This window comes from Euleptes europaea, chromosome 9, assembly GCF_029931775.1.
Source record: "Euleptes europaea isolate rEulEur1 chromosome 9, rEulEur1.hap1, whole genome shotgun sequence".
NCBI lineage: Eukaryota > Metazoa > Chordata > Lepidosauria > Squamata > Sphaerodactylidae > Euleptes > Euleptes europaea.
Window position 1 is genome coordinate 19,118,592 of NC_079320.1, and position 288,358 is coordinate 19,406,949.

General features: G+C 42.4%; 2 protein-coding genes and 2 non-coding genes across 6 annotated transcripts; 2 read left to right on the forward strand and 2 right to left on the reverse strand.

Annotated features, from left to right (window-relative positions):
• Positions 1–558: 558 nt before the first annotated feature.
• LOC130482614 (melanopsin-like) lies at positions 559–33,696 on the forward strand. Its single transcript, XM_056855404.1, has 9 exons — positions 559–689; positions 9,266–9,399; positions 11,101–11,304; positions 15,925–16,096; positions 17,406–17,564; positions 21,257–21,364; positions 27,200–27,374; positions 31,741–31,896; positions 33,301–33,696. The coding sequence occupies exons 1-9, from the start codon at positions 562–564 to the stop codon at positions 33,694–33,696; spliced, it is 1,632 nt and encodes a 543-aa protein (XP_056711382.1). The 5' UTR covers positions 559–561.
• A 35,035-nt stretch (positions 33,697–68,731) lies between these two features.
• PDLIM5 (PDZ and LIM domain 5) lies at positions 68,732–210,637 on the forward strand. Of its 3 annotated transcripts, XM_056855509.1 has the most exons (19): positions 68,732–68,863; positions 104,205–104,356; positions 133,267–133,309; positions 134,649–135,088; positions 146,861–147,033; positions 148,282–148,318; positions 152,745–152,774; positions 158,375–158,491; positions 159,840–159,944; positions 161,613–161,741; positions 163,794–164,006; positions 165,556–165,696; positions 166,286–166,417; positions 177,156–177,340; positions 197,650–197,824; positions 203,832–204,012; positions 205,209–205,329; positions 209,172–209,287; positions 210,530–210,637. In XM_056855509.1, the coding sequence occupies exons 1-19, from the start codon at positions 68,768–68,770 to the stop codon at positions 210,617–210,619; spliced, it is 2,676 nt and encodes an 891-aa protein (XP_056711487.1). In that variant the 5' UTR covers positions 68,732–68,767; the 3' UTR covers positions 210,620–210,637. The 3 variants fall into 3 exon arrangements, with proteins under 3 accessions (XP_056711487.1, XP_056711485.1, XP_056711486.1); XM_056855507.1 differs by lacking the exons at positions 152,745–152,774; positions 158,375–158,491; positions 159,840–159,944; ... (2 more) ...; positions 165,556–165,696; positions 166,286–166,417; XM_056855508.1 differs by lacking the exons at positions 152,745–152,774; positions 158,375–158,491; positions 159,840–159,944; ... (8 more) ...; positions 209,172–209,287; positions 210,530–210,637 and adding exons at positions 145,996–146,013; positions 151,248–151,572.
• Positions 207,202–207,273, reverse strand: TRNAA-GGC (transfer RNA alanine (anticodon GGC)). Its single transcript has one exon. It is a non-coding gene; the product is annotated as a tRNA-Ala (tRNA).
• Positions 210,638–250,404: 39,767 nt separating the features above from the next.
• Positions 250,405–250,476, reverse strand: TRNAA-AGC (transfer RNA alanine (anticodon AGC)). Its single transcript has one exon. It is a non-coding gene; the product is annotated as a tRNA-Ala (tRNA).
• Positions 250,477–288,358: the final 37,882 nt, after the last annotated feature.

Below are 288,358 nucleotides of genomic sequence, written 5' to 3' on the forward strand. Positions count from 1 at the left end.
AGTGTCTTTGTCCCAGAGCAGCTTTCTTTTCCTTTCTCCTGCTTTCTTTTGCTGGCCACGTGCGCCTCTCCCTTTATTTATTCCTTATGGATACAGAACTCTTGTACGAATATGCAAGTACAGCACCATCTGGGTCAATGGAAGCTTTTTAAGAGCATATTGACTCTGCTTTCCTTATTCAAAAAAGAAGCATCTATATTACATATTATAATAATCTGATTGGCTAACATAGTACTAATGCTTGAGAAGACCCGTATCACATGCTTTAATAATTTCATTCAACAAGTGAATCTGTCTAGCGCATTTGTATCCTTTTCTGTTTCCAAGGAGCTCGGAGAGATATGCAGGGTTTCACCTCTGTCATATTATCCTCACAACAACCTTGTGAGGTAGGTTAGACTACAGAGAAAGATTAACTGTGCAATGGTCATTGAGTGATATGGCTGAGTGCAAATCTGAACCAGTATCTGCCCAATCTTAACTGAACATGCTATGTTGCACTGGCGGTCATATTACCATCAACATTTGGTTTCCTCTGTTGCTTTCTTCCAGATACAGAATATGGAAACTCAACACCGAACAAAAGTAGATGTTCCGGATCACGTCCTTTACATTGTAGGCTCCTGTGTTCTTGTAATTGGCACTATTGGAATTACGGGAAATCTCCTGGTTCTCTATGCATTTTACAGGTACTGATTTACTGGGCTGACGATTAGAGTGAAGAATTGTGTTTGAATTTTATAAAAAGGGGAGAAGGTAAATAGCCTGAAGGGCTGTTTGGACAACATTTTCTCATCCATAAATGGTAAGATTGGAAATGGATCTTGGAACATTGTGCTTAGCTCAGTGGGTTAAGTGTCATAGGAGATTGCATGTTCATCAACATCTTGGACCTCCATGTCCAAAGAGTAGAGGGTGTTTCTGATCTTACCTAGAGGAGAGATGAGCATTTCTGGAATAAAGTGTGCTTGAGTACCTGGTGATTATTTGACATATTTTTCGTCAACTGGAGGCAATTTTCTTTGGCCCAAGTGGCAAAAAAAGCCGTGCCTACCTGTAACAATGTTGGCATGTGGGCAAACAAAATGGTGGTAGGGGTGGGAGATGAGGATCATACGTGGCCAGACATGCTTGGAGCAAGTCAACCCTCAGAGATGCTGCCAACATCTCAAGGATTTGACTTGTACTTGACTAGTACTGTGCAGGTCTGGGAGGTGATGATCGGCATAAGCCTTGCCTCTTGCCTTTTCCCACAGTGCTGGCCCAGCAGTACTGCCAGTACTTTGGTTGCTTGAGTGGAGAACTGGCCCTGGATGGCAAGCAAAATGGCATTTGTGCCACAGCCATATGCATGACAGGAGTTCCCTACCCCTGTTCTACGTCATTCGTTTTGCTTCTTGAACTCTGCATAAATGGAATGATGATATGAAAGGTGGGAGATCGCACCTTAGAATCTAGTAGCACCTGAAAGGTAACCGTTTATTAAAAGATTTCATGAACTTCACTTCAAGAGTGTTACCCTCAGTTGGCAAACACCAGAAGACCGTTTATTGTTTTGGTTGTGACACTGTGTTTTATGCTTTTGCAGACACTACTGTTTGTATTACTACTGCCGATAAAGGCTTCGTATTCGTTTTGGTTGCGACAGAGTTAACATGATTGATTCTCTGGAAAGTTAGCATATAGTCTGGCATTTGTTAGTTCAGTGAAGTAACAGGGGGGTCAGGCATATTGCATTTAGTTCAGAGATAACCAACTCTTAATCCTATGGCTGTACAGTTTAGTGGCTGTGTGTAAGGGGCAGAAGCACAATTATTAAAAGGGGTAATACAGGGTAAACACCAGAAGTTGGGGGTAGGGGAGATAATATTAAGAGAAGAAAGGCTGTGTGGAGGGAAGGAAATGGAGCTCAATTTGAAAAGTGGTTTGCTGCTTTAAACTATTTAATAAAATAATCACTTGGTTATTTTACTCAAGTCCTCCCTGGGTTAAGTCTAAAGCTTCACCTCTGGCCTCTGAGAGGCTACTTTGCTCCTAGGGTTGCCAGAAAGTGACATAGGGTAGCTCTAGGAATTGCTGGGAACTCTGTGGTTTTACCATAGAGTTTCTATCAATTCCTAAATCTACCTTATATCACTTCCTGGTTGCTAGCAGGACGAGTGGGGATGAGGACATGAAGGGCACAATATTGGCTGTGCCACTAAGTCACTTCTGGGGAAAACCAGAAGTGATGTAAGGTAGATCATTAAAAAAAAAATCCCTGCTGCTGGGAGTGGCAGAGGCAACTAGGGTTTCTGGTGGGACGCCTCCCACCATAGCAAGAGGCCTGACAGCCCTATTTCCTCCTAAAATAGAATTATTGTATATTGACAATGTTAGATTTTTTAAGGTTTGCCGGTTTATGGTGTAGAAGCTACTGTTGTTTTATTATTAGCAATATAGACATAGTAATGTTAGTAAAAACCAAGGCCTAGTGAAGAAAAGGAACTGTGATATTATGTTGATATTTCATGTAGTTCAATAGCCAACTTATGCACCAGGAAACTGCAAACAAAGTTTGCAAAAAAAGGAAAACAAGCAAACCAGCAATATGCAGTTATTCTATCCTGAAAGGAAAATCTAGTTCAGCCATCCAGGGAGGCCACATTGAAAGAAACAAGGTGATTAATAAAATAATCAGGTTAGAACTGCTGACCCTCTCATCTACCCTCTCATTTCAAATTAAGCTAACAGAATGATATTATTCCTAGTAAAATGTATTTAAGCTGGTCCAAAACTGTCTGATTTGGTTTCTGCACAACTTTTTGAAGTTATTGTCTGAACCAGAAAATCAATCAGAGTTTAAAAAATACTGCTGAGCTTGAACCAAAACCATACAGATTTTTAGTTGTTTGAGTCCCTAATTTTCAGGATGCTACAGGAACTGATGCGCATTCAGTTAATATGCATCCACAACCACTAGGGTTCCCAGATCCCGCCTGGCAACCGGCAGGAGATGTTGGGAGGCGGGTACAGGGAGTGGCGATCTGCATCAGTGCATGATGATGTCACTTCTGCCCTCTCCTGCGGCTGCCCGTGACTGCCTGGACGTTGGCTGCAAGCTGGGGTTGCCTGAGGGCACTGGGCTATGGCTGCCGCACTCCAACAGGCCCTCAGTACTGCTCCACTCCGTTTGTGCCCCATCCTCGCCCATTGCCACCCGCCTGGCAAGGCGCTGCCCACCAGGGCCACACGAATAGCAGCAGCTCTGCCCCAAGGGGCTCAGCAGCACTTCCCCAAGGTTTCCCCACCGGGACGGCCATCTTTACCTCTGTGTGCTCCAGCCCTGCAGTTGCTCACCTGCTAGCTGCTCCACTTTCTGGGCACCTCCCTCTTTGCTCACTCCCCTCCCCAAGACATCATCACAAACTGACACGGATCTCAGCCCCCCCCCCTCCTTTTGGCCAGCCTCGCCAAACAGCTGAGTGTTGGTGGGCAACGGCAGAAATCCCTGGGAGATTGCCTGCCATTAGTGAGCACCTGGTAACCCTAACAGCCACCTTCAACTCCATCTCAGGCCGTAGAGTGTTCACTCTTACCACAGGCAAATCTGATATGGACAAGCCAGTCCATGTGGCCAGAACAGAGCTATGACAGTTTAAAGAAAACTATCTGTAGTTTCCTGTGGCTCAGTTCATCACCTTCTTGCACTTCTGGTTCAGTAAGCATGCATTGAACCAAAGCACTTCAGGTTGCTGCTATCTGTCCTTGGGCAGCTGTTTTGCCAGATGTGATTCCACTTCCACCTGCTTCTAATGAGGAAAAATAAATATCTAGTAAGCTAGTGCATTGGTGTAGAGGGGTAGCTGAGGTGGAAGTAATGGGGCAACAATGTGAAAAGCTAGAGCTGTCATGCTGAGTCCAACTTGAGTGCAAATTCTTTGTCCTCTAATAAATGCTACAGGCATGTAAGGAGTGCTGAAGTCTTGTGTCAGTGTTGGCTGTAGGTAACTTAGTAATAAGAGGTGATGCATGTATTGCAACTCGATAGGTACTGGTGCTGGGTACAGTGCTGGGGTTGCCAACAACATGGAGAAAAAATTCTTCACTTCAGCTTAATGTTATTTATTATGTAACATTGTTTACCTCCATGCCATGAAAAGCTTCACCTGCCCAATTCTACACCTGAAGCCTCTATTAAAAGGGCAGGACATTTTTTTTCTCCTGGTTGTTAGTAACCTTATACAGTGCCGGTACAGATCAGCTGAAGGATTAATGCAGAGGCAACCATAGGGCCTTGGAACAAAGCAAGTTGAAACAGGATAGCAAGTAGGAGCAGAGGTCAGGCATAGCTAAGTTGCTGGCAGTCCAGGACCCAAAGACAGCTGCCAGATCACAGGAGAATCAGATTCAGTGAATGCCAAGGTCAGAAGCCAAGTAGCAAGTCCTAGGAATGGAGAGTAGGAACTGGAAAGCAGAGAACACTCAATGCGAAAACATAGTGCTAGGTAGGTGTGTGAAGCCTGGTGTGAAGCGCTAGAGAGTCAGCATAGTGTAGTGGTTAAGAGTGGTGGACTCTAATCTGGAGAACCAGGTTGGTTTCATCACTCCTCCACATGAAGCCTGCTGGGTGACCTTGGGCTAGTCACAGTTCATTATTTAGCAATAAAAAATAAGTGCGTAAAGGACTGCAGCCAATGGTGAGCAAGAACGATTGTACATTAAGAGGAATATGAACATTATTAATACATGTGTGTATATTAAGTGCCTTCAAGTCTCTTCCAGCGTGGTGTAGTGGGTAAGAGCGGTGGACTCTAATCTGGTGAACCAGACTTGTTTTCCCACTCCTCTATATGAAGCCTGCTGGGTGACCTTGGGCAGGTCTCTCCAAACTCTCTCAGCCCCACCTACTTCACAAGGTGTCGAGTTGTGGGGGGAGGAAGGGAAGGCGATTGTAAGCCGGTTTGAGACTCCTTAAAGGTAGAGAAAATTGGGATATAAAAACTAACTACTCTTCTTCTGGTGAACCATTCCTCAGGAAAAGGCCCAGGACAGTCTTGGAAGCATTTATAAAGAGGCTGTGTCAGCAAGTACCATGCTGTGACCTGGCAAAGCCGTATTCTTCATCACAAGGGGCACCAAGGCAAGCCATTAGTTTGAATCTCAGTTTGAAATTTAAACAAGCCGTCGGATGACTGCTCTGGGGTGCTGGGTCTTGGCAATAAATCTGAGCATCTTAGTTTTCAAAGCCAGTGATCTTAAGTTTAATTATCATCTTCTGAAAACCCCAATAGAACCCACAATGACCTGTGAACAGTATTAGCAGAGTACCCTTTCCAGGATAACTGGCTACTATTACTGATGAGCTTTGCATGCCCATTTAATTCTTGTGTTAAACCAGGCATAAATAAAGCAAATCAAAGTATTTACCTCCCGTGTTTTGCCCATTTTCCACTGCAATAAATTAGAACTGACAGCACAGATTAAAGTGAATCCATAAGGAATTTTAACCTTACAGGACCTATTGCTGATGGAAGCTCATTCTTATTTTATATACTAGCATTATGTATACATTATAAGGCAACTTCATAGTTGAAAGAACTACTTAAACTCAGGGATGAATCCTTGGGGCACATTAATTTCGATCATCTCTGCGAAAATGGGACAGTTCTGGGCATAGAAGGAATTGTAAAAAAGTCACAGTGAATTTGGGCATCAGTTGTTCTTGCTTCCTAGTAAATATGTTTAGTATTCACGTGGGGGTGGTCCCCTGGGTCATGTTTGCAGCCCATGCTGCTTACAATAGTCATAAGAAATGCAAATACCTGCTCACGAGTCACCTATTTGCATGAGTAATACCACATCAGAGAAAGGGAACTCGTACAAGATCATAATTCATCCTCTATGAAGTACCTCAGCATAAATCCTAATTTCATGCGTGCAGTTTTTTTAATCAGCCAAAATTTCATTCAGGAGTAGCACAAACAAAAGGCAATTTTAAGGGCTTTAGAATACAAAGAAAGAAAGAAAGAGAAAGAAGGAAGGAAAGAGTCATTGAGGCAAATGCTTCTGCTTCTGACTTACGGATGGAATGACTCCTTGGTACAGAGGACTTCATACTCTGATGTTCTGAATGCTGCCAAAAGTGGTTTTGAGTTCCAGATGAAAGGAAAACACTGAGTAATTTCACTTGAATCGCTGAACTGCAGTAAGGACATTTGGCCATGTTAAAGAGTAGCGTTATCAATAGCGTGATGTTCTGCTTTTTAAATAGAGGCTTAATGTATGGAAATGGACAGGTGAAGCTGTTGATGGCACGGAGGTAAATAATGTCACCAGGTAAATAATATCACATTAAGTAAAAAGGTAAAGGTCCCCTGTGCAAGCACCGGGTCATTCCTGACCCACGGGGTGACTTCACATCCCGACGTTTCCTAGGCAGACTTTGTTTACGGGGTGGTTTGCCAATGCCTTCCCCAGTCATCTTCCCTTTACCCCCAGCAAGCTGGGTCCTCATTTTACCAACCTCGGAAGGATGGAAGGCTGAAAGGCTGAGTCAACCTTGAGCCGGCTACCTGAAACCGACTTCCATTGGGATTGAACTCAGGTCGTGAGCGGAGCTTGGACTGCAGTACTGCAGCTTACCACTCTGCACCACGGGGCTCCTATCACATTAAACCTCCATTAAAGGGACAGGACATGTTTTTCTCTAAACCTTTGGCAACCTTAAAAGACAGGTTTGACCTAGTGGCTCAAAGAAGCAGTACCAGGTTTTATTCTCATATGTCTTAAGATTTGATCTAATCTACTTTCCATTTGTCAACTAACACGGTAAGATCTAAAACATGTAAGAACCTGTTCAGAACTTAACTTACAGTGCATACTAAACCTTTCTAAACTCAGTGGCTTCAACTCTGATTAGGATGGCATTGCATGCTACCTTTAGAGAAGATATGGTATCATGTAAAGACAACACATTTAATGTTGTGGAATACTTGGTAAACATTCTGGTATTGGCAGAGCATCTCGCACAGATTCCTACACAGGGAATGTATGTGGGAAAGCAGGTCACAATGGTCCCACTCTTAGATTTTTTAAAGTTGTTTTCTGGGGAACAGAATATCTTTATCCTTTTGGTTTTCATGGATGAGAGAAAGCTACATAACAATTCTGTTGAGAAGCTCACCAGCGCTCTTGGCATCAAATCATTGTTGAGAAATAGTTATAATAAGACGAGCATTTCAACATTCTAGTTTTTCAGAATGTGGATTCATCACTTGATTACTGACTGTCAATGTGCATACAGAGTCATGGGCAAATGTGAATTTCTGTTCTAGTAACAGGCACTATGAGATCCCACCACTAGAATGCCACTAAAGGACTGCTTTTTGGTAGCATGTTAGCTCAGTCTGTGCTACTAATATTTACCCTGTACTACTTTTTTTTTTGCCATCAAGTCACAGCTGATTTTTGGTGAGAGAAGTTCATACAAACAGATAGTTTTATCCGGCACATGGGACAGTTTTTCATTTATGAAATCACAGTGACTCTCAGATACTGGCAGTACTTTTGGGGCCAGTGGTGTGGGAGAAGGCGATAGGTGTGACGTATGCCCACCATCTCCTCCAGAGCAGCTCACCTGGTCCAGGACACTGATATTGCTCTAGAAGCTCAGCATTCTTCCAGTGTGTCTGGCAAAATACTACACTAATTAGTTTCTCTTTACATTTGCTGGCTTGCCAACATCTTCGTAGGGAGTTTTTTTTTTTAACATTCAGCCAATCAGGTTGACTACCTCTGATATATGTGGTATGAAAAAATCCAACCAGGAAACATATGGACTGTGCCATGGTAAGTAAATATGTAAATCTACTGCAAGCCAGAACCAAAAGAAAGGTTTTTGAATGATGGTTTCAGAGCTTTAAAACAGATGTTTGTGGCATGTTATGTAGCATCTATGCTTTACATCTATGATTTCATGGAAATATTGGCATGTATCCTACCTTAGACTGAAGGAAGGTACACACACACACAGGTAATATTGCTTCTGTATTTTCTATTCAGTACTTGTAGGTTTCCCTGATCTTCTATGGTAGGGTTTAGATGCTGTGTGTGTGCGTGGACTATGCCGTGGTAAGTAAATATGTAAATTTACAGTAAGCTGGAACTAAGAGAAAGCCTTTTGAATGGTGGTTTCAGACCTTTAAGACTAATGTTTTAAACATTTTAGATGTTTAAATATAGTAAAAATAGCAGGTATGTATATTTTAAAATCAAGAGAACTTGTGCAGTAAAAGTGGTCATGTAACCTTATCTTAAAGGATTCCAAATTGGGGTCTTTGGGTTGATCTTATTTGTACTGGTTCTGCTGGTGTCCACAATACTTAATGACTCAGCTGTCCACACATGAATGTGTAATTCATTTGTAGCATTAAAGGAGGAAGGAAAACTTCAGACTTTTATTTATTAATATCTCCCCCTTTCTGCCATGAAGCTCAGGACAGTATCTGGTCCTGTCCCCCTCCCCCAGCAGTCTCCCATCCAGGCACTGAATAGAATAGCTTAGCTTTCAGAAGGCTGTTAACGTTATGTGCTTTCAAATCATGGTTTGGAAACTTTTGTAAAAGTTACCTGTTTAGTCATCTGGAGGAGATTGTTTTTCATCCCAGATGATCAAGTTCATAGTCATTTACAAGTCTGATTTACAGAAGAGAAGCAGTTCTTTCAACTGGAAATTTTGCCCACTAAAAGTGGGAGCAAATATAGGATATCTGAAAGTGTTTCATTGGTACAGAATATTTTGGAGACTTTGGGGGTTACCGCACTTGTATTCCCAGCGATGTATTAAGAGTTCGAAAATGTTATAAAAAATACTATTTGCACTTTCTATGTATTCCCACCGATGTATTAAGAGTTTGAAAACGTTATAAAAGATACTGTTCACACTTTGTTTGGCCCCTTTAGCTGTGAAGACGTTTTCCAACCATTTATAAGCGTGGTATCAAAAAACCCATTTAAAGCGATGTTTTTTACATTTTCAAACTCTTAATACATCGCTGGGAATACAAAGTGCGGTAACCCCCTTTGTGCCACAGCTTGTTAAGCGAGAAGTAGTCCCTAGGTTATGTCTGTTGATAATCATCGTGACAAAAGGTTTATGTATGGATTTTACTTCGCTAAAGGTCCAGTAAATGTTTAGACTTGTCTATTTGTTTTTATAACTTTAATTTTGATTAAAGAGAACCTAACAGGAACCTCTCTTTCTCTATTTTTAATTATTATAAAGCAACAAGAAGCTGAGGACACCACCAAACTATTTTATAATGAATTTAGCAGCAAGTGATTTCCTGATGTCCGCAACGCAGGCTCCAATCTGCTTTCTTAACAGCATGCATAGGGAATGGATACTTGGAGTCATAGGTACTTTCCTAACACTGTTGCCTCCTACCCTTCCCCATCTTGCATGGAATTGGTCATAAAATAAGCTTGTGGCATGACAAAATTGTTGAAACGTGTTGGTTGACGTCAACCAGCTGTTCCTGAACAGAGTGACTATGTCCTCTTGTCAGTTAACTCACCTGTTCTTCTGCTTCTTTTGAATGAAAGAAACCACATCTCTAGCATTAAGGGTGATATACTGATCACATTCATACTTGGGATAGAATGTTAGGATTCATGAATGACGATGGGTAGAAAGTTTACCTTTACTCATCAAAAACGAAACAGTGGTGCGGTGCCCTGTAATTAATCAAATATCACACACAAAAATTGTGCATCCCAAATGAGGATGCAGGTAGTTCTCCAGAGTTCTCTAGAACTGTTCATAATCAGGTGGAATGCTTGGCACAAAAAAAGGAGGAGGGGAGGAAGCCCAGCAGTGACTTTTGGGGTGGGGTGCAGGGAGTATCCCACCCCCACCAGTGAGCACCACTGAAAGGGGAGAGTGGAAGCCAGCGCCATTACCAGCAGGCTTCATGTGGACATGATTGAACTGCTAGGGCCATAGCTGCTACTGAGTGACGAGTGGAACCTGGCACTGGCAGACAACATTTATTTGTTTAAAACATTTATAAGCTGCCTTTTTACCTTCTTGCTCTGAGGAGGAGGGCATCTTGCAATGTTGCTTGATGCCCTCCTTACCTCAGAGCAGAAGGAACCTTCATGTTAAGTAATCCAAGGTTCTTTCTGGGAACGCAAGGTGATTTTTTTGTGTGTGTGCTGTCAAGTCAACAGCTGACTCACAGTGGCCCCATAGGGTTTTCAAGGCAAGAGACGTTTGGAGGTGATTTGCCATTGCCTACCTCTGTGCCACGACTCTGGTATTCCTTGGAGGTCACCCATCCAAATACTAACCAAAGCCTACCCTGCTTAGCTTCTGAGATCTGATGAGATCAGGCTAGCCTGGGGCTATCCAGGTCAGGGCCAAGTTGACTTACAATGTAATTGTAAACAATAACAAAATACAATAAAATACATAAAAACTACTAGTTAAAATCAATATTTTAAAACAGCTGGTAGGCAGAAGAACTAATCAAATGCCATGAGTAAGACTGTCTTCAGCTGCCTCCTAAAGATCAAGAGGGGGCCAGATGCACCTTCCTGGGGAGGTTGTTCCATAACTGTAGGGCGCCTTCTCTTGTGTACCCAACCAAGATGATTAGGGGACTGGAGCAACCGCCCTATGAGGATCGGTTAAAACCCTTAGGGCTGTTTAGCTTGGAAAGAAGGCGGTTAAGGGGAGACATGATAGATGTCTATAAAATTATGCATGGTGTGGAGAGATTGGACAGGGAGAAAAGCCCTCTCTCATATTGGAGCACGGGGTCATCTGCTGAAGCTGGAGAGTTAGAGATCCAACAGGTAAAAGGAAGTACTTCTTCACAGTTGAGTTTTCCATTAAGAAAATGGTCTCAGTCACTACCTCTTGTGAGATAAATATACATTCAGTCTTATGTATTTTCTTACTTATGTTGTAGGGAAGCTATAAACTGGCTGGGTGATTTCAATTCCAAACATGTCTCTACCAGGATGTGAAAAGATAGATATGTGGAGGGGAGTGTTGTCTTTGCCTTTTTAGTACTAATTTGCAAATTGAAACTTGCGCACTCCCTCTGCTTTTAGGTTGCAACCTGTATGCTTTTTGTGGGGCCCTCTTTGGAATAACTTCCATGATGACTTTATTAGCCATTTCAGTTGATCGGTACTATGTGATTACAAAGCCTCTGCAGTCCATGAAGAGGACTTCAAAGAAACGCTCGTGCCTGATCATTGTCGTTGTCTGGCTCTACTCGTTGGCATGGAGTGTGTGTCCGCTGTTTGGGTGGAGTACGTTGTTTATTCTCTTTCCCTCATCCCTTTGCACTGTATGTGCTGCCTTTGGTCATTGGGCAGTATCCTACTATGCTCTGTGTGTGCCTCTTCTAGATTCCTCTCAGTTGTGGCAATTCTTTCTGAATCCTGAAGGGTTTGTGGGACTCCTATTCTTACTTTTCTGTGTACATAGAGAGAGGGGCTGTGGCTCAGTGGTAAAGCATCTGATTGGCATGCAGAAGGCCCCAGGTTCAATTCCCAGCACTTCCAGTAAGGGTCAGGTTGTAGGTGATGTGAAGGACCTCAGCCTGAGACTCTGGAGAGCTGCTGGCAGTCTGAGTAGATAATACTGGGTTTATTTATTGGGTATGGGGGGGCCTGTAGCTCAAAGTGGAAGAGCCTCTCTTTTGGGGAGGGGCCATGGCTCAGTTTGTAGAGCATGTGCTTGGCATGCAGAAGGCCCCAGGTTCAATCCCCGGCATCTCCAGTTAAAGGGACTAGGCAAGCAGGTGATGCGAAAGACCTGGCCTGAGACCCTTAAGAGCCGCTGCCGGTGAGAAGACAATACTGACTTTGATGGACCATGGGTCTGATTCAGTATAAGGCAGCTACGAAAGGGACATAGGTGGAGGCCTGCCATGTCTCTCTCACTGCGAACAGTAAGGGGTCTAAATAAAGGAAGTATTTTTTCACACAACACATAGTTAAATTGTGGAACTCCCTGCCCCAGGATGTGGTGATGGCTGCCAGCTTGGAGGGCTTTAAGAGGGAAGTGGACATATTCATGGAGGAGAGGGGTATTCATGCCTGTTAGTTAGAATGGATACTAGTCATGCTGCATACCTATTCTCTCTAGTATCAGAGGAGCATGCCTATTATTTTGGGTGCGGTGGAACACAGGCAGGATGGTGCTGCTGCACTCATCTTGTTAGTAGCTTCCTAGAGGCACCTGGTTGGCCACTCTGTTAACAGACTGCTGGACTTGATGGGCCTTAGTCTGATCCAGCAGGGCCTTTCTTATGTTCTTATGTACCAATCCCACTGACAGGGCAGTCACGGGCCAACTTCCAAAGTATGGCCTTCATGTTTGATTGAATCTCTCCACCAGCCCATCCATTTGGGGATGGTAAATGGTGGTAAAGATTTGTTTGATGTAGCTCACAATCGCTTGGTTAGGGAGGATGTGAAAAACATACTGCAATCAGTTGGGATTTCCCACGGGAAACCCACTTGGGTGAAGAATCTGGCCAAGTGACTGGAGCTGTGGTGGGGTGGTTGAAACAGAGCGGACAGAAGTTAAATCCATTGAAGAAGGAGGTCCTGTGTGGGCCGGGGAGATGGGGGTGTGGGTTACCAGCTTCTGGTTCTTGACAAGGTGCAATTCACAGCAGCAGCATCCGTCAAGAGTCTGGGGGTGACTCTGGGTGCCTCCCTTACAATGGAGGCCCAGGTCACCAATACAGCCAGGGTGGCATTTTACCGCCTTCACCAGATCCGGCTGCTGGTGCCCTGTCTCTCACGACCTGACCTAGCCACAGTGATCCATGCAACAGTCACCTCCTGGCTACACTACTGTAATTTGCTCCACCCAGGGCTTCCCTTAAGACTGCTCTGGAAACTTCAACTGGTCCAGAATGCAGCGGCATGGGTCCTGATGGGAACCCCTTGGAGAGCACACATCCAACCAGCGCTCCACCAGCTGCACTGGCTCCAGATTGAGCTCTGGATCAGGTTTAAGGCTGTGGTATTGACCTTCAAAGCCCTAACTGGTACCTGCAGGACCATCTCTCCCTGTATACCCCCCAAAGAGCGCTTCACTCAGCTGGAGAACATCTGGTGATCCCAGGTCTTCCTGTTTCTGGGCCGCTCTGCCATCCATTGGCCAAACTGCATAAAATCCATTTCTTCACATGGGGATTAGTATCCCGCCATAGATTTGTCATCAGATGAGGGACTGGAGTCTGGGCCAGGACCCACATTCTCCACCACGTTGTCATACTCTGCCTCCCCCTTCATGCACCTCATGTCCTCTTTCTTCTCCTCAGCCTTCACCTTCCCCCTCCTCAAGTCTCAGAGTTCAATTGGGAGTTCAGAGGCGCACTTTGCCTGCTCCCTCTCCTCAGCAAGCTGCCCTTCACTCTCTTTCTCTTTCTCTCTCTCTGCTCTCCAAAACTTGGGCCACTCCACACTCCTTCTCCACCCTGGCTGGTGGTTCCCTTGCCTTCTGTCCCTTCCTCCTCCTTACCTCCGCCCCTTCCCCAGGTGATACCCTTTCCCCTGATTGATCCCATTGCCCTTTCCAGCCCTGTAGCCGCACCCGCACTCATGCTCTACCTCCTCCCTGCCATCTGGGGCAGCCTGGTAACCCTACCAAGCACCCTTCCTTTCCCAGCTCCAATCTTCTGGGGCTGTCACTGGCTCTTCAGCCACTGGAGAGGCCATGCCGAGTTGACACCCCCCTCCATCTTCAGCCGTGAGGGTTCCTGGCCACACCGCTGTCCCTTGGCCTTGCCCGGCAGCCCACTACTCCTGTGGGCTTCCAGCAGGAAGCCTGGGGTCGTGGCTGCCCCCTGAGCCAGGCTGGGATCCGCCACTGATGGTGTTGTCCCTCTCGCAGTCTCCCAAGATAAGTTGCAGGAGATGGGAGATGCTACCACCGGGGTGTGGGTTGGAGAAGTCCGGCCGCTGACCCAGCACCGGACAGCCCCCACTGATACACCCCAAGACTTAATTAGCTTTTTTTGCCACTGCATCACGCTGATTGGTCATATTCAGCTTACAGTCAACCTGTACCCTAGATCTTATTCACATACTGTGTTACACAGAAGTGTATCCTCCATCCAGTATGTGTGCTTCTCATTTTTGTTACCCAGATGTAAAAGTCTGCACTTATCATTGTTGAATTGCATCATGTTCACATCTGTCCACTTTGCCAGTGTGTTTAGACCTCGTTGAATTCTATATCTTCCAGAATGTTTGCTACTCCTCCCAATTTGGTGTCATCTGCACATGTAATGAGTAGTCCCTCCACCCCCTCATCTAGATCATTTATAAAAATATTTAAAACTATCATGCCTAGGACTGAGTCCTGTGGCACCCTGCTGGACACCTCCCTCCACCCAGATGAAATGCCACTAACAACTACTCTTTGGGTATGGTTCTACAACCAGTTCCCTATCCACCTAACTATCCTAGAGTGTAGTCTGAAGTGCTCTAGCTTACCTATCAGAACATCATGTGGGACCCTGTCAAAAGCTTTAAGAAATCAAGGTAATCAACATCGACAGCATTCCCATGATCCAGTAAGCTCATCATTCAATCAAAGAAAGAAACGAGGTTGGTCTGACAGGACCTGTTGGGGACAAATCTGTGCTGGCTTCCCTGGATCACCAAGTTGTCCTTGAGATGCTCACAAATTTACCCCTTCAAAGTCTGCTCCAATATCTTCTTGGGACAGCTATCAGACTGACTGGCCTGTAGTTTCCAGGGTCATCCCTCCTCCCTTTTTTAAAAGATTGATATAACATTGGCCCTCCTCCAGTTTAGTGGCACATCTCCCATCCTCCTAGAGGTCTTGCAGGTCATGGACAAGGGCTCCGCAGTTCTTTGAGCACTTCCACAAGCATACGGTCCGGCCCAAGTGATTTATACACATCCAATGCAGCCAGGAGCCTCTCAACAAGTTCACTGTCCATATCAACCAGCAGTCTTCCTCTTTCAGCCTAACTTATCAGAGAATGTTATTCCTCTGGAATACTGTGTACAGTCTGGTCACCTCATCTAAAAAAGGATATTGCAGAGCTTGAGAAGGTGCAGAAAAGAGCAACCATAATGATCAGGGGACTAGAGCAACTGCCCTATGAGGATCGGTTAAAATGCTTATGGCTGTTTAGCTTAGAAAGAAGGTGGTTAAGGATAGACATGATAGAGGTCTATAAAATTATGCATGGTATGGAGAGAGTGGACAGGGAGAAGCTTTTCTTCCTCTCTCATAACACCAGAATGCTGGGTCATCTGCTGAAGCTGGAGGGTGAGAGATTCAAAACAGATCATAGGAAGTATTTTTTCACACAGGACATAGTTAAATTGTGGAACTCCCTGCCCAAAGATGTGGTGATGGCTGCCAACTTGGGAGGCTTTAAGAGGGAAGTGGACATGTTCATGGAGGATATGACTATCCATGGCTACTAGTCAAAATGAATACTGGTCATGATGCATACCTGTTCTCTCCAGGATCAGAGGAGCATGCCTATTATATTAGGTGCTGTGGAACACAGGCAGGACAATGCTGCTGCAATCATCTTGTTTGTGGCTTCCTAGAGGCACCTGGTTGGCCACTGTGTGAACAGCACTGCTGGACTTGATGGGCCTTGGTCTGATCCAGCAGGGTCTTTCTTATGTTCTTATGTTTTCTTATGTTCTTATGGTCAAATAAAGGAAAGGAGAACCATATATGCTGCCTTGAGCTTCTTTCGAGAAAGGACAAGATAAAAATGTACTAAATAAAAATTCTGAATTTGGGCGTTTAGAACATAGGATCAGTATGCTAAAATAAAAGTTTTACTAATTTCCAGGCTCACACATCTGTCCTTGTGTATGCATTATATAATATATGCATGTTTTTACTGTCTGTAGGTTCGTATATACCTGAGGGTTTGATGATTTCCTGTACATGGGACTACATAACCTATTCTCCAGCAAATAGAAGCTATACTATGATGTTATGTTGGTGTGTGTTCTTCATTCCTCTGATGATCATCTTCCATTGCTATATATTCATGTTTGTTGCCATAAGAAATATTGGAAGGTAAGCAGTGTTATTCATTTGCAATCCAAGAATGTTCTGGAGCTGTAGATATATTTCCAGTAGTGTCTGCACCACATTTCTGTTGGTCAGTTAAATTATCCACAAAAGCATGCTCTGTTTCAGTGACGTTTAGCTTGTTAAACCAAGACTCTGCTCCCAAAAGAATATTCAAATTCTGATTTGTCTCAACATATGCTGATTTCATCACCTTCACCCCTCAAGAGCCAGCAGGTATCTCATCCTGCATTGGGGCAAAGACAGTTCCATAAAACAATCCAGGATTAAACTAAGATACCTGCATCATACATCATGCAAAACCATACTTAAGATAGAGTTGGTTAAAAGCCATGGTTTCATATCTTGTTGAGTATACCCTAACTAGCCATAGTTTATGGAGTAGCCTGCATTCAGATGATCATGCTAATCATAGTTTGTTTAATTAACCATGGTTTTGCATGTTGACTGAACTGAGGCACTAGGTTTCTTAAATGTCATAACAAATATAGACCTGTTGCCGACCTGTGACTTCATCCAGAAACTGGCTCGAGGAACTGAGGTCTCCAGTAGCCGGGGCGGGGGGGAATCCACTATATTATTCATCTACGAAGCATATAGATTCACAGTTTCCCATGTGGATTCTGTGTCTTATCCCCTTGAAGCTTAGAAAACTTCGCAATTTCTGGAAGGAATAGAATGATACAGTGCTCTGGCAATAAGCTTTTAAGCAGTGTTTTGTCCGGTAATTATTCTGCTGATCTAAGAGAATTAGGACATGGGATGATTGTCGTTCTGAAACCATCCTGTGAGTGTTCACCCACAGAAGAAAACTCATTTTATAAGGTTGGAAATCCACAAATGGTGGTGTTCATGCTGCTGCTTCTCCAAACATCTTTTTAACAATCCTCATCTTGGGAGTTCACAAATCTTAACATGAGGAGTGGTGCAAAAGTCCTGTTAGCAAAGAATACGGAAGGAACTGGCAGTATCAGTCAGTTGCATTTCCTGCCTTTCTCTCTCCTCACCCCTCAAACAGACATGTTCACATATGACATCCATTCTCATTATGATCTGCCTCACAGCAAAGGATTAAATCAAAGCACTTTTTAACCTTCTCCGAATTGCCTGAAACAGAAGAAACAGATCTAAATAAATCAAATCAGAGGAAGTGAGCATGCATTCTCTTTCTCTCTCTCTTAAAAAAAAAAGATTTAAGATTGCAGTGTTAGATCCTGTCCTGTTGCATAGACTGCTAATAACCCTGACTCAATTCTTGCTGTTTGCAATGCCTCTCTTGTTATTCTTCCTACAGGAATGTTCAGAAGATAGGATCATCCTCTGGTCGGAAATCAAACTTCTCGCAGTCCATGAAAAGTGAATGGAAGCTGGCAAAAATTGCTTTCGTGGCCATTGTGGTCTATGTCTTGTCCTGGTCTCCGTATGCTTGCGTCACTCTCATTGCGTGGGCAGGGTAAGTGGCGAGACCGTGGGTGAAGCTGTCGCAGTCAAGAGTAGTTAAAAGATGTTGAGTGGAAAAAGTAATCCAGCCTGAAATTTTCATTCCCTGGAGAGAAGTGAAACACATCTTTCTCTTTTAACAAGGCTTAACTGTAATACATGTTAACTACAAGAAGTAGCATAAAGAAGCTAAAATAGAAAACAGATTAGAGGTGTTCCACCCCTTGTGGGTGTATTCCTGTGGTGAGAATGGATCTGAGTAACTATTGTACTTGGCATTTTGAATGAATAATATATGCCCACTGCCCATTTTCTTGCAGTAAGCTCTCTCCTTCTATTTGAATTTATGAGTAACCACTTCAAAACAAGAAAACTGCGAACAAGAAAAAAAATGTACCACCTTTTCCTTTACACCGACCGTATGCATAAAGAAGATGTGCAGATATCTTCAAGGAAGGGCTGTGGCTCAGTGGCAGAGCATCTGCTTGGCATGCAGAAGGTCCCAGGTTCAACCCGCGGCATCTCCAGTTAAAGGGACATGGCAAGTAGGTGATGTGAAAGACCCCTGCCTGCCTGAGACCCTGGAGAGCCACTGCCAGTCTGAGTAGACAATACTGACTTTGATGGACCAAGGGCCTGATTCAGTATAAGGCAGCTTCATGTGTTCAAATAGAGATAATTAAAACACACACACACACACACAAGAAAGATACAAATTAGCTGGAGTACAAAAGTGAATGGGAGCTTTCCAGTTCGGCCTTTGATGTTCCTGCTGGGTTTGTGGCTAGGGAGAGCCTGTGAGTCCAGCGTGGGGTATTGCAGTGAGAATGGCACCTGACTTTCCAATTCAGTAATCTTGGGCAACAGGTATCGAAAAAAGACCTTCCAGTGCCTGAGATCCTGGAGAACATAAGAAGAGCCCTTCTGGATCAGAGCAGTGGTCCATCTAGTCCAGCATCCTGTCTAACACAGTGACCAACCAGTCCCTCTGGAGGTTCAACAACAGGGCATAGAGCAGTGATGGTGAACCTTTTAGAGACCGAGTGCCCAAACTGCAACCCAAAACCCACTTATTTAGCGCCAAGTGCCAATACGGCAATTTAACCTGAATACTGAGGTTTTAGTTTAGAAAAAACAACCCATACATTCACATATTTTGCTTAAAAGAAAAAACACAATAACAGATCTTTCAATGATACAAACAACTTTTTATTGAAAGGTAAAAGTTTGCATTTGGCATGCATCTCTCCAGGACTCATCCTCTGCTCAGCCACCGGACATTATTGTACATAAGTAAACAATTATACTGTGCCTGAACCTCCTCAAGAAGTGCTTGAAACTGTCGACAATTCAGAGCACGAGCCATGATGTAATTCACCATTTTTGTGACATCTTTGAGGACATCGTCAAATTTTTTGAACAATTGATGTTATTTTTGCTGTTGTGTGCATGCTGATAATTTGTCTACCCTTGGCTCATACTTTGTAAGTTTGAGAGCAACACATGCAGCACTCAGGTCATCTGTTAGCCTGTTTCTGGTGTCAGATTTGATATAATTCAAAGCTGAAAACAGCTGCTCACAAGCATAAGATGATCCAAACAAAGTAAGGAAAACTATCCCAAGTGTTTTCATTGACTTAAAATTATTTGGCAGAGAATTCCACACTTTAAGGATTTCATTTTCAGAACTAACTGTGCTGTCCTTTGTCATCCCTTCTATCTTCTCAAGTGTTTCACGCAGGTCATAGAATTTATTTTTCCAGATAGAGCTTTCTTGAAATTCTATTAGCTCCATTTCCAGATTTTCTAAATCAAACCAGTGTAGGCAGGATAGATCAAGTTCTTCAAATTTGGCTTTATCTGGAGAAGTAAAAAAACACAGGGTTGTCTCCATCTTATGGAACTGTAAAAATCTGTTACTGAAATTCACCTTTGCAGCTGCTACAATGCTAGCAAATTCCTTGTAGATTTCCTGATGGCTTGTAGGATTGTCTGCAAACGTTGTAGAATTTTCTAAATGCTTTTTTAGATGGGCGGGGCCCCAGACAAACTGAAGACGGGTGGGGGGCCCGCAGCTCAGCTGAGGGGGGGACGTGGCAAGGTGTTCAGCCACAGCCTCCCGGTCCAAACTGAAGATGGGCGGGGCCCCGACAAACAGCTGAGTTGTTGCCAGCTCAGCTGAGAGAGAGGGAGGGCGCCAGCGCAGGCTTGGGGAGCATGGGCTTGGGGAGAAGGAGCACCGCCCTCAGCACCCTCACCACGGCAACACGGCACAGCCCTAGGCAGACGTGACGGGTCCGCTCGTGCCCACAGAGAGGGCTCAGTGTGCCGGCTGCGGCACGCGTGCCATAGGTTCGCCAACAGGGGCATAGAGGCTGAGGCCTTCCCCTGCTGGTATTCAGAGGTTGACTGCCTCTGAATGTGCAGGTTTCCTGTAGTCACCATGGCTAGTAGACCTATCCTCCATGAATCTATCTAATCCCTTTTTAAAGCTGTCTGTGCCTGTTGCCGCTGAGGGAACGTAGCATGGTTTAGCCTGCTCTCGTCAGATCTTGGAACCTAAGCAGGGTCAGCCCTGGTTAGTATTTGGATGGGAGACCATCAAAGAATACCAGGGTTGCTACGCAGAGAAAGGCACTAGCAAACCGCCTCTGTTAGCCTCTTGCCTTGAAAACCCCATAAGGGATCGCCATAAGTTGGCTACGATTTGACAGCACTTTACACACACATGCCTGTGGCCATCACTACATCTACTGGCAGCGAATTTCACATTTTAATTACTCTGTGAAAATAAATATTTCCTTTTGTCCATCCTAAATCTACTGCCCATCAGCTTCACTGGATGCCCTCAAGTTCTAGTATTTTGAGAGAGGGAGAAAAGTTTTCTTTGTCAACTGTCTCTGCCCCATGTATCATTTTATAAACCTCTATCTTGTCCCCCCTTAGTCGTCTCTTCTCTAAACTGAAAAGTCCCGGACTCTTCAGCCTTTCCTTATAGAGAGCTGCTACTAAACAGAGATGTTAATACGGAGTACATGGACCAGTAGTATGACTAAGTATACATACAAACCTGAACAAATCTCAGACATCTTGAGGTTTAATATCAATATCAAAGATTAAGACTAGGGAGACCAGGCTCAAATCTCCACTTTCATTTTGATCTTTCGTGCATGGTTGTTTCCCTTGCCATCACCCCTCCAACGACTTCAGGTCTTTGTGTTCATTATGCATGCCGTTTCCAACCGTCAGAGGTTGCCTTGCTCTCCCTCTGCGTTTCCTCATGTTTTGAGGGACCTGTTTTATCTTGAATTTGAAAATGCAGGGAAATGCAGGGGGAGAGTGAGGCTACTTCTGTCGGTCAGAAACGGCATGCATAATCAAAACAAAGACCCGAAGTCGTTGAAGGGGTGATGACGAGTGAAACAGTTATGCATAAAAGACCTTTGTCTCTTAACTCAACATATACCACACAGGAGTTGTAAGAACAAAGTGAAGCAGAAGAAAACCAAATTCACTGCCCACAAGTTCTTGGATAAATGTAACAGACAAGTAGAATCTTAGCAAAACACATAGTTGTCAAGTTTGATTTTTTTCAAAGAAAACGGTGAAATCAATGCAACTCAGGATCAACAAGGAAAGAGTTGAGCTATTTTGCAATTAGTTAACAGAAGGTTTATAAAAAAATTATCTCTTTTATCTTTATAGCCATGCCAGCTTCCTGACTCCATATTCTAAATCTGTGCCCGCTGTTATTGCGAAAGCTTCTGCGATCTACAATCCCATCATCTATGCAATCATTCACCCAAGATACCGGTATAGTAAATACATTTTTATAAAAGTAATTTTGTACAGAGAGTATGTACATTTTAAATGAACTTAACCGTTGGTTGGCAAAAGAGGCTATTTTCACCTCAACCAATGCATTATAATTTTCTCCTCCCATTTTGATTTAATTTTTTAACCTATCAGTCTTACCAGTTAGATACAACATGGCTGAAACGATTTAGCAGAATAAAGTGCCTCACTGTAATTTTGAGATGGATTATATTGCAGAGTTTTGAAGGAATCTAGCAGAGTCCTAAACAAGATAGATACTTATCAGAGTTTGTTTGGTTCCTCTTTGAGTTGTGTTGCACTAGGGTTTCCTAGGGACCTCTTAGCACTCTTACATGCTAATGATGCTATGATTATATGCCGAAGCCCTAGATCTTTGCACCACAGTCCTGTACACTGCTGTGTGGAATGGAAGACAACAATTTGTCCTATAGGTTATATTAGACTTCCAGTGCACTCCTAAGAAGAGTTACACCTTTCTAAGCCCATGTCTGGGACTGTCTTACCTGCGTGACTGCCTCTCCCAGTATGACCCCCTTTCACCTCCTTTGATTACAGCAGGGGTGGGGAACCTTTTTTCCACCAAGGGCCATTTGGATATTTATAACATCATTCGTAGGCCATACAAAATTATCAACTTAAAAATTAGCCGACCAAGCCCCAAGCAGGCAGCTGCCCCAGATGACACACACACACACCCCGGCGCAGGCAAGCAGGCAGGCATCCAACCAGAGGCACATTCGTGGGAGGGGGAGTTCCTTTTCTCGGCAAAACAAACTCACATCTGCCTTTGAACAGAGGCTATTTCTGTCCACGGGAGGGGGCGGATCACCAGTCTTAGATCCTTCTAAGCTGGAGATATGCCAGGACCCACAAAGGGCCAGACCAAATGATTTAGCGGGCCTTAAATGGCCCCCGGGCCTGACATTCCCCACCCCTGGATTACCACATGAAAACAAGGAAACTGGTATTGGCCCATAGATTTAAGTACAATTGGAATCATTATGGCATGAAAACAAGGAAACTGGTATTGCCTAGTTTTGCAGGGCCTATGTCAAAAGACCTTAGGGGAATCCTGCACATAGATTTTATTTAAAATAGAAAACATTTTCCTGGTGTAGTGGTTAAGAGCAGTGGTTTGGAGCAGTGCACTCTAATCTGGAGAACTGGGTTTGATTCCCCACTCCTCCACATGAGTAATGGAGGCTAATCTGGTGAACTGGATTTGTTTTCCCACTCCTACACACAAAGCCAGCTGGGTGACCTTGGGCTAGTCATAGCTCTGATAGAGCTCTCTCAGCCCCACCTACCTCACAGGGTGTCTGTTGTGGGGAAGGGAAGGTGATTGTAAGCTGGTTTGATTCTGGCTTAAGTGGTAGAGGAAGTCGGCATATAAAAACCAACTCTTCTTAAATACAGAAGTGCTGCAGCACTCTTACGTAGTTTGAACACAATCAGTATGGAGTAATGATCTCCAAATTTAAGAGCTGTCAGATAAAATTAGTGAATTATCATGATTTCCTATTTCTATGTCAATACAATTCTGTAATTATGCTGGATAGTTTCAAGGGCACCAATGCAAGCCGAAGTCTGTGAAAATCAAAATGTGTATGAGTGACTGGAGTGTTGTAGGGGGCACTGAAGAAAATGACGCGAATCCTTTCAGCAATGACAAGGTTAAAGCTCAGCCATTGTTTGTTAGGAAGGACAGGCTGTGTATACTCTGAAAAGAGGTCTGCCTCAAGGAAACTTAAATTCTGGGTTTATGAATTAAGCAAATCCTCCCAGGATAGCCCAATCTCTTTCCAAACGCACAACAGCATTCTGCTTCTTGTGCTGAATAAGATGCTAGTGTTTACAAATTTCCTATCTCCCCTTCTTCAGTGTCAAGAGGGAAAGCTAAACTGCTCAAAGTTATAACTGCTAGAGCTTATTCTGCCTTTATGATTGCATGAAGGAAAACGGAGAGAGAAAAACTCAGAGAAACTGTCTAGCACCCAGCAGGTTTTGGCTCAATTAAAAAAAAAACTCTTTCATCTGCCTAGATGAATGTTTTAAAGAGAGACTACTGAATTACAACTAATAATGAAGCTCAAGACTATGCATTCTCTGGGACTTAATAGAGATCTGGGATTCCTGTCTCATTACCAATGCTGATTTCTCCACTCCCTACTACCCCTCTGCGTATCACACCTAATCCAATTATGCCTGCTAATGTCTTTTACTTGCTTTTTATATTTACATTGCCATTGTGTGTCTAATTCACTCATCTCTACTTAAGGGTAGATGGAATCACATTCTAGCTGTATACGAAGAAGTGAGCTGTGGCTCACGAAAGCTCATACCCTGCCAGAAATTTTGTGAGTCTTTAAGGTGCTACTGGACTCTTGCTGTTTTCTACCGTTATAAACCTGTAAGTCTTGCAGTGTTCCTTCAGCAAGAGTATAAGATCAGCAGCAATTGCCAGTGGAAGGACCCTGGTATATACAGTGTTTAGTTTATGCAATATCTATCTACTTTACATAAGCTGATGCAACTCCAGAGCTAAGTTTAACCCTTTAAGAGTCAGGATCTGGAGTCTCACAGTCCAATCTGCTTCTTCTTTCAACAGAAGCCTCTCATTTTGACAAGTTAATTTTTGCATCTACCATTTGCTTTCTCTGTCATAATTTTCCTCCAATAATCTTGAACAATCAGGGCACTGCTGTTACATATGTAAAAAGGCTGCTAGGACTTGTCCACATCCCCCACATTTATTAGAATCACTCCTATAAATTTCATTTAATTTAATGTAAACTTTTGGAGCAAATTTCACATGTATTTATACAGATTGTGTTAGCTGGTCTCAGATATCTCTTCCCACTCAGTCATTAACTGCTGTACTTAAACAGTCATTTTCGTAATCATACCATACTGTATTTAGTTTCCACAGATGTAGGTTACAGAAATAATCACTTAACTGCACATCTGATGGGAAGAATAACTTGTGTTGAATTCAGGGTATGGTGCAAAGGCACATAAATGCAGCAATCTTGCTGAAGTTATTTCTGTGTCTTATCAGTGCCATGACAGAAGATGTCCTGGGAACTCTTGCCTATGTCATCTTGAGTTTCATAAGGAAAGGAAATTGGACTACCTTTCAAAAGAAAATTTTTAACTTTTTAACCACAATTCATCAATAATTATTTTAGAAACTCATTTTAAAAACAATAATTTCTGTTTCTAGTCTGTTTATGCACTTACTGGACTTAAGTTAGGGTTGCCAGCTCCAGGTTGGGAAATACCTGGAGATTTGGGGTGGGGGGGTGAAGCCTGAGGACGGCGGAGTTTGGAGAGGGGAGGAAATTTAATGCCATGGAGTCCAAAGCGGCCATTTCCTCCAGGGGAACTGATCTCTGTCGCCTGGAGATCAGTTGTAATAGCGGGAGATCTCCAGCCACTACCTGGAGGTTGGCAACCCTAACTAAAGTATACTTGCCTTGGATTGCGACCATGATGCTTTGCTTTGGTTTGCCTTAAAGAAAAGCCATATGTAACAAGGGGTATATGTCTGCATACCACTAGATGGCAGCATAAACCATGAGTGTGATTGCTTCTGATCTTTGAAACAGCAAGAAGATAGATATTGCATTATAATTACACAGAGTGGGGTTTTTTGTCCTTACATATTTTTCTGTTTGGTTTGTCAAATCATTAATGAATTTCAGAAAGCAAAGGTGCCTGAGTTTTTTTGGGGGAATTCTTAGTACCTCATTATGAATACGGAGTGTTTTGACACACACGTTTCCTGTTGCAGTGGCATGATCATCAGGGCCGCAACAATTTAATATTGTTCAGGAACCTTGCCTTGCCCCTTTTAAGCATGGAAAATAGATATAGAAATGATGTATAGCACTTTTCAGCCTGAATCCAAACTAAGTGCCATTTGGAAGAAAGCAGAATCAATTTTGCATGACTTCACTGCAGCAGAAGTAGAAAGCTACACATGGCTGAGGCCAGAGGAACAAAAACTTCAAAAATATACATTGGAAGAAGCCTCATAAATAGCTGAGCCCTGCGAGGCAGCCCTGCAAAATAAAAGAACATCTGTTGTTCTTTTCTCTACTGATTTTACTTTTCCTGTCCTCCGTAGGAAAAAGCAATAGGTCAATAGCACCTGAAGTATCTTCAAGGTTCCTTTGTATAAAATCCTTTCTGGTGGAAAAAAAAACAGGGAGAGGACACAGGAGGGTCTCTTCTTTTCTGTGCGGCATTGATTAGCGGGAGGCTCGACACTGTGTCTTTTTCTGAGTCAATCAGGCACACATGGAATGAGTCAGAGAGTAGTAGGTAGGTAGCGTGCAATTGTTATCCCTGCCGCCTTAAAAATTGACTTGTGTACTTGGAGAACACCTGTTCTCTTTTGCAAGATGTGACACAAACAGACGCAGATAGTTAGCAAGTTACTTTGTTCAGTCCAGAGCTTTTCTTCCTTACTACTTACATGCAAAGGCTGCTTGAAAACTGGTCGCTCATCCATGTGAAACACCCTCATTGTGTGAAGGGTCTCCAGTCTGGTGCTAACAGCCAGCAGGTATATGCAAAACGGTGCACAGAGCAGGGGTCCCCAAACTTTTAGAGCCTATGGGCCCCTTTGGAATTCTGAGACGGGGTAGTGGCCACAACCACAGAATGGCTGCCACAGGGGGTGGAGTCACAGACACATGCAAACACAGAGGAAACCCAAGTGCAGGGGAGAAGAGAGGTAGTTTTAAAAAAACACTGGGGAAAAGAAATCAATGGGAGAATAAAACCAACACTGCAGTGGCAGCAATGATATTATTTAAATTTGCACAGCCAATCAGTAAACCTTCTGGGAAAGCACCCTACCTTTCCTTTCCTTTTATCCCTTAGAAGCTCCTTGATCAATTGATCTTGAGCAGCATATATCTAGTGTTGGAGGGATATAAGGATTGAAACAAATCTTGCCACTGACAATGTAGCCTTGGGGTCCCTATCGCTTAGTAAAAAAGGCATTATGTCAGTCACAGAGGCATTGGATTTGTATATTAAAAGGGGGGAAGTATAGTGCGATCCAAGTTCCTCGTAAGAGCGGCATTCCAAAAGGGCATGGGCTCATGAGTCAATAGAGCCAGAAGAGCAAGGGCAGGTCCTGTCTGAATATGGTAATATTGAAAGCACCCTACCAGGCTCCACGCACTTTCTATGAACACTTGGCAGGCACCAAAAAGGTGTTGATGGGTGCCATGGGCACCATGTTAAGGACCTCTGGCATAGAGACACACAGTGCATTCCTGACATGCGCCAGCAGCCGCACCAAAGGCCTTTAAAGGCTGGCAAAGGCCTCCGCCGGCGCAAGGGCCCACAGCCCCGGCGTCTGGGTGGCGCATGCCGGCGTTTGTGGTTCCAGCGCCGGAGTGCAGGGCCGCATGCTGCCACAGCAGCGCCAGGACCAGTCACCGAAGGAGCCTGCCACTGGCACCTATAAGGGTTACATGGATTTCTGGCACTGGGCGGAGGTTTCAGCCAGGCCAAAATCTCCTTAGGAGGCAGTGCCGCTGCGTTGCCTCCCAAGCCCAGCGCAGGCATTCCAGTCAGGAAAGCACTGTCTACGTATGATCAGGATGATCCACATAAGTGAGCAGCTTCCAAACATCCCATAGAGAAATGTTTCTAATGGCTTCCACACTATGGCAGCAACCTTTAAACTGTCCTTTAAGTGTGCAGAATTCAGAGAACCATGACACACCTTTCCATGCCACATATACAACTATGATCATTCACAACTTCTTATGTTTTGCTACTGTTTTTCAGGAGAACCATTCACAGGGCTGTTCCCTGCTTGAGGTTTCTGATAAGGATATCAAAAAGTGATCTTTCTGCCAGTTCCATGAGTGAGTCATCTTTCAGGGTGTCTTTTTCCAGCCGTCACTCGTTCGCTTCCAGGAACAAGAACAGTTGTGTTGCTTCCATATCGGCTATAGAAACAGTAAGTTATGTTTCCATGGATATGTGGAGGACAATTACCAGGAATGTATAAACAAAGTTACCTGGCTGACCTTTTCCATTGTCATCAAAGGGACTTACTTATGATTAACATAGCCAACACTGCTAAGGCAGATTAGAATCCTCATTGTGTCCGCAAGCACATAATGCCAGATGCATCATACCCAATTACCTCTCCAAAGATTTTGATTGTCAGACAGAAGCCAAAGAGCTACTTAAGGCATGCCCAGAATTTTGCCCACGCCCCATGGGTAGCTGGGCAGAAGAAGTGAGCTGTGACTCACAAAAACCCTGCCAGAAATTTTGTTATCCTTTAAGGGGCTAGTGGACTCTTGCTTTTTGCTACAGGTAAAACAAGGTGAGGCTATTTCAGACATCTTCATTGAACCACCTTATTTATTTTTATTTAAATGTTATTTTACTCTGCGTTACTGTCACATTGGAGGGAAGGCAGCGTGGTATAGCTTAATCTTGCAAGCTATGCAGGGTTGGTACTTGGATGGGAGACCACCAAGGAAGTCTTTGCAGAGGAAGGCAATGGCAAACCACCTCAGCTTCTCACTTGCCTTGAAATCCCCTTGCTGGGGTCACCATAAGTCAGTTCTGACTTGATGGCATGTGTATACATAGTGTCATACTGGGGATTTAAAGCAACTTATGTAATAACATGCACAAAAATTACAGTTTAAACCAAGAAATACATTCATCTAGGCAGATCGTCCCAGGCTGCTGTTGGTTCTGCCAGCTCATAGAATCATAGAGTTGGAAGGGGCCATTCAGGCCATCTAGTCCAACCCCCTGCTCAATGCAGGATCAGCCTAGAGCATCCATGACGAGTGCTTGTCCAGCCTCTGCTTAAAGACTGCCAGTGAGCGGGAGTTCACCACCTCCCTAAGTAGCTCACCTTGTTCAGGGTCCACAGGCCAGGGGCCATAGAGCCCTTTGGTCACTTGACAAAGGCGTGCATCTGTGGCAAGCCTGGGCTTCAAATACCTGTCAAAAGAGAAGGGGCAGATGCTTAGGCACTGGTCTTAGTCACTTGGCTCAGGTGTTACCAGTGTCTTCCCTCCCATCAGGTTAGGATGGGACAGAAATAATAAAAAACATAAATTAATTATTCATTAGTATTCTATTCTCTCCAGTGGATAATTGGCCTGTCTATAGATCAGAAAGAAGAGGAACCAAAAGCTGAAGGGCTATGGCTTTTTCTGCTATACTTTGCTTACATAAAGGCAAAAATTCCCCCTTTCGTCTTCATTAATCAATGCCTGTCGATGCTGAAAGCAGAGTTTAATTGGCTTTGCCTGTGTTTTCTATAAAGTTTGTATCTCCAGTACCTGGCATTAAATTATATGGTACACGTGGCCCTGGCCCTAGGGTTACCAACCTCCAAGTACTCAAACAGCATGTAGGCTCCCGCTATATGTATAGTGGGAGCCTACGTGCCGTTTGGCTTACCAACATAGTTATTGCAGCATAGGTAGTTTTTGTATTATTAACCTCCAGGTACTAGCTGGAGATCTCCTTTCCTTTTATCCCTTAGAAGCTCCTTGATTCATTGATCTTGATTCATTGATCTTGAGCAGCATATATCTAGTGTTTGAGGGATATAAGGACTGAAACAAATCTTGCCACTGACAATGTAGCCTTGGGATCCCTGTCGCTTAGTAAAAAAAGGCATTATGTCAGACACAGAGGCATTAGATTTGTATGTTAAAAGGGGGGAAATATAATGTGATCGAAGTTCCTCGTAAAAGCAGCATTCCAAAAGGGCATGAGCTAGTGAATCGATAGAGCCAGAAGAGCAAGGACAGGTCCTGTCTGGATATGGTATATTCAAAATTCTGCCCTGACTGGAGAGCTCCTGCTATTAGAACTGATCTCTAGCCAATAGAGATCAGTTCACCTGGAGAAATTGGCCACTTTGGCAATTGGATTCTGGACTGAAATCCCTCCCCGAACCCTGCCCTCCTCAGGCTCTGCCCAAAAAACCTCCCGTCAGTGTTAAAAAGGAACCTGGCAACCTTATCTGGCCAGATGAAGTGACATTTATGTCATATCCAGCCCTCGTAACAAATGGATTCAACACCCCTGTCATATACCGTATATACTCGCGTATAAGCCGAGTTTTTCAGCCCCAAAAATGGGCTGAAAAAGCCGGCCTCGGCTTATACGCGGGTCAATACGGGGGGAGGGAGGGAGGGGGGAAACTTGCCGCCGTCGCCGCCGGGCCCGTGCCGCTTCCTGCCGCCGGGAGCGGCCTGGGGCAGCCTCCTGCAGCCGCAGGAAGGCTGCCCAGGCCCACCTGGGCCCCCGCCGCTGGAGAGCCTTTCAGGTAAGCCTGCGGGGGGGGGAGGGGTTATAAGCCGACCCTCGGCTTATACGCGGGTGCCTAATTTTTCCCCATTTTTGGGGAGAAATTAGGCACCTCGGCTTATACGCGGGTCGGCTTATACATGGGTATATACGGTACTGTGTGAATTTTGGCTCGTGCCAGATAAGAGAGAGGACAACACACAGATACAACCAAGTGCTGCTTCTCTGTTTAGAAGGATGAGTCAGCTGAGACAAACCAGCTATTTAGGGACCTGTGTAATGTGCAGAAGGTAAAGTCTAGATTCAGAAAGTTTAGTCAGCTATAATTATGCAGCCCTTCAGAAAGATCTAAATCACAGTGAAAAGCTGAACTTGGAACAAACTGCACTTTATCTCTTGGCTGTCCTTCCAAAGGCAGATCGTGGCTTCAACTTAAAAGCTTTTGTTTTGTTTTGTTTTTCATTTTGAATACCCAACATTTCTCCCTAATCATGGGTAGATTTTTATGGTAAGAACTCCACTAATGAACCTGCAGCTACTCCTGGCTAGCGTGGTTTGAACAAGATTTGTTTTTTGTAGGAGAAAAAAAGGAAATTCTAGTTTGAGGAGCTACATGCCTGTGAACTGAATGAATACTACATGTGGAATAGCTAGCAAAATGACAAGCCTAGCAGGTTTTATTGTGTTGTGGGAAGAACATCATTATTATTTTCTCCTTTTATATCTAGCCTTCCCTCCAAGGAATTCGGGAGGGGGGATTAAACATGAATGGGGTAGTGTATTTTATCTTTATAACAACTTTCTGAAGGACTAGATTCAAGTCAGGTAGCACCTTAGAGACCAAAAGTTTTTCAGAGTGTAAGCTTTGGAGAATCAAACCTCCCTTTGTCAGACACAAGTATGGAGCTTTGACTCTTGAAAGCTCATACCCCAAAAATCTTGTTGGTCTCCAAGATGCTACTTGATTCGAACCTAGGTCGTCTACTGCAGACCAGCACAGCTACCCTCTGAAACTCTCTGTTTAGGCATCAAGTCAGTGTGCCAGGCAGAGTCTGTGGTCTGTCGCTAAGAACAGTGGGGCATCTTATTTCATATGAGAGGGGCCAGCCTGCCACCAAAAGTGGTACTCTAACATGCTTCCTTAAATGGACGGAAGAGACCACTCTCTGGACATGGGACATCCAGAAGTTGCAGAAGGCCTGATGCTGAATGGGCAAAGCACCCTTACGGCTGAATTTTGAGTTTCTTTATTCAGAAGTTGGGCCCACTGAATTCAATAGGTCTTTCCCCCAAGTAAGGATGTATAGGGGCTGCAGATCAAGAGTCGGATCCTATGAACTCTTTTTGCAAGGTGAGCGCAGAAGTGGATTTTGTCCACCTTCTCGGGCAGCCCATTCCTGAAGGGGGTTAGTTAATCGATGACTGGGAGCAGGGCAGCTGCACTGCCCCCTCAGAGGCTCCCTGGCCAGAAAATACATGAATTAATGTATTTTTCCGGCACAGCAATGCTGCTGCATAGAGGGGCGTTCCCGGGCTGAAAGAGGTTTGGAAGCTCCACCCCTGGAAACGTTCTGGGATTTCTCCCTGACACCGGTGCTCCCTTCTGGGATATTGCAGTCCAAGCAGCCGCACCATTGGCTGAGTTCCGCGCTGCTGAATCGCTCCCCGGCAACAGCGTAAGTGACTCTGTGCCGGCGTCCATGCCACTTTATCACAGTGCAAGGTAGCAAGGAACATGGTGCATGGTTATGCCAGCTCCTATGGCACTTAGGTTCCCTCCCCCTTCAGGATTGCACAGTTAGTCTCTTTTGACCCCAAAATAGAGATGACAGAAGTCAGGAGACCACTGTAGCCAAAATGCAAACCCATAAAAAGGTTATTGCTGTATGGAAGGGGAATTGAGTGAAGTCAGTGGAAAAGGGAAGAACTTGGGTGAATGTGGTTGCTTGTTTTAGCTCAGCACAAAATAGATGGCAGGCTGCAGTACCTGTCTGTTCCCTTTACTCACCGGATATTGCTCAATTTCTCTTTAGAACTGGAGTGAAGTGGAGCTAAACCCTGTGGAACCGGTCCGTAAGAAACTGCAAACCCCTAAAAGTAACTCCTTTTCAGTATACCTGAAACCAGAAGATGAAAAGTTTGAATTGCTCCTGAAGGCCCCCCGCTGTGATGTAGCAACTGGAGAAAAGGTTAAAACATTTTTATTGTTGTTTACTATAGCACTGCAGTGGCCGATCCTCTTTAGGACATGCATAAAACCTAGAGTATTTGTGTATAACTATTACTGACCTCAGCCACTCCAAGTCTTTAGGTATTGGGTTGATATTAGTTTCCGCTAATCCATTTCACTGTGGCTTTGTCTTGTTCTTTGAAGAAGACAAATATACCTAGAAGGCAAATCTAATGCTGGCACACTCAGAAGAAACCCATCATTTTCTTTCCATGTTTCTCTCTTCATTAACTTAATCTTGCCCAGACCTGGATGGCTCAGGCTAGCCCAGTCTCATCAGATTTTGGAAGCAAAGCAGGGCTCGCCCTGGTCAGTACTTGAATGGGAGACCACCAAGGAAGTCCAGGGTTGCCTTTCAGAGGCAGGCAATGGCAAACCACCTCTGAACATCTCTTGCCTTGAAAACCCTACGGGGTCTCCATAAATCAGCTGTGACTTGATGGTACTTCTCACCACCAACAACTAAATCTTAACAGTTATGATACCTCCTTCCTACCCCACTTTGGGAATTGATTCAAAATGTGGGGACCCACTTAAAAAAGGGGAAGTTGAAAAAGAAACTTGGGTAATGGTTAAGAGTGGTGGTCTAGAACGGTGGCCTCTGATCTGGAGAACCGGGTTTGATTCCCCACTCCTCCACATGAGTTGCGGAGGCTAATCTGGTTAACTGATTCAATCCTAAATATTAATTGATTGTAATTTTTATGAAACACCTATTATTTCTGATCTCATGACCATAACTATCTATGCCAATAAAGGTTATACGTATGTATGATTAACTGGGTTGGTTTCCCCACTCTACACATGAAGCCAGCTGGGTGACCTTGGGCTATTCACACACTCTCAGCCCCACCTACCTCAGGGTGTCTGTTGTGGGGGAGAGAGGGAAGGTGATTGTAAGCCAGTTTGATTCTTCCTTAAGTGGTAGAGAAAGTTGGCATATAAAAACCGACTCTTCTTCTAAGAGTGGGAGAATCTGGCAGATGCCCTATGCACAAAAATGAAGTGGTGAGTACAGACTCATCCCTTGCAGATACAAAACAAACTGATGGCTGACTGCTAGACGCAGTTAAATGTCATGCTCAAAAGTCATCCTTTCCACACATGGAGCTTCAGTCAGTGACATCCTGGCCTTTGTGTACATTCCCATAACTCCAGATCTAATTAGATAGGGGGTTTCCTTGCTGAACTCTCGGCCATCTTTGCTAGTCGTGCGCCTGTTGTTGGCTGGTTGATTCTTAGAAACCATACTGTGGGACCACTAATTGCCTGGACTCACCAAAGATACGTGCTAGGAGGTGTATGTATCTTTCCTGTTGCTTTGCGGGCAGAAGCACAGAATGTTGATTCTTCTCTCCAATAGTTTGCGCTGTCATCCATCAGCCTAGACGACGCACTTGGGAGATCCCTTAGAGAGAGCTCTCCAGAACTGCTTCTCGTCAGCAGTTCTTTGAGAACAGCCTCTCTTCCATTCGGTTTGAACAGCAGCAGCAGTGCAGAGGGGAGCACAGACACTTCGAAAGCTGAAGCTAGCCGAACCAGCGGAAGCTTAGATTCCTCCCTGAGATCTCCCCTTCCACAAATCGTTATCATTCCCACCTCGGACACCGCCCTCGCTGAAGGGCAAGCCGAGCAACAAGAGGCCGAAGAGGAAGGTGGCGATTTGTTCTTCTCTCAAAGCAAGAATTACCTGCTGGACATAGGAAGGCTTGGTTCCTCCCCTGACCATCTTGATACAATTGAAAAGCTTCTGTCATAAACATAGATGGAAGGAAACAAAGCAAACCACCACCTGTCTCTGTTTCTTTGGCTGCTTCTTTGCATTATTATACCAAAAATGGAAGCCTTGTAGATTAAACAGATGACTTCTTTGTATTTGTATTTTTCAAAATGCAATCTTTAGGCTATTTCTGAATTTTATGCACTTTCCAGATGCCAACTACAGTGGTAGAGTTTGAAGGCAGGTCTAGCTTAGATAACGTGGTTGCCAGCTGGAGCACCTATTAAGTATTTCTCTGTATATGTGTCTGGAATAGATTTTTATGCATTTCCAAGCACTGTTGTTTCTGGAAGGCTATTCTTTCTGGAATGACCAGCAAATGTAAGCCTTGCGATATCTGCAAATTCTAGAATAAGTCTCTGAAATCATTCTAGGGATGTATCTGGCTGTGTACCACCACCCCAAGACAGCATCTTGGTTTCACCTGAAAGTTGTTTGATCAAGTGGAGGTGAATGAGGAATGTATGCTACAGTTACTAGCAATTACGTGTCTGTCCGCTTTTTGCCCTGACTTGGCAAAACGGCATAGTTGGCCACCTATCCTGGAATTTAAGTCGAAGATGAGGGAATGAGAATAGTAAGAAAACTGATGCCTTTGGGCAAATTTACCAGTGTTTCCACTGGATTATAAACACTGTTTGAGAATACTGCCCTCAGGAATGATAGTGCCAAAAACTATGCACAAGCTATAGATATACAGTAACTATCAAGTTAGCTGCAGTGATGCCAACACTTAGAAGTCACTGTCAGTTAAATGTTTCCCTTTTTTGTCCTTGATAAAAGCTCGATGAAAAGAAAAGGCAAAAATAGTTCCTGCCTTATTCCTGTAGAATTCTTACATTGGTAAAAAAATAAATATTTAATTGTGGTTAATGGTATATGTCAATAAACTTGTTGGATGCTTCTCACAATAGGTTTTAAGCCTCACTCACTCAAGAAAATAAAATAAAAAATTGACCGCAGTAGCCTGATCGTCTCTTTGCAGTGTGTTTTTGTTGTTTCTGTGTGAGAAGTGAAAAAATAGAGTGTGTGTGCATGTTTGTTTGTTTTCATGAAGAAGATGGTACAACAGGGTCTTCATATCACTTCCCATCTGCCTGAGAAAGATGGAGCATAATGTTGCTGGTCTCCGTCTAACAGGAAGTGAGAATTCTTCATGTTCATTTGTAGGCACTATATCCTGTAAGACTGGACTTGGATGGTCCAGGGTAGCCCAATCTCAACAGATTTCGGAAGCTAATATGTCATTCCTACAACCACATCTGCAGCTAGCTTTCCCTTTTGTGACTAGCATTATCTGTTTGTGGCTAACAAAGCAAAGTATACTGGAATGGTCCTATTAGGGATTCTACTTCAGCAAAGCTTCAGGGGTTTTGTTGAAATTTGTACAAGGCTATAAATTATCCAGATGCCATATTCTGCTCCAGTATTCTGCTACTTTGACAAAGATCCATCTCTAGTCTGCCAACTACAAAACCTAATTTAATTTATTTTCTAAAAACTGGTGAGGAAATTCTTCCTGAATAGCTTCCTGGATCTTGCCGCTGATTACATCATTCCTTGAAGTCAAGATCAGAGTGACAGGTTGATTCAAAGGAAATGGATGGATGGATCGTCTTGGATAGTTGACAGTGTTTCATCTTTATGATACTGTCACTGAGCCTGATGCAATCTCTTGCATTCTGGGTACAAGGCATAATCTGTTTGCGCACTGAAATCAGCTGAATATACCCACAGGTAATCCTTTTGCTGATTAAAGCAAAATTGTTTTATTGGGATTTTTACTTTGGTGAACTTGTTGTAAGCCACTCTGAGCCCTAATTGAAAGTTGGGAAAGGATGGCATAAATGCCAAATAAATAAAATGTCTAATGTTTGGGTGAAGCCAAAACACATGTAATAAATCAGGAATAAATTATTACCTTAAGAATGAGGCCCACGGTCCCTGTTCAGGGGCATAGGTGTGCTTTGAACCAGAGAACCACTAGATGTCACTAGTGAGGTTATTTTTTTTTCCAAATAGCTTCCAAATTTAGATTTACCGCACCCACAGATGGGCCTTTCCCCCTAAAAATAGCCAGGGACGCCTTCGAAAGACCGGCACATTTAAGGTTTTTACAATGTATCACAAAATTCTTATGTGTCTCATCTGTGCAAAGAATCACAGCCAGTGCAGATGCTATTGTAAACCTCTACTTCAGAGTTTTTCCTGATCTAGTAATCTCTGCATTAGTTCAAAGGTACACACTCTATGTCCATAGAAACAATGTCTCAGAAAATGTGAGAATGAAACACCGAGTCAAAAGAACCCCTTTCAGTGTAAAATGGTTCTTTCATCTAGTCTGAGTGACAGAATTAATTAGAATCATTTTGTTTCCAGCTAAAAATAAATTACTTGCAAAGCACTTGCCAATAGAAGTTAATGGGCTTAGAAGGGTGTAACTCTGTTTAAGATTGCTCTGGAGTAAAAACACAGGCCATTTGTGCAGGGCTGTTTCCTCGTGGTCACCCCACACTGACTGTTCTGGTCCTCGCATTTCCCGTGTGTTTCCATGCGTTTTGCCCGCATTCTTCAGATTTTTGCTAAAACAGCATCTGGAAAACATGGGGAAAATGTGTAGAAATGCACGGGGAGAGTGAGATGACCTCTGATGCTTGGGAAAGGCATGCATAATCAAAACGAAGCTCTGGAGAAGTCGGGGAGACCGCGAGGGAAATCAGCCCTGCATAAATGGCCAACGAGACAGGGCTAGAGGCCCTGCAGTAAGGAAGATGGTTCGCTGATATCTTCCAGTGGAATGAGCCGAGCAAGTTCATACATTCAAGTACGGTTGATTCTTGCACACTTGGCAACTGCCAGCCGAACGTGAATTAATGCCGTGAGAAACTATTGCATTTTGAGAGATATTAAAGGCTCAGTTTGGAGTGTTATCTCCATAAGAGGCCATCCATACATGTCATCGCCTGATATTGCAGTCATTGATAGCATGAATGTGTGACCCAGGCGCATGAATAAATAGCTGTTAAGAGATGTTAATGCATATGAGCAAAAAGCAGTTATATAATAGGCTAAAATAACTAACATACATTCCTGGAGAGCCAGCATGGTGTAGTGGTTAAGAACAGTGGTTTGGAGCAGTGGAGTCTGATCTGGAGAACCGGGTTTTATTCCCTGCTCCTCCACATGAGTGGCGGACTCTAATCTGGTGAACTGGATTTGGTTCCCCACTCCTACACACAAAGTCAGCTGGGTGACCTTGGGCCAGTCACACACACTCAGCCTCACCTACCTCACAGGGTGTCTGTGTGGGGAGGGGAAGGGAAGCTGATTGTAAGCCAGTTTGATTCTTCCTTAAGTGGTAGAGAAAGTTGGCATATAAAAACCAACTTCTTTTTCTTCTTCCTGGTCTATCTCTGCCTGAACTATCTGATCTTATACAGATGCGTAATCATGAAAATGAATTGCTCCTGCCATGGAGTTCCTAGGATCATGCTTTCCAGGTGCCCTCTTGTTCTTGCAATGACAGAACGACTCAGCTCTAGCTGCAGCTACTGTAGCAGCCAAGGGAGGGAGAGATGAAAAGTGAGAGGGAGGAAATTAAACCACCCATGCCTGTCCTCACAGGTCCCCCTCTTGTAAATTAATAATTCTGTACAATTCCTTATGGATGAATAGCAAAGGTTGTAAAATACTAGGCTAGAACCTTTCTACCTGTTGTGGTGATTTTCGTTTGTAGGGAGTTTTGACATGGAGGAGAATTAAAATGTGATTCCCCCCGCCTACAGTCTGAAGTGGCATGGACCATTCAATCGATGCGATTTTTACCATTCCTCCTTCTTGTATGTGTAGACCAGGCTTACTCATTTGGCCAAACGTTTATGAAATTTCATATAATATAGCAATATGAGTTCAACTATGTATTTGGGGCAAAACATTGAAATAAATCTAAAGAAAGGAAAATAAGGTCAGAAGAATGGAACAGCTCTCTGCAACTTTATCCTGGCCTTGGGCTTTCCAACTGCAGTCTCCCATCTGGTCTGTGTGGAAAGAATTGCCTGTTGATTATTAGTCCTTTCTGTAGATGTCTCTCTAATATGAATAAAATCTATCAGAATATTGTCGAAGGCTTTCACGGTCAGAGTTCATTGGTTCTTGTAGGTTATCCGGGCTGTGTGACCGCAGTCTTGGTATTTTCTTTCCTGACGTTTTGCCAGCAGCTGTGGCAGGCATCTTCAGAGGAGTAACACTGAAGGACAGTGTCTCTCAGTGTCAAGTGTGTAGGAAGAGTAATATATAGTCAGAAAGGGGTTGTCTCTAGGGTACTCCTGGAGAGACACTGTCCTTCAGTGTTACTCCTCTGAAGATGCCTGCCACAGCTGCTGGCGAAACGTCAGGAAAGAAAATACCAAGACCACAGTCACACAGCCCGGATAACCTACAAGAACCAAAAAATCTATCAGACTTTGCAGTATCTCACATGGTCATAGTGCAGTCTCATCTACATCTAAGGAAGGGCTGTGAAGAGCCTCTGCTTTGCATGCAGAAGGTCCCAGTTCAATGACTGGCATCTTCAGCTAAAAGGATCAGCCAGTAGGTGATGTGAAAGACCTCTGTCTTGAGAACCTGCAGAGCTGCTGCTGGTCTGAATAGATAGTACTGACCTTGATAGACCAAGGGTCTGATTCAGTATAAGTCAGTTTCATGTGTGTTCAGGTGTATCTGTAACAGAATTAGATGTGAATGACTTGGGTCCTTTAAACATTACCCAGTTGCACAGTAGCCACTTAGAGAAAAATGGTTCCCACGTGACTAAGTCCCAAGATGGCAGTAGAAGGAACTACACTACTAAAGAGCCAGTGTGGTGTAGTGGTTAAGGCCGGTGGTTTGGAGTGGTGGACTCTAATCTGGAGAACCGGGTTTGATTCCCCACTTCTCTACATGAACGGCAGACTCTAATCTGGCGAACCAGGTTGGTTTCTCCACTCCTACGCATGAAGCCAGTTGGGTGACCTTGGCCCAGTTACAGTTATCTCCGCAATCTCTTAGCCCACCTCCCTCACAAGGTGTCTGTGGTGGGGAGAGGAAGGGATTGTGTTTGTCAGCCAGTTTGATTCTCCTTTTAAAAAGTTGGCATATAAAAACCAACTCTTCTTCCTCTTCCTCCTCCTCCTCCAAACTGTGAGTGTAACATGGAGCCCTTCCAAGTTCTGGTGGGTGGGGAAGGGTAAGTCAGTTGTCACCTCCCCTCCCCAACACGTCAGGAATGTTTCCATTGTAAGAGCAAATGAGACAGCCTGGCAAACCGTCTCCTTACTAAGTCAGATACACGATGCAGGTTGGGGAGATTGAGTTGTATTTGAAAACAAGGGTGTCTGGATCTCATACCATTGCAACAAAACAAAAAAATGGAACAGAAAAGCCTGAATTGATTGCCTCGATAGCAAGGTCACCCCCAGTTACTTAAGATCAGGTCAAGGTTTTTACTCTGAGACATCATAAACCTTATTTTTAGACTAGGTTTAATGATTTGCTGTAACCCTTCTTGAGCTTTAGAAACGGAGGGATAGCAAGTCTAAAATTGCTCTTGTGGATAATCTATTACACTGAAACTAAACATTATCTTGAAATATGGTGCTTTTCTAATTGCATGGGAGATGTGTCAAAATATATCTGCCTGACAAACTGGCATGTGAGCTTAAACTGGAACTGTGTTCTTAGTCACAGTATCATCAACAAACAGTGCTGTTAAAAATTGTGAGAAGAGAATAATAGAAAGCCAGCGTGGCATTCTGGTTTCCGCCTCCCATGGCTGCTTGGAAGTAAGAATACCGGAGCTTCCCATAACATGTCCTTTAATCTCAAACAAAATACTTAGGGCAAGGCTGTGAGGATAATGAGAGTGACTAAAGTAAATAATTGCTTAAATGGCAAGGGGAAGTGTTAATAACTTATGGGTAGGCTGATTCCATCCTTCATCCTTTCCCCCATCTCCAGTCTGCTTTCTCTCCACATAATAATTCTATAGCAAATAATAACTTAGGTTCACATAATTGCTTTCAAGGGAGATATGAATGATGATATCTATATTTGAAATGTTAACCATGGGAGTGTCTCATTTGTTTGTTTATGCTTTGGAACGAAGTCACTAAGGACTCATTTAATCTTGAATTAAAATTCTGATGTGGGTGTGATTGACAAGGCCTCAAAGCTTCCTTAACTTGGCAACCATCATGTCAACTCTTTTCAAACATTTGGGATTCCAGTGTCAGGTCCCTCATGAAGCTGGATACCTTGGAGGGGCACAGTTTCTGGTCAGGTGTACCTCAGGCACCTGCCTTGGTTAGTCCATTGGCAGAAGGAAGACTGGGGGTCACTTCAGACATATTGTGAACCATGGTTTAGTTCAACAATGGTTAGACTCAGCTTCAAGATGACCATTCAAATCCTGGTTTGCCTCAACAAATTTTGGTTTAATTGCCTTCATTTTTTTTCCACTTCTCCTTTGAGACTCAGCGGGTATCTCGTTTTCCACTGTGGTGAGGGAAGCACGGAAGACCATGCTAGGATTAAGTCAGGATCTCCTCATTCCTGTATCAGGTGAAATCATCATAAATCCATCAACTTCAAACCAATAGTTCAGATCTTGGTTTGATGTACCCAATGTGAAGAAACATGATTTACTTTGGAATAACATCAGCTAGGGCATGTACATCATGGGGTCAGAGGAATTGTGAATTTACACTTTTCTTTTGGATTCAATCTGTTGATACACTGAGAGTATTTATGTGGGCATTTTCTTTGTAAGAATGTTTTATAACTTTTAAAGCTGTCAGCTGTTTTCTGCAGCCCTAGACCTGCATCATTTGAGTAAACTATTTTAAACAGTCACCAGGAGAAAGGGAGGCAGTCAATCAGTTGGCAAGCTGCTAATACCGCAGTGGTGCACAAGTGCAGCAAGCTGTCCCCGTGGTAGTAGAAGATGCAAGCACAAGGCAGGGCCTTAGAACAGCAACACAGGGAACAGAAACTGGGAGCCCTGGCTCTCTCACTGGGTAATTCCTACAAAGGCCAGGTGGTGGCAGCGATTGAACCAAAAGCTGGAGAAAAAAGCCCCCAAGAGGCAAGATGGAATAGGGCCTGCAGATCAGTGGGATTGTTCCACCACAAGTAGCTAACATCATTAGTGGAATGATCCACCTTTAGATGAATCCACCATAGTTAATTTCATTAAACCATACTCTTCCATGGCATCTGAGCTAAGCTGAAATGTTTACATTTGATGCAATGATAAACAATTGGCCCAATTATGAGACAAACTGAAAGCGTCACCTCAGGTAACAAATGTGTGCACACTTTAAGAATGGCAGATTTCATCCAGATTTCAGAGAGGGGGTGCCCAAGATTTTCAGCAAGAGTTAAAGGCCCAGTCTTAAATATATTTAAATTCAGTTGGCAAAAAGCAGTATGTTATGTCATTCAATGAATATGCATGGCATGTTATCCTGCATAAAGTCAATAGCAATGCAGATCAGAAAGCGGTTCTCTTTTATTTTTAACCTACGATACCTGTGCTTTTGGCATACTTTCCTAGTATACAAGTTTTTAAAATATTGTAAATGGTAAAGGTGCAAGCACCGGGTCATTCCTGACCCAATGGGGTGGATGGAAGGCTGAGTCAACCTTGAGCCAGCTACCTGAGTGGGTCAGAAATATTAGGTGTTTTTCAGATTAATAATTTGCCATCCAAGACCCTGTGGTGGTATCTTTCCCCTTCCCTAAATGATTCTCCTGATTGCTTTATCTTGCACCCAGACCTCAGTAAACTGCATAGCATACTGTAAACAACTCATTACACACTCGGTTTGGATATTTTGTCCATGCAAAACAATGTTGTGTGGTGACAGTGGATCAGATGTTATTTCCTCATTGGGCACATTCTGAATGGAGAGCTAGAGAATCTGAAGTGGGTTTAAGCGTGATAAAGCAGAGGACGGCAATGATATTGTGGACAAGGTCACATTGCTGGGAACTGGGGCTAGCATGTAGCGAGACATCTCTGCAGGAGAAGGGATTAAAAAGAATAATGGTGGAATCAAATGGATATGGGAGAAGGTTTGGGAGACTTAGGGCACTGGATACAGTATGCCAATCATTCTAAAAATTCTTTCCAAGTTAACAAAGGCTTCATAAAATTATAAGGTAAATAAATAATACAGCTCATGATGAAGGTATTCCTGAGTGACCTTCCACACAGGACCTCTATCCAGCATCAGGATTGCCCCCAAAATCTTATAATCCTGGAATAATGTTACTGCTTTATTACTCATGTTTTCAAACAACCCTTTTATGTTGGTGGAGGCAATCTAGAGTTCCAGTTAAGCGTCACATGGAGAAAGGTCAGCGAGGGAAGGACATATCTTCTGGTTTGTTTGCAGTTAATGCCTTGACTATTTCCAAAGGCCTGCATGCGTCGTAAAGTTGTCATCTGCCAGTGTATCCATTCTGTTTTAACTGTTTGTACATGCAAATAAAGCTCCCCTTTAATATACTGATGTGGCACAACAGCTCCCTATCTAAAGCAATAGAGCAGCATTATGATAAATACTTCTGAAGGTGAAAATAGAGCTACTTTAATACACACAGGTCATATTTCAAGTAATGCTTCCAAAAGATTTCATTTTTATTTATGTTTACTTTTGTTTATTAAAATGTTTTTCTCCTGCCTATGTCCAAGGTGGTTTACAGTATTATTTTAAATGTTACAAAATCACACAATAAAATACTAAAATAAACCTAATAAGAATTAAAACAACTCAGATAGCTCCAGGTGCATAAATGGTAATAGAAACTAGAGCATAATAAAGGCAGAAACAAAACTCAAGAATGACATCCCAAATGTTTTTTTGAAAGTCCTTACTTGCTGAATATCATTAGTAAGAGAAGAAGGCAAAAGTCCTGTAGGGGAAGCCACAATAAGGGAATGATATTAACTTTGGAGCCACTACCAAGAAGGCCTTTGTTGACCCACCAAAGCCTTTCTTTTCACCTTAGTCTTTCCCAATGGCAATCTCCTTGTCTGTTATTTCTGCTACAGTTTTTATCCTGGTGATATATAGGTTTTTTTACCGCTTTACTATTTTTATTTTTCTTGTGTGCTGCTTTGAAACTTTTGAAAAGCATTATAGAAATTCTTTAAATAAATACATGTACATACGTAAGGCATATACAATTTTCTTTCCAGGACACAGTTTAGAGGAAACTATTTTTCTACTTTGGGAAGAAACTGGCTCTCTACAATTCTGATTTGCTGACCGTTCTGTTACTACCAAAGTGATCTGGCCTTCTCTTAAAACATGAGGGCTATGAACCAGCATTAGTTTGCTGGCCTTTGTGCAAGGTCAGGAAGCCATTTTGTTCCTCACTTGTTGTAATAGAAGTATAAAACCAAGAGGCAAATCCCTTTAAAACTATAAACACCTTTTTAATTGGATAATCATGCATGCATTTTAAATATAAAATGGAAACAGGCCTCCTGAAAGATGAGGGGATGGCCAGCAATTGGCTTTCAGTTCGGAGTCAGGGAGGCAGAACTAGAGTTGCCAGCTCCAGGTTGGGAAATACCTTGCAATTTTGGGGGTGGAGCCTGAGGAGGGTGGGGTTTGGGGAGTGGAGGGACTTCAAAGCCATAGAGTCCAATTGACAAAGGGGCCATTTTATCCATGGGAACTGATCTCCATCGGCTGGAGATCAGTTATAATAGCAGGAGATCTCCAGCTAATACCTGGAGGTTGGCGACCCTATCCAGCTATCACCTGGTGGTTGGCAACCCTAGGTGGAACTCATCCCTTAACACACACACACACACACACACACACACCCCAGCTCCTCTTTCTATCTATGATCTTGACTTGATTGTTAGATGATGGAAAGGCAAAGACAGAAGGACACAGAAAGTTAAGAGTCCTTTAAAAAGAAAACAAAAATCCAGACATTTACCATTGTGACCAGCCAAGCAGATCTGAAAAGCCTGAGCAGCAGCAGGGCACTCCTGATGAATCCCATGTTGTGTATAGGACAAGAGTCAAAGGTGGTCCCTGCAAGTGAATTCGGTAAACTAGCCTAGGCAACTCTTTCCTACATGCATGCTGGCTTCTCTGGTTCTGTGATTCCATAAACATCTATTTTATACTATACAATATACTGTGGCATGAAAGACATAAAAGGAATCAAGAATAGTTACATACTATTCCTCTGTAAAATATAGCCCAGACTACCTATTACCAACACTGAAACTTGAATTCACAGCAGGAGGAATACGGGGTTGAATATCTGCAAAGCAAATACATTACAGGACAAACTGTGTTTTTTTGCAAAGTTCCATGCTCTCCTGAAGCTGCTTTTCTCCCCACAAGGGGGGAGAAGCATTTTGAGAGGCAATCCAAAGAAGAAAGACAGGCTGCTGAAAAAGGTGAGGTGCCCCCCTGTCCCTTCCTCCCCCTACCGATGGCATCAAGAAACCCCTGCTTTTTTCAGGTGTGTATATGGTTTTTTAAAAAAAAGTTTGGACAAAGTTTCACACATCTCTCCATAAAGTGCAGCATGGCCTTAGCAGATTAATCCAGAGACATATGGAGACATTCACTCCTTCTTGGTGATTGATTCAATTGTGGTTCCCTAGAGGACTGTCTGAAAATGGTTACCAGCTGCAAACTCGGTTTGTTGGAGCATGCCAGTGGTGATTAGTCTGGTCATAAAATCAAATCACTGACACATTCCCTTTAAACATCAATTCGCAACCTCAACATATAATGCAAGGACTTAATAAATGCTCTTCTTGGTCTCAGTATATTTTCCCCTAGGTCAGAGTTGATACACATTAATAAAATCTATTGGCCAGCCCATGACGTACAGGCAGGGAGGATGGAAGTTCTTACGGAATTCCCCATTTTCCCAAGACTCTATATAATCTTGGATGAACTCTTTAACACAGGCAGACACTTTTTGTTATCATCATGCTTTATTATCTGCATGAGAACAATGAATCAAAACAGTTGCCATATTTCTAATAGTTGCCTAACCCAAACGGGCCACTTCAAGGGAAAGATCTTCTCTGGGTGTGTAGGCTTTACACACAAATTCTTGTGAATCTCTTCTGGATAAAATGTGCCAAATATATATACATTCTGCTCTGACAGCACGACACTTGAGCAAAGTGAATCAAGATGCGTCAAGAGGTTCAACAGCAAGATACTTGTTAATCTGAATGGTTGTCAAAACATATGCACAAAAGCTATTCACAATCAAAAACAGGTCTTATTCACCTATAGAACCAACCTATTCACCTATAGAACCAACAAAACAGGTCCTGTTCACCTATAGAACCAACCTGGTTCGATTCACCTCACCTCCACATGAAGCCTACTGGGTGACCTTGGGCCAATCACAATTCTCTCAGGACTCTCTCAGCCCATGCGGAGGAAGGCAATGGCAAACCACCTCCCAACATCTCATCTTGAAAACCCTACGGGGTCGCCACAAGTCAGCTGTGACTTGATGGCACCACCACATTCACCTTCATCGTTTAAATTTTCTATGTTACAATCACGTATTATGTATTTATTAAGTACTCACCTGTACCTAAATGTAGTTAACTATACAGGAATTTTAGGAAACAGGCAGGGAAAAGTCTAAACTAGACACAGAGAAGTTCTGATCTTAATCTCATTTCTGTGGAAGATGAAAAGACAGCTTCCATTTGATTCAGTCCTGAACTGTAAGTTTTTAGCCCACTGTTAGGCAGGTATATAAGAAGCTGTCTTATTCTGAGTCAGACCCTTGGTCCATCAAGATCAGTTTTGTTTACTCAGACCAGCAGCAGCTCTCTAGGGTCTCAGACCAAGGGCTTTCACATCACCAATGATCTGATCCTCTTAACTAGATACACCAGACTAAACCTGGGACCTGGGCATGCATGCATGCATGCAAAAAAACAAACAAAAAACCCTGATGCTTTGCCACCAGCCATGGTCCCACCCAGAATTCTTGCTCCCCACAATACTGATGTGATGTGTGAGGTGCTGGGTCTCCCATTCTAAAAGTTTGTGACTTATCTATCACTTTTTAAACTCATCCTTCCTCCAAAGAGATCGGGACGACATACATAGTTTTGTTGTATTTTATCCTCACAACAATCCTGTGGTGTAGGTTAAGCAGAGAGAAGGAGTATGTGTGTGTGTGACTGGCCCAAGCACGCAGCATGGCAGAGCAGAGATTTGAACTCCCCTAGAGCTAGTGTGAGCGAAGCTCTTACCTCAACACCAGTCTGCTTATCCTTTGTGTTCCATCAGTGGGCTGGCATTTTGTTACAAAGCAACAAAGGTATACAGAAGACTTATGCAGATTTTGGCTTATCCAGGCCTGCTTCAGAGGAATATTGTGCATCACATGTATCAAGAGAAACGTTCAGTTTGGTGTCTTTCCTTTAAATGAAAAACACTACACTGACTTCACTTATCATCTGATCAATAACAATCCCCTAAAGAAGATTTGCAGAGCCTGTAACATATAGGGATTGTGGGTTTTGTTTTGGGGTTGGGTATGTGTGTGTGCGTGTGTGTGTGTGTGTGTGTGTGTGTGTGTGTGTGTGTGTGTGATAGAGGTAAGCAATGGAGGATTCCAACGCACTGCCACTTCACTGTCACAAACTCTGTTTTTAAAATGGAGGTTTCCACTAGGCTGACTGGTGTTTTGTCTGTCACTGGTTGTCACTGGTGTCCTCAAAAGATTTGGAAAAGGAGGAGGAATTGGTTTTTAAGCTCCAATTTTCTCTACCTTTAATTAGTCTCAAACCAGCTTACAATCACCTTCCCTTCCCCTCCCTACAACAGACACTTTGTGAGGTAGGTGGGGCTGAGAGAGTTCGGAGAGAACTGTGACTGGCCCAAGGTCACCCAGCTGGCTTCATGTGTAGGAGTAGGAAACCAACCCGGTTCACCAGATTAGAGTCCTCCGCTCATGTGAAGGAGTGGGAAATCTACCTTTTAAGGAGAATCAAACCAGTTTACAACCACAATCTCTTCCTCTCCCCACAACAGACACTTTGTGAGGTAGGTGGGGCTGAGAGAGTTCAGAGAGAACTGTGACTGGCGCAAGGTCACCCAGCTGCCTTCGTGTGGAGGAGTGGGGAAACCAACCCAGTTCACCAGATTAGAGTCCGCCACTCATGTGGAGGAGTGGGGAATCAAACCCGGTTCTCCAGATTAGAGTCTGCCGCTCTTAACCACTATACCATGCTTACTTTGCATCAAAGGCATCCCATGGAAGTGGTTCCCTTATTGGATTGGTTCACTGTCACGTTGTTTACTGTTTGCTCATGATGCTTCTCACAATATGTTTCTTCTGTCAAACGTCACAGCAAGCATTCAAAGTATTTCTAGCAAGGAGCGGAAGTTTTTAATAGTGATTTCTCCCCGTTTTGTATCTCATTTCCAATGTTACATCTTGTGCTTACATGAATGGTGTAGTCTTGAATGTTGACACGAAACAAGAAACCTTTTGTCATCAAACAGTATTTAGCTCAGACTTTTAATGAACAAACAAGTTAAGGGAGGAGAGTTCTTGTGTTGTGAACTATTCGGTGCCTGCCAGTTCTTTCAGGTACATCCATTCCCATGGGCTACCAGTGGTTTGAACCGAGTTGTTTTGTTCTTGATAATAACCATTCTGAATTGTGTGAAAAAGAAAGAGCTGCAGTCCATAAAAACGTATTTCAAAATCAGGCCCTGAAGTCTTATTTAAAACACAGTCGGTGCATTTCAGGAATCCAGATGGGCTGAAATTTCAGCTTTAAACAAAAGAAATGCAACGATTATTTAGGGTTAATTGAACATAGACTGTCATTATGTAGCAGCTTGACGTTGGGACGTGAGGGACAGTACAAATGTTTATTTGTTAAGCTGGAGCAGACATCTGTGGTTTAACAAGTCCCTCTGTGAAAATTGTGTGCAGTTTTGAAACTTACCACCTCAAAAGAAGACTTGAAAACTAGCAGTTTCTGAAGTTGTAAATGTGGATGTGAAACACAATTTTCACATGGGAGAGAATTCAGAACAGTAAATTCCACATGCCTGTAACAGTGCAGTCCCACAGGAGGACTGTTTTACCTCCGTCTTTAACATATGAATTCGGCAATGATGTATTGTTTCCACTTGAGGTCTGAGGTTCTCAGAATGAGCATGGTGTGTGCTGGATCCAGTCCACCAATTTGCAACTTGGCATCTGTTCCCTCCACAAAGTGCCTCTTCCCCAGCCTGGTGGGTGCTGAATCCAGTCCAGTGTTTCCCAACTTGGCATCTGTTTCCTCCACAAAGCATCTCTTCCCAAAGCAAAGAGCCAATCTTAGCCTTCGTCCACCTCATTAGAGCACAGGGCTACCAAGCCTCAAGTCAAGGAGGGGGAGAATCCCCAGAACACTGCGGTTTTACTGTAAAGCTTCAGGCAATTCCTAGGGATACCACCATCACTTCTGGGTTTTTCCCAGAAGTGATGTCATCATGCTCGCAAAGCTTGCCCCCCATGTCCCTGACCCCAACTCTTCTGCTGGTTGCCAGGCTTGGCTCTTACAGAGCAGTTGTTGCTGTAGATGACCCAGGAGGCATCTCCTTTGGCAGGGGTGGGCTGGCCATTATAACCACCAGGAAATTTCCCTGGGGGCTGATGGCCTCCTCACCCCTTGGAAGAAGAAGAAGAGTTGGTTTTTATATGCCGACTTTCTCTACCACTTAAGGAAGAATCAAACCTTCCCTTCTCCTCCCCACAACAGACACCCTGGGAAGTAGGTGGGGCTGAGAGAGTGTGACTAGCGCAAGGTCACCCAGCTGGCTTCATGTGGAGGAGTGGGGAAACAAATCCAGTTCACCAAATTAGCATCCCCTGCTCATATGGAGGAGCAGGGAATCTAACCTGGTTCTCCAGATCAGAGTCCACTGCTCCAAACCACTGTTCTTAAACACTGCACCATGAGTCAGCCCAGGGGTTCCACGGTTGCAGTGTTTTCTTTGAAAATCTCTGGTGTGCAGGGCTCTGATTTTGGTTTGGGACTATGGCATGGAGGATGGGGCTCTTCTTTCTGTGCCACTATCCTGATGTGAAATGACCCCACAGAGCTGCTGCTTGTCCACAGAAAGACAACATATAGGAGCACCTAAGCTGTCTATATGTTTTTCCTAGTGGATTCCTACATAGAATCATAGAGTTGGAAGGGACCACCAGGGTCATCTAGTCCAACCCCCTGCACAATGCAGGAACTTCACAACTACCTCCCCCACACGATTTAGAACATTTCACATCCAGACACTGATGTGGAGAGAAAGGGCTGGAACTACTTTTTTCTGTGCCTCGTGAACCAAATTAGAGCATCACATGGTAGCTATTTATAGAGAAAAATGCTGGCAAGAGCTGTTCACAGGTAAACTAATATTTCATCAAATCCATCTAGGTTAGTACTGGCAGCATCTGCCAGGATCTCAACAGCAGAGGTCTTTCTTCCTTGGAAAGATAGTTCAGATGATTTTGTTGAATATAAGTTTTTATTTCCTCCATTTGTTCGTTTTGCTCGTTTTTTTTATACAGTTCCTTAAAGTATTCTAGGAAGCACTGCGCTATTTCATCTTCCTTGTATGTTATCGGCCCCTTCAGTCTTGCCGCGTGAATTGTTCTTTTCTGTTTTTCCGTTTTGACCATAGCTGCCAGGTACTTGCCCGGTTTATTTGCGTGTGCAAAATGTCTTTGCTTTATAAATTTTATTTTTTTTGCCATTTCCTCTGTGTAGACAAGATCAATTTCGTGTCTGATTTTTTTAAGTCCTCTCAGAATTTTTTTGCTATTTGTTCGCTGGTGGATTTGAAACTGAAAAGGGACTGAAAAGGACTTGTGCCCACAACCACGGACTCTGCAATCAGTCACTGTCATGCCTTAATCTTCTATCATCAATGTCAGACAAAATAGAAGTTTTTTTTTTATACCCTGCTCTTCTCTACCTTTGTGTGTGTGTAAAGTGCCTTCAAGTCGCAGCCGACTTATGGCGACCCCTTTTGGGGTTTTCATGGCAAGAGACCTTTAAGGAGTCTTAAAGCAGCTCACAATCGCCTTCCCTTCCCCTCCTTACAACAGACACCTTGTGAGGTAGGTGTGGCGGAAAGAGTGTGACTAGCCCAAGATCACCCAGCAGGCTTCATGTGGAGGACTGGGGAAACAAACCTGGTTCTCCAGATTAGAGTTCTCTGCTTATGTGGAGAAGTGGGGAATCAAACCCAGTTCTCCAGATTAGAGTCCGCCACTCGTAACCACTACACCACACTGGCTCTCAAGATGTTTCTTGCCTTATGCCTACAGTCCTAGCCTGGACACTTGCAAAGTCATAGTACTGGCTCCTCCTCTTCCTGGCAAGTCATTTCCTATCACTTTTTTTGTGGCTCAGTGGGTCCCACGTTAAAGGCTATGAGCCTCTGGTGTAATACATCCCCAGATCTGGCAATTACTTGAGAACCATATTGTGAAGGGATTGCTAAACAGTTGTCTTCATAGATGCCTTCCGTTTCCAGCAAACACAAGAGCAAAATTTGCTATGGAATATGAAATATAAGTTACCCTATCTTCCAGTAAATATTCTACCAAGGAGGCCTCAGAGGTGTAAGAGTGTACAAATCGAGATAGGGAGTAATTAAACAATTTCTGGCATCATCATAATGTTCACAATGGAGCAAAACATGAGCTAGCATCTCCACCGTATCTATGGAACAAGAGTATTTGCATGTCTCTCTTGGGCAATGGCTAAACAATTGTCAAATTCATTAATCCCAGAGGGGTTGCCAGCTTTGGGCTAGGAAATTCCTGGAGATTTGGAAGGTGGAGCCTGGGGAAGGCAGGGTTTGGGGGAGGGAAGGGGACTCATTGGGGTATACTACCATACAGTCCACCCTCCAAAGCATACATTTTATCCAGGGGATCGATATCACCTTGAGATCAGTTGTAATTCTGAGAGATCACCAGGCCCCACCTGAATGTTGGCAACCCTACGTCTCACAGAACTAGCTGAAATAGTGAACTGTGAATAAATTTGACATGTTCTATAGAATCAAGTGCAGCAGAAAAGTGAGTTGCTGTAACCCAAAGCTAGGACAGTAGGAAATAAACCCCAATTGAGACATTTGATAAAAACGATTTAAGCTTTAATCTCCTTTTTATGCAATGGTATTGTAGAACTTCTTCGAGAACCAGGAACAGCTGCTATAGTCATACTTCTTTACAAACCTCAAATCTTGGAAACATGCTGTTACTTGCTATGCTGTATGTTCTTTGACTAAATTATCTATTCCTTTTCAGTATCATGAAAGGAGAAAGTAATGCGTCAGCAGAAGAGCCAGTATGCTCCATGGAACTCAAGTACTAGGTGTATTAATAGAACACACCACTCTCTTCCATAGAAGTCTATTAGAATGCTTCTCATTCCAGACATCACTGGGCCAGTCTTTTATCAAATCCGAAAGAGTGATGTCATTCCTCCTATCAGGTTGACTGATTTGACGTTGAAAACAGGTAATGCCATAACTCCCATTCTTCTTGAATTAGCTACCTAGTTTCACGGGACAAACAAACAGGCCCTGAAAGACTCCTATAATTTAAGCGGGCACAGCAGGCCCCAGATTGTTTCAGTGCAGGCATTCAGAGGACTAAGAGAGGGATGACTAATGTTCTTCAGATAGATGCGCATAAAGAGACACAGCTGGGGATATCAAGCTACAGCAGACTGTGACAGAGAAGGCCTTGCCAGTTAGGAGTTTAACAGTTCCATACTAAGTAGAGTTACGCCATTCTAAGTCAATTGAATGCAGTGAGCTTAGAAGGGTGTGACTCTGCTTTAGGATGGTACCGCAAAGTAACAAATAAAAGAATATTAACATTAAGGCAGCAGAAATATTGTGTATATCTAATAGTTTAGAACAGCAGATGAAGAACAAAAGTGGAGTATAGAATGGGGAATATGAATTTTATTAGGTATTGCTTTGATAGATAGCTTGAAAAGCAGTGGAAATATGGATAAAGGATTTAGGTAGATTATAGATTAAACAAATGTCCAAGATGATACGAGTGATCAGTTTAAAATGAAATCCCTGAAAGACTGCTCACATTAGAAAGATTGAAATTGTTATGTTTGTTTGTATTTGAAATTTTTAATAAAAACGTATACAAAAAATAAAAGGATGGTACCACAAAAATACATGAAGGACAAACACATCTCAAAGGAATTCCCCAAAATATCAGTTTGTAAAACTGAACTAGTTCATTCCAGATTATTGCTAACAGTTTCAGGAAAACGTCATTTATTCAGGTAATTTGTATGCTGCTTCTCCATAAAATATGCCTGAAGAAACTGACAGTAAAACCACTAAAATACACCAAAAAAATCACTGACACAATAATATTAATAAAACAGCAGGATAGAACAGCAGTATGAAAGTACAGAGAACACATTTAGCAGACAATTTTTTTTAAATAACAGGAAACAGAATCAGTAGCATTAAATGATTCTTGGAAAGGACCATCTTCAGACCACAAAAATATTAACAAACAACAAAACCCCCATGGGCAAATACAATTTCACTTGGCACCTAAAAGTTAAAAGAGTAGATGCCAGATGAATCTTTGTGATAATGATGTTCTGTTGCTGAGTGGCCAACACTAAAAAAGGCCCTTTTTCTGGTCACCACCCATTTTACTATAGATGAGTTTAGATACTTATCTCAACTAGTGAGCCACTGAATTTTGAAAAGCAAGAGCCGGCACTTCAAGTTGTGCCTAGAACTGAATTGGCAGCCAAGGTAGTTCTTATAGGATTGCTTTGATTTATGCATCCTGTTCAACATAATGACTCCCACATTTTGTACTGTTTGATCTGTCTGAACAGTCCTGACAAACAGCCTTAACCTTGATGTGATCAAAATATGGGCCAAGAGAGCAACCCCAAACAGCAATACTCAGAATCTCACTCAGGCCTATTCAATGGGGCTTACTCCCAAGTGTTTTTACACTGCAAGCCTTTCTTCTCAAGGAAAGGCTGTTAACTGGCACACTGACCAACGTGCCTCTAGCTGTAGGCACAGGCCTAACATTTCCCTCAAGCTACAAACCTGATCCCTTAGGGCTAGGGTTGCCAGGTCCCTCTTTGCTACTGGTGGGAGGTTTTGGGGGTGGAGCCTGAGGAGGGCAGGGTTTGGGCAGGGGAGAAACTTCAATGCCATTCTTTCATCATTCTCCAGACTCAACATTTGCCATTCGCAGTTCCTGTGGCCATTTCCTCCTGAACACTGTGCACATGTATGAGCATTATTTAGAAGCACCGCAGCCTAGACTGAAGTTTCTATAGAAAGTCTAACTAAGTAGTGAGAGCTTGGAGAGGTGCATATGGGATTCATGGGAAAGAGATAGAGAGAAGTGGGAGAGGAATACCACAACCCAACAGAAGAGACCCAGTAACCCAGTTCTGTCTCATTTAATATTAGGGAGGCTAAACACTCTGAGATCATATCTGAACCCTGAAAAGACTTTTGCCTATAGACTGACAAAGTAGATAGCTGTTATCACCAAAGTGGTGGTTTGTAAGACCATGGTTCTGTTTTGGTCTAGAATATGCATCCCTACTGTTCCATATGGGACTCTAGCATATTGTAGGGTATTATAGAAAGCAGATCCATGCCAGTGTTAAGAGTCTTATGAACCCAGTTGCAGCTTTAATTAACAGATGGAAGAATTTGGCAGCTTCAAGAGGTTCTGTGTTTGTTTTTAGTTGCAGTTAGATATGTAGATTCCTCTTACTGTTTTCTTATTTTTGTTTTCAGGCTTTAGTAATGGTTATTTTCTACATTTTAGTAAAACAAAGAAGAAGAAGAGCTGGTTTTTATAACTCACTTTTGTCTGCCTTTTTAAGGAGCCTCAAAGCAGTTTACAATCGCCTTCCCTTCCCCTCCCCACAACAGACACCTTGTGAGATAGGTGGGACTGAGAAAGTTCGGAGAGAACTGTGACTTGCCCAAGGTCACCCAGCACGCTTCAGGTGGAGGAGTGGGGAATCAAACCCAGTTCAACAGATTAGAGTCTGCTGCTCAAGTGGAGGAGTGGGGAATCAAACCTGGTTTTCCATATTAGAGTCTACCACTCTTAACCATCACACCATGCTTGCACATTATTAACAGCCACTCTGTCATATCACATGTGACAGCTAAGATCTGCAACTGGAATGGGATAAATCAATATAAAATAAATCTGAAAATGGGGTGGGACTGTGGATCTGTCAGGACTTACTCTGAACCTGTTCTAGAATGGATTGCAACCTTCTCAGAGGATGACGATCCTCTTAGAGTATCTGCCAAACCTGAGGACAAAGGGAAGCTGGTCTCCTAGATGGAAAATCCAGGAGGGAGCTCTTTCCAGGAAGCCAGTAAATGGGGAAGCCAGGAACCCCGATTAGACCAGCCCAACTCTGGAATCCATGTTAGGACTCCACTGGAGTTAAAAGGAACCGTGAAGGAACCAGGCATTATGAAAACTCAACAGTTGCAGGCAGACCTGTGTAACTACATTAATTCCCCGACCATATCCTGTTCTCTATGTGGACAACCCCCTCTGCTGGAACTGTATCGTCCTCCTCTGGTGCCGATATATGTGTTTCTACCAACCATTAATTCTGTTCTTCTAAGGACCAAATTGCATGCAGTGTTTTCCACAAGTTCCAGACAGAACTGCAGCTGTGAGTGCCCAGTAGCAATTCTGTGTAGATGTGCTACAGGGATCTGATTCAGATAAAGACCACAGCATAGGGGAAGGAAGGGCTCCTGCCTTCCCCCATATTGTTTTTCCCAAGCTGAAAGGGCCTGGGGAGCATTATTTGCCCCAACCGAGGGCTTCATGTGCAGGGCGAATAACACCCTGGGCCATTTCAGCTTCAAGAAACAGCGCAGGGGGAAGGCAGGAGTCCCAGTTCTCCTAATTTGAATTGGATCCTGAGACACTTCTACATGGAATTGCTCCTGAGGGGCTCACAGTTGCAGTATGGCTGTCAGTCTGCATTAGAAACTCACGGAAAATGTATTGATGGGGTTCTATGTTTACTCTGAATTGGAAATGGGGTAGAATCTCAGGGCACCACTGTACAGAACCTTTATCCCATTTTAACCTTACAACAGCCCTGTAAGGCAGGTCACACTCAGAGGCTGACAGTGCAATCCTATCCAGAGTTACTCCAGACTAAGCCCATTGCCTTCAGTGGGCTTAAACTGGAGTAATTCTGCATACAATTGCACTGTGAAACAAATATCTTTGATATTGCGCTTGCTTTTCAGATTCAGTAAAGCATTGTTTTGATTTTCCCCAAGCATCTGATGGCTAAACATTTTTACTCGCTATAGTTCTGGCCATATGCCTAAATGTTTCCATTACTGTAGATCAACTATGGAACCAGTAATCTTATGCACTATGCATGCATTTTATTGCCAATGGTAACACAATAGTAAAAGTTGGAATCAGGATCTGGCAGTTGCTGTGAGAAAGTGAACAGTAATCAATCAGAGAAGCCTGTCCAGCTCTCCAGTGAATTTGACACATAATAACTATGCTGCAGGAAGTTCCAATATTATGCCAGTGTACTCCATTTCTGCTGGAAGTACTGGAAGCTCTTAAGGGATACCAGGTTTTATTTCAGTCTCAGCTCTTATCCATTTACTGTCTTTGGGCTAGAATTATTGGTCTGGTGCAGGTTTTGTTTTCCTGCTGACAGTGAACAGCCAAATTTTACTGTAAACATGGTCGTTAGCTATCAGGACAATGAGTATTTTGATTAACAGTCTTAGCTGGGAAAACTGATCTAATCTAAGTGTTTACATTCTGCTCAAGATTGGGTTGTCGAAGCAGCCCGACAACGTTCAACATTTCTCACATAAAACGCTCTCCATTTCTCTTTCCAGATCCTCCCATCAGTTGGACTTTTATTTACTTTTCGATCTTTGCCCTTCTCACATCTCTCATGCCAGTGAGTTCAATAGCCGTGCGTACTGTAACTGTTTCAGGGGACAGAAAAACAATATCATCAGCTCGGAACGTTTCATTCTTATGGCGATGGACAATTACCAGCTGGGGCCCTGTTCACCTATCCTCATTGTCTTTCTCTCTCTCAAGATGCTGGTACTTATATATAAGGTTGCCTAATTCCCACCAATTGCACCTTCAAGACTTGGAAAAGCCTAGGGTTGCCAACCTCCAGGTGGTGGCTGGAGATCTCCTGCTGTTACAACTGAAATAGCCCCCCCCCCTACCATTCTGAGGCCTAATGGGCAGACCGGGCTCTTGCCAGCCAAACATTGGTGGCAACAACAACACCTTTATTGGCATATGTTTGCAATAAGTACAAAGACTATAGAGTGCAAAACTATGACTAAACGAAGTCAAAATTTAAATTCTCGGAGCCTCATAGCCAGTTGCAAAATTTTTGCTACCCTGTCTATCATGGCAGGATTTTTTCCGGAAAGAAACAGTTATACCTTGCACTTGTCCGAAGCTCCATTCCAATTAACTAAGAGTGGGTTAACAAGTTTGGCTTGAATGTCAGCATAAAAAGGGCAGTGCAGAAAAACATGCTGTAATGATTCTACACATCTCAGTCTGCAAGGACAGAGTCTATTTATGCATGGGGTTTTCTGAAACCTCCCTAATAGCACAGCTGAGGGTAGAACATTAAACCTTGCAAGCACAAAGACTCTACATTGCTGTGGGCTGGTAAGGTGGTAGAAACAGAATGCTGGGCCAGCCAAGGATGGTGAAATCCCCAGATAGAATGGGGAACATTGGTGGTAGAGGGTGGAATAGCATGGCACAGATTGGGACCCAAGTGGTAAGTCCAGCATGGTAAGTGCTAGATCTTCCTCACAACCAGTCTAGTTGCTCACCACTGTTTCTGTGGGCGAAAACGCACGGTCGCTTGAGCCTCCTTTCTTCCCTGTTCCAGCCAGGATTCAGCCAGGATCGAACGCACGTTCGTGGAACAGGGAAGAAAGGAGGCTCAAGCGACCGTGCGTTTTCGCCCTGTGTGTTTTCCACAAAAGGAATTTGAATCCTGATCCACAGGCTCACAATGAGCCCACTGAGTCTACTTAGGGTTGCCAACTCTGGGTTGGGAAGTACCTGGAGATTTTGAGGGTGGAGCCTGAGGAGAGCGGGGTTTGGAGAGGGGAGGGACTTCAATGCCATAGAGTCCAATTGCTCAAGTGGCCATTTTCTCCAGGGGAACTGGTTTATACCGCCTGGAGATCCGTTGTAATAGCGGGAGATCTCCAGCCACCACCTGGAGGTTGGCAACCCTAAGTCTACTGCAGCATCCAAATGGTTAGAACAAGGTTAGGGTGTCTCTGTAACATCTGTTTATTCACAAAGGGAAGCAAACAAACTCCTAAAGCAAGCAGCACAACCATTGATCCTGCATTTTGGAAACAGCAAATGTTTTAGCCAGCTCCAGTTCAAACCTCTCTGTGTTCTCTGTCTGGCTTTCTGCCCAAAATGCAAAGTGCAGCTGTTTTCTTTTTCCCCTACAGAGACTCTGCAGAGCACAGCTTTCAGACTCAACTTGTACTTATATTGTCCATTCAGGAAAAGATCTCTGCTCATTAGCTCCCATTGAGGAAAACATCAACTATGCTATTACCAAGAAATTAGCCAAACAAAGAGTAGCTGCAACAATTCTGCAACAGCAAGTTTTTGTCTGTTTACTTCATTTATACCCCAGTTTTCACCCCAGTGGGAACACAAAGCGGCTTACAACACTGCCTCCTCACTGCATAGCAACCCGGATCTTCCTTGGTGGGCTCCCATCCAAGTACTAAACATGGCTGACCCTGCTTAGGTCCCAAGTATGGTTGTCAGCCTCCTGGTGGTGGCTGGAAATCTCCTGCTATTACAACTGATGACCAGGTGACCGAGATCAGTTTCCCCTGGAGAAAATAGCTGCTTTGGAAGGTGGACTCTATGGCATTCTACCCCACTGAAGTCCCCACTCCCCTCCTCAAACCCCGCCCTCCTCCGGCACCACACCCAAAATCTCCAGGTATTTTCCAAGTTGGAGCTAGTCCCAAGCCATGACAAGTTTAGGCCACATCAGGCAATTCTGCCAGCTAAAATCCCATCAATCCTCTCTTAAAGGGCCAGGATGTTTTTCTCCTGGCTTGTTGACCACCATATATGCTATGTGTGGCCCTTTGAACATGCTCAAGTGCTAAATAAATGCTTATTATTAAGCCCTTCCTCGGCACATTTAAAGGAGTCGAAGGCTGATGGTGAGAATAACACGCAGCACAAGCCTAACCTGAAGGTTCTTCTACTGAAACCCATCTTTATCCCAATCAGTTTTACTGGAGTTGTGAACTGGGATCAGGTTTGCCAGCTCCGGATGCTATTCTCACCTTCAGCAAGCCCCTCTAGCAGCAGACATGTGTCCCTATTCCAGGTTGTTGCCCCCGGGCACCACAAGGCAGGAGTGGTACCAGCCATTTCCCTAGTGGGATTTGGAGCAAGATAGTGACTGGATAAAGCTTTAAATCTGAATTTGGGAATCTTCTTCCTTGTTGACAATCCCCCAGTGTGTGAGGAGTAGGGTTTCCAGCTCCAACTTGGAAAATACCTGAAGATTTTGGGTGTGGAGTCTGAGGAGGGTGAGGTTTGGAGAGGGGAGGGACTTCAATACCATAGAGTCCAATTGCTAAAGAAGCCATTTTCTCCAGGGGAACTGATTTCTATTGCCTGGAGATCAGTTGTAATAGTGGGAGATCTCCAATCACCACCTGAAGGTTGGCAGCCCTGAGATGCACATAATGTTCATAGCTCAACAAGTATATGGTTGAAGTATGAGCAAGCCAGAAAACTAATTAACACTACGAATAGCCTTAAATTTCTGCTAGACTTCAACCAGAAGCCTGTGTAAGGCCTTGTCATAGCTGTTGGCTGTTTTGCTCTAAACCACTGTATTCGCTGGTTGCCAAGTCCGGTCATTTTCATGCTGCAGTTTGTTAATTTCTCTCTCTCTTCTAAGAGATTATACTTTATTTAGAATAAGGAGCACTATGCCTTTATCAGGAGCCCTGTGGCGCAGAGTGGTAAGCTGCAGTACTGCAGTCCAAGCTCTGCTCATGACCTGAGTTCGAACCCAATGGAAGTTGGTTTCAGGTAGCCGGCTCAAGGTTGACTCAGCCTTCTATCCTTCCAAGGTTGGTAAAATGAGTACCCAGCTTGATGGGGGTAAAGGGAAGATGACTGGGGAAGGCACTGGCAAACCACCCCATAAACAAAGTCTGCCTAGGAAAAGTTGGGACGTGGCATCACCCCATGGGTCAGGAATGACCTGGTGCTTGCACAGGGGACCTTTACCTTTACCAGGATGTGGAATGGTATAGTATAGCCCGATCTCGGAAGCTAAGCAGGATCAGTACTTGGATTGGAGACCACCAAGGAAGACTTTGCAGAGGAAGGCCATAGCAAACAACCTCTGCTTAATCACTTGCCTTGAAAACCCTATGGGGCTGCCATAAGTCATCTGCAACTTAATGGCACTTTGCAGAGACACCATACCATTACTTATTGATTTACAAAGGTCATCATGGGATGTGCATCTGTGCATAGCATTCAGGAACATGTCCTACAAAACCAGTCTGCCTCAACTGAATGATGAGCATCTGCCCTTTGGAAATAATGCAAGTGCTTTGCATACACCCCACTCCCTGTTGTCAAGGCAATAGAATTAAACAAAGGCATTTGGTTTTACTTTTAGAAAAAAGGATGATTGATTGATGCACTTTCTATTCACATGTAAGTCCTTGTTGAGAACAACAGTCTAGCCAGGCCAAATTTTCGAGCCTCACAGAACAAATCCATTGCTCTGTCTTCATGAATGGCCTCAGTAAAATCAGAACATGGATTTTTTAAAAGTATCCTATTGCAGTGATGAGTATTTGACACCCTCTTGGAGGTGATGGTTTTTATACTTGTCCTTCTTCCTAACAGCCTTCTTTATACTGATCCTTCTTTCCAACTCTGCTTTGAATATAAAATCCTGTAAATTTGGGGAAGGCAAAGCCAGCTAAGTGCTTCTAAGTTATGGTTTCAAGGGCCTTATTGAGTTAGACCCAGAAGAAATGGTATGACAGAGGGAGTGGCATTATTGGGAAACTTTTATTAATTTTTACTTTACTATTTTTATTGTATTTTACTGGCTTTTTATTGATTTTTATTGTATTGTTAACCGCCTTGAGGACTTTTTTTTGTTGAAAGGCAGTCTGTAAATAAACTAAACTAAGGGGAGACATTTATCCACATTCTTTACTTTCCCACTGTAATATTGGCTGGATTGCAATTCTGTTGTTCTTTACCATTGTAAAGCTGAAAAAAATCTCTGCCAATGCCAAACAGCTTATGTACTTGGGGCATACCTGCCAAGCAACTATCAAATTTTTCTAATTCCTCTGTTCCAAAGCAAATGATACCTTGGTTTTATGCATTTCCCACCGAGGGCTATGAAAAAAGGTGTCTAGTTGTTTAAGTCACTGAAGACAGGGCAACTGGAAATATGCATCACCAAAATGAAGAGTTAATCTTATCAGCAAACCATTGGTAAACTCTTACTGTGTAGTATTTACATGTGCAAATTGCAAATTTCTTTCCGCATTACACCATGCCATTCCATGGAGGGAGCTGTAACCCTAGAGGGTTTGAATGAGCAGCTAATCCAAGGGTGTTGAACTCAATTGTTACAAGGGCCGAATATGACATAAATGTCACTTGGCTGGGCCACGCCTCGCCAACCCAGATCGAGAGTGAGGAGGGTGGCTGCCTCGACTGGATAAGAGCTCTCAAGGGGCCGGATCTGGCCCATGGGCCTTATGTTTGACACCCCTGATCTAATACCTGTTTTATGAGTGGCATAGAGTTGTGAAAATGCTACCTAGGGAGGTGGTGAGCTCCCCCTCACTGGCAGCCTTTAAGCAGAGGCTGGACAAACAATTGTCAGGGATGCTCTAGGCTGATCCTGCGTTGAGCAGGGGGTTGGACTAGATGGCCTGTATGGCCCCTTCCAACTCTGTGATTCTATTAAATATAAAGATGAAGAAGAGGAGGAGGAAGATGAAGAGGTTTTTATATGCTGTGGCTCAGTGGTAGAGTATCTGCTTTGCATGCAAAAGGTCCCAGTTTCAATCCCCAGCATCTCCAGTTAAAGCAACTAGGTAAGTAGGTGACATTAAAGACCTCTGCCTGAGACCCTGGACAGCTGCTGCCGGTCTGAATAGACAATACTGACTTTGATGGACCAAGGGTCTGATTCAGTATAAGGCAGCTTCATGTGTTTATGTGACTTTACCACTTAAGGGAGACTCAACCTGGCGTACAATCACCTTCCCTTTCTCTCCTCACAACAATCACCCTGTGAGGTAGGTGGGGCTGAGAGAGCTGTAAGAGAGCTGTGACTAGCCCAAGGTCACCCAGCTGGCTTCATGTGTAGGAGTGAGGGCTGTAGCTGCTTTGAGTCCCATTGATTGAAGAAAAGCAGGATATAAATATTTTCAATAAATAAAAAGTTACCCTTCTGCATTACTTTTCTCTTTTCCAAAATACCCATAATAGAGGCTGACACACTGATGGAGATGGGACATAAGAGAGATGGACAACATAGACTCACACTTGGAGGAATGCAAATGGAGAAGAAAATGCAGTTCAGAGTGGTGCAACTGCTCACCAAGCAACAATTTGGATTTATGAATCAGCCCAAAGTAAAGCAAGCCCAGGCACCAGTTTTCTGCACTCCTGACTGGGCTTTGCCTGACAATGTTGGAAGAGTCCACCAAAGAGAAGGCAAAGTATCTTGATCCATGCATTGTGTGTGAGCAGCTTTGCAGGCTGAACGGGCCCTCCCGGGCCTGTAGTATTCATCGTCAGCCATAGGGCCTCACGGTGGTGGTTCTAGTGGTGAACTGGCAAGGCCTGAAGCACAGAAGTAATATGCTTACCACAGTCGAGTGCAGAAGACAACGAATTCCATTCATTCAGCCGGTACAGACAGGTGGTAATAAAAGGCTGACGTGACCCTGCTTGCTAGAAACAGAAGTTATTGTTCTAGAACAGTGGTTCCCAACCTTTTTTTGACCAGGGACCACTAGGACTTTTTTGTTCGGTGCCAGGACCCCAAGGTCCAAAATAAAAATTCCGAGAATGTGAAAATAACGTTTAATCATAACTGTTAGTTAAACATTACCCTTAGAATAATCTTTGAATATATATATTTTATAATAGAGAACTTTTAATTGAAAATATTAATTTATTATGGGTTTATAACTTTGTTTCGCGGACCTTAATTTAGTTCTCGCGGGCCCCTGGGGGGTCCACGGACCCCCGGTTGGGAACCAGTGTTCTAGAACGACAAACCCGATCTCAACTCGCAGGTCCCAAACCAGGCCTGCATCTAGAAGATGCCGCAAAGGCTTGAAAAACAGGCCAGGCGAACAGTCATTCCTTCGCGTTCAGTATAATACGCATCCGACGGGATGTTTAGTTCAGTACAAATATATTTTCCGGCAGGGGATGAGCTTTCGTGAGCCGCGGCTCACGAAAGCTCACCCCCTGCCAGAAAATACTTTCGTGAGCCTCGAAGGTGCCACTGGACTCCTGCCCTTTCCTCCTACTGCAGACAGACCAACACGGCGGGCGACCCACTGGAGTTTAGCACAGAGGCGAGTTTCCGTTTCCAGAAAGCAGCCAACTGCACCATGCCCCGAATCACCTTGTTGGGGGGGTGGGCGATACAATGAGAGGATCCGCCCAGAATCACAAGTGGGTTTGCAAGAAGCAAGAAGCAACCCCCAGCCTTCGTTGCCTCGGGGGCAAGCCTGGGTCCACGCGCCTTCCTTCGGAGCCAGCCCCGGGCTGCCCCTCTCCCGACCCCGGAGCCCCGCCGCCTCCAAGCCGGCGAGGGGCGGGGCGAAGAGGAAAAGGGGGCGGAGGCGCAGCCCAGAGCCAGCGGCCGGCCCTTCGCCTCGGACTCCGCTCTCGCCTGCGCGTCCGGGCTGCAGGGGGGCCGGCCGTGCGCTCGGGACGGCGCGTCTGTCGGGCAGCCGGCCGCTTCGGAGGTGGGTCGAGGGGTCCCGAACCAGAGAGGGGGGGTCGTCTCCCCAAGGGGGGGAAGGCGAGCGCGGGGGAGCCGGGGCGCCTCCCCCTCCTCCTGCCCGGGCCGCGTGCAAAGGCGCTGGGGGGGGGGCGGCGGCACCTGGCCGCGCACCTGGCGGCGAAGGCGCGTGCTCGCCCGCTCCCCAGGCGCAATCCCGCGCGGGGCTCCAGGGCGGGAGGAGCTGGAGGAAGGGGGGCCCCGGGGCTTCCTGCAAGGGGAGCGCCCAGATCCCTGCGTCGGGACTCTCCCGGGGGGACGGGGGGGGGGTGCGGCGCGGAGGGGGAGAGGCCGCCCCGAAGCAGCGGCTCGGTTGGCCTCGGGAGGCCATTTCTGCCCGGGAGGGTTGGCCTCGGACGGGCCCCTCTCTAGAGGCACGTTTTCCCCGTCCCGATTCTCAAAACTCTACACGGGTGCTTAGGTTTGAATTGTAGGGGCGAAAACGCACGGTCGCTTGAGCCTCCTTTCTTCCCTGCTTCAGCCAGGATCGGACGCACGTTGGATCCTGGCTGAAACAGGGAAGAAAGGAGGCTCCAGCGGCCGTGCCTTTTCGCCCTTAAGAATTTGGGTGGGGGAAATGTGCCTCTACAGCAGCAAATCCAAGGCAGAACCTCCCATTCATAACCCTTCCCCAGCCGACTCGGATCTTTCCTCGCTTCTGCGGTGAATTTTCTTTCTTTCCTTCTTTCTTTCCTTCTTTCTTTCCTTCCCTCCCGAGGCTTTAAGAGAAAAGGCTGCCTAATCCGAGTTCTGGCCTCAACCCCCCGGGTGTCTCTCTCTCTCCCCCCCCCCCCATTTTTACAGGCTTCTGAGAAAGGAGCAGAAAGGGGACAAGTTGGGAGTGAACTTTTCCCTTTTGGGGGGGGGGGTGCCCCAAGCTGGACAGCGCGGGGAGGGTCTTCGCAGAATTGCAGCTGGTGCGAATGTGGAGTCGCGTGGAAGAGAGAAGCGGGTGACCGGGGCAGTTCGCGACAGCTAGGCGGGGCAGGGCGAAGGGTGTGGGGTTGCTGGGTGGCCCTGCTTCCTCCTCCTTGCTGGGACGGTTGTAACTAGGTAACTGGCAAAAAGTAACAGTAAAAAAAGAATGGGAGTGTAGCCTGCCTTTCTAAGGGAGGCCTTTTCTGCCCTGTAATTGACTTGGAGGAACATATGGAACCCGGTTCAGAGTTGCTCTGGCTTCAGATTACCCCACACTTCCTTATCTAACCATGGGCCGTTACGCATGGGAGGTTTTGCCATGCAGTTGCCACTCTCTAGATGCACGTTTCCCCCATCCAGATTCTCAAAACTTAAAAATAAGCCCCCATGCAAAGTTTTGAGAATTCGTATGGGGGGAAAAATGTGTATTTAAAGAGTAGCAAATCCAAGGCAAAACCTCCCATGCATAATTGCCACTTGTTTCAGAAGATCTTCAATTGGGCTAACTGCGGAACTTCTATGCATGAACCTGAGTTGTCAGCTTTAATGTGCAGCAAAGCAGTTTAAAAATGTTTGGAAAGTGTTGTGTGGCAGTGTGACCAAGTAATTAAGTTTCTTGAAGTCCGTTTATCATCTTTTGGATTGATTTATAGGGTAGGGATTACATCAGATTCTTTCTAACAGGGAAATGAGAATCCATGTAGATTTTTTTAAAAGCGCACCAGAGCCTTCAGGCATCCAGTTCCGTATTTTACTGCTCTAGAATTTGTAACTCACAGAAAGAGAGTCAAATTGAGGAATCTGCTTCAAATTTTGTCGAACATGCGTACTGTAAATGATGCTGGATTCTGAACTGCTCTTTTAAACAAAATGCCCATGGATTCTATATTCCACCATAACACTTCACATATATTTTATTCCAAGTGTGTCTCTGTGTGGAGTAATGCATGGTTGAAATATGACCATAGTTTAAACTAGTAAAGCAGATATTTGTTTTGACCTGTGGGTCTCTCAAATCCAAGCCTGACCAGGATTTCCTTAGGAGGCTAGTTGTCAAAATGAGCATCTTTAAAGTTAGGAGGGAAAAAAAGAACAGATTCCCAATTCCAAGCACTACTGAAATAAAGATGGCAGCACCAACCTGCTTGTAATCTGTGAGTCGATCTGGAAGACCCTCCATTAGTCCAAACAATGCATATTGTGGAATTTACAGAACAGAGGACATTGATTCATCAGGTCGCCATGAATCGGAAGCAACTTCAGGGCACTTAACACACACACAGCCTTAAATAGTGTGTGTGTGTGTGTGTGTAAAGTGCCATTAAGTCACAGCTGATTTATGACAACCCAGTTGGGTTTTCAAGACAAGAGACTAACAGAGGTGACTTGTCATTGCTTCCTCTGCAAGCAATCCTGTTATTCCTTGTTGGTCTCCCTCCCATCCAAGTGCTAACCAGGGCCAACCCTGCTTAGCTCCTGAAATCTGACCAGATCAGGCTAGCCTGGGCCATCCAGGTTAGGGTCTTAAATTGTATAGCTATGCAGTATTTCAATGCAGTAGCTCTTAAACTGGGAGAGTGGCATCTCTTTTGCATGGTTGTGAGCAGTGGTTCATGGAGACTGAAGCTCTGTGCCTGCTGTCTTTATGGCTTGGCCATATGGCCTCCAGTGAAATGGAAGGCTTCTGTTCTTCCAGCGCATTCCTGACTTCTGAGGACAAAAGTCCTCAGGAGACCAGGAAGGGGCTACGCTGGCGTTTGGGCCCCTCATGTCGGCATCTGGGCTGCTTACGGCACTATAAGTAGTCCCAATGCCAGCAGGGAGGCCTGGATGCTGGTCTCCCGGTGCTGCTATGGTAGCGCCACCCCGGGACGCCACCGGGGCCTTCCGCCGGCGTCCCACCAGTGTGAAGGCCCGAGCCAGTGTTCCAGGGGGCATTCCTGCTCTCCGGAGGGTGTTCTTGGGGCGTTGTGTGGGTGGGGCTGCCTGTAGGCAGCCTCCTTCCCCCTTTCGCCCCGGGTACACTGGTGGGGAGAAGAGCGAGGCTGCAGTGCTTTGAGCAATGCTTTAATTGCTGTATTATTATGAAACAGAATTTCATTTTGGCTTTGTGGACAATGCTAAGCTACTAATGCTTGCTGTGGTATTATAGCTTTGCTGCAAATGATCTGGTACAGATCTGCTTCCCAGGTGTAGCCACCAAAAATATAAATGCAAACTCTTCTGCTTGGTTGAAGGTTCCGCCTTAAATATTAACTAACTTCAGGATCTTTCCATAGCATGCTTTGGTTTCGTTTTACAGTTTGCACAGCCTCTCAGTCTTTCCAAATATATAAAAATAGAAGCCAGTTTCTACTTAGGCAATATTACAATATCTTATCTAAGGTGACAGTAATCTTTGACACGGACCAATCTCTTCCTTCCAATAAAGGGATTAAAAATGGAAAATATGTCTCACTTCTTAAAATATGTCTTTGATTTCATGGAAAAGAATTTCACTTGCAAATGGTTGGTTTGAATTATATAACTGTAGTGGCTAATATTGCCATTTTGTGTGACTTGGGTAAATATTCGAAGAAGAAATCTTGGATTGCCTTAACTAAATCCTCTATTTAGGAAATCTCTTCTTGCTGTAGTATATGCGCAGGTGATACTCAATCTAGAGTAGTCAATCTTCCTTTATTTCCCTCCTAAGAATTCCTAGGCATGGATTTCTTCATCGCTTGTAATAGGATGGGGTTTTAATGGGGTCTTACAGTGAATGACCTGATATTAAGCTAGCAATATAAATGTAAATCAGTATTTATATTATTTTGCTATGAACAGTTTCAAAGAACACCATAAATTGAACAGTATTTCAATTGACAAAGAAGCCAGCGATTAAAAATGCACGCTAGGTGCCTTGTGTTGGGCATGCCAAGCTTTTCCCATGTGGAAAAGGATGAGGAATGATTGGGCAAGAGCCTTTGATGGCTTCATTTGTGCCAGGGCACAGCTCTGGAATATCCTTCAGAACCACAGTTGGCCAGATTTGAGTCCAGTAGCACTTTAGATCAACAAGATTTTTAGGACACAAGCTTCCAAGAGTCAAAGCTCCCTTCACCAGATCTGTTGAAGGGAGCGTTGGCTCTCAAAAGCTTGTGCCTCAAAAACCTTGTTTGTCTCTAAAGTGCTACTGGATTCAAATCGAGCTGTTCTACTAAAGACCAACATGGCTACCCCTCTGAAACTGTTTTTTTTTATGAGCGCATGTAAGCTGTTTCATGACCCCTTTAAAAATGTAAAGTGTGAATGCAACAAGCAAGATATTTTCAAAGCAATTACTGTAAAGGTAAATTTGTAAGGGAGCCAAGATTGCTGAAGCTCCCTGTCAACATACACTTGCCAACAAATATTGGTTTGTTGCTATGTAATAAAACTTCCTTGAGAATATGCAAGTGTCTTTTTAAATCACTGCCAGTCCCACACATTTGAGACTATTTTACCAGGCCACATATGGCTACCTGATTTATTTGTTTCCAATAGGCCCCCAGTGTGTCATAAAAACCATAATTTAAAACATACAGAACACTGAAATTTAAAAAAGATAAGTGCAGACAGCCTGAAAATAGAAATTAACAACAACAACCACAACAAAATTAATACCTGTTACAGGCTTGGGTCAGCAAGAAGGTCTTACTAACAACTTCCTAGCATATAAAAAATGGGGGCCACAAATCTTATCTGCCGTTGGTAGCCAGCCAACATTTGTGGTAGTTCTGCCACATGACTCTGAGGAGACAGGTGAGCTTCTTGTTTCACATTGGGCTAGAGATCGATGGATGGATAAAAGTTTTAGCCAGCAGTATTGGCCCAAGCCAACCCCCCCCCAATCCATGTAGCACGTTTTTTTAGGACCAGCTGAAATATATATGTGGATTTTGTCTTTAGGAAATGTATAGAAATGGTAAACCTTTCTCCATCTATTGGTGGCTGCTTCAGCCCTCCAATGAGCAGGAAGTTTGATAGGAAAGTAGTATTACAAAAGGTACTCTGATTCCAGACCTTTTCGGCTTTGAAGGTCAAATCCATTACTTTTGAGTGGTGCCAGAGGTTAATTAACAACCTGTATGGCCTTTCTGTCACTGCCATAAAACATTTTCAGTAGCCATCAATTATACACTAAGGACAGCTTATGGAAAGGTATTCAAAAACAGCTCCCTCAGCGCATTATAATAATGTGAACAAGGGATTATGCAGACGTGCATGGTAGACAAATAACTGACTTTCATGCAGAGGCACAGTTTGAAGGACCAACCCAATCTGGCAAAAAGCAGTAATGATACAAATACCATCCGTTTAGGGGCATAGACATTCCCCTTTAAAAAGGGAATTAGGCAGATTCATGGAGGATAGGTCTATCAGTGGCTGCTAGCCATGGTCACTAAAAGGAACCTCCTCATTCAGAGGTAGTAAACCTCCAAATCTCAGTGCCAGGAGGCAACATCAGGGGAAGACCTTGGCCTCTATGCCCTGTTGAGCCTCCAGAGGAACTGGTTGGCTGCTGTGTGAGACAGGATGTTGGACTAGAGGGACCACAGGTCTGACCCAGCAGGGCTTTTCTTATGCCATGGAAGCTTGCAGGGTGACCTTGGCCCAGTCTCTCTCAGCCTAGCCTAACTCATGAGGCGGTAGTTGGGAAGAGAAAATGGAGGAAGGGGGAACAATGTAAGGCGCTTTGGGTCCCCGTTGGGGAGAAAAGTGGAATTCAAATATCTTTTTAAAAATCCCTATGGCATTTGTGATGTCCCTTTTGTTTTCTTTATTCTTTTAATATTCAGTATTATTTGATCTTTAAACCTCTCTTACAGACATTCACTATCTGGAATTAGACCTTGATCATCAAACGCCATGAACAACTACAGCATTTCTTTGGTGGGGCCAGCCCCTTGGGGTTTCAGACTTCAAGGTGGCAAAGACTTCAATATGCCTCTGACCATCTCTCGGGTAAGCATGGTTGCTTTTGAAATCCTTACCTAGAAGTCTAGTGCATAATTGTTACCTGAAGCCGGAGGGAATTTCTGTAACATGATCTCATTGCTGAATGCAAAGGTGTGTATTTTGTCACAAACAATGTGGGTATTCAGCTTGTTTTAGAAGAGAAAGAGAAGGGTGTTAATTTTGATTTGGTGGGTTTTTTTTAAACTTCAGTTTTTAAGACAGCAGAACAATTAAGACATCATTTCGGAAGTTAGAATAACTAATTGTATGTTTTGATGAGATGTTTTTGGCAAGTGGGAATCTGAGCCAAAGTGTGATGAAGTAAAGCAGACTGTAATAATCCTTAGCATGGTTCAGACATAATGTCAAATAGAGGTTTTCAGTCTGTGAAGGAGCATTGTACGTATACTGTCCTTCTCTCAAACCATGAGCTGATTTAAAGTCTTCAGCTGCTGTGCAAACTGTCAAACTATGGAAAACAAAAGTTTTCAGGTTTGAATATAATGGCTAATTATAACTTGCACTTAGGCCAGTAATCAAACAGGCTTCTAATAGTCACTGTATTTTGCATTGTATGTTTTTTATATCATGTATCCAAAATATCTCTAATACCGAAAGCTCCACTAAGACTGAATCATTATAATCTGCTTCTCTGTCACAAAAACAATTTGAACATCAGGCAGTGTCCAAAATACTTAATGTACACTATTATATTGGCATCAAAAGTAAGGTTGCCAGATGATGCAAATAATGCTATTCCCAACTTATTCCCAACCTTACTTTTGATGCCAATATAATAGTATACATTAAGTATTTTGGACATTGCCTGATGTTCAAATTGTTCTTGTGATAGAGAAGCATATTCTAATGATTCAGTGGAGCTTCAGAGTTAGAGATATTTTGTATATATGATATAAAAAACATATGATGCAAAATACAGCGACTATTAGACTCCTGTTTGATTACTGGCCTGAGTGCTGTTATTTGTATAATAGATTCGTTGTATACAGCACAAGTGATTTTTTGTTATTGTATTCAAGTATAAATCACACCAACATGGTTATAGTGGGGGGAAAACCCCCCAGTGTTGTGAAGGAAGGTGGTACCCAAACACCATAGTTTAGTTTTGTGTCTGAACCATGCCACTATATACAGTGATGGTCAGCATCTACCAGTGCCTGGGGGGCATCTGTCTCTTGAAAGATGTGGCAGCTACTAGCCCTCTGGAAAAGCTTGTTCCTGGCTAGAGAAATACTGGCAAAGCGGATGTGCAAGACAGCCTGGTAGCCGTAGGCCCAGAGGATAATTTCCTGTGCCAATGCATTTCTTGTTGTGAAGTGTGTGGCTTACAGAAGGACTCGTTTAAGAAGGCCCTGTGAGATGCCTGGTGGTGTCAGACAAAAGAAAGATGCTTCCTGACGCTGTAGGAGGAAAGGGCAGAACAAACAAAGGAAATGGGGAAATGTAGAGAAAAGACAAAGCACAGTTTAAAAAGGCAAAACAGTGGGTCAGTCAACAGTGGTAAAAGCACAATCTGCTTCGAAAGATACTTGAGGCACAGTGACTCATGCTAGATCCGTCCGTTTTTCTCTGAGGCCTTAATATATCCTCTGTCAGTTGCTTCTTTGGAGTAGTTAGAAGAGTGTTACAACCCGTGTGATAGATAACATCTTCAAGGAAACTTTCATTTTTTAAATGACAAGTATGCATGACAAGTATACATCTAAACAGCTATGAAAGGAAGGATGCATAAATCTGTCCTGGGTGATTTCTGTCTCATTCCAAATACCTTTAGGATAGTATCTGTTTTATTCTGCTAGGGCTGGGTTTGTTTTCCTGAAATGATTTGCATTTCTGCAAATCTGTTTAATATTTTATACTGGAGTCATTTGGGGTTTTCGTAACAACTTATGTGCATTGTTTGAAACATTTAAAGTTTAAGCTAGGGAATTTATTATTTTTAGGATCCCAAGGCAAGGATCCTAGAGTAAACTAAGGACTGAATTGTTCAGACCTCCCCAATACTTTCTGTACACTCTGAGTCTTCTCCTGAGAGAGATTCCCTTAGCACTTTAAAATTAGCACTTTCCTATAGTACTATGGCTAATGTAGACTTCCTTTCAAAAGTCTGATTTTAAGACCCAATCATTGAGCACCTTTCCTGTTCAAAACCCCTCTGAAAGGAGTATGATACTGTCTTCTCCCATTATCATTGTGCTGTGAATACACTGGTTCCTCTAGCTCGCTACTGAGGACTGGGAGCCGTTCTTTTGGGTATTGGGCAGAGAAAGTTCTTTCACAACACTTGTAATCGGTGATATTTGAAGAGAGACAGGATTGAAGTTGGGACCCTCTGGATGCCAACCATCTGCTGTACCACTGAGCTGTGGTACCTCTCAATACCATTGAGGGGTATGCAGGAAGTGGGGGTTATGCTTTTATTTAAGACTGATTGTAATGTTGCTTACAGAATTAAAATGGCACACATATGGACGTCTACACCACCGTGATGTAGTGGTTAAGAGCAGTGGTTTGGAGCGGTGGACTCTGATCTGGAGAACTGGGTTTGATTCCCCACTCCTCCACATGAGCTGCGGAGGCTAATCTGGTGAACTGGATTTGTTTCCCCACTCCTACACATGAAGCCAGCTGGGTGACCTTGGGCTAGTCACACTCTCAGCCCCACCTACCTCACAGGGTGTCTGTTGTGGGGAGAGGAAGGGAAGGTGATTGTAAGTCGGTTTGATTCTTCCTTAAGTGGTAGAGAAAGTTGGCATATAAAAACCAACTCTTCTTCTTCATCATCCTTGTCTCTGTCCCACTTAGATGAGATTTACGGTGCGCTCTGTTTGCTTCGTGTGGCATGATTTTAGTCTTCAGTTAGTGTACTTCATTCTGGTATGTGCATCATTCTCTGATAATAGAAGGCCGGTATGTTATGTTGCTGGTACATCAGAACAGTGTGTTCAACACAACATTCTTCTTTTCCCAGTGTAGGACATGCTAGCTAATTAAACCCTGATAAAGAAATATGCTAACAAAGGAGCAGAGCTGTTTACATGCCCTTTCCAGAGGTCCTGCTGTCTGTTTTGACCTTCTTGGGTTTGGGGCAGTCATGCATGCAGTTCATTCTAGGGTCTTGAGTTATTTTTATAGGCCTTTGTATTAGGAGCGGGTATCATGGCACTGCTGTGTCTAAAACTCTTTCACACCGCAATTTTTAAATAGTTAACCAAATAGAAAATTAGTTTCTAATGGACGTTTTTTTTTTTTTAGCAAGCATATATCATGTAGAAAGGGGAACTTCTTTTATAAAGTTCATCTGTGTTGCTTTAGCAGGGTTGACGGCAGTGGAGGGAATGATTTTAGGTTTTCGAGCATGGCTTCTGAAGTCAGAAAAGCAGCAAAGAGTCTTTGATCTAATCTAATTGCACGTTATGTAACTTTACGAAAACATGTGCAAGTTCTTTTCTTGGGATTGTCGTAGCAAGTTCTCTGTTTTTTTTAACCCTAGTTGTGGGTGTGCAAAGAGGCTGGATCGTGGTGGATCTAAGAGACCCATGAGATAAAGCAATGGGGTGGAAGAGGTAAGGACAGAGAAAGTTATAGGATTAGGGAACTGAGTAAAGGAATTACGAAAAGGCAAGGAACATAGTAACTAAGAGGTTAGGGCTGGCACAGTACCTGCTTGTATGATATACTGTGGATATGTTTGGCTGGGTTTGAGCCTAATAGCACCTTGGAGACCAACTATATTATTGTGGTATGAGTTTTCTCCAGTCGAAGCACCCTTTGCAGGTATGTCAGTGGTTCAAGTGTAAGGAGGCATATAAATTGACCCCAGAAAGCCATGAATTTCTCTGCTCTCTCCTGACACTTGGTCAGTTTTTGTGAATGTTAATCGAGACCTTGGTGTTTTTCATTTCTTGCCATTTGGATTGTTGGTGCTGGGCCTAGGACCTTAATTGCAAGTACTGAGACTCAGTGGGAGACAGATTTATACATGAATACATGAAGCTGCCTTCTACTGAATCGGACCCTTGGTCCATCAAAGTCAGTATTGTCTACTCAGACAGGTAGCAGCTCTCCAGGGTCTCAGGCAGAGGTCTTTCACATCACCTACTTGCCTGGTTCCTTTAACTGGAGATGCCGGGGATTTAACCTGGGATCATATGCATATCAAGCAGATGCTCTACCACTGAGCCACAGCTGATTGTTACTATCTAGACTAAACTCATCTAATATGAGTCTAGAATTGTAAGTAGTATAGTTCTTGGTTACTTATTTACTGAGTACATTTCCCATGTCATCACAACAACAGCCATGAGAGATGGATGTGAAAATGCATGAGAGAAAGGAGCCACCCAATAAATTTCATGACATGTAGGGGTTTGAACCTGTGTCTCCCCAGGCCTACTGTGGTGCTTTAACCACTATACCATACTGGCTTTGACTATTGGACTCTAAGAATAAACATGAAATATTCACTCTATCCCAGTAGAGGATCTTAATTGTTTCAACATTATACGGAGTTGTTACCCCTCTTGTTGAACACATGAAGCTGCCTTCTACTGAATCAGACCCTTGGTCCATCAAAGTCAGTATTGTCTACTCAGACGGGCAGCAGCTCTCCAGGGTCTCAGGCAGAGGACTTTCACATCACCTACTCGCCTAGTCCTTTTAACTGGAGATTCCGGGGATTAAACCTGGGACCTTCTGCATGCTAAGCAGATGCTCCACCACTGAGCCACAGCCCCTCCCTGAGGGGAGTTACTGGAATAACTCTCCCTAGGATTGCACTGTTAGTTTTTGTCAGTCCATATGTTGTGAGCCAGTATAGCGCACTGAGACAGTAGGAGAGTTTATACAGGCGAGGGAGGAAATGCTGAACAGTGGCCAGGTGGGAAGGGAAGAGCAATACAACAGGGCTACCCAGTACAGTTTTTGGTGTGAAAGAGAGGCAAATGTGACCATTGCTATAGCTGTAGAGAAAATGATAATTAATGGTGGCATAGACCAAGAGAATTTGTAGATAAGGGCTGATTCTTGAGCTTCATTTGGCCTTGCCTTTTCTGTAGCTGTCTGCATCATGTGTGGTATAGGCTGTAGTTGTGCAATTATTGCTATTCCGTTCAAATTACAGCAGCATGGGTTCCTGATCTGTTCCTGATTGTAGCTTCCATCTGCCTTCAGGGCGGGAGCAATGACTTTAATGCATCTTCCTACTGTGCATTTTGTTATATGTGCAAGAGTACAAAATGTAGCACGAGATCCTAATTGATTGTTTCCAACCACTTGTATAACACGCTTCCATTTATTCATTTCAAAATGACGGATTTTTTTTTCCTTAAAGGAAAAAACACACACACCTCTACCAGATGGCTAGTTGTGAAATATCCTGAATAAGCCTTTGAGCAGGGACTGTATGAGGGAATATTCCAGTTAATGTAAACAGAGAAGAATGAGGCTTGTTTTTCTTTCTCATTTTGAGCCCAGAGGGCTGACGGCTCTTGTCAATGTCCCCGCCATTTTCCCCCCTGCTATTTTTAGTGAAATTGCTTTTCTCATTATTCATTTGCTGATGGTTATCTTTAAATGCATTGTGAGAAGAGATGTAGCGCTGAAAGGTTTGTTTGTTTTTCTTGGTAGAGTTCCAGGAGATATATGGCATTTTATTTTTTTCCTTCTTCTTGAAAAAACGAGCTCCGTGTTATCTTACTGTCCATATAAGGAAACGCATGACAGAAAGTTATCTTTTGTTTGCTTAAAATAGTGGGAAAATTGGTATTTCCTTGACCAAATAAAATTTTATTCATAGTTCGCTTCTGAACTCTAGGAATGTAGCAGACTTGTCAACCGTTAGGCCCCAAATGGGTTCATGCAGTAGGATCTCAATTATTGTGTGCTGGAGTCTGCAGATTTTGTGGCATATTGACTTCATTGATGCCTTGGGAATTTTTATTCTAGGCATAAATTTAACTTCGTTGCTATCTAAGGATAGGGTTGCCACCTCTGGGTTGGGAAATACATAGAGATTTTGGGGATGGGCCCTAGGGAGGGTGGGGTTTGGGGAGGGACCTCAGCAGGATACAGTGCCACAGAGTATTCATTTGTAAAGAGTATCCAACCCTTCAAAGCAATCATTTTCTCCCAAGGGAACTGATCTCTCATCTGGAAATAAGTTGTAATTCTGGGAGATCCCCAGGTAGGTTTGCCAGGTCCCTCTTTGCCACTGGCTGGAGGTTTTTTGGGTGGAGCTGAGGAGGGAAGGGTTTGGGGAGGCTTCAATGCCATAGAGTCCAATTGCCAAAGCGGCCATTTTTCTCCAGGTGAACTGATCTCTGTCGGCTGGAGATCAGTTGTAATGGCAGGAGATCTCCAGCTATTACCTGGAGGTTGGCAACCCTAACTAAGGAATTGGCTGCTAATTGTGAGTGGGTCACACCCATACTTACGGGGTGGGAAGGCTTTTTGCACTCCTTTGTGCTCTGAACAGTATTCAGGCACAGCTACCACGATCACTTGCATTATACAAAATATTCCCCTCTCCAGACAAAACAGTTTTGTTCTGTATTTAGAATACTTGTATCTAGCCACTTAAGTGCTGCATGCCTCTAAAGAAATGTGTAATGAACCACAGCAGCAAATAAACAAATTCTTGTATGCAGGAGACTGGGCTGAATGCAAGTGGTCACGTTATTCCCCCCCCCCTTTAGGTTTGTTGAATGTTATATTTATAACGTTTACATCCCAGTACACTAAAAAGTTCTGGAGACCATTCTGGAGACCATCCATAGTGACTTCCCGCCTCAGCTGGAAGTATTTTGCTTAGTGTAATAAGGAAGCATAATTTGGGAAACTGTCTTTGGGAATCTTCCTCCTCAAAGTTAAGCAATATGTTCTTAATTTGCTGGTTTATTGCAGTCTGTGTTTCAGGATCTCTGTAATGTCTCACCATCCGTATTAAGTTTCTCTGTCATAAGTTGTATTTCATTTTATACACATCTTTGGCCAGCCCCGGTTCTCATTTTCTAGATCTTCCATGAATGTGGATTTAGCTCTGCAAGAGTCCATGACTCTTATTACATAACGCACCACGCATGTTATGGCTAAGCGCTTAAACAAACACTCTACATACAAACCAAATATCTCTTAAGCATATGTTTTCTTGGCTTACATAGCTTCTTTGTTCTCTGTAAGTTACAGATGAGGGGCGAGGGAATTGGTCTTTCCCATTTTCTATCATGTGTTTGTCAGCACTTCCACAGTGTATGCAAAAATCCATAAGCTGTTAGCCTTTATGGTAGGTGGTGTCAAGGGAACTTTGTGCCTGTGCTCTGAAAGAAATTAGCATATGTTGGGTTTCAAACCAGTGAGACTGAAGTCTTTTGGAAGATTGCTAGGAAGCCATGACAGCTGAGTTGATACAGGGTTAGATCCCAAATCCCTCTACTGTGAGGCATTTCCACCCATTCATTGACAACTTCTATTGGTTTCCCCTTCCTACTGCTAACTCCTGTGTTGTAATTCCTGAGGATCTCCCCCCACCCCCCACCCCCCGCGAGATATTTTTATGGGAGCACATGGGCTGCAGTGGGAAAGCTGTGCATCACAGAAAGAGAGATACCCCAGATCACATTTTCACTTTAATGGGGAGGGTTTCGGATGTACCCATCAGATTGTATGACCCAGAAGCTGTTCTCCTGCACACTCAGTGGCATTGTGAGGGATCCTGGTACAGATTTGTTGAACGACCTACTACTTCACTGGTAAGCTAAAAAAGTATTTCAGTCCGAATCATTGCTTAGTTTCCTTGTGTGTTATGGCTTTGTTGGTTAGTCTTTCCGTTGAATGCAGTATAAATTAAATCTCGTGACCCCAGCATCTATGGTGGAGATTAAAAGTCTGAAGAGGATAATACACTATTAAAATACTTTAGTGAGTATGTGGACATTGTTTCCAGCCCTGTCAAAGTAGTGGCTGCGTAGTGGACTTGGAAGCCCCCCCCCCTTTTTTGTGTGTGGTAAGTACTTCTGAGTTCCCATTAAATGGCAGATCGGTATATAACCAGAGGACACATTTCCTTTTTTGGTATTTTGTAAATCTGTGACTTAGCTGAGCTTGAGGGCGGGGGGAAATAGTAATGGTTTGCATTTTTTGTTGAGGGATAAAGCATCTCTGGAAGGAATGTATTTTGAAGAGGACTGAGTATTTCCGCTTTGGAATGGGTTTGTGTTTTCTGGAAAGAAAATCCTTCAATGGCTACATCCTAAACCATAACATACCAAGGGGAAATTTACTTCGTGATGGATGCCTTCATTGCTGTGTGTGTTTAAATTGTGCATGATACAGCGAGGGTTGCCAACTCTTGGGAAGTTCCTGGAGAGGGTGGAGTTTGGGAAGGAGAGAAAGACAGAGCTCAGCAGGGGTGTGGTGTATAGACTCCACCTTCCAAAGCAGCCATTTTCTCCAGGGGAGATGATCTCTGTAGTCTGGAGATGAGTTGTAATTCTGGGAGATCTCCAGGCCCCACCTGGAGGTTGGCAGCCTTAGGTCGATTACTAGTGCATGCAGATAAACGGGAATATGTTTCTAGTCAGTGTTGTGTGTGTGTGTGTCTAAATGTATAGTAAATTACATATGTTACAATGCAATGAATGTCATTTTATATTTGTGTTCTGTAAACTGAACTGTTTTTAAAAGGATCTTGAAACCCAAACTTCCAAATCAACAAATTCACCTTTTTGTGTGTGTGAAGAGGAATAAGATCCCTTCCAATACCTCTGGCCTTTAGGACTGTCCCAATTTCCCCATAAGAGATTCTCTCTTTCAGTTTGAACTTTTGAATAAAATGCTGATAGCTATAAGATTGAGTGTCATGAACGCTGTTCTGATACCTGACCCGGAGGAACAGTGCTGCTGTAAGTACTCGGTGAAAACCTAGATCAGCTCTATGACTCTGTGTAGAATTAAATAACTGCCCATCATGAACAATCAGACTTTGGGGGGGATCCAGGTAGCTTTTTAGCTTAGTCTCACCCATTTCTTCTCCCACGTGGATTTTGAACATGCAGGTACCATCATCCCCAGTAGGGACACCTCTCCTTTTCATCAGCCATAAGACTGGTTACATCCAACCCTTTGTGTCATTGAGGTCCATTTCCATAAATATTTGGTTCCGGCATGAACAGTACAATCCTGACAAGAGTTACATGTTTACAAACTCCTTGACTTCAATGGATGAAAATGCTCAGGATTGCACTGTTAGTTAGCTGATTGCGCCTAATGGAAATCTGTGTCTGCTCATGTATATTTGGGAGCATAAGTATTGGCTAATTATTTGATGAATATGTGATGTTATCGGTACAGCGTGTAGGTGTGCACTCCCGCTTTTAAAAAATGTTCAAGCATATGGATGTCCTCCTGTGTTTGGGCTTTCCTAATGGATGTTTGTGTTTTTCATGCAGGTGTATTTCAAGTCCTTTTCAGGGATGCATCTTCAAGTATATTATTGAAGACAAGGGTGGCCAAATCTCCCACCCTGGAGCCTGAGGGGAATAGGCATTGCTGCAAAGTCACTTCTGGCAGTTACCTGGAAGTGATGTCAGCGCACTGGCACAATGCTCTAAGATTCCACCAAAACTCTATGGTAAAAAAACATAGACCTTTGGTAGAATCCTAGAGTGTCACACTGATGTTACTTCTGGGTTTGCGCTGGAAGCGATCAATGCCTGTTTCCCATTTCCTCACCCCCTAGAACTCCCACCAGTTGCCAGTGCTTATCTGGCAACCCTACTAAAGACTCTTAGCATTTCAGGGCAGATTATGATGCTGTCAGTATTATGTAGTATGTGGCAATTCTTTCTTTTTTAAAAAATTTGCTCTGGTGGATAGGTCTTTAAAGCCACAGTTGGTTCCTTGATTTATGACTGCTGATGCTTCCATTCAAAGTGTACCCTCGCATTTCTTGGCAAATACAAACCCCTTCTACCACCAGGGCAGACTTCTTTATTAGAGGCATGTTGACCAAAAGTATGACTGTAGGGAATGGGCTGTAGGGGTGAGAACAATGGGTGTGGTGGTGGTGCCTGGTAAGTGCAGTCCAGTCTCAGTTGACTTTAAGGTGACCCTGTAGGGTTTTCAAGGCAGATGTTCAGAGGTGGTTTGCCATTGCCTGCCTCTGTGAAGTGACCCCTGACTTCCTTGGTGGTCTCTCATCTAAGTACTAACCAGGGCTGACCCTCCTTAGCTTCCAAGATCTGACTAGATCGGGCTAGCTTGGAACAACTAGATCATGGCAAATAGTGGGCAGTATTTCGTTCCATAAATCACATCCTGCTCTACTTTAGATATGATTGGGATACATGGCTCTGCTGCAGTTGTGTATATTTTGGCCCTTGGCTCTGTACAGTTCAAATCAGACATGATCATATCCACTTCCCTGGTTGCTTGTAGTGAGTAAGAATAACCTCCAGAGAAAAAGGCACTGACGTGGTCTGTAAATTGGAAAATGGCTTATTCTTTCTTCAAGACCATCAGCATTCCAGAAATGGCTGGTGAGCTAATAAAAAAATTGTGTGCCGTTAACATCCATGGTACAAGAGATGGGGAATGTTCTTGGCTCTGTACAGCTCAAGACAGACATGATCATATCCTCTGGTTGCTTGTGGTGAGTAAGAATAACCTCCAGAGAAAAAGGCACTGACATGCTCTGTAAATTGGAAAATGGCTTGTTCTTTCTTCAAGACCATCAGCATTCCAGAAATGGTTGGTAAGCTAATAAAAAAAATTGTGTGCCATTAACTTTTGTGGTACAAGAGATGGGGAATGTTCAGCTGCTGAGTACAGTCTCTTCAGGTAACTAGTCTGATAATCAGCACATGCAACGAAGGACTCTCAGATACAGTCTTTGCATATGAAGATATAGATCCAAGTTTTATGACATAGTCAAAAGTGGTTACCCAGCTAATTGAGTGGGGCACTGTTGATCTGTACTGATTCCAGTAAGGTGTTGCCAAGAAAGCTCTGATATCAAAGTGGAAAGCAGAGACATTGACAGACTCTGCTGAAAATATGGCAAAATGCTTCACCGAGGTAGTGGAAAGTGCCATCAAGTTGCAGATGACTTACGGCGACCCCGTAGGGTTTTCAAGGCAAGAGATGAATAGAGGTGGTTTGCCATTGTCTGCCTCTGCATAGCAATGCTGGACTTCCTTGGTGGTCTTCCATCCAAGTACTAACAAGGGCTGACACTGCTTAGCTTCTGAGTTTGGGCTATCATGGGCTGTCCAGGTCAGGGTGCTCTGCTGTAGGACAAATATTTTCTTTAGGAGTTTTGCCATTTGGCAGAGCCTTGTGGATCAAGTCAGTCTTTTTGCTCTGAAGATCCTGGTTGAAGCTGGACACCTGGATCACTGGAAACTGCATTAAAATGATTCATAAAGCATTGTTGAGAAAACCTTGTAGCAAGGAAGAGCTATGTTCATTTTATAGCTTTGCTGACTCTGGAGATTTGTAGAAAAATCATTTGACCCCAAAGTGTTTCTTCCTTGGCTTCCGAAGTAGTCCTGACCCACAATTTTGATCTTAGTGTCCTGAACAAATGTTCAGGGACATTTTGTTGTGGTCAGATCTCTGTGATCCTATCTGTGCAGGAGATAAGCATGTTAAATGTGGAATACTCCTTTTCTGAATCAGGCAACTTGGGGTTTGCAGGAGGTTTACTATCCAGGCACTAACCCAGCCTGGCCCTTCTTGGCTTCCGCAAGGCTGCTGCATCATGCGCTTTCAGATAAAGATCAAATTTCACACACATTCCTGTTGGTGGAAACACTATGGTAGATTGCTGAAATATTATTTACACCCAACTTTTAATACCTTGTGTTGAGACTTGCTAGGGGGTGGTGGAAAGGGCTGCCAGGGGTGCCGCCAGCTTATGGCAACCCTGGAAGGTTTGCAAGGTGGTTTGCCATTGCTTGCCTCTGTGTAGCGACCCTGGATATCCTTGGTGGTCTCCCATCCAAGTACTGACTGTGGCTGACCCTGCTTTGCTTCAAAGCTCTGGCAAGCTCGGACTAGCCTGGGCCACCCAGTCCAGGGCCAGACTCAGTTACCAAACTTTTAAAACAAAACTGGGTTGGCAATCCTATCCAGGGCAGAATTTTTTTCAGTTGGCCCCAACCCCCCCCCCTGCAGTTGCTGGAGGCGGGACTCCAGGGAGCATGCTTTGAGTATAGAAGCAGTCCCTGTAGGCTTTTGAGCAGGCCTAGAATCATGTTTGTTTTAGCCTGACCTCTGGCAGATTGGGTTAGGCTGCCAAATGGGATTTAGGATTTGTGTTTCAGATTGAAATTTTGGAATCACCCCAGGAATCGAGGCTGTGCTTTAACAATGGGTTGTTCTAATTGGATTTTGTGTTTAGTACGTTGTTTTATACGTATCCAGAAGCTACTACCCTCCCAGTTCCACCCCCAAATTCATATTGAGTTAATATTTTTAAAATGGCAGTTCTAACTAGCTTACCAGATGAAAAACGGTGTTTCAAAATGTGCTTACATATTCTTAATTTGAACTTTAAAATAAGTCTGCTTATCTTACCAAGGAAAGAGAAAGGCATCTTGTCTTAATTTTGAGTTCACAATAATGGCAGATGTCTATCTGATAAGTCAGCTTTTCCACAAGCTAGCTGAAAGGCTTTCTGAAGGAGCAGATGTACAGAAAACCACACTAAAAATAATTTATTGTGGTAGAATTTGACCTTGTCAGAAAAAACAAATAGGGTTAAGCTTCCGGCTGTTAACTGCTTTCACTTTCCCATGGCTATAGCATGGGAGGAAGCAAAGAGAGAACTATAGATATAGATATATAGATATAGAGATATAGATAGATATATATATATATATAGATATAGTTCTCATATATATATATGAGAAATGGGCATTTGAGTGTTCTTGTTTGTGTCCTTGTATATGACTTGCTGTTAGACAAACAGAACCTTGCTCCCCTCGTGGTCATTCCAGCCGCATTCTCTTTCTTTCGAAGTGGCTTCCAGGGTAACCCTTCCCCCCCCCCCCCCGCTGCTTGTTTGTTTAATACTTTGTACGTTGTATGTGTTAGAGAAAGAGAGCGTCCTTCGCATGGAGCATGTTAGCTCTGTTTCCTGACTCTGATTGCTTTCTGTCTTCCGAAATAAAATGCATTCTTCTGAGCCAAAAAGGCGTAAATAACTATTAAAGAACCGCTGAGAGGGCTCTGTAGATTCCGTCCTGGAGATTATTTCTCCTCCACATGCTGGGTCATGTGTGGCTTTTTATTATGCCTTTGAATATTTTAACCTTGTATTGCCAGTTGAATAGTGGACATCACAACCGACTTCAGTAGGAAAGTAATATGTGAAGTATTTGGTACAAAAGCATATGGAATTTGTTCAGGTCTCTAGGAGTATGAAGGTGCTGGGATATTAGTCTCTCTGTGCAATGCTGTGATATTTTTGATAAACATTTAGTTTTATTTATTTACATTATTTGTAGTCCGCCTTTCTCACTGGGGCTCAAGGCAGATTACGCAGAATAAATCAATACAATCAGCAGAATGGAACATCCAATAGACAGTGCAATAGGATTTGACTTGTAGAAATTTAGAACCCAATTGGAGGTGAAGCACCTCATAAGTATTAAAACATTAAACATTAAATGTAAGCAAAAATGATGTAGTAGGAATCTATTTACAGCAACACATATATGTGTAGAGTGTTTTCCTCATTCCCATAGTTATGTGTAAACTGCCAGGCCAGGCAACAAGTACTCCGGGTGCTACAACCTCTTAAGGTAACTGCCTTTTGACTGTAAACATTTTTTTATTTAACATAATGTTACTTTTTGCCTTAAGTACCATGAAGTCCCTTTTACTTTATAGCCACTGTCAGCATTCAATAAGTTGGTCTTACATATAGCCTTGTTAACAGACATCCTTCTGCACAACTGAGCAAGCTAGCAATCCTGTAGCTGCTTATCCGTGCAAACTTGCCAAAAGTCATTTCTCTTTGCTTTTTGGTAGCCTGGAAGGAGTTTAAACCTTCTCTGTGTTTCTCAGCACTTCATTTCTTTACTGTAGCATATCCTGAACATTTGTGCCCATGTGCCAAAATAATATGCTCCACATAGTTTTATTGCAGCTATCCATCTAGACGCTAACTAACTCCAGGCAGTTCCCATGAACTCTCCCTCCCTGTAGTTGTAAACCAAGATTATTTTTCCATTTGGGTTATTTACATAAAGTGCTTCAGTAAATTCATTGCTGATTCCCCCCACCCCCCACCTGTAAGAAGCATTTATTAGGAGCCCCGTGGTGCAGAGTAGTAAGCTGCATTACTGCAGTCAAAGCTCTGCTCACGACCTGAATTCAATGCCAGCGGAAGTCAGTTTCCGGTAGCTGGCTCAAGGTTGACTCAGCCATCCATCTTTCCGAGGTCGGTAAAATGAATACCCAGCTTGCTGGGGATAAAGTGTAGACAACTGGGGAAATGGCAAACCAACTGGTAAGCTTAGTCTGCCTAGTAAACGTCGAGATGTGACGTCACCCTATGGGTTGGTAATGACACAGTGCTTGCACAGGGGACTACCTTTACCCTTTAAAAAGCATTTGCTTTGCAGGGGAAAACCCTTTGGTGTGGGGAAGTGAGCAATGACACCAGTATGAGTGGGACCTTCAGAAATGCATGACTTCCTGTCTACATGGTGTACAAATGCATGCCTTCCTGTCTACATGGTGTACAAATGCACACCTTCCTGTCTACATGGTACACAAATGCATGCCTTCCTGTTTACATGGTGTACACCTTGACTGTGATCTTTCAACATATCAAACCAGATGTAGATTGCAGCAAAGCGGGTGAAAACCTGGAAAGTGGATGGTAAGGGGACGACATCGTAGCTGTTTGCAAAAAAGCTTGCTTCTGTTAGGATGCAACAGTTAACAGGGTCTCCAGTTAACAGGATCAGGAAGTTGGTGATGTGAAAGACCTCTGCCTGAGACCCCGGAGTGCTGCTGCTTCTCTGAATATACCCTACTGACCTTGACAGACCACTGTTCAGTTTAAGGCAGCGTCATGTGTTCAAGAAAGCTGTTTCTTTGCACGCATGGAAAGATGTTATTTTTATCTGGCGTTTATAAGATTCATGTGTAAAAACAAGCCGGTGGGTATAATAAAGGAATAGAGAATCATAGACGTGCTGAATGGTAGGAGGGGAGGAATCATTGTATGCAGCAGCTTATCTGTACTTGGAGATAAGACTCCATGCTTCTGCTTTTGTTCACAATAATGCTTTTTGCAAATTAAGTATTTAAGGTTTCAAACCATTCAGAAAATTCTTAAATGTGAGGACTTGCATATGTTGGAATGACTTGCGTAACTTAATAAACTGCTTAGCATAGGGGCCTATAACCTATGTGTGTATGTTCTCAAGGTGCCAGTTTCTTTAATAGTGCTAAACAAATAACAAAGCCTGTGTTGTATATAATTTTGGTGACTTCATAGTACACTTCTCAGTATGGAGCTGGAGGTTTTTCATTATGCAGAGTGGACTCTTTCCTTATGCTGCAAATTTTCTTGATAATGATGCCATCGAGTGAAGAAATATGCAGAAGTTTGTAGATAGGAAGTTTGTAGATAGGTGTGGCTTTAATTCTCCAAGGTAATGTTAGGGATGCGTGCTAGGCTACAGCAGAACACTCTGTTCCCAGTTGCAGGAGCATCCATGTATGACGTCTGTGACCCCTGATGTAAACTGCTTTGGCATCTAGGTTCAAAGTCTGCTTAGGAATGCAATCAGTAGTATGTGGAATCTGAATGTGCTACTGTTTGTCTCTGGTTTCCCTTACAGCTGCACTACGAAGGGCTTGTTCGTCAGGCACGGTAGTAGGAATTGACGCTGCTAGGGGAAGAACGATTTAAAACTCATTTAAAGGCTTGTAAAGTAGGGCAGGAATATTACTTCTGTTTCCAGAAGAGCAACACTTTAAAATTTTTGTCTGGATGGAAACTACTTCTTCAAATAGTGTGCGGGAGGTTGTTAGAATGGAAGCCATGGTCACTTCCAACTGAAACCTTTCTTACACTTTGAATAAAGTTCACTTTATTTCCATGCAGTGTTTCCTCTTTCTTTCAAAAATGCATAAAATTAAAAGGAACTGATACACACTTTTGGATGAAGCAGAAGTGTTTAGTAAAACTTCATACAGTTCTTTTTTTGAGGGGGGAGTGTTGTAACTTTTTGTTGTGGGTTCTGTGAACTCTGGGAGTTAAGAGATGAATCTAAACGTTCATGGTAGAGATGAGCTGAAATATAATATGCATGGCAATGTATGAAAGGGGCATACCAGCTTAGTGTGCCAGGGCTCTAAATAACCTTCTCCAACTCACCCTGGAGCATTAACATTTAGCCTTTCTTGTATGGTATTTATTGAAAGAAAATCTCTCTGCTTGGTACAGGCATTTTTAACCTTGCTCCAAAAGATTTAAAAAGGAGGTCTTTTCGGCTTATAGCTCTGGAGGCTGAACGTGTATTTTAATTGGCTGAATAGTCATATTAGAAAATAGAGAGAATTTTTAATAGTCCTTGGCTAAGTTCTGAATTTTGACTTTGGGATGAGGAGGCTAGCTAGGCGGTTGTCAGTGGTATGCATGCTTTTGACACTTAGCATAGAATCAAACCTTTTAAGGGAAGCTTGAACAAAGATGAACCTGGTGTGATTATAGAGGGCCATAAAGAGCATTTCAGTTCAACCTTTGAATTAGTCAAGAATTGTTAAATAATCACTAAGGGATGCTGTGGCAATCATCCTTAAGTCTCACCTCTTCCCTAGGGCTCTGAATCAATCCTTGCGATTGAGGCCTCATAAAAATCCAAGTGATTGTCAGCCAACCTGAGCCCTTGGAACTCCATTGGATGGGGTGGGGTGAGCCAGCTTCAGCTTAAAGGAGGGAAGAAAACTTTCCCCCCTTTGGATAGGGATTTCATGGCTCTGGAAAGGAGCGTCAGCTTGGCCAGGCTTTTATTTGGCTTTTTAGTTAGGGTTTGGGGGTTGGCTTAGGGAAGAATGTTTATATTAGTGTGACAGATTAGCATCCTGTTAAGGGACAGTAATTTCTAACGGGTGTGTATAGGTTCTGGGGAAAGGTGCTCTGTGGGAAAAGAGCAACTTTGAACCTGCTGAGGTAACTTGACTGGAGAAATGGGAATAAAATCTCCCTTCAGGATTTATTTACTTTTAAACTTTGTATATTGAAGTCCTCCAAACATAATATATACCTTATTAAAAACTTTATTGTCTGTTAAATAAATCTTTGTTGTTTATCTGCACCTGTGTCTTATCTGTCGAGTCAAATGTCCAAGGAAAAGTGATATCTTTACCCCACAAATATTTACAGCCTTGGTCTAGCAGATTCCTGAATAAGAGACCTGTAGGGAGCACACAGCTTACACGCTACCAATCTAGGGTTGCCAACCACCAGGTACAAGCTAGAGATCTCCTGCTCTTACAACTGATGTCCAACCAACAGAGATCAGTTCACCTGGAGAAAATGGCTGCTTTGGCAATTGGACACTATGGCCTTGAAGTCCCCGCCCCAAAAACCTCCTGCCGGTTACAGAGAGGGACCTGGCAACCCTATACCAATCCTTTATTCAAAGGTTGTGTCCCCCTTTTATTTAATTGTGGGTGGTTGGGGTTTAAAGAACCTGTAGGAGAGGCCAGAGTAGGGGACCAGGCATTTTTTCAGTTCAGAAGACAGTTGCCTCAGAGCCTCTCTCCACCCTATAGCCACCACAGATGCTTATTGGTTATTCTTTAAATACCCCCTTTTTTCAAATTCCACCCGCCCAGTTATTAAAATTAGTATTAAAACAATCAGCTTTCAATCAGCTACCCCGGCGCATGGACTGTATTGCGTGTGAGACAAGGATGGGAGGTAGATACATTATTCTATCAATACAGATATGGCTCTTGTTGCAAAACCACAGTGTGTCTGTCTGTCTGAGGCATTTCCCTAAATTCTAAAATTCTGCAGCTGCTTTGCTCTATTGCTTGACAAAGATCTGTGCTAGCAGACAGCAATGTACAGGCGCTATATTTTAAATTAACTAACATGATTATATAGCCTGCCTCCTCCCCCAAGGCAGCTTACCACACTGGTGCAATAAAACAATACTGACCGATAGTTGCTTGCCAAACAGAAAGAAGGACTAAAAAAATAAAGATCAGGCAACACAGAGGATGAATAGTGCGCACACACTTCCTGTCTCTCTCAAACACCACAGTTGAAGGCCTTCTGAAACCACACTTGCCGAAAACCAACTGCCAGGGCACCTCCTAACAAGAAGATTGAGATGATGAAAGAAAAGGCCTATGACTAAGTCAACGCACAGTCTGCCAAGTCAAGGATGACCATAGAGTGGACATCATTGTGTAGATTACACTGATTGCAGCCCCAGGCCCCACCTCCGTAAACCTCCTGCTGGTTGCGAGGAGGGACCTGGCAACCGTAGTGTTGCTGGATTACGAGTGCCCTAGAAGACCTACAAGCAAGATGCAGAGGCCAAAGCTCCTCCCCCTGTAACTTGTTTCCATAGCTATTCTGTCTCTGATCATGGAGGTGCTATTAGGCATTTTCTCAGTGAATTAGGCTAATCCTTTTAAAAGCCATTCGTGAGCATAACTGTATCCCATGACAGTGAGTACCATGGGTTAACTGTGTGTCCTGACAACAGCCTTGTTACAGCATTTTGAACCAATTGGGACTTCTGAGACAGTCTTCAAATGCATGCAGAGAGTATTGCAATAAATGACTTAGGGAGGAAGTTGTGATACCTCCTAGTAAGTGGTTGCGTCATTCTAGGCAGACCAACTTGCCTTTGAAAAGCCTGTCTGCAGATCCTGTTTCTTAATGGGGAGCCCCAGTTAGTTTCCCTTCTGGTGTTTTATTGTATTCAAAAAATGAAAAGGCACCACCCTTCCTAGGAGAATAGCTTCCTCTGAGACTAGCCAGTCTTTCTCCTTTATCTTATTTTTATTCACTGTGCCCCTTTGCTCCTGTGGTTTGCTACTGTTTTTAATGAATGCCCTGCTCAGTATCTGCAAGCAGAGGAGTTGTACGTAACAAACATTGCTTTGAAGTTGTTAAATTGCGGCTGTATTCTTAAAAGTCTCTTTGAAGCTGATTGTGATAGGGTGTGGGAGGGAAGGGGAGGTGTTGTCTATGAGAACTGAAGTTATGATGGCTTGTTCATAACACAGAAAGGAACATAAAGACCGAAAGCAAGTCCAGGACATAGTCACTTTGAACACTGACTCTGAATGCAAACTTTTAAACTACTGCATATTACCATCCTTTTGTCTTGTTATTTTTTTTTTGGGGGGGGGTCATTTCTTTCCTGTAGATAATCTGTTTTCTTATATGCCCCTTTCCTTGTACTTTTAATTTGTTTTTAAAAAATAGGAATTTGCAGCTCTTAACTAAAAAGAAATCTAAAGTGTCTCAATCTTAATATATTACTTTTCTTTCTCTGTCAGTGAACATGTTCTTCGAGCTTTCGGTGGTCTTCACAAAATAATCTGAATTAGTTACACACAACACAATGTTTGGAAGGGAAAAAAAGACAAAGTTTTCTGGGTTTCTTTTTTCTCTGGGGATGTTGGATTTGGGAATATTGCATCTTGATTTAAATGTTTGTTGAGCTGTGAACTGAATGCAAGTGAAGATTTATCAGCTTAGTTTTTTAAAAATTAAGATCATCACTCACAAAGTTGGTTTTGAGGAATAGAATATTATAAAACTCTTAAAACTGCATTGTTACCTGCGACTAGGTCATGTTTACTCAGAAGTCTGTACCATGGAATTCACAATAGTAGGTGGACTGCATAAGTTTTTTTGGTGTGTTATGTGCTGATATTAAATGACCTTATCAGTAATAACCTCACTGAGGTCTTGCAAACTGAAGTCCGTGGGCTTTCTTTATTGGTCAAGGAGAATCTAAACTGAGTCAGGCAAATATTTCATAAATGTGCAGAAAAAGATGGCAGTCATTTAGAATATTGTTTTTAACCAGTAGCATGTAAGATGAAAGATTGTGGTCTAGAGTAGACCAAAGCTTCTTAAACGGTGGGTCGCAACCCCATATGGTTGCGTAACTGAATGTGGGGGTCGCAAAAAATTTGGCAACAGTAAATGGTAAAATTAGATGTATACCAAAGAATTGTTTTAAAATACATTTACCTCCATTCTCTCCTACTCTTTCTGCTTTGTACAGAGGAACAGCCTTGCAGGTTGAGGGTGTCTTCTGGCGTGAGGACACAGGGAAATTGTTCCTCCTTCCTCTTCTGCAAGCACAGCTCCATCGAGGAAAGAAAGGGGTTGATTTCATCCCTTTGTTTCTACTGCCCACTGACCCTCACTTCTGTATGGATCCTGGAATGAACATTCTGGGGATCAGATGGTGCTACAGAAAAGAAAAATGTGGGAACACTCCATGTGCCTTCTGCACATAGATACTAGGATGTTGCCAAATACTTTCTGTAAACCTTTGGCTTTAACTGTGTTGATTAAATCCCCTTTTAATTTTCCTTGAGAAAGTTGCAGCCATTTGACTATATTAAGACAAGCGAGACTTTACAATGAATGTTGGTAATGACTGTGTCAGGAATTCTAGTCTCTGTAACTTAAAAGTACTACGTGGTAGGCTTTTCATGCTAATCTGCTCCTTGGTTGGGTGTTTCCCTCCCCCCTCTTCTGTCTTGGAAGTAGAACAATAAATATCTTGTTAGGGCATGTGCCTTGTTGTCCTCCTTTGGTTTACCATAGTTACTGTGTTTTTGAAATGTTCTTCTACTAACTCTAAAAAGGCAGAACTTTCTTTTTCTTGTGAATACCACAAATTAAACTTCAGTCATTTTGATTTTTGTGTTTCTGATTTTAATCCAGAAGACTGTGCTCTTTGCACACTGAAACTTTTGACCCCCCTCCAGTACTCACCAAATGGCAACTGGTTGAAAAGACACTCTGGAATTTTAAAAGCTGTTAACTATGGACTGTGATGAATTGCTGTTTTGGGGAGTGCTAAACAAATAAACGTCCACATTGTGAAGCATTTCTTTTTTGCATATGAAGTGAGTTTTGGGACTGCAGGTAAAGTCCCATCACTTCTCTCTGAAACATCATACCCAAGAGTCGGTACTTCAGACAGTGGAACAGAGTTTTCTAGAAATGCCATTGTTACATGCGGAGGGACCGTGGCTCAGTGGTAGAGCATCTGCTTGGCATGCAGAAGATCCCAGGTCCATCTCCAGTTAAAGGGACTAGGCAAGTAGGTGATGTGAAAGACCTCTATCTGAGACCCTGGAGAGCTGCTGCCAGTCTGAGTGGACAATACTGACTGATGGACCAAGGGTCTGATTCGGTATAAGGCAGCTTCATGTGTTTATGTGTACATCTTTTCCCTCTCCATCTTCTGACCAGTCTGGGACCGAAGCCGATAAGTGTCCAGTCTGGGTTGCTCCTACCATACAGTTCTTTTTGTTGGTAGCTGAGCATATGGATTTATTTGTATTCGCCTCTCAGAAGAGATGAACAAAGTTCTAGATTTTGTGAATTATTCATTTAAATTGTTGAGAGAACTCATTTCCAATGTAACAAGTTTGTGCACAGTTTTATACAGACAGGAAAAACTGATGTATTTATTCATTTCCCAAAACTTCAGAATTGTGAGCATGCAGAGGAGTGCAAATTTCTTCATACTTTCCAACACCTCTCTTTTCATACTTGCTGGCGGTAAACCAGGTGGTAACCCGTATCCTGTGCTGCCTTTTTCTCTTCTTCCCTTCTCCCTTCACTACTTTCTCCAGTCGGTTTAACAAGTTGAACCTGCACATGAATGTTCTCTCTTCCAGCATTTGCTGTTTGGCCAATATATTTTTGAAAGCTTGTGGGTCACACTTTGGAGGTCCGTCTTGAGGAATCCAAAGGCTATTATACATAGGGTTGCCAACCTCCAGGTGGTGGTTGGAGATCTCCTGCTGTTACAACCGATCTCCAGTGGATTGAGATAATTTCATCTGCAGAAAATGGCCGCTTTGGCAATTGGACTCTATGGCACTGAAGGCCCTCCCCTCTCCAAACTCCTCCCTCCTCAGGCTCCACCCCCAAAATCTCCAGGTATTTCCCAAACCAGAGCTGGCAACCTAATTATACATCAATGTGGCTTTCCCCTGCCTTTCCCCCATACTTTCTAGTGGAAAAAAGCAAGTACTGATAACTGCACTTATTAGATTCATGGAAGGCATTCCCTGAAGCAGTGCTTCTGTTCTTGTGAATGATCTGACTGGTGAGGAGACAGAGGCAAGAAGAGTCTGGCAAAGTCTGGATTTTGAGATCTGCTCTTGTGCTTGGAGTTATGATTGGCATGTGTGTTGAAAACCATTTCCTGAAGTTCTGTCAAAGGACTTTTGAAACAACAATTCCCTACTCTGAAAAAAAGGCCTTGTGACTAGACTTTGGGAACCCTGAAACTCCCCCCCCCCCATCAGGGACTAGGTTGAAAAACTGCAAAATCCAAAAGTTCCTAATCCAGCAGAGCATGTTTGAACTTTGTCTCTATAGTGAGACATTTTTCGTATAGGTGGTGAAATAATAAGGGCCTACACCACTGGAGAACAAAACATCATTTGTGCGATTTTCTTTTGCTGTCACCGAAGTGAAGCCACCATGCGTGTCGTCCTTGTTTGTGACTTATCCAGACAAAGCCCAGTGAAGCTTTAATTGTAATTTACAGAGTATGAAAAGCATTCTTTCAGAGGAAGCTTTGTTCCTAATATTTCTCAACACCATGCTTATGAAATATCTATGTAAACAAAACTCTTCCCCCCCCCCAGTTTATTATTTGCGATGTACTCATTAGGAGAGCGAAAGAGCAATAATGCTGGCAAAGAAATGCTCAAGGCTGAATGTATTCAGTGAGTCCGAAAAACTGCAGAACTAGAGGTTGGGAAGTTTGTTTTTCACTAAAAAAAGAAGTTCCTAGCCCATATGATGGTTGAAGATAAGCTTCCACATACATGAGAACTAGTGTTGTGTAGTGATTAGAATGTTGGAATAGTTTTGGGGAGATGCTAGGTTTAAATTCCCAGTTGGGTGACTTTGGACCAGACGCATCTGCATTTCTGTGTCGATCAAAACGGAATAGCAGATATCCATATTAGCTACTTTCTGCTTCTCAGAGAGAAGGATGGGGTAAAAATGTAAGACAGAAATTGCGAATGAATCATTGTATGGGGGAAGTGAATGAATAAGATTGCTATTATGGTAAATGTTGCAAATAATAATTGTTATCACTGAAAAGATAGCTGTTATTGTTAAAGCGTCAGCGCTTTGCTTAGCTAATTATACCTGCCCTGTACTAAGATACAAACGTACCTTCCATAGTTTATATAGATTACAGAGTTTTGTTAGTTTAGTCAGTTTTTTAAAAGTCCAGAGTTGAAGCAGACCAGCTTTTGTTGTAATTTGAAGGTTTTTTCTTTTACTCATGAAAGATACATTATATCAACCTTTATTTTTCTCGTACGTCCGTGAATTTTGACTTTAACTCTACTTGCCCTTTGCATGTTTCTTTGAAAGCTACACCTTAGATTATGCCATTATTAAAACCCCACATTCATTAATGTGTGATGAATAAGTTCAGTGTGAGTGGAGTTTTGCTGTGTAAGTTGAAAGTGTTGTTCTTAGAGTTGTAGTCCTGGAACACCACACCCAGGTTGCATGAGTCAGGGGTGATGCTACAGGGTGTGTACATGGGGGTGGAGTTATAGCTAAGGTTACCATGGTCACATCTAAACAAACTTATAGTTCATTCCCCCTACCTAGTTCACATTGCTCTTCAGGAATAGGGAGGTGGGTATTGTTTGACAGAAGAAATTCTGTTAAAGAGGGCAGTTCCCTACCGAACCTTTAGCAATCTCAGGATACTATGCTAAGAACTATGCTAAGTGTTCGATCAGTATCATGTTTTCAATGGTGGAAAGCCGGGCATTTTCATGCAAATGTGTTTGGAAAATTTGGAAATGAGCCGTTGTGCTGCTGGGCATCTCAATTATCAGATCAACTAAGAGGAGAACTTCCCTATTAAACTGTGTTTTTATAACTCAGCTGCTGTTGAAGCATTCCTTACAAAACCTCAAGACAGCACTTCTGGTTTTTATTGCTCTGAAAATGTTCTTTTCAAAATTCCAAAAACGGCCTGTTTTGATACGGTGCCTTCTTCAAGGGCTTCAGTTGAATGTGCAGTTTTATGGGATACCTTCTACAAACAAACCCTGACTGTTCTTGAGTATTAGCAGGAGAGATCCTTTGCTTTCAGACAAATTTTTATGTGATTGCTGAGGGTGTGTGTGACAAAAAGCGTTGTGGTGCTCAAGATGCCTTTAGAGGCAACTTTAATTTCAAATAAAATATGCATCTTTTATTACATGGTGGTGGAAAGTGCCATCAAGTTGCAGCTGACTTATGGCGATCCCGGAGGGTTTTCAAGGCAAGAGATGAACAGAGGTCTCCCTATGAGTAGCACCCCTAGGCTTCCTTGGTGGTTTCCCAAGTACTAACCCGGGCCTAGCCTGCGTAGCTTCCAAGATCTGACAAGATCAAGCTAGCCTGGACCATCTAGGTCAGGGCATTTTTTATTACATATTAAGAGGTCAGGTTCTGTTCTTTATCTCCCACTTCAACAACTCCTTGTTATAAAATGTCTGCTGTGTGTAGTTGGAAAATGCAAGTTGCCAGTTCACCCAAGTGCTTACAAATACAGTACTGGTATATAGAATTATTGTCCTGGTTCCTCAGAACCAGTCAGACTTATCTGTACACTCTCACTCAATTCTTAGGAGTAGTCTCTTGAAAAACACAACTTCGAAACTGCCAAGGTTGTTTCTGTTGTATCCGTTCATCATTAATTTTATGAAAGAACTCATCTTTAAAAATGGAAAATGTTCCACAGAAAAATAAAGCAGTGAAAACATTTCTGTCCCACATCGCTGGTTGTACTAGCTCGTGCTTCTGAATATTTAGAGAAGTCTTTGACCAAGCCACAGTGAGAGGTGTTTATGAATGGTGTATGCTAAGCCGAGCAATAGTAGGCTGCATTCACATAAAAAATGTATCCTGATAGGAATAAACAAGGCACTAGTATTACTTTCTTTTGATGAAAGCATTAAATATCGTATGGCCAGTGGTGGTCTTAGCCCTTGGATGTCTGCTCTGGGCAGGCCCCCGACCACCCATGGACCCCGTTATGGTTGAATGGTGAACAGTGAGACAGTGGTCAGATCTGCTGCCATTTCCACTTCTTCCTTTTGGTAAGTATATGTTACTTTTTCTGAAGTGCATGTTAGATATCTGAATTGGAATGGTTGACAGATGAAATAGCCAAGGTTAGCTGGTTGCTGTACATTGGGAGAGCCCCATTGTGTTCTTGTCCTGTCCTTTGTAGCAACAAGGTGACAGATGAACCCGCTTCCGGTGCGCTCTGTTTTCTTCTCCACAAGTAAAGTTGTTGCTTTAATAAATAGGAAGGAAAATGCAGGACCCCAAGATCTCTGATTGAAAACCCAGTGTGTATGTGTGGGAGGTTTATTTCTCACTGTCATTTTAAAAATAATAATAATAATGCAGGTGTTCCTAATATCTTAACCATAGGTAGTGTGAAATGCATTTGCACTAAGTCTTTTGGGAGCAATGTTTTGTTCTCCTTTATCCCAGACACTTCGGTGTGAAATGCATTTGCACTATCCAAATGCACTTCCCACTTAGGCTTTTTAGAAGTGTTTGTTGTTGCTGATAACCTGGGTTGAGGTGAGTAGGGGATTTCCTGCATCATTCAGTGCAGTCCAGGGGTAGGATTCAACAAGTTTTTCCACTGTTAAAAAAGGGAGGGGCCCTTAGATCACCTTTGATCCTGAGGATAATAGGGGGCTTGCATAAACAAAAGCTGCATGGCAGTGGTTTTTACTCAGTTCCTTTTCTTGGCTTTATTAATCTGGCTGTATCCAATTAAGGTTTGTTAACAAACTTTAGGTTTTGCTCTCGCACTGTACGTTTTCAGTGTTTGTTCAAGCTGAAAGGTGTCCGTGGGTTTAAAATAAATACGCTAGTATTACCTTGGCACCCAGGATGTTGACAGTATGTGTGTAAGATTTAAATTTGATCAGACTTATTAATTTATCTCTTTAAAATAGAAAGTAGAAATCAGTTGCCAGTGTGGTGTAGTGGTTAGGAGCAGTGGACTCTAATCTGGAGAACCGGGTTGGTCTCCCCACTTCTACACATGAAGCCTGCTGGGAGACCTTGGGCTAGGCACAGTTCTCTCTGAACTCTCTCAGCCCAACCTACCTCACGAGGTGTCTGTAATGGGAGAGGAAGGGAAGGTGATTTTAAGCTGCTTTAAGACTCCTTAAAGGTAGAGAAAATCTAGGTATAAAAAACCAAGTCTTCTTCTTCTTCCTAACAAATATAGAATGGTGAAAATTTCATTGTAATGTGTGTTCAAACATCTCAATACCTTTTTTGTAATATTTTAATGTTGAACAAAAAAAAACCCAACAAATAAGTTGGCACATAATTTATGCCGAAGAAATTTAACCTAAAACCCTTTACTGATGTTCTGGAATGAAATCCTTCTAATTTTTGTAGCAGAATATTTTTTCATTGGTGGCTGTTGTTTATGAATGTGCAGGTAGCAATGTTTCCAGAATATAGCAACTACCTATAATTTTCTGTTATAAATCAGGATATAAATTAGGGTATGAAATCACAGAAATCAACTGAATTTGTGATTGGTTATATATATATATATATTTCTGTGCAGTGTATCATATTTGGGTAAAAATCAATTCATTCATTATTTCTCTCCTGTGGTGGTAGAAAGGGCCATCAAGTTGCAGTCGACTTACATTGACCTTGTAGGGTTTTCAAGGCAAGAGACTAACAGAGGTGGTTTGTCATTGCCTGCCTCCGAATAGTGACCCTGGTATTTCTTGGTGGTCTCCCAATCCAAAAACTAACCAGGGCCGACCCTTATTAGCTTCCAAGATCTGATGAGAACCAGGCTAGCCTGAGCCATCCAGGTCTGGGGCTCTCTCCTGTCACCTTCTTAATAACTCTCCTACAGGGCCTAGGATTTCTGTTATGGTATGAATCTGTATGCCAACTTTGGTCTTCCTAGAGCTTTCTTGCAGTTGTCCTGTGCCTGCAGTCTATGAGATCTGCCACAGTTTGAGCACGTTATTGAGCAGCTGTTCTATAGAGTACTCTCCCAGCAGAGAACAGGAGGATTTCTTCTCTGGTACAGTTCCAAAGGCATTGTGAAGCCTCATTGTTCAAGGACAATTGAACTAAATTACAGGGATGTTTGTACAGTTGAATGTTTGTGGTGGAGTTTGTAGGGCCGTTTTATGTCTTGTATATGCTTGCGTGGCTTTGGCTTACATGTACATTTGTATGCTGCCTTGAGCCATTGTTGACAGTGGGAAAGGCAGCATGTGAATATTTTGATGAATAAGTTGCTGTTGTTGCTTGGAAGTAGCAATGCTGAAAAAAACATACTCCTTGGGAAGACCTTGAAATGGAGGTCATGTCTCTTAAAAAAACAATTCTCTAGTTCTATAAATGATAGAATGCAAGGTTTAATTAGAATAATGGGATGAAGTTTAATATGTAATGTAAATCTTCCCATAGCTTGTTCTATTCTATTTATGGAATTTGGACCGTATTCAGCCAGAGAGGTTCCAATCAATTTGAGGCATACTGAAGATTTACCTGCAATTTTTTTGTTTAGAAATACCTATTGGCCTCCCGTTTTCTGAGCCAAGGTGAGTAATAACAAACCTCTTAAGCAATGAAAACTGGTTGACTCTAAAGCAGCCAAGTTCTGACTTCAATGATGCCCCGTAAGTCACAGGTGAACAAATTGGCTGGGAAAGCAGAAATGTTGCAGAAATATAGTGCTGTTGATTTTGGCACTGCTCAGTGTATGACTTGTATCAGTGCATTGTATTGAGTGCTGCTCAAGAGCCTGCCCGAGCCCCGAGCCTAGCATGAAAATGTACATGACATTTGCTGGTACTGTAATGTCGTCAGGCACATGCCATGCCATGGTATGTCAATTTCAAAATACCCTTCTTGCATTCTAATTTCCTGGCCGGGAAAGAAGATACAGTTATAGTACTGTGATCTTAACTAGAAAATGTAGCTTCTTAGTATTTGTGCATGAAAGGTCACATTAGTCGACCTCTTTTCTAGGCAACATGTCATTTGTGAAATTTTTAGCGTTTGCCTACAGATTTTGTTGCATACAATGTTCTGTCAAATCAAAGAGTTTTAAATACAGTAATTGATTACCCTGATGCCTGTACTTTGTTTTCACTAAATACTTGCATTGGTTTTCTTTTAGCTATACCCATTTACATATCAGTTACATTAGCCTTCAGCACTAGAGAATGGAGGGTAGTCTAGTACAACTTCCTTCTTTGGCACAGTTGATCTTTTTGGTCTGTTAAGTATTTGCAGTTGCTGGGTGTGAGTGGGATATCTTCTTGCATCTTCTGCCCACATATCCCTCTAATGTGGGCTCTACACATTAGAGGGATCACATCTAAAAAGTCTTTGGTGTCATGTGTGTATCTCCTCTAAGTAAGCTCATCTGTTAGGGAGGAGACAACGATCACTAGAATTAGGCTGTAAACGGGCATTATAGTAGTGGTCAGTGCTGAAGATGTCAGAGAACAAGTTTTGAAATAGAAACATTGACTTTTGGATACTTAAAGCAGGGCTACCAAGAGCCAACATGGACCCACGGACAAAGATTCTTTTTGGGTCCCCATCCCATACACCACAGGAAACAAATAACATGATTTACTGTTGCAAACTGTTTCTCTGTTTGTCACACATTTTTTTTCTTATTCTTCATGGAAATGGTGATTGGTAGGAAAGGCTGCCCTGCCCTGGATGGCCCAAGCTAGCCCGATATCAGCTGATCTTGGAAGCTAAGCAGGGTTGGTCCTGGTGAGTATTTGGAATTGAGACCACCCAGGAAGTGCAGGGTTGCTACGCAGAGGCAGGCAGTGGCAAACCACCTCCAAACGTCTCTTACCTTGAAAACCCTATGGGATTGCTATAAGTCAGCTGCGACTTGATGGCACTTTCCACCTCCAGGAATGGCAGCATTTGAATATTTTAATAAGTGTCCAATCTGTTCTCCAAGGCTCTTGAGGGACATGTATGCACTCTTCTCTGTTCTGTTCTCACAACCCTGTGAGATGGATTAGCCTGAGAGATAGCGGCAGTCCTGAGGTCACATTTCCCTCTTCTCTTTTCTCATCAGCGGTGGTCAGTGAATTCATAAAAGCTCGATTCAGATCTCCTATCATGCAAAACCATGGTTTGTTGATACTAGCTAAAGTTAGTGTAATTGTCCAAATGTGTGCCATTCCTTTAATTATAATTAGGGTATGTTAAATCAGGATTTGAAACTATGGTTTGAGGTTGGTTTGTTAACTGCAGTTGGCATTTCTCTGATTTTGCAGGTTGAGCAAATGCAGATATAGTTTGCACTGCCCTTGCAACAAAGCTGGACGGGATATCTTGGGTAGGAGAGAGATTGAAGTTGATAACACCCCGATACGGATTACCTTTTGGTTTTTCAAATTAACCCTAGTTGAAGCTATGGCTTTCAGTCATGTCTGAGCCACTCCATAATCTCATACCAGCAACATCTTGCGCAAGATGACCAGTCATGTCAGATGTCTTGATTGATTTTATCAATCTATTGTACTTTGAGGAAAATGTTTGGGTTTGTCCAGATTAATTGTAAGCCAGTGCCCCTGATTTCTATGTGTAACTGCACTTGCACAACGCTATTAGATTGTCTGGGCACATGAAGCTGCCTTACGCCGAGTCAGACCACTGTCTGATCAAAGTCAGTATTGTTTACTCTGAGTGGCCTTGAGGTCACCTGACTCTTCTAACCTAAGATTGTGTGGTTTGGACCTGGGGCTTTCTCCATACAGAACAGATGCTCTACCACTTCAAGCATGTTTTATTCTGTAGTAAAGAATGCACTCACTCATCTATATATTTATAGGGCTTCTTCATGAGACCTTTTAAATAGCTGGATGTGTCAACATTTCCACTTTAAAGTCTATTTTGTAATTCTACGTGTATGCATTGAGATTTAAATTTGGGCCATAAATCCTGGTTTATAGGGAACTACTAGTGAGTTAAAGGCGGAAGATAATTATTAGGTTCTCATACTCTTCAATGGTACCTAGAAGATTCTTTAATTCTGTTGCATTCTTGAACTGTAGGATTTCTTCTTAACCGTTCTCTGGTTTCCGTGGATGTGCCAGCTACTGCGATACATTTTCAAGGTTATTTACAAAACCGTAAGGTTAAGTGAGTCACTTAACTAATGGTGAGAATCAAATGTTACCAAAAAAAAAAAAAAATTACAAGGCTTTCCAGTCTCATGTTTGCAAGGCTGGAAAGGTAATTGCAGAGAAATTGAAAGCAGGATGGAGGGACAATCACTCTTTCCCATGAGTGCTTCCTAGGTAATGTTAAACTGTGGCTTTCCCCCAGATAATACCCATAAAGGGAAGAGTCAGTGATGATGGGGATAATGGAGAAAGTAAGTGTCCTTTCAAGAACCTCTCTTGCATTGTTACTATTTTGACAAATGTGGCGATGGGACAATATGCTGGTCCAGCATTCTATCTAGATCTGCCGCCAGGACCAAATTCTGCCTGTTGGGATTAGCTGCTATATGGAGGCTTCGGGAAAATAGTCTTCAGAGAGCAGCTTTTCCTCATTGCTTATTGTAGGCAAAGTCAGTTTGGCTCTTCTTTGCTGCAAATTTCACTGCAAATATGGATGAATTTTTCTGAGAACTTGGTTGAATTTACTGTGTTCAAAGGTAGCAATCAAATGTGAGCCGATCACTTGGTCAGTTTGGTTTGTGCCAAGCAGCCACAAATTCCTGCTGAACGGGTTTGCTTCACATTCCCCCAAAACTGCACATATGCAAGGACACTGCTGATTCAAAGTGATCGGCAGCCATTAGCGTCACTACAGACTACTACTACTACTAGAAGAAAAAGAAGAGTTGGCTTTTATATGCCGACTTTCTCTACCACTTAAGGAAGAATCAAACTGGCTTACAACCACCTCCCCCTCCCCACAACAGACACCCTGTGAGGTAGGTGGGGCTGAGAGAGTGTGTGACTAGCCCAAGGTCACACAGCAGGCTTCATGTGTAGGCGTGGGGAAACCAACCCCGTTCACCAGATTAGCATCCACCGCTCATGTGGAGGTGTGGGGAATCAAACCCAGTTCTCCAGATTAGAGACCTCCTCTTCAAACCACACTCTTAACCACTACACCCCGATGGCTCCCCAAATACCAAGGGATACTTAGCCAAATACCAAGGGATAGGGTTTTATTGCTACCTAGTATTTGTTAATGACTGATGTATATGATTTTTAAGTGTCCTAAATGTTTATTTAAACAATTGCCTGCTGAACAAAGCAGTTATGAAAAAAGGATGGGAAGGTAATAGACCTTGATGGGGCTGTGTGAGAACCCGCATGCCCAAAAAGCCAATTGCACTGCACTGCATGGTGGTAAGGAATACAGTGAAACAGCCTGCTGAACACACACAAACCAGTTGAACACCCACAAACCAATCCAACAATCAAACTGATTGTGAAAAAATTGTCTCTCTGCAACTGGAGAGCAGGGCACGAGCCAAATTGGTTGGTGTTCATGCATCCCCAGTTCAGATTTGCCTCTGTGCTCTCTTGAAGATGAATATGAGAAGCTTTTAATTATTACAAGTATAAATAAAGAAATGTTAATAAATATATAGCTATACTAAATTCAAATAGGAATTTAAAATACATTGGGTAAGTAGTATGCAGAATTAATCATGGGAATGTGATTTATGGGTTCATAACTAGAAGTAATGGATGGAAATGTGAGCAATGGAAAGCTGAGGGGTTTTTTTTAGTCTGAATGCTCTCTATGTGAATGGGTCGGGAATACTTAATTTCTCAACAGTGAGGTCTATGTAGTGGCAAAGTAATAAATTCTAAGGGGAAAGCTATTGAAGCTCATGCTGCGAGGTGCTTCAAACTAGACAGAACAGAAGCATTCAAGAATTTACAGTAGAGAATAATCCCATCTTGGCAGGCCAAATGGAAAGGATAACCTGTTCTTTCCATCTCTATATCCTTTCACAATTTTATATGTATTCTCAAAGGTGATGCCATTCATTCACTTGCTGTTCAATAATCATTTCAGTGTGTATTTTTTTAAAAAAATTTCAAGCAAGATACATATGAACACATGAAACTGCCTTATACTGAATCAGACCCTTGGTCCGTCAAAGTCAGTATTGTCTACTCGATAGACCGGCAGTGGCTCTCCAGGGTCTCAGGCAGGCAGGGGTCTTTCACATCACCTACTTGCCTAGTCCCTTTAACTGGAGATGCTGGGGATTGAACCTGGGACCTTCTGCATGCCAAGCAGATGCTCTACCACTGAGCCACACCCCCTCCCCACTGGCCTGGTTCAGAATTTGCTCTCTTTTACCAACAGGTAAAAACCTGGTTTTGCTTCCTGTTGGGTAAATTACCGAGGTTCAAGAGCATTGCTTTTTTAGTGGCTTCTGTCTTAAACAATTTAAACGTTTGGTATACAGAATTATAATCATGTTTAAAGTGTTTAGCGGGCATTAAAATGCTCTTGGCTTCTCTGTGCTTTGATGATTCTGAAGCCGCTCCAGATGCCCAAGGAAAAGTACCGGGGGGAGGAGTACAATGTTAGTGCGACAAGTTGATGTGATTTAATACTGTCATCTCACTGTCTACTAAATGAGTTTTCCAGACTGTCTGGTGTTCTGTGTGGTGGGGAAACCTCAGGATTTTATTTCCATACCCTTTCTATAGTTTTAATCCCTGCTCTTTGTGAATAGAAAATTTTAAAATGTGATACAAGTGAAATTTAGACATAGTTGTAGCTTTTGTCTGCATTGAGTACGTACAGTGTTTCAGTGAATTGAGTACATGAAGGTTTTTTAACTCCATGTCTCCTTCAAGCATCCTCTGCCTTCCACCTAGCCACTGCACCAAGAAGGAAGACTTGGTAGGACTTAATTTCAGAAGATAGCCATGTTCTTCTGCAGTAGAAGAGCTAGGTTCAAATCCAGTAGTGCCTTAGGGACCAACAAGATTTCCAGGGTGTAAGTTTTCGAGAGTCAAAACTCCCTTCACCAGGCATATACCTTATGTGTAGCTTATACCCACAAAATCTTCTTGGTTGCTAAGGTGCTACAAGTCTTGAATTTGGAGGAATTGCATTCCATCATTCTTCTATGGGCAGGGCAAGCTTCACAAGCTTGAGTTCTGTCCAAGGACAACTTCTATCGACCTTCTCCACAGACCACATGACATATTGTTCTGGGGGGGTCCCTCAAACCTCAGCAGTGGCTTCTTGGAGGGTCGCTATTGGAGGAAGGGAAAGCTGATAAATACTTCAACTCATGGAAGCATTGGATACATCCCAGTATAAATAGAACAGTGAGATTAAGAACAAGACTGAAGGAAATAGTTATGTTTGGAAATTTAATTTTGGCTAGCTGTGATATGTGATAGAGGTGGCATACAAATTATGCATACACTGAAAATATAATGTGTATTCCTTTTTGGTAAGACATCCTATTCTCTTAAAGTTGTTCTCAGTACCATTTAACCCTTCCTTCCTTCCTTCCTTCCTTCCTTCCTTCCTTCCTTCCTTCCTTCCTTCCTTCCTTCCTTCCTTCCTTCCTTCCTTCCATCCATCCATCCTACCTACCTACCTTCCTTCCTTCCTTCCTTCCTTCCATCCTTCCTTCCATGCATCCATTCATCCATGCATCCATGCATCCATGGCATGGCTTTATTGGTCATAGCCTTAAGCCTAACCAAACTAATAATTTTGTTTTTAATCTCCCTTTCCCCATTTAATTATAAAAGCCCACCCTAATTGTAAAACTGTTTTAAATTTTATTTTATGCCAAATTACTAAAAGATAAGAGGCCAAGGATCAATACCATTTATGTTACCAGACATATTTTTTTCCGGGATGGCTGTAATATACCTAAGAAATAAAGATGCTGAGTTGGATCCTATTAAAGAGATCCTTGCATGCAAGAGGAGAGATCCTCCCCTGCAGCAGCCCTTCCCACCAGGAGCAACATTTCAGGGGGCATTTGGGGCTGCTTCAGTTGGGAGGAGGCAGGGAAGCTCTTGTTTTGTGCACAGAATTAGACAGGATCCAACCCTGTGCCTCCCTCCTACACTAGATCTTATGATTCTCTTTTGCTAAGTCTTCCTTCAAAGGAGTATGACTACCGCCAATGGAAAGCCAACTTTTGTGATGGAGGAAACCCTTTCTTTGCTAAAAGAGGTCTTCTTCAGTTGGAAGAAGCTTTGGTGAAAGGGAGATAAGATCCAGTCCATGGTCTTGTAACTATGTTATGGTTTGCGTTTCTAATTATGTGTAACTCACAACTGCTGTTCAGACCAGTAGGTACAATTGTGCCTTCACACGTTTATCTCTTCTTGGTTTTGTTGCATGTTGTGGTATTGCTCCCAGAGCCTCACTGCATGAAGAATGATCTAGAATTCTGCATTCACATTTCTCAAAGCATGACATTTCCTCCATCAGGAGAGATGGGATGCTGCTAGTTGAAGTTCAGGTTGTTGCCATGGGTGTGCTGAAAACTGGTCTTGGCATGTATCAGGCACACACATCCTGCCCCCATATTAACACGGAGTTGGATCTGGGAAAGTCCAGCATGGACTGGAATATCCTGAGTGGCTGCTACTCTCCAGTGAGGTCACATGACTTTGGCCTTTGGGAAGAATTGTAAGAGCGTTGCTTGAAACCTTGCCCTGCACTGTTAACTCTAGGGATAGTGCTCTTAACAGTGACACCTTAGAGAGGCAGTTGTGCGAGTCTCCTGCAGCCAAAATAACACCCCTGTAGCACAAAAAAGACTAACAAATTTGTTGTGGAATAAACTTTTCTGATCGAGAGCCCACTTTGTCAGATGGCATTCAATTTTATGTATATGGAAAAGTGAGTTCTAGCTCACCAAATTTAGTCCTCAGTAAACTTGTTCATCTTTACAGTGCCACCAGACTTTTTGTTTGCTTTTGGATAGTAATTGAAATGACTAATGCTTAATCTTTTGCCTTTGTGATCTTGCAGTTGAGTGAAGGAGGCAAAGCCGCCAATGCAAACGTGGGAATTGGTGACGTGGTTCTTAGTATTGACGGTGTAAGTGCAGATGGCATGACTCATCTGGAAGCCCAAAACAAGATCAAGACCTGCTCAGGCAAGCTGACTATGAACCTGCAAAGGTACAACTTTAGAAAAAAAAAATCTGCCTTTGAGAAAAATACTCCCCCCCCCTTAATACTTTTCCCTTTGCTACAGTCTCCACTCAGACATGGTGGGATGGTAATGAGAGTTTAGTAGTCTAAAGGAAACCATCAATTCCTCTTTTGGTTTACCGAGTTGATCTAGTAGTCATATGCACAGTGTGTTGTTGGACATAACCTGCCTAAAGAATACTATTCTTTAACTCGGTTCTAGCAAAACCGTTTTCTAACTTGTAGGGCTGTTAATAACATTCCCTTACAACAAAGCCTTGTACTCTGTCTCTTTGTTGACGTCAAGGAATGATATACTGGAGCCATGAAGAAAAATGTGTGGCATAAGCAGAGAAATTAACATTATTTTATCAACCAGCGCAAAAAAGTTAAACCCTCCATTGTCGAAAGGGATTTTTTTTGTAACTGATGATTATTTAGGGAAGAGAAATGGCCAGTGCACAATACAAATCAAGGTTTAATTTTAAGCCTTGGCGGGCAGGATTCAGTTCTCAACAAAAAGTGAAAGGAAGGCAAAGCCAAGCCCCAAAAGCTGCTGTTGAAAATTTAATTTGGAATCCTTTTTCTAATCAAAATTCCCAACATGTTTCAACATTCTTCCTTACAGGAGATGTTAAAATGAAATGCAAGTAAAACAAGAGAACTCTACTTGTGTGAGGGGATTCAGATCCCCTGTTTCCCTTGAAGGAGAAAATTAGACTTTTCTGGTTTTAAGAATTTTAAAGTGCACCAGGGATTTTGTATACAACACTTGTCTGGAAAAAAACAATACAGAATCTCAAGTTTATTTTCCTTATGGCCACAGCTCTTCTCACTACAACTGGGAGTTAACCATACTTTCTGAACTGAATAGTTTTTCAGTCAAGCTTATGCTCTTGTGCTGCTCTTTTCTCAAGCCATACTGGTATAACTTGATTGATTTTATTATTACGGCAATAGCCAGATAAGATACAAATACTGGTATAACTTGAATGAATGAGAAACTTTTCACTAGAAAGGTCTTGAATTCTCAGTGGAGTTCCAAGGAAAAGCTTTCACAATAGATTATGAGGGTGACTCCACCTTAAGTCTGCCACATGGTTCCCACAGGGATTCACAGCAGTGAGACAGCTTTCACTTCCCTATAGGAACAATTTAGAAGTACTGCAAGGACCCCAAGCTATTATCTTGAGTGTAACCGAAGAATTGACCTGTATAACTACACAAACGACTATTAACCAACATGGCTGGGGTCTGTTTTATAAGCTCCAGCTTGTCCTTAGAACTGTCAGAAGCTGACAATAGACAGTGGTCGAGAATGCTGTTCTCTTGTATCTGTATTTATGTGTCTTTCTGGTACCTGTTGCAAACCTTGACCTGGATAACCCAGGCTAGTCCGATCTCATCAGATCTGAGAAGCTAACCAGGATTGGCCATGGTTACTATTTGGATGAGAGACCACCAAGGAAGTCCAGGGTCGTGACGCAGAGGCAGGCCATGGCAAACCCTCTCTGTCAGTGTCTTGCCTTGAAAACTCTACAAGGTGGGCATAAGTCGGCTGCGACTTGATAGCACTTTCCACCACCACTTGTTGCAAATATGTTATTGAGATAAGTACTACTTTTGTAAATATGGTTCTTTCCTGGCGTTCTTGTTCTATGCCCAGTATTCATGTAGTCTTAAGAGATAATGGCCATTTATACAGGGCTGTTTCCCTTGCAGTCACCCCTCCGACTGCTCTGGTGCTTCGTTTTGATTATGTATGCCTTTCCCGACCATCAGAGGTTGTCTCACTCTCCCTGCGTGTTTCTGCACATTTTGCCCATGTTTTCTGGATGCTAATTTTGTGAAAATCCAGAATATGCAGGCAAACTGTGCGGAAGTGCGCAGGGAGAGCGAGGTGACCTCTGACGGTCGGGAAAGGCATGCATAATCAAAACAAGCACCAGAGCAGTTGGCGGGGGTGACCAAGGTGAAACAGCCCTGCATAAATGGCCAATGAGAGTAAAAGTCTGCCAAGCACAAATGGGAGTATTTTACTTTTTCATATGACTCCTGACTTGCTTTGTAAGAAAAATCCATGTCCTAGGAAAAGTTTTTTTGTTTTGTTAAAGATTTGCCATGAAGTGGTAACTGCCTATAGAGGAAAGAATCTGCAATCCTGGTTTTTAGCTTTTGCTTGTGCCCGGTATGGAAGATCATTGGAGCACTCTGTTGATAGTGAATGAGTCAGAGTGTGAGCCCCCGTACAGGATGTGAGTCACTTGTGTCTGCTACCTGACAGCTGGAAGCAGAGGCAGCTTATCACAGGATTAAGCAAGCAAAGATCAAATAAATTGTCCTCTGGTTCCAGGCCTGGCATCTTAGCATTGTCTAAGAGGGAACGCTATCTTGTGAGGTTGTGCCAGTTTCCAGTCCCATATTCTCCCATCTGTTTCTAATCCTCTTTGGATCCAGAAGCATTAGACGGAGTTCTCTCAGAACCAGTGCCTAGGAAATATTTTCCTACTACTGAGGCTAATAGCACAGTGTGCTTAGGGTATGCACTAAACTTTCGAAAAGTAGTCTTCAAAGTGCTAATGGCAGATAGCAAATTAAAAAAATAAGGGGTCACAGCACTGGTTGCTGATGTATTTATTTAAAATGCCCAGAATTCAATTTATTCTGTTTAACTGATAACAAAAGGCCTGATCTTCACCTGTAGCCACCTTAATGGAGGAAATAGGGACACAACATAATGGCATGACTCAAGTAATAAAACCATGGTTTAGAGCAAAGCTTCTTAAACCATGGGTCGCGACCCCATATGAGGTTGCGTAACTGAATGTGGGGATCGTGAAAAATTCGGAAAGTAAATGGTAAAATTATATGCATACCAAATAATTGTTTTAAAATTAATTTCTTTATGATTTATTATCAGTAAATGTTTGATTTGTATACCTATTTTATATGCCTGTATACCCGAGGTCGTGTAAAAATTTCTCAGCTGAAAAGGGGCCGTGAGTGGAAAAAGTTTAAGAAGCCCTGGTTTAGAGCAGGGGTGTCAAACATAAGGCCCGAGGGTCAGATCCAGCCTTTTGAGAGCTCTTATCCGGCCCACGAGGCAGCCGAGACAGCCACCAACCCCCCCACTCTTCAACAGGGCTGGTGAGGCATGGCCCGACCAAGTGACATTTATGCCATACCCGGCCCTCGTAACAATTGAGTTCGACACTCCTGGTTCAGAGGATTGCGAATGAGCAGTGGGGCTGAGCATGCCCAGCTTCTCCTCCTCCTCATGCAAATTCAGCTCTCCATTTCTAGGATGGTCGACCGCAAACTTCATTCTGTGTCTTTATACAAAGGCCATGATTTATCAGTCATAGTTTGTGGTTAGCACTAGCGGGGTTGCCAGAACTGAAAGTCAAGCTGTGGTTAAAGCAATGTACTCATGGAATTGTAGGTCAGCCCACAATAACATTTCCAGTCTTCCAAATTATGGTTTTAAATGATTTTCTGGTTGTAGTCATGCACTTAAAATGTTCACATTTTGTTTAGTAGGAATTGTGAAATAATACAGGTAATTGTTATTTTTTTCTGACATGTAAAAACTATTTTTATCCTGTGCTTCCTCCAAGGAATTCAGGGCAGTATCCATTGTTGTTCCATCCTCCATTTTATCCTCACAGTAAGGGCAAAAACATATGGTCGTTTTATCCTTTTTTAATCCCTGTTTCAGCCAGGATTCAGCCAGGATTGAACGCATGCGTTTCGCCTAATGTGCGTTCGATCCTGGCTAAAACAGGGATTAAAGGAGGATAAAGCGACCGTGCGTTTTGGCCCTAAGTCTTGCCAGGGAATGATGGGCCTACAATCATGCAGTGAGCTTCAGGAGCTGAAACCCTAATCACTGGACTAGATTGATTCTATCTTTTTCATATTTACCGTAACTCAGCAAAATTATCTGGTATATAATGTATCTTAAAGTAGGAGATGACCTTGGGAAACCTGCATGGAGATCTGGGGGAAACCCTCCTGTTATGATCTCATTTGTAAAAACAAGTTGAAAAGAATTGTGACAATAGGTGTCTGAAAGCTTTACAGGAGGAGATCAGGTTTTGATTAAATCACGTTTCTTCTGTTTGTCAGAGAGATTCCAGCACTGACCTGTTTGGAGACTTCATGTTTGTTACTTTTAACATTTTGTTCTACGACGAATAAGCACTTGAAGAGGCATACTGACTAGTGTTTTTAGCCACTTCTACACCTTCTTGGAAGTACCATCATTAGCATTTATTTTGCATTAAATGTTCCAAGTATTGAGTAGGGCACTGAAGTTACACATTCCAGAGGGCTTTCATGTATCATATTAACAAGGTATGGATAGAACTGAAAAGTCTGGTACCTGCTGTGAAGTAGGAGAAAGTCAGATGGTAGGGACGTGCAAGAACATTCACCCTATTACCTTTCACTGTTACATTGGTTTTTGCCATTTTCTCCTTAATTATTTGCTTTGTAATATAGTAGTTTTTGGAGTGTTCATGTTCTTAGACATATTTAATATTTAGACAAGTGTGTAAGCTCAATGCTATTTGATCCCCCCCCACCTCCCCAGAACTTTTTTGTTTCCCACGAGATGGAAACCAGATGCTTACTTGTTTTGGACATGTTTCAACTTCAGTCCTTTTAACACATTGTCTTCAATAAATTATTGTTTAAGCTACTGAAAATTGATGCAGTGAGTTGTATGTCTATTACAAATTGGGTTGAATGTGGATTCCCTGTGGCAACCTTTGGTTGTGTGCCTTGCAGAGAGACCAAAAAGATGAAAAAGTATTTTTCTGAAAAGATTCTATGTAGTCTTCTCTTGTGTGAATGACTGATTATGCATTTTGTATAAGGTTTTAGTAACACCGTTGTTTTCATATTGGTAATGTATGGTGATTTTATACTATTTTTGTTCTTCTACGCTGCCTTAAGCAGGATTGTGGAGAAGCAGCATCTAAAACCTCTGATATAAACACACAACACCAGCGTGGTGTAGTGGTTAAGAGTGGTGGTTTGGAGCGGTGGACTCTGATCTGGAGAACCGGGTTTGATTCTTCACTCCTCCACATGAGCGGCGGAGGCTAATCTGGTGAACCGGGTTGGTTTCCCCACTCCTACACACGAAGCCAGCTGGGTGAGCTTGGGCAAGTTACAGTTCTGTTAAGAGCTCTCTCAGCCCCACCTACCTCACAGGGTGCCTGTTGGGGGGAGAAGTAGGTCTGGGTTTGACAAGTGTTGCTTAGCCCTTCCTGTTCAAGATCTAGGTGACTTGCTGCTCAAGATCTCTGCCAAGATCTCTCCCCAAGCTCTCTCTTAAAAAAATTGTGTTGGAGCTCTGGTGCACTTTTTATTTTATGCACAATATGCAGTTAGCCCTTTATTTTGGATTTAATTCTGAGAATCTGGATTATTCATCCTCTCCCACTGAATGAAGTCACGTTGGTGTTGCAGTCGCATTTAATTGTTGCTTTCATTTTAAATATTTTAAAATACAGTTTGTTTGAAATATTTACAAAGAATTAATGTTGCTTTAACACTTCAGGACATTTGTCTGAGGAATTATTTCAGGAACTTTTCCCCCCTGCACTGTTTACATGGCAGTTACAAGTCTGTAGCTTGGTGCTTCCCATTCTGTCCAGATAATTGTTTTCTCATGGCCACTTTAAAGGGATTAGAAAAACCAACCGGCAGTTGCAACACAATGAAGTCAGAGTACCTTATTCATGTTTAAACATGTGTGCACAGCCTGAGTTTTTCCTGTGGCTTTTTCCGTTGAGCAGCAGATTCCATTCATGAAGAGCCAGGTCTTTGAAATGGTGCTGAGAGAGCGTCAGAAAAAAACTTACATTCACATTTATGCATGTTACAATTTAAGTTCCCAACAGCCTCTTTCCAAACTTTTCTGATGATAAGAAAAGCCATGCTGGATCAGACCAAGGCCCATCAAGTCCAGCAGTCTGTTCACACAGTGGCCAACCAGGTACCTCTAGGAAGCCACAAACAAGATGACTGCAGCAGCATTGTCCTGCCTGTGTTCCACAGCATCTAATATAATAGGCATGCTCCTCTGATACTAGAGAGAATAGGTATGCAGCATGACTAGTATCCATTTTAACTAATAGCCATGAATACCCCTTTCCTCCACGAACATGTCCACTCCCCTCTTAAAGCCTTCCAAGTTGGCAGCCATCACCACATCCTGGGGCAGGGGGTTCCACAGTTTAACTATGCATTGTGTGAAGAAATATTTCCTTTTATCTGTTTTGAATCTCTTATCCTCCAGCTTCAGCAGATGACCCCTTGTTCTAGTATTATGAGAGAGGGAGAAAAGCTTCTCCCTTTCCACTCTCCATACCATGCATAATTTTATAGACCTGTATCATGTCTCCCCTTAGCCACCTTCTTTCCAAGCTAAACAGCCCTAAGCATTTTAACCACTCATAGGGCAGTTGCTCTAGCCCCCTGATCACTTTAGTTGCTATTTTCTGTACCTTTTTTCATAAGGTCCAACAAGGGTATTTGGAGGATAGGCAACATGTTGATGGTTTTTAGTTGGACCGGCTGCGGGTTCAAAGTTGAAAATTAGTTCCAGGCGTGTGTAGTATACAGCATGCTTCGCTCATAATCATTTATGTTTGCTAGGCATAAGGAGGAGCTGGTATGCCCTTTTGCCTTTACGATGCTCAGACCTCTGTCGCTTTCTCTGAACAGGCCCTATTGACTAGTTCCTAGACAGAGCTGCTACTTTCCTGGCACCCCTGATTCCTTCTGGACTAATTTCACTGTCTAGTTATTTTTTCCTATTTTATTTTTCTCCTCTTTACAAGACATAGCCTGTCTGGCTTGGCTCAGATGTAACATTAAACTGTTTATAAACAGCCCTGGGGATGTTCAAATTCGTATGATCTTTGTCCCTCTTTCTCTCTTTTTCCTCCCCATGCCGCAACCTATCTGGACTCTAAATTTAGTCTCAGCCAAAGATTATTGTCATGAGTGCAATACAGCAATGCCAAGAAAGGTCTTGGGTGTAGAACCACTGTGGTGCGATGTAGTGCTTAGAATATTGGACGAGGACTGGGAAGACCCAGGCCGAAATCCCTGCCTGCCATGAAACTATTGGGTTTTATATTTGGTTAATATGGCAGAGTTTGCCCAGTCATGGAAGCGTGATATTGAGTGCAGTAAGATCAATCCTCCCAAGAAGTAAATTGCAAAAAAGTAGAGCTTACATTTATTCAAGTTTAGTCTATTCACATTCTTGTTGCAGTTGATAGGAAAAATAGAAAGCCTAATCTAAAGGATACATTTCCCTATACAAGTGGCTAGCTAATCCAGTGTCATGTGAGTGCAAGTATGATTGTATTGTGTGTTTTTTTACAGGAGAGACCTGTAGAAACATCTGCCTCCATGCAGACCATGTGGAAAAGAGAGAGACAAAATGGCTACTGAGAAAGGAGGAGGAGGGGGTTAGAGGGTAGTCCCCAGGTTCAGACAAGGAGGAGCATGCCATTCAAGAGATAACAACTACAAACGTAGAGTTAATTAGCTCCCCACAATGTCCAGGCATGCTGAGTCGCTCTCAGTCCAACAGAAACTTACCTAGGGGCCTTGGTGTTCTCTCAGTTTAACCTTCCACACAGGGTGGTAGTTAGGATAAAGTGGAGGAGGGGAGAACCCCATGTACAGCCTTGAGCTTCTTGGGTGAAGGATAAAAGTACACTAAATAAATATCTAGATATGAGACATAAAACAAGGGCTAGTACAATTTTGTGATGAAACAGATGTATATAAAAAATAAGAGTGTTTGCCCTATATGGGAAGAAGCTCCCTTACAGTGACTCAAACCATTAGTCCATCTAGTCAGCGTGGTGTAGTGGTTAGGAACGGTAGTTTGGAGCGGTGGACTCTGATCTTGAGAACCGGGTTTGATTCCCACTCTTCCACATGAGCAGCGGACACTAATCTGGTGAACTGGGTTTGTTTCCCCACTCCTACACATGAAGCCTGCTGGGTGACCTTGGGCTAGTCACAGCTTTCTTAGAGCTCTCTCAGCCCCACCTACCTCACAAGGTGTCTGTGGTGGGGAGGGGAGGGGAAGGGGATTGTAAAGTGGTTTGATTCTTCCTTAAGTGGCAAAGAAAGTCAGCATATACAAATCAACTCTTCTTCTTTCTTCTAGTCCAGTATTATGTACTGATTATCAACAAATAAGCCAGCAATCTTTTTCATCCCCACTAACTTATATTTTGGAGAATGAACCTGGGAGGGACTTTCAGACTTTTGTAATATAGAGCAGGTGCTCTTATGGGATCCTTATCTAAAAATGTACAGGAGTCAATGGTACCTTAAAGGCTAACAAAATTTTATTCCAGCATAAACTTTTGTAGAATAGAGCCCATATTTTCAGATGCAATGAAGTGGGCCTTAGTCCACAAAGTTAATGCTGGAATAATCTTGTTTTCTTTTTGGTTCTGCTAGACTTTAGTTTGTTTTAGATGCAGCCGATGACCCCTCTGGAATTCCTGTCTGAAAATAATAATTCTGATATAAGCAGATAAATGAAAATAACTGTAAATAAAAATGAATGAAATCCTTGAGAAAAATGCTGTAGATGGAAACTACTCAAATTAAAATTCTCATGTTACTTGTTTTGAATATTTGTGTGTCCCCTGTCTATTTAAAGAGAAAATATGTTTTCATAAGAGTCATCTTTAAAAGGAAATTAAAGTGGGGGAAGAATTTTGCAGATAAGAATGTGGCTGTCAAACTTGTTTATGTCTGACTCCAGACTTTCTTTTCCATATTAGACTTTATTAACTAAAATAAGGTTGTTTTGCAGACAAAAATCCAAGAGGTCAAGGGTCTTGCTTAAATAGTTCCATAAGAATCCTGCAGAAGAGCGAGTCAATGATGTCTGACTTTAAAGGATAAATTCCTCTCTTGTTTTCCCTCTTCACTTTTATGACTTTGATTCCTATTTTGTAGAGAAAACGTTCCTCTTCATTGTTACCCTGAATATTTCCTTTTGTCTGCTTATTCAGTTTCATTGATTTAGTTCCTGTCAGTAAAATGAAATGAATCTTTTGGTGGTTATACCAAAGCATTGGATCTGTCCAGTACTTTCACCCTCCCCCATACTAATGCTCCCTTGTTGAATTACCTACGTCTAGTCAAACAGGAAACCCCAGCCATGGAATATCTTTCAAGGTTGTGGCTTGCTAAGAAATAAAATTCAGAAACTTCTCATTTTCAAAAGAGGTGTACAAGTGATTCAGCTAAAATTTTAATGCAGTGGTTTCCAAACTTATTCATTGCAGATACTTCTGAAGTGCAGAATTAGTTCCTGGAAGTTATCAGTCCCACTTATATCACCAAAGGTGTGTGCACCTATTTCAGTATTGACTCAATGTCATTTCCCTCAAAGGGAGATAAAAAGTTCCTTATAGGATACAGAGAATCCTTGCAATTCTCAAAGGTTCCAAAGGATACCAATTATTGTAGTGCAGGCTATTTTAACAGCATCTTGCAACAAATATATCTCGTTCTCACAAGGGATACAAAAAAGGAACGAGATATATTTGTTGCAAGATGCTGTTAAAATAGCCTGCACTACAATAATTGGTATCCTTTGGAACCTGTATCTCTGTATCCTATAGTGGGATTGAAGAAGACTCCAAAACTATTGTATCCCATTTTTCCATCTTATTCTTCAGTTTGATGACAACCCATTCGAACTCTATTAACATCTTGGAAGCATTAATTATGTACTACCATTAATTCTTGTATACATTTGCACTTGAATTGTCACTTGTATATATCACTCACTTGTTACCTTGTTACCTTGTTGTGCAGCAATTCAATATAATTTGTTATGCATTGTTAACATCCGTCCCTGGAGGTTGGCAACCCTACTGTATCTGTCTGTAGAAGGTGGTCGAATTAAGTTGTCTTTCAGGGATGTGTATGTACCACAACTGATCTGTGTTTTGAGGACCCTAATAAGTTTCAGAAGAAATCCAGGCTACCTGGAGCATGGTTCTTAAACTTACTAAAGCTAAAGGGAAAAATAAATTTGAACTTAAACTGTGCACAGTTCGTTTATCCAAATGAACCGTAACAAGAAGTATTGGTATAAATGGAAAAGAAAAAGTTTATTTTTGCAATGTCTTAGTAGACTGAAAATTCTTGGTATACCATACGGGATGCAGTAGAAGAGAGCAAAAGTCCAGTAGCACCTTAAAGACTAACAAAATTTCTGGCAGGGTATGAGCTTTCGTGTATCACAGCTCACTTCTTCATTTGGGATGCATTTGACATCTAATGTTTGTGCATGCATTTTATTTTTTATTAAACAAATACACACATCTATATTTGGAAGTGAGTCCCATTGTACTTGAAAGAATTTGTTTTGAAGTAGATGGCCTTGTGTGTATGTAAAGTGCTGTCGCAGCTGACATATGACAACCCCAGCAAGGGGCTTTCAAGGCAAGTGAGAAGCAGAGGTGGTTTGCTATTGCCTTCCTCTGCAGAGTCTTTCTTGCTGGACTGTCTTCCAGTTACCAACCCAGCTTAGCTTCCGAGATCTGATGAGATCCACCTATACCATACTGCCTTCCCTCCCAATCGATGTGTCCTTATGGTTTGACAAATTACAGCTTTCTACCACTGGATTTCTTTAAAAGAATGATCTTCCATTGCATATTTTTCTAATGATGAATAAGCTGTGTTTTTCAGTTTATGAACAGGAATATATGTACATCAGAACTCACTGATCCCTTATTGGTTTCCATTTGCACAATTAGAGTTAAGAACTAGTTGCGTGAACACCACGTTTACTACAACTGGCAATACTTCCTTTCCTCTTTGAAGGTCAGTTTTTCTTGTGTGTTACCTGGCAATATAGTTTCCCTGATATTGTGACTGAAGCTGATGCCATTTAGTTCCCTAGCTGAATGCTGTTTTGGAGAAATTTCTGTGCTTCAGCATTCAGCATGCCTCAAAGATTAAATAAATGTAGTTGTTCCAGTGGGATTTAACACTTTTCATTTCTGGCAAATAGTGGGTTATCTTACACTAGCAATGTAAAACCACAAGATATGCATTGAGATATATGGGTTTGAAACATCTAGACCCTCTAGTTATGATCAAAAGCAGATGGCTGGATAAAAATTGAAGAGGAAGGAAGGTGGGAAGGTGGTAACAAATTGTTAGGTGCAAAGCAATGTGGAATTCAGGATGACAAAACTGTGCTAAATTTTAAAGTTGTAACTTACCAGAATATGGAATATTGGAACATTCTGTGTCATTTGTGGAAGATACTGATGATTTGCTTCAAATAGCATATGTGCATAGAAGGGATAGAAGACTATTAAAAGTACAGTGAAATCCTAACTTATAGTGCAGTTTCTCAGGAATCTACTATGAGTCCCAGTTTCTTTATGTTGTGGTTCCCCTTTTGTACTAATAAAATCTGACCAGTCCCTTTGATTTTGAAATACCAATGATTTCATTTTCTATGTGACCTCAAATTCTTCTGTTCTTCCAAATGTTAATGCAGTCCTCAGAGGCTGATGTACTTCAAGAAGTTTCATCGTGACTTCTATCTAGTGCAGTGGTCTTCAGCCTATGGGTTGAAACTCTAAGTGGGTTGAGAAGCCCCACCTACTGGCTTGCAACGAGCCCCCATTGAGCCCCCATATTTTTTTGCAAGGATCTCCTGCCTTTCTTTGAATACAAGCTAAGAGGAGCAGCAGGATGGCTATGTCACTCAGACATAGAGAGGATTCCTTCATCAACCCTTGAGGTGTTCCGTAATCTGGTATACCCACTGGTGTTTGATTTCTTTCTTGTCTCCACCTCTCTTGGATTGCTACCCACTGGGGCTGGCTTTTATATCAGTGAGGTTGTTACTTTGGTTGGTCTCTCTTCCTGTCACTTGACTGTGATGTCATGAGTCTTCAGTTTACCGGTTCCCATGCTGCTGCCTGGGGGTTAAAAACTGGCCCTAGTGGATAATCTTGCAGCCTTTGGAGCAGGGACTTTTTAACTTCTGGAGCTGACTATTGAGAAACCTGATGGGGCAAGAGGTGGCATAGGTCACCATTTGTATGTCCTAACTACTTGATTATCTGTTGTTCCAGCAGACTGGACACTTTTTAATTTAGAAAGTAAAACCTCTGTTCTGCTAGTTGACATACTTATTAGCCTCACCTGTTTTAACATTCATGAGTCTCAAAATAAAGGAAGAAGAAGAGCTGGTTTTTATATGCCAACTTTCTCTGCCTTTTAAGGAGAATCAAACCGGCTTACAATCTCCTTCCCTTCCTCTCCCCACAACAGACACCTTGTGAGGTAGGTGGGGCTGAGAGAGTTCAGAGAGAACTGTGACTAGCCCAAGGTCACCCAGCTAGCTTCATGTGGAGTGGGGAAATCAACCCGGTTCACCAGATTAGAGTCAACTGCTCTTAACCACTACACCACGATGGTCCAATTACTTTATTGCACTTAGTACAATTGAATGTGCCAATGGTATGGTATCTTTTCAAGATGCCTTCTGTTGAATGAGATGGTTTTAGATTTGGGGTGGTAACATAATGTTGCTGGTTTACCTTTCATATTGTTTTTATGATGGTTTTTGAACTGACCAAAGACACAAGCAAAGCTCCCCAGATAATTTCCCCCCATGTATTTTACTCTGCCAAATGATGAAGGGAATACAACTGTAGGTTTGGGGCATTATGAAATAACAGGAGTTGCACAAAATAGTGCTTAGGCATAGTCCTTTCTGATCCCATTTTGTAATTTTAGTAGATCTGTGAAAGTAGTTAAGGAAAATAATAACCTGACATTCTGCACAAATCACTTCCTTTTGACAGAACTTCTGACAACATACAGGAAAACTTACACAGTTACATATTATCCTGAGGATAATGTTTGGGAAAGAGGTAGAAAAGGTGAGTTGAGACAGAGGAATATTTTGTCATGAAACAACATTAGAGCTCTCAGTAACAGAGCTGGATATGTGTCAGAATGTGCGACGAAGATTACTCTACACATGTAGTGCTAACAGGCCTAAGATCCTAAATATTTTCAGTCACATTTCATAGATTTGCAGTTCACTTTAATTTGTCTTATTGTATATTGTTTTTTTTTTTACATTTATTTTTCATTTTTAAAGGGTACAGAAAAGAAAGAGAAGGAAGAGACAAACAGGGGGAAAATATCATTCTGAGTCCGTGCCCATGATGTTCCGCTTTCCCATTCTTACCCCCAGCTGTAATCTCGTATAAGAGTACAATGTACAGACAAAAACTCTTAACTTCTATTATTTCATTTCTATTCTATGCATCATTCGTCGACCGACCTTAATTAGAATCTATCGTATACTTAGACTATTATATATTCAAACATCAACTAATATCCATTTACTAAAACCCGCCCCTATGTTATACATGCAATCGTCAATTCTATGTTATATAACTTTTCAATTCTTGTTTGAGTCTGACATATTCATTCATTTCATAAACATATTTTATCATGCATATCTGTCAAAAAACAATTGCCATCTTTTCTTGTACTTGTCAATCGACTTTCTTCGAAGCAAGTTTGTTAGGCTTGGCTTCCTGTCCTGAAAACCTCCAGACTAACAAAGACTACAGTCCACAATAGCCGTGCGGATTAGCTTTGGATTTCACACATTAACAGATCACTTCAGGATACAATAGTTCCATATTAACATACCACACCCTCATTAGCACATTATCTTGATACTTACAGGACAATGATTGGCACATTACCTTTTTGCAGGACAATGATTCAGCTCAAACCCAACCCCTTTCTGACTATATATTACTCTTCCTACACACTTGACACTGAGAGATACTGTCCTTCAGTGTTACTCCTCTGAAGATGCTTGCACAGCTGCTGGCGAAACGTCAGGAAAGAAAGTACCAAGACCACGGTCACACAGCCCGGATAACCTACAAGAACCGAGTTTGTTAGATTCGACATAGTTGCAAACTCGTGCATTTTTGTAATCCACTCTGATAGCTCTGGTATTTTCTTGGCTTTCCAATGCATCGCGAACAAAATTCTTGCTGCCATTATCTTATCGTATATTGTTTCAAGGTATGATTGGGGAAATCTTTGAATGGATACATTGACCAGTAACAAATATCCATTAAGAAACTTGGTGTTTTTATGCCAGGCGCTTCACAATTGAGTTATTCAACACCTACTTAACCTTGCTAGTGCATCCAGTGACTGCACAAGTCATTCTTATTTGCCAAATGCCAAGCCACTGCCTCCAAACAAAACTCTCAGTATGTCCTTTAGAATTGAAACGAGTGACCCATGGCAACCATGCAGCAATGTCCCAGTTTTCTTTCACAGTCAGGCGAGGCGACTTCCTATTATGAAGTGAAAGTATCTCTTCTCCAGTAACTGTGGAATGCCAGATTAGCCATTCCAAAGGCACTCAGTTCCCGTATTTAGCCACCAGCCTGGCTGTAGTGACGTAAAGACTGATTCACCTGACATCCTAATACAGTAGCTGCCTTTATTTCACAGATGACTGACGTTTAGTTAGCTGGAGCTTGCTTTTTGAAAGAGTTATAGCAGCTGAAGTGGAGTTGCTGCTGTCATAGAGCTTTTATTATCTCTCTTAACCCCCTCCCTTTTCAGTTGTAAAGCGTTAGCAAGATCATAGTGGAAAATGCAGAAAGGGACCATACTGTTTTGGAGGCTTGTGTGCACACATGTTTAGATTATGTGAACTGTTTCCACTTCAGTAAGTGTTTCCACTTTTAAAAGGGTGTGTTGGTTTGTTTCACAAAAGACTAGTGTGTTCATCCATTTCCTCTCATGTTAACTTAGGAGAAAACCAAGGATTGGATTCAACCAGCTTTTCTGCTGGTGACAAAGGAAGGACCTGTCTTGCCAAAAGCCATGTAGAACTGGACCTACCGTAAGAAAGGAAATTGGATCAGGTTGAGTGGATCCAACCTGAGCAGAGGGCAAGGAAACATTTTATCTGTTTCATATAGAACACTTTAGTTTTTAATTAAATTTAGTTTCAATATGGTAAAATACACACAAAGCCCAAATAATAGCCACAAAACCTCTATATGTAACAGCCTTCAACAAGCATATCATATGATGTTAGAGGGGACTGATCATTATTGGGGAGCTGAAAGATCCTACGGAGACCACCTAGGTCTTCCGCGGCCGATATTTCTGTAGTTCATGTCTTCTGTTTGTGGTAGAATATGGAAAAGATAAAATAAGACTATCATGCGGTATCCCCCTCCCCCCAAATCTCTCTGTTGAGGTAAGTTGCTGTCTCTCTATGATGGTTGGAGGGAAAGAGGTTGTCTTGGGTGTTGGGTATGCTAAAAAAATAGCAGTAGTCTCTTGCAAAGATTCTTACCTTTTCATGTCCAGTCACAAATGAGAGAAATCCCCTCAATCCTCTCAAGCCCTGTTTGCTTTCTGATGGACTTGGAGGAAGGGAGGTTGTTGCAGGTACACACAGCTGGCTAACTACTAAGCCAAGCCTGTGGACTCCTACACATACTTATGATGGCCATCTATGGCACATTGGCAGCCCAATAGAGATCACATGAAGCTGCCTTCTACTGAATCAGACCTTTGGTCCATCAAAGTCAGTATTGTTTACTCAGACCGGCAGCGGCTCTCCAGGGTCTCAGGCAGAGGTCTTTTGCATCACCTATATGCCTAGTCCCTTTAACTAGAGATGCCAGGGGTTGAACCTGGGACCTTCTGCATGCCAAGCAGATGCTCTACCACTGAGCTATGGCCCTTCCCCAAATCAACCCACTTCCAATTGCCTCTGTGCTTGATAGCACAGAGGCAATTCTTACTCATCATGGCAAACCAGGTATTTAGATAGAATATACATTCTTCTTACTCGAATTGCATTGCAAAGTATGTAAGTTAATTTTACAATAGTCAGTTGTCTGTTTAGAAGAAAGACAGCTGAATTTGTTGTGAAGTAAGTATAATGTGTTCATTTTCAAGGATTAAACAGATAGAAAATGCATACCTTCAATTATTCCTTTTCCATATTCTCATCTGCCATGGAATCTCTGTATAACTGCCACAGAACCCCAGTATATTGCTGAAATAAAATTCCAAGGCATGTTCTAGGCATGCACTTGATTTATGTGGTTCTTGATTAGGTCTGATAAGGCTCACAGTTGGCCCACATGAACTAAGAGTGCAGTCCTAAAACACAGCCGCCTTATGCCTATGCACTGTAGGGGGAAATTGGAAGTATAACCTAGCTGTATTTCCAGAAAAGGTTGTCCATAATTGCTGACCTTATTTTGAAAAACCCCTAAGGAATCTCTGGATTACCTGGAATACCATCTGAAACTTTGTGTATGAAGAACTCTGGAGTTGCCTTTGGGTTTGGAATAGGCAGGGTGGTGCAGTGGTTAGTATAGGACGGGGCCTTGGCAACCAAAGTTCAAATCTCCTCTATATCACGAAGGTCACTGGGTTGCCTCAGGCCAGTCTCGAAGTCCAACCTTCACAGCATGCCTGCAAAGATAACACTGAGAGAGGAAAACCATGTATGCCACACCGAGCTACTTGAAAGGATAACATTTAAAAGATTGTTTCCATTCTTGGAACAGACAGTTCAAAGTCAGCTTCCTAATAATGCTGCTGCTGGTTGGGGAAATATGTTGTGAGGTACATTCTTCTGATGTGAGGTTTAACTCTCCAATGGACTCTAATAATATGTACCTTTCTCAGTTGCACTTTTACGGTCAGGTTACACCCTAGGCCACTATTGCCTTTTCATTTGAGTGGTCTCACTATTTAATTTCAGGTGTTAAATTGTAATTCAAGACAGGGATTAGTTTACAGGGAAATAGGTGATGTTTTCTTCAAAGTCCTTTGAAGCTTTACCATTCCTAAGAGCAAGCACCACAAATATTTGATTTCTCTTAGAAGAGGCACTATTTTGTTATCAGTTCAGGGCCTGGTGCTCTTTAGCTCTGAATAAACTGCAAGGTTGCGACTACTTAGTCTGACATTTAACTAAACAGCATATAGATGCCATATTGCCTCTTTGTTCACACAGACAGCAATCCTAAAACAGTCTCATGAGAAGTAAATCCCATCTTATTCACTGGGGGCTTTCTCCCAGGAAAGTGTTCTTAGGATTGCAGCTACAGTTCTTCAAAATAACTGCTTAACTTTGTCAGCTGCACAGTCATTTCATCAGTATGTGTGTGCACGCACACACCTGTGCCATTCAGTCACAGCTGACTTATGGCAACCCCATATGGTTTTCAAGGCAAGAGATGTTCGGAGGTGGTTTGCCACTGCCTGCCTCTGTGTGGGCTGAGAGACTTCTGAGAGAACTGTGACTGGCCCAAGGTCACCCATCAAGCTTCATGAGGAGGAGTAGGGAATTGACCCAGTTCTCCAGATTTACAATTGTAAATAACCCCGATGTTCTGTCCAGTAGCACCTTAGAGACCAACAAGATTTTCAGTGTGTAAGGTTTCACGAGTCAAAGCTTCCTTCATCAGATACCTGACCCTCAAAAAGCTTATAGCCCAAAAATCTTGTTGGTCTCTAAAGTGCTGCTGGACTCGAATCTAGCATACACAGGTGTGTCTGTTTTTCTTCTGCCATATTCCTACATTTCTACAGCCCAGAGCCCTTCACCTAGCTGTTTCTGAGTAGAAAGGTTTTGGATGCATATATGGAAAGGAAAGAGCCCTGTTCAATATTGGAGGGTCTACTGACTTGATTGGCTGGAATAGAGGAATTGAACGCAGCCAATGCAATGCAAAATCTGGCCACATTCTCGCCGCCCAGTTTGCTCTTGCTTAGGGGAGGTTACTCACCACTTCAGACTTTCAACCTAATCTATAACCTCCCTCGCATGATATCGCTGTTTAGTTGGCATAGGGATTTGCTCGGAGGCATTTTAAACGTCAAGCTTTTGTCCTTGTACATTTATTTTAAGCTTTGTCCATTTGGCTGTGGAGAAGATGACAAAGGGAAACAATGTTTGTTTGGCCAGCATTTATCATAACTTCTTAAAATAATACAGATGCTTTGGGCAGTGGTATGTTCTCTGGTGACATTTAGTTTTGTTGTCACTTTTTAAAATAGCTGCTTGGTACCACACCAAGGATTGTGGAGTTAGACTGAAGGTTCATTGTGAAGCTATAAAATAGTGTACTGTAAAATATCTTTTAGTACATGATTTTCATGTAATTGTTGTAAATGGGCAGTATTACACATGAACCAGCATGCCATAAAAGGTCACCTTATTTACCCATAATATAGAGTGTGATTACAGTTTAAAAAACCCAAAACACTAACTTGAGGGTGGTCAGTGTTAAAGATACATGTCCAGAGTTTTACCCCTGACCAGATAATGATACATCCCAAGCATGGTGGGATCTAATGGATCATGATAGCTCTGGTACTAGAGACTTCCCTAAGACATTAAGAAATAGTCCCATACTCCCATATATAAGAGCAATTGCTTGATTGATTTTAGATATTTTTACCCCACTTTTCTCCTCATTGGAGACCCAAAGCAGCTTACAACATTGTATTCTCCTCCTCCATTTTATCCCCACAATGACCTGGTAAGGTGGGTTAAAAAAGGTAAAGGTCCCCTGTGCAAGCACCGAGTCATTCCTGACCCATGGGGTGATGTCACATCCCGACGTTTACTAGGCAGACTTTGTTTACGGGGTGGTTTGCCAGTGCCTTCCCCAGTCATCTTCCCTTTACCCCCAGCAAGCTGGGTACTCATTTCACCGACCTTGGAAAGATGGGAGGCTGAGTCAACCTTGAGCCGGCTACCTGAAACCAACTTCCATTGGGATCAAACTCAGGTTGTGAGCAGAGCTTGGATTGCAGTACTGCAGCTTACCACTTTGTGCCACGGGGCTCCTAAGGTGGGTTATGAGAGAAAGAATACTTGGTCTAAAGTTACCTAGTGAGCTTCCATGGCAGAGTGAAGATTCAAATCTTCGTCTCCCAGATCTAACCACTGCAGTGGAAGAATCGGCTACTGTTGAGGAGCTAAAAAAGTGTCCTCACATAGCAGGACTAGAGTAAAGTCCTCAGTTGATAGTCCAAACATTCCTGCTGCTACAGTAGAAATGAACATAAATTGCAGTCTTACTGAACCTAGGGAGTTTGTCGAATACTTTTTCTAGAAGGTAGATGCGTCTGCCATGGGTGTAGGGTATCCTGGGTTAAAAAAAAAGTCTTTCAGTGTAGTAGGGTTAGCCATCCCTACATTTATTTTTCTCTGAGAGGAAATTATAATATGCAGATGGCTGTGTGGTACTACAGTATTCTTATATGGTTGTACCACACAGAAAATTGATGGCTTTAAACATGTACTTGCACCCTCATGTAAAACCTAAACATTACTGGTAGGTAAGGCTTTTCATGAATGGAAATCCTTTTGAACAAGCAGTTTTTCATACACTTAGAACTTTGCCTCACGAATGCCTTTTTCGTTCATCTCTAGCTCATTTTTGTGGGTTCTCATAGCAGTGTTATGTGTTAAATGCAGAGCTTGTAGACCCTTTGTACTGTGCCTTGGTGGAGTCTGAGAAATAGCCCTGAGAACTAGAAGGTGGTGCTTTTACACCATGGTATCAAATAGCACAGGTATTGCTTGTCATATTATGAGCAATTCTCGCTGGTCAGTCTTTAAGAAGATCTAAATAGCAGTGTCAACTTCTGTATGGGAACTGGCGAGAATAATAAAGGAAGGCAAGGTAGGAGATATCTCCATATAAGTTTCCTCATGCATACCGCCCAAGGGAATGTGTTGGCATGTTTCCCTGGACTCAGTAACATAATCTGTGCAAGAGACATGTTAACTAGGTTAGGAACATGTCTGAAAATGGAAGGGATTAGTTTCAGCCAAAAGAACAACCGTGTCCCTAAAAATATGAGAGCACTTCTCAAATTTGCAGCATTGCAGTCCATGCTCTCAGGGTTTGCTCAAAGTCCGTGTGGTCCTCAAATCTTGAGCCTTTGCAAGATGAGTTAGCAATCCAAAGAAAGTGGGGAGTAGGTATTGATATGCAGCAAGATGAACATAGTGCCATTGCTGTTAAGAGTCACGAATTCAATAGAAACAATATATTTTTTTGGCAGCTTTAAGGCTAAATATCCAGTATTATGTATCCCCCCAATCTGTGCATGTTAAATAGAGACATGAATGAATGCAGAGGGGAAGAGAAAACAAAGCGTTCTTGCTTGGGTATGGGAATGGTGAGCTTTTACTCTTGAAGAGCTGCTCAGTTGTCTGGTCAAATTAACTAGATTAACCACCTACTATCTGATATTCGAGGAGGCTACAAATGTTATTGTGTAAGTGGTGTGTAAGCTTTTATTTCATTACGGTTTACCATGTGGTGTCATAAATTACTTCATCAGCTTTCGAAGTTTTTACATTAAATGTCTGTGACCACACCTGTTACTTTACACTGGACCATCCAACCACTGATGACAGAAGTTTTCTTCTGCTAGCTTTCAGGCATCCATAGGTCTATGGAAGGTGGTGTTCTGCTAAATAACTGTTGTCCTTAAATGTATTTCAAAGAGGTTATTTGATTTATAGTTAGTCATTATCCTTCTGGCATACTCCGAGTGTAAATAACGATTAAACTGGTATAGCTCCTGTTTATACAGGATCAGTGTTCACAGCACTACATGCTATTTAGTCCTAAAAAGGGGAGGTGGGAAATTGGAGTTGTTGTTTTTTTTTTAAATACACTTTATAATGGATAGATGAATGCAGACAAAACATGGGGCAGATACTAAACCCAAATTCTGTGGTCGTCATCCCATGACACTATGGCTTGTATCCGAAGAACTGCAGGTAGAACAAATGCACGGCAAAGATGTTAACTACATCCCTCTTGGCATGGTAAGCATCTGCGCTCACTGAAAACTCATTTCTGTCTGTTAGAGAGGACCTTTGAGCACTGGGGACTGCAGCTCAACAGGGAATTGGTAGAAATCTCCTTCAACCACTCTTCTTCTGAGAGTTTTTTCTACAGTTAACATAAGAACATAAGAAAAGACCTGCTGGATCAGACCAAGGCCCATCAAGTCCAGCTGTCTGTTCACACAGTGGCCAACCAGGTGCCTCTAGGAAGCCCACAAACAAAACAACTGCAGCAGCACCATCCTGCCTGTGTTTCACAGCACCTAATATATTAGGCATGCTCCTCTGATCCTGGAGAGAAGAAGGAGAAGTTGGAAGAAGAACATGTGAAAGCATAGAGCAGAGTGGGATGAGGAATTGATGTCAATTTCACATACAGTTGTAGCCCCACAGATGTAAAATGTCTACGAATATTGAGTATTGGGTAGGGATCGAATTCAAATATATTTGGTCCTTCCTTAATAAACTTAAACATGTTTTACTGCATTAATAACATATAATGTATGTGTCATTTATGACTTTAGTGGATAAAATTGTTCTGTTTGGGGGTATTTAAAAAATTTAACAGTAGAAATGCTTTTATTTTCTGCAAGAAAATTGCAAATATACCCATTGCTACAGAAAGAAATGCAAGATGCTGCCTCCTTGCTACTTTAGCATACATATCTTAAATTTAAAGATCACCAAAGAAAGGCAATCAGCAATCCTCAAGGAGAAAAGGTCCTGTATAATTTCCATGAAGGAGCAGCCATGAAGGAGCTAGAAAAGATTCTTAAGTGTAAGGATGTGTCACTGGCAACCAAGATCAGGTTAAGTCATGCCATCGTATTCCCTATTACTATGTATGGGTGTGAGAGCTGGACAATGAAGAAAGCTGATAGGAAGAAAGTAGATTCCTTTGAAATGTGGTGTTGGAGGAGAGTGTTACGGATTCCCTGGACCGCCAAAAAAACAAATCAGTGGGTTATAGATCAAATCAAGCCTGAACTGACCCTAGAAGCTAAAATGACTAAACTGAAGCTGTCGTACTTTTGGACATATTATAAGAAGACAAGAGTCACTGGAAAAGACAATCATGCTAGGAAAAGTTGAAGGCAGCAGGAAAAGAGGAAGACCCAACAAGAGATGGATTGACTCTATAAAGGAAGCCACAGCCCTCAATTTGCAAGATCAGAGCAAGGCTATTAAGGATAGGACACTTTGGAGGACATTGATTCATAGGGTCACCATGAGTCGGAAACGACTTGACGACACTTAACACACACACACAATTTCCATAAAGGTAGCACCCTCAAGATGCAAAAATACATCTTGGAGTTGATGGCTTTGTATGCGTGCACTACACAGTGGACTTAACATTCTCTAATCCTGTAGGTTGTCTAACAGAAACATCTTCGTAGTGTACATTTTGAGTGAGTTAAAAAAACTTGCCTTCAGAAGCATTCCATTCATTCAAAAGAAGAGAATATGTCATTGGCTTTTTCCACCCCCCTCCCATTTCCAATGTATTCATTGGAAAAATCCAGAAGTGTGTGTCCCCTTCCCCCTGAATTTTCCTCGTTTTTTGCTTTGCCTTCACATCTCTGAACTCCATATGTTGTATCCGTTTCATTCCCTAGGCTCCCCCAGGCTTTAGCAGCAGATTTTAGGGGACTTCAGTAAGCCGTAGCAGGAATGAATACAGATCGCTTTTCCCATTGATTATGGTTATGGCCCAACCCATATGTTCATGGAGAAAAGGGGTATTCATGACTACTAGTTAAAATGGATACTAGTCATGATGCATACCTATTCTCTTCAAGATCAGAGGAGTTGGCCACTGTGTGAACATACTGCTGGACTTGATGGGCCTTGGTCTGATCTAGCAGGGCTTTTCTTATGTTCTTAACCCTGTTTTTCAAAGTATTGTTTCCTTTAAGGAAAAACCATATATACACCAATACACACTGCAAACCCTGTCTTTATTAGTGTATAAATGCTGCAGGGTGCAGCAAGTGGTGTAGCTGATACCGAAGCAAAATATACATGTAAGTGACTGTCATACATTATGTTATACAAATAGTTAATCTGTAGAGAAGTGATATCAGTGCAGGGAACGTTTTAATGTGAAAAAGGCCCTTATTCACTAATCTTGGTCAATCTTCTGAAATGATCAGTGAAAAGTGGTGTAGACAGTCCTGATCTTGGGATATTGAGTGACTATTGGAAACACAATGTTGTTAGATGTTTCAGATCTTTGTGTGTCCAGGCCTTATTGATGTTAGTCAGCATAAACAATATTGACCTTTATAGCCCAATGATTTTGATAATATAAAGTGGCTTCATATGTTCATATCTGCCATATCATATTGTTGGACTTGAATGCCTTAATTCACACTGTTTTGATACATTCAAAAATAAAATGTTTATTTATCTACTTTATTTATACCTCAACTTTCTCCCCAATGGGGGCCCAAAGCAGTGTGCATCATTTTTCTCTTCTCTATTTTATCCTTGCAACAATCCTGTGAGGTTAGCAGGTTAGGTTGAGTGTATGTGACTGGCCCAAAGTCACCCAGCAAAGCAGAGTGGGGCTTCTGACCTGGGTGTCCCAGATCATAGACCAATGCTCTAACCACTACCACACTGGTATGTGTGTGTGTAAAATGCCATCAAGTCGCAGTGGAATTATGGTGACCCATTGTGGGGTTTTCAAGGCAAGAGATGTTTAGAGGTGGTTTGCCATTGCCTGCATCTGTGTCATGACCCTGGACTTCCTTGGTGGTCTCCCATCCAAATACTAACCAGGGCCGACCCTGCTTATCTTCTGAGATCTGATGAAATCGGGCTAACCTGGGCCATCCAGGTCAGGACACAGCACTGTTACCCATATTAAAAATCCTTAAATGTTTTAGGGTTTGTAAAACAATAATTAAAAACTATTACAGTCACAAAAGAAAGCTGAAATATTTGTCAGGTGATTGAGTTGAAAAACTGTTTGAATTGGCAAAATTAGTTGGGGTAAGTGCTTTTCATTTTTAGTAAGAACAAGCACTGGGCAAAGTATTTAGGATGTGAAAGAAGCAAAAAAGGCTAAGGCCGTTTTAAAACCTCCTCTGAGACATTCACTTTCTAATCTGGCTTTTGGAAGACATGACTGTCTCTTTTATTTAGCTTTTGTTGTTTTTGTCTAATACACAGCTACAAAGGTTAGCCAGCCCTACAGTGAGTAAAAGTAAATTTACCTTTACTGTTTTGCTTTTAATCTGATTCCACAACCATTTCAAGTAGACTAATTAGAAGAAACTTATTTGCTGAAGAACAAATGTGGGGGTGGAGAAAATTGTTCCATCAGCTGAGAAGAAGCAGATGTACTTAATTATACTTGGGAAGACAGAGAATTGGATACCCAAACATCTTTAAACCACTGTAATTAAAAGCTCTGGCAGGCATTCCTTTACAAGTGCTGGGAAACTTCATTCTTTCAGTGAAAGGGTAACACTGGCTTCCATTTAATAGCTTTGAACCCACTTTTTCATTTAGCACATTAAAAACACCATCTAAATAGGTGGTAGCAATTCCACTATAGGCTTGATACTTAAGCTATTAATTGTCTAAATTTCCATTGAGAGAATTTTTGTGCTTATTCAAATAAGATTCAATTTAATAACTGCCGCTACCCTCTTAGGTGGTCTCTTTAATGTCTGTGTTGTACTGTGGCATATGGATATATATCATTGCTGCTTTTCTTTTGGCACACTGAATAAAATCATTTTAATGTACTATTTACACTGGAATAAGTGGTCATTTACTGGAATAAAACTGTCACCGGTCTTGGATTAGTTCTGGCATGCGTTCTTGTTGCACCTTTTCTAATGAAACATCTGCTTATGATCAGCTCCCCATTAGTCATGCATTTATTGGTTTCCCCTCCCCTGCACTCCACGCATAGTTGTGGCATTTCATTGCCAGGATTTGCTTTTGATTGTAACCCCAATTTTTGCAACGAGTTAGCTGCTATCTATAGAGCCATTGGTGATGCAAGGAATAATGGAGCTCAAAGCACAGAAGCAGGATGGTATTTTCATTGGTAAATGCTGCACTTATTTTTAAATCTAACTTTTTAATGTGGCTGACACATCATAGGAATTGAGATGTTAAAAAAAAAAGCCCGTTTTGGAAATCATCAATTTTTCCAAGTTTGTGGGAGACTTCTGACAGAGTTGGTGGCTCTCTCTGATGTTTCAAAATGCCAGCTTTGATCATTCAACCAAATAGTGGCAAAATCTTTCATTCTGTCTCTAATGTAGAAAGAAAATAACATTTTGGTTGGCCAATTGCCATGTCAGCCAGAGTCCAGTAATCATTTTCTGCTTGGTTTTACCAAAAGGCAGTTGCCTATTGAAGATGGGGAAAATGTATTGTAGGGAAAAACACATGATGTGAGGAACTATGAAGATTTATCTTGCTTTAAATTGGTGGATTCCATATGTAAACATTACAGACAGCTTGAGGTTTAAAGCCATGGTTGTGGCCAGTCTGTAAACGATGTGTTTGAAAGACTCACAGTGCATTCCTGAGAGGAATCCCTGCGCCGGGCTTAGGAGGCAATGCAGCTGCGCTGCCTCCAAAGGAGATTTCGGCCCTGCCAAAAAACCCTCCCGGTGCAAAAAATCAGTGCAGGGTTGCATGGGAGATACGCCACCTAAAAGGTGATGTATCTCGGCCCCCAAAAAGGGGTGTTCCCAGGCCAAAACAGTTTAGGAGGCCGCCTAATGGCACCCCCAGCCCGGCACCGTTATGCCACGGGAACACCTCCTGGGATGCTGTTACGACTCGGGAATGCCTCCCGGACCGCCACCATGACCTTTGCCGGCAGTCCCAGGGTGGTGCTGCCATGGCAGCGGCCGGCAAGCAGCAACCAGGCCTTCCCGCTGGCGTTGGGGCCACAAATGCCTGCGGAAGTTGCCTGGCCGCCAGCATAGGGGGCCCGGCCGCCGACGCAGGCCCTTCTTGGCCTCCAACCAGACTTTCATTCTGCCCGCTGGTGCAGGTCAGGAATGTGCCCGTAGGCTGTTATTTTGACTCAACCACTGCTTTCAACTATGGGTAGTATCTGTGCCTCTCCGAAGGAGAAGTTTTCACTGCCAAGGTGGGTGGGAGGGGCAGGGAAGCTCTGTGTCACTACAGTACCCAAGTCTGTAACGTCTTATGCTCCAGTGAGGGCTTACCTGGGCTGCCTCACCTCCTGTTTTCTACAGTGATTGGTTGATCCAAATCAAGCTGTAGAATCCAGCTTCCCAATAATAAGAACATAAGAAGAGCCATGCTGGATCAGGCCCAAGGCCCATCTAGTCAGGTGTTCTGTTCACACGGTTCCCAACCACCTACCTCTAGGAAGCTCACAAACAGCAAGACCGTAATTCGGATCTTGCTGTTGGGGCAGGGGCAAATCCTGTGTCTCAGAGGTTTCACAGAACAAATTTTCAGTGTTCTGTGAGGATTGTAAATAGGGCTTGCTAACCTCCAAGTAAGGTCTGGAATTTCAACTGATCTCCAGACTACAAAGATCAGTTCTTCTGGAGGAAATGGCAACTTTGGAGAGCAGACTGTATGGTGTTATACCCCGTTGAAGTCCCTTCCCCAGCCCGTCCTCCCCAGGTTCCATCTGTAAATCTCCAGGAATTTCCCAACCCAGAGTAAACATGTTGCTCTCTGATCCACGATTCTGTCCTTGATGCATTTCTGTGGTGTAGTCTGCTTTCCCTTGCATTCTGCTTCCTCCTTGCAGTCAGCTCACAGTCTCTCATCTCCCCAGGCACCTGGCCACTTCAGTGTCATGCCTCCGTCATCCAGTTCCTCAGGTCCTTTTTTCTCTGTGCACTGCTTCTTCGTACCCTCCTTTATTTACTTTATAATCTGCATTCACGTATTTATGTATTTCAGTTCTTGGCAAAATGGTGAATGTTGTTGTGGGAAAATGGCTGTCACTACAGTGACAGTAAATGTGAAGGGGGACTGTGGCTGTAACGCTTTGGTTATTAATCAGAATCTGTACTAGCATACATGGACATATTGTGTTCCCAAGATCTGTTTTATGTTGCTTTGACTGTTTTTTTCCCCTTCACTTTTCATAAGCACAGCAGTTTTCCTTTTCTTATTTTGATGGTCGCACTTTGTTATTATAAGTGTTCAATGTATAATTTTACACAGTCAACTGAATCTACTATTAGTAGTTAGCTATCTGCCCAGAGATTCCTGAAATGCTCTGTTTCCTAACCACAAAATGTATTTGGGAAAAAAATATGGCAAGTATTTGTAAGGGGCTGAATCTGTTTAAAAAATGTTTAACAAAAGGACAGTGAAGCTTTTTAATGCTGCTACTGACTACATTGTTAATTATTTTAGCACAGTTCAGTGTTGTAACTATAAAACCACAGAAGTCTTGCTTGCTTTCCCCCATTATAAATAGGAAGAGATGTTGTAACAAACCAAGAAAACATATGGGTATAATTTGTTTCATACCATCCCCCCTATTGTTCTTTGTAATTTACTAATTTATATTTTGGGGGCGGGAAGGAACACACATTTTCATAAATTATTGCTTCCCTGACTTTTTCCTCATGCTGAAACATTTAAAGTACGCTTGGGTTATGAATATCTGTAGGCATAGAGCTTGGATGCAGAGGAGTTTCCAGTATTGAGGGTTCTTGGAATTTCTCTGTATAGAATGCTATGGCTGGGGGGGCCTTTGGGACTGGATCCTATCAGTAGCACTCATTGTAAAGATTATGCATGGAAATATGAAGTATTTTATTTAAGTATATGGTAGGACTTGGGCCAAGAAAGGGGAAATAGGAGGTTTGGTATTCCAGCTGTACCTTCGTATGCTGTAACACCAGATACACTTTTCCTAATATCATTCTCTCACACTGACAAAAACAAACATTGTAAAAATTGCATGTTTTCTTTCATCTACATGTATAACTGAACAAATAGTAACTTCTGTGTTTGTTACTGTGAATTGATTGCTTTCAATAATGGTGTGGCTTGTGTATATATCAGCTTTGGGATTATTAACCTCATCCATTCTGTGAAAGATGGAAGAGCAGACCTGTTTCTCAAGAGGCAGAACAATCTTTTGTTTGGTATTCCTGTGTGTCCATTCAGTGGTGGGGGAAAGTGCCATCAATTCACAGCTGACTTATGGCAACCCAGTAGGGTTTTCCGGGCAAGAGATGGACAGAGGTGGTTTGCCATTGCCTGCCTCTGTTTAGCAACCCTGGATTTCCTCGGTTTCTCATCCAAGTGCTAACCTGGGCTGCCCTGCTTAGCTTCTGAGGTCAGGCTAGCCTGGGCCATTCAGATCAGGGGGTCCATTCAGTAGGGATGTGGAAAACTGTTTGAGAAACTATTGCTCATGTGCCTCAATGTCTCTCCCCCCCCCCAAAATGCAGGAACTTTTATGCCCTCTTCAGTGCTGATAAGAGAAATTCTTTTCTTCTCTTGCATTCACCTTGCCCCATACATCATTAAAACAGTTTTTAATCTGTATGGTACTGTTAGTTGTTAACCTCTTACAGGCAGTTTAGGTTGTAATTTATGCAGTTCAGCTATAAATCCCTTCACCTTTCTCTGGAAGCAGTGTATATCTGGGAAGCAAATGTCCTGCTATTTGAATGCTTAATGAAGCAATTGATTAGAACAAAAGGGAGAATTGGAAGCTCTATTGGTTTCCTCAAATCCCATTGGTTTGAATAGGGAGGGAGAAATACCTGTTTAAATACAGGGGACCTAAAACTGCTTGGGTCTGACTGATTTGTTGCTTTACACTAACTACATTATAATGTATGGGGCCATTTCAAGCTAGAGAGCAGAACAGTGAATTCACCTGTCCCTTTTCTTGTGTTTCTTTCAGATCACCTGCAGCACCAAAGCCTGATCCTATTCCTGTGCAGCAAGTAAGTCTCTTCTTTAAATTCAGGGGAATGTAGTTGTGGCCAATTAACGTTTTCATGTCCCTTGAATCCTTCTCTAGACACTTGCCAGTATTAAAAGATATCTTCCAATGCAGCCTACTATTCCCCTCCCTAAATTTAGCATATCCAGAGGTTTGTCTTGATCTGGGGAGTCTTACCTGGCTTGATTCCCACATGGCTGAGAATGTCTCCTTTCTTGTGTCCTTTTGTGATTGACAAGGCTTGCTCTCCCCTAGCATTACAGAACAATGTAAGAGTCCAAGATTAGGTAACGGTGTAACAAGAGAATACCCATAAACTACTTGCTGCAATCAGAGCCACGTCCTATCGATTCCCTCTTTAGCTAGCTTCCAAAATCTAGTTGTAAGACACAAGCCTTCCCAGTAGCGCTCAGGGAAAGGAGGTCATAATTTTGGGACAGGCCGCTGAACTTTCCGTGTATCCCTGTTATGTGATTTTAGTGCACAGCTGGTTCAAACAAGAGGGCATCTTTGAAGTAATGGCTGGACATAAGGGAGGCTGCAGTCTCCAAAGAGTGTGGGACCTTAGATGTCAAGCCACAGTTCAAATTATTTATTGTTTAAAATATTTTTGTTATAGTTCAACTGGCCTCAGACACATCGGTCTGTATCAAATTTCAGCCAGTTGTCTTAAAGTGGAATCTCATGACCTGTTAACGAAGAGAGTGAGAAGAACCGGGAAAGAATTACGGGGTTTCGTGCTTCATTTTCAGATTTCTATTTCTAAAATAATTCAAATTTTCATTTTTTAGTTTAAGTGCTAAACAGCAGCTCACCACCAGGACCATTTTATATTGTCAACAGAGGCATGAGGCCTAAAGCCTTAATTTAGGCACGTCCGGTAGAACTCTTACTTACTCCCCTTTAAACACCAAAACCTCATGTTATCGTATTACCAGCTGTTTTCAAAATTCACATCACTTAAAAAAGTGACGGAACTGTCGTTCGAAAAACAAAAAAACCTGATCCCAGTTATTTGACCGAGGCCAGAATCCTAAGTACAAACCTTATTGGGGAGTCTCTTATTTCCCTCCCCCCTCCCTCAAACCTTACGGAGCAAGCTTGGAACGTTTTTGCTAAAATATTAGGATTCTCTCAGCATATGCATGGCTAGGGATTTCTCCCCAGATATGCATGCAGTGTCTGCCATTTAGTGCTGCTGCTGCTTTATGGATGAAGCTACATTACCGTAACCCATCACTGTCGTCCAGCTGAGATACAAACAGATGACAGTGTTGCTTCAGTATTTTGCATGCTGTTCGTGTGTGTGTGTGTATTTTGTGTGTTTTTATTTCACATAGGTAGAGCCTACGGAACTAGTTAAGCCTGTGCCCCTTGCATCTGCAGTCGCGCCCAAAGTTTCCTCCACAGGCAACACGGCCTTCAATAAGGCCCCGAGGCCATTTGGGGCTGTGTCATCTTCCAAGGTCACCTCCATCCCATCACCATCGTCCGCCTTCACTCCAGCCAATGCGAGTTTTTCATCACGTGCTTCCCCTCCACCACCGGCCACTCTCATGCCTCCCCCTTTCTCTGCCTCGGGACTGCACGCTAATGCCAAATCTAATGCTGACCAGCGTCCGCCTGTGCTGGGAGCTGCTAAACCTGCAGTTAATGTCCCATGGCAGCCCACATACAATGCATCCTTGAACACCTCTGTCAACGAAAATGCCCAGGAGGTGGCAGAGGGGCAGCGAAGAGGATTCAAAGAGAACCAGGTTGACAATGCGCAGCAAAATGGGTAGGTGGCTTCAGGGCACATTGTTTTATTTTGTTTATTTATACTCTGCTCTTTCCCAGCAAAGCTGGGCTCAGGGCAGCTTGCAACAATAAATAAATGTGCAAATATTGGATTAAAACATATAATTTAAAACCATAATTCCTAATCTAGTAATACAAGATAGTGTCCTGCACTATGTGGCCACCTCATTGCTGCTGCTGCTGCTGCTGTTGCTGCTGCTGCTTCTTCCTCTTCTTCCTCCCTCTTCCTCTTCTTCTCTTCCTCTTCTTCTTCTTCCTCCTCCTCCTCCTCCTCCTCAAAGGGTAATCGTATTTCCTGGGCAGTTTTTATTGATCAGTCTTGTTATGTTTGAGAATGAAAAAAAAACCCCACTAGTTTCAGTATATTGCTGAAATCTGTGGAGACTGTTTGGGCATATCTATGCAACTGTTGGCTTTCTGTCAGTTTCCCCCCACAGAATCTGGGGTCTAGTAGTCTGGTGACATTGTTGAGAATTCTTTGAGATACCTTTAACTTTACTCACAAAACTATAGTTCCCCGGATTGTTTTAGAGTAGAATAACTATTAAAGCAGCTTGTGTCACGCCCTTTTTTGGACAAGTTATGTTCAGTTTTATATGCGGCTGGGAGGTGTGTTGAAGGAGGAAATAAACACCTATTATCGTTCGTTATGTTATGAACTCCTTAGAAAGTTATTAGTTCATTGTCTGAAGACCCAAACTATTATATGTGTTTATACTATGGTGTCAGTTTAAGTGTTGTAAGGAGAGATGCGGGTATCCGACAATGGAAGCTGTTTGGTTAAAGATTCTTCGGGAATTGTGAAAAATTGCTTCACCAGTAACAGGAGACTGGAAAGGAAATAACCTTGACTGTGAGTAGTTTACAAACTGAGGGTTTTAACACCATATACTGAGGAATGGGGAAACTCCATTATACATGAAGTTTAGATTAAAAAATTAAAAAATATATAGGAATAATGAGATGTATCTATTTAAAATAACTGGTTAGTTCAGATTCATCAAATGTACTTAAATGGCTTGATTGTCGAAGGCAAGTCCCCATGAAAGTTTGCAGGGTTACAGCTTCAGAATAAACACACACCCTGTAATCTTGGAGAGTTTTAGTGAAATATGGAAAAGAATGGAAATAGCCAAGGACATGGTCTATGCAAGGCAGGATCAGGAGCTAGGAAACAAGTTCAATTATGGTAATCATTAGTAAGGAGAACTGCAATTGGAGATCTTAGGTCACAGATCTGAGATCAATCCAGTGAAATGTAGGAGGGACAGGAATTGCAAAGCACCAGGCAGTGCGACAGTTGCAGATTGATTGGTCAGGCAAATATCTGAGCCACATGTGGATACAGGCACACCTCGTTTTATTGTGTGTTACTTTATTGCACTTCATGGATATTGTGTTTTTACAAATTGAAGGTTTGTGGCAACCCTGTGTTGAGCCATATTGGCGCCATTTTTCCAACAGCATCTGCTCACTTTGTGTCTCGGTGTCGCATTTTTAGCAATAAAGTGTTTTTTAAATAAAAGTTTGTACGATTTTTTAGCCATAATGCTATTTTACAATAGACTACAATGTATTGTAAACATAACTTATATGCAGCGTGAAACAAAAAAATATTGTTTGACTTGCTTTATTGCGATATTTGCTTTATCGCGGTGGTCTGGAACCAAATCCGTAATATGAACACATGAAGCTGCCTTATACTGAATTAGACCCTTAATCCATCAAAGTCAGTATTGTCTACTCAGACTGGCAGCGTCTCTCCAGGGTCTCAGACAGAGGTCTTTCGCATCACATACTTGCCTAGTTCCTGTAACTGGAGACACCGGGGATTGTACCTGGGACCTTCTGCATACCAAGCAGATGCTCTACCACTGAGCCACAGCCCCTCCCTCTGAGGTATGCCTGTATTTGCCAAAGGGATCACCAGTCAGGGAAGGGAAGCTACCCAGTGGAGCTAGCAGGGAGACTTACTTGTAAGAGAGAACAAAAATCCCGCCAGCTGGCCTTGGTGACAAAGATGCTATGGAGAAGTTGCACCTCCTCATCCCAAGCTGCAGCTGATGATATACCAATTGAAAGATCAGCTCCCTGCATAAGTTTTGTTTATTTTATCTAGCAAATGGGACATGGAATTGTGGTGGTTTGAAATATTCTTAGAATGAGTGCTTTGCGAATAAAGAAATTTTATATTCAGGCTAGGCAATTTGGCTGTGTCAAAAGTCTAAATTCTTAATTCTGCATGCTTTGCGGCTATGTAATTTGTTTGCTTTCATTGGGCAGTGCTTTCAGCAGGATGTGGAGGGATTCTTTAACAGGTTATGTTTTTCCGAATTTGGAGTCTACTGATTCATTCAAAGAATTTTAAAAGTTACTGTAAGCAGTATAACAGCTAGATTCGAGTCAAACACGGCTACCCTCTGAAACTGTAAACAGCATAAGGCTCACCTGTATAAAAAATAACAGGAACAATAAAAAGTACTAAGATAAAGTGTTTCACAGGTAAAACAGGGATAGGAAATAAGTATCTAAAATTAGATATAGAACCCAATCAACACATATTTACTCAAACCAGACTTACAAAACCCACTAGAATTGTAACTGAGTTAATTTATACTTGGGAAGAAAAAGGTTTGGCCTTTGCATGTAGAATAAACTTATTTTCTGATAGCAAATTTACTTTAACAGATTTCCTACAGTGCAACTCTTGGTGCACAGATGGCCTAGCAATTGTTACTGTTCTTAGGAACTGACGATAGTCTAAAATGGGATGAAGGAGTTCCTGACAACTTGAAGCAAATAGATGGACTTATAAATATACCTTTGTGGACTTCCAGGAAAGCTGGCTTTTGCAGCTATGAAGCCACAGAGTTATCATTTAGCTATAGTAATTTACATTAGAAAAGAAAACAATTTATTGCAACTAAAATGTGTTTATGCTGCCAGCACTCAAGTGATCTTTCCCTCCTGTCTTGATCTCCTTGTTGAAACTAAAATACTTTTTCTACCTATCAAATATAGGTGCAAATTCTGAACTTATATTGTACAGGTAGGGTGCTGTGGTTGCATGTAGCAGCAATCCTAAAGCCATCTCATAGCTTTCATGCTGTGTGGTGGGGCCATGGATCAGTGGTAGAGCAGGCTTGGCTTGGTCCCAGATTCAATCCCCAGCATCACCATTTAAAAAAAGGATCAGGTTATAGATACATGCCAGTCTAAGTAGACCACACTGACTTAGATGAACCGGCAGTCTGATTCAGAATAAAGCATCTTTCTGTGTTCAAGTCTGAACTAGGGATTTTTATTTTATTCACTGACTTAATTTTATTTGCTGACCGTTTTTCTTCCTGAGAGTCAAGACAGATTACAAAATTTAGCAATGCAACAGGGGCAATATAAGACGTTTAGCAAACTTTGTAATAATATGAGATTACAATGCAATAGAAAACAATGCAATAGACACAGTGTAAGATATAACATAGACAGGCAAAAACAGGTTTAGAAGAAGAGTTGGTTTTTACATGCCGATTTTCTCTACCTTTTAAGGAGATCCAAACAGGTTTACATTCTCCTTCCCTCCCTTTCCCCAAAACAGACACCCCGTGAGGTAGGTGAGGCTGAGAGAGTTTGAAGAGAACTGTGACTGGCCCAAGGTCATTCAGCTGGCTTCATGTGTAGGAGTGGGGAAACCAACCCAGTTCACCAGATTAGAGTCCGCTGCTCATGTCGAGGAGTGGGGAATCAAACCTCGTTCTCCAGATTAGAATCCACCACTCCTAACCACTACACCACGCTGGTTTACTGAAATTAGAAAACAATCCAGTAAACCCTAGAAATGCATACGATAAACCATAGACATGCATACGTAAACTACAGACCTTTATCCCTTTTTACAGCATCCTCCTGTACAATTGTGTGTGTGTGTGTTAAGTGCCGTCAAGTCGCTTCCGACTCATGGCGACCCTATGAATCAATGTCCTCCAAAATGTCCTATCTTTGACAGCCTTGCTCAGATCTTGCAAATTGAGGGCTGTGGCTTCCTTTATTGAGTCAATCCATCTCTTGTTGGGTCTTCCTCTTTTCCTGCTGCCCTCAACTTTTCCTAGCATGACTGTCTTTTCCAGTGTCTTTTGTCTTCTCACCTGTACAATTATATTGCAGCCTTATTCTCTGTAAAAATGCCCTCTCGAACAATTCCATTTGACACATTCTGTGGAATCATAGAAGTGTGGGAGCCTCTCTGACCTCCTCAGGCAGGCCATTCTACAAAGTAGGATCCATAACTGAGCACCAAGGAATGACCTGGCATGCTCTTAGCTCCTATGCTATACTAAGTTCCAAGCGCATGTTGTAAATAATGCGACAAGATTAAATCACCCTTAAAATAGTAAACTAGGATTACCAAACTATTTACCTCTATATGTTCACTTTTAGATGCAGTTCTATATGAGGAAGTGTAGTTTTCCCTAATTGCAAAAAAATTAGTGAGTTAGGGTTAGTGTAGCAGAAGAACACCAGAAATACTGGTGTATTTTGTAATGCTACTGGTGTAATTTGTAATACACCAGAAATGCTGGTGTAATATGTAACCGTAACTTTATGGTTTGTTCAAATCCATCCTGAAACCTTGTTTCTGTTTGAATACATTCAGTGATGTTATCTGGCAGAGTAAAAAATAAAATAAAATAAACGTAGACTTGTTGAGCTTAGCTGTACTGAAAATATTATGGTTTCAAATGATGCTCGAGCAATTATTAGTGTGACAAGAATTTGCTTAGACATGAAGATCTAGTGCTGATTAAACAGCAGGACACCGCTCCCTGCCCTTTTTGCAAATATATTTAGACCTAAGTAATACAATCTGTTTACCAATGTGGAGGAACACATCTCTTCTATACATACAGTGTACTTTGAGATTAAGCAGGAGCAACGAACACCACTTGCTTTTGTGCCCCAAGAGCAGAGTACTAGCGTAATTGCTTGCAGAATCTGGAAACTAATCCAGAGAAATGTGTGCATGCAAGCCTGTCCTACATATGCAAAGGGTGAGAGCGAGGTGATGAGGAAGTAGCAGAATAGATGATACTACTTGAGAGGGCAGGTGAGGGGTTGCCCTTTTCCATTGTTGCTTCACATTAATAATTCCCTCTGTGCAGAAAATTCTCACAGCATGCCAGGGACTGGGCTAGAACCCTTTTCCCTCTGATCTTCTGACACAATTTTACACGGAGAGCCTTAAAAGTGTGGCGTTTTGCACCTGCCATATGAAAAGTTCCTTTTGAATTCCATCTCATTCTGCTGCAATTGTAGACCAGGCCAAATTCTGAAAGTGTAAAATGAGAGAAAGGGATGCCCCTTTGTATGTGTAAAGCGACATTCTTTCATTTCATTATATTTGAAAATGAAGCTAATAACTCAAAGCTTGATAACATACAGGCACTTCAGACCAAAACATGTAAAGAAGAGTTGGTTTTTATATGCCAACTTTGTCTACCACTTAAGGGAGAATCAAACTGGTTTACAATCATCTTCCTTCCCCCCCCCTCCCAGAACAGACACCCAGTGAGGTGGGGCTGAGAGAGCTCTCTGAGAGCTGTGACTAGCCCAAGGTTACCCAGCTGGTTTCATGTGTAGGAGTGGGGAAGCCAACCCAGTTCACAAGATTAGCATTCTCTGCTCATGTGGAGGAGTGGGGAATCAAAGCCGGTTCTCCAGATTAGAGTCCACCGCTCCAAACCACCACTGTTAACCACTACACCACGCTACAAGAGATTCTTGTAGTTGAATATTGATTTAGATGAAGTTTGTCTATAAAGTGTAGGCATGTTATTTGCTACATATTCAGATTGCTTCACATGTACCATTGAAATGTAATTCTTACAATAGCCCTGTAATGTAGGCAACGATACCTGTATGGCTTGCCTAAAGTCAGTGTGGCTAAGCTGAGATTTGAACTCAGGACTTTCAGTGCATGTTCTTGCTAGATTAGCCCTGACTGAAGATATGTGGCATTGATGAATCGATTCAGTGTTAAATTTGTGAACATATAGGACATATTTTAAACCTGCTCTTCAGTGGGGTGGATCTGCTCCTGTCTTACCACTCCAGTGAGCAACGTGTGAAGCCGCCTTCCAACTTACATGGCTCTTCCATTGGAAGAAGGCTTCTTAGGTTGGAGGAAGGCTTGTCTTTTGGAGGATGGTTGGAGCCGTCCAAGTGAGTTTTAAATGCTCTGGAAGTACAGTGGGGTTTGTAAATAAGTTAGTTGTGCTCCGCTGTGTTCATTAGTAGGACTTGCAGTTCACTGCTGCCCCATCCATTTTAGTTATAGCTGCCCACGTTTTTCTGCAGTGGTGAAAGTGGTGATCTTAAGCTTTTGCTTTCTCTCGTCTGCAGCTCAACCAGAGATTCCATCCCCTTCCATATGACACGAATTTACCTTACCATGAGGAAACATGACACAAAGAAGATCAGTTCATACATAATGCTCCCAGTGCTACATACCTGGAATCTCTCTGAGCTCGCAAGCACACTCATCCCTTCTCTTTCCCCCATTGCAGTTTTAGTTTCTAGTCTTAGCTGTAGCTTGCACAAGCTCTAGTTTGGCTACTTTACATATAACAGCAAACTATGGTTTACCAATAAACATGAAGTTTGGGAAGGGATTCTGAAGTGGGAGGGGGAGTATGTGAGCCCAAACCGTGGGCACAAATAGGTAAACCATGTCTTACCCTCAGTAGGGTTAGTGAGGTCTTGAGGAAATAGGCATGTTAGTCTCCTGACAGACTGTATCCAAGCCTGGGCTTAAAATGGCTGTTTGCTTTTTAAGTGGCCGTGTTGAGGTTTGATTTTATGTAGACGGTCTTGTCTGCTTATGCATGAAAACTGTTTTGCATAGAACTGAATTGTGAGGCTCTTGCTCAGCTCCTCCCTGGGTGAAACCTCTCTTATAAGGTTCCAACATATTTCAGATAAAAAGCCGAAGTGGCACCTGGATTTTGATTATCCTCTGTCGCATTGTGGTAGATCAGTAAAAGTCCTACGCAATAAACACATTAAATACTCTTTTCCTTTGCAGGTAACGACCGTGACAAAGTTAGTATCAATGGTTTTTGAGTGGAGTTAAGCTTCTGTGCTTCTGAAAATTGCATGTATAACTTTGCAAATTTTTAATTTTGCAAGACAGCTCTGGCTTTAAAAAGCATAATCTGAAGTGTTTGCAGTTTCACTGGGTATGGTGTGTGTTATATTACATTAAATATTGTAGTATTCCTGTTATTTCATATCTGGATGGCTTTCATGAGCATTAAACGAAAACGGTAACAGCAGCAATACTCAGTACTATTGTGTTAACATCTAATAGTACAACTCAGACTTTAAAAAATGTCTAATGGTTACAGTTGTGGAAATGGTTTTAATTAGGAAAGAGTGTTACTAAATATGCCACAATTGTAAACAGCTTTCTATTTATCTAAAAGTAATTATAAATGACTTCCTGCATGCGAAAACATTTTTTCCTCCTTCCTGCCACCCCTTGTTCATGTAGCTTGCTTGAGTGAACTAAACACATTAGTAAATCAGTCTGTTTTGGGAATAAACAATTGTGCCTTAACTTTACCTTTGCCTGTGGCACCATCTTGCTACCAGACTTGGTAACTGCCGGAAAGATCTTTCAATAAGAAATTATGCGTTTTTTTACAAACCCAAAGATGTCTTCACTCTTAACTAAGGGCTTTTCTGCATGGTTCCCCCCCCCCCATTGGTTCTGGCCCAAACTGCTTTGGTTTATCCCCTGATTTCCGCACACATTTTTGTACTTCTTGTTTTTATTCTGTTTTTTTTTTGGGGGGGGGGTATTCCGTGGGGTTTTTTTCTGGTTCTTTTGAAACCACTTTTACCCCGATTATTTCCTGGAAGCTGACTTTGAGTCAGCTTTTTCCTGGTGTATAATGTTTCTGTTGGTTTTCTTTGTCCAGCCCACCTCCAGCCCACTTTTCAATGATTGGACTGTTGTCATAGTAAAATTATTCTCTCCCCTTCTGCCTGGAGGACAAGTTATTTCAGGTTTTTTTTTAAAGGCCCTAAAATATCGATGTAGTTTTGTAATGTAGTGTTGTAGTGATAGTTTAAGCAGGTTCTCTGAATTCCCAACTTTTATTTAAAAAAGCAGAGGCAAAAAGCAAATCCCTCTCCGATATATGCCCTTTTCTTTATATCTCTGCTTGGGATGGGGATAGAGACTTCATTTTTTTAATGAAAACTGAAGTCTCTATCCCCATCCCTTGTAGAGATATAAGGAAAAGGGCATATATCGGAGAGGGATTTGCTTTTTGCTTTTTAAGGGAAGGTGCTGTTACCATTGTTGTCATCACAGCATCCACTTATTTTTTTAAAAAAATGCCCCTAAAATATCGATGTAGAGTTATAGTTAATCAGGTTCTCTGAATTTTATTTTTTAATGAAAACTTAGAATTCAGAGAACCTGATTAAACTATAACCCTACATTGATACTTTAGGGCCATTTAAAAAAATAATAAGTGGGTGCTTCGATGACACCAATGGCAACAGCACCTTCCCTTGAAAATCCTTACTATTGAAGGCATGTGCGGAAGAAAATAAACTGACTGCACAACTGTGAAAATGCACAGGGAGGGCAGACATGCGGAAGAATGGTGCCCAAACGAATTCCAGTGCTTGCAAATTGACTGCTGAGTAAATCCAGAGTAAATTGGGCATGCAAACCTTGTTTATTGAGCCAGAAATCGGGTGGTAGACTAAACTGTACCACTGCAAGCCCAGGATCATGAAACGCCCCTGTGTAACAAGGCTCAGTTCAAACAGAAAACCAGCACAGCAAGCAAAGTACGTTTTCTCCCTGCTTTGCATTGTTGATGCAAAGGACCGTTCAGAGATGAAATGGATTTTTTGTGAGCAAAAGTTGATGCAGTTCATTATGTTCAGCATTACACCACCTCATTTCCTGGCATGTGTAAACTATCCTTAACATGTTGGCATTCACAGTTTAATAAGTCTGCTATTAAATTGTGACATATTTCTATAAAGCTTTAACTTGCCAATTTCTATTAACTTTCTCTTGTTACTCCATTTCCTATTTGTACTTCATACTGGAATCTCCCTCCGTTGTCTGTATTTTTTGTTGTCCTTCCATCTTCAGTAACCCTGATGAAGTGTAAGTACTTCACTAATATAGTTTGCCTTTTAATATTGAAGTAACTGTTGTGGCACAAAAATAATACCATATCCTCCATAATAACAACTCAATATGCAACAAAACTAATCATCTAGTTATTCTTTTGTCAAATAACTCTTGGTTTCTCCACCTCACCAGCCTAATGATCTCTGTCTTCTCAATCATAGGATTCCTTTTTTTTAATTGGGATACATAGTTATGTAAGAATAATGGTTACAAAAATTATACGAGGAATGATTCATATGGACAATATAAGCCCATTCCTTCGGAAGATGATCCCCCCCCTTCTGTAGTTTTCTGTAAGAATTACATTGTGTGTTAAATACCTGCTCAATTGGGTGCTCCTGGAAGACTGTTATATCTTGTTTCCAAGGATTATGATTTTGGAATTAATATCTTACACTGGATATGTCTTATGGTATTCAGTTGGCAAATGTATTTGAGAACACGGTCTGGGTTACAAAATTAAAAACACAGATTTCACATTTCGTTCAAATTTGAGACTGTATAGGCATTCCAAGCCGCCTATTTGAGTTTGTAAGACATGATGCGATGGATTTTTCAGGAGAGAAGCCATCAAAACACATAAGACAATTAGAAGAGCCCTGCTGTGTCAGTGGTCCATCTAGACCAGCATCCTGTTTCACAAAATGACCCACTGGTTGCCCTGGAGGCCCAACAAACTGGACATAGAGCACAAGGCCTTCCCCTGATGTTGCTTCCTAGCACTGGTATTTAGTGGTTTGCTGCCTCTATATATATACTAGTTCCCTTTACTTACCTTGGCTAGCAGCCAATGATGGACCTGTCATCAATAAACCCTCTATGCATATACATAACCTGCAATGCCATGGGAGTGGAGGGAACTAGTAGCATATAGGGTTGCTTCTCAGGAAAAGTAACAAAGCCCTGCTGTGCTGTGTGCTTATTTTCTTGAACTTATCTGGATTGTGGTCAAGGTAGACAGTATTTGATGAACATGGTGTTGTTTCCTTGCTAAAAAATGTTCTCGTGTTCATTAAAGGGTTAACTTACACATGGTGGCCCTTGAAACCCTTGATGTAGAAAGGCAGGGTAAAAATGGAAACATTTAAACCAGTGATACTAATTCAGTGGCTCAAGAGCCACATGTGGTTCTTTGAAACAACACCTGGGGCTCTTTGGGGCATCATTCCTCAGTGCGGCACCTGCCCCTTGTTCCAAGAAAGTGGGCAAAGCCTTTGCTTTTTAATGCTTGTTGCTATGATAAGTGGTTCCCACCTAGAAACATCCTCTACCAAAGAGACTGGAGAATGGGTGAGTGGTTGCCTCCATCATAGGGACAGAAGGACCCAGAAAATCATGTGGGTGCAGCCATAGTTATAGTTTAATCTTATATTGTATACGTGGGTTTAATAGGATGGCACACAGGGCATACAGTAGTCATGTGGCTCTTTTGGTTTTTGATAATTGTGAGCAAGGCTCTCCTCGAGCATGAACTGAGTACCACCGATTTAAACAGAAAGCAAATGTACTTAATGTAGATTAATACATTTAGTAGTACTTAATGTAGATTTGTTGAAGTGCAAGCGTTTTCAACTTTCTGTGCTTCTCATCCTGAATTCTTTTCTCTTTCTTTCCTTCTGCTTATGCTGGACTCTCCCTTCTGCTTCCTTAACCTTTAAAACACATAAAAGGAAAAACCCACCTAAGCGGTAATTGCTAAAATTGTACCTTTCTGTGTGTATAAAATTCTATAACGTGGCTTTGAAAAGTGGGACCTCATACCCTGGATTAACTCTTAATGTGTAAAGAATCTTCATCTGCCCTTAGAAGAGTGTGTTCATGTGTTTGCAGAAGTAGTAAGTTATTGGTAGGGGGAAATGGGGAAGGAGGTCTAGAGATTAGGCAAGGCCAGTGGAAGTCAGAAGTGTATATGGTGGAATCTTTGGATTCTTAAATGCAGGTGTGACAGGGAGTTCAGCAAGCATCAGAAGCATTCTGAATGAACAGTTGTCATGTATCTGGAGGAAGGAACCTTACTTATTGTTATTCAAGGCCAGTACAAGCCAAGTAGGATTCTTTGCATGTTTCGCCTGAATTGAGAGGCTAAAAGGTGAATCAAGACATGGTGCCAAACCAGATGTGCACCGGGAGTTCATTGTCCAGAGTTCCCAGTGAATTTTAAACCATTCTCAGGTACTTGATTTGGATTAGGACTGCAGAGCACAAGGAAAGCAATTCCTTCCCACTCCATTTTCCAACCAGAAATTACTCTGGGGAGCCATTTTTTTGCCCCACTGGATGAGACATATGTGTTTATCATTGCTCGATGTATGCATGTCCTGAGGTGAGATTTATTAGTCAATTATACATGATAAATATTTGGCCTATAAATATATTAAATAAGGCAGGCCTGAATCTCAAGTGCCTTGTACTTTTAATTCTAAATGTATTTAGCATCCTTTTTTTGCTCAAAGCCTTAATTCAGTGAAGTAAAATTTAATACTGCTTTTTGAATGATATCTTGCTTTTGGTTTTATGTCTCTTCCTTTGGACTAGTCCACCACGGAAGCATGTTGTATACAGAAATACAGAATTTTACCATCCACCCACTCACAGCAACCACAGCAAAAAACGACTGATTGAGGATACTGAGGATTGGCACCCCAGGACAGGAACGACCCAGTCACGTTCTTTCCGAATCCTTGCGCAAGTCACTGGCACTGAATCTAGTGAGTAGATATTTGGGGCCCTCATGAAAAATCAGTATTGTACAACTGATGCATTTTTTAAAAATAGATCCAGTTTTTGCTTAAACATTTCAAACAGTACATCAGGGATATGGTTAGAGAATTGGATTTGGAAGACCTGGGTTCCAGTTTCCACTCAGGCATGGAGCTTACTGAGAGACAAGTCACTCTGTCTTGCCTCTTAGGCTGATTTTGAGGATAAGGTGAGTAGGGTTGCCAACTTCCAGGTGCTAGCTGGAGATCTCCTGCTATTACAACTGATCTCCAGCCGATAAGAGATCACTTCACCTGGAGAAAATGGCCACTTTGGCCATTAGACTCTATGGCATTGAAATCCCTCCCCTCCCCAAACCCCACCCTCCTCATGCTCCACCCCAGAAACCTCCAACTGGTGGCGAAGAGGGACCAGGCAACCCTAAAGGTGAGAGAGGGGAGAACCATGTATGCTTCCCTATACTCTTTGGAAGAAGAATGGGATGAAATGCATTAGACTTCTTCTTGCCTTGAATTTATTTTTGAAGTTAGAGATTTTTAGTGCTGATTTTAATAGGAGATTCACAACTGGGAAAATGCCTGAAATGACTTTATTCTTAAAAGAAAAATATAACCTGGATGTTGAAACATTCAGAATGTATGGTTTTTCCTTACTTGGTTAGCTTTTTCAATAGTTCAATGTCCAGCAAACAGAGCAGGGTTGGTATCCCACATCTGTGTTTTTGACTCTATCACTAAAATAATGTAAAAATTGAAGTATAAAACTGATGGTTGAGAATCCTATGGCACGGCCCACCTATGTCTGATAACCAAATCATGCTTTAAGACATTTCTCCACCTTTGAAAGTAGCCTGATCATGGAAAACATTGAGAGCTTTAGTATGAAAACGAAAATAGTGGTTAGGAAAGAGGCAGAGCAGTTCATTACCATTTCGAAAGTGGTTATACAAATGGCTTTTAATTAATGAGTTCTCGATTAAGCTAGAGGGAAAAATTTTCCTGGTGATGAGAGCAGTTTAGTGATAAAATTAGCAGGCCATAGAGCAAAAGGGTTGGGTGTGCACGTGGTAGGACTGTTGAAAATAGGACTTGTAGGAGATTTTATTAGATACTTTATATCTACCCCTTTCATGAAAATAAAAAGGTATTCTGTTTCTTTAAATCACTGGAGAAATGTTTTTTAAAGTTATATAGGAGTTTCATGGAAGTTAGCTAATTCGGCTCATTTCTTTGCAGTGAAAGAACCAGAATCAGAGAATACGAAAAAGACAAAGTAAGTTCAAGATATGAAATTTTAAAACATTTGTTTTGACGTGTTGCATGTCTCTATTTTCAGCTGATGACATGAAAATAGTAGTGTGTGTATGTGGCAAATACTTGATGTTTTAAAGTTCTTGGCTGCTTATTTGCATTGTAGGACTCTCCTTTTCCTTTTGGCAGAGGCATGGTTCTATAATGTGGCCAGCCTTTAGTGTTTAGGTTTATTTTATTTACTTAGAAAATGTCTGTGTCACTTCTTGCATGGGCTGTGGAATAAAAAGTAATAAAAACTTTTACCACACCTCAGAAGTTAACAATTAAAAGCTTATCCAGAGCATAAAACATCATAAAGCATTTAGCAGCTCAAAAACAAGTATTGTAAAAAAAGTTTTCAGCCTGGGAACAGACTGCAAAACAATTTTTAAAGGTTGACCTCTTAATTAAAAACCGGGGGGGGGGGGATAAATGCTTTGGACTGTTGCCTTTAAAAAAGGTTGGGTAGGCATAAGGGGAGTCTCAAGGGGAAGGGCATTCCATAGGCAAAGTGCCATTGTTGAAAAAGCCTTCTCTGATTGCCACTCACCTCACTGGTGAAGGCGGGGTCACAGAAAATAGTGCTTGTGAGGAAGATCTTCGCCAGTGGACTAGACAGTATGACAGTCCTTCAAGTATCCTGACCACAAGTTATTGAGAGCCAGAGTGGTTAAGAGTGGTTACTTTTCAAAGTCTCTAATGGCCACTTCCTCACCAAAGACTCATGGGAAAACTCAGTTTCCCATGAATGCTTGCAATGGGCCTGCACAAAGCTATTGAAAGCATTCATGGGAAACTGAGTTTTCCTATGAGTCTTTGGTGAGGAATCAGCCATTACAGACCATTAAAAAGTACTTTTAAAATTATCCGGGGGGGGGGCATTTTTTGAGTTCTAGTCACCAAATTCGCAGTGCAGCTGCAAGGGACTCTTCTTGCATGAACCCCAAAGTTTGATAAAGTTTGGATCAGGGTCCAATTTTATGGGATCCCGAAGGGGTCAACACCCCCTCCTCCATAGAAAAGCATTGTAAACTTTACCATGCTTTTCTATGGAGGAGGGGGGCAACCCTTTCAGGACCCCATAAAATTGGACCCCTGACCCAGTCTTCGCCAAACTTCGGGGTTCATGCAAGGAGAGTCCCCTGAACCTACCATGAAAATTTGGGAACCTCCAAAAATGCCTACCCCAGAGCTTATTAAAAAAATTCCTGTAGGGAAAAGTCAAAGCCAAATACCTATTTGGCTGATTCGGCGATTGGCTATCCGGCTTGGGCTTTATTCCCAGTTTTACTATTCGGGTTAAATTAAACACGAAGGAAGCCGAAAAGGTCTTTTTCAGGTTTATTTTTGGTTCGGGTTTATCGATATGAATAGCCCTAAATGTTACATGATAGTAGTGAGAGGATAATTGCTGCACGTGCTGCATGGAGGTCTCCAGGCCTTGTTGGTCTGATTGTCATTGGGAATGATTTGGAGCATCTTGCTAGTTTGGAATTAGTGCTGTTGAGAATGGATTAATGTTAGATAACCAGCAGAGGAGCATGTTGAACAGATGAATTCTGAATTTGATATGATGGTCGAAGGCTTTCACGGTCAGAGTTCATTGGTTTTTGTAGGTTATCCGGGCTGTGTAACCGTGGTCTTGGAATTTTCTTTCCTGACGTTTCGCCAGCAACTGTGGCAGGCATCTTCAGAGTAGTAACACTGAAGGACAGTGTCTTTCAGTGTTACTACTCTGAAGATGCCTGCCACAGTTGCTGGCGAAACGTCAGGAAAGAAAATTCCAAGACCACGGTTACACAGCCCGGATAACCTACAAAAACCATTGATATGATGGGTTGGTCCATCTCTAGTTTTTATACTAATTAGATTTTCTACAGCCTGGTAATACAAGAAATAGGTTTTTTTTAATATTGACTATTGCGCTTGTATCACATCATGAAGGTTGGTATTACGCTTGCAGGAATGTTTGTGCTAGAATTGCTGGGAAATATGATGGCATTAATGTTTTATTTACATGTCACATACAGCTATATGAAGAACTGGGTGCTAAAAATATTCAAATTCCGCCAAGAAAAAAATTGTCATAAGCATAAACTATAACCTAAGCAAGCATTCATAATTTTCTAGTTTTACATAAAGCTCATTTTTCTGAACGTGGTGGCAGCAAGGAGATGGATGCCTAACCTTCATCCCCCGAAAAAAAACCCTTTCAACCCGTTCTCTGGCTTCTGAGGTTTCAGCAAGATTTCCCACTTGCTTTTATATCTTCATAGCCATGAAGACTGGAAGCATTCTGCATTTCTTCTGTGCTTTCCAGCATACAGAAACCTTGTAATTGACAAGGGCTGGCAAACTGCTTATAGAAAGTTCAGACCATAATGTGAATCACCAATGATGTTTGGCTGTAGATACTTGGAGGGGGGAGAGCAATAGCAAATAATAAAGAATCTCTAGAGAAGGAGAAGTGGTAACCATAGACCAGTTTATGGGATAGAGGTATGGTCCTATTTTTCTACTTGCACTTCTTTTCAAGTTCTGATGGAGTCCTGATACCGTCGTTGCTTATTGTTTTACATGTTCCTCCTTTTGGAATTTGAGTATTTTGCATGATTGCATTACTCTGTCCAATGTTCCCATTTCTTCTGTCTTAACAGCATGGTTGCACGTGGTTTAAAAATAGGATAGATACGCTCCATGATGTCATCCAGCCCAGTTAGATCTCTGCTTGTTAAAAAAAGAAACATATGAGTTTTGAGTTGGAGGATAAGGATTGGTAGGCTATATAACAAGGGCATGCAAGCAGAGTGCATGATTTTTGCATGTGTTGGGGTTCCTGCACGAAAGGGGGTAGTTAAACTGCAAACCTCTTTCCTTTCTTATCTGTCTTCTATCACTTCTTTCCACAGGGAAAAGGTTCCCCTCCACGTCATAGGCCCCAGATACACAAAATTACGTGACTGGCACCATGGAGTCTCAGCACGTGTCCTTAATGTCCAGTGACTTGTCAAGTTGCAAAATAAAGCACGTGCCCTTTTTCTTCCTTTTATTCTCTCTTCCAAAAGCTTTGCATAAGAAATGGAAAAAAATGCTAGCTTTTAACTAAGAGGAACACTCTTGCCTTTTCTATACTCTGTCTTTTTCTAACAATTTCTTACTGATATGTAAAGAATGAGATGAACATGTTCTATTGTGTTAAATAGGTACCTGAAGTAGACAAGCAACCCAAAAGTGGCTTACAGTATTCATAAATAGATTGGAGAACAATTAGGGGGCTTGTCTGGCAACAAGAGTGGTTCATAGCTGCAGAACTTGAGTCCACTGGTAGAACATGGAAAACAGGCTACGAAAATGCTTTGTTTGAGCGAGGGAAAGAAAGATAGTAAACCCTCATGGGGAAAAAACATTGTGCTTTTCTACACAACTTTGTTCAAGAGCATTATAATTTCACTGGATGTATTCTGGAGTGGGATGTAAATGTTTTAAAAGCAAAAAAGAGAAGAGGGAGTTTTCCTCTGGTTTGAGGGAAAGGGATTTTAGCAATGTAAGCATAATACGGCTGTTTCATTTGAGTATATATGTGAGAGGTTGTTTTCGATCCCAAGCACAGACATCTGAATTGGGGCCATGTAAAACAACAATGGAAATAGTATAAGGTTTTCTTTATCGCAGGGTGGATTCTTTTATTTTTGACTTAACTAGTAGTTCCAATAATGCACATTACTCTGTAATATAATGTATTATAGCAACACATTCATTAATTTATGCTTTGTGAGGCTTGAAGAATATTTAATAAATGTTGTCATTAAGTTAGCATATTTGAATGCCACTTCCTTTGAAGCTTTTTTGGGGTGGGAAACCCTATATAGGTTTCCTATAGATGTGCTGTTGACAGGATAGCAATCTTATAAAGAATGTAAGATCTTACAGCTCTGTTTTCAAAACAACGTTCTTTGGCCAGTTTCATTTAGAAATGCCTGCATTCACATACATTTTAAAAAAATTCTGAACAGAACTTCAGCTCTTCTTATTGCAGGAAAATTTTTTTGTTTGTATCTGAACATATTATAGATGAAATAAAGTATTGGCTTGAACTGTCTCATTCTATGATACGTCTCTGTGTATGCTCTTTGTGTGTGCAAAGTGCCGCAAAGTCACAGCCGTCTTACGGCAACCCCAGCAGGGGGCTTTCAAGGCAAGTGAGAAGCAGAGGTGCTTTCCTATTGCCTACCTCTGCAGAGTCGTCCTTGGTGGTCTCCCTTCCAAGTACTGGTCCTGTTTAACTTCTGCGATCTGACAAGATTGGACTATACCATGCTACCCTCCCTCCCTCTGTGCTCTTTACTTTATGGAAAAACAATTCTTTGACAATATCTGTAGCTTACTGTTTGTTGACCTATCTCTAGGGAAAGTCAAACAGAAAATGGAGACCTGAGGTAAGTGTCCCCTTTTGTGACACTAACAACCACGTGTGAAGAAAAGTAGTAGCGTATTATGCCAGAAAAACAACTAAGATCTGGTAGAATTTTCTCATCACAATAGATTTTTTAAAAGCTGAGTTATTTCTTAACACATCTGCATTTTGGTTGTGATAAAACTCGGTTTCAGCTTTTCACAATCCACAAGCTTTCCCATGTGAAATCGATCTTATCGGACTTATTTATGAATAATTTCTTGTTCCTTTGTGCAAACACAGTAAGTTGTCATAAAACCTCACATCTGTCTTAATGCGTGCACACTTATACCACGGACAGTAGTCTACAATAAGTACACGGAATGTTCAGAAATGACACTGAGTTGTGTTAAATGTTCTTTTTTAATTATTTAAGGTTTTAACTAAACATAATTTTATCATGTGATGATATTACGGCTCTTTACAAAATTATTTTCAGTAAATTTTTCTTGACCAAAGAACATTATAGTCTATTGTTTTTTGGTGTTTTTTTGTTTGTTTGTGTAGATACAGGGATCCAACCAGCTTTGCCACTGGTGAAAAGGGGAGGAGAGGATCCCCCTTTTACCACCAAAAAAGGGATCATGTGGCCTGCATGGGCCAAAGTCATTTGGGTCAGGGGGTATAATAAGGGAGGGAATTAGCCAAGATTGAGTGGGAAAGCTAATTGGATCCTGTTCATTGTAAAGTATGTTTCTCTACAATGTTATGACTGATTTTGGCTTTTGCTATAAATTTCATAGGAAGCTTTTATTTGCAGTAATCTATTCATAACATGAACATTGTGTGTAAAGTATTGTGAAGTCACAGTCAACTTAAGGCTACCCAGTAGGGGTTTCAAGGCAAGAGATTAGCAGAGCGGGCTTGCCATTGCCTTACTCTGCATAGTGACCCTGTTATTCCTTGGGAGTCTCCCATCCAAGGGCTGATCCTGCTTAGCTTCTAAGATCTGATGAGATCAGGCTAGCCTGGACCATCCAGGTCAGGGAACATTAATATTAGTGAAAGCTTAACCCCAACTAAAAAAGGTAAAGGTCCTCTGTGCAAGCACCAGGTCATTCTTGACCCATGGGGTGACGTCACATCCCGACATTTACTAGGCAGACTCTATTTTACGGGGTGGTTTGCCAGTGCCTTCCCCAGTCATCTTCCCTTTACCCCCAGCAAGCTGGGTACTCATTTTACCGACCTCGGAAGGATGGAAGGCTGAGTCAACCTTGAGCCGGCTACCTGAAACCAACTTCCTTCGGGATCGAACTCAGGTCCTGAACAGAGCTTGGACTGCAGTACTGCAGTTTACCAGTCTGCGTCATGGGGCTCCCCAACTAGGTAGATTAAAATTAAAGAAATGCCCTATGTTAAAAGAAATTTCTGTAGGGTCTGAAATTGATTTTTCACATATGTCCCAAAATATGGGTATTCAGTTTCAGAAACTATAGAGAAATGCTAAGGATCTTCCCATTTCTCAAAACATCCAGAATGACTGCGAGACATATTAACGTACAAAATCTCTGTCCATTTGGCAATATACACCATCAGCCAACGAAAAACACATTTCCTGTCAAAAAGCCTTTAATAATGAATGGAAGCGGCACAACACACGAACACGATTGTGCTGTAGGGTTCAGGGTTAATTGTCCTCCAGTCATATTCCTATAATAAATATTTGGGAAACATAGTTTATTGAGATCACTTATTCGTTCCCAGCAGTGGTGAACAAAATCTTGGCATATGAAATGACCATGAGGGAGAGATCTCAATAAGACTGTATTTTGGAGTCTTCTGGAGTCTCAGCCTCACCTACCTCACATGGTGTCTGTTGTGGGGAGAGGAAGGGAAGGAGATTGTAAGCCGGTTTGATTCTGAAGGCGCAATCCCAAACCATTTCTATGAGAAGGAAAAATGGGAGGAGCCTAAAGAGGCCAGGGTGGCTCCATAAACAGCTTTTTAAAGAGTTGAGAAATAAAAAAGACTCATTTAGGAAGTGGAAGGAGGGCCTTATAACCAAAGAGGAATATAAGAAAATAACTAGTGCTTGTAGGGAGAGTGTTAGGAAAGCTAAAGCTCAGTATGAACTTATGCTAAACGCAACAAAAAAGGATTCTTTTCCTATGTACAGAGTAAGAGTAAGAACAATGACAAGATAAGCCCATTGCATGGACCGGAAAGTGAAATTGTAACAGGAGATGAAGAGAGGGCAGAACTCCTCAATTCCTACTTTTCCTCAGTTTTTTCTCGTGAGGGAAGTGGTGATCAACATGGCATAAACAAAACACGTGATGAGGGAAGGGATTTGCAGCCTAGAATTGGCATTGGGGTAGTGCACAAACACCTGGTTTCTTTAAATGAAACAAAATCCTCTGGGCCAGATGAATTGCACCCAAGGGTAGACAAGCTGGAACGTGTCCAGAGAAGGGCAACAAAGATGGTGAGGGGTCTGGAGACCAAGTCCTATGAGGAAAGGTTGAAGGAGCTGGGTATGTTTAGCCTGAAGAGGAGAAGACTGAGAGGGGGTATGATAACCATGTTCAAGTACTTGAAGGGCTGTCCTATAGAGGAGGGTGCCAAGTTGTTTTCTGTTGCTCCAGAAGGTCGGACCAGAACCAACGAGTTGAAATTAAATCAAAAGAGTTTCCGTCTAGACATTAGGAAGAATTTTCTAACAGTTAGAGCGGTTCCTCAGTGGAACAGGCTTCCTTGGGAGGTGGTAAGCTCTCCTTCCCTGGAGGTTTTTAAGAAGAGGTTAGATGGCCATCTGTCAGCAATGCTGATTCTGTGACCTTAGGCAGATGGTGAGAGGGAGGGCATCTTGGCCATCTTCTGGTCACTAGGGGTGTGGAGGGGGGGTAGTTGTGAATTTCCTGCATTGTGCAGGGGGTTGGACTTGATGGCCCTGGTGGTCCCTTCCAACTCTATGATTCTCCTTAAAAGGTAGAGAAAATCGGCATATAAAAACCAACTCTTCTCCTTCCTCCGATGGGCATTGTTTCTCTTACAGAATTTGGTATGGTACACATCATGGCAGCCCAACTCTACTCATCGTATTCTAGAAAGCTACATGGCTTCGTTAATTTTAGAAATGCATTTTTGTTAAAATTGTAACTAAGCATTTCTTGTAATCCCTCTGTTGTTTTTTCCCCCTCTCTGCATCTCAGAGTGGCAGCTCTTTTTCTGCTGCACTGCATACGTCTCCGAACTCTTGTCATTCGTTTATTTCTGCTCTTCTTCCCTGCAACCCATAGAATTCATTCTGAGCTATCCCCTCTTGTTCTCTGTGTACCCCATCATCCCCTCCCAAATACCAATGTGAACTGCTGTTGATTCTCATGGTGCTTTGATCTGTAGCCCTGGACAGTGTGTCGTGCAAACAGGTCCCCACTCTATTCTTGCAGCTATTCTGATTGCTTTGAAGGAATGGAAACTTACTCGATTGCTTCCAGGCTTATAACTTTTTGTCATCGCTTTTGCGTTGTCCAAGAAAAGACAGATTTCTTTTTTTTGGCAAAAACAGCATTCAGCTCACCTGGATGCATTCTTCCTTTCTGCTGGAAGAGTTGGACATTTTTAAAAGCAAGCAGACTCTTTCAGCCCTATCTGTTATCCATCAGATAGTATGCTAGTTTTGAACTAGAAGTATTGGTCTGGTGCAGATTTGATTTTTGGGCTGATGTCGCCCAATTTAATTTTACTGCATACATTGTGTTAGCCATCAGGTCAGTGTTTCTTCTTCTGCTGATCCTATAGACCAGGAGTCCCCAATGTGGTGCCTGTGGGTGCCAGGGTGCCCACAGATACCTTCCTTGGCACCCACCAAGTGTTATAGGAAGTGGGTGGGGCCAGGTAGGGCTTTTGCCCAGCAAGGGTTCTTATTGGAGATTTGATTAGCTGTGCAGATTTTTTAAAAAATGTTGCTTTGGCAGCACAAGGATCTATACTGTGTTATTGACGTTAAGCTTTGACAATCATTTTGTGACTGGCTCCACCTCCTGTAGCAGCCATTTTGTTACCACGCCCACCATGCCATGTCAGAATTCCAAATGTGCCCACAGGCTCTAAAAGGTAGGAGACCTCAGCTGTACACAAATTCCCCATCAATCAGCTGTTCCCTCCTTTTTCATCTCACAGATCTCTCCACACCTCCATCTCTCAGTCATCCCCATTCTCAGCCTATCCTTTTTTTTTAGAGCTGCATTATCTGTATGTTTTGCTCAGTTCAGCAGCGATAGTACTCAAGACTTCTACTGTCCCAGAAATTCACACCAATTAAAAGACCCTTAGCTATGGGTGGGATATTCAGCGAAGATGGCTGGTTGCAGTGTCCTGAAATGTCTGGCTCAGACTTCCTCATGCACCTCTGACATACGTAAGAAATCATTCTCCCTTCCTCACCATCATTTTTGAGGAGCTTGGGAAGGCTTTGTCTTTTCCCACAAAAAGCCATGGGAAAAGCCAGAGAAGGGCTGCAGTGGCTGGGCATCTGGTCAGCGTGTAGATGGTCCCAGGTTTAAAACCCCAAAGGATCTGACAGTAGGTGACGTGAAAGACCTCTGTCTGAGACCCTGGGGAGCCGCTTCCAGTCAGAATAGACGGTACTGACTTTGAGGGACCAAGGGCCTGACTCAGTATGAGGCAGCGTCATGAGTTTTCATATGGGTCATAAGCAGGTGGATTTACAAGATGTTCTGGCAGGGTTGCAGATATTCAGGAAGGGAGCTGCATTAGCTTCTCAGCTTTGCATTATGCAAGCCTGATACAGTGTTCGTTTTAAAAAAGCAAGTAATATAAAACGTGTATTCTGCCACAACATGTTTTACTTAGGTTATGCAGATTTTTTCATCAGATTTTAAAGCAAGCTAGGTTTTTGCTTTATATAAGGCAAAAATATTAGTAGATCCATTTATTGCCACTTCTGGTTAGCAATCATGTGTAAGTTAAGCCTGCATAACTCTTCATATGATTGGGATGATGACATACAGTAGCTTTGCTTTGGGTACAATGTAAACATCACCATGAGGTTTTTTTAATGTAGAAATAGATGTGACGAGGACACTACTGGTGTATGAAAATAGAAGTGCATATAGCTAAAAAGGGAATCTTGAGTATTAAAACTTCATAAGCGTTTAGAAAGTAAGAGGGAGCTACGATATTTAACAAAGCAAAGTCTTAACTAACACGCATGAATAAAATGGAGAAAAATTAATTCATCCAGGCATGAATATGTAACTTCTTCCTTTTGTAGTGGCAGTTTTGTCATCATTGCTGATGCTTTCTGAGCCTTTAAATGTCAAAATATGCTAATACAAAATAATAATCATCTCTGCCTTTGTAGGTGGTATATAAAATATCTCTTTGCATGCTTAAAATTCATCTTTCTGACCTAGAGCTAAGTACCTCTCAAATTCTTTCTGTTTCATATTATTCAAATAGCTATACTTTGTTACCGCGATTTTGAGCATGTTTGTGTAGTTTCATTTAATGCCTTCAGGCTATCAACTTCCATGAAAATTTAATCCTAAATATTATCCAGAATGTGTGTCTAGTAGCATCAACTGTACGTGTTCTGTATTATCATTATGTCTAAAGCATACTTACAGATCTAACAAATGGACTGGAGTCTCTGCATTCCCATTCGGTAGCTACCCAAACCGGCGAGATCTCTGCTGTGACTGAACAGCCAACTATCGTGTTATCAGCTGATAGGTCTGCATTGTTCCCTGTTGCTCACAGCACACTGGCATGATTAAAGTAGGGTTGCCAACCTCTAGGCAGAGCTGGAGATCTCCCAGAACGATACCAGATCTCCAGACCACATAAATTGCTTGCTTGCTTACTTATTTAAAATATTTATTCCGCTTCTCCTGGAGAAAATGGCTGTTTTGGAAGGTGGACTGCATGGCATTATACCCTACCGAGGTCCTTCCCCTTCCTAAACCCCACTCTTCCAGGCTCCACCTATCTCCAGGTATTTCCAAACCCAGAGTTGGCTATCCTAGATTAAAGCTTTAATACGAACACTCAGTTGTGCCATAATTTCATCCTGCATGTTCTTTGTCGACCTTTTAGAACATTAAAAACAAGTAGTTAGTGATAATTGCTTCACATTGGAAAAACAATTATTTCCTTTATGATAACTTCCACCGACTAATCACACTGCTTATTGTTAGACCTTGTGTGTAATTAAAACTTCACAGTTGTTTTTCTTCCAAATAGAAAAATGCTATGGATGCAATCAAGTCACTCTTCTCCTTGTGACTTCATGGTTTTGTAGCTTTCCTGTTAGTGCAGCTCCACACACGAAGGAATTGTGGGGGGGGCAGTGGGTTGGGAATGGTAGAGTAGGGAATAGTAGCAGGAGACCCCTAGGTGGAATAGCACACATAAGAATCTGCTATCTTGTACATAGGAATGGAGACTAGTGGGTCCAGTATGACTTTGAATCACTCAAAAAACCCCGCTTGTATTGGTATACGGTTGTGGACTGAAGCTGTACCTTTTTAATCCCCGAAATAGATATCTAAACAATATATGTTCCTTTTATTTATTTATTTTTAATTTTATTTTGTTAAAAAGGGGGGTACAGAGATAAAGAAAGGGAAGAAGGAAAAAAGAAAAATTTGACAATACAAATAATAAAAACATCAAAAAGTCTATTACTGTATCATACATACTTTGCATATATGTTCCTTTTAGTCCTCAAAAAAATGACCTGTCTACTGACTTATGACAAAAACTGACTCCTGCACTGTTTTTCCTAAAGGTTTTCTAGTATTTCAGTGGCGCTTTCAGAATGGCAAGTTCTCTCACATTAGGAGGTTTTGAGTGTTCACAAATTGTTGGAGTTATATTTTGTCAACTCAGTTTTTGAACACCTCAAATGATCGCTAGGAAAGCTACCAGATATAACAAAACACTACATATTACACCATGCTTCCCAGTTTTGTGCACAAATATAGCACAACTAAATTGCACTTTTTTGTGAAAAGTCTACAAAGCAAATCTTGATTTATTCTCTAATGTCGGGGGAATTGAACAAATGGGCATCTACCAGGACAGAAGCAAGTTCAACTAATCCCATGATAAGAGAGCCGTCTCTTGCCACTGTTTCTTCTGCCAAACTTGGAGGGTCTAATCTCTCTCCTTCATCTTGCCGGAGGTAATTTTTTGTTTTGTTAAATTTAAGCTTTTGTGCATTGATTTGCCTCAATTCTTTACTTTTCTTCTACTTTCTTTGATGGAAAGATAGGTCATAACAATTCATTCATGCAGACAATTCAGAAACACAAGCAAGTAGCAGCAATAGTGCTTATTATGGAGTCCATTCCATTTTGCACTCAGCATGCTTGTTTGGTAGAAACCAAAGCAAACAGTTCTACGACATGATTTTCCTCTCCTGGAGGAGCTGGGTTGGGTGATAGAGGCACTTGCCAACTCTGTATTCTGTACACATAAAATTATATGTGTGAATTAATTATAGTAACCAGGAATGCAGAGACACCCATTTAGAAGTGGAAATCCATTATCCAAAATTATTTTAGAAATATTGGCATCTTGTTCCTATGAAAGTTTTTCATTTTACTGCTACCCCTGCATAATGGCAAAAACCCCATGAAAAAAATCAGCTCCACTGAAGCCCATGTACATTAATACAGATGTGACATGTCATCCTTTATAGCTACCAATTACTGGGAAGTGATGGATTTAACAGTGCAATCCTAAACTGATCTGTGCTGTCCTAAGACCACTAACTTCACTGGACTTGGACAGACACTTAGGATTGCACTGAAGATACTGCATCCTGCCTTTATCCCAAGTACACAGTTGACTTGAGAGATGTTTAGGACAAACTAGAACCCTTTCAACCAATATCTTGCTTCACATATTGGAACCTTAGTTACTAATATCCAGCAATGTCAATGGAAATTGTTTTCTACTTAAAAGGGATTTGCTATCATACCTGAGTATTTGGGTGTGGAAAAAACTTAAAGTATATATACACCTGTTACCCCTAGTACTTTTTGTACCAGCAAAGTCTGTTACTGGTTCATTTGTTGCAGAAGCTGTTTATTCTACCGAATAGTACAGCAGTTTTGGATTAGTAGATTCATAGTTCGTGCTGTACGGGTCATACTGAAGGTTCATCTTGAATCTTGAGTCCAAGTGAGAAAGGTGGACTATAAATGTAAATAAAAATCTGGTCCAGAACGCCAAATGTCCAGGGATACTACAGAGTACAGACAGAGATACTGCCTTTCTGTGTTGCCTGTGATAGTTAACGGTTTAAATGAAAGCATAATGAAAGATAATGAAAGTACTTGAAGGGCTGTCATATAGAAGATGGTGCTGAGTTGTTTTCTGTTGCCCCAGAAGGCTGGACCAGAACCAACGGGTTGAAATTAAATCAAAAGAGTTTCTGTCCAGACATTAGGAAGAATTTTCTAACAGAGCAGTTCCTCAGGTGGTGAGCTGTCCTTCCCTGGAGGTTTTTAAGCAGAGGTTAGATGGCCATCTGTCATCAATGCTGATTCTATGACCTTAGGGCAGATCATGAGAGGGAGGGCATCTTGGCCATCTTCTGGGCATGGAGTAGGGGTCACTGGGGGAGTGGGGGGAGGAGGTAGTTGTGAATTTCCTGCATTGTGCAGTGGGTTGGACTAGATGACCCTGGTGGTCCCTTCCAACACTATGATTCTATGATTAAGGATGTACAGTGTTAATCTCAACATGGTCCAAAGATGTGAATATTGAGATGGGCCTTAAAAGTATTGTTCACCTTGCAACTTTTATGTTGTCAATTCACTATACAAATGTTCTTATTCTTTAGAAACATTTTCTTCAGCAATCCACTGGAAGCGTTGCCCAAATGTGCACCTCATCCGCCTGCTTCTGTTCGTATTTTAAATATCGATACTCAAATAGCCACTGTGTCTAAAACGGCAGCTACTTACAATAGGTAGCTTTTTTCATTCCACATAAGTCACAGTTTCTTTATAACATATGTTACAATGTAATAATTTATTATGAATAGTCGTAAAGCTCTAAAATACCTCATAAATTTGACTGGAGGAAGTTGAGAACGGTAGGCCTTTTCCTTGATTCTTCTGTCCAGTGGGGGTTACCGCACTTTGTATTCCCAGCGATGTATTAAGAGTTTGAAAATGTTATAAAAAACATCGCTTTAAAAGGGTTTTTGGATACCACGGCTTATAAATGGTTGGAAGACGTCTTCACAACTAAAGGGACCAAACAAAGTGCGAACAGTATTTTTTATAATGTTTTCAAACTCTTAATACATTACTGGGAATACAAGTGCGGTAACGCCCAGTGTCTCTGACCCTTCGTACTTTCTCTTATCTCATATAGCCTCTCTTCTTTTGAGTGCAATTCATGATAGTGGGTCTCTGGCATTACTGGACTTGAAATGCCGTTTTGGGTCTAGAACAAGAGTGGATCAGGAATATTTCACCTTCCCCGAAGCTCAGTGTGACTGAGACATGTACGTTTTGTATCATCTCTTCTAAATGGTCTCCGTGGTTCATGAAAAGCCACTGGGTTCCATCAAAAGGAACTTCCATTTTCAGATCACACTTCTGTTGTGATGTCATAAAAATTGTTATTGGGTGAGCTAGAAAGAAGCCCTAAATTATTTTTTTAAGCTGATCCTGAGCCTTTTCTTTTGTTGTCAAGTCACAGCTGATTTACGGCAACCCCCATAGTGTTTTCAAAACAAGAGACGTTCAGAGGTGGTTTGCCATTGCCTGCCTCCACATCACAACCCTGGTATTTCTTCGAGGTCTCCCATCCCAATACTAGCCAGGGTCGACCCTGCTTACCTTCTGAGATCTGACAAGATCAGGCTAGCCTGGACCATCCAGGTCAGGGCCCTGAGCCTTTTAGCTGGAAAAAGTGAGGCCTGTAATGTGTTCCAGTGTGGTATAAACTTTCTTCCTAGGCTGTGTATACCTTTCACTAGACATGAAATACTAGTTTTCCTATGCCAAGTTAGATGTCAATGGCATTCAAGAACCATTTTGAATTGGCCGCAGCTAATTTAAGTTGCAGGGCCACCATTTAAATTCTAGCCTGAGCCTTTTAAAAGTCCAATTCAAGATGTTTCTTTGTCATCGTTCCTGCTTCTACATATGCTCCAGTCTATTCCACAAGATGGCAGCAATACTCAGTGACAGCATTAGATATGTGAGTTCTATAGTTACTGCAAGCAGTGAACGATAGGGAAAGCTCTGTCTGCATTTGTGCTTGCAGATTCAGTATTGAAATGCAAGATATAGAGATCCAGTAAAAATTCTAGCTCATACGTACAGACATAGGATTGGATCCAGATTAAAAATTTCCAGTGCCAGAATGGAACTTTCTTTCTTCGCCCCTCTCACCAGAGCCCACTAATCTTCATGAAATGTTGGTCCTGGGAGACCGGAAGGGATCTGCAGCAGGGAGTGGGGAGTTAGCAGAAATTTGCCAGTTTAGTTGGGATCCAGTCCCTAGTCCTCAATGACACTGCTTCGTACATGACAACGAATGCTATTGACATCTAATTTGATATTGGAAAACTGGTATTTCAAGTCCAGTGAAAGGTGTACACAGTCTAAGAAAAATGCTTATACCACACTGGAATGCATTATAGGCCTCGCTTTCCACTCCTTTGCTCTGCAAAAAGAATTTGGATGCATCAGGTGACCCAGTCTCAGAATAGTTCATACTATTCCGCTCTGACCATCAGCCAAGTTTAAAGATGGTTGCAGGCAGTGAATGCGGAGGTGTCATTTTGTGTGTGCGGAATCACAAGCTGAAAAAGTAATGAATGGCTAAATTCATACTTCCTTACCTGAAAGGGGAATCAGGACAGATACAGTCATAAGCTTTTGCTATCTATGCCATAAGTACTTTGAGCAACTATTAGCAACAATTTATTAGGTAATAATTTTTTTAAAATTGAGTTAGCATTATTTGTCTGTGTGTAATGTCCAACGATTCTTGTTGCATTAAGGTCAAGCAGGATAAAAACTGGTTCTGCAGAATTCTGTGCGCCAGCTACTGCTGGGCTGGTGGCAAACGTATCTGAACAATATAGAAGCCTAACTAAGACCAGCACTGTAGCAACTCAGACCTCTGAGCCACGTGTACACCCCATGGAAACAGCAGAATCTACTTTAGCAACCCAAACTGTGGAATCTGGGTCCATGCCCCCACATTCTGCCAGGTACACAAACCGATTCAACCTTGAGCAACCCATATATACCTTTATGCTTTACCGTGTGAGAAGGAAGATCAGCTATAAGTCTGTCCATCGTTACGTTGAGAGCCAGCATGGTGTAATGGTTAAGAGTGATGGTTTGGAGCAGTGGACTCTAATCTGGAGAACTGGGTTTGATTCCCCACTCCTCCACTTGAGCGGCGGACGCTAATCTGGTGAACCAGGTTGGTTTCCTCATTCCTACACAGGAAGCCTGCTGGGTGACCTTGAGCTAGTCACAGTTCTCTCCAAACTCAGCCCCACTTACTTCACAGGGTGTCTGTTGTAAGGAGGGGAAGGGAAGGTGATTGTAAGCCAGTTTGATTCTCCCTTAAGTGGTAGAGAAAGTCGGCATATAAAAACCAACTCTTCTTCTAAGTTCTAAAAATGTAAGATGGCCTTTTCAGAATGTCTGTTTCCTCTGATGAAATCAGACATTTAAATAGGGATGCCTTTTACAGTGGCAATGAGTTTTCAGCCAAATATATTGGTGATAAGAGAGCTTTTTGAAGTTTAACCAGTAATAGTGATCCTGCCACACTTGTTCTGCTATTTTTCCCTGGGATAGCCAGTAATTCTAAACATATATTTAACCTAACAACTTACTGTTACTTACTAATATTCCTCAAAATAACTTTTTGCTACTTTTTTTTATAAAGGGCAGCTACTTAAAAAAAAAATCTGATGTGTTATTAATTAAACTTGAGGCTGTCTGTCACGATAATATTCCAAGAGGTAGTCTTTCATACTAAACAGAAATGGTCATGACACCAAGCAGTATTTGTGTTACATTTTAAACATGCTTCTTACAGAACAGTACTATGCTGCTTCAAACTTTAAAACTTTGTTTTCTAACTTATTTAAGAAGACGGAAAGGAAATTTGTAATTATTATTCTGGTCCTGTGTGGATAACCAAAATCTCTTCAGATGTAGTAATATATTTTTTATGGGGGAACAGATGGGGAAACCCGTACATTCAATCTCGGAAAAGACTGCCAGCCTTCAGACCTGTCTGCCCGTTTCATACTAGATTTGTTAAAGCCATTAATAATTATTGTTCATCCACATATATTAAATACAGATGCACTCTCTCATCTGAGTATCATGCTATTTGACAGCCTAAGTTCAAAAGGAGCTCCATTTTGATGTGTGATGCACGATTAGGATTTGAAGGGCAATTCTGAGCCAGCTCTGTGGTTACGATGTTAACCACATTGACTTGGAAGCAACACCTGTGGAATAAATGGGACTGATTTCTGAATAAGCATGCCTGTCATGGTGTAAAGTTGAACATAGTGTGGGAAAAATATAAGTACTACATCCCCCCGCTTCCAATTGAGAATAGATACCCATGTTTTGAAGACATCTATGCAGGGACTAGTGCTTTAATTGTGTGCCCAGTTTTTTAATGATGTTTGAAATTCCTTGTATAAAGAATGCTTCTTTTCTAATTCTCTCTGTTCTCTCATTTTCTCGGCTTTTCTCTTTTTGCCTGAATTAAAGTTCCTATGCTAGGGAAATGTCATGGGAAAATCCATTGGAAAGTGTTCCAACATTTGTACTCTTCCCGTCTACTTCACCTCCAAAGGTAGCATCATCCCAAGACAGAAGTAATGCTGCTGCTGCTGTTTATGCTGCTGTTGCAATACGGTCCAGGTAGACCTATGAATCTCATAAAGAAAAACCTCAATTGCGAATACATGGAATTTAGAATAATTAGCTTTAACTGATGCAGTTCATGGAAGTGTGTTTTTGTAACAGTTAAAGTTCAAGTATGCTGTCAGTACAGTAACTCCTGAAACATCTAGATTCAAGTCCAGTAGCACCCTAGAGACCAACAAGATTTTCAGGTTATGAGCTTTTGAGAGACTCTCAGAAGCTCATACTCTGAAAATCTTGTTGTTCTCTAGTGTGCTACTAGACTTGAATCTAGCTGTTCTACTATGGACCAAGACGGCTATTCTTTGAAACTATCCTGAAACGTAATTTGTTAGGTCACGAGAAAAAAAATCTCATTGAGAGTCCTAAGATTGACCAAGAGGGAAATTTTGTCTACTAAGACATTTTCAGAAACACATATAAAGGATAAGCTGCAACAAGACAGGAAATAGGGTCGAATTAACAAACATATGACACACAGACTGGATTTTGTCTTGGTTTCAGAACCATAGTATGTTGCTGTACATCATTGTGTAACTTCTAAGAATGTGATTTTACTTACAAATTCTCTCTAAATATTCACTAGACTCTCGGACCACAGTACCTATCGTTCGCTCTTGGACGCCCTTCTTATAACGCCTATCATTAAACCACCACCTCTGCAAAGTATAAGACAATCGAGGAAATCAACAAGTGCTTTGAACATGCATAAGAGGTAGTAAGAGTATGATAGAGCACCAAGCACAAAAATTTATGGCTCCCCCCACCCCGCTTTCACTCACTCTTCCCTGTTTGTACATTCTAACTCGTTTGGTTGTACGGCCTGCCTTGCATTGAATAACTCCTGCACTGTCGAATTCCATTCACTCAGTAGATGCAGTTTTCTGGCCGTTACATACAAAAAAGACTTATCAACTGACATGCTGCTTTTTGTTCTGAATCCTGTGCCCGCTGAATGGAAAGGGGGAAGAATCGTGCTGCTTGAAGGAGAAGTGGTTTCAGCTTCTCACCACTACAAACCAAAATAACCAAGGGAGAGATACACACTCCCCAGTTGCTAAAGGAGAGTGAGCCATTTCTGAATAAACCACTTTGTTTTTTGTAAAGCAAGAGAACGTTGCTGTGTGAGAGGAATCGATTTTTTGCAATAGCTATAGTGGCGTTTAGTTTTTAAAAGTGGTATGGAGAGCCAGCGTGGTGTAGTGTTTAAGAGCTGTGGACTCTAATCTGTAGAGCCGGGTTTGATTCTCTGCTCTTCCATGTGCAGGGTAGCTTTGGGCTAGTCATAGTTCTCTCAGAACCTTTTTCAGCCCCACCTACCTCATAAGGTGTCTGTTGTGGGGAGGGGAAGGGAAGGTGATGAAAGCGGTAGAGAAAAGCAGGGTATAAAAACCAACTCTTCTTCTGTTGTTGTAATGAGTGAGTGGTATAAGCTTTTGTGTGTGTAGTCTCTGAGGAAGGACCTTTTTTTAAAAAAAGTCAAATGTTCTGGCACAGGTAGGTTGATTAGAGAGATGCTCGTCTGTCATGGCACCAAAACAGCTTCCCATTACTCTCAAGCAACCATGTACCATTCAGTCCTAATCCTAATGGGTATACTAAATGGGGGAAACTCTACAGTTTGCAAATGATAAAATTTTGTGCCTTGAGGAATGAGGAAAAGATAGTATCCTTGCAACAGAAGTACTACTTAGAGGAAAGACGTCTGCATGTCTGGAAATAAAAACCTACTGTGCAAAATGAATCAATCTACTGTTTCAAAAATTTACAGCCGGGAGAGCCTTTAATTGTAAACCAGAGTGTACTTTGTTTATGGAGGGATAGTTAATGCCTTAGAGAAACCACTCCTTTGTAACTTATTGATCTTATAAAATCAAGATAATCCTAATTCAAAGTGTCTGTCAGGCCCCAGTCATTGTAATGATGGGTCCCAAAGTTCCAAAGGTATCCAAAAATCTAGTGTCCCCAAAAAGGTTTAGGTAGTTTTCTCACGTCTCATCCCCCCCCACTGGAAATATTGATCCAACGGCCTATTCCTGAGCTGAAAGGGTGAACATAGGAGGTGAGGAAGGGCTGGCCTCCAGGCCCCCTGCGCCAGCGCCAGTTATGCCACCCAGAGTGGCACAGATGCTGATGTTGGGTGCTCATGCCATCCTCCCGGCACTGCCATGGCAGCACGGCCCAGGGACGTTGGCACAGCCTCGCACCGGCATCCTGGCAGTACACTTCCATTCGCCTTTCTCCTGGGGGGTGCTCCCAGTCCAATTCAAGAAAGGAGCCACCTTTAATCAGCCTCCTTTGGGCCGGGTACACCCCCTTTGCCCTTACCTTGAGATACACCACCTTTTTAGGTGGCATATCCCCATAGAGCCCAATGGAGTGGTTCCATGGGGCTCAAAGGTAAGGGCAGGATTTTGGCTTCACTGTGGGGGGCTGAATCCTTCTTTGGAGGCAGCGCAGCAGCACTGCCTCCAACCACCAGCACAGCCCCTTCCCTTGGGAATGGGCTGCAAGACTATTGAGAGTGTGGCTAATATTTGAAGGTGGCAATTTCATCAGAGGCATATTGTTAAAATGACTCAAGTCCACCCACTGCTGGTGTCATTGTCATGTGGTATGCAAATTGTTTTAATTAAAATAGGCAGACAAGTAGTGGTTCTCCAGCTCACAATGTATTTCTGATTTGGCATATCACACTGAACCAGTTTCCTACCGTTGTCTATAGAGATGTGTGACCTTTTGGTTAACTCCAAGGTGGGAAAGTATGACCAGAACGGAATCAATAGCTTCGAATGAGGCACTGGCAGCAGCTTCATCAATGAGGAAACCACATGTTTTAAAGGCGTGTTGTTAGAACAGAGAGCTTCTATTTGTCGAATATTCACTCATTCAACACTGTGAAACTCAGTTACTTGTGGAAAATGGGGCAGCAAATAAAAATGATTTTTTACACACGCATGCCAGCTACTCCATAAAGTGCTTGGTGGGACGTTTTGTTCTGCGTCGTACTTCCTGACCACAACTATGGTAACATTATACCCAACTTTCCTTGGATGCTTTATTTAACCTACAAACCAGACGTCTGTGTGCGGATGGTTTTGATGCAACTGGCTCATTTATTGTGTCTAGCAAGGTAGTTTCCTCTAGCCAGTCACACATGGGCAGTTCTGCTATTAATGGGTCTCAGGAGCAGACATAATTCAGCATACACAAATGGGAAGGTAGGTTTTGTTTTATCATAAGTTAACTAAGAAAAAGAACATCTGCAGTAAAGTCTCGCCCTAGAACTAGATGACAATGCCACCACCCACCACCCCTCTTGCGTGAAATCGTCATCTTGCCCCTCCACCCCGCGTCTCAGTTGTACTGCCAATTTCGTAAAATATTTAAAAGTGCTGCCATATGTCTTTCACAATAGTGAGGTGCGTAAAAGGTTGGGAAGGAAACAGTTTCAAAAAATTGTAGGCATATGAGAAAGTATTATGGGAGTACACAAGAATAGGATTTCATATTTTATCAACAGGCAGCTTAAAAGCAAATTCCAGGTTGAATACACACGAAACTGATACTGAATCAGACCATTGGTCCATCAAAGTCAGTATTGTCTTCTCAGACTGGCAGCAGCTCTCCATGGTCTCAGGCTGAGGTCTTTCATTTCACTTACTACCTGGTCCTTTTAACTGGAGATACCAGGGGATTGGACCTGGGACCTTATGCATGGCCAGCAGATGCTCTACCACTGAGCCACAGCCTTTCTTGTGTAAATGATGGGTCTCATGACTGCACCAGTGTAAATTCAGGGGTTAGGGTACACACTAGCATGCTTCTGACATCCAACCACTGCGATAAACTCTCTTAGTCTGTGATGCAGTCTTTAAACTGAGCTGGCCTATTCAGAGTCAAAAAAGCAATTTTGACAGGTTTTGTCCTCTTCTGCTTTTTGAATTTTGTCAGATGTACACCAAGAAGACTGGAAGAATATTTTTTTAAAAAATAAGCTAGGGCTGAAATGGGTTTTGCACACCATAGTTACAAGGGAACCTAGTTAATATCGCTTAGCATTGGCACATGTAACTGTAAGCCATGGCTGCCATCGGTAAAGGAAGCTAGGTTCAGATTTGCTTTAGTGAGAAAAGGATTGCTCATTTCTAGGGGTGTGTCCTAATATGCAAAGCGTGCCTTATAGGGAGCCTGTATGAGGTCAGCATGCTGCGTTCTGGTTGTAAAGGGCCTATTGACTAGAGTTTCTCACTTGCCTGTTACAGCGATGTGCTGTGCTCCCCCAGATACTTGGTCAAAGAAGCTCACCTAGGAGAGTGCTGCTGTTGGCTGCCCATATCCAGGTGACGTGAGGAAGGGTAAACGTAGCTTGTGACTTGTGTTAGGTGAGCAGACAAGCGGCTGGCTTTAGGCTTGTGACATTGCTTGCTCACTCTATTACCACATAAGCCCTATATTTTAAGGTACCTGCTTCATAAGAAACGACAAGAAAAAGGTTTCTGGTTTTTAGCAGATTTGGTGGGGGAGGCTGGCGAGGCAGAGAGAGAGAGAAATAAGCGGTGATGCTTCTGAAATCGATTGGAATTGGATTCTTGCCTCATTGTGAATGCCTGTTTAATAGAATCAGATGCACAAAAAAACTTGAGTAATGGTGCCCTACTTATCTCTTCTCCTTTGTGATTCTGGCAGTTCCTCCTTTCTCTTTTTATAAGCCACTGGAACTTGGTTTCCTCTAGCAACATAAACATTTATCATTGTGATCAACACTGGAAAGATTTGAGCTTTTGTTTTTTTAAAGGACAGGATCGTGGCTGGAAAGTAAGAATTTCTCTCGTGAAATTCTCTTGTCTGTTTCTTTTGCGTCCCTGGCACCAGGCATTCTTTATGTTGCCATCGTGCGTGCAATGTCCAAATATTTCTCTTATGTCTGCAAGCACTGTGAAATGACAGATCTTATTTTTAAGTGGGCTGATCCTCTCTCTGTTTAATTTTGAAGTTTGTGGAATGCAAGTGTTCGCATTATTACTATGTTTGTAGCACGCAGTCACTTTAAAAATATTTTAAAGATACTATATCTTAAAATGGCACAAATGATGGAGACATAAATGCTGTGCATGAAGCGTCCTTTAACTACCTTACAATCCGCAGCTTTCAGAAAGGGTATTCTGAACGGAATTGGATCCTACCAGGTTTTGGCCGGCAAAATGAAGGAAAGGTTTCTTTCTCTCTTCCCCTTCAGATTCTGTAGTGGCTTTTCCTGTCAGAGATGTGGGGTGGAAATTTTTCCATTGACAATGGATGCCATTGTCAATAACACATTAGGCAACCCTGGCAGCTCCAAAGTTGGATTTAATGTTTTTCAGATGAAAACCATTAGGTAGAAAACCTACATCGCTGCTTCCTTCTGGTGCTGAGTACTTGATGTTCCTTCTTTTGGCTTGGGTCTTCAAGTTATCAGTACTCTCAGTCAAGCTTCAGGCTGCAGACTTTCTCCCTACTGCAAAAGTTCAATTTTAAGCTTTTTGAAGAGTAGGTTTTGAAATTGGGGGTGGGTGGTGGGTGGGAAGGGGAGGACAGTTGGCCAAATAAAGCACGAAGCAATGTGATTAGTTTATTTCTTTTGCTAAAATATTTAAGCCCACTTTAAAAAGCCTTTACTTGAAATAGTTTACAGTTGGACAGAAAACATCATAACAAGGAAGTCTGAGGGCAATGCAACAAATAAAATTAAATGTTGACACAGAAGTAGCTGACGGGTATCAGTAAGTAATTTAACTACTGCTATAGGATAGGCCGTCTAAACCTAAAGGAAGATAAATGTCGTTCAGCAGTATCTGGGTATACACACACAACTGCACATTAGCTCCTACTCATTCCCTTCAATATTTGGGAATATTCCGTGCACACAGTGGAAATAGGTACATTGGCCAACATGAACACAAAATTTGCAGCTCCTGCTTACAAAGGCCTATCACTACTTGAAAGGGCACTGTCAAATTGAATAGACAGGTCTGATGTTTGTAGTCTCTCTTTCTGTTTTCTTCTCTCTTCCCTGCCCTTTCTCAGTTCCATATCCCACGCCGATTTCTAAACCTCTCCCCAATATGAAGTTCAAAAGGTCACAGTAGGATTCAGTTGCTTGGCAAAACCTGTTTGACATCTAGCAGCTGATAAGACCAGCAATGCAGATAAACTGTTAAACTGGCATGGGTTCAAATCCTAGTCAGAAATGATTGACATTGGGAAACTCCTTTTCTTTCGGTCTCAGTTCTCTGTCTATAGAGCCTGTCTCACCAGGGGATATTATAAATGGCAGTTAAGATAAAGTCATAATTCACTGTGCACACCAAAAATGCTTTATACATTGCTAATATCAAGATTGTAAATTAATCTTATCTGCCTGTGACACAAATTCATACTGCAGTTCACCATCCCTAGTTATGCTGTGGGTGATGCGCAGGACACTTCTAAGGAAAATCCTGATGGCCAACATTGTCTGGTCCACCAGTCTGCACCTCACCAGAGAGAGGAAAGCTCCTTGAAAGGAATGCTACATCACTCCTGTCAGGATATCCAGTAGAAGGCATGGCAGCTTGTTTGTGCCACATGCTGTTTGAGTGTGCTAGATGTTCAGCTACCCAGCAAGCTCCGACGAAAAGCTCAGCAAACGCTCGATCCAATCTTCGATAACTTAGGGGAATATTCACAACTGGTGGTTGCGATATGATCTAAACACCCAGGAGTTTGGGCATGCCTAGGAAAAACAATTCAAGGAAAAGCAGGCTATAAATAAATGAATAAAATAAAAATACATGGGAAGTTGCTTCATAGCGCTTGTCTCATGGAGTAGTCTAGGGCAGGGGTGTCAACCTTATTTGTAACTAGGGCCGGATATGACATACATGTCCCTTGGTTGGGCTGGGCCATGTATAACATAAAATTTAACGCCAGGCACTGGAGATACAAACTTTACAGACGATACAGGCAAAACCAACTAATGATTTTTTTTTTTACTTTATTTTTTTTACTTAAAACACAACATGCTTAAAACAGTAACACTCTTATTTTCTTTTATTTAACCATCATTGATCACCTTGGGAGTGTCTACCCAGCTGGAGAGCTTGCAGTGAGCTTGCCAGCCCATATCAGGACCAGGGGGTGGCTGCCTCAGCTGGATTGTGGGCCAGATAAGAGCTCTCAGGGGGGTGGATCCAGGGGTTTGACACCCCTGGTCTAGGGAATGTCTTACATACTTTGTGGTAGATTACACATAAGTCTGTTCGAAATTTGATTTATTTTTGAAATTTATGTCCCATCTTTCTTCTTTTATGGAGCTCAAGGAAGTAGATGTTGTTTTCTTAGAATGTGGCCTATTAATGTGCTGATCAGACCCAGATTTAGCTGTATTATGTGCCTCCCAACCTTATCCTGATTGCAGGCCTACATTTGCATATTTTTGCATTGTTATTTGACAGTTGGGTAATCTAATTTCCAACATCACAGGGAAAATGTATAAAAGCTGATTAGAGGAAAAATTTGTATTTTTAACGTTGCAAGAACCCAAATTCTCTCACGACTGTAATAGGACATTATTTTGCTTTATTTCTTTTCATAAATCTTGGTGAGATGTACAACGAGATTTAAATAATACTTGAATATTATGTCAAGATAAGAGTTAACTTCTAGGCTTAGTGAAAGATGGCTATTTTTGTATTGGTTTTCATGATTCTGAAAAGATGGATAGGTACTTTGTGTCAAAACCAATGATTTCCTGAAAGTAGAAGCAAAATGGGACACTGATGGTTCCGGGATTTGGGGACCTTGCAGGTAAGGCATCTTCATTGAGCATCCTTAACCTTATAGGTAATGCAAACAAACAAAGGATTCCCTGGTGTTTCCTGGGGTTCTTTTGAGTATGCTTTTCAAAGTTAGAGTAGCAAACAGTGCACCCCCTTTATAACCATAGGACCCCAGCCTATGTCTGAGAGCGGCTTCTCCACTCTGCCTGTTCCCAAAAGCTCCTGTGTTAATTTTACATTTTCTTGTTCACTGACTGTACACATCCTTACTTGCCTTACAAAGCAGTAAAAGGGGGGTAAATCTGCTCATGTGTTAAAATCCTTTTTCTTCTTGTCTGAAAAACCAGCTTACTACTCTATGGCGCACCACATGCTACTTAGTAAATTTCCTACATAAAGGGGCTGACTGGATTACAGCAGCTACCTTTTTTCCGTGAAAAGCCACAAGAGAGATGTTCTTTTTCTTCAATAATACAAAATAAATTTAGGTAAAAGAAGAGTAACAAAATGTATTACTTCAAAATTCTATGTCCATATCTGAGTTACAGAGTGCGGCTTTAGCAAGTGCTTTCCATAGTTCAGTTTTGTTTGTCATAGTGACTTTACTTCAAGTGGCTTTATTACTCTGTTTCATTCTTTATTAATTGCTTAAGGTAATTTAACTTTCTCTAAATTTCACTCATTCTACTTTCCTCAGGTTTAGATGGTCTCCCTGGACGAGATTCTCTTGCATTTAGCAAGTCTGATTTGGTCTCGGAGGACACGAAATAGGTTTCTAAATCTTAAGATTGCTAGCAAAATATCCTCCTGTCGTAACCATAGAAGTCAGCCACATAAAGTATCAAATTTCTGGCACATTGTCAATATGGGTTTCTGCTGTGATGGGTTTCTGCTGTGAAATGAGAAAATCATCCCCATTGTCTGGGGTGGGGGTGAATCAGAGAATTTCTAATCCTGCTAACTTCATCATCCACTCTTCAGTGAGGACATTAGTGCATCTCATCTCTTGTCTGGTTGCTCCAAAGTTACTGCAGTATTTATTACACATCTTATACTGTTCCTGTTGCATTGCTAAATATTTGTAACCTGTCTTTAGTCTCAGTAAGAAAGGCAGACTGTGCAGTAAATAAACTAATGCAGTTTTGTAATTTTGGATTACAAACGTAGAAAACCATGCAGTGAAAACAAGGTGTACAGTATACAGTGCCATAAACTTCAGCCTTTTTCCCTTCATAAAAACATCTTTCTCAACAATTCCACTTAACTACAGCCCTATTCCCTTGGGGGAGGCGCATGTGAGGCCTAGTCAACCCTCAGCTTCTGATCAATCCCTCGCTGCTTGGAGTTGTGGTGGCATAGTGGCAGTGGAAAGGATGGTGGCCAGGGAAGTCACAGGTCCAGTGGGGCCTCTTCCCAGCATGGGGTCCAGGGCAATTGCTCCATAAGTAACACCTCTCCTGTATATCATTTCAGGGAAAGGCTTGTCAGACACAAAAAGGCCTTAAAAGAAGTGGGAAAAAGGAATTCCTTGTTAATTTGTTTCTCCTTTATTTTATTTTATTTGTGCTGGAAGAGCTGACTCCCTTGAAGAATATCTCAGGTTGTCATGGGCCTTGTCTCTTTGCTGGATATGTTAAATGAGCTTGACAGATAAGAAACTCTGTGTTACTGTTTCTCAATATTAATGTGGGATTTTCTTTCCCCAAAACGCTGCCCCGTTAATCAGTTTCTGACTGGGGCACGGAATTATGTTAGCAAGCTGATTGCTATGGAAATCGGTGCTTTTTAAGTTGGCGCCTTGCTTATTGACAGCATTGCCATGATTTCTTGAGTGTTGGTATCAAGATCACCACAGGAAGAAAACCCAGAGGGTGTGCAGCCTGAGGAAAAGTTTGGTGAAGTAAATCTTATGAAAGCAATTTCCAATATTATTGGTGTGTGAGGCCTGCCGCACCATGTTGACAGCCTCTTGCTAAGCTCAGTAGGCTTTTGAGTGAGTCATAAATCAAGAGTTTCATCTGAAGGCCACTTTTCAGCTAGGCTTCAGCCTTATTTCCTTTGTTTTGTACAGCATCCGTAGTTCATTTCAACGTTATACAGGCATACCTCGTTTTATTGCGCTTTGCAGATACTGCATTTTTTACAGTCAGCAGCCTACAACATCAAGGCAAGACCTTCTGTCAGCAAAAAGATCACAACTCGCTGAAGGCTCAGATGACAGTTAGCATTTTTTAGTAATAAAGTATTTTTAAATTAAGGTATGTACATTGTGTTTTTGGACATAAGGCACACTTAATAGACTACAGCAGTGGTTCCCAAAATTTTTGAGTCATGGAGCACTTTTCAGGAGAGAAATTTGTCATGGAGCACTAATTTTCACCTAGCACCTATATACTAAACTGAATGACAGTAGTATTTTTCTTCCCAATATTTTCACAGAGCACTAGGAGATGTTTCGTGGAGCACCAAGTGCTCTGTGGAGCACAGTTTGGGAACCGTTGGACTACAGTATAGTGTAAACATAACTTTTATATGCACTAGGAAACCAAAAAAAAATTTGTGTGTTGCTTTTTCGTGATATTCACTTTATTGTGGTGGTCTGGAACCGAACCCACAATATCTCCGAGGTATGCCTGTATGACTTTATTACCACGTTCAGTTTTCTACAGATGTGTTTTGTCTGTCATAGGTAGGATATGCTAGTGCTGCACCTCGGTCCTGCCCTGTGGCATTGGCCTACTTAATGTAAAGGGGTGGGACACAGGTCCCAGTGAGGAGGGCACCAGTGGGGAATCAGGTACATTGCTTGATGTATTTATGGCTGAAACAGAGTCAGTGGCTAAAAGATATATGAAACAGTGGTGGCCCAACAGTACCCAAAGTGAGCTATTTTTAAGTATAAGAAAAAATATAGATATCCCCAGTCACTAAAGACTCTCTTGATTTTGTTGAAGTTTTATATTGCTTCTGGAATGAGCAAGCTCAGAATTGGCTGACTTCCAGAGGAAAGGGTGTTCACTCCAGCAGTAGAACCATCAGCCTTTTAGTGAGGCTGTGAAGTTTGTAAAAAAATCTGAATTTAATAAAACACTTGTCATTTGTTGGCTGGGCTGCAAATTGGAATTTCCTTGCTTCAAGACTTGTAGATCATTACTTTCCCTCTTTTTACAGATTGTTACACTGTAATTAGATGGTTTACATGAGTAAAATTATAAGAGAGAATTTTATTCTTAAATTAGTTAGCTACTTATGATCTCCATTTGTGGAGGGTCCGTGTTTGCCAGTCTGGTATATATCCATCTGCTATAGAAATATGAGCATTTGATTACTGGAGCAGCGTGAGAGCAACCAGAGAGGAAGTTTTAAGTATGGACCATAAGGTAAAGCAAGTGTAAAGCTATCCAGGACGCGTACCTTATTTGTGTGCGATTTACACATGGTCTACACATGCATAACCATTTCCATGTTCGAACCCCAAATTTCCAGGAGTTTCCCACATGGAGTTAGCAACCCTAGTATTCGAGAATACAATTTAGTAATTTCTGCCAAAATTGTTCTTGGTGCTAATTCACTAATACAGATGTTTTCATCTAGCTTCCTCTTACCATTGTTTTATGATAGCTCTATAGTCATCGATAATGTTTTGTTTCTGCATAGTGACTCTCTGGAGCAACCACAGCTTACGGCTTATACCACGGCTGCAGTACGAAACATGCCGGAAAGCCCAGAAAACAGTGCAAATAGACCAGTTTCTGCTGATACTTCCTCTGCTCCAGGCTTCAAGCCAACAGGACCTCAGTATGCGGTCAAAACATTAGGCTGGCAGGCCTCTAATCAACCAGGTAAATACACCAACTGCTTGGTTTTATTAATTTAAAAATTTGTCAGTATATGTCTGTGAGTAATGGATTTGTATAGTAAATGCAAGGCTTTAGGTTTTTGGAAATGTAGCACAGAAATGCAATATGACTTTTTCTGGTCTATGACTGCAAAAAATTATTATTATATAGTAAATGGGTTGTTTTAAATTTGTCAGAGTGTTGGTTGCCTTACTTTGCTCATGTGTCTTGGGTCTCAGTGAGAAAGGTGGACTATAAATAACGTAAATAATATGTCTTTTACTGAATACTCATAGTACCAAATTGGAGCCAATAAAATTCTTTCTACCTACAGGTAATAAAATTATATTCTTTACTCCGGAGATAGATCACAATGGGTAGCCAAGTTATTCTGTCATTAGCAGTAGAATCATAGAGTTGGAAGTGACCACCAGGGTCATCTAGTCCAAGAAAAGAGCAAGAATCCAGTAGCACCTTAAACATACGAAGAAGTGAGCTGTGGCTCATGAAAGCTCATAAACTGCCAGAAATTTTGTTAGTCTTTAAGGTGCTACTGGACCTTTGCTCTTGACTCTGGGTTCTTTCTCTATTTGTGACAGGGCAGGGATTGCCAATCCAGTTAATATCCATGCAGTGAAATAAAGAATAATAGATTGCCAAATTATAATCTGATCAGTATTCTTCTCTTGTACCTCATTCACATACTGCCTTAGCTGGTAGCTTATGTGTATACTGGGTGCAAAAGCCCCGAAGCATATATAATCTTTGGTATGAACTGGAGCCATTGTTGAAAGGGGTGAATAAGCAACATGAAGCTCCTACCTATGTTGGTTCCAGTTCATGGTAAAGTTCAGTTTTGGGACACAGACTGTGAGCCAGATGCTTCCTTCTGTTCTCCTCAGGCTCATATGCTTCAGCTACTTGTGTGTTCTGGCCAGTCTAATAACACTGGTCATTATCTTCAGTAACAGAGAAATCCCAGTTTCTCAAGTCAGAGCTCTACATCTGGTTCTGTCATACTTTTCTGTACCAGTGCAGTCCAGGTCTTAACTAACATTTTTTTGGATATGGCTATAATCTTTCTCCTCAGGCCTATACAGATCATTCTACCACAGTCATTTTATGTCTGTTTTGTTCACACAGGCACATGGGTCTACTTAGTCTCAGTGGGATTTTGTATGTTTCCAGTGTTGTGAAGCCAGAGTGGATAATTTCTGTAGTCTGTCTGGTATATTAGGTTTTATGTAAAATGATAGCTCTGTAATTTAAAATTTATTTATATTTTAAAGTTTTAAAAAAATTCTGCCGATTAGTACAGTTCATAATGTAGAACCCATTTCATTTTCCTTCTGTGACTTTTGCAACAAGATAAATCAATGAAAAAGCGATAATGAGGTCCCAGTTCTAGAGGATATATACCAAGGTCTTTAAAAAAATGATAAGTTAGGCACACACATTTTAAAACCTTTTTGGACACAAGGAAGCATCTAACAAGCTTCTTTCTCCTCTTTAACTTTTCCTGCTGGGCAATAGATTAGATGTGCGTTCCTAGCAGGTTGGGCAGCTGTATTCAGCTTCAGTATAAGCACATTTGCATCCTGTTGCCTCTCGTTTTAGCAATTCGATGCAACCGTAAGACACATACAGTCCCTGAAGTTGTATCTACAGAAGTCTTCAGACCAAAGGAGTTACCCCATCCTATGCCATAGAACACAACAGCAAGTCACGGAATATACACAGCCTCCCCAGAGATATTGTCCATACCTGTAATTCTGTGCTGCATTGCTGTCTCATTGGAACTTGCCTAACAACCAATTTTGCAGCGCATCATACAGCCTTCACCATCTCTTGTTTGGGAAATTTTCCATTTACTGCGAGTTGCCTTTTAATAGAGAATAATCCCAAGTCTCTACATTAATAATAGTTGTAACCTCCATCTCTTTCACAAGAACAAAATGATCTTTTGTCACCAGCTTCTGGCAGGGTTCAAGTTGTAAAGCGATATTTTCACTCATACCATAAAGGGACCTTGTGCCTTTGAAAAATGTGCTTACACACGAGAAATTAAATCAAATTCGTCCCAAAATAAGAGAGAACATATGGTATTAATGTGGTTTGTATTTTTAATGTCTCTGTAGCATACGCTTAGATTACAACGGTTTAATAAAATGAATAACTCTTCAGGCTTTGGAGGTGTGGAACTTCAAAGTATCCTCAAGATGGCGATAAATCGTCACATCTCTGTCCTGCTCAGCTGGCATTTTTCTTAATGTGAGAAAAATGTGGCAGATTAAGTTAGGGTTGATATAACCCAAAGCTTGTGTTTGGAGTTCTGTGTGCTCTTTTCAAATAAGCTAAATCTTAAAACAAAAACAAAAAAAATCTTTAATGTTAAACCTTTAGGATTTTTTGAGTAGTGGCTATAAAGTACTGGTTTTGTATGGTTTTATGTGATCTTCCAGAGCAGTGGTTCTCAACTTTTTTTGCTCCATTCCCCCCTTTCACCATTGTTCAGAATATAATTCCCCCCTTCTCAAAAACTCAAAAAAAAACAAAAAAACTACAATTTCACAGATTGTACATAATCTACAGGACATCACACTTTGCTGAATAATAGACCCAATTCCCCCCCTGGAACCCTAAAATCCCCCCCCAGGGAAATTCCCCCCTTGTTGAGAACCCATGTTCCAGAGGTTGCTAGGTATTCTGAAAACACCATTAGAGAAGTTCATTGCAGTACCTTCTTACTCCTATAAAGTTGCAATAGCTACTATTGAATACCTTTCGGCATTTATACATTGTTTTCCTTTTGTTAGGCACTCTACAGAAAAGTGACATTGTGTTGTCCTTGCTTTAGAGGTGTGGTCAGTGTGGGAACCTTGCTGGACACAATCAGCAGGCTTTCCCATATGTGACTTGCCTGATTTGTGCCTCGGTGGTGATGATGGTGGTAATGTGTTGTCAAGTTGCGGTGGCCAGAGTTACATTTGCAGCTAAATGGAAACCAGAGCACGTTGGGGAGTGGCTGTGGCTCAGTGGTAGAGTATCTGCTTGGCATGCAGAAGGTCCCAGGTTCAATCCCTGGCATCTTCAGTTAAAGGGACTAGGCAAGTAGGTGATGTGAAAGACCTGTGCCTATATTTTCCCCTGCAATGCAGATTGGACCTGTGGCTTCTGTAACGTGTGGTTTGGCTCTCAAAGTATTGAAATATTGAGGGGCTGTGGCTCAGTGGCAGAGCATCTGCTTGGCATGCAGAAGGTCCCAGGTTCAATCCCTGGCATCTTCAGTTAAAGGGATTAGGCAATTAGGTGATGTGAAAGACCTCTACCTGAGACCCTGGAGAGCTGCTGCTGGTCTGAGTAGACTGTACTGACTTTGATGGACCAATGGTCTGATTCAGTATAAGGCAGCTTCATGTGTTCAAGACTGTCCATGGAAGAAAGACTAGGAAAGCAAACTAGCAGTATATGCAGTGATGGCAAAATTAACACATTACGTGGATATAGACCAACCAAAGAATTTCAAGACAAATTGAAAGCATATTACTTCTATTGTTCTTACAAAATGGGGAGTAGAGAAGGACGTAACTGAACTGATTTACATCTCACGTCATGTGTTACATTGTATCAACAGGTGTTTGTTTTTCTCTTAATTAATTGAATAGTGGGTAGATGACAATTATATATGAAATTATTTTTAATACCTGGAAATTACAACATACAACTACCTTCCCTTCCCCCTCACAACAGGCATCTTGTGAGGCAGGTGGGGCTGAGAGAGTTTGGAAAGAATTGTGGCTAGCCCAAGGTCATCCAGCAGGCTGCACGTGAAGGAGTGGGGAATCAAACCTGGTTCTCCAGATTAGAGTCCACCACTCTTAACCACGACACCATGTTTGGGTGAATGTGCATGAATTGTACTCCTGCAGTCTGCTTCATAGTGCTCTTTCAAAGCCTTGTTTCATCCTCTGCCCAGTTTAGGCACTTTTCAGTCAAGGAGCTGACTCTTTACAATGTCATTCCAGATGAGCTTTTGTGAGTGCCACTGATGCTTGTTTTAGGAAGACTTACAAGACGATTCTCTTTCAAAGTTGGTTTTTGTTTCTGTTTTTGCTTAGGCTTTTCTTTGCGGTTGATATATTATAGGTTGAATTTTTGTGTTGTTGGCATCGGTGACTTACAGTTTTATTGTATCTCCTTTTGGCATTAATTAGCTGCCTTAAATCTCTTGAGGAAGGAGGGGTAGATGAAAATAATTGCTTTCAATGGAGCTGGAAGGAGGGAAGGGGATGTTTAAATGCAAAAATAAATTTTATATGATTTACCTTTTTAATGAACAGTTTGGTTTTATTCTGAGAGTGACTAAATGTTTTTGAGTTTAAACACAAGATTTATTTATTAATTTACCTCATTTATACCCCACTTTCTCACCAATGGTGAACCAAAGTGGGGTACAAGATTCTTACCTTCTCCATTTTATTCTCACAACTGCCAGGTGTGATAGGTCAGGCTGTGTGACTGGCCCACAGTTATCCAGCTGGCTTCACAATAAGCCAGAAGATGCACAGAGAAAGATATTTCTGTTACAATTCTGGTCAACTAGGCACAATTCTTAAGCCAGATATGCTGGTGTGTTGCCGATACTGGTGCAACATGGGGGTAGCTACTCATTATCCTAGGTTTTCCCAGCGGAGAAGACATGTACTAAGGGCCAAACAACATGTTGGTTCAAGGTTCCCTGCAGCCACACAACAGGAGTGAGGAATGGCTACCCCCTACCTTCTTTTGTCCCCAAGATGGTTGACAGCCAATCTGAAACAATGGACAAAATAAGCCTGTATTCCTGAAAAATGGAAACTGTCAAGTTTCCTGAGACTGAATTAAAAGCAGCCACCCTTCTGTGCCAATGGAAACTGCTCAGCGGGTCACTGCTTGGATCACAGTAAACCAAGCGTTTCAGAACTAAACAAAGAGCCACAAAGCTGATTCCAGACATATGTTTGCATTCAGACGCTCGTTCTGCTTCCTGGTTCCATTCTGTGGATCTTGAGCTTTGTTCTCACTAAATCTATTTCCCTGTACTTCAAAACCCCACGAACGGCACCTTTGGATTTACTCCCAAACTTCCGAGTCGCCTTTAAAAGTAAACTTATTTTAAAATTCAGGACATTATCAGTGTGGAAATTAAAAACATGAGTCAAACCTGAGCAAGCAAGTCTAACCTGTGTGCTCGTTTTGAAATGTAGTTTAATTTCTGCAATTTCAGGTTAAACAATGACAGTCAGGGTGACAAAAAGATAAGCTCTTATGATACCTGTAGTAAAAAGAAACAACAACTTCCCTTTAAGCTAAATTGTTTTCTGCTTATCTAAACTGCTTTGTCTGATTTGCGACAAGCTAGTCTGTATGAAACACTTCAGCTACTAAGGTTTACACCAGTGCAGATTATTATTAGCATTACTGCTGGTCACAAAAGTAAGGCTATAGTTTGCCTACACACAGCTTAGTCGAGGTTAAAAATCAGTGGTTTTCCTCCCAGTGCAAATGTCCTGCATTTTCCATCTCACAGATTGTGATCCTTGCACATTATTCTGGAACAGTCAGATGTGGTCACAGCGTCACCCTGACGTTTTAGACAAAAGATAGCTTGTCTAGCCGCCCTCAGAATGTAGAACTCTTGGTTCAGAACTGATTCATAAGGAAGAGCGCCACCCACAGAATTACCACTTCCTAAAGGACGTTAAAGTTCTTGGAGATGCTTCATCCATAAACTGAATGAGCATGGCCCTGCTTAGCTTGCTAAATCTGGTAAATTCATAGTCTTAGCGAGGCTGCAGAACACATGAAGCTGCCTTGTACTGAATCAGACCCTTGGTCCATCAAAGTCAGTATTGTGTACTTAGACTGGCAGCGACTCTCCAGGGTATTTCACATCACCTACCTGCCTAGTCCATTTAACTGGAGATGCTGGGGATTGGGGTGATGTGAAAGACCTCTATCTGAGACCCTGGAGAGCCACTGCCAGTCTGAGTAGACAGTACTGACTTTGATGGACCAAAGGTCTCATTCAGTATAAGGCAGCTTCCTGTGTTCCTGTGTTCACTCAGTACCTTGGGCCAATCACATGCTCTCAGGATAACCAAGCTCACAGGGTTGTTGCGAAAATAAAACAAGGAAGGGAAAACTATGTATACTGTTCTGAGGACCCTGGAGTTAGGATGGAGTAAAATTGTGATAAATAGAGGTCAGTTTATGCTTAGTGTATTGTAAGCCACCTTGAGCTCCATAAGGAAGAAAGGTGGCTAATAAATATTTAAAGTAAATAAATAAAATAATCAATAATTATGCCTTGGATTATACAATCACTCCCTATTACAATTTTCATTATGTCAGACCATCTCCAATCCAGGTTAGGAAAGTCTTAGGGCTGCCAAGCCCCTGGTTGGGCCAGGGAATCTCCTGCCCTAGGTCCTATTGCCCAGTGGTGGCAGAAAAAAAATGAAAAGAAAAATAAGACATCATCAGCTTACAGGACGTTCTCACCATAGAGTTTCTGGTGGATCCTAGAGCTATCGTTTGTCACTTCCGGGTAGCTCTAGGAATTGCCAGGAACCCTATGATAAGAACTTCCTGTAAGTAGACAATGCCTTATTTTCTCCCAGGACACCGCCCCCCACAACCCTCCAGCCAGTTGCCAAGCACTGCCTGCCAACCCTAGAAAATCTTGAAAAGGGTTATTATATCCTTAATGTGGCTTAGTGACGATGAGGATACTGGAGCAGGAATAGAACCACCTATTTATGAAATGGGGCTACTGTTTTACAACCCATTTTGTTCCTGGGTACTGAAATGAAGTGCAGTACTGATTTATACTTAATTTTTAACTGCTTTGTTTGTAACGAGTATCCAGAACAGAGAAGGATGCAAATTTTAGTGAAGGCTTTCCCCCTCAATAGCTACTAGGTATATTATGTACCTAGTGGGTTCAATAGCAACACTAGAGGAGTTTGATTCTGATGGATGGATGGTCTGGTATTAATAATTCCAAATTGTTTTTCTGTCCCAGGACAGCATACCAGAAGTGCTCACAAGTTAACTAATGTGAATTCCACTGTAGCCAAGCAGAGTCTATTGTGAAACCACAGCAAAGCTATTCATAAATGTCAACTGTTTAAGCTGGGGTATTTACATGTAATGTGAAATATTAACCTTTTGAAATCATTGTGCAAGTAAAATGTTTTTGGATTTTTTTTTAAAGTAGGTGGCTATAAATTAAAATGGGCTAAAAATACCCAGCTGTCCCACAAATGAGAAAGTGTGTGTGTGTGTCATTGTGAAAACATTCTCCTTTACAGTCTTTTGTTTATTATTCAGTGTTTGTTTCAAAAGCACTCTACAAATATTAACACGTGTCTTAGGGAGAAAACCAACACTGGACCTCTTATACTGAATGCTCTATTTTTCCTTTTTAAAAAGTACTCTGCTACTCATTGAATGGTTAGCTGAGTCACAGTTCTTTATGATATTGCAGCTATTTTTATTCAGCATTAATGTGGGTGTAAACATATTTATTACCACGATGTTGTCACACATGATATGATTTAGCATTAAATTCCAGAGAAGTTGTCGTGCTAATATGTTGCAGAAAAAATGTGACGGTTTAATGATGAGCAAAATGAACACTTGCATAAGCAATTGTAGAGTGGAGTATTGTTCATCAGGCGCCTGAAATGTGTCCTCGGTCTCTCTCATATTGACACACCTACATGTACCCACACACTGGATAGAGAAAACCGTGAACAGTGGTAGTGAAGTGCGAGAGGGGCAATTTCTATGCAAGCCATAGTTGTATACAAGAGGACAACAATGTCTGTCAACCATGGCAATAAACTTGATAACACTGTTTTTTCAGAAATTGTAGCTCAGTGTTTGGGGACTCTCCATTAGGGGATGGTTCAGCTGCAACACCAAACTGTGGGCTGATACTACACCTGGATTTCCCCCAGGTTAAATGCAGCGTGCCTCCACTTTTTTCATTTTAGAGAGAGAGCTTTAAGCCGACGTTTTGTGCTCTTTTTGAGCACACCTAGAGGTGCTCCCAGGGTTTTCCCCTTTAAGCTGGAGCAAAGAAAATTCCTTTTCTCTGACTTAAAGGGGAAATGGCATGGCAGCTGTAGGCAGAATCTCCTCCAGCCAATCCATGGAACTCAGTGCTGCTTTAAAAGTGGTGATGCTATTGTCTTTTCCCCTTTAGCCTTTTAACAGGGTTGCCAGGCTACAGGGTTCTCTACAAGACAAGGAGAAAAGGAGTGTGGGATGGTGCATTTGGATGCTGTCTCCGCACACCTCCATTCCATTTTCTTTTTTTAATTTTTATTAGGTTTTTAGGATACAGAATAAAAAGGGAAATGGGGAAGGAAATTGGGAGGCAAAAGATTAGTTTCTGTGTCCAAGTATATTCAATACATTTGTAATCATTTAACATACTGTGCACTCCTTAAAGCTAAGATAATCAGTCTTATCAATACTTAAACTATTTTGCCCTGTAACTTTGCATTATCACACATATAACTTTCTGCCATAAAAGAAAATACATTCTGAATTTAACTAATAGTTTCTTAGATCAGTTGATATGAATATTCAATTGTGTCCTTAAGAGTATTTGTCGTAAAATGGTTGCCATTTGCTCCGGAAGTCATCTAATGGTTGTTTCTTTATCAGAGAAGTTAGTTTTGCCATCGAAGCAAAGTCAAATACTTTATTTGGCACTAGTTGGAGAAACCATGTACTGTAGCTGAGTGATGGAGTATCTGCTTAGCATGCAGAAGGTCCCGGGTTCAGTCCCTGGCATCTCCATCTAAAGGATCAGATAACAGGTGATACGAAAGACCTCCACCTGAGGAGAGCAGTTTCCAGTCAGGATAGACCAGTGGTCGGCAAACTCATTAGTCAACAGAGCCAAATATCATCAGTACAATGATTGAGATTTCTTTTGAGAGCCAAAACTCCTTTTAACAACCATTCATGCACGGGAGGTTTTGCCTTGGATTTGCCGCTCTCTAGATGCACATTTCCCCCATCTGCATTCTCAAAACTTTGCAGGGGGGCTTATTGTTGAGTTTTGAGAATCTGGATGGGGAAAATGTGCATCTGAGTGGCAAATCCAAGGCAAAACCTCCCATTCATAAATGGCCAATAACCCCCCATGCAGAATTTTGAGAATCTGGATGGGGAAAATGTGCATCTGAGTGGCAAATCCAAGCAAAATCTCCCATTCACAAATGGCCAATAAACCCCCCCCCCATGCAGAGTTTTGAGAATCTGGATGGGGAAAATGTGCATCTGAGTGGCAAATCCAAGGCAAAATCTCCCATTCACAAATGGCCAATAACCCCCCCCCCATGCAGTTTTGAGAATCTGGATGGGGAAAATGTGCATCTGAGTGGCAAATCCAAGGCAAAAGCTCCCATTCATAAATGACCAATAACCCCCATGCAGAGTTTTGAGAATCTGGATAGGGAAAATGTGCATGAATCAAACATGGCTCCCCCCCCCCCGGGCCCCTACCTCCTCCTCCTCCCCGCCGCCGCCTGGGCTCCTTCCTTCCCTCCCTGGCCGGCGTGCCGTCCGCCCGTCCTCAGGGCCTCGGCCTCCTCCACCAGCCAAAACCAGCGCGAAAAATCCTGCCCGCTGATTGGCTGCCAGCGCCTGCCTTGGCGCCGCCAGCCCTCAAGCGCCGCGTCCAAAACCCGGCCGTGCTGTGAGGGGAGGGAAAGGGGGGGAGGAGGAGGAGGGTGCTTTCCAGAGCCACACTCAAGGGCCCAAAGAGCAGTATGTGGCTCGCGAGCTGCTATTTGCCGACCACTGGGATAGACAATACTGACCCAGTTGAATCGATGGTCTGATACAAATAAGGCAGCTTCATACATACATGTATATGTATGTATGCCCACAGTTGGCTTATGGTGAATAGGAGAGAGTAGCAATTTTTCAAATAAGGAATGGAAGGTTCAGGTGAGGAAGGAGTGTGTTTGGAGGCTTTCTTACTACTTAAGGATTTGTGGTGGAAAATTCCACTCACTCAGAATTGGATCAGTTTTGATGGAAAATCTTCTTAGTGGGATATACTTATGTAGACTTTTAGTTCTTTCCCCATTGTGGCTGCTAGTGTGTCCAGGTCCTTTTTGAATTAACTGTACTTTAGTTAATTTCTGAGAGGACCTAATTAATGGTCTAATACACAGCTACCTGGACAAGGTGTTTCTCTCCAAGAATTCTGTTGTTTCTAGTGAGCAAAAGAAATGTATGTAGGTTATGCTTGATCCTGCCACCTTTCTCCTGGCTTTACACCCTAAGAAACAATGCAACATATTGGAACTGGTGAGAAGAGAAGCCAACAAAGAATTCTGAGAATGATAGTGGTGTTGTAGTCAGTGAGTCAGACTAGGTCTTGATTTGTGTCACCCAGGTTCACCCAGAGGGGCCATGGGTTTCACTCAATGGCTTTGAAGCAGTTGCACTCTCTGTCTAACTAAACAGAGTGATAGGACAAAATGGTGGTGGTGGGGTTGCTTAGTATGCCCCCCTCCCAAGGGGAAGGATGGGATAAAAATGGATTGATTAGGTTGATAGGTTCTGACCTGGATGGCCCAGGCTAGCCCAATATCATCAGATCTCAGAAGTTCAGCAGGGTCAGCCCTGGTAATTATTTGGATGGGAGACCACCAAGGAATTCAGGATCATAATGCAGAGGTAGGCAATGGCAAACCACCTCTGTAAGACTCTTGCCTTGAAAACCCTACAGGGTTGCCATAAGTCAGCTGTGCATTGACAGCACTTTACACACACGCAAGGTTGATGGCAACAACTCAGCAGGATGCAGAAAGAGGGGAGAGGAGTTGCTCCTTTATATGGATTTTACACAGAGACAGCAAACAACAGAAATGTAATTTTGAGTCTATTTCTGCAAAGAGTGGTATAAAAGTTTGACATTTATATTAAGGAATGGTTAATCCTGCTTGTGAGAAATAGCCGCGCTAGATACAGACATACTCAGCATTCGTAACAGATGGAAATGTATGCAAATAAGTAGCATTCAGGCTGCTATCTGAAAGGAAAGCCGACATTATCCCTGCTCTTCCCATGGCAAAGGGGTAATGCTAAAAAGCTGTTAAGGCTTGATTAGTTAATGGGCACGATTCTCCGATGTAACATATACTTCTGCAGAGGAGGTGCTATCTGATCAAAAGAGTAGCATTTGACACCGGCTTCTCCTGGGTAGCTATGATTAGAATAGGTGCCGGCAGTTCGAAATCAGCTCAGGTGTTGCAACAGTGCTTTGATGAGAAAGGGGCAGGGGAAAGAGAAAAAGATGGGCCCATTACCACAAGACCTCTTGTGGGGCAGACTGAACAACAAGGATATGTGTGATGGAAAAGAAGATACAGGTGAAGTGGATCGGTGAATATAAAATAAGCAAAGCTCCCAATGAAAGCTCTCTTCTTTCATTCCATACGTCTCACCTGGAGGAACCCCCTTCTTATGCCAACCTCTCTTTGTTCTTCTCCCTCAAGTTTGTATGATCTTTCTAGAAGAGTCTGCAAATTGTCTAATGCTGTTCCTGTTGCTTGTGCAGTGGCTTCTCGCCCTGAAGGAGCTGAAATTTAACATTTCCCTCTCCAGGAATGCCATCTATAGTTGGCTGCTTTTTTTAAAAAAAAGGTAGCTGTGATATTTGCTTAATAGACTTTGAGAGCTAGCGTGGCGTAGTAGTTAAGAGCGATGGACTCTAATCTGGAGAACCAGTTTGATTCTCCACTCCTCCACATGAAGCCTGCTGGGTGACCTTGGGCTAGTCACAGTTCTCTCCAAACTCTTTCAGCCCCACATACCTCACAAGGTGTCTGTTGAGGGGAAGGGAAGGGAAGGCAATTGTAAGCTGCTTTGAGACTTCTTAAAGGTAGAGAAAAGTGTGGTATACAACCCAGCTCTTCTTCTTCTTTCCCCACTGATACATGGCTGTGACATAAAAATGCACAAAATTTGCACAAAGATGTTTGAAGACCCACAGTTACAAAAGCCTGATGAATCTGGGGATATTTCCTTGGTAGTAAAAAACAAACAAAAAAAGCTGTTAGAATGGGTCTCATGTCTTCAGGACAGGAATTCCAAAAGGCCAAGATCGCCATAAAGAAATATTTGTTTATAGCCACCAGTCTTGCCTTTAGTAAATGTATTCCCAGCAAGAGCTCAGTCAAAGGTTTAACAAAGGAAGAGTGTGGAACCCTATTTTATTTATTTATTATTTACTTAATTTTTATCCAATCTTTCTCCCCAATGGGGACCCAAAGTGGCTTATATTGTTCTCCTCTCCTCTGTTTTATCATCACAACAACCTTAGGCTGAGAGTGTGTGACTGGCCCAAGGTCACCTAGAAAGCTTCCATGGCAGAATCAGGATTCAAACCTGGTTTTCCCAGATCCTAGTCTGATACTTTAACTACTGCACCCTGCTATGGTGGACTCTCTTTGAGATGACCAGTCCTGGTCATGTAGAAACTTAGCGATGAGGAAAATTTCTCCAGCACTTACAAGCAAATTTAGAATTCTTGGGAAAAGAGAATTCTCAGATGTTTTCCAAAATTACTTATAATTGCTGGCCCCGTTCCAGAAATACTCTGAAAAAGCCCCACCCCAAGTTTCCCAAGGTGCCAGTATATGTGTTAGGAGTCTTGTAAAATTATCTGTCCTAGGGGTATTGGCATCATGCCTTATCAATATTTCAGGTGCCTGGGATGAGTAGAGAGGAGGCTGAGGCAGATGTAGTTCTGTCGTTGCCATCATTACAATAACGGTTGTATTGGTGGAATAAGTTTTTCTCTGGTGTGGATTTTAATCCACACCGGAGAAAAACCACACAGGGCCATAATATTTGCCTGTTATTGAAAGTGAGCGTTTTGAGTTGCCAAGGTTCATATTCCATACCAAGGAATTATGGACTTCAGTGATATCCCTAGTTAATTCCTTCACCTTGAACTTTGTCAAATCTGTCCACTCACTGTACTTACCTGTTTCCTAACTTCAGGGGGGGGGGCTGTTGCTCAGTGGTAGAGAATCTGCTTGGCATGCAGAAGGTCCCAGGTTCAATCCCCAGCATCTCCAGTTAAAGGGACTAGGCAAGAAGGTGATGTGAAAGACTTCAGCCTGAAACCCTGGAGAGCCGCTGCCGGTCTGAGTAGACAGTAGTGACTTTGATGGACCAAAGGTCTGATTCAGTATAAGGCAGCTTCATGTGTTCAGTGGGGTACTGGTAGGCCCCAGTGACATTCAGGATGGAGAAATGCTTTAGGTGATGTTTACATCTGGTCAGCATATTTGTAGAGGCAGGCAGCAAGCACTGTTGTGCCTTATCGCCTATTCTTTAGACAGCTGTCAGTGAACTCCATCCCGTGTTCCATAAACGAATTAGCTTGTCTCAAGCTGGGAATGTCGTTTGATAACTCCCCTTGCAGCATGAAAAGCTTCAGTGCAATCTCTGTTCCACCAAAAAGCTCTACATCAAATAACTCCCCATTATTAAAATGAACCCAAATATGGGGATGAAGTGTATGCAGTTTTTTAATGATAGATTACCTAGTGATGATACTCTTCTCCCACCCACCCCCAACTATTCTCACCTTGGGAAAGTGTATGGGGAGGAAGGGAGGGTGAAATTCCGTGGCATTTGCTGAATTTTGAGTGGAGCGCAGTGCCGGAGATGAGATGATGACCTGACCCAAGCCAACCCAGAATGTTCATTTTAATTAAGAAACTTCACAGCCCATTTAATCTGGGTTCTTTAGAAGATGAAAGGCGAGCTACTACAGCAGGAAACTGACCCTCTCGAGTTGTAACTGGGCCTCTAATGCACCTGTTCTGATTTTTCATGGTGTACATTCTAACTTTCCCAGTCATTTTAAGAAATGATAACAATATAATCCTTTCTGTTCTGCCATTCATCATGGGAGGATTTAAAGCTTTAATTGTATTCCACAAAATCGATGGAATAAAAAAATGTGGCTGTTGAAACAAGTCTTCCCCCTGCCCCCGTCCCCGTCCCCCCCGGCTGCTTGCCAAAGTCCATGCTTTTTGGAAGGATCTCACAGGACTAAAGTATCTCATGCATTTAGCATAATTATTTTTTATTTAGGATTTGTAGTCTGATAGATTCCCCCAGTATCTCTAAGGGCTGCAAATAAAGAGCTGGAGGAGTTTGTTATTGTGTAAAAATGCATTAAGCCATAATTGTCCCTGAGAACCTCTATAGCCGTGTTGGTGAACCTATGGCACGCGTGCCGACCTCTCTGCTGGCACGCACGGCTCAGCTGGGCGGCGGGGCCCCTGCCCTCCCTGCGGCCAGCTTTGAACTGCTCTGTGCTGCCTGCAGGCAGCGCGGAGCAGTTCAAAGGCCCCACCCCCTTCCCTGGGCTCTCTGCCGCCCAGCCTTTCCCCTCTCCCCCCCTCCCCGGCCAAAAACTCGTTTGCAGAGCGCAGAGGCGGCTGCCGCCCTCCAGCCCCCTTCTTCCTTTCCCTCCCCTCCTTCCCGGCCAAAAACCCCTTTGCAGAGCGCAGAGGCGGCTGCCGCCCTCCAGCCCCCTTCTCCCTCTCCCTCCCCCGGCCAAAAAACCCTTTGCGGGCGCACGAGGCAGCTGTCGCCCTCCAGCCCCCTTCTCCCTTTTCCTCCCCTCCTCCCCAGCCAAAAACCGCTTTGCAGAGTGCACGAGGCGGCTGCCGCCCTCCAGCCCCCTTCTCCCTCTCCCCCTCCCTGGCCAAAAAACCCTTTGCAGGGCGCACGAGGCGGCTGCCGCCCTCCAGCACCCTTCTCCCTCTCCCAGCCAAAAACCCTTTTGCAGGGCGCACGAGGCGGCTGTCATCCTCCAGCCCCCTTCTCCCTTTCCCTCCCCCCCTCCCCGGCCAAAAAACCCTTTGCAGAGCACACGAGGCGGCTGCCGCCTTGCGAGCCGGCCCTCCAGCCCCCTTCCCTTTCTCCCTCGGTGCCTTCCATGGGCAAAAACCCTTTTCCTGGGTCGCAAGGCAGCTGCCCTGCAGCCCCCTTTCCCCTCTCCCTCCAATACCCCTTTCCTGGGCGCGCAAGGTGGCAGCGCGCTGGCCCAGAAGCCTCATTCTCCCCCCCCCCCGCCAGAAGCCCCTTTCCTCAGCTTGCGAGGCTGCAACTGCCTCTCATGCTGGCCCAGAAGCCCCTTCCCCACCAAAACCCCCTTTCCTTGGCGCACGAGGTGGCTGCTGCCCTACTCACCAGCCCAGAAGCCTCCTTCCTTCCCTGACCAGAAAGCTCTTCCTTCCTTTCTTCCTTTCCTTTTCCTCCCTCCGTCCCTCCCTGAAAACTTTCCTGATTCCAGCAAATGCCTGCTAGGTCTCTCTAGGACTTCCTCAAGAATGGAGAATACAGCCCTCCCACAACTGGTAGACTGCCTCTGAATGTGAAGGTACCACTATGGATGTCTGGTTCCCAGCTATATTAGGCCTAATGCAGTTTTTGTTCTAATGCAGTTTTTGCAGGCAGCGTGGAGCAGTTCAAAGGCCCTGCCCCCTTCCCTGGACTCCCCGCTGCCCAGCAGGGAGTACAGGGAAGTTGTTTTTTCTAAACTAAAACCTCAGTATTCAGGTTAAATTGCCGTGTTGGCACTTTGCAATAAATAACTGGGTTTTGGGTTGCAGTTTGGGCACTCGGTCTCTAAAAGGTTCGCCATCACTGCTCTATAGTCTCCATCTATTGTATAGTAAGTAGTTAGTGTTACATAAATCGCTGGATTACAGCTTTTCAAAATGAATTTTTGGCACTTCTACACATTGAAGTAGCTTTGTTATTTATAGACATTACATGATATGTTTAAGTGAGCATTAAACTGTTTAGTCTGTTGTATTTGTTGCTATGGGCAAGAGAACGTCAGTAAGATCAAGGTTCACTTTCATGGCAGACTTTTCCACCTTGCTGGTGCAGTATTGCTAGAAGAACATTCTTTATTAGTAGTAGTGGTACCAGGTATTAAAAACTAGGACTGCACCAAATATTCTCAGTGATTTGGGGAGGAGGAATAAATATTTACTGAAAAATATTCTGAATATGAAAATGTTCACATTTGGGGCCCCTCTTGGTGCCACTGTTTTTCTTGTACACTGCTGTTTTGACCTTTTTTTTGCCTCCTGGCTACTGTTTTCTTTTCCTCCTAGATTGGGTGATCCCATCCAATCAGGGATCACACATTGACTGTGATGAAACATTGAATTCATGTTGTATTGCCAAGTTTTTCCCGCTCTGAAGGAAGGGCATCTTGATCTTTGGGTGTTTCTCGCCCATTGCTAGGGGTAGGCAGGACTAAACTAACAACTTCCTGTCTCCTGGCGAGGAACACCTCCCCTTCCAGTTCTTCTCCTGCCTTCGCTGGGGTGAGAGCATTGCAGCCATAGCTGCTGCCTAGGTCTAGTGAAATTAAGTTAGAATAGATTCTTTTCCTTAAATTGCCGTATCCAATTGTTTTTCCTCCCTACCCTCCCTCTCGTTTGGGTACGTTTGTTTTTTAAATTTAAGCTCCTGGCTCTGCCGACCATCAGCTGAGCCGCGGGAGAAACAGCTAAGCCGTGGGAAAGACGCGGCAAACAAAATGGCTGCCGGAGAAGCTGCATCGGAGGACATCGAGCTCCTTTCTGATGCAGATCAAGAATTGGCCTTAAAATCGGCTCCCGTCGTTAGCCGCCCTGGTGGACTATCGGAGAGGGAGACCGGAAAGTCACCGCCGCCATCTACTTCGGCTGGAAAATCGCTGAAGAAAAACAAGTCTAATGGCAGGAAAAAAGGCGGCAGCCGCAAGCGCCAGCTTAAGCAGAGTTCCGCTTCGACCTCTAAGGTCCCTGTCGGATCCTCTGCTGCACCTTTGGATACCTACAGAGGGTAAAGTAACCCACCTTTCTGAGGAAGGGGGATCCCCCAAGAACCCCATGTTTGAACAGGTACATAATATGGTAGAAGGCTCCATGGAAAGACATTTTCAGAGGCTCCAATCTCTTATCCTACCCTTCCAGCAGGGTTACCCTCCTCAAAGACTCCCTCAGGGTTACCCTTCCTCAAGGGTTTTCATATAGTTGGAATAGCCATCGTCGAACCATTTTCAATGCCCTGGCTGAGGGAAGGAGGTGCTCACCCAAGATTTAACGATACATCGTACCGTCCATCGTCCCTTCGATGCGGTGAAGGTGTCCTGTCCCCTTAGCAGAAAAACACCCCCAGAGCATAATATGTCCCCCTCCATGTTTGATGGTGGGAATGGTGTTCTTGGGGTCGTAGGCAGCATTCCTCCTCCTCCAAACACAGCGAGTTGAGTTGATGCCAAAGAGCTCGATTTTGGTCTCATCTGACCACAACACTTTCACCCAGTTCTCATCTGGGTCATTCAGATGTGCATTGGCAAACTGCAGACGGGCCTGTACATGTGCTGTCTTGAGCAAGGGGACCTTGCGGGCTCTGCAAGATCTCAGTCCTTCACGGTGTAGTGTGTTACTAACTGTTTTCATAGTGACTATGGTCCCAGCTGCCCTGAGATCATTGACGAGTTCCCCCCGTGTAGTTCTGGGCTTCTTCATCACTGTTCTCATGATCATTGCAACTCCACGAGATGAGATCTTGCATGGAGTCCCAGACCGAAGGAGGTTGACAGTTAGGGTTAGGGTTGTCACCTTCTCACCAAGCTGCTTGGCAATAGTCTTGTAGCCCAGTCCAGCCTTGTGCAGGTCTACAATCTTGTCCCTGACATCCTTGGACAGCTCTTTGGTCTTGGTCATGGTGGCTAGTTTGGAATCTGATGGATTGATTGCTTCTGTCGACAGCAGAACCCTAACCCTAACCTGGCTGGTTGATAGGGGATCAAATACTTATTTCACTAATTAAAATGCACATCAATCTCTGACTTTTGTCTTCTGGGTTTCTGGGGGTTTTCCTGTTGTTATTCTGTCTCTCACAGGTACAATAAACCTACCATTAAAAGTATGGACTGGTCATTTCTTCATCAGAGGGCAAACGGGCAAATTTAGCAGGGGATCAAATACTTTTTTCCCTCACTGTATGATCCAAAAGAAGTGGCAGTAATCTCTTGCTTGTGGCAAAATACTCCAAAGATATGAGGTGGCAGTTGCAACTGCTGAAATTTCCTTATGTAAATGTCATATTTTTTATATTCACATACTTTAAAAATTTATATATATATTTTTTTTAAAAAAGCCTTACTATAATCTACCCCGCTTTTAATCTCAGGTGTATCATAGAAATTGGTAAAGAGCAGTAGGCTTTACTTTACTTAAGGTTATAGCATATGATTTTTATATTATGATATCAGGTCTCAATGTGGGGCGAAACGAAAGTAAAAGCTAACTCTGGGCACGGAGGTAACAAATGGCATGTTAAAATCCCTATCTGTTTTCCCCTCTCTTTTTTCTGTACCCGTCTTATTATGAAAAAAATTAAAAATATTTAAAAGAAAAGAAAAGGAATTATTAAAAATTCATAACTTATTAAAAACTATCATAAAATGATAACACATGTATTGCTACATAAAGGCAGAATATGTGCCATAAACAAAGAGCCACCTATACTAAATTTAAGCAATTTTCTAGTGCCCAACTGTGCATACTGGGTCACTGTTCCCGAACTAAAGAGAAAACACCAACCTCTACTGTTCTGCTTAATTTGTGCCAATGGCTGACAAAGAGAAGGAAGTGTCCATTTTTAATATAGGACACACCCTGGCATGCTTCATGAGAGTTTTTGTCTGCTAGAGTTTATAGGTTTCTGTTAGTACTGCTTCTGCAAATGTGTCAGAAAGGAGCATATCATTCACCTCTGGTTTATTTGATCAAAGTTTATGTTTATATTGTATCTTGATGTTTTGCTAGTGAGTCATGCAACACTGGTGTTTCAATGATTTATGGATATAATTTCTGTCAAACAGAGTGTTTTAAAGGTTTGTCTTTTAGAGGTGGTATATGGGGCAATACCAAGACCATAAGAAATCTTACACTAGCTTGCAGTTTCTAATATTAGACCTGGAACAGCAATAACTGTAGATGTCATCTGTGTCCCATTTAACTCTGTAATGAATCTTCAGTTGACCTAAAGTTGTGTGTGTGTAAAGTGCCGTCAAGTCGCAGCCGACTTATGGCGACCCCTTTTTGGGGTTTTCATGGCAAGAAACTAGCAGAGGTGGTTTGCCAGTGCCTTCCTCTGCACAGCAACCCTGGTATTCCTTGGGGGTCTCCCATCCAAATACTAACCAGGGCTGACCCTGCTTAGCTTCCGAGATCTGACCTAAAGTTATGGATTGTTTTATATTTGAAGGTTGAAAGTTCTTTATGGTGATTGTGATACTTTTAAAATCCATTCAGATATCTTTTCTTCTAAGAAATCTTTAAGGTAAAGGTCCCTTGTGCAAGCACCAGGTCATTCTTGACCCATGGGTTGACGTCACATCCTGACATTTACTAGGCAGACTTTTGTTTTACAGGGTGGTTTGCCAGTGCCTTCCCCAGTCATCTTCCCTTTACCCCCAGCAAGCTGGGTACTCAAGCTGGGTACCTTTACAGTTGATGAAATGGCAACATTCCTTGACAGTCTCATTAATTCTCCCTAAATGTATATATTTGTGTGTTTGTTTACATTCTTTCTCACTTTCTCACTTTCTCGCTTGGACTCAAGGCAGCTTACACAGAGTGAATCAATACGATCAACAAGATGGGTCATTCAATAAACAGTGGAATAGGTTTTGAGTTGTAGAAGTTTAAAAAACAGAAGTGAAGCAAAGTATAAGAGTAAACATGATACATTAAATGATGCAGAATTGCACAATAGGATCCAACCCACAGCAAACTATACAAAGTAGTATACACCACAGTCCCCAATAATTTATCCAAGTAACTTTGTGAAGCCTTTTGTGCAGTGCTACCTTATTGCTTGCATAGAAAAGCCTTCTTGAATAATTCAGTTTTGCATAATTGAAAAGTTATAGTGCCCAGTTTTAATAGCACCCAAGAGTAGCTTGAAGTGCTATTACAAAGCTGCACAGTAGCCTGTAAGGCTTGATATTCCCCATCATGTGGTCATCCACTTTGTTGATAGTGGTAGATATTAATGTATCAAAACGGCACGCACATGTATCAGAATACTATAGACCTTGTTAAACATTGTATGCCTTGACAGTTTTGTTAAAGTTAATAGTGCTTATTGTCAAAGGTTCAGTTTCTGAGTTTTCTTTGCATTGTATTTTAAAGCATCTGGAAGTGGTTATAGCCCAGACAACAGTACCAAACCTGGACCAACTGTGCCAAGTGAAAAATCCGCTGTGCCTCGTCCACTAACAGATGAAGACTCTTTGGTTCAAAGAGCGGAGCACATTCCTGCTGGAAAGCGAACACCAATGTGTGCTCATTGCAATCAAGTAATTAGGTTTGTACTTTCCCCCTTTCTATATTTGGCTTATGTTATATATGGCGTAGGTAGCTGCTCTGCTAATTACCCATCTGTGTATTCTTAGAAGAAGAAGAAGAGTTGGTTCTTATATGACGACTTTCTCTACCACTTAAGGGAGACTCAAACTGGCTTACAATCACCTTCCCTTCCCCTCCCCACAACAGACACCCTGTGAGGTAGTTGGGCTGAGAGAGCTCTAACAGAGCTGTGACTAGCCCAAGGTCACCCAGTTGGCTTCGTGTGTAGGAGTGGGGAAACAAATCCAGTTCACCAGATTAGGCTCCGCAGCTCATGTAGAGGAGTGGGGAATCAAACCTGGTTCTCCAGATCAGACTCCACCGCTCCAAACCACCGCTCTTAACCACTACACCACGCTGCCTCTCTTAGCCAGGAGATTCAGGCTATCCAAGGTCTATCCCTGAGATGGACTGCTACAAATTGTAACCTGAGCAGCCAGTGTTTATGGAAATCTGCTTGCATCAAAAACAGCTTGTTTGTATCTTTCTCATGTTTATGTATGTATGGGATCTAATTATGTGTGTATGGGATCTAAATTAGAAATAACACAACAGAACTGCATTAAATGATCCTCTGGATCCACAGAACATATATTCAAGCTATATTAAAAGAAATAAGTCACGCATCATCTACTTCCAGAAGCTTTTGACGTTTGAAACAGCTTTTACTGGAAATTGATAGGGTGGGTGGGATGCACCAGAAACTGAACTTGGTACAAATCATAGTGATAGTGAAGTTGGCCAAATGCAAGGATACTTGAATCTGGTGACTGGAGCCACGAATGGACAAGACAGATCTTTCGACAAACCTGAAAAACACCCAGGCTTGCAGAAATATCTGAAATCTAAAAATAAAATAAAGGGGGGGGGGCTAAAAAAAACCCCAAATGATAAAAGAGCCTCCTGTAGTTTTAAGAAACGGAAGCCTCAGTAGTCATTGCTAGACAACTAAAGCATTCGAAGCTTTGCTTTCCTCACTAAAAAGTTTTTTTTTTGGGGGGGGGGGGAGCTGTTCCAGGGTTGTTTTGGTTTTTGAGGGAGACCTCATTGGTGCCAGACCTGACAGCAACCTCTGGGTGACTTGTTACCACCCAACTTGCATGACTCAACTAGGCCTGGCTACTTGCTACTGTTCAGCAGCAGCCACCTTATGAAAGTTAGCGGGATGTAGCAGTGAGAGCTTCAGAGTATCGTCTGGGAGACCCAGGTTCGAATTCCCATCTTGCTGTAGAAGCTCACTAAGTGATTTTGGACCAGTCACATATTTTCAGCCTAACCTACCTCACACAGTTGTTGTGCAGGGAAAAAAGGAGGAGAGGAGAATAATGTAAGCTGCTTTGGTCCCACTGTGGAGAAAGGTGGGGTATAAATGAAGTAAATAAAATATAAATATAGCTGAAGATGGGAGGCAGATAAAAGTTAAGTTCGTGAACTGAGAAGGAGAGAATGAGGCAGGGAAAGGGAAAAGGATAACCACATGTAGAATGTAATAGTTTCAGGCATATCCACATGTAGAATTTAACAGCTATAATGGTTTGACAAAAAGAATCACTGCATTCTAACCAGGTGGAGTAGGTGAAAAAGACCTCTAGTTACTACAGTAACTTACCCTGTCAATGATAGATCTCCAGGTCACTAGGTCTCCTGACCATCATTACCTCAGTCTGTCTGGATTCAATTTCAGTCAGTTTGCTCCTTATCTAGATTTAGTAAGCATTAAAACAGAAAGATTGTGGTAAGTAAAAAGTATAACTGCAAGCTGTTGACAAACAGCTAGCATGGTATGGCGGTCAGAACATTGGACTAAGATCTGGGACGCCCAGGTTCAAATCCCCAATCTGCCTTGGAAGCTCAGTGGGTGATCTTGGGCTTTATTCTCGGTGAGAAAGGTGAACAATATATGAAATAAATAGATAAACTCTCAGCCTAACTGACATCAGAGGATAACATGGAGGAAGGGAGAACAGAGTTATAAGGCATTTTGTGTCCTCATTGGGGAGAAAAGCAGCATATAATAAATATATAAGCAGTGTGTTACATTTTATAAAAGATAGGTTGGGGTGCTGCATGACTCCACTCAGAAGATTGGTTGGGAGCTATAAGCAACTGATCTCGCCACCCGCTAAGGACTTCCCACCAGGAAGAAGTGGAATCCGCGAATGACTAGAAGAGTCCTTCAGCTATCACCAGCACCTTATGATCAGCTGTATCAAAGGTGCAGAAAGATTTAGAAGGATCAACAGAATGTAATTGACTCTGGCAATCTCTAGGTGACGGGTAATTGCGGTCAGTCATATCTCCCAATTATCCCATTGCTTTATATAGGAAGATAGCGGAGGACATTAAATGATAAGGATGTGTGTCAAAGTTATCCAACAGTACTTTAATCAATATATCATGTTCTCCTTATACTCTTGCACTACAGTGGTTTTAAAGGCTTGTGAAAGCCTTCGAGGTTGAGGTTTTAGCATAATTACAGTTCATGCCCTTTGAGGCAGAATTACCTATGAAAAGGTAAGAGCTGGATCAAGTGACATTCCATGGCACACCTGTTTTGCAGCCAAACTCCATTGTAGACTTGGTTACTTTACACTAAGGCATAAAATAACCATGACACGTAAGCCCAAAAATTTTTAAAGTGGCCATCTTATAACTTTTTAATTTATATCCTTAATTATTGATAGGTTTATCATCTAAAGGCTTTGACATTTTTTCTGGAGCTTGTTATATACATTTTTCTTTGCACAACCATATCAAACCAAAGACATAGTTTGTGTCACGGTATATAAAATGTCTCGGAAATATTTGTTGAAGGAATGTTAATTGCCAGCATCTAAGGGCTCCTGTAACTTGCTATGGCAACTAAACTGACTGTGATTTTGAAATTCAAAATTTTATTCCAAAATTCTTTGTTAATTTGTATGTGACTTGTGTGCAAGATGATTTTTAGGGGTGTTTATAGTTCTTTAGGGATATTTATAGTTCTTTAGATTGCTTTCTCCTGAGTTTTCTTGTTACAAAGTTGTCATTAAAAGGTAACTGGAAAAGATAATCTCCCACAATCACCCCCAGATAAATGCTAGCAAAGTTACTGAAGTAAAAGTAACCTGCCACAGGAAGTGGGAAATGCTAGCAAAGTTACCGAAGTGAAAATAACCTGCCACAGGAGATAGAAAACACAAAGGAATGTAGAAGAAAGACTAATAAGTCTTTTTTTTTAGACTCCATCTTGCACCTTTAAGAAATGAGTCCAGAATTCAAGACCTGCCCTCACTGCTTTGCGGTGAGTCGAACAATGCAAATGCTGACCTAACTTGATACTCTCCAGCCTCTGTGCAAGCACCTTTTCACATCAATGCCCTTTCAGTTATGTAGCGATCAAACAATACAAGTCCTTATGTACAACAAAAGGCTCTCTTCTCACTGTGTCAGCGCTGGCTAATTTACCAGTCTCATTAGGAAAGGGCCGACACTGAAGAGGTTCTTCTGGCCCCAGATAGAATCGAATTTCCGACTGTCTGTTTTAAAATGATATACTCAATACTAACAAAGTGTGGAGAGGAAATATTTTTACGCTGCCTGTTACATTTGTTAGTGAGGTATCTTTATCTGTTTAGCTTTGCGCCATTTTATAGTTTTAGCGGTTTAAAAGCAGTATTGATGTTCCGACGTAGAGAAAATTACTTTTTCTTCCAACATCTTGCTGTTCGTAACAGTTCAGCTGATTTACCACCGTGTCCAAAGCATTCGATTACATCTAAGACCTAGGGCTGACTACTACTTTTACTGACTTGGTACTTCTATGACACAGCTCTCAATTTCCTTGGGGATAGCAACCAGAAAAGTTCATAAGCAGGACTTTCATCTAAGTAAACTTGCTTAGGATCAGACAGTTAGTCCTTTGGGCCCAGATCTGTCTCTGAGTGTGAGGTATATGTTTATGAAAGAAAGTGCAAGTTGACTTATTAGACCATGTTTGGCCTTCAGTAGCTTTCTTGTTAACTACAGTCATCAACAGATATTTGGGGCCAGTTCTAATGTTAGAATTTTCAGGCATAGGAGTGCTTCAGTGTGTGAAGAGCAGTGTAGCCGGTGAAAAGTGAGTACTTTATACCTAAGAAGTCGCATTTAATCTCTTCATAACTGAGAGGGCATTGATATAAAAAGGTGCTTCCGCAGAGGTTGAAGGGATATCAAGTTAGCTAATGTTTGAGCTGTTATAGAGTAACCACAGGTAGTGGAGGGTGTTTCTAGAATGCACTGGTTTCTTTAAAGGTGCAGGAAAGGATCCTAAAAATAAAACTCTCCCCTGCATTCTAAAGAGTTGATCAAAGGGTCAAACACAAGACTGATGCCAGTTTTGCCAATTGGGGGTGGGGGAGAGGGAAACATTCCAGTCGTTTTAACATATTTTTGTACAAATCTGCATTAGACTTGCCAGATCTGTCTTGTGTTTAAATAGCAACCTGTCAACTTTGGTAGAGAGAGCTCGTTAAACCAAATCTTGAATATGATTCAATTTGTTAATTAATCTACGATAGCAAACTGTTCCAGTGTGATGTAGTGGTTAAGAGCAGTGGACTTTAATCTGGAGAACCGGGTTTGATTCCCCACTCCCCCACATGAGCAGTGGTCTCTAATCTGGTGAACCAGGTTGGTTCCCCCACTCCTCCACATGAAGCCAGCTGGGTGACCTTGGGCCAGTTACAGTTCTCTCGGAACTCTCTCAGCCCCACCTACTTCACAAGGTGTCTGTTGTGGGGAGAGGAAGGGAAGGAGATTGTAAGCCGGTTTGATTCTCCTTAAAAGGTGGTGAAAATTGGCATATAAAAACCAACTCTTCTTCTTCCAAGAATGTTCAGCTAGGCATGCCGGTATAGGGATGTATTTGACCGGTATCAGAAACTGCAGCAATTTTGGTTATATATGTGCTTTTGGTCTGTTGACTTTGTCTGTGTTCTGTGAAATAAAACATTTCAATTTTAGGGACAATTTTGTTAAATGTACCTCAAGGTGAAGCTTAACATTAAATGCATGTAACCGTTTCATATTTGTGTTTAATGTAATTTATTTCCAACATGGGTTGCCTCCTTCCTGTGTGTTTAATAACTTGCATCCTCAGATGGGTTTTGATTTCATCTTCCTGTAGTGACTTGTCTCTGTTGCCTGCTGTACAACACTGTGCTCTCATATCGTCAGTGTTTAATTTCTTCAGCAGACTCACCACTTGCAGATTGGTTTTGCAAGAAGCAGGGATTCAAACCATCATATCAAGGCAGGCTAATGAGCAGCCCATTCCTGAGGAGGGGCTGGATCTGTGGCGTCCGGGAGCAGTGCAGCCACACCGCCTTCTCAGAGGCTTCCTGGCTGCCGCAGGGGGGTGGGGGGAAGCCCCTTTTTTAAAGTAAAAAATTAAAAAAGGGGAAATGCCCCATAGCGAACACTCTGCCACTGCTCAAGGGGGTGCTCCCAGGGTGAAAGGGGCTAGGAGGCTGACTAATGTAAGTCCCGCCACTTGGAATGCCCCAGGAATGCCCCCCTGATGCCAGCGCGGCCTGCCGCTTCTGGGATTTAGCTCCTGGCATGGCGCCGGTGGAGGCCCACACTGGGGCACCCAGGCACCGGCGTGTGTGCCACCCAGGATGGCATAAGTGCCCATTATCCTGGGTTAAACGGGTACTTATACTGGTGCAGGGTCATGCCTGCTCCTATGGAGCTTCATCCCCCCCTCCCCGGAATGTGCTCGTAGTAGCTGAGGCCTTAATTTTTTTTAATTAAATTCTATTGCATTTTGTATCATTTTCTCTGAATATTGTTTAATAGTCAATTTTGTTTTCATAATAGCATACTAATTAAGTACATACCCTAATAAAGTTGAAAACTTTGCTAATGGCAGTGAATCTCTTTAATCCTTTCCCACTTTGCATTCTGTAGCATTTGGTAACTGTATTTTCACTTAAAAACAGAGGTCCTTTTCTGGTGGCTTTGGGGAAATCTTGGCACCCAGAGGAGTTTAACTGTGGCCACTGCAAAACATCCATGGCATACATTGGCTTCGTGGAGGAGAAAGGAGTGCTTTACTGTGAAGGATGCTATGAGAAGTTCTTCGCCCCTGAATGCGCTCGATGTCAGAGGAAGATTCTTGGGGTAAGAACAAAACAAAGCAAAAAAGAGTCTTGAGGAACCATAAGGACTGGCTAATTTGCTGAAATCTAAAGTCTGCATGCTACTAAATGTTTTCATACAAGATTTTATGATGTTTAATGCTAGATCCTGTAGTTCATTTGAACAGACTTTGGGTCATTGCTGATTGTAAGTAAACATGCCAAGAATTCTACAACTAATGTATTCAGTGGTCAAACTTACCATGTTCAGCTGTGGCAATCAGACATGAACTGACCTTTGGTTCTGTTTGATTTGCAAAAGGCTCAGACAGGTTTGCATTGGTTTTTTTTCCCCAAAACAGATTGGCAGTCATTAATATCAGTAAGGACTATTAATTTATTTATTTTATTAAAACATTTATACTCTGCGTTTCCTCGTTGTTCAAGGCAGCTACAGTACACTTTCATTATTCGTGGATTTGGGATCCACACTGTCACTTGTTCACAGTCTGTTGTCCAATAACGTGATCCAGCCTCCAGACTGTCTTTAGTACTATGGCACCATCATCACAATCATTCCATTGTTAAAATTTTGCAGTAAATTTCATTGTTTAGTTACTAGGAGACAGCAGAATCCTTTCTCCCAGTATTTGCATTTTCCCCCCATTTGTGTTGGTCCCTTGTAAATGGTGAGAATTGACTTTACTTAGATAAAAACTGAATGGTAGGATTTTTAAAAAACACATTTATTGATGACTGATTTATCTAAATTGTGACTGAATTAACTGTCTGTTTAAAGAATTAACTTCCTGAACAGTGATGCAGCAAGGACAGGGGAGAATGAAACTCAAATCGGCTGTGAGAACGCACATGCGTGAAAAACTACTTGTGCTGTTCTGTACCATTGGGAAGGAATACAGTGCCCAAATAGCTGCAAACAGTCAACTAAAAATTCAGCTCCCTTTATTAGGTCTGCACCATACCTTAAGTAGTAACTCATTAGGTAATAAGTCGTCAGATACTGATGAACTTCAGGTGGTAATCTCCTAATAGGGCTGACAACACAAATGGGATTTCCTAGGAGCAAGCCCCAGATGTTGAGTTGCTAGGCCTGCTTTGTGCAAAAAAAACCCCACACTTCAAATTCATGGGTGATCCTTCTAAATTTTTAGATAGTCCAGCAACCAGAATCCTATAATAACCAGTGTTCTCTCACTCCCCCTTCCCCTTCTCCACTAGGAAGTCATAAATGCCTTGAAACAAACTTGGCATGTTTCCTGCTTTGTGTGTGTAGCCTGTCACAAGCCCATTCGTAACAATGTTTTCCATTTGGAAGATGGTGATCCCTACTGCGAGACGGGTAAGTGTTACCATGAACACATAAGCAGGTTAGTCTGTGGGCCAAAAACCAAAAATTGACATATTGTTTGTCAATGGTATGAGGTAACTGGCATATCAAAATGAATTTCTTCATGCTATGGCTCGTTAGAAAGGCAACAGAAAAGGCTACAATTGTCTAATATACTTCAGGTGACTATATGGATTAGGTAAAGCGGTATATGCCATAAACCTTATAAAATGTGGAAAAAAATAAAGTTTTCTTTTATTTGTGCCTTATATCACAAAAACGGTAATGGATAGAGGCATTATTGGTATTAGTTATTTGTAGGGGAATTTATTCGCTTTCCAACAGTGTTTTAAAATTTGAAATGAGTCACTTGGTTCACAAGGTATACCTCAAATTAGAAAAGGTAGGAAAATTTGGCTTCGGCCATCACGATGACTTCATGAAAACCTTACTCTACCAACCAGAAGGAATTACCACATCAAAACATTATACATAATCATACACCTTTCCACAAAACAAAAAGACCAACATCTGGTCTGGCCCACGGACTAGGGGTAAAAGCAGATGAAAGAAATATATTAGTGATTTTTCCCATGGAACTTCCCCAGTTAAGTCAATTAGAAGTTTTGTTCCAGTTTTGGTAATGCAGGAGACACCTTTCCAGGGAGTTCACTTCTTTGGAATGAGTCAAGCAATCTGTCAGTGAAAGGTGGTGCTGACTGCAGATGTTTGCCTTGTTCCCAGCCATCCTGGGACAGCTGACTGCTGCTGTCATGGCAGAAATTGGTTCTCCTTCCCCTTCTGTCACCAGAACTGCACTGATATGAAAGGGAGATTTCCCCCCCCCCCATTTCCCCTTCTCGGTGCATTCCCCCCCCCCAACTGTCATAGTCCATGTGGCTCCCATGAGCCCTAGAATCAGTTTCCTTAAGCTCAGAAGGGACTGCTGGGAGAGGAAAACCAGAGAATGTCCTACAACCCTAGTGCTGCAGAAGGTTGAATCCAACAGCATTTGTGCAGTCGCTGCCCAAATGAAATTTCATTTTAGTGAAACATTTGTTTTAAGTTCTGTGCCAAAATCAGTTCATTAGCCAGGTGTCTGATTAGTGAGGTGACCAGTTCAGCCAGGACTACAGAAACGTTAAGTGCTATTTAGCAAATCCAAAATGTAAATTATTTTTTCAGGATTTTCTTTTAATAGTCAAAGAGTTTTGCTTATTATTCTTTGAGTTCTGGTTCGCATTAGTCTCTTCATACGCCGCGCGCACACTCTCTATTAGTGCAGAACTGTGAAAGAAAAGGTTTCTGTAACTTTTACAACTTCTGTGGTTTTTATGGTAGGATCGTTTGTAAGAAATTTAGTCAATGGGTGGCAGAGGCAGTCCCTGCTTATATAGTTTGATTATAATGACAAAATAGGGTGGGAAATTGTTTTGTTCAAACCTAAAGGGTGCAGTAGATGCATCTAATGTAAGCTTCCCTCTTGGAGGAGGACCAAAATTTGATTCTTAACACACAAAGGCACGTTTGTTTGTTTTGTCATCTTCTGTTAATGTAATGTTTTTGTTTTAGAAAATGGAGGTCTTTCGGGGCAGGGGTGGGGGGGAGATGGAACAAGAAGCATCAGCAGAGGAATATATGACCTCTGTGTGCAATGTGGTGTTTTTCTTACTTGTGCAAGACTGCTGCATAAAGTGTGTGCAATTATGCGGCTTTTTTCATGCAAGTTAAAAATAAATGCAAACTATGAACACATCAAGCTGCCTTATACTGAATCAGACCCTTGGTCCACCAAAGTCGGTATTGTCTGCTCAGACTGGCAGCGGCTCTCCAGGGTCTCAGGCGGAGCCCTTTCACATCACCTACTTGCCTAATCCCTTTAACTGGAGATGCCAGGGATTGAACCTGGGACCTTCTGCATGCCAAGCAGATGCTCTACCACTGAGCCACAACCCCTCCCTTTTGGATCCAACCCATGGTTAAAGGTGTGATAATAAATCCTACCACCTCATGGGTTGGATCCAACCATCAGTTCTAGGAAACCGTACAGGTAAAGCCAGTGGGGCCAGCTTCTGGATTCAGGATAGCACACTGCTGTGTAACTCTAAAGATGTGGCAATAGTTAAGAGTATATGTTCATGTTTCATACAAAGGGAGTGCAGACTTTGTGATCTAGCTTTGCAGCAGTGATGAAACTGCCCAGTAGAAAAGCCAATAGGCTTTCCTGCTCTAAAGCATTCAATTTTTTCTCCCATTGAGCCGTAACGGTAGGTTTCTATTCAGTTGAATTTCAGATAGTTTTCATGGAGTCAGACACTGCAGGTTAGGTCCCTGGGTTTGAGAACAGCACATTGCTGACCCGTTTCTCATAAATTTTTATGCATGGCGCACTTCAGGCTGCTGTTACCATGGTTAATGCAACAGGAGAAAAAATGTCTTAACTGTGTTGTCTGGGGCTGAAAGGGAAAGAAAACAGAAGCTTTTCTGTCTGCCTCAGCTACTGTTTTCTGTCTCTTGTAGGAAAGCTTGTAAACCTCTTGAAACTGTAAATGGCAGCCAAGTTAAATAGGCACACACCCATTTTCAGTTTGATACTATGAAATGGAGAGGGGAAGACTTTTGTTATATTTAAAACAAACATGTTTGGGGGAACGCTATGCAATGCCAGACTTAGTGCACAAAGCTTTGAGTGGGGAATGTAGCTTCCGCATCAATGTTGGACCAAGTCGGTGGCTGAGAAGAAGGTTTTTATATCCCACTTTTCTCTACCTTTAAGGATTCTCAAACCCACTTACAATTGTCTTCCCTTCCCCTCCCCCACAACAGACACCTTGTGAGATAGGTGGGGCTGAGAGAGTTCTGAGAGAACTGGGACTGGCCGTGGGTCACCCAGCAGGCTTCAAGTGAAGGAGTGGGGAAACCAACCCGGTTCACTAGATTAGAGTCTGCTGCTCTTAACCACGACACCACACTGGCTCTCTCTGAGAAAGAAAGGTGCACTTGAAGGTTAATGGAAGTCATAGGTTGTTGTGAAAGATACTGCAAAGAACCAGGAGCTGCATGGTATGCCTACATAGTTATCTCTTCATGGGCTAAATACTTCTACAAGGAGAGTGTGCCACCAACGCTATAATCCTCTTTAGATTGGGTTGTCAGACTAACTACCCTTTCTTGGCTGGATCAGAAGAGCAAACCATGAATGAATATGGGTGGGTAGAGAAGTAGGACTGATCATGCTCAGAATTTTGAGACTAAGGGCCAACCTAGACAAGATGGGTTGGAAAAATGGCATGGGGGGCAGGAGCCACTTCTCCCCCTCATGCCACAGTGGTCTTGACTAGAATTGGGCTCTTGCAGTGCTCTTACAATTGCAGCACTTCCCAGAGCAAACTCATGGATGCCGTTTCGTCTAGTTTGGCCCTCTGGTTCATAGGTGTCAATGGCCACACTTTTGTGTCTACACACACATCCTTCAAGCTTATATCAAGGTATGAATGTAGAAGTGGATGGGTATATAATACATTATGCAGATACACCTTGCTGCAACCTGCAACTGAATAGTAGAATTGAAAGGGGACAGGGCTCGGTTTTCGTTTACCACCAAAAGTGCTATGCTTGGGATCATGGGACCTGAATGCACAAAAGCCATGTAGGGTGGGGGCTGGGGGAAGGGCAATTGGGGAAGGTTGAGTGAAAAAGCTGGCTGGATTCAACCCCAACTTGACAATGTCTCATCTCTGCCACGTTGGTCTTGTTATGTGCTGGTGGTGAAATGATTCTTCTGCTCTGGGAGATTGTTTTGTGTTTTTGCAAGTGAAGGCATTTTATTAACCACCCACATTTGTGTTGTTTAGATTATTACGCCCTTTTTGGTACCATGTGCCATGGCTGTGAATTCCCCATTGAAGCTGGAGACAGGTTCCTGGAAGCCTTGGGACACACCTGGCATGATACTTGCTTTGTGTGCTCAGTAAGTATAAAAACTTTATTGAACCTTTAAAAAAAATAAAAGGTGTATCCATGGCAGTGGCGCTTGTGCTAACCTGAGTAAGATGGAAGTTACTGATGAAATGCCCTTGAATTGGCATGGCACACACAAGAGCGAACTTTTTACAGGTGTTCGGACAGCCATTCTCTATTATAAGGGGTTTTTTTGGGTTTTTTTGCTCCTTTAAAAGATTTACTTGTCATGGATGGTGACAGTGTATTTCTAACATACTTGAAGCATTTCTGTTTGGGCTCCCTGGGAAGAGTACACACGCTTGCTAAACACCAGAAATGTGTGTCCTAGCTGAAGTAGAAACTTAAGCAAGTGAAATCCAAGTGAACCATAGCCTTGTTCACTTAGGTTGTTGCTAGGGCCACAACCAGATTTGCTCCATCCAGAGGTACAATTGGCCAATTTGTCCAAGGCAGGTTGCAGATGTCTTCTGGGTTGGCACAGAAAAGCAACGGTGCTGCTTTCTTTCTCTGCACCACTTTTCCCATCATCTCACAATATTCTTAATTTTCCTGCCAGTACCTCCTGATCTTTGAGGGCCTGGAAACTGCATTTGTTTCAGCTGAATTTCAAGTGTGTATATCCCATATGTCATGATGTTTATTCTCCCTTGTGCAGAGGGGATATACCTTTGCACAAGTCAAGAAGACACACGAGTCACTCCCTCTCCCTCTATTGCCGCTTGAGATTAATGTCTGAAGTCACTCATGATACATTGCTGCAGTTATCATTCCTGTTGTCCTATCCGAGCAAGATATAGTTCATCACCCCACTTTCTGAAAGTATTGGTTAGTAACAAGGATAGATTAAGCTTCAGCCACTACTGCTCATGAGCAGGAAAACCCAATATGATTCACCAAGTTAAATATTCAACAAAATCACAATTACAAAAAAGTCTAGTTAGTCAAGAACACATAGTATCTGTATTATTATTAGGTAGAATAGGGTTGCCAACTCTGACTTGGGAGATTTGGGGGTGCTGCTTCGGGAGGTTGGAGTTTCGGGAGGGAGCTCAGCAAGGTTGTGATGCCATATAGAGTCTGCAAAAGCAGCCATTTTCTCCAGGGGAATTGATATCTGTAGTCTGGAGATCAATTCTGATTCCTAGTAGAGGTTCAGGGCCCACTTTGCAGTTGGTAACCCTGGGTCAGAATAATTTAATGTATCTTAACATGGAATGTGAAACATAATTGATTTTTGGTGTCATTTCAGATATGCTGTGAGAGTTTGGAGGGCCAGACTTTCTTCTCAAAGAAGGACAAACCCCTGTGCAAGAAACATGCCCACTCAGTGAACATCTGAAGCACTAAGGGTTCCTAAATCAAATCTGTATATATGTATTGCTGTATCTTCTCCCCAGTCTCCAGTCCTTGGTTTCTCCAGAGATCGGAAAATGACATTGTTACAGAATGCAGAGTATTCCTCAGTTTTGATTGGAAGAGAAAGGAAAGAGTATAGATTGTAACATTTCTTCTAAAATCTTGTTTATCCTATCCAGTGAGGGGCTGATCTTCCCATATCGGCAAATACTTATCATTATCTCCGTGACCTTGTTGATCTTCTAGGCAACAACACTACGTTTGTTGTGTGCTTGAAATAGATGATGGATGGAGTAAGTTTGACCCAGAAGAATCTATGCAGTGGTAGACAGGACAAGATTAATTGGACAGTGTTAGTTTTTAATTTCTTTTTTTTTAAGCTGAAGTTACTCTTCCCAGGTAGGAGCTGATCTGAGGGAAAAGCTTACCCATGTTGTTCTTGAACACTTTTAAAGAGTTGCTACAGAAGAAAGGGCTACTTATTTTGAATGATTAAATGCTGCAGGGTATTGTGACTTCAGACAAACTGGACTGAAATGGTCTGGTTTTTATGTCCTCCACTGAACTATATATAAAGTATAAATACTCCACCTTTTCAACTTCAGAAGCATGGAATGAAGGTCGTTTTTAAAAGATAGCACTTAAAGTATTATTAGGCCATAGTTGACTGCCGGTGTCTGTGTTTGGCCAATGTCCTAATGGCACACTCATTCTAAGTAGTTTGCTTGGGGATTTTCCTAGCCGAATGCAGGTGACTATGGAGCAAGTGATTACACAGTACAGTGTTCAGGTAATCAGTTGGAATGTCAGTCACCTGTATTGCCCACAGCCAAATGTTCAGGAGAATTTTTACACTGCACTTGGTGTTAGCTTTTGATAAAGAATTGTGGAGAGTTCTTCCTACCTCTTGGTAGGGCAATGTAGATGACTGGCTTACCATATGCCTGAACGTGTTCCATGTAAATAAACAGCAAATGGTTGTTGGCAAATTAACTAAAATAACAACATCTGTGATATGTTAGGTCCTCATAATCTCATCAAGTGCAAATATGGGCATGCTGAATCCCAGATACATCCTAGAAATCATGAGAATGTTAGAGTTGTTATCAGCAGAGTTAACTTTTCATGCCATGCTTCTTATTGTGTTAGCCTAAAATTTTACACACAGTTTAATATCTCAATATTTAAGGGGGGAGATTTAGAGCTATTAAAAATGTAATATCATGCTCTTTTATTTTTAAAAACTCTGCTCATTTACCCACTTGACTCTTAGATGTGTTTTTATCATTACTTAAGTGTAGCAAAATAGACACCGACCACTCATTCACTGAGGAGTTTACAACTTGCAAAATAACGTTAAAGGATCAGTTGCCTGAGTGTGCAATGCCTAGACGTTAAGCAGTTTTACCACCTTGGTACTCTGCAAATGTGATGATAGATGTTGTTACGAAGGGTGGAAAGTAAGATACCTGGCAGAAGAGGAGGGTTGTGTGTGTGTTTTTAGGAGTGGTTAACTTGGAAAATATGCAGCTAGCTTTAGAATGTAGAATTGAAAATCAAACTAGGAAGTGGACAGTTAAGGATATAAACTCAAGGTGGCTTGAGAGAGGTTTTTGGTTGAAGAAGAAAAAGAGTTGGTTTTTATATGCCGACTTTCTCCACCACTTAAGGGAGACTCAAACCAGTTTACAATCACCTTCCCCTCCCCACAGCAGACACCCTGTGAGGTAGGTGAGGCTGAGAGTCACCCAGCTGGCTTTATGTGTAGGAGGGGGGGAAACAAATCCAGTTCACCAGATTAGCCTCCGCCACTCATGTGGAGGAGTGGGGATTCAAACCTGGTTCTCCAGATCAGACTCCACCACTCCAAACCACCTCTCTCTTATCCACTACACCACACTGGTTGTTGTAGTTAGAAAATAATTCTCAGTGAACAGCACATTTTAAAGTTTCATTTGTATTTGACTAAAGCAAAAAGTAGGAACTGTTGTACTCTGTGATCCTCCTAACATGGATCATGAATTATGTGATGACACCCTGCAGATGTCTTCTGATTTCTAAGGTCATTATTTGGAGCTTTGTTTGACTTCACTCAGTAGGTTTTGGCTATTGTAATGCTTGCTTTGATTTTCTTTTTGGTTCCTGCAATTTCTCTTCTTCTTTTGGACCTCTGTAAACATAATTTCTGTTGTCAGCTTTGCCTTTGGATCCTGTTACAAAACAAAAAAACAACCACAGTCGGTAAAGGGATATAATGCGTACGTGAATAAAAAATGCCTGTGGAATTGCAAAACTCATTTTGTTTCACTTCTTAAAAATTCACTGTATTTTCCTAAGGCCATAGTAGGGTAGCAAGAACTTATCCAGCAGAAATGCCCCTTAGACCAGGGGTGTGGAACTCAATTGTGATGAGGGCCGGATATGACATCAATGTCACCTGGCTGGGCTGGGCCGGGCCATGCCTTGCCAGCCCAGATTGAGAGTGGGGGGTGGGTAGCTGGCTCGCGGGCCGGATAAGAGCTCTCAAGGGGCCGGATCCCGCCCCCGGGCCTTATGTTTGACACCCCTGCCTTAGACCATTTCTGTTTGCTTTATTCCTTGTATGATTTCCAAATTTTGGCAGTAGGACAGAATATTTGACAGAGTTGTATGCAAGGATGCCTGATCTCTGTAAACTGGAGACAGTAAATAGGAACTGTAATTCTATCTCCTCTGCCTAGGTTTATCTGATACTGTATTTAGCCTTGGCACAAAGCATTCTCTGATTTCACCTTAGGATACTTAACCATCTATAGTAACATGGTCAATTACTTCATGATAACAGTAGCCTCATAAGATTCTTATGAGGTGGGGTATCTTTTGACTAGGAGAATGTGCTGTTGTTTTCTACCTTGTTTGTACAAGAAATGAATGCTGCACATGACTCTATAAAAAGCTAGAGGCAGCTTTACAGGAATCCTGCCCCTGCTTCAAATGTTTAGACTACAATTAAAGACAAATGCAAGTCTATTTGCAAACAGTATATTAAACTCCAGAAGCCAAACTTTTAAATGCATCAACTCCATGTTTGACATTTTAACAGCAGAGAGTTGGTTTCTGTCAACCCACAATATAATTTAACATTAAAATGCACCAAGAAACAAAAATAAGAGATCTGTCATTCATTCATTAAGAAACTGTAATCTAGTGTAATATTTATAGTCCTAAAACTCAACAGTGTGTTTTCACAATAAATCCCCGTTCACTGCTCCATATAGAACAAATCTTTCAGTCAAAAAGCTTTTTGGTTGAAATGTACCACATTTAAAGATCTTCAAAGCCCTTTTTTAAAAAGTGCACATAAATCCTTTTAACCAGCAAAAGCTTAATTTAGGCTGGAGTTTTATTTTCTGGGGACGTTAATATCTTGTGCTCAGACAAGATCTTGGTTATATCAGAAACACACGGGCCTAATTTATTATTAGCAGCCTGGTGTTAATTAGGGGGAGTTACCAGAAATAGTTTGCTTGATGGAAATTTATTAGGAAATCACACTTTACTGATGGCAAAATGGCAGTAACTGAGAGAGCACAGCCTCTATTCAAAACCAACTAATTAACAGGGTGTTAAAATTCCTCTGAGGAGAACTTTGGTTCTAATCATGGGAACCTCCACCATGGACTTCTCTGAGCTATTTAAAAGAAAAGGGAAGCACTATTACCCTTCTGAAGTTTCAAAAATGGTGAAATATTTCATTTCTAAATGAAATCATTGAGGTCCCAGCTTATTACACCAGAGGTGATACTCCTTTTTCGCAAATAGAGACCTGCTCATTTATTCTTTTCATTGGTATTTTACTCTTTTCACCCTGCAGAGTAGCCATTAATGATTTTAACAATTTTTTTTTAGTGTTTCAGAGATAACCTTGTATTGAGGTGGGTTTTCAGATCTTTTTTTTGGTAAATCTCACCTTTCCTATACAATGGAAGCAAGTCAAAGGCTTGCTTGGTTAAAGGAATTAATAAGGAGAGCTTTAATGTTTATGCTTTTCATTTTCTTAAGTTCCATAACTACATTGAATGTGGTACTTACAATATCTCTGCATTTCCTGCCAAATCATGTTTAAAGATGCATCATAGGAGAGTGGAGCTAGCAAAGTCAAATGTGCAAATGTGCTCACAAATGCCTACTGTCCTTAACACTTACCACTCACATGGTGCATGTGGGACCAGTTCAGTGAGCATTATGGAAAATAAGCAGCAAGACACCAGTAGGTATACCATGTACATAGAATCATAGATTTGGAAGGGGTCATACAGGCCATCTAGACGAACTCCCTGCTTAATGCAGGATCAGCTTAGAGCATCCCTGACAAGTGCATGACCAGCCTCTGCTTAAAGACTGCCAGTGAGAGGGGAGCTCACCACCTCCCTAGGTAGCTGATTCCACTGTTGAACAACTCTTATTGTAAAAAAATTTCCCTAATATCCAGCCGGTACCTTTCCACCCTCAATTTAAACCCATTATTTTGAGTCCTATCTTCTGCTGCCAACAGAAACAGCTCCCTGCCCTCCTCTGAGTGACAGCCCTCAAAATATTTCAAGAGAGCATTCATGTCCCTCCTCAACCTCCTCTTCTCCAGACTAAACCTGTTATATTATGTGAAATGTGAAAAACCTCTGCCTGAGACCCTGGAGAGCCGCTGGTGGTCTGGGTAGACAATACTGACTTTGATGGACCAAGGGTCTGATTCAGTATAAGGCAACTTCATGTGTTCATGATAGGTAGCCCATACCCTACCGCACCAGGTTGCTATACTGCTTGTGACAGCTGCACATTCATGCTATGAATAGATCATCTCAGTTTCTTCCCATGTTCATTTCTACATGCTACTGCTTCCACCAGCTGGTACAACTTAACACAATGGTTACATTTCTTTATTTCTTTACATTATTTATAGTCTACCTTTCTCACTGAGACTCAAGGTGGATTACACACTGTAAGTCAATATGATTGACAGGATGGGGCATCCAATAAACAATGCAATAGGGTTTAGATTGCAGAAATCTGAAACAAACCATGAGCATTTAAACATGTTAAAAATGCAAAGATTACACATAGTAGGATCCTACTTGCAGCAACAGAAAGGATGCGCTGTGCAGAGTTGCATAGTATAAAGCCCCTATCCTTTCACTAAAGCGCTTTTCTGAATTATTTTGGTACAGCACTATTACCTGTATTAAAAAGCCCTCCTGAATAATTCAGGTTTGCGTAGTCTGCAGAAAGCCAGGGAAGAGGGAGCCTTCCTAACCTCATCAGGCAGGCTTTCCATAAAGGTGGGGGCCACAACAGAAAATGCATGTGTATGGCCTGTAGTTGGTTTTGCCATTTGGAGGGTGATACCTGCAGACGGCCCTGCTCAGGTGAGTGAAGCTGTCCACAAATAAGTTCATATTTTAGGTCTACATTCAATAGTCAGAGGACAAAGGTGAAAAATGGAACCTCAAAAGAAACTGGTAAGTGGGTAGGTCAGCACTTACACAACAAAGTCTAGATTTCTTCTCACATTATCAGTTGATTACCATTATCCTGTATTTCAACATAATGGGACCTTAACCTCTTCTTTGAAATGTATGGACAAATAGCAACATTTGAAGATGAGAAGGAGGGAAAATGCAAAATAGGTTCACAGAGGCGAGTTATGTCTCAGGTGTATCAGCTGTTTGATAAGCAGCTCCAGTGCCTACTATAGCCTCCTACAAATATCACTAGCGGTGTTCTGTTGTGGGAACAGAGAGAAGCAAGGATTCCCCCCATCCCACCCAGGGTCCCCTACCCAACAACAATCCCTTAGGACTATTTATGTTCATGGCCAGGTAAAGGTTCAAGTTCCACCTGAACTTGTTGAAATTTGCACCCCCTCTCAAGCCTCAATAAATAACTACAAATTGGAGACAGACATGATAGCTGCAATTCTCAGGAACTGTGACTGTGCTACGTAAGGATGTCCTACATAAGATTGCCCGTGAGAACTGGAGAATGCAGCTACATCCTGATAGGGTGAATTGCTGTGAGCTCATGAACAAGTATCTGATTGGATTGAACTTCGGTAGTTAAAAATTTCCAGGGAAAACCGTCCAAGTTTGCCAAACTAAACAATATTCCAGTATTAAGGTAAAGGTAGTCCCCTGTGCAAGCATCGGGTCATTCCTGTTATAACTTGTTTGTTTATTTGCTTCATGCATACCCCTCCTTTCTCCCCAATGTTGACCCAGTGCAGCTTACATCATTTGCCTCTCCTCCATTTTTTTATCCTCACAACAACCCTGTGAGGTAAGTCAGGCTGAGTATGTGACTGGCCCAAGGTCACCCAGTAAACTCCCATGGCCAGAGTAGGTATTTGACCCTGGGTCTCCCAGATCCTAGTCTGGCAGTGTTAACCACTACACCACACTGGCTATACAATTTCACTTAGACACCAGTCTGCTTCAGATTTTGTCTTCTATAAAAACTTTCAGGCAGGCTCAGTGACCACAGAAAGTCACCTTGAAGCAGAAGCTTGCTTCCAATAAATACAATTTAAAAAACCCTCTCAATTTTTGTTAAATTGCTGAGTGGAAATAAATAAAAAGGATTGATGTAAGCAGGCAATATTGAAATCCACCAGGTAAAGGACTGCCTGGAGCAGTTGTAAGATGTACTTAAAGGAGGTACTTGGGGCTAATGTACATTTCTTTATATCACTCCGGGGCTCTTGGGTGAAGATCTAAGTTTCTTCGATTGAGAAGTGAAATGATTGGAAATGGAAGGAAAATGAAAGGAGTGAAATGATAGGCAAATTGTATTTTAATATACCAATTTCACACATGGAAGTTATTATTTGGTACTGAATTCACTGAAAGAACTGTTATACACATTATGTGAAATAAGATGGTACACAGATGGGCTATTCCTAAACTGTAGCCAGACAGCTAGATACTCCATGCATGTAGAAAAAAAACAGCAGATCAGAGAGTAAAGATTAGTATAACCTTTTAGTTATTCTGCAGAGAGCCTGTTCGGGGCCAATATTCAAACATATCCCTATCTGAAATGGTATAGTCCAAAATACCACAATTCTATTCTATGATATGTCTAGAAAGGTTTCAAAACCTTGTTGAATGTCTGAATAGACCTTTAGCATCCTTTGTGAAAGTCACCTTAGCCCTACAAGACTTCTCATAAAAAGTTAGGCTATAGAAAATGTGTCCAGTTTTTTTCTGGTTGTTTCCAGTGCATACGAAAAGCCCATAATACAATTGAACCTGCAGCTTTAAATCATTTTATGATGTAAGATTTTGGGCTGGAACCCCTCCCCTAATTTTTACAAAATTGCTGCAGCTATTGGTACAATGAACATGAAATGCAAGGACGGTCCAACACAGTACTGTTTAACAGCGTGAGAGTTTTTGGTGCAGCTGCTGTAGAAGTTGGAATGATCCTAAAGGTTAGTTTCCATGGCTGGCTGTGTTAGCCCCACTGTGTGTTTGTGGTATGCAGATTATGTGCTTCATGTGCTGATACTCCACTGCACACATTTGGTAGACTACTTCACAACATTCCCCTAGAGGATCTCCAACCCGAAGAGCTGGTTTGATACACTGCCTTGTCATTTGACGAAGGGTCTGAGCTCTTTTTGGAATTCCTCTCCATCTGGAATAGTTCTCAGTGTGGTGGTGTAATATGGCAGGCAGCCAATATGTTCTGCTGCGTTCTTGCTATCTCTATCCCCCACGGTGTTCTTAAGGCCTTCCTGTGGGCACAAGCGTTTTGGCAGGAGCTGAATTAAACCTCAGAGAAACACACCTTTACGTATAACTTTGTGAAGTGCTTTGGCCTTATTTCATAGAATTTGTGGCATACTTACAAGAGGCAGAAAGCCTGCGAGCCATTGGAGTGTTGTGAGATTACATCACTGGAGATAAACCACTAATCCTTACGATTCTTGTCTCATAACTGTCTTTCCTAGTCATTTTCTTCCAAATACTCCTTCAGGCTAAATAAATATCAGACTCGTATAAGATATTGTTCTGGAAGCAAAAGCTGATCTGGGAATTCTTTCTTTATGACTATAACTCAGTCTGAATGGATGCAATTTTGAGGTCACATCAATGGATGCAATTTTGAGGATGCATCACACACGCAACAAGTTTATAACTTGTTCTGTATGAAATGAATTGCTGAACAATTGCCGAGTGTAAGAGGCAAGGCATAAAAACCAGGCACATTTTTTGCTTACCATGTAATTGACAAAGAAATAGACAAATGTGACTTTTGGGGCATGTGCAAGCTAGGTCCTCTGAGAAGAACTTACTAGGCTAGAAGGTGCTGAAGAAGCATGTGGTTGCTTACAACCTCTGGATTCAACAGAGTTAAGTTGTTTGGCACTAAATTTAAGACATATAAAATACTTCTTCACACAATTTATAAGTCACTCATGAAACTCACTAAATTGGACGGTTATAAGAGAGAAAAATATGTGGAGGATAGGTCCATCTATGGTGGTTACCCATAATGACTAAATGGAACTTGGATGTAGACCTCTGGATTCCAGTTGCTGCAGAGCCAACTGAGATTTGTTTTCCTGCCCTTCTACCTGAAATCCTTTAGCTAGAGATTCCAGGTCTTGAACTTGTTCATACAAAGCATATGATCTGAGCTGTTCTTCCTCGATCAGTATTCTTGTATGTAAGTTGGTATCTGGTAATTGCACCAAGAGAAGTCAACACAACACAAGACTTTATTGGCATATAGCCAAGAGAAGGACTAGGAATACAAAATTCCGGGAGACAGGGTAACCTTGGGAGATAAATAAAGCACTGTGGAGAGAAATTAAAAACATGCATGTAATAAGCATCTTATTGTGTTCTGCCAAAGGTTAGGGGAGATCTGCTCCAGATCTGAAGCAGGATGGGACCTAAAGGGAATCTTTCTTTTTAGGCTCGGGGTGATTCTCAACAACCCAGTCAATAAGGGCCAATGCAAACATGGAGTAAAGTTAATACCGAAATTTTCTCTTTAGTCCAATCACTGCTGGAGAAAGCCAGACAACTCTGATAAACATTGGCAGTTGTTCCTCTTGATAGGGCTGAGCACATTCCCTGTTTTGCTTGTTTTTATTTCATGTATATTTTTGTCAATTGTGTGTTTTCAGTTGTTCACCATCGCTTTTGTTGATTAATTTGTATTGTGTATGCATGTGTGGTTATTTTATATTAAGTTTATACACGATAGCTATCATACGGAATACATGCATACCCTTTTTGATGCAAAATATATGCATTTTTTCAATATTATTTGTTTAAGACAATACAATAAAACAAAAATGACATCAAAGTAAAGAATCAAAGGTTCATCTCACACAAGGGAGGAGTAAACTTAAAGTGGGGATCCGGGGATTGAAACAGCCGGGATGAACATCTGAAATGATCCCTTCTTCTAGCAAGGATGTATTGCCCAGTTTTGACTACAAACAGTTCATACTAGCAGTAAGCATGCAGGTAGGGCTTGTTAAAGGAAAAAGACCAAGTGAGGCGTAGCTCAAATGACAATCAGCTCTTCAAGGCAAGTCTGCCAGTGACAGACAAACACTCTAAACCAAGTGGGAGATTAGATGAAAGAGAACATCTTGGAAGAAAAGCTTGAAACCACCACCATCCCCAAGACTACAAAGATCTTAGGATAGAGAAGCTAAGAGTGGGAGCCAAGGGCACATACTGATCCTCGAAGGAACAGTTCTTGATGACAATCTAGGCATAAAAGCCAGGTAGACTCGAGTAAACATCTGAAGGTTACACATTAGACAATGCTAAGCCAGATATAGCCAGGTCACTATGATCTAATCCAGAGGTGTCGAACACAATTGTTACGAGGTCCAGATATGACCTAAATGTCACTTGGCCAGGCCATGCCTCGCCAGCCCAGAGTATGGTGGTGGTGGCTGCCTCGGCTGGCTCACAGGCTAGATAAGAGCTCTCAAGGGGCCAGATCCAGCCCACAGGCCTTACGTTTGACACCCCTGATCGGTGGTCTTCCCTGAAAGGCATCCATAAAAGGGGGACGTGCAGTGTTCCTGCCTTTTCCCTAACATCAATCTGAGTAGGTCACAGAACCTAAGGACCTCCCTGTGAAACTTCCTGTTCTTTGACATAGATTTATCCCCATCCAACTGTGTGCAATTTATTGTTGGGTTAATGAGTGTGTGCTTGTTCCAGAGATGATGTGGACCTGAACTTTCAGTTTCTGTGAAACTTGTTATGCAAGAATCCACTTTCAGAGCTGCTAAGATTTCAAATCGGGCACCTTCATAGCCGCTCTTTATTTCCATCTCGGGTGGTATACCACAGTTATAACAGAGATTTTTGAGGACTCTGTTAACACACAATTCCGCACACTACATTTTCTGGGAGCTTCTTTGTCTATTTGTTCACCACCAAATCTTGACTGGAAAGCACCAGGCGTCTTCTATTCTAGAGATCCATTCTACTGATTGTGGCCGTCACCACCACCCAGCCCTGCAAGTGTTGATTCCTGACTCAGTATGCAGAAGCTGGTCATGAGGGATTCTCTTGCAATTCTGTGCACCCAAAAAAAGGGGTCATTTCCTGCCTATAAGAGAGAACTAGCCATCAATTTCTTGTTAGATTGCTGGAAAATAAAAAGAAAATTTTGGATTCATTTCCAAACCGTTTTCTTCACCCCGAAGCGACTGAGGGACCTTGAGCCTGCAACCAAGCCTAAAATAAGCCTTGTTTCATAAACTAAAGCAAGTTCCACAACTCCAGGGAATTCACTTTGGGACTTGAAGCTACGATTTAGTTCCGTCTATCAGAGATTTTGCCAGCTCATTCTACAGCATATGTAAGCAAAATGGGAACGACCGTTCCAAAATAACTTTTCTTTCTTATATGAGATCACAATATATATGCCCTATAAATTATCCATAAACATCTCCAATGTACACTGGTGTGGCTGCAGTGTTCCCATTTTTTTCTGATGAAACTTAAAAAAAGCCTTGTCCAGTTTTCTCAAGTACACTTTTATGCATGCCTGTATTGGTTCTAGTTAATTCTGTTTACCTACCCATAAGATTTCCAGGGTATAGGTGTTCAAGAGTCATAGAATCATAGTCAAAGCTTCCTTTGTCAGGTACAAGTAATAATGGAGATCCCTGAGCCCTTACCCCAGAAAATTTTATTCCTGGAAATCTTGTTGGTCTTTAGGTTGCTTCTGGACTTGACTCTTGCTCATGTACTGCAAACCAACACAGCTACTCACCTGAAACTATCTGTTTACCAATGCAATCTTTTGCACTCCACTAGCTATAGCTACAGAACTGCTGAGGTAAGAATAGTACAAGGCTCACAAATAATTGCAATTATTTGTGAGCCTTGTACTATTCTTACCTCAGCTGGACTATTTTAGTACTTGTGCATATTTATCTCAGCATAGCTACAGAACTGGCTGCTATTAACATAGGGTTTTTCAGACCCAGTTACTGATAATGGTTTAGCTTAGATCCTAATCTCCCTTTCCACTCACACAAGAAACTTACACTTACAAAAGAGGGAAAGAGCGATTGTTGCTGATCGGCCCCTCCCACTGCAGCCTTCCCACTTTAACCTCCATAGAATTCCCAGTGGTTCACTGACTCATAGGGGTAGAAGGGGGGGGGGAATTGCCATTTGTGCCGTGCAGTTTGACTCTCACTGCATCGGATCCAAGCCAATATCTGTCAATATTTCCCACACACACACAAAGTAAATCAGAGCTGCAGGGCCACCTTCATGTAGGACATCTGGCTATAAATTTTAAATATCCATTGTGAAAATTATCCTGCTAAATCCCCTGAAGTTTTACAAGAGCCTTGGTCACCTACGCAATAAACACAGGGCGAGTAAGAAAGTGAAGATTGACAAAAAGATTAAGTTGCATGGAAAAAAGTTCTAATAAAGGCAATCCTGTCTTTGACAATTCTGGCTCCTGGCTGTCTTGAGGGTAAGACATATAAAAGAGTGTGGACATGCTGAGTAATTTGCTCGAAATTAGAACTTTATGGCAGTAGCCCAGAGTGCCTCTGCTAATTTGTAAATACAGGTTGCTGCCTTAGATGAGGGAGTATTAAAGAATCCCTACAACAGCTCTTCTTAATCTCCTGTGACTAATGATTCATACATGGGGCTGTCAAATGTGGAATAAAGTTCTCGTTTGGCGGACCCTTTGGGTTCAAGTTGACCCAAAAGTGATTTTTTGGGAAGCTCTTACACTGGAAGTCACCTTCTTCTGGCTGATCCCTGTAGTTTGAAGATTAATAGTAATTCTTCTGGAAGTCACCTTCTTCATGGAAATCTGCCTATTGTATTAAGCACATCCTGCCGTCTGTCAACCAAAGAGTTTAACCTAATGGTTCATAAAAAGAAATGTGTTTTGTAGCCAAGGTGCTATTTTGCCTTTAGAAGGTCAGTGTTCAAGAGGTACATTGTCGACAAAATCAGACTTTTTCTGAGCTGATGTCCATTGCATGCCAAGGTCCATAACAAAGAAGCCTGTCCAAGGAGAAAGCCAACAGCAAAGGCAGGCTCCATGGTGATGGATGCAGGGTTCTCACCACGATTTACAGTGTAATCCTAGCCAGAGTTACACCCTTGTAAATCCATTGAGGTCAGCTCTTGCAGCTTTTTTCTCTTCAGCTCCAATTTGAGAGCCTAGATTCTCCATTGCTCTTGAGTTTGAGGTGGGTGGGTATGGGCATATTTCTCTGCCTGGGAAGCAAAAGTTGGCTTAGTTGGGCATAAAGTTGCCAGCGTTGGGTTGGGAAATGCCTGGAAATTTTGGGGGTGGAGCCTGAGGAGGGTGGAGGTTTGGGGAGGGGAGGGTCTTCAGTGGGGTATAATGCCATAGAGTCCACCTTCCAAAGAGCCCATTTTCTCCAGGTAAACATAAGAAAGGCCCTGCTGGATCAGACCAAGGTCCATCAAGTCCAGCAGTCTGTTCACACAGTGGCCAACCAGGTGCCTCTAGGAAGCCCACAAACAAGACGACTGCAGCAGCATTATCTTGCCTGTGTTCCAGAGCATCTAATATATGAAATTATCTCTGTCCCCTGGAGATCTCCAGCCACCACCTGGAAGTGGGCGACCCTAGCTGGGCACATTGCCAAGGCCCACAGTGCCCACCCTTGGCTGATCTCCATCATCCCAATGGGAGGAGTGTCTGGAGATGCCGGAAAAAGCTGGTTCCAGGCAGTTGGCCAGAAGCCTTTGCACCACTTTCTTTTCTTTGAGACCTTCCAGCCTGCTGAGGCTAAAAGAAATGTGGGGAAGTCACACTGTGCCCATCCCACATAGTCGCCTCTGGAGGGAAAGACAGAAACGGTGGCTGGGAGGGACATGGCTGCCAAGTAGGGCTGTCAGACTCCAGGTGAGGCTTGGAGTTCTCCTGGAATTAACAACCAATCTCCAAATTATATACATCAGTTCCCCTGGAAAAAATGGCAGCTTCACAGGACAGACTCTATGGCCCCATGTCCCTGCTGAGCTTCCTACTCCTCCTAAACTCCACGGTCCCCAGGCACCATTCCCCAATCTCCAGGAATTTCTCAAGCTGGAACTGGAAACTCTTCCATCAAGAGAGTGCAGTCAGTCAGTCAGTTTATTAAAACGGTCCATGACCAGTCAAAATATTGGTCACATGTACAGAAGATAAAAATATTAAGTTTAGGAGGAATATAAAGTAATCCAAAACATGTAAACAGCTAAGAATTAATTATAAACATTATATAGGACTTATACATGATTGACCAATTAAAATCCATGCATAATAATTTACACTGTGATAAAAAGTCTCAGTGTTTATCAGACTGTGGGGAACCGGGTTTGTTTGTGAGTGCCTTACGTTTGGTAATTGCAATGAACAAAAATTTTGCTACCAAACGTGATACCTCCATATTTTTGTCTTCCAAGAGATATCTCAAGAAAAAGCTCTCAGACTGGTGTAAGGAATTTCCGGCTAAGGTAAAACGCTATATTAAAGGTTCGATTAACCATTTTCTCTCAGCAACATTCAAAGTTGCATCAAGAGGGTGCAACTCGGGGTCCAAAATTTCAATAGCCCAGGTCAGCCAAGAGCCCATTTGAGATTTGAGTTGGCTCTGGGACATGTATGGTGGGGGATCAGAGAGAATCCTGGTCTGGGAACCTGTGGGTACACACAGTCATCCTGGGGGAGGGGGAGAGCAGCTGCAATGGGGAGATAGAAAGGGAGATGTGATGAAGGTGTCTCTTTCCATACAGTCCTCTTTAGACCTTCCTGTAGACCAGGCTTCTTTGCAGGAGCTGTCTCTGCTTCCCTTTTAAAGAGACACAAGCAGACTTCCCCCCCCCACAGCTTCATCCTGTTGTTTTCCTCACTCTTGTTACACATCTGTGGTTGGTAGCCTTCAGATAACATGAGCAGGCAATTTGGGGGATGGTGTTCACCTGTCTCCTAGCACCTCTTACCGACTCAAGGCAGACAAGAGCGTGTTATATCAATTCAAATAAATGTGAAGTTGTGTTAGTGCCACAGCAGAAAATAAGCATCATGATTTCCTCAAAATATTGGCTTAACCTTCCTGCCCTCCGAGAGCTCCCTATTGTATGTTTTGGCACCTCTACCTGCAAACTCGTCTCCTAGCCAATCCATTTGTTTAGTCTATGAGAGCTGGGCTTTAAGCAAACACATATTATTTTTTTCAAAAGCCTGGCTTAGGCACCGAAGCTGCAAGGAGCTGAAAGGTTATGCGCAGCCATGAAGGACTGTCATGCACACTTGACACTTGTTGCTTGTCCCAGGAGATGCTCATTAGTGATATTCAAAGATGCCATATTGACATACTGTGAGCCAAATAGTTCTGCCAACAAACCTGCCCTTGAAATGAGCAAGCACAGGGAAGGGCAAGCACCAGTGAGAAGCCTATAAACATTTTTTTTGCCTCATTCACAGTACAGAGGATAAATTTTGCCCATGGATGGGAATTAAACTAGATTCTGAAGAATTAGCAGTGGTGCGCACTCCAAATCAAGCCTGAACTGACCCTAGAAGCTAAAATGACTAAACTGAGGCTGTCATATTTTGGTCACATCATGAGAAGACAAGAGTCACTGGAAAAGACTGTCATGCTAGGAAAAGTTGAGGGCAGCAGGAAAAGAGGAAGACCCAACAAGAGTGGATTGACTCAATAAAGGAAGCCACAGCCCTCAATTTGTAAGATCTGAGCAAGGCTGTCAAAGATAGGACATTTTGGAGGACATTGATTCATAGGGTCGCCTTTTGTCGGAAGCAACTTGACAGCACGTAACACACATAACACACACACTCCATGGCTCATGGAGAACCATATTCGCAATTACTATCAACCATCCTTGGCATGAGGCCTGCTCAGGGAGGCCGACAGCTTACCCATTCCTCTGCTCTGGCAGCAGCTGTTTCAAGGCCGGAAACAACAAACGCCATCAGACAAGGGCCTTGCCACTTTCCCAAAACATGGGGCAGATGCCACATTGGGGAATGGTGCTCAGAAGAGCCACAGGTGGCTCCCAAGCCACTGACTGAGTATCTGAATTAGTGCATTTTAACATTGTGAGACAAAAAATAATATATTCCTTGCTATCTGGTATATTTTGGGAATGGTTCGTGCTGGAATGGGAACTAGCCATGGGACACAGTTAAACCCACACTGCTGTTCTTTGCAGGTCTTTCAGTGATGGTGGTGGAAAGTGCCATCAAGTCATAGTCAACTTATGGCAACCCTATAAGGTTTTCAAGGCAAGAGATGTTCAGAGGTGATTTATCATTGCCTGCCTCTGCGTAGCAACCCTGCACTTCCTTGGTGGTCTCCAATCCAAATACTAACCATGGCCAGCCCTATTTAGCTTCAGGGATCTGATAAGATTGGGCTAGTCTGGGCCATCCAGGTCCTTCCAGTAGCAAGCATATTACTATATAAATGAATCGGGCTGTGGTTCAAGGCTGAATCTCATGACTAATTTCGCCTGAGGCAGCTTCAGGAAAAACTTAGCCTGTGCTGCTTTCGAGCCACATCAACCCATGCCGTACAACTCTTATGCACATTTCCCAGAGTAAAAACCCATAAAGCTGCTTTATACTGAATCAGACCCTTGGTCCATCAAAGTCAGAAGTGTCTACTCTGACGGGCAGCAGCTCTTCAGGGTCTCAGGCAGACAGAGGTCTTTCACATCACCTACTTGCCTAGTCCCTTTAACTGGAGATGCCAGGGATTGAACCCGGGACCTTCTGTATGCCAAGCAGATGTTGTACCACTGAGCCACAGCCCCTCCACTTGAAGCACCTCAACTATCATAATGCAGCAGACCTTGCTTTATAAACTGCATGGCCTGTGAAATGAGTGTAAGCCAGTCTGGAGTTTTCAGAGGAAATTCTATGTGTACATGTAATCTACTTTGTGCATACATCTGCAAGCATCCCAAATGTGGGCTTTTGGTAGTGTACCCTATAGAGCACATGGCAGTAGTGCATGGCTGCCTTAGCATATGCTGGGAGAGACTGGAAGCAAAAGGTTTTTGGGGCGGAGCCTGAGGAGGGTGGGGTTTGTGGAGGGGAGGGACTTCTTTGCCATAGAGTCCAATTGCCAAAACGCCCATTTTCTCCAGGTAAACGGATCTCTATCAGCTGGAGATCAGTTGTGATAGCAGGAAATCTCCAGCTAGTACCTGGAGGTTGGCAACCCTAAGTTGTCCTGAGAACAGGCCCGCCATCATCACCTATACTGGAAGCTCTTGCTACGTTCAAAGGGGTTTTGTTTGTGGTAAAATCTGCAATGCTGTCTGGCAGTAATTCTATTCACAGAATATACTGTAGCAGGCCTTGGGCATTTTATTGGCCTTTAAAAGCGCTAGCAGAGTATGTGTTTAATTTCTTAATGGGTTCCTATTTGTTTCCTTTTGGTTATTTTTGGTACAAAGTTGTAACATCGTGGTGCTGGATTTTATGCCTTTGGCACTGTGACAGTCCCCCATAGTGGAGACTGTGTCAAACCTTCCATTAGACACTCTTGTTTTCAGGGTTTTATGACTTGGGCATACAGCCTGATCTTTCCGTAGATGTGTTTACATTTTTTTTAAATTCAAAATTAATTTTATGAGAAAACAATTTTGCTGTTTATTTTTATTAAGATGATATCTGTTTCAGGTGCAGTGTTCTGTGCAGTTTGTTGCAACAGATAACAGATCACATATTATATAAATTTGATTCTTAATTCCTAGTACTACTACTCTTCATTTCAGAAAGTGTATAAACTGAAAAAGTACTCTGGGATGAAATTCAAGACTTGTCGATCATTTTGCAAATAGTAGGGTTTCATTGCTTTAACGTCTTGTAAAAAAATTTCTTTTCAATGGACAGGATATTAAACATTGAAAAGTAGCTGTAATTACTTTTCAGTGCAATTTTATAAGGATTTTTCTTACTTTCCTGGCTGTTCAGTAAAAGAAACCATATAATAAAGGAAGTCATCTGAATTGCTGGAAAATAGACAATGTTGTTGATTCATTTTCATTTTATTCACTCATTGCCAATCTATAATTTCCCTAGGAACCCAAAATAGAATAACCTCCCCAGATTTCTACTGATCAAGAGGCACATTTCTAGCCTACCCCATTCCTAGGCCTAATTATTTGTCTGAGAGTATAATTACAAATGTTTCAAGTCTGCGGCGGGCTACCCAAAAAACCTTTCCTCTCTTATTGACATTAGCTGAATATTCAAACACAGAATGTTCACCTATCAAACATGTTTGCTGCAAGATTTTCTTCATCCCTTAATGTAATACAGGGGTGGGGAACCTTTTCCTGCCAAGGGCCATTTGCACATTTATAACATCTTTCGGGGGCCATACCAGGTGTAGATCTCCCGGTGGGGGGGAGAGGCTAGGGTTGCCAGGTCTCCAGCCACCACCTGGAGGTTGGCAACCCCAGGGGAGACCACACAGAGAAGGCCTGCAGGGCGCACCCCCTCCCCCCTCCCAGGTGGGAGGGCAGCCAGTGGTGGGCCCCAGCAAACGAGGTGCCAGGGGGGTGCAGCCTGCAGTCAATCGGCAAGGGAGGAAGGAAAACAGAGAAAGAGGAAAAGGGAGGGAGAGAGAAAGAGAGAGAAAGAGAGAAAGAAATGGAGAGAGGGGGAGAAAGAAAGAAAGAAAGAAAGAAAGAAAGAAAGAAAGAAAGAAAGAAAGAAAGAAAGAAAGAAAGAAAGAAAGAAAGAAAGAAAGAAAGAAAGAGACAGAGGGAAAGAAAGAAAAGGACGGAGGGAGACAAAGAAAGAGACGGGAGAGAGGGAGAGAAAGGAGAGTGACAGAAAAAGAGGAAGAAAAGAGAGAAAAGCCTCCCCCCACACACACACACACCAGCGCACGCCGGCCCGCGCAACCGGGCCCCAGCCTCCCTACCTCTCCTGCCCACACACACACACACACACACACACACACACCCTACGGTGCACGGAGCCCCGAGCGACTGGGCCCCAGTCTCTGTGCCCTCCCCTCCAGAGTCCATAAAAGGCCCCCCTGAAGCCCGATTGGCTCCCACATGCATGCTCTGCTGCTGGGAGCTGCCGGCCTCTTCCCCCCCTCGCTGCTCAACAGCCGACAGGCAGCAAGAGGGGCTTACAATGTGCCATGGCTAGGGGGCAGCCTTGGGGGGAGAGTCCCTCCCCCTCCCCTCTCACCGACCAACAGCCGACAGTTGGCGAGAGGTGGTCCAAAGGGTACTGCAGTGCCCCTGTAAGCCGCGGCCCCAGGAACACCCTTGGGGAGGGCCGCTCTGCGCCCCGCCTCCGTGGCAGGGCCCCGGAGCTCCCGAGGGCCACAGAAAATGTCCTCAGGGGCCGCATACGGCCCCAGGGCCTGAGGTTCCCCATCCCTGATGTAATAGAACACAACAAAATGAAATGTAGAAGCGTGGCTAAATTCACCCTTCAACAGAAACAGATTGGAAAGGTACAAGGTAAGGTTACCAACCTGCAGATGAGGCCTGGAGTTCTCCCAAAATTACAATTGATATCCAGGCTACTGAAATCAGCTCCCCCAGAAGAAAAGGAAGTTCCAGGTGAGAGGTTCTATCATAGCACACAGCTCCACAGAGATCCCTCCATTACCCAAAGTCCACCCTTGTCAAGTCTGCCCCCAAATCTCCAGGAATTTCCCACCCAGAGTTGGCAATCCTAAGGCCAGAGAATTGAATCATACAGAGTTGCATTGGACAATGGGTTATTCTGGGCCACAGGAACCTTTATCTACTCTAGCTCCAGCATACAGTTTGTGAATTATTTCTCCTGAAGTTAATATATTCTGGAGCACATGGCAAAAACTTGACTATAAGGCATGGGACTTAATAGTACAAAATCTCATAAAAGATTCAGGCCTAGCAAAATGAAACACAGTATTGTGCTTTAAGCCTTTAAAAGGTTTCTTGTTGGCTAGAAATTAGAAGTCTGGATGCGGACAAGCTTTTCCAATTGCATTTGGAACAGGTGTCTACTGCAACGCTGTGGAAACAGAAAAGCAAGCACGAGGAATTCCCAGGCTTTGACAGAGGGGTGTAGAATGTGACTGTGTGGTTGCCAAAGCACGGAGGCTTGTCGGAGATGCGCGTTCAAAGGACAGGACAGTGAATGGAAAAGAACACAAATCTCCAAGAATCAGATGAGGAAACAACAGTCACACACAAACACACACACCAGTTCAACACACATTTAAAAGTTTTGGAAGAGGAATGCTGCTCTGAAGAATGTGAATGATCTCTGAAACCAAAGTAAGTGGTAAGGTTTGAGCATCAGGCTCTTGGAGTCAAAGTCACCCCCCCACCCCACACAAATGCTTCAAGGCAATGCAGCTTCTGTACTGTAAGATGAACCAGTGGGTTCTGATCCCATTCAGGATTATTCACATATAAATCTCACTGAGTTCAATAAGGCTTACAAGTAAGTGTGTATAGGACTCCAGGTTTGATGTGTTTGTTCCTCCAAGTAATCATAGAGATGTGGATGGACCAATCAGAACTGTGTAGCAACCAGTCACAATGGTTAGGACCTAGTGACCCTCTTCCAGTAAATCTTTCCGCGTTGGAGAAAGTTCTTCATTAGAGTTCCCCATCCGGTGCAGAAAAGTCCATCAGAAGGGAGTCATTGGTCCTGCCCTATGGTTCCAGCCTTTTCGATAATATAATTTGGAATTTCTACGACCTGCCTTTCTCCAGTCAGGAACCGATGTAGGTGAGGACAGCAAATAAAATGCAAACGTGGTGGAATGCATTGCCTCGAAAGGGTGGTGGAGTCCCCGTCTTTGGAGATCTTTAAGCAGCGGCTGGATGGCCAGCTGTCGGGAGTGCTTTGATTGTGGGATCCTGCATGGTGGGGGGAGGGTTGGGGTCACTGGGGTGTGGGGGGGGAGCTAGTTGTCAATTTCCTGCATTGTGCAGGGGGTTGGACTAGATGACCCTGGTGGTCCCTTCCAACTCTATGATTCTATGATTCTAATTAAAACACATAGTTGATAATAAAAAAAGATAATTAAAACAGTTAAGCCAGATCCCATTCAAACTGCCACATTTAAATCATTTTAGTTTACAGAAATTATTTATGGGCAGAACTATTTGCAGTGGTAATCTACTGTCATAGTTATAACATTTTAGTAAAGCAGTGGAACAATCTATGGATACATTGAGTGACTTTCCCACTTTTTTTTTTTATAAAGAAAGTGTGATGGTGAAAGGCATACAAATGATAGTAAGGGAAAGTCATTATTCCTTCATGCTAGATTTTGAAACCGGCTATTAAAGAATCGGGTTTAGAGCTCGAGGAAGTTTATGTTAGACTTGGTGGTGGAGGGAGCTTGGATGGTATTTTGGATGTATTGTGGGTGGAAGTGATAGAATTTGAAATCAGGCAGACACATTATTCTGGAGTAGTAAAAAGAACAGAATGTACAGTGAGGGCCAGCGTAAATATTCTCGCACATTTTGCAGAAGACATAAAACAGATTCCAAATGTTGAAGTAGAGCAGGTGCAACATTCACGGAGAAAATCTGCAGCTTATCAAATTGCTTTTCCCGAGGAACAAAGAACAAAAATGTCTAAAAGTGGTGATTTTATCGAGGCCAAATGTTTCATTTCAACCCACTTTTTCCCCTCTAGTATTATAATTCATAGTTCATCCTGAATTAATATCTTGATTCCTTTAAAGTCACTTGGTTATTATTGAAAATTATCATTAGATAATTCTTAAATTCTGGTTTTTCATAAGCACGTTGGGAATGGACACTCATGAATGAACTATGGGGCTGCATCCATACCGCAAGTGGAGCTTTGCTTATGGAACGTAACTTTCCTGCCCCCTACTGCTACAGCCCAATGTCCCCCAACCCACCCCAATTTTGCACCTTGGTTCAGGGAACCCCTGGGTGCAGTACTTGGCATGACACTGAATGTGACAGACCAAAGGTCTGACTCAGTGAAGACAGCTTCACATGTTCCACTTCTGACCATTGGTCTAGCAAGCTCAACATTGTCTTCTCTAACTGACAGCAGCTTTCCAGAGTCTCAGGTGGAGATCCTTCACATCACCTACTACCTACTAGCTGGAGATGCCTGCAGTTGAACCTGAGATCTTGTGCATGTAATGCATATGCTATACCTTTGACTGTGTATGTGTTAAGTGAGAGCCAGCAAGGTGTAATGGTTAAGAGTGGTGGACTCCAATCTGGAGAACTGTGTTTGATTCCCCACTCCTCCACATGAGCGGCAGATGCTAATCTGGTGGACCAAGTTGGTTTCCCCACTCCTCCACATGAAGCCTGCTGGGTGACCTTGGGCCAGTCACAGTTCTCTCAGGACTCTCTCAGACCCACCTACCTCACAAGGTGCCTGTTGTGGGGAGAGGAAAGGAAGGTGATTGTAAGCCACTTTGAGACTCCTTAAGGTAGAGAAAGGTGGGTATAAAAACCTACTCTTATTCTCCTAATTTTCAGCATCCCCATGAATGAATAAGCTCCATAACATCCTATCACTAACAACCTTGAACAGGTTTTGCAAATAGCAGGCTGTGACTTCCATCTCATATTGGGTGTTCTTCTTTTATATCTTTGACCATACTCCCTCCTTAATTACAAGAGGTTCTACCATGGGACAGGAGAACTGGCAAAAATTGTCACCAGCAGAAAAAGGCTTTGGATTCAATGCCACCTTTAGAAAGCACTGAAGCTGATCTGCTTTTCTGATTGTACCCCTTAAGAATTCCTTCTCATTTTTACATCTTGAAGTCAGCCTTTTTTCTTCCAGTCAAAAGACTCAGGTTCAATACTGATAAAGCTGCTTGCTTCTTTTTCTTCTCCTTTCAGCAATTAATAGAAGCATGTTTTGGCAGATACTAATTTTTTTCCACTTAAAATTTGAGAGATGCCCAATGATAAGACGACAAAAAGTCTTTTGGCTGGGCTTATGTCCACTTCAATGTACAACTTGATAGCCTCATGAAGATTTTGGCAATTTCAGGCAGTTCCAGGAACAGCTAAAAAAGTACCATAAAATGTGTCCCACCTTAAAGGGAAGCTGTTGTAACATAACTGTCAGAGGTACTATGATGCCAATGAATGGGAATTTGCCTTTCTTCCAGATACATGCGTACACATTTTCTAAGTTCATGAAAAAGAGACAGTACAGAAAAGCCAGGAACGTACAGTGCAAACTTTAATAATCATGCCCTATTTTGAAATACAGTAAACATTCCTACTTCAAACAAAATAATTTCCAACATTCAGAGGCAGGCAGAAGCCTTCAGATTTGATATTGATTCTGGTTCAGATTTCCTGGGCAGCAGGAGATGGGAGGAGCCTGGGGTATAAGAAGGTGGAGTAACTCAGCATAGTCAGAAGTTGTCTCACTGGAAGAGGTTCTTCCTGAGTGGGACTGTCCCAACTGTAGTGCCAAATCTGCCGACAGCCAACTCGGATATCTCGGCACCTTTCCCTCTTGCATGCAGAGGTGGAATAATGAGAGCCAACAACTTCAGATGGGATACTAAAGAGTCCAGTTTATTTATTTATATTGATTCAAAAAGGAGGGATCTGCAGCACCTGCAGGCCAGTCCTATTCCAAACCCAGTTGCAGTGTGGGCCATTAGCGGGATGCAGAAGTCAAGCCCTCCTCTGTTGGTGCACGTTCTGATTTTATGGGCAAGGTCATCACCCTACTCTGAGCCTGGAGCATCATGTGCATACGGCTTAGGCTCCTCCCTGCCAAGCCATTATGATGCCCAAAGAAGGTGAAGAACACCTGTCACCCTAACCACTGAGCCAATGGGTTGAGGATATTGGCATCCCTCAAGGGTTCTCTGCCCCAAATCCATGAAAGCACCAATGCCCTATGTTTCTTGTATGACAATTCAACTTCTTTGCTCAATACAAGAGAGAGACATCGCAACCCCCCAACTCTGTGTGTGTGTGTGTGTGTGTGTACTGTCAAGTCTCAGTTGATTTATGGCAATCCCATAGGTTTTCAAGGCAAGAGACCTTTGGAGGTGGTTTGCCATTGCCTGCCTCTGTGTCATGACCCTGGTATTCCTTGGAGGTTGCCCATCCAAATACTAACCAGGGCCAAACCTGCTTAGCTTCTGAGATCTGATGAGATCAGGCTAGTCGGGGCTATCCAGATCAGCCCCACCAACTGTATTTCATCACAACTCTTGTCCTCAAACACCTTAATTTTATTCGACATCCAGAACGTCTTAAGCCATCCTAATCAACTTTAAAAACATGGCAGTGTGTCTCCTTGCTTAGCATCATTATAGATATTAATGCACCACTAATAAAAGCTTGAGGCATATAATGATACCACATAAGTACCAGTTCAAATTTTTCTTTTGCTGTGAACACATTGGGTGGACCTAGGCAACCACTATACCTTTCAGCCCTAATGCCCTCTGTATTATTGTTACTATAATATCCAAGTACTTTACATGTAAAAAAACACTTTACAAATTGTTATGGTTATTATATTTCCCTGTAACTACTAATATTGTACCCTATTAGATGCAGCCACAGTGTCTGTTTGCGAATCTGCCCAGCATTTTCAATGCTTGATTACGCTGAGATAGAAACAATAGTAAGGGACATGAAAACAGAAGGAAGTTCCAGATTTTGCAAGCTTCAAAATCTGGATTTGGGAGTATGATACTGTTGCCAGCAACATACTGGTACATGATGCTATTTCGAGTAAATGCATTTTCTGATCCAGGGTGGTTCTATATGGAAAAGGCCATGGAATTTGTCAGAAAAGGTCGTAAATGAGTCATGCATGCTTTAAGATATTCATTGTTAATCTGTGTGTTGAGAAGCAACGTACTTGATACTGCCATAACTTAACCCTCCTCTTGTATGTGGGAGAGGCTGTAAAATCTTGGGATGCTAATTGATTAACTAAATTTCCTGCCTGCTCCAGACTAGCACAGATGGCAAAAACAGCATCCACAGCCAAACGGAGAGCAATGTAGTGGCACCAAAATTGTTGCACCGCTTTACAGCCTCAAAATAAGAATGATTTTAGCAACTATTGCTCTGTTGAGGCCACCTTTGAATCTACATGAAAATAAGCCTGTTCCTAAGATTCCATTATTCTCGAAATAGAGTTGAGAATACAACAAGGAAGATAAAGAAATGGAGCGATATGCATAAGCTGGAGGCTTGATCTGGAAAGGACTGGGTTTATGAGAGATGGGGAGCATTTTTTTAAACCTGCCACCACCTCCAACATTATTTCTTTGTGCTCTTTTATTTTCTCCCATGTAAGCAAAAGGTTGCAGTTTTCTCCCATCAGGGGAAAATGCAGCACTACATTTGGGGACAGTTTTCTAGTGACCGTTCACCCCTCACACTGGCTATCTTGATCATTTGTCATTGGGGAGCACTTTTTAATGCGCAGAGATGCACTCAGTTTTCCTTGCAACATGGAATCCATCTGTTTCCCACCATCCAAGCCCCAAAGTGATAGAACTTTTGCTATGTGATTTTATACAGTATATAGATAGTGACAGGTGACAGGCTTCTGTTCCACACTAGCATAGCCTAGAAACACAGCCCAGAGTGAAATGATTAGATAGGTTCAATTCTTAATGGCTATGGTGGTCACCAGCCTCAAGCAACAAATTTTAACCACTGCTTGATGTCATCCCAGAGTAAATTCTTTAAAACTTTGTCCTATACAGCTGAACCACTTCCATTCATTCCTATAGGAAAAGTGACGAGCCATAGAGCTGTATATAGAGCAAATTTGTATAAAATAATTGTGGACTTCACACCACCCTGACTAGTATTTTAATCTATGCAACTAACTGTCCTACCTCATTGCCTGTGTCTGATGTATTTTACATCTCTTTGGTTTTGCTTTTTCCCTAATTTCAGTAAACATTGTAGGTTGGATTAAAGGACCATCCACTTAGAGAATGGCTTGTTCCCTCTTCCCCCTTTTATAGGGCTGCTGCCTCCAGGTGGGGATCACCTGGGATTACAACTGATCTCCAGACAACAGAGAGCAGTTTCCCTGGAGAAAATTAGGTTTGCCAACCTTCAGGTAGTAGCAGAAGATCTCCTGCTATTACAACTAATCTCCAGCTGATAGAGATCAGTTCACCTGGAGAAAATGGCCACCTTTGGCCATTGGATTCTATGGCATTAAAGTCCCTCCCCTCCCTAAACCCCACCCTCCTCAGGCTCCGCCCCAAAATCCTCCCGCCGATTGTGAAGAGGTACCTGGCAACCCTAGGAGAAAATGGCTGCTTTGGAGGGTGGAGTCTATGGCATTATACACCACTGATATCCCTCCCCTCCCTAAACCCCTCCCTCCCCAGGCTCCACTCCCAAATTGCCAGGAATTTCCTTACCTGGAGTTGGTAATCCTACTCCCCTTGCAGTCTCCAGCGCTCCTCAGAGGGTGGGTCCCGGGAATAGCGGATCTCCAGAACACTGTGAGGTGCGATGAAGGGATCTGCAATGGGTGGAGAAAATACTCTTTTGGTTATGGAAGTGGGACACTGGATCCAGCCTAAATATTCATGTGAATACAGCATTACCTGTTTTCTACACTTCTTTGCATTAAATCGCAAATTTGCCATTACTTATGTACTGGATCAATATGTCAAATAACATGGTTAATGAGGCCCACTGCTGATTTTTAAAAGGATTCTATTTGATATACTAATTAAGCAAAACAGGTCTGCTGCCCTTCACAAATATAAAACTTTTGTGAGGTGCTGAATTGTACAGGCACCTGTTATTTTCACTAAGTCGTCCCAAGAAAATTGCATGTGAGTTTGCTGAACAGATTGAGTCTACCACCACCATGGATCAGAAGTTCAAGAATGTCCTTGGAGACATGTGACTTTTAAAATCTCCTGAAAATAAGTGCATTTCCATCATGGTTGCATTTCCTTCAGGAAAAAAGTGCATTTCCATCCGCGAAAAACACTGATTTTCCAGGTTTCAAAAAGCATTTAAATTAAATTAATATGTCTGGGATTAAATGCTCAAGGAAAAACCCTTGTTTGGAAAATAATAACTGGACCAAAAACACACACTCTCTCAATTGCCTGTCACTTCATTCTAAAAGAATGTAAGAGGTTATATGCAAAGGGTTACTTGAGTTGAGGGTTTAGCTGAAGCTGACTGCCTTTGATGATACATTCAGACAGGATTCCAGACACTAGTTTATATTTTTATGGCTAGGATATTCCAGATTGGCTTTAATAGAAGATTGGATAGGCTTCTTTTTCTTTCTTGGAGAAGTATTTCTCAATACAAAGCAATTTTAAGTTTTATTAATTTGGAAACAAGGGGAGCCAAAAAATGTATTTTGGATAAAGGAAGTCACCTCTCGAGGATGTGAAACTGCCTTTTAAAAGAATTCTTGACACTGTTTCTCTGATCCCATGACTGTAAAATCCAGATGAATTATACTTTCAAAACTAAGGTCTTTAAACTATAGGTGATATGAGGAGGGATCATATTCTCTGCCCCCTCTCTACCAGATAACAGTCTTGTTATTAATTTTCAGGACTGTACATAAAGAACGGAATAATTCTGGCCAAGAAGTTTGTACAGTGTAGAATCATCCCTAGATTTACAACTCCAGGGTGTATTCATGAAGAATAACTAGAGATTTATGCAGCAGAGTGGAGTGTGGTAGAATACAACTTCCCTACCCAAGAGGAGCAGGGGAAAGTGATCTGCATAAATAAAGCCAGACTGGCTCCATTTTATGTACAGAAGAAGAAAAGAAATCATTTTTATTAGCATCTTCCTTTCACTGCAAATATGTCAAGTTTTTAGACGCCAGCCTGTGCCTCACAGCAAAAGAAGCACTCGATCAACAGGGAAACAGAGGTTTTTGAAAACTGCTTTTTGTCTTGGGGGAATCAGTACTGCTCATGCTGGGTGAAAATAATACTCTAGTAAAAGGTTTCTGGGAGGGAAGGCGGCATTATATAGCCCAATCTTGTCAGATTGTGGAAGCTGAGCAGAATAGGTACTTGGATGGGAGAATGCCAAGGAAGACTCTGCAGAGAAAGGCCAAAGCAAACCACATCTGCCTTGAAAGCCACTTGCTGGGGTTACCATAAATTGGTTGCAACTTGTTGGCCCTTATTTATGTAAAGAGTTTGTCCTATCTCCCAGACCCCAGTATACTATGATAAGTTTCCACAGGAGTATTATAGGCAACAACTTCCCCTGGAGTTCTTCAACATCACCTTTTCTCCTAGCAGGATGCATTTACTCATATTAGCTATGTAAATATGTGTGGCTGGAGGTTCATATAGCCAAACCATATCACAAAAACATAAGAAGGGTCCCACTGGATCAGAACAAAGGTCCAGCTGGCCACACACTGTTAAAAGAAGCAACTTTTAAAAAATGCATAGGTACATCTTGGCTGGGTTTAGAGCGGTATCAAATCTTACTTTGGCCAATCTTCACGGTTGGTATTCTTCTGGATACCCCATGGTGTACAGACAACATATCTAAATCATGTTGCACAAATGAGAGTAGTAGTAGTAGTAGTAGTAGTAGTAGGTTTTTATACGCCGACTTTCTCTACCACTTAAGGAAGAATCAAACCGGCTTACAATTACCTTCCCTTCCCCACAACAGACACCCTGTGAGGTAGGTGGCGCTGAGAGAGCTCTAAGAGACCTGTGACTAGCCCAAGGTCACCCAGCTGGCTTCATGTGTAGGAGTGGGGAAACAAATCCAGTTCACCAGATTAGCCTCTGTCGCTCATGTGTAGAGTGGGGAATCAAACCCGGTTCTCCAGATCAGAGTCCACCGCTCCAAAGGGGAGGGAGAGAAAACATTTGTGGACTGCATTGGGCCAGCATTGTTTATCTGGAGGGGAAATGAAGGGAACTGGAGTACCAGTTCCCTCTAGAGAGGCAGAACTGACATGTTCAGGTCTCCCACAGACCTACGGCCAGCCCTGCCCTTTTGCGTGTATAATTTGTGCCACGACAATGACTAAGGAATTCCACAGTTTATTTAGCTAAGTGCTTCTATACAAAATAGTCTCTCTTCTATCTGTGCTGGGATTATTGCCTTGTTGGGTTGGCCCTGAAAATGGCTGTCAGCGTGCATATAAACTATGATTTTAAAATTACATTACAAGTCTGCACCCTGCTTTTGTTGAGAGAGACAGCTCTACATGCCCCCAAAATAAGCAATCACTTTTTGTTTATTATCCTTAGGAGTTACCCAGCAGAAAATGAACTTTCTGTTCTTTAATCTAAGAAGGTATATTCTTCCTCCTCCTTTTCACCTGTCAAGTAGGGATTTACAGGATTTAAATGGTTGTCATAATACATTGTGGAATCTTTCCAGTGGTGTCTAAACCGAGCAGGCCTCAAGCCCGCTGGGATGCAGCGGGCCCTGGTTTATTTCAGGCCCTGGTCAAGCATTGCTCTTAATCCTAGATGTGTCAGGGTTTATTATCGCTAGCCCTATTAGGATTGCCAGTCTCCAGGTGGTGAAGGAAAATAACGAGCACTGATGGCTACTGGAAACATCAATAAGACTTTTTATAATTCAGTCATAAAAATCAAACCTTATACAGTGAAACAGAAGCAAACAAAGTCCCGTGGTGAAAATAATTTTCACCAGGTGAGGTCTCCCGGTTGCCAAGTTCCAGGTGAAGGCTGGAGATCCGTTCACTGGGGCGGCACTAGCGGCATGCCAAGCCGCAAATGAAACAGGTACCGCAAGCAAAGGTAGTTGCAGATCGATATTGGCTGTATGTAGCCGAAGAATTTTGAGCCAAAACTTGATTTTAAAGTAAATTGTAACAAAAATTGGGGCTAAATTGCCCTTTACTTTGAGGAGAATTTCCTTAGAATATTTTAAGCCCGAAATAGGATTCCGGTATTTTCCTATTTCGCTGATGCTTTGTCCATCGGGCTTAAGGTGGCTTGAGCTAGTATATTTGACTCTATATAAGAAAAATAATACAAAAATGCGAGACTTGAATATGCTATACAATCTTAAGAATACTAATATTGCTAATATAAGTATACAGAGGAGTCTTAACACATACATACCAAATGCCAGTGAATAATATCACATCTGTCATGAGGAAGGCTTGTAGCATTCTTAACAATGAGTACTCATAGCAATGCTTAAATGTGCTATATTGCCAACAGGTGCAACTAGCATTAAAGTCTTATTGATGTTTCCAGTAGCCATCAGTGCTCGTTATTTTCCTTCAACTCTGTTATTATAGCACGAGGAACGATTTTTGAATTGTATAACCAGTCATGGCATATTGGTCAGACTCTTTTGCTTATACCACTGAAGAACATGAACGGGTTCTCAGTGTTGTTCCACCATTACAGGAAAAGGTTTCTATTAGAAAAGATTCTTATGAGCAATTATTGAATCTATCTAAACGAGGAGTACGTAACGATATGCATGCCTCTTCGTTAGCTGACTATTTAAAAAATAAAATGATACCTAGAGGTTTAAGAATAAGCAAGGCACCAACTTTATTCCGACAGGATGAGGATTTCAAAAAACGTTGGATGGCAATCCTCAATAAATGTTCTTATGATTTAATGTTGCTTATTGTACAACAGGCAAATGCTGAGAATATAAAAATTAAAAAAGAAACTGAAGAGATGAAAGACAAATTAAAAGATGAATTGGATACTTCTGAACTGGCTAGCTTAATTAAGAAATTGGAGTCTGATTTGAAATCCTATACTGACAATATAAGGTCCTATAAAATTAAAAAATTTGAAAGGGACACAATGGATTATTCAAAAATGCTGTTTATCCTTGGTTTAATATTCAGGAAGGAGGGACAGAACCTCAAAATACAGGCAGAAGATATACCCGTCAAAATCAAACTGAGAGTGATTCCTCTAGCCTTTCCAGCCGCTCCTCATTCAGGGAATACTCTTTAAGACCCAGGAGAGGCCGGGGATATAATTATTTTCTGGGAATCAAAGTATCACTGAACCTTTAGCTCAATTTTTGCAGTTTTATTTAATGGATTTTTCAAAAAATACCCCATCTTACATACAGGACAGTAAGGATTTTATAAATAAAATTGAAGGCATTTCCATTCCTAAGGACTCAATTTTGGTTACTTTGGATGTTATAGCCCTTTATACAAATATTCCTTTAGATCATATTAGGGCTATTGTCTCTGATTTGCTGGAGGCACGTATGGAAAAAATTCCTCCTTCTCATTTTTTGTTGGATCTCCTTGACTTAGTACTGGAGAAAAAATTTTTTCGTTTCCAGGATGATATTTTTTTACAAGTCAAGGGAGTAGCAATGGGGTGCTCGTGTGCACCTTCTCTGGCCAATATATATATGGCAGATTATGAAAAATCCTTTTTGTACAGTAATTGTCCTTTTATTTCTAATATTTTGGTTTATTTTCGTTTTTTGGATGATGCTTTCATGGTCCTAAATAATAAGCAACACTATGATGAATTAATAGTCTGGCTTAATTCAAAAAATCCACATATTCAGTGGACAGGACAGATGCACAAAAATAAAATTAATTTTTTGGACTTAACTGTGGCTGTTACCTCGGATTTAACTTTATCAGTGCAACCATTTAAAAAAATCACAGACAAAGGAGCACTCCTTCATTACAACTCTTTTCACCCAAAACATTTAAAGCAAAACCTACCCTATGGTCAATTCCTCAGGCTTCGTAGGAATGCTACAGAACAAGCTATTTACAATCAAGCAGCTGATGATTTGACCAAAGTACTTCTCTCTAGAGGTTATCCACATGAAGTGATTTCTCAAGCTAGAGCTAAAGTGGATAACATGGATCGTTCTACATTAATTAGTGACCAAAGAAGGCAAAGTGTGTTTCAAGGGATTACCTCATCTTTACAATTTTCTACCCATACCAGGGATATTCAAAATATCATATATAAGCATTGGCATCTAGTACAGGAAATTCCTGGCTGTACTATAAAGCCCAGATTTGGCTATAGAAAGACTTCCTCTTTAAGGGATCAATTAATTCATACAGATGCCTTACTTAAAAAATCTTCTACTATCCCATTGGGTCATTATAGATGTGGACAATGTAACATGTGCCCATTTTCTTTGCCAGTAAAAGAATTTACCAACCCTGTTACTAATTTTTGTTTTAAATTAAAACATTTCTCAAACTGTAATAGCAAAAATGTTATTTATTTATTGAGATGTCCATGTGGTCTACTTTATGTAGGAAAGACAACTAGACCCATTAAATTACGTGTGGGTGAACACAGGTCACGTATTCGTAATAACGTGGTAGAGGCCCCTTTAGTTTCACATTACAATGAAATGAGACATGCTGACACTGACATTCAGTTCTTTGTGATCTGGCAATATGCACCCAAACCTCACACAAAACAAAATATAGACAGACTTCTGTCTCAACAAGAAAATCGCTTTATTTTTATGCTTAACACAATGTCTCCTTATGGATTGAATACAGCCTATGATTATTCCTGTTTTTTGTAAAATGACCTGGTAGCTTTGAACATGTAATTGGCACAAGGCCTTCTCTTGTTTCTAAAATGTACTGTTTCTTTAATGCTAGTTGCACCTGTTGGCAATATAGCACATTTAAGCATTGCTATGAGTACTCATTGTTAAGAATGCTACAAGCCTTCCTCATGACAGATGTGATATTATTCACTGGCATTTGGTATGTATGTGTTAAGACTCCTCTGTATACTTATATTAGCAATATTAGTATTCTTAAGATTGTATAGCATATTCAAGTCTCGCATTTTTGTATTATTTTTCTTATATAGAGTCAAATATACTAGCTCAAGCCACCTTAAGCCCGATGGACAAAGCATCAGCGAAATAGGAAAATACCGGAATCCTATTTCGGGCTTAAAATATTCTAAGGAAATTCTCCTCAAAGTAAAGGGCAATTTAGCCCCAATTTTTGTTACAATTTACTTTAAAATCAAGTTTTGGCTCAAAATTCTTCGGCTACATACAGCCAATATCGATCTGCAACTACCTTTGCTTGCGGTACCTGTTTCATTTGCGGCTTGGCATGCCGCTAGTGCCGCCCCAGTGAACGGATCTCCAGCCTTCACCTGGAACTTGGCAACCGGGAGACCTCACCTGGCGAAAATTATTTTCACCACGGGACTTTGTTTGCTTCTGTTTCACTGTATAAGGTTTGATTTTTATGACTGAATTATAAAAAGTCTTATTGATGTTTCCAGTAGCCATCAGTGCTCGTTATTTTCCTTCAACTCTGTTATTATAGCACGAGGAACGATTTTTGAATAGTCTCCAGGTGGTGGCTGATAGGGTTGCCAACCTCCACGTACTTGCTGGAGATTTCCTGCTATTACAACTGAGCTCCAGCCACTAGAGATCAGTTCACCTGGAGAAAATGGCCGCTTTGGCAGTTGGACTCTATAGCATTGAAGTCCTTCCCCGCCCCAAACCCTGCCCTTATTAGGCTCCACCCCAAAAACCTCCCGCCAGTGGTGAAGAGGGACTTGCCAACCCTAGTGGCTGGAGATCTCCCACTATTACTTGATTTTTTTTTCTTTTTGAAGCAATTTCACATTTTGCTTGCCAAGCCACATTGATTTTAATTCCCTCCCAACTCTCCAATTGGAGAAGGAAATTTAGGAGAGGGATCTATGTAGCCAGGGTTCTGCTGGGTTACATCTGCACATATGCTCCCTCCCCATGATGAGTAAATGGTGCTTTCCAAATTTTGCTGATCATAAGGATGAAGTTGTTTGAATTAGTTAGTAGGGTGTGATTCAGAAATATAAGTCTATTCAAAATGGGACTATTTGATTGTTGGAAATGTCAGAAAAATTACTTGTGTGTGTTATTGGAGTTCCCTCTGCTATACCTGACTACGGATCTATGGAGTTGGGAATGTTTCGTCTGGAGAAGAGTACGTTGAGGGGGGGACATGATTGCTCTCTTTAAGTATTGGAAGGGATAGCGCTTAGAGGAGGCCAGGGAGCTGTTCCTGTGGGCAGCAGAGTATAGGACTCGCAATAATGAGTTTAAATTGTGGGCGGAAAGGTACCGGCTGGATATTAGGGGGAAATTTTTTTACAGTAAGAGTTGTTCAACAGTGGAATCAGCTACCTAGTGAGGTGGTGAGCTCCCCCTCCCTGGCAGTCTTTAAGCAGAGGCTGGACAAGCACTTGTCAGGGATGCTCTAGGCTGATCCTGCATTAAGCAGGGGGTTGGACTAGATGGCCTGTATGGCCGCTTCTGACTCTATGATTCTATGAATTATATCCCTCTGCTATACCTAACTATATGTATATACAGACCTCTGGATCGCAGCTATACATACAACACAATGCATAAGTTTTGTTATGATGATAAAGAACATTGATTCCTAAAAGTTTTAGGAAAGGGATCAATCCACATAATGGTATCTTTAATGGGAATCCACCTGTTGGTTCCAATCCCTGAAGGGAAACAATCCACCATGTCCAAGTTATTTGGAATTCATGATGCAGGGAGTGTGAATAATCCACCATGAACTTTTCCTTGCACGTGTTCTACTGAAATGAAGCGTGCGTGCCAGAGTGCTATGCTATTGGGCTTCCACACAACCCCTCTTTGGTTTGATATGCTTTTATGTGATGGATTACCAAACAGCCTTGATGCCTTCTGTGACTTCAGATGGAAAGACTGGAATCAACAAGGGAATCCCAATAACTCCTGCAGACATAATATGTGCCGTGGAAAAGTCAAGGGGCTTTTCACCATTCCCCCCTTCCCCTGAGTAGAACGGATGAATAACAGCGAATGTGCCTTTCCTTGGGCCTAACTATAATAATTGTGAACTAGGAATCTGTTTGGTGTACTGGATCAAAAGAAATCTGATTCCCTGGGAGCTTAATTGGACCAAAATAGATCATGTTCAATGCTGGAAATCTTCCCTTTCTCCCCAGGGTAGAACTGGTCCAATAAATTGTGTAACATGGCAGCTCTTGCAAGTACAACATCCCAAAGTAAACATAATGCCATTGGGCTCTTATTTTTAGTATAGGTTAATTGACAGATGGCTATGTGGAGGTGCTGTGCTCAGGGAGATCTAGTGAAACAGCTTTGGATAGCCTTGACTGCTGTACAATGAACATTTCTTGAATGTATGTAGCATTTGTTCTGCTTGACAAACAATGCTCTTGGTGGGTTTTCTTTTTTCCTCTTGGCTTTACAGGTTCCTTCTCTTCTGAGAAGATTCTATTCTGTGTTCTTATGGATATGCAGTGAAGATGGAATATTCACCGCTAATAGCAAGAGATTCCTGTAGCTAAGGTTTTATTTATGCCTGTAAGCCTCATTTACTTTCTTCATAACATATGTGCAAATACACAGATGAAGAAATATTAGCGGGAACCACATATTATGTGAGACAGCCACAGTTGTACCCATGATTGTAACTGGGGAAAAGTGTGCGGTGGGTATGGAAATGCCTGCTGGCTGCTTCCATGCCCCTCTTCATCCACACTAAAGTTTTCCCATAGAATAATACAACCAATTGCTCAACCTTATGTGGAAAACAAAAGGGAATTGTGCTTGAGAGCAAGCCCACATAGGTGAATGCAGAATCTTGAAGAGTGTTCTCGTAAACCTAATAAAAATGATACCTGTTGATACATGCAGCAGAAATAAGTGAGGTAAATAATCAAGAAATTAGCACATCAGGAAGAAGGTTTGTCGTTTACTATTTTGCATTCTGTGCATGTTTTCTATTTTCATGGAGCAAACAGAAAACAGACCTGCTTTCCTCCAAATGGAGTGACTTTTCTCTCTCATTTTTTCTTTAGCTTTTAATGCAATAGGTAAAACAATTAGTCACAGTTTTCTGCTGAGGAAGAAGTGAGTGAAAGTCAGTAGCGTAACTAGTACAGTAATGATGGAGGTGCTTCCTGTGTACAGAATCAGTGTGGAGTAGTAGTTAGAGTGTCAGACTAGGATCTGGGAGACCCAAGTTCAAAATCCCACTCTGCCATGGAAGCTTGCTGGGTGACTTTGGGCCAGTCACAAACTCTTAACTTAAGAGGGTTGTTGTGAGGATAAACTGGAGGAAAGGAGAACAATGTAATGGGTCCCCGCTGTGGAGAAAGGCTGTGTACAAATTAATTAAATAAATAAATCTGGAGACAGAATGAAACAAGCAGTCAAAGTCCATGTAATAAGCTATTATTAAAATAACGTTAAATCACAGAATGTTCTATTTTCACTTTGGTATCATCAGATATGGCTTCTTGAGGGTTGATAAGAAAGCAGACAGCAGCTTGCTTTGGGGCATAGTGATATTATTAGGCAGTGCTGCAGCACTGCAGTTTCTTATTGGCTGAAGCTGGGAGGAGGCCTTACTATTGGTTAACTTCATCCCTCCCCTTGCCATATGCAAGTGACATACCTTGGGCGAGTGATACAAAGTTTATGGTGATAATGTGCTTGGAAACTGTCAAGTTCTGTATAAAAGCTATGAGCTGCTACCAAAGGAATATGGCACTTTTATAAATACTTGTGTGTTCCCAATAATACAGAGAATATGCGGTTTAAAATGTTAAATTATACATTGTCTGTGAACAAAATCTAGACTAGGTCACAAAAAGCAATTTTATATATTAGAAAAGGAAGAATACCTATGGGATTATGCGGGCATTGTACTGAAACCTGACTAAAGAGTTTGAACTCCTGAACAAATACTATTAGCTTAAACTAATTAAAAGCTCCAGAACATGAAGTTAAATATGGGATTAGTATACATTATTCAAGTAATGAGTGGCTGAGAGAACAAAAGGAAATAATATACAGTCTTTGGAAAATGAGATGGATACAAATTACCTTTGAAACATTTAGGAAATGTGAACAACTTTATACATTCAAGTAATGTCATTGACCTCAAATGTAAATAATAAGCTTGTGGGCATAAGTGTTTGCAGGATGTTTCCTTGTACAGAGGTGGGCTTGAGTACATTAGGAAACTATTTTTACCCAAAAGCATTTCATTTATGTATCACCATGGAGGCGGTGAATATTTGTTTTTATTTTTTATTGTTATGAACATGCCTGAAGGTTTCTTCACAGTAAAGTATGATAAAAGTTTCATAGATTTTTAAATATATTTTTTTTACTAATAGAAAAACAAAGTCAATTTGTTATCATTATTATAATCAAAATGACTAGGAAAACTAACAACATTGGTTAAAATGCATTAATATTTGTTATTCTGGCACCTGAATGTCTGGCCTACAGAGTTCAAAGAGAGTTCGCTTTCAAAGGGAGGGGGAAGAGAAATAATGGAACAATCAGGGAACCTTTCCAATAATCATAAATAGGTCTTGTAACAGAAAATAATTTTTCCTGAAAGTTCATTCTTTTCCACAGTGTTGCCCCAAGCATCAGAGGCTTTGGGATGTTTTCTTCATTCTGCCTGAGGTAATTTTCTTTTTCAACTGAACATTTTCTTTCTGGTACTTTTGTATTGCTAATATACTACTCTATGAATGACATGTCTCAGAGAGGGGGAGTGATTTGCTGTTTTTTTGCTAGGGTGCGCGAAGGTGTACCTGTTTAACTACTATGTGAAGTTTCCCCTTATTCTCTTTTACCTTTGTGTTAGTCTTAGAGGAAGCACATCTGTTAATTCTGTTGTAAGTTTATTAGGGTTAATGCTTTAGTTTTGTATTTGCAGTATTCACAAATATTGGGGATAATCCTTCAATCACTCTTCAGGTTGCGAAATTTTGCATGGCAGCAATGAAAATTCGATGCCATAGAACAGCCTCTTAGCGCAATTGACAGATGTGTCCCAGCTGTAATTTTCTTTTTAAGTATTATAAGACTCGGACTGTAATTCTTTGTTTGTAAGAATTTATTAGCCCATGTTTTCTGTTTTATCTTGTTTTATCTGGCTAAGGGCCGTAAATAAATTATCTAAATCTAAAACAAATATTGGGGGTTTTGCGTGTTTTCTCAAAAGTTCGCTTGTCTCTGTGTGTCACACATGGTATCAATTTTTTGATAGTGTTCCTATTTGTTGCCATTTTTAATTGTGGGCATATTATGGTACAACTTTGTACTTTTGTAATTACAATAACAATCTTTTGTATTTTCCATTATATTTTGCAATTTTTGAATTTTTTTTATGCTTCTAAAGTTATTTTTTAGACCTCTGGTACTCTGTACCCCTTTGGGTTGCCAACCTCCTTTGGATTGCATACCTCTTATCAGTACACATCATGTTTATTGAACCTCCAGGTACTAGCTGTAGATCTCCTGCTATTACAACTGATCTCCAGCCAATAGAGATCAGTTCCCCTGGCCGCTATGGCAATTGGACTCTATGGCATTGAAGTCCCTCCCCTCCTCAAACTCCACCCTCCTCAGGCTCTGCCCCAAAAACCTCCCGCTGGTGGCAAAGAGGGACTTGGCAACCCTAGTACCCCTATTTCTAGTCTTAGAGGGAGTGCATCTGTTAATTCTGTTGTACATCTCTGTTGAAGTTAATGTTTGAGCGTTTTATTTGCAGTAGTCACAAATATTGGGGGGGTTGTGTGTGCTATCAAATGTTAGTTTTTCTCTGTGTGTCACACGTTGTAGTGCACATACTTGAATTCTTTCACCTCAATCACTATTTATTTCAGTGTTTGTTTTCCAACAATCATTCACACTTGCTGTGTGCAACTATAGTTCTACCCAAGGCCAAGGCAGGGGTGGTGACTCCCTCAGAACCAATTCCCTGCTCTTGGTTCATGTGCCCACTGTATAACACCAGGGCTTTTTTGTGATGGGACTCACTGGTACCCTGATCTGGATGGCCCAGGCTAGCCCAATATTGTCTTGGAAGCTAAGCAGGGTTGGCCCTGGTTAGTATTTGGATAGATTACCACCAAGGAAGTCCAGGGTCACTATGCAGAGGAAGGCAATGGCAAACCACCTCTATTTGCCTCTTGCCTTGAAACTGAGCTGCCAGCCTCCAGGTGGCACCTGAACATTTCCCTGCTATTACAATTGATCTCCAAACGACCAAGATCAGTTTCCCTGGAGAAAATGGCCGCTTTGGAGGGTGGGCTCTATGGCATTACATCCTGCTGAGGTCCCTCCCCTTCCCCAAACATCACCCTCCTGTGGCTCCACCCCAAAAATCTCCAGAGCTGGCTACCTTACCTTGAAAACCATATGAAGTTGGTATAAGTCAGCTGCGAATTGACAGCACTTTATATACACACACACACACTGGTACTGAGCACTGACCCCTTTTTGGGAGGCTCTCTCAAGTCCTGGAGATCACTTGCAATTCCAAGAAATTCCAGGCCCCACGTGGAAGTTGGCAGCTCTACTGCGGTGCCAAGTTTAAGAATTTCTGTCGGTTACGTAACAGTGAAGGATCACAGAATAGAAGGCATTACTACAGAGCAACAAGAGCAAATAACTGTACTTGTATCTAAAACTTTTAAAAAGGATAATGCAAGAGTTTAATTGTTCTTGAATTATTACCAGTTTCCTGTGACACTTTGCTACATTCTTAACAGTATGCATGGAATGTATGCCCATATGTTGTAACATAACCTTCCCACAAATTAATAAACCCCTTCAAAAACTATCCCTTTCTGCACTGAGAAACGTTAAAAAATGTTTTATAAAAAGGCTAATGGTGTGTATTGTTTTGATATTGTAACACATAGGTCTGCTTTTCCCAGAATCCTTGTGATCACAGAAATGTGCACATTCCAGAATTTGCAATGTCCACAGACACCACATGGGTTTGCCAACCTTCAGGTGGGACCTGGAGAGCTTCTGGAATTACAACTGATCTCTAGATGACAGAGATCCGTTCCCCTGGATAAAATGTCTGCTTTGGAGGGTGGACTCTAGACATTATACCCTGCAGAGATCCCTCCCATCCATAGACCATGCTCCATCCATGCTGCACCCCCAAATTTCCAGGAATTTTCCATTTCAGAGTTGGCATGCCTGGGCACCAGGAGGAAAAAATGGGGGAAACTCCAAAACTTTGAACCCACATATGAACACATGAAGCTGCCTTCTACTGAATCAGACCCTTGGTCCATCAAAGTCAGTATTGTCTCCTCAGACAGGCAGCGGCTCTCCAGGGTCTCAGGCAGAGGTCCTTCACATCACCTACTTGCCTAGTCCTTTTAACTGGAGATGCCGGGGATTGAACCTGGGACCTTCTGCATGCTAAGCAGATGCTCTACCACTGAGCCACAGCCCCTCCCCTCAATACCCTTCCTGGACTGCTCATTTAATACATATAGGTTGGTTTTGACCCAAGTAACAGTTTAACAAAGAAAGGACTGACATTTAATCACAACATTCATCTTAATAAGATGTTGTAATCATGCCTAATTTTTAAAATGACTACAGTTATTTAGAAAAGATGTAGAACCTTCACCTTTTAGAGATGTGAGGGTTATGATGCATTCCGCTAGTAAGAGATCAACTGGGTTACTTTTTTGTCTATTGGAAGGTTTATTGATGTGTAATTATGAGGGCTGATCTTACATTGACATAACAGAGGGCAATCTGAAGAAACACTCTGAGGTCAGGGAGGTGAAATCATGTAGAGAACTTTGTCAGAGAGCTTGAACATTTTTGTGGCTTTTCTGTGTTTACTTTGGAAGTAATAATCAGGTTTAGACAATTACTCACTGGTGTGGCGGCTGACAACCCCAAGCAGTGCCTTGTTGGATAACTCTTTCTCTGAAACATCACTATTGAGAACCAAGAATTTTTATCAGTGCTCAGAGTGACTGGGAACCAGTGAATTGTGAATGAAGTGGTCTCACTGGAGAAGGAAAACAAGTCCAGTGGACAGAAAACCTGTGGCTTTTTAACTGGGGGGTTGTGCATACAGAGTTGCTGTAATCCAGAGTCCTGTGTGGATATAGGGTTGCCAGCTCCGGGTTGGGAAATACCTGGAGATTTTGGGGGTGGAGTCTGAGGAGAGTGGGGTTTAGAGAGGGGAGGGACTTCAATGCCATACAGCCCATTCCTGAGCTGACAGCGCAGCGGTGTCTCTTCCTAAGCCAATTCCCGTTTCGCGGCTTTTTCTTGTTTTACCAGGGCCTTTCACCCCATAGGGAACAGCAAGGCTGCGCCTGCTAAAAAGCTAAAAAGCAGGTGCAGAACCGCTGTTCCCGGCGCCGGCGTAACCGGCCCGCCCCCCACCCTGCACCGGCGCGGCCTCTCCCGGTTTTACACACACGCTGGCGGCGGGGTCACAAAACCTCAAGAATGCGCTAATAGAGTCCAATTTCCAAAGCAGCCATTTTCTCCAGGGTAACTGATTTCTATTGCCTGGAGATCAGTTGTAATAGTGGGAGATCTCCAACCATCACCTGGAGCTTGGCAACCATATGTGGATAGATGGAAACTGCAAGCCAGATCTGTATGCATCCTACACAGAGTATGTGTTTTTTTTTTTCCTATGTAGAGAAGAATAGGGATACATCTAGAGAGTCGCTTTTCATCCTTTCACTTAAATGGTAAATATGGCAAGTGGGCACAATAGGTGCTTTTAAAAAGGGTTGTGTCCCTTTTATCAGTTTAAATCTCCGATTGGACCTGTCACTGTTCTGGTGTCCTAGATTCCTATATTTAAGGTGGTACAGAATATCTGGTTCAGCCTTATATATATACAAGGCTCATATACAAATACTGGCCCCTTTTCTGGTGACTGACGATTAACAGTTTCAAGAGGTCCATGCACTTATGTATTGTTTTACAGCTTTTGAATACATACCGTGCTCTCTCTGTCTCTCTCTCTTTCACACACACATACACACTGCTAATTTTATTTTTGGCTTTAAGAAGCAACCTTTCCCTTTGCACAGCAGGAATAACAGCCCTTGATATTTTAAGTTGTCATTCTCCAGTTTCTAGAGTTTAATTCATTCATTGTTGTTTCGCCTGATTCCCTTGCTCTAATTGTTTTACCCTTTTCGTATAGCCAGCTTTAGTTTGTTGTATAGCCAATATTTGCCCAAACCTCTCATTTATCTTTTTTTCTCCTGGTATTTCCATTGTATGGTTTATGTTCACTACATGTTTTCTTTCTGAGTATCATTCTGCTGCTTTGCAGTACATAACTAGAAAGGGATCTAAGGTGGTGGATCTTAGGCAGGGGTGGGGAACCTTTTTCCTGCCAAGGGCCATTTGCACATTTATGACATCATTCAGGGGCCATACCAGGTGTAGATCTCCCGGGGGGGGGGGAAGAGGCTAGGGTTGCCAGGTCTCCAGCCACCACCTGGAGGTTGGCAACCCAGGGGAGGCCACACAGAGAAGGCCTGCAGGGTGCCCCCACTCCCCCCTCCAAGGTGGAAGGGCAGCCAGCAGTGGGCCCGAGAAAACGAGGTGCCAGGGGGGCGAGGCCCACAGTCGATTGGCAAGGGAGGAAGGAAAACAGAGAAAGAGGAGAAGGGAGGGAAGGAGAAATGGAGAGAAAGGGAGAAAGGGAGAAAGGGAGAAAGGGAGAAAGAAAGAAAGAAAGAAAGAAAGAAAGAAAGAAAGGGAGAAAGGGAGAAAGGGAGAAAGAAAGAAAGAAAGAAAGAAAGAAAGAAAGAAAGAAAGAAAGAAAGAAAGAAAGAAAGAAAGAAAGAAAGAAAGAAAGAAAGAAAGAAAGAAAAGGACGGAGGGAGACAAAGAAAGAGGGAGAAAGAGAGGGGAGAAAGAGTGACAGAAAAAGAGGAAGAAAAGAGAGAAAAGCCTTCCCACACACACACACCCGCGCACGCTGGCCCCGTGCGACCAGGCCCCAGCCTCCCCTGCCCAAACACACTCGGCGGCGCACAGAGCCCCACGCAACCGGGCCCCAGTCTCCATGCCCTCTCCTCCCCAGAGTCCACAAAAGGGCCCCCCTGAAGCCCGATCGGTTCCTGCATGCATGCTCTGCTGCCGGGAGCTGCCAGCCTCTTTCCCCCTCCCTCTCGCTGCTCAACAGCCAACAGTCGGCGAGAGGAGGTCCAAAGGGCACCGCAGCGCCACTGTAAGCTGTGGTGCCAGGAACACCCTCTGGGAGGGCTGCCCTGCGCCCCGCCTCTGCAGCGGGGCCCCGGAGCTCCCGAGGGCCACAAAAAATGTCCTCGGGGGCCTCATACGGCCCCAGGGCCTGAGGTTCCCCACCCCTGATCTAAGGAAATTCTCAAGAAGATACAGCAAAGTATTCAATAGCCAGTAGGAATTTGCAACCTCATATTAAGGGCTGTTAGTACTGTGAGCAGGAAAATTGCCAGATGAGCCAGAGATTTTAACTATCCGAGGATAATCTGTAAAGAGGGATTTTGCTACCATAAGCCACAAAATCAGACAAGAGCAAACATTCTGGTAACGCCTCCAGTATTTCCAGGCACAGTCAGTCCTAACTCTTTCTCACCTGTTTTCAGTGGTTCTGGCTTGGGTCCCAGGCAGGGCCTACAAGTGCAAAGGTGCATGAAAGGAAAAAGGCAAACAAGATTTCACCCAACATGTCAAGAATTTATCAAAGGTTCAGTCCTAGAAGTGGGTGACAGGTCAGGTAGAGGCACTTTTTTGTTTCTGCATGTTTGCTTTTGAACTGGTTTGCACGCTTCTAGGTGTGTTTAAAAGTCCCAAAATCTTGAGGCAGCTTTGCTTTCATCTCTACCTTCTCTTACAATAAAAAAAAATGTTTTGGCTGAGGCAGGAGTGTCTAAGAAAAAAATGTATGAAAGGCTACAGAGCATGAAGTCTCAAGCATGGTTTTGCCCAAAGCTCCCTGCCACAATTGTCAGATCCCTTTTGAGTGGCAGATCCTTGGAGAGCTTGAACAATTGGCAAAACAGAGGAAGTAGGCAGAATGCATTACATCGGCAACTTGGGAGAAGAAGCAGTTGTCTGAAAGGGGGGAGTGTGCAAAAAACCCCAAAACAATCCAGGGATCTGTTTTGAGGGAAATGCTTTAATATTAAGAACATATGAACATAAGAAAGGCCATGCTGGATTAGACCAAGGTCCATGAAGTCCAACAGTCCATTCACACAGTGGCCAACCAGGTGCCTCTAGGAAGCCCACAAACAGGACAACTGCAGTAGCATTGTCCTGCCTGTGATCCTGGAGAGAATAGGTGTGCATCATGACTGCTATCCATTTTGACTAGTAGCCATGAATAGCCCTCTTTTCCATGAACACATCCACTCCCCTCTTAAAGCCTTCCAAGTTGGCAGCTGTCACCACATCTTGTGGGGCAGCTGCTTATTGGTTATCAGGCTGGGAAGCAGTGTCCAGCTTGTTAGAGCTGGTCATGATGGAGAGGCTAGGACCCCAGAGAACTTCTCAATTTCTTGATAGGATGGGGGCCTGACCTAAGATGTGACTCTAGCTCTGTCTGAGGAGGACAGCTGCAACTGAGTTGTAACCCAGCAGACCATGATCACAAGCTATGTGTGACCCCTGCCTGCCTACATCCGATGCCATTTTCCTTCATTGCATTTGCAGGTGTGTGTGTGTGTGAAAGGGGTTGCTAAGACAAAAGAGTTCGTGAAATCTTATGTGCCTGGCCACAGTTTTCCAGGGGCTCTGATCTCATGCAGGCGACAGTATTGCAATGAAAACTACACGGTTTGAAGGTTGTTTGGAATCTTTAGTAGGTTCAAAATACTGCAGCAAGATTCCTAGTAGGGGTGAGTTATAGGTCCATAACTTGCCAGCTTTGAAAGATGTATATGGGATGTCTATTTGCTTCTGGGCACAATTCAAACTGCTGACTATTGCCCATAAAGCCTGATTTATTTGGAATTAGGGTATTTTTTTATTTGTGAATTCATATAGAGTTACTCCAGCACAACTGTAACCACTTTGAACACCTTCTTCCATATGAACCTACACGGCAATTAAAATCAACACCAGCAACTTGGTCCCCACTTAGAATCATAGAATCAGAGTTGGAAGGGACCACCAGGGTCATCTAGTCCAACCCCCTGCACAATGAAGGAAATTCCAAACTACCTCCCCCCCCCAGTGACCCCTACTCCATGCCCAGAAGAGGGCCAAGATGCCCTCCCTCTCATCATCTGCTTAAAGTAATAGAATCAGAATTGCTGACAGATGGCTATCTAACCTCTGCTTAAAAACTTCCAGGGAAGAAGAGTTTACCACCTCCTGAGGAAGTCTGTTCCACTGAGGAATCGCTCTAACTCTTCTAATTCTTCCTAATGTCTAGATGGAAACTCTTTTGATTTAATTTCAACCTGTTGTTTCTGGTCCGACCTTCCAGGGCAACAGAAAACAACTCGGCACCATCCTCTGTATGACAGCCCCTTCAAGTACTTGAAGATGGTTATCATATCCCCTCTCAGTCTCACTTTCTAAAGTGTGATAGGTAAGCACAAAAGGCAGAACGTTCAGTTGTGGCATCTAAGTTATGGAAGTTCCATGCCATAGTAATTCACAAGACAACAAGCTTGCAAAACGTTTGGCACCAGGTGAAAAAGTGTTTTTTTTTAAGACTTTTGAAAAGTATTGTTTCTCTCTCCCCACCCCCATTATTAAGTTGGTTTCACTGACACTGTTATTATACTAGCACTAAATTATTTTCTTTTTTATCTACAAGTATGACTTCTTAGCGGTGATTTTTTAAAAACTAAAATAGCTCTGAGAAAGTGTTAAAAGTACTTGCTGCTCTTATTTGTATTTTGACTACTTAATCGTTTTGCTGCTATTTTTCTATTTAACGATTACTCTTTTAGTTGATCTTTTTGTTGTCGACCTGAATGTAATCCTTGAGAGAGCAGGGCAAAAAGTATGTAAAGTAAACAACGACAACAAAATTGAGTCTCGCCATATCCCCCCCCTTATGGCGCAGAGTGGTGAGCTGCAGTACTGCAGTCAAAAGCTCTGCTCACAACCTGAGTTCGATCCCAAAGGAAGTTGGTTTCAGGTAGCCGGCTCAAGGTTGACTCAGCCTTCCATCCTTCCGAAATTGCTGGGGGTAAAGGGAAGATGACTGGGGAAGGCACTGGCAAACCACCCCGTAAACAAAGTCTGCCTAGTAAACGTCAGGATGTGACATCACCCCTTGGGTCAGGAATGACCTGGTGCTTGCACAGGGAACCTTTACCTTTTTAAATCTGTTACATGCTGTCTGCACATTTGTTTTAAATTACTCCACCACATGACAGTAACAATACACTTTGTTTTAAGCACTGAGGAATACAAGTCTTGTGAGTGAATGGTTGCTGAATTATATGCACTAAGTTTTTTAAAAAGTAGTTGTTACAAAATTGATACAATATGTGTTATGGCTGAGAGGAGAAAGGGGGGGGCGAATAAATCAACTGTAATGTCACACAGTGAGCACCAGTTATCTACTATGGATGGGCAATTAGAAACATCCCTCCATCTTTTTTACATTTATATTGAACATCCATCCCGTGGAAGACTTTTATGCAACGGGGAAAGCTTGCATGCTGCTTTATGATCACTGGTGGCTCATAATTAAATTACTTTACTGGTCCTGTGAGCGGTGTACAGCACAACTTGCAGTTCAAATCAGTGATGCAATGGTGTGTAGAACTTTCATCTGTATGCTTTATAGTACTCTCAGAAGACTTGAGGAGCACATCCCAAATGTGGGTATGGAAAAAGAACATCTGCATTATGAAATGCATGCAGAGAATTGTTGCCAACAGCATGTGTGAGCACAGCATGTGTGCGCACACCCTCTTCTGTCACACTGTGGTACTCACAACTAAGGCCCTGTTCAAGGGGTGGCATGGCAGAACCCCCCAAAATGCACTGCACTCTTGACTGCGAAGTCCTGGCTTAGACGGCCCAAGCTAGCCCAATTTCGTCAGATCCCGGAAGCTAAGCATGGTTGGCCTTGATTAGTATTTGGATGGGAGACCACCAAGAAAGTCCAGGGTTGCTATGCAGAGGCAGGCCATGGCAAGCCACCTCTGTTCATCCCTTGCCTTGAAAACCCTATGGGTTTGCCTTAAGTCAACTGCGACTTGATAGCACTTTACACACCCACACCCACACACTGATTGCAAGTCATGGATTCCACCTTTGAATGTTCCTTTGCGTAAAAGTTTCTGCAAACAGGAAGCTAGCATAGTGCTTGCTATGCTAGTTTTCCATTTCCAGGGAGTTCTTAGCATGAGAGGCAGCATGGTGTAGTGGTTAAGAGCAGTGGACTCTAATCTGGAGAACTGTGTTTGATTCCCCACTCCTACACATGAAGCCAGCTGGGTGACCTTGGACTAGTCACAGTTCTCTTAGAGCTCTCTCAGCCTCACCTACCCCACAAGGTGTCTGTTGTGGGGAGAGGAAGGGAAGGAGATTGTGAAATGGTTTGATGGTGCTTAAAAGGTAGAGAAAATTGGCGTATAAAAACCAACTCTTCTTCTTCTTCGTAGACCATTCCACCACCTCAGCTTTCTAAAAATTAATTCTCCTGCATCGGTGAACTAGGCCTACCTGCTAAATAGATGGCTACTGGTATTCCTTGGTGGTCTCCCATTCAAGTACTAACCAGGGCTGACCCTGCTTAGCTTCTGACAAGATTGGGCTAGCCTGTGCCATCCAGGCGAGGACTCTCTCAATCTAGCCTACCTCATAGAGTTGTTGGGGTGAAGATAAAATGGAAGAGGGAAGAACAATATTGTAAGCTTTGGGTCCTCATTGGAGAGAAAAGCAGGATATGAATAAATCCTAGTTGCACTGGGAGTCTTGCATGCATCGGACTTTGCAAGCAGCAGTGTGTGTGTGAACAAGATCTTGGGGTATGGGTGGACTGTAAGTTAAATATGAGCAGCCAGTGTGATGCAGCGACAAAAAATGCTAATGTGATCTTGGGGTGTGTCAACAGAGGCATAGCATCCAGATCGCAAGATGTCATAGTTCCGCTGTACATCGCATTGGTCAGGCCACGCCTGGAGTATTTTGTGCAGTTCTGGAGGCTTCACTTCAAAAAGGACGTGGAAAGAATTGAGAGGGTGCAGAGGAGAGTGACAAGGATGATCAGGGGCCTGGAGACCAAGCCCTATGAGGAAAGGATGAGGGAGTTGGGAATGTTTAGTCTGGAGAAGAGGAGGTTGAGGGGGGACATGACTGCTCTCTTTAAGCATTTGAAGGGCTGTCACTTAGAGGAGGGCAGGGAGCTGTTCCAGTTGGCAGCAGAGGATAGGACTTGCAATAATGGGTTTAAATTGTGGGAGGAAAGGTACCAGCTAGATATTAAGAGTTCTTTGATGGTGGAATCAGCTACCTAGGGAGGTGGTGAGCCCCCTCACTGGCAGTCTTTGAGCAGAGGCTGGACAAGCACTTGCCAGGGATGCTCTAGGCTGTTCCTGCATTAAGTAGGGGGTTGAACAAGATGGCCTGCATGGCCCCTTCCAACTCTATGACCCTATGATGCAGCCAAACCGCTTGGGCTATTTCACACATACTGAATAATGCACTTTCAATGCACTTTAATGATCATTTGCAAGTGGATTTTGCCATTACACATAGGCCATTTATGCTTGGTAATAAGCAGTGTGTTCCAGGCTGAAGTTCCCCACATTTTTTTTTTTAGTTTTGCATGCTGAACTGTCATTCAGGAAGTGACTGCGAAGCCGGTGCATCCCTGCTTCACATTCCGTAAGAGCCCCTTTAATGCGACCCTTTGTGTTTGCTCCACCCCTGCCTCCAAGAATCCCCTCAAGGAAGCATGCAAAATGACAGCTGTTCGTTAGCTATGCAAACGGCAGTTGGTAATTCACAGTGGGTAGCCGTGTTAGTCTGTCTGCAGTAGTAGAAAAGGGCAAGAGTCCAGGAGCACCTTAAAGACTAACAAAAATATTTTCTGGTAGGGTATGAGCTTTCGTGAGCCACAGCTCACTTCTTCAGATACCAACAGCAGTTGGCTAATGGAAGGACCAAAGGAGCAGGCGAGTGGGGTGGTGGTGGAATTTCTCCTTTTGCGTTGGGACTGTGAATAGGCATTTTAAAGGTTGCGTTTAAAAAAAGAGCTTTGAGCGAGCATCAAAATTGGCCCTGCATAAATGGCCATAGTAAAATTCAGCTGCAAAGGGGATTGAAAGTGCATTATTCGGCATGTGTGAAAGTGCCCTTGTGTGATTATTCTTTATTTCATGTTAGTCTGCTGCTGCAGCCAGAAATAAGGGGGTCTTTTGACCCCCTTAATGCCCAACGACCTTGTGTCGGGAATAAAAAAGGTAAAGGAGTCACCTGTGCAAACACCGGGTCACTCCTGACCCATGGGGTGATGTCACATCCCGACGCTTAGTAGGCAGACTGTGTTGACGGGGTGGTTTGCCAGCGCCTTCCCCAGTCCTCTTCCCTTTACCCCCGCAGCAAGCGGGGTCCTCAAAGGCATCCCACAAAGCAGAGCTGCGGCTCACCGACGCTCCTGCCCCTGGGAAAGCCGCGAGCCGCAGGCGCCCAAAGGCTCCTCGTGATTATTTGATCCGCCACCCGCCACCCAGAGCCAGCCGTCTGTAAGAGCCTTGCCACGGTCATGCTTGTTTCTGTTCACGTGCCTCCAACGTGTATGGCCTCTCTAGTCAATCCATCTCTTGTTGGGTCTTCCTCTTTTCCTGCTGCCCTCTACTTTTCCTAACATGACGGTCTTTTCCAGTGACTCTTGTCATCTCATGACGTGACCAAAATACGACAGCCTCAGTTTAGTCATTTTAGCTTCTAGGGTCAGTTCAGGCTTGATTTGATCTATAACCCACTGATTTGTTTTTTTGGCAGTCCACGGCATCCGTAACCCTCTCCTCCAACACCACATTTCAAAGGAATCTATTTTCTTCCTATCAGCTTTCTTCACTGTCCAGCTTTCACACCCATACATAGTAATAGGGAATACGATGGCATGAATTAATCTAGTCTTGGTGGCCAGAGTCACATCCTTACACTTCAAAATCTTTCCTAGCTCCTTCATGGCTGCCCTTCCCAGTCTCAATCTCCTTCTAATTTCTTGGCTGCAGTCTCCCTTTTGGTTGATGGTGGAGCCAAGGAATAGAAAGTCTTGAACAATTGCAATTTCCTCATTGTCAACCTCAAAGTTGTGTAATTCTCAGTCGGAAGCGACTTGACGGCACTTAGCACACACAAATGTGTTCGAGCGGTCAGGAGTCCTGCTGTTCAGACAGGCTCTTGACCTGAGCTAGGCCCATTCCTGTTCCTACGTTATTCCTTGGTTTTGATTCTCTGTTCAGGCTGTTCCCCTCCCCCCTGTTCTGGCCTTGAGTCTCTAGCAGACAACTCCCGCATTTTGGGGAGCTCGCTCCCTGCTTCCCACCAGGCGCTGCTATCTCGTAGTTCCCAGGCCTCTTCGCGTTGCGCCGGGGATGACTCCGTGCGGAAAGTTAGTGACGCTTCGCAGACTGGTTCGCCATTAGCAGCCTTGAACCGGTGGGTTGCGCGCGCGGGACCCTGCGGCTCCTGTACCTGCTTTCGACCTGCCCGTCCGAGCAGAGTGACTTTGTGGGGGCTGCCGAGGTTGCCCGGAGAGCCTCACACCGCCTCCCCGGACTTTTCCGGCCGGAGCGCGGGACGCCCCGAGCCCGGCTGCGCGCCTGCAACGCGCCGAGGCGGCGGGAGCCCTCGCGAGGTAGGCGCCGCCTGCGCTTGGGCGGGAGTGGAGAGGCCGGGGCCGCCTCACATCCCTTCTCCCGCCCGCCTCCGGCTCTTGGCGAGCACTAGTGGGAGCCGGAGAGGGCCGGGCACGGCAGCCGGCCCCGAGAGAGGCGAGAGGCCACGAGGAGGGCAGCCGCGCACAGCCTCCCAAGGAGCCCAGCTCGGCCAGGCGGGACTCCGGCTCGCGGAGACCGGCAAGTGAGTCCGGGGCTGCCTGGCAGGGTCGGGGACGGAGACGAGAGGGGGGCGCTCGGCCGCTCGGCCCCCTTCTTCTCCTCGACCCCCTGGGCGTGTTTTTTTTTCTTTTCTTTTGACTCTGAGGCGCCTCTGATAAAAACGCAGCGGGGGCTTTTCGGGGGAGGGCGAGACTCGGCTCAGTTGGAGCTATGGGTGGTTGGGGGGGGGAGCGCCTTCCTGGCCTTGAGGGTGGCGGGGAGTCCATTGGGCCAGGCCAAGTGTTCCCCCGCGCGGGCGGGGTAGGTTTGCCCCCCGCTTTGGGGCGGCTTGGGCGAGGAGCCGACAAGGGGGGCGCGGGCTTGCCTGGTCCCAAATGCGCCAGCTGGGAAAGCGGCGGCGGCGGCGCGGTGGGTCCCCTCCGCTTAGCTGCCGGCAGCGCGTGGGGACGGAGAAGCATGGGCGAAAGCGCACGGTCGCTTGAGCCTCCTTTCTTCCCTGTTCCAGCCAGGATCCAACGTCCAGGGGCGAAAGCGCACGGTCGCTTGAGCCTCCTTTCTTCCCTGATCCAGCCAGGATCGGACGCACGTTGGATCCTGGCTGAAACCGGGAAGAAAGGGGGCTCAAGCGACCGTGCGTTTTCGCCCCTAGAATCACAGAGTTTGATCAGAGACGTCTCCTGGGGTGAGCTTTGCAAAAAAACCGGCGTCTGTTCCGTATTGGATACCTTCTTTGCACCAAACGTGGGAGCAGTAACTCCTAGTGGTAAGGTCACCGGTTGGGGGAGGGAGCAGTTTCCCTGGAGACAGCCCTCTTCGCATATTATCATAAACCCATGTGCAACTTGCATGTATGCAGGGACGGTGCCAGTCATTTTTGCGCCCTCGGCAAGGCTGACTACTTCTGCCCCCCCCCCCATTGCTAACCAATTTTGAAAGACAGATGTTTTGTGCTTTTATTTTTTCTACAAGACCTTTTATAGGACAAAATATTGTCAAAGGCTTTCACGGTCAGAGTTCATTGGTTCTTGTAGGTTATCCGGGCTGTGTGACCGTGGTCTTGGTTTTATAGGACGTTATAATTAATTCTCTTCCATAGCACTGTTGAGGTACTTACCTTAAAATAAAAAATGTAAATTGCCAGTTGCATTTTTTTTCAAGAAACTAATTTGTTTAAAAACTGTGCCCCTCAGGCCAGTTCTGCGCCCCTCTGAGGTTTGCACCCTTGGTGACTGCCTAGTTTGCCTAATGGTAGCACCGGCCCTGCATGTATGCTCATATACACGTATGGGCTGTGGCGCAGTGGAAGAGCCTCTGCTTTGCATGCAGAAGTTCCCAGGTTCGATCCCCGGCATCTCCAGTTGAAAGGACCAGGTGGTAGGTGATGTGAAAGACCTCTGCCTGAGACCCTGGAGAGCCGCTGCTGGTCTGAGTAGACAGATTCTTTACTTTCAAATCCTTTCAAATTTATTAGTACAGTCAATCAGACCAGTAAAAGGTCTGATATAGTATAAGGCAGCTTCATGTATAAAAACAAGTCAATGTGTGTTCGCTTTACAAAGGAAATGGGAATGAATCCCCGGGTAACTAGGGTTCCAATCATGTTCGGCTGTATGTGCGTTGAATGTAACATGAGAGTCACTGAATGCATGTGTAAAGAAAAATCAAGTGTACACTGTGCACAGATTGTATGTGTCTTCACTGGAACTTGTAAATAGGGCACTAGTATCAAAACATGAAGTGGGACAAGAGGCATCTTAAAAAAATCAATGCTTGTTGGAGTTAGGATGATGCTACTGTGGCTGGTTTTGCCACAGGTGCCTCTGTGCCATCCATATAGGCCAGTGGGGGCCAATGTAATGATTAGTATAGTCCTTGATGGTGTCCAGTATGTTGAATTGGACATTGGAAGTACCCTGGCAAGTGAGACTATGTGAACCTAAACTCTAAAGGAGTAAATGTGCTCGTCTGTTGCAGCAAAAAACAAGAAAGAGAGCTTATGGGAAGATGCCAGGGTCCAGTGGTAGAGCATTTTCTTGGTGTGCAGAAGGTTCCAAGTTCAATTCTCACCTTCAGTTAAAAGAAGAAGAATTGGTTTTTATATGCCGACTTTCTCTGCCACTTAAGGAAGAATCAAACTGGCTTACAATCACCTTCCCTTCCTTTCCTCACAACAGACACGCTGTGAGGTAGGTGGGGCTGAGAGAGTGTGACTAGCTCAAGGTCACCCAGCTGGCTTCATGTGTAGGAGTGGGGAAATACATCCAGTTCACTGGATTAGCCTCCGCCGCTCATGTGGAAGAATGGGGGAATCCAACCCTGTTCTCCAAACCAAAGTCCAGGTTGTAGTAGGTGATGTGAAATACTTTCACCCGAGTCACTAGAGAGCCACTGCCAGTGGCAGTGTAGACAATGTTGACCTTGAGGGACTAATGGTGTGATTCAGTATAAAGGAGCTACATGTTTAACCTGTTGCATTAAAGATTAATGTGTTAATGAACTTTTGTGGCAGAAGCTGCCACCTTTGGGTGAACCTCATTTGGATAAGCCTTTGGAACTGAAATAGGTTTGCTGGAGTACATTTCAAATACGAGTGACATGGGAGGTGTGACATCTGCTTTCTGGAGTGCTGGGGGTGGGGAAGGGACACCTGTGATATTGAATGGTGTGGAATTTTGGAATTTTTTTTTAAAAACAGGAACTGTTACTCAGGAAAAAAATGCACATTGACAACTGGATAGTGAGAGACTTGCATCTCTTGCACATGGCCCCTCTGCTAATTGACTGAATGCATGCAGCGGGAGAATGGGGCAGGAGTGTAAGAACATAAGAAAGGCCCTGCTGGATCAGACCAAGGCCCATCAAGTCCTGCAGACTGTTCACACAGAGCCAACCAGTTGCCTCTAGGAAGCCCACAAACAAGACGACTGCAATACCATTATCCTGACTGTGTTCCACAGCACCTAAGATAATAGGCATGCTCCTCTGATCCTGGAGAGAACAGGTATGCATCATGACTAGTATCCATTTTAACTAGTAGCCATGGATAGCCCTCTCCATGAACATGTCCGCTCCCCTCTTAAAGCCTTCCAAGTTGGCAGCCATCACCACATCCTGGGGCAGGGAGTTCCACAATTTAACTCTGCGTTGTGTGAAAAAATACTTCCTCCAGATTTAGCAGATGACCCCACGTTCTAGTATTATGGGAGAGGAAGAAAAATGTCTCCCTGTCCACTCTCTCCAAACCATGCATAATTTTATAGACCTCTATCATGTCTCCCCTTAGCCGCTTAGAGAGTGTAATGCCCTCCACCTCCTTGCAATTGCTAGGTCATGAGCATGGTGCCTATGTGTGGAGATAGTGCCCTCTTGCATGTTCTCTCTGTGTCACTGGCAAAATTTGGAAAGCAGAGTCTGTGATCATGGAGAGGGAGCATACACATTGATACTGCCTCCACACTTAGGTGCCATGCTTACCCTTCCATGATGCCCTGAAGATCTCGTGCCTGCGCATTCAGTCAGCGCACGGAGGGGCTGTATGTTCAGACTTTTATTTGAAAGCATGCATGGTTGGTAGATGTTTGTGTATGTTTCTGCACGAGAGCTTGATACACCAGACCATGAAGAATAACTCAGTCCTTCCTCCTCTTGTGTTCTAGGAGCTACTTCCGTTCTTGATGCAAGCTGTACTTTGCCATTGTGCCTGAACTGGCAAACTAGGGTTTGTGGTTTGCCTGTAAACACAGATTGTATAGTGTGGTTTATTCACACATTGGAATCATTGCTTTGCAGCGTGTAAATTTGCCCATTCAAATGCAAAGACACCTGTGGAAATAACTAGCCAGCTCATGGCACCCAGGGCATGAGGACTAAAGCAAGTCCAAACGTTTTCAAGGTTTGTTTGCATAGCTCTAAACTAGGCTTTGTTGTTGTATTTGTTTATTTATTGAGTCTCACTGAGATTGCAGAATATAAAAACAGTACAGTCAAACAGCATAAGATATCCTGTGAATGATGCAATAGGACTAGTATTACAGAATTAGAAAACAACCTGAACAAGCTAAAAAGGTAAAGGTCCCCTGTGCAAGCATCAGGTCATTCCTGACCCATGGGGTGACATCACATCCCGATGTTTCCAAGGCAGACTTTGTTTTGCGGGGTGGTTTACCAGTGCCTTCCCCAGTCATCTTCCCTTTACCCCCAGCAAGCTGGGTACTCATTTCACTGACCTCGGAAGGATGGAAGGCTGAGTCGACCTCGAGCTGGCTACCTGAAACCGACTTCCGTCGGGATTGAACTCAGGTCGTGAGCAGAGCTTTTGACTGCAGCTAAGGCAAGATATATCATAAACAATGCAGAAAGGTAGAAGACAATGCAGCAAGAGCATGCTGATACCTACAGCAAAAATTGCAGTATACAACAATCTATTCCATTATAAAATCACCCTCCTGAACTGCTACAGTTCTGATCCCTTAATGGGAATGCCCTCCTGAACTCTTGTGTTTTGCACAGTCTGAACCAAGTGTGTGAACTTGCTGCATTGATTATGGGGATGAAAGCTGGTTTAAGCAACTAGTATTTATATAATGCTGTAAAATGTTTGAAGTTCTTCCCATACATGATAACTTTATGCCTTACTACAGCCTTGTATAGTAGGCCAGTACTGCTATCTTCATATAAATTGATTAGTTGCTGAGAGAGAGTGGATTACCTAAATCTCTAGGACTCTGTACGTGTGCCATCAAAAGTTGTATCCAAATGTACTGCTTTGAAGAAAGGCACATGAGTGAACGTTTGTACTAAATGCAGCACAAAGAAAAGTAACAGGCATTTAACCTATTGATCAGAATGGCCATCTGTGAAATGAGTCGATCCTTTCTTATGTCCTTTTTGCTTTTCTCGGGTACCCCTTGCAGTATGACTTTGTCTAGTTACACTATATCAGAAGTGTATTGCACAACTGCATAGGCAACTGTGATTCTGAAAAATGTATGGAAGTGTCAAGGAAGGCAAAACTTCATCAGTATGGTAGGAGAAGAAAAAAATTGCAATGGGTTGGGTTTGATCTGTGCAAGATATATCTTCTAAACTGAGAATATCCATCTGGTTAACAGGTGGTTATAGCTGAAAGTGTTGTAGGGAGGGAAGGTGATTGTAAGCTGAAAGTGAGGTGAGCCCAGTGAAACCGACACAATGTGAGTTTGGCCTCTGTTCACCAGCAAAGAAGATCAATGCTTTGTGTAGCTTTATGGAGTAGGAGTATTTCAAAGCCTAAAGGTAAAGAAGAAGAGTTGGTTTTTATATACTGACTTTCTCTACCACTTAAGGAAGAATCAAACTATCCTACAATCACCTTCCCATCCCATCCCCACAACAAACACCCTGTGAGGTAGGTGGGGCTGAGAGAGGTCTAGGAGAGCTGTGACTAGCCAAAGGGTATCCAGCTGACTTCATGTGTAGGAGTGGGGAAACCATCCCGGTTCACCAGATTAATGTCCACCGCTCACGTGGAGGAGTGGGGAATCAAACCCTGTTCTCCAGGTCAGAGTCCACTGCTCCAAACCACTACTCTTAACCACTACACCACACTGGCTCTCCACAAGGTAAAAGAAGGTTTTGTTCATCCTTTCAGTAAAGATCCAATAATCATACCATACCATATAATATTGAGCATTCTTTATCTAAGAACTGTACTAGCAGCTACTGTAAACTGCTTGTTCGAACAGGTGTTCTCCTCTTGTTCGCTGTAATTTTCCTCTCCTGTTGCTATGATGAACTACCATTTACAGAGAAGTTTATCACGTGAACTGTGCCTCACCAAGGACATAGGATTTACATTGCACCTACAATTATTTCCCCTTAGTTCACAGTCAGTGAAAACCTATGAAGAGTTACTCCAGTCTAAGCCCATTGAAATGAACAGGCTTAGACTGGAGTTATTCTCCGTAGGATTGCACTGCGTGAAGCGTAACTATTTTTTATTGGTGTCTTCCAGTCTGCTTTTTGCTTGCATTTAAGGAATTACACCATAATTTAGCAGCTTAAGGAACTCTCAACAAGGAGGGCTGTCCCCATTAATAGTAAGAAGTAAGCTGTTCTTGGAAGCTCATTGTTCATAAGTTAGTTAGTTAGGTATTTGTACTTCGCTTTTCTCCCAGTGAGGACCCAAAGTGGCTTTGTTCCCTTTCTCTATTTTAGAAGAAGAGTTGGTTTTTATATGCCGACTTTCTCTACCACTTAAGAAAGAATCAAACCGGCTTACAATCACCTTCCCTCCCTACAACAGACACCCAGTGAGGTAGGTGGGGCTGAAAGAGTTCAGAGATAACTGTGACTGGCCCAATGTCACCCAGCTGGTTTCATATGTAGGAGTGGGGGAAACCAACCCAGTTCACCAGATTAGCGTCCACCGCTCACATGGAGGAGTGGGGGAATCAAACCCGGTTCTCCAGGTTAGAGTCCACCGCTCCAGACCACCGTTCTTAACCACTACACCATGCTGGCTTTCCTCACAACTCTATGAGGTTGGTTAGGTTGACAGAGGGTGACTGGACAAAGCTCAGCAAGCTTCCATGACAAAATTGGGACTTGAACCTGGGTCTCCCAGATCCTAGTCCGACACTCTAACCCCTGCGCTGGCTCTCCAGATGAGAGATACGTGGCTTCATGTTTGTATACTTCATGGCTTCATCATTATAAGAAACGGCTACAAATAACATTTGGGGGGATGGGCTGTAGCTTTTGGGAGAACTTTGCAAGGAGAAGATCCGAACATTTAACCCAGGTTAAGTTCCTGTCATTTCTACTTAAAAATTAGTGGTGCAAGGAAAGGTTGTTGCCTGAGAACCTGGAAAACCAGTCAGAGTAGACAGCACTTACACACACACAAAACTGCCCTTGGTCCACGAAGGTCAGTATTGTCCATTCTGACTGGTGGCAGCTGTCCAGGATCTCAGCAGAGGTCTTTTCACATCACCACCTACCTGATCTTTTTAACTGGAGATGCCGGTATTGGACCCTGGCACCTTCTGCATGCTGAGCAGATGCTATACCACTGAGCCACAACCGCTTCCAAGTATGCTTACCTACCTGGCTAGGTAAGCCAGTGGCCTGATTTAGTGATAGGTAGCTTGGGATGTTTAGATGTATAAAAAGCCTGCTTGTTTCCAAGGTGACGTATTGGTATTTTTTAAAAAAGCTGAATTTCCTTGATAGAGGGGTTGTAGGCAGTTCGTTGGCAATTTTAAATAAGCACCTGGCTCTTAAAGGCTTTAGAAGTAGAACATGGAAAGGTAGATCTAAAAGATGCCTGATATTTATCTAGCTAAACCTCTGGCCTTGAGCTAGGATCTGACATTATTATGACATTAGCTCACTTGAGTGTAGAAAATGCTTTTTTATTTTTCATCTTGCATCCTTATAACCACACTGTGATTTAGCTGAACTGAATGAGTAGCTCAAGGCTGTGAAATATTACTTTATACTTAGCAGAGTCTTGCATCTCTGTAGTAGATGGTATACAACTGACTGAAGGAATTCTATTTTATTACAATCGTCAGGGACTTTTCCTGAAATCAGTGTGTTCTGATTGTATGAAAATCCAATATTATTGCTTGCTTGCTATAAGTAAAGACCTTGAATGGTTTTTCTTTTCTTTTACTGGTATCTTTAACTCATGCTCACATTGAATCTTGGTTTTGTAGTTTTAAGAGTGGATAAATAACCTAATGCACATCTTGCAAGACTCCGTGCAAAAAGTGTTAGAAAATTACTTGACTGTATATACTGCAGATAAAATAATCCTCATCGAAACCACAATTTATGGTATATCAACTGCTTGAATTTTTAGGTCAAGATTTTGTATTGATGGAATAACAGCCATTTGGCCTACATTTCCTTTGTTTTGCTGCTCTTAGAATTTCAGCAGGGAATCTTCTCTGTAGTCCAAACCCAGCGCTTTGTACCTTATATTAGATTTTACGCTAAGTCCCCAACAGAATTGTCCATGTCAGGGAAATTGCAGTGTGCTCAGAATGTGAAAGCAGAAGGGACTAAACTGTACTAATGCCAGCCATGTCTGTAACTTGGAAATTTGTTATATGGAGCTTTAGAGCATCAGAATAGCCTTGTTGGAAATGGCATCTAGTGCAGCATTCTGCTTTCAAAGTGGCCAGCGAGGTGCTTTGGGGAGTTGAGACAGCATGGTGTACTGGTTTACTTTTGTGGGGTTAGAAACGAAATATTGTTAAGTATGTGGCAGGCAGCTGCTGATTGTGCAGAGATGCAAAATACCAGGGCATATATCTATGATATGGGGTTGGGGATGAGATTGCAGTGTCTGCTGTAAGCATCTGTTGTGTCTTGATGCCTAGAAGGAGTTTGGTTGAATGTGTGTGTTTGTTTATTTTCCCAAGGGATTGTTGAAGCAACTGGAAAGCCGTTCTACTTTCATGGTTGTCCTCTGAGCTGGGAGGGCATGGCACAATGACTGCAAAAGGGCAGCCATGTTAGTCTGTCATTTTTTTTTTTGGGCCATCAAGTCACAGGTGACTTATGGTGACCCCATAGGGTTTTCAAGGCCAGAGATGTTCAGAGGTGGTATGCCATTGCCTGCCTCCATGTCATGACCCTGGTATTCTGTGGTGGTCTCCTGTCCAAATACAAGCCAGGGCTGACCCTGCTTAGCTTCTGAGATCTGACAAGATTAGACTGTCCAGGTCAGGCATAGCAAAATAAAAAAAGCTGAGTGGCACCTTGACAACTAACAGCATTCATTTCAATATGAACTTCACACTCTGCTTCTTCGGGTAGATAATGTGAAGGACAGTCGTATTGGGGAATCTTATGGGGAAGGTTGGGGTGGGGAGGAGTTGAGGCTTGTGAATTACACTACGAGTCTTTCAAGTGTAAATCTTAATGTAAGGGGAAAGGAAGGAGTTGATGTAGAAAGGGTAGGTGTGAGTCCAGTCATAAATCAGCAAAATTAGCAGTTGCACATTCTGGATGGTGAGGGAGGTCAGAAGTTCAAACCAATAAGCTGATAGTGTAAGTGAAAGTTAACTGATATTGGTGCAAGATTGTAGTCTGATAAAACAGGCTAAGAATGTATGTGTGTTTAAAGTGCTGTCAGCTGCCTTATGGTGATGCCACTAGCAAGGGGCTTTCAAGGCAAGTGAGAAGCAGAAGTAGTTTGCCATTGCCATTCCTGTGGTCCCCTGTCCTACCGGTAGAAAGGTAGCTATTTACGGTAAATGTTTTGTTTGTAAATAGCCAAGGAACAAAGAAGCATAAACAGCCACACAAAATGCACACAGCAATTTTCACCTGTGGCCCCCTTGGAATATCCTGCCCCCCCCCCCCGGGGGCCATAGGACATCAGGTTGAGAACCACGGTTTTAGAGAAGCTCGCCACTTGCTTAATTGTATACTTTGATCAATAATTGGAAACTGTTTTTTTATGTTTAAGGTTTATTTATTGTATATCATGGTTTTATTGTAGGGTTGCCAGGTCCCTCTTAGCCACCGGCAGAAGGTTTTGGGGTGGAGCTTGAGGAGGATGGGGTTTGTGGAGGGGAGGGACTTCAATGCCATAGAGTCCAATTGCCAAAGCGGCCATTTTCTCCAGGAGAACTGATCTCTATCACCTGGAGATCAGTTGTCATAGCAGGAGATCTCCAGCCAGTACCTGGAGGTTGGCAACCCTATTTTATTTCATTGTTTTAATGACAGCTGCTCTGAGCATGCCCTCATCTGGGAAGAAGACAGGAAACAAATAGAAATAAATAAATACCAACCCTGCTTAGCTTCCGAGATCTGACAAGATTGGGCTTACCATGCCACCTTCCCTCCAGACTAAAAATAGCCAATTAAAATTTTTAAAATCTGGGTCCTGTAGAACTGTTAGAGATTGCAGTGACTGAGGAAAGCCAAGGCTATGTTTTAAGGCAGGATGACATATGAAGTTTAATCTTTTCATGAATTCTAATTCATGGACACATGAAGCAGCCTTATACTGAATCAGACCCTTGGTCCATCAAAGTCAGTAATGTCTACTCAGACAGGCAGTGGCTCTCCAGGGTCTCAGGCAGAGGTCTTTCACATCACCTACTTGCCTAGTTCCTTTAACTGGAGATGCTGGGGATTGAACCTGGGACTTTCTGCATGCCAAGCAGATGCTCTGCCACTGAGCCACAGCCCCTCAATATTTCAATACTTTGAGAGCCAAACTAGACGTTACAGAAGCCACAAGTCCAATCTGCATTGCAAAGGAAAATATAGCCATTTTAAAATTGCCATGACTGATCCTGTCCCCCCCCCCCCCCCAGCACTTGACAAGGTGTGGAGAGGGGACAAGATCAGCTGGTGCTGCTACAGCGAGGGCCCGATCAGGAATGGGCCCTTGTGGCAATTTTTAAACTGCTACATTTCCCTGTAAAACGGAGTCTGTGGCCTAGGGTTGCACACATGGCTGCCATTAATACGTAGTTTTGCTCTCCATGACTGGTTCTGAGAGTGTCTGAAGCTTCCTGAGGGAATCTTCCCCACCCTCATTTTGCTGGCCGCTAACGATAAGCAAGTTGATCCATGTGGTGAGGCTTTGCCATCAGTTAGGCACCATGAAGCAGACTGAGATAGCAGCAGGGTCTCTGATGCAGAACAACAGCCCTGAACCCAGGATTCACTGATCACCTGTGGGTTGAATACTTGTTTTGCTAACTAATTCATGCTGGAACAGGTCACAGATTCATGTCATATCTGGCTTCAGGTCTTCACCACAAAGGTTCCTGTTTTCAGGCCGCTTCCTATTTAGTCCTACTTATTTTACCCACACTGATACTTCACTAGCCATTGCCTAAAGCCTTTCTTTCAGCCTCCTTTCCTCTTGGTTACTTACTCCTTAGCTTTCTTATATTGTAGCTAAATAACATCATGGGGGCTACTAAGAAAGAAGCAGGCTTGATTCTCAATAACTAGAATCAAAAAGAGGGGAAAGGAGCAGGTTTAGTTTCCAGAAGGATAACTTGGTTTATATAGGGTTGCCAGCTCTAGGTTGTGAAATAGCTAATTTGGGGGGGTGGGGTAGAGCCTAGGGAGGGCGGGGTTTGTGGAGGGAAAGGACCTCAGCAGGGTATAATCCCATAGAGTCCACCTTCCAAAGCATCTATTTTCTCCAGGGGAACTAATCTTGGTTATCTGGAAATCAATTATAATAGTGGGAGGTCTCCAGGTGCTACCTGGAGGTTGGCAACCCTGTTTAAGTTTCATTCAGTTAGGCACCACAGAGCAAGGTGGGTGCAGTAAATGGCTGCAATTATCACCACCACCACCATTGTCCCATTCAATAATAAAGTTGATTGTTGAGTGCCTCCCTCCAGTTTCAGCTTCTAGTTTGTGCAGACTGTAGTTCAATTGGTCTGGATGAAATGGCAAACTATGGTCAAGAAAGAGAAAGTGAAGAAGGAATCCAAGTGTGTGAAGGAAAATTCGTTAGAATGCTGATTAATTATGAATGATTTACCCCTTTTTTGCAAGTTAGTAACGTATGGTTTTATTTTAAAACCAAATTAAAATCCGTTCACAATAAGAAATTTTGAGTATTAAATAATGATGTTTGTTTGTTGTCTGAATTAGGAATTAATTAGAACCAGCAATCTGACTGTGTGTGTGAGAAAGATCTTTCTCTCACTCTCTACACTTTTTCACGCTCTTTCTCTGATTTGCAGTTTCTAATAGAAGTGACTGAATTGCTTGAAGTACCCAAGTACAATCTTGCAAACTAACCATATCCTTCAATGGGTGGGGTTCAGACTGTTTGTGACCTTTCATTCTTAAGATCAGAAGACTTGAAATCTGGTTTCAGAATATTTGCCAGCAGTTTAAAATCTCTGATTCATGAAAGGGTGGTTCACAGACTCAAGTCGGCTAGCCTTTCTAAGTCTTTTTTTTGGCATTGTTTCCCGCAAAATATGAACATGCATTAAAAATACGCTTTCCAATTCCAGTTATGTTGAACCAATAAAAAAAGTGTTATACATAAATTAAGGGAAACTTTATGCTCTAAAGGCAATGTTCCCATGATGCTTCTTCCTAGTCTAGAGTTGCTGCATTGCATTCTGTGATTTTTTTTAATGTGTTAGGGCTATACTATCTTGGTTCCGCTTAGCAAGTTAGAATTCCTAGGGCTGAGCATGTTTTCTGGCTAGAACTCTGAGATGATCTGGGAGCTAGATGATTACAGATGCAGAGTCAGTGGCCCCATTCCTATAATTTTATTTTACTTCAGTTGTATCCCACCTTTCTCCTTAATTGGGACCCAAAGAAACTTACATTGTTCTCCTCTCCTCCATTTTATCTTCACAGCAACCACGTGAGGGAGGTTAGGCTGAGAGAGTGTGACTGGCCCAAGGTACCCAGCAAGCTTACGTGGCACGAATGGGGATTTGAACTTGGGTCTCCCAGATGTTAGTCCAGCACTACACCACTCTGGCTCTCAATTTAGTGGGATTAGTTTTAATGTTTTCTAGATGGGCAATGAGAAGAGCTCTGACCCTCTGACCTAACAACGGACTTGTGGACCCCAGCTTGAAAAACGCTGGTTTAGATGCTAATAGCTGCCTCCAATTGACTTTAGGAAAGAGGGAGGAAGTACAAACTGAATAAATAAAAAATAAAATCTCCATTGTGAAATGGAATACTAAAATATCTCATCTCCGTAAGCAATTTTTATTTCAGGGGCAATTAGAAGATTTGTTTCTGAATTATTTCCTTGATTATAGTTTAATTTCCTGTTTTCACTGCCTAAACTGAATTCAGAAGATTTAATAGCTTCTTGCAAATCATGAATAACTAGAAAAACCTATGTTTCATAATAAGGGAAATTCAGATGTGTTTCAGTAAAATCTGTGTGGGATCAAGTAGCTCAGTTTTATACTGTGGGCTGTGAACCATCAGCTGCTACACATCTGGTTATGAATTTATGGAGTCTGCTATCTCTTATTTCCGATACCTTCCTAAAGGGGATTAACTAACACATTATATTTCTGGTCACTCATTAGGCCAGGTGGAGACCTGTTCCATTTCATCGTTTCTTTTGACATCTGTTTCTTTAACAAACAAGTTCTTTTTCTTTTGGCATATTAGGTTGGATCCCAAGGTGAATGTCAACATTCAGAAGGTGTCTTCCGCTCATGGAAGGGCTGTCTTATATCTTACAGTAGAGCCTGCAGGGAAAAGTGAAATTAAATCTAAAGGTCTTCTTCTGTGGACAATTGCAAAGTAGGAGCATGAAAACCACTAGATGACCTACTTCTTACAGCACTTCTACCCATGGTTCTTTAGATACACTAGTGATGATGATGAATTTTAACTCATAAAAGGTTTACTTCACCTCTAGGCCTGGGTCCAACTGGATTGTCTGTCTACACACTGTGCCAGAACCCACTTTGCAAGTTTTTACAGGGGATAGGGAGAACCAGCAGACCCTCATGTCTAGGATCAGATGAGCATGCCTATTATATTAGGTGCTGTGGAACACAAGTGGGACAATGCTGATGCAATTGTCTTGTTTGTGGGCTTCCTAGAGGCACCTGGTTGGCCACTGTGTGAACAGACTGCTGGACTTGATGGACCTTGGTCTGATCCAGCATGGCCTTTCTTATGTTGGTTTGGCCCCAAGTCTCCTTCCTTTCAAAAATAAGGTTTGATGCTGTGGAAATGAAGGAACTAGTGGTTGTATGTCCCTGTGGTTGTGTGGTTTTTTTGACCACTTGAAAAGATTGCATGCCAGGTGTTGAGCGTGTATGATTTAGTTTGAACCAGGGCAAGTGGTCATTTGCCTATCCCTTAAGTATATATAAGCAGAAAATGCAAGCTATCTACGGTACTTTAGTATTACTAATGTGATAACTGCTCCATTTTCCAGGCATAATTGCTGTTTTTGAAGGACTAGCTTAGTGCTTGTCATGTTGATCCACTCAAGGGGAGCAATATACCTCCGTAAGTCACTCTCGACTAATGGTGTCACTGTAAGTTGATGTAGACATGCAGAATTCCCATCAACTATGGCACTGCTGTTGTTGCAGCAAGGAATGCCTTGCCACCGTCACTCCTTGATGTTCTTCCTTGTTTTCCATTCCCCATTCAAGGGGTCACTTTTAACCTTTAAACCTCTAAATGGTCTGGGCCCTGAGTACTCTCCTATATATACCCCCTGTTCCTTAAGATCAACTACTGAAGTCATATCATCTCAGAGAGATGACAGATCAACATCTAAGAGCAGGGCCTTTTCCTCAATGTTATGAGACTGCTTTAGGTTTGAGAACTGACTGAATCAACTGTCTTTTAAGAGACACATAAAGACTAGATTGTTCCACCAGGCCAGATTTAGTTGATCCTCCCTCCGAGCATTCTGGTTTCCAGAATGGTCTGAAAGATTTAGAGAGCTTGAGTCAGTTGAAGTCTTGTTTGGGCTTGGAATTCTAGTTTCCTTGAGGCCTTGGGTAGAGTTTCCTCTAGGCATCCTTTCACTTCCTTTCAAATGGCCCTAGATACCTGGTTTAATGATGAACTAAGGGAATAGAGTACTGATGACTAAAAACTTGAGCCAAATCAGATAGAACGTGCCATAGAGCTCATTTAGATGCCTATGAGGTGGCAGTGACAGTGGCAAAGAAATCTTTTCTTGAATCTGGTGTCTTTGTGTCTGCCTTCTAAATTTTGCCGAGCTCAATTATTTAACATTGTACAGTGTCTGTTGACACCTGGGCAAGATTTGGTTGAGTTGGCATCTGATATAAGCTGTGACACATTTGCTAGATTCTTTGCAGATAAAAATCTCTTTGATCCAATCCTATCTGGATGACACATCTGCCCTTGACCTATTTCAGTCTGGCTTCAGTCTGGGTTTGAGACTGACTGACACAGTGTTAGCAGCTATGGTGGACGGTCTTGGTAGGCAAATAGACAGGAGAAATGTGTCCCTATTGGCCTTGCTTGGTCTGTCAGCAACATTTGGCGCTATTGATCATGCAGTATTATTATACCATCTGGAATGTCAGGTGGATGCAAGGGGTATAGCTTTATGATGGTCCAAATCCTTAATAAGTCAATGAACACTGAGCATAGAATGGTGAGATTTGGTCAGTTGTTTTAATCTTATTTTGGTGATGATGCTGTTTTAGCTGGGATTATATTTATTCACGTTAATGGCGCTCTTTTAATTGGGGACTATGTTTTAAATCATTATTTTGTTGTAATAGTTGTTGCTATAAGTAATATGGGAAAGTAGAGTGTAAATATCAAATAAATAAATACTGGTCCTGCTGATTTAATGTTTGGTTTTTGTTGTTAACTTAGCTGGTGTGTTGTAATGGCTTATTTGATAGCTGTTAACTTGGTAGAAGTTGGATTTTAATACTGCTACTACTCTACTTCAAATTGTTTAATGTTTTCAGTTTTATATGGTATAGGATTATAAATAGTAATTATGCTTTTAAAACATTTAGTAAATTGCTTTAAAGATTTTAGTAAGTTGGAATACATTTAGGTAAATAAATAAACTTTGCTTATTTCTTCCCCCCTCAGAGCAGCATAGTACATTTCACATGGGAATGAGGAAAAGGAACATCACTGCATAGCTACTGTACAGAAAGAGAAGCCACATGCAAAACTTTCCAAGAATCTTATGCATTTATCTTACACTGTGATTAGTGTTTAGCACATGTTCATCTTGTGGATTTCTGACACGGTAGCTGTTTAGATGTTTTTGTACTTTTTCCTTCCCCCGTGGGTTGTATTGTTGTGTTTTCTTTCTTTTGCAGTCAATCACAATCAGTTTCCCATTTCCTTTTTCCCCACAGGCTGAGTTTTAACACTTTCTTTAATTCACATGCTCTACTTTCTTCCCCTCTCTGACACAAGGAGGCCTTAAAGGTAGCAAACTGAGGCAAACAGTTTTCCAGTGCTTTAACAGAAACTCCAATATAAAATACAGTAATGTCCCTGTATGGATACCACCTTTCCACACATCCTGTCCAGGTGAGGGTACCCTGAGGGAAAAGACGAGATCTGTGGATATTTCAAGCCTCAGGTTGAACAGTTTCATGTGAGAAAGCTATAATGCAAACATTCTTTGTTTATGAAAGTTTGCAGATCCACAGGGTAAAAAGCAATAGTGGCGACTAAGCTTGATGGTTGTCTAGAAAAACAGAAATCTCCCAGCTGAAAACTTAAATCTTGCAAAAGGCTGGTAGATGTAGCATTTTCAAACTCCTGTAGATTAGACCCCTGAAGTAACATTCACAGATCTCTAACATAACAGAAATGCTGCAACTAGTGACAAGATTTTGGATCTTTAGTTATGCTGACAATTTTGATTCATCAGTGTTGCAATGCATGTCAATATCAAGTCCTATTTTAAACATGGGACTTGAGTGTTTTGAGTCCTCCTTTGGTAATTTAGCAGTGCCGTGACATCACAAGTTACTGGAGCTGTGTCCTTGTGCTAACCATAATGTCATTACAAGCTCCCTGATGTGCGTGGTGTCAGGTGGCCTGATTCAGATCTCATGAAATAAATAAGGGAGAGCATCATGGAAAGCATTAGTTGAACCACTTTAAAATTTACATGAGCCTGGAATAAATCTCATAAGCAAATGCAATTTGTAGGGATTACCAGGGTTCTTTGCTAGCAATCACTGTTTAGTATAACCATTAACATTTCATTTTAAGTGGGGGAAAATTCCTCTTTGAATAGAAAATTTACTTTTCTGCAGATTGTCTTGAACTGCAGAATATCAGAACATGGAACAACAGTACTGAGAAAAATATTTTTTTTTTAGCTCGGGTTCATAGAATTTCCCCCCATTTTAACTATAAATATATTAGTGCTGTGAATTATAGATTTTAAAAGCATGAAACCTTGGTTTTATTTCTTGTGTGAATAGGCCCATTGATTCATTGAGTCACTGTCTGGGTGAGTTCATGGAGCAGCATTTGGTGGAAAATGTGGTAATAGCTGAAAAAATGGTTCTAAGAATTACATCATCTTCTTTCTCAGTGATCCAGGTCAAATATACGTGTTTAGAGTATATATAATACTAACTTTTTTAAAAAAGGGGGGGGCAAGTGTATTTTGTCCCTTAAGTCAGTGGGGAATTATACCTTACAAAGAAACGGCTATGAAAGGTATAGATAACATAACAAATAAGAGAGAAAACCATAAGACTTTTGGAGTTCACATACGTTATCTCCACATTTAAATTTTTTAAAATCCTTCTCTCCTACAATTCTCCTGTCAAGTCAAACAGGGCTCAGGGCTGCGTACAAAAAGTCACACCCAACAGACATAACAATCTAGAAAAGGGCAGGGCTGAACAGCTGGTCTTACTCAGCCCTGGCTGGAACCCACTCTTTTCCCTGGAAGCAGCAATAGAGTTCTGAGCAGTAGCTTATATGCTGCTGTTTCCTTGGTGGCTGACAATTCTAAATTAAAACCATCCATAATACAATATGTTCCCATTAATCCACAAAAATGTGTGCAGCACAAACCCCACTAAAAGCCCTAGCAAATGTAACAGCCTTACTGTACCTCCTAAACATGTCTAAGGATGATGCCCTCCACTGGGAATCCGTTCCACAAGGTGGAAACCACTACTGAAAAGGAACAAGTTCTGATGGATGCCAAGTGGACAACCTTAAGCAGGTGGACAAGTGGAAGATGACAGCTAAAGGTCCATAACTTGCCCATGGGGTCATGTGAAGGTGGTGGCCTGGTCATTCATATATGTTTTTCCTAGTCTTTGCAAGTTTCTTACTAGTAAATAGAATTTAACTTGGAAACAAACTGGCAGACAGGGTGTAGTGCCTTGCATCAAATCTTCAAAGTAAATCAGAATTCATTCACATATTGAAATGTCAGAGGGTGTTGAGTCTGAGGACCAAAAAAGATGAGGTGCTGGAAGATCTGTGGTTGGAATTTGTACCATTTTTTGAAGGTTAACAGCAGCTTTGAGACCCCACAGAGTTTGTTTGGGGATGTCAGCTTCAAATTAATTGTGAAACCACATTTTGATAGAAGGGTTACACTCTTTTTCACCTGCATCTCAGCCATAATCTTGATTCGGACACCAATGAGCAGTTGTTAGGATCTTCCCAGCTTTTTTTTTCTTTCCAACTATCACAAATTTTCCCAATATCTTGTCTGTGTTTGCCCCCAGAAATGTTAGTTTATCCAAGGCTATTGAGAGATTAATTTGGCCAAGGAACATCATGGATAAGGCTCAAGTTTGGCGTCTTAGCTAGTATGACTAGTAGTTTCCATGGTGGTTAGAGGTGGAATGATACAGGTTCAAATCTTTACTGTGACTTAAGGCTCACAGCTAGTTTTTCATGGCCAGAAACCCTGGGCCAGTTTCTCTCAATGTCATCTATCTTTCATGATTGTTATGAAATTAAAATGGAGCACTGTCAAACCATGCATGGTGCTTTGAACTCTGTGGAAGAAGAACAGTTTGAAAATGTAGTAGATAATAGATGTCCAGTTAGCCAACATTTGGCTATATGGAGTGACGAGGTGCTATGTACAATGGTGTGTTCCTTCATAGAACGGGTTGAATAATTTGATTTGTACTGTGAAAGCAAGAAGACGTGGTCCTGAATGCTGCCGGGAACCATATGTAGACTGTGAGTTCTTCAAAGGAAGTATGGTATAATTATAGTAAATAGAATGATAGGAGGAACTCATGTCAAAGACTAGGGGGCACATAATGGGAATATACTTGGAACTCTGGCTGTTGTTCCTTGCTGCAAACATGTTTCAAAACACAGATCTCACTGACACACGTTACATGTTCCTTATGAGGAACATTGGAATAGCATTGCAAATTAAGCCGCCTTCTGTAAAGTATGAATTGAGTAAACTTAGGCTGAATTAGAATCAACATTCTTTCATTTTCCTGTGATGTTATAATATTGCTTACTCTTGCTAAGTGGGTCCCAGGCTTTAGAATAAGTCTAATCTAAGCTTCCTAAGCACATTTAGCAAGGAAGGCAGTGGATGAATTTCAGCAATGAGTGTTTTAACCTGTTAGAGACATGTAACACATAGTAACTTAATGTGATAGTGCATCAATATGTTCTTTTCACAAATTTGTGTTCCTTTAGAGCAGGCTTGTCCAAACTGCGGCCCTCGGGCGACATGCAGCCCAGGATAGCTATGAATGTGGCCCAACACAAAATCATAAACTTACTTAAAACATTATGAATCAGCTATCGCTAGTGTTAGTGTATTTGATGTGCAGCACAAGACAATTCTTCTTCCAATGTGGGCCAGGGAAGCCAAAAGATTGGACACCCCTGCTTTAGAGCATATATACTTTTCCTGTTAATATTGGCAAAGACCAGATTTCATACTCCTGTATTTCCCCCCTCTGATGCTGATATGCTGCTTGGTCTTTGACCTTGATTTTCAAAGGCGGAACCATGACAAATTGTGACAATTCAGCGTCTTTTGGGGGGAAAAAAGAGACCCAGAGAACTGCAACGAGTTTGTTCTTTGAAAGGAGGATTAAACATTTTAACGGACAGGTGGTGCCTAAAACAGATCTAGGAGGAATGACAGGGGTATTGTGAGTGAATGGCAGAGGTGTGTTGGTATTTATTTGTATTGCCTTAATTAAAATGGGAGAGGCCATTGAGACCCATTCCCTTGCTATGGCTGACTCATGCAAAATACTAGCTGTTCAGATTATGGAGAACAATTGCCTTGCACCAGGCTTCTGACAGGATTTTCCAAAAATGATTTTATAGACAATGTTATCCATTGAAATGATTTATCTTTTCCACAGGAAGGTACAAGATGCTGGATGATATGTGGACATTATATTTCTTGATGAATTGTATCACGAATTAGTAATTTGTCTGTACAAGAGTCTTAAAGAAATCTGCCTCCACTAATCAAATACATCAGTAACTGAGCCTGTGTGTGTGTTCAGTACGCTTCCCCCCCCCCTTTGACTCGCAAGTGCCAAAAAGTCAAAAAAAGGAGGTGGCACAATGATTTGCCTGCAGTTGTCTGGGAGGTTTATGTGAACAATGATGAGGTAGTCTTTTAAAGGAGGCATGTCAGGGCAATAGACTCGCTGACTCTTTGTTTTGCCAGTGTCGTGCAGTTGATGATATTTTAAAATTGAATCAATTTGATCTGGATTCAGATTCATTTTTTGTCATGAAGTCTGTTAGGTGACTCTCTGGGACAGTCACTGTCACTTAGAAAATTGGCATGAGGATAAAAAGGAGTATTCCCTCCCCTGGTACATCACTTATTGTAGGAAAAGCAAAATAAAATTTGTACTAGATAATGTTTTAGAATATTTTATAGATTTGATTTGGTTTTTGTCTTGTATTTGGATACACCATCATTTCAAGTGTGTCTCAAGCTTGGATGATACATGATTATCTTGAAGGCGAACACAACACATCAATCATGTTCTGTGATCTGCCAGTCCTTGACAACTTCTGTGATTTTGGAGGTCCGGATAGGCAGCAAGACCAGGTTATTGACTCAGCCCTGTTTGGCTGTCATATATGAATGGTAGGTTATGTTATGTTTGGCTCAAGCTGTGTGTGAATGTATGACAGAGAAATTTGTCAGGCCTAGTATAATACATGGTTTTGCCAAAGAAATAGCAAAAAAATATATATGTATGGAGACACCAGCTGGTATTTTTAAAGTTCATAATGCCCCTGCCAAAAGAAGCAGTGTTGTCATAGATTGGAAGGTCAGTATTTCTTGTGGAATTGTAATGATAACTGTTTTTTTTTAAAAAAGTTTGACAGTATCATATAATAAAAACCACCACCATTTGTTAGACTTTTCAGAATGTTGTTGCATCGTTTTAAAGTTAGAGCTTGGATAATGATTTGAGAGCTCACTTCTACATACAAATGGGTGCTGAGATTTCTGTTATGACCCTGTACCTCCTTTTGGTGCTTAATAGGTTCCATGTTGTGACATATGAATGGTCGTATGCCAGTCTGAAATGTGTATTTGTTAAAGCAACTTCAAGCAGGTTTGCTGGATTCATGTCTCAGGGGACTTTTGTGTATGCATTTTTTGTGCTATTTTCATCTTCACATGTGGCCACCAGTGCATATTATTGCATGTTGGAAAGGCTTGTGCAAGCATTTTTAACCACACATACTGTTGCATTATGCCTGTAAAAAGTGTCTTGCTTGTTTTTGCAAAGGCATGTTATGAAAAAAGCTTTTTCTGATTGCTGGAAGACATCAGTGAGGTGTGTGTTGGGGGCCTAATCAAACTACGTTCAAAATGTTATCTTATATTTGTCTGGATATTATTACAAATATGTGCATTTTTGTCATATTCCAGGATCTTCCTTATAGTAAAACGGCATTGAAGAGGCACACTTTAGAATACCATCTAGAAGTAGATGTAGAGATAGCAGGTCCTCTTGGGTTGACATGTGTATGTTGTTTCTTGAGCATGTGCTGCAGTTCTTCATCTTCATTTTCTTCCTCTTGGTGATGTCTTCTGTAAGCTGTTTCAAGCTAGATTTTTAGATATCTGTCCCCTGGTCCGTTCACTCAGTGAGCCTCACAGTTGAGTGGAGATTTGAACCCAGGTATTCCTGGATTGTCCGGCTAGCCTGATCTTATCAGATCTCAGAAGCTAAGCAGCGTTGGCCCTGGTCAGTATTCAGATGGAAGACCACTAAGGAAGTCCACAGTCGTGATGCAGGGGCAAACCACCTCTGAATGTCTCTTGCCTTGAAAACCCTACAGGGTCACCATAAGTCAGCTGTGATTTGATGGCAAAAAATAATAATCCTTGCCCTAGTCAGGACTAGCTGAGACGTTTCTGGCACACTAGGTGAACTGAGACTTTGGTGCCTCCGATTCAATATAGAGATAACATATTAATATTTTAAAATAGGCAAAATAAATTTACTTCCTCTAATTTGGTTCCCTTTAAAACCTGGTGTCCTAGGCAACTGCCGAGTTAGATTTTTTACCCTCATCCCCAGCCTATATGATTCGTTTGAGCTTGGTCCTAACAGTTTAGCTGCTGAACCATGCTGTCTGTCTGTCAGATTTCTACACAAGAAACAGATTCTGCCTCAGGAGACATATTCTATAATATCATCTGATTCTCTGCCAGTAGAGTCTGATAATACTTAGGCTTTAAAGGACTTGATACTGTTTTTTGTATTTCTACTCTATTCCTATTCTGTATTCCTTTCCGCATAGAATTTATGTTCAGGAGTTCTGTTCAGGGACTCTTTAAAAAAATAGGTTTAAGACTGCTTTTAGTGAAGGTGTGCCTAGGTTGTCATCTTGTTGTTTTAAGAGTTCATTTGAAAACTCCTTTAATCTTCTTCAGAAGTTTGCCAGAGGTCTGTTGTTTCAGTGAATTCATATTTGAGTTCACAACTTTTTAAAGGTCACACCCAATTTTACAAAGTTGAAACCTAACCTATTTATTCTATCTGATCTGAATTTTAAAAATCATAATTTTAGTAACTATAGGCATGATCCATCCAAAATTAAGCACACTAATGTGCTTAGTCTCTAAATGCTTAGTCTCTCTCACTGGAATAATTGGGACTTAAATCTGGTTAATTTTAGCTGAACTGCACCCCTGTATTTGATAGCTACTTTTACTGTTTTCAAGGACCCCCATATCTTATAACTTAATTCACTTACAAGAGGTTTCTAATAATTAGTCTCTGTTGTTTTCTTTGTGAATAAAGTTGTTTTCTTTCCTTCTGCTGTTTATTAAATTCCTATTGAGTGGAATATTGACTTGCTTAGGTTCTAGAGTTCATTTAGGCTACCATTGCCAATGTGGGTAGGAAATTCCTGGAGATTTGGGGATGGAGCCTGTGGAAAGGGGTCTCAGTTGGGTATAATGTCATCGAGTTCATGCTCCAAAGCATCCATTTTCTCTAGGGGGACTCATCTCTGTAGATTGGAGATCAGTTGTAGTTCTGGGAGACTGCCCCATGTGGAAATTGGCAACCTTATCTATGACCAGGGACATTTCATTCATAACTCAAAGATGCATTTACAAGCACGTGGAGCATCTTTTAACCTTTGAAGCAGCTTTTTATTTACAGAAGCGAACACTGGTTAAAATTCATTCCATGAGGACAGATAAAACTGTTTTGGAGCCTGGATGTGAACTGTTTGCCTAGATCCTAATAATTGTTCAAATCTTGGCTACCTTGGACAAATGCTGGATTCATCCATTTTGTTCTTTGCCCAGAGATAATTTATTGGTGTCCTGACATGTATTGTGGCGAAGGTGGTGCTGTGGAACCATGTTGAGTGCAACCATGTGATCAATAAACCAACTTCAAACCATGGTTTTAGGAAATGGTTTGATATTTCCTAACTAACCATAGTTAATGAAAGGGTCTGTGTGATCCCACTCCCGTAGCTGGTTGTCTCTTTTTTTGGTAACATAAACTTTCTTAATTTTGCTGCTGTTTTTTTGCCAACAAATCACGTTTGACTTATGACAATCCTGGTGGGGTTTTCAAGGCAAGAGACGTTCACAGGTGGTTTGCCATTGCCTGCCTTTGCATCGCTCCCCTGGTACTCCTTGGAGGTCTCCCATCCAAATACTTGCCAAGGTTGACCCTGGTTAGCTTCAGAGATCTGATGAGATCAGGCTAGCCTGGGCTAACCAGGTCAGGGCCAAACTTCCTTGGGAGTCATTGTGTAATCACCTGTGGGGGTGCATCCGAAGGGCTGCTGGCAAGTTCCTGTCCCTGCAGTTGACTGTGCATAGCATTGCTAGTAGATTGGCGTCTGCTTCGGTTAATATGACTATGGGGTAGATTGAAAGAAAAAGCAAAACTCAAGTTATGCACATTGTTTCAGCCATTGTGGTTGTAGTGGTTAGGAGTGGTGGACTGTAATCTGGAGAACTGGGTTGGTTTCCCCACTCCTACACATGAAGCCAACTGGGTGAACTTGGGCTAGTCCCAGCTCTCTTAGAGCTCTCTCAGCCCACCTACCTAGCAGGTGATGTGAAAGACCTCTGCCTGAGACCCTGGAGAGCTGCTGCCAGTCTGTGTAGACAATACTGACTTTGATGGACCGAGGGTCTGATTTTTCTTTCTTCTTTTGTTTCTTCTTGAAACAAAGCTAGTAAAATGTGGGCTGGACTGCTACTGTTAGGTGGATAGGTAATTGGTTGACCAACCGAACCCAAAGGCACAACTTCATCCTGGAGAGGAGTGACCAGTGGGGTACCACGGGGGTTTGTCCTGGGACCGGTACTATTTAATATTTTTATAAATGACTTGGATGATGGAATAGAGAGCATGCTAATCAAATTTGCAGATGACACCAAGTTAGGAGGGGTAGTTAATACCCCGGAGGGTAGGGTCAGAGTTCAGAATGACCTCGATAGACTGGAGAGCTGGGCCATAAGCAATACAATGGATTTCAACAGGGAGAAGTGTAAAGTACTTCACCTAGGCAGAAACAACATAAGGCACAGGTATAGGATGGGAGAGAGTTGGCTTGACAACAGTACATGTGAAAGAGATCTGGGAGTCTTAGTGAACCACAAACTGAACATGAGTCAACAGTGTGATATAGCGGCTAAGAAGGCCAATGCAATTCTGGGCTGCATCAATAGGAGTATCGTGTCAAGGGAAGTAATACTACCACTGTATTCTGCGTTGGTCAGACCTCACTTGGAATACTGTGTCCAGTTTTGGGCTCCACAATTTAAGAAGGATGTTGACAAGTTGGAGCGTGTCCGGAGGAGGGTGACCAGAATGGTCAAAGGTCTGGAATCCGTGCCCTATGAGGAGAGACTTAGGGAGTTGGGTTTGTTTAGTTTGGAGAAGAGAAGAGGAGAGACATGATAGCCATGTTTAAATATTTGAAGGGATGTCATGTTGATGAGGGAACTAGCTTGTTCTCTGTTGCTCCAGAAACTAGGACACGGAGTAATGGATTTAAACTAATAAAAAAGCTATTCCACCTAAACATTAGGAAGAACTTTCTGACGGCGAGGGCTGTTCGATGGTGGAATGTGCGGCCCTCACCATTAGAAAGTTTTTGTGATTTTGTGATTACAGAATGACTACTAAGCTTGGTGGAGTCCCCGTCTTTGGAGGTCTTTAAGCAAAGGCTAGATGGCCATCTGTCGGGAGTGCTTTGATTGTGGGATCCTGCATGGCGGGGGGAGGGTTGAGGTCACTGGGGATGTGGGGGGAGGTAGTTGTTAGTTTCCTGCATTGTGCAGGGGGTTGGACTAGATGACCCTGGTGGTCCCTTCCAACTCTATGATTCAGTATAAGGCAGCTTCATGTGTACCTCATTTGGTGTCTATTGTGAGGAGGGGAAGGGAAGGCGGTTGTAAGCTGGTTTGATTCCTCCTTAAGTGGTAGAGAAAGTAGGCATATAAAAACCAACACTTCTTCAGCCATGTGTATAGACCCCACACAAAGGTGGCACTTTGTACACTCAGTGCTTTCCCTTTCAGCAGTTCTGTGTCTCCTATAGGCAATTGTTTGGAAACAACCAAGGTTCAGAGCTGGCCATAGTCTGCTATTAACACCACCATGTGGCATTTCATATCTCACATTGATGCCTGTTCTGCTTTGTCTTTCAGTGGCAGAGGAGGCCCACATCACTCCTCACATGTGTTTGTACTTATTTATTTGTTCTTGGCTGATTTAGTTGCTGCCGCTTTTGCAAAATGAGCACTTTTTAGTGACATTTGCTTGTCAGTGAGAAAGGTGGCATAGAAGGAATGTGAGCAAGGCAGCTGGTGGCCTGTGGTGTTGACAAGAGGAGAGGTACCGCCAGCCAGAGAACTGATTTATTAGTGAGGCCAGCATCCCCCATCCAGAGCCAGGACAGAAGATTTCTGATGTGGTTTCCAGCATCACCCACATTTAATTGGCCTGTATGTGTGAGTGCTCACATCCTCTGGGTGCCAGAGACGGCAACTCATGTCAAGTGCTATGCAGGCCTTCAATAACTTCACTGACTGACGTGAGTCACTGGCATTTTTTAGCTGGACTTTTGAGCAAAATTGTGGTTATTTAATATTTATTCCAGTGCAGATTTTTTGGGGTATTTCAATCTTCCCATGCTGTAGTCTTTTGTCTCCCAATTACATCTGGCCTCCATGAGTGGCCCAGGGTTGCTTTTATGCTGAACATTGCCCATCTTTCTTGTTGCAGTTGGAGAAAAGAAAGTCCCATTCTATTCACATACATGCTGGTTTGGCAAAGCTAATAACCAGACACAAATTGTCATTTCCTTTCTCCCTTTCTCCTGTTAGTCATTCTTACTTGTTTCAAATTAAGTGAGCTACCATATGATGATACTTGCAAGTTTCAAGTAATTTTCACTCTGGGCACAACTTTCTTCCACTCACCAGTTGCTTAGTTTATGCTTGTCCTTGTGTTTCTTTGTGTGCATCTGAAAGTGATTTGGCATGCATGGTCAACTTTTGATATAGTTATAAATCACATATTGTTTAAATGGGTTAATGCAAAACATAGACTGTTCTCAGCTTCCTCCTGGTATATCTAAAGAGGGGAGTGAAATACAGCATTGCGTAGACGTCATTCCTAGTTGACAAAATTACTTCAGGATTCCCCAGTTCAAAAGAAGAATGTTAAGGGTGTCCCTGATTTCAATTTAGGTCTGCTGTCATTTAGACTATAGGGAGCCGTGACATGGTGTAACACTTCCTCATACTAAGAAGTTATCTCTGTATATATAAAACTAGATGATAAGGGGGTACATTCTAGCTTTCTTTCTCACATACTAGTTTTCTGTGTGCAGGGTTTTTTTAAATGGAGAGATTTGAACTTATTATGTGAAGTGATTCAGTGCAGAAACTGTTTGTATGCTGCATCTTCTGTTAATGGAACTCTTTAACTTGAGAAGTCATGTAAAATTAGTTGATTATCGAAGCTCTGCTTTTAGAGTGCGCCAAGATGAAAACTTGTTCATCTCAGTTTTTTGGCATCCCTCCTCCGAAATCTCTTCCCTCTTATACTTATCTGTTGACCTCTTTAAGTCTTACCTCTCTTTGGTAGTTATAAGAGGTAGGCTTTTGTACTTACCTTACTCAGAACGAGTTTGTTCCTATTCTTTAGGCAAGATTGATACTATTGAACACATTCTCCTGGAGTGTCCATTGTATATTAACCTCAGAAGAGACTATATTTCATCATGTCTGTCAGCCTTCTCTGATTCATGTCCCTATGAGACGGTTATGTCTCTACTTGCTGATAAGGAGCCCAAAAACCCCTA

What these genes read in the sequence shown, in the direction of transcription:
- PDLIM5 (XM_056855509.1), top strand. Translation starts at nt 68,768, where the DNA reads ATGAACAACTACAGCATTTCTTTGGTGGGGCCAGCCCCTTGGGGTTTC. An exon ending in CATTGCAATCAAGTAATTAG is followed by an intron (nt 197,825 to 203,831) that starts GTTTGTACTTTC and finishes ACTTAAAAACAG; the next exon opens with AGGTCCTTTTCTGGTGGCTT. An exon ending in GTCAGAGGAAGATTCTTGGG is followed by an intron (nt 204,013 to 205,208) that starts GTAAGAACAAAA and finishes CTTCTCCACTAG; the next exon opens with GAAGTCATAAATGCCTTGAA.
- LOC130482614 (XM_056855404.1), top strand. Translation starts at nt 562, where the DNA reads ATGGAAACTCAACACCGAACAAAAGTAGATGTTCCGGATCACGTCCTT. An exon ending in ATGGATACTTGGAGTCATAG is followed by an intron (nt 9,400 to 11,100) that starts GTACTTTCCTAA and finishes CTCTGCTTTTAG; the next exon opens with GTTGCAACCTGTATGCTTTT. An exon ending in ATCATTCACCCAAGATACCG is followed by an intron (nt 21,365 to 27,199) that starts GTATAGTAAATA and finishes ACTGTTTTTCAG; the next exon opens with GAGAACCATTCACAGGGCTG.